Source organism: Schistocerca gregaria, chromosome 11, assembly GCF_023897955.1.
Source record: "Schistocerca gregaria isolate iqSchGreg1 chromosome 11, iqSchGreg1.2, whole genome shotgun sequence".
In the NCBI taxonomy this organism is placed as follows: domain Eukaryota; kingdom Metazoa; phylum Arthropoda; class Insecta; order Orthoptera; family Acrididae; genus Schistocerca; species Schistocerca gregaria.
Genome location: NC_064930.1, coordinates 96,546,045 through 96,834,402, shown reverse-complemented (window position 1 = coordinate 96,834,402; position 288,358 = coordinate 96,546,045). Strand labels below are relative to the sequence as shown.

General features: G+C 41.7%; 2 protein-coding genes and 1 non-coding gene across 3 annotated transcripts; 2 read left to right on the top strand and 1 right to left on the bottom strand.

The window, feature by feature from the left end:
• Nucleotides 1-67,220: 67,220 nt before the first annotated feature.
• On the bottom strand, nt 67,221-244,561 carry LOC126294980 (something about silencing protein 10). The gene is made up of 10 exons (XM_049987214.1): nt 244,473-244,561; nt 214,451-214,592; nt 187,174-187,357; nt 163,687-163,811; nt 153,966-154,101; nt 138,336-138,453; nt 123,944-124,138; nt 102,694-102,935; nt 72,291-72,475; nt 67,221-67,683 (listed from the first exon to the last, which is right to left on the bottom strand). Exons 1-10 carry the CDS (start codon nt 244,487-244,489, stop codon nt 67,591-67,593), a joined length of 1,437 nt encoding a protein of 478 aa, XP_049843171.1. The 5' UTR covers nt 244,490-244,561; the 3' UTR covers nt 67,221-67,590.
• On the top strand, nt 79,072-79,146 carry Trnas-uga (transfer RNA serine (anticodon UGA)). The gene has a single exon. It is a non-coding gene; the product is annotated as a tRNA-Ser (tRNA).
• A 401-nt stretch (nt 244,562-244,962) lies between the features above and the next one.
• Nucleotides 244,963-287,093, top strand: LOC126294981 (protein-S-isoprenylcysteine O-methyltransferase). Its single transcript, XM_049987215.1, has 4 exons — nt 244,963-245,390; nt 265,064-265,325; nt 282,075-282,298; nt 286,194-287,093. The coding sequence occupies exons 1-4, from the start codon at nt 245,214-245,216 to the stop codon at nt 286,374-286,376; spliced, it is 846 nt and encodes a 281-aa protein (XP_049843172.1). The 5' UTR covers nt 244,963-245,213; the 3' UTR covers nt 286,377-287,093.
• Nucleotides 287,094-288,358: the final 1,265 nt, after the last annotated feature.

Here is a 288,358-nt window from a genome sequence, read left to right as displayed (position 1 = left end):
ATCTTCTTCCTTTGTTTTCGGATTGCATTTCCTTAGGATTCTTCCAATGAATCTCGATCTGGCATCTGCTTTACCGACGATCAACTTTATATGATCATTCCACTTTAAATCACTCCTAATGCGTACTCCCAGATAATTTGTGGAAGTAACTGCTTCCAGTTGCTCACCTGCAATTTTGTAGCTAAATGATAAGGGATATATCTTTCTATGTATTCGCAGCACATTACACTTGTCTACATTGAGATTCAATTGCCATTCCCTGCACCATGCGTCAATTCGCTGCAGATCCTCCTGCATTTCAGTACAATTTTCCATTGTTGCAACCTCTCGATACACCACAGCATTATCTGCAAAAAGCCTCAGTGAACTTCCAATGTCATCCACCAGGTCATTTATGTATATTGTGAATAGCAACGGTCCTATGACACTCCCCTACGGCACACCTGAAATCACTCTTACTTCGGAAGACTTCTCACCATTGAGAATGACATGCTGCGTTCTGTTATCTAGGAACTCCTCAATCCAATCACACAATTGGTCTGATAGTCCGTATGCTCTTACTTTCTTCATTAAACGACTGTGGGGAACTGTGTCAAACGCCCTTGCGGAAGTCAAGAAATACGGCATCTACCCGTGAACACGTGTCTATGGCCCTCTGAGTCTCGTGGACGAATAGCGCGAGCTGGGTACCACACGACCGTCTTTTTCGAAACCCACGCTGATTCCTACAGAGTAGATTTCTAGTCTCCAGAAAAGTCTTTATACTCGAACATAATACGTGTTCCAAAATTCTACAACTGATCGACGTTAGAGATATAGGTCTATAGTTCTGCACATCTGTTCGACGTCCCTTCTTGAAAACGGGGATGACCTGTGTCCTTTTCCAATCCTTTGGAACGCTTCCCTCTTCTACAGACCTACGGTACACCGCTGCAAGAAGGGGGGCAAGTTCCTTCGCGTACTCTGTGTAAAATCGAACTGGTATCCCATCAGGTCCAGCGGCCTTTCCTCTTTTGAGCGATTTTAATTGTTTATCTATCCCTCTGTCGTCTATTTCGATATCTACCATTTTGTCATCTGTGCGACAATCTAGAGAAGGAACTACAGTGCAGTCTTCCTCTGTGAAACAGCTTTGGAAGAAGACATTTAGTATTTCGGCCTTTAGTCTGTCATCCTCTGTTTCAGTAGCATTTTGGTCACAGAGTGTCTGGACATTTTGTTTTGATCCACCTACCCCTTTGACGTAAGACCAAAATTTCTTAGGATTTTCTGCCGAGTCAGCACATAGAACTTTACTTTCGAATTCATTGAAAGCCTCTCGCATAGCTCTCCTCCACACTATATTTCGCTTCGCGTAATTTTTGTTTGTCTGCAAGGCTTTGGCTGTGTGTATGTTTGCTGTGAAGTTCCCTTTGCTTCCGCAGCAGTTTTCTAACTCGGTTGTTACACCACAGTGCCTCTTCTCCATCTCTTATGATCTCGCTTGGCACATACTCATCTAACGCATATTGTACGATGGTTTTGAACTTTGTCCACTGATCCTCAACACAATCTGTACTTGAGACAAAACTTTTGTGTTTCCGCACCTTGCTACGAACGTGAGGCGCCCCCCCTGCGCCCCCCGTGCACTCACTCACGCCGTGCTCGCTGTACCCAGGCTGTCCCCACGAAGCAGCGCAGTACACCAGGGGTGCACAGCTGCGCACGGCGCGAACATCAGTCCAAACCCTCCAGTTCGATGGCCGCCGCAGCCAACTGCTTCGTTCTCCATTTCTTGTCTTAATGTGCTCGTGCTGTGCACTCTACCTACACGCATCACTCACCGTTACAAACCCTCGTACGACTCGAATGTAGAAGAAAGAGCACAGAACGTGTAGTCCAGTAAACTCAACAATATTACTTTTCCTGTCTTTAATCACAAAGCTACTTCCCACCCATTTCCATAGAGGACTTCTTGAAGATGGAAAACTCCTCAGAGTGAAAGAGTCTTTTGTCATTGTGTTTTGCGGCAGTGTTCGTCTCTCCCACATATCTTTCACCAGCAAGGAATATTTCGCCAATGCCCATTTCGTATAGAGTTCAATTCGTAACGCCGCTCTGTTAATCGTCTCTGTTTGAGCGTACGGAGCACACTCTTCCGAAACATGGGGTACTTTGTTACGGTTCTATCTACTCCGAATAGAGCACAGAGGCGCACAAGGCGAGGCACAAAAACTGCAATGTAATATCAAGTAGGCATCTTAGCAATTTTACAGAACGCCTTGTTCGTTTTAAATCTTAAAAAAAATGAGAAGGATTTGTTCTATTCCATGATTACTTCAATTTAGCTCATGACTAATAACATAATAAAATAAAATAAAAATTAATATCGTCAAGATGCTGACGAAAGAAACGCCATGTTATAAACATATTTTTTTTATTTTTTTTCGTGGAACCCAGATTCTATCCTCACGGAGCACCAGTTTTACACAGGACACAGTTTGGGCAACCCTGCTCTAAGAAAATGCTCTGTGTTGAGTGCAGGGTGAAAGAGCGACGGTTAGTTTGAGACGCATTGCGAATCTGGTTGCCATCCTCAGCAAACTAACAAAGCACAGTTGCGCAAATGCATCTAATTTCGGCTTCCAGAATGAGATTTTCACTCTGCAGCGGAGTCAGCGCTGACATGGAACTTCCTGGCCGCTTAAAACTGTGTGCCAGAACAGCGGAGTCAGCGCTGACATGAAACTTCCTGGCCGCTTAAAACTGTGTGCCAGAACAGCGGAGTCAGCGCTGACACGAAACTTCCTGGCCGCTTAAAACTGTGTGCCAGAACAGCGGAGTCAGCGCTGACACGAAACTTCCTTGCAGACTAAAACTGTGTGCCAGACCGGGTTCCAATCTCGGTCCGGCACACAGTTTTAGTCTGCCAGTGAGTTTAATTTTGGCTTGCTAAAAAAGACACACCGTCCAAAATACAGGGGCGAAAAATTCATTAACTGGATAAAATTGGAGTATGATTTTTGCAGGTATAGTGGGTAACAGGGGACTGGTACCATCGCCGTAGTTGTTTCCGAATCGACAGTTCGCTTTTTGTTATGACTGACAGTAAACATTGAATGACGTCCTGAGCCTACTTATCGATAGATCGCAGGAGCACTGTAACTGTGTGTGTGTGTGTGGGGGGGGGGGGGGGGGGGGAGGGAGGGAGGTTCTCGTGCTCGCTTCCTGTCAGAGCTGGCTGCGTAGGGTTAACTGCTGTTGATGAACCTCGAACCGGCGGCCATTTGTGTCGCCATTCGACATCTGTCTTACTGCAGCTACGTTACAGTGTACTGTATCAAGCGAGGTTCGAACGACGACCCCGAACTGGCGCCCAGTCAAGTTGTGCAATCCGATGAATTCGTTTTGCAAAAGATTTAAATTGTGATGAAACCAATAAACAGCTGATGGCACCATTTGGACTAGCATCGATAGTATTTTGAGGGGAAAACACGTTTCCCGGGAATTTTTTCAAACTTGCAGCTTCTGTACTTTTCACTTGTATAAATACGTTCAAAAAAATAGGTAAATGGGTAAAGTCAAAACGAGCCTACATACTAAGTACACCTGGTTTAAATTTTCATTTCTACACCCGCCAATTGCTACGACGTGCTATTTTGGGCGTCCACACCCGCCTCTTTACATGTGTAAGTCAACAGGGGCGACCGATACGTGCCCTTGTGAACCCCGCTTAATGTCCCACTCTGTACCTCCCGAGATCTTTATCAAACTAAAGAGACACAAATATGGTGTAGTATTTCAGTTAATGCTGATTTTTTACTGCACTACATGCTGTCCCACTTGTGAAAGCTATGTTGTAAGTCATCACACACAACACTACCCACTCTCACCCCTCATTGTCTTCAGGACTGCAGGTTACTGTCCACTCGGGGTGCTACTGTCACTGTGCATAATGAAAACGGGCACCAGTGTGGTGAGAGTAACATGTTAGTCTAGACTGTGGTTCGACTGCACGGCACCTCTCATCCCACGTGCCGCGTCGCGCACAAATGCGCGTCAGGTGTGTCACAAGATTTTTGATCCCTTCTAATCTTCCGACCAACAGCCTTTCTGCAGTGGTAACACCGGCTCCCATCAGATCACCAAACTTAAGCGCTGTCGGACTTGAAAAGTATTTGCATGGGTCACTCTCTGGGTCTGCCGAGTGCTGTTGGCAAGCAGGGTGCACTCAGACCTTGTGGGACCAGTTGAGGAGCTACTTGAGTGAAAAAAAAGTAGCGGCTCTGATAACAAAAAGTGACAACAGCCTCAAGAGTGGTGTGTTCACCACATGCCCATCCATATTTGCATCCAGGCACACGGAGTGCACATTGGTTTTCTTACCCTTCTTGTCAGCCAAGTCCCCATAACGCGCCTAACGCTGAAGTTCCCAACTACCAGTAATCCCACCCTCTGTGATTGCACGAATCATGCAGGCTGAATGGTTTCCTCAGAAACAGGACAGGCCACAGCATCTGGCTCAGCGACAGTGTCAGCCACAGTCAGCACCTGGAACCTGTTTGTCAGACAGACCGGCGAGGCCTTACGTGCGGCCACCTGGGAAGTCTTTCGCCACCTGCTTCGCCCCGGGGCGACCTCCCACTCGACCACAGGAGAGGGGTCAGCCCCAGTGGGAGCAGTAACTGGGTTGGCCAACAGTGAGGACCGATCGGGGGAGTCGGGCGTGCTGGACGTCCGTTGGATCCCCACGGCCGGCGCGTAACAGTGGTGCCCATCCGCTGCAGCCTCAAGCTGTGTAACCGAAGCCATCACAGCCTGAAGCTGAGGGCGAAGTGCCATGAACTTGGCTCGCATCCACACACAACACTCGCATTCCCTGTCCATACCAAAGACCGTGGGAAACAAAACTGTGCACATAAACGGACTATCGGCATGTGCTGTGCAAATCTACTGTAGACCCTGACGAAAACTCACTAACTGTGTCTAATAATACGCAGATATTCAAAAATCTAACTATTGAAGCACTCAGGTGAAGCTAAATAATTCGCCCCTGATTAGGAACTTGTAATATGTCACAAAATCGGTTTACTTTCCGGCACAAACGAAAACGCGAGAACAGTGGCTGTTAGATATTAAATTTACACACAGAAACTCAAGAAACTAAACTATTAAAGCACACAGAAGATATAATGAAATTCGCTCCTGGTTAGGAACTTGTAAATGTCACAAAGGGGGTTAAATCTCTGTTGCTACGTCTGTCTCGGTCGGCTGCTACTGCTTGCTTATTATTCTGCAAATGCACAAAAACTATTTGCAATGACTGTAGTGGAATTATTTGCCAGGTTCGTTACTTTCAATGAAAAGATCTTCTATTGGGTGTAAGTAAAATTGACAGATACAGGGTGGTCCAAAATTCCGGAAACACCCTGATAAAATCCAAATGGAGTAGCAAACAAGGAAACAGAGTCCCTACACACAACGAACGGGAAGGGGGAAACTTTATAGGCTATGCCACCAACATGGCGGCCATCTTGGAAGCCGCCATCGCGGATTCAACTCCAAAATTTTGAAATGGGAATGTGGTCATGTGACATATCAAACAGACAGAGAATTTAAGCAGAAAAACAATGCCGTTGTTATTTTCAACAAAGCTTTATTTATTCTCGGGTAGTAGCCTGAGTATTACGTACTGAGAAGTCATAAAATGGAGTCTGAAACGGTGCAAAGTGACTATCCCATGGCTGATATGTTACATGTGTTTAACTGTTAGGTATCATTTACTCATGCTAACGTTTTCTTCAACGTTGTCTTCAATACAGTCCCCAAAAAGGAGTCGCGTGTCTTGAGATCCAGAGAATATGGCGGGCAATCGGGCCCATGCCAAAATGCGGCCCCAAAGTGCTCCTCCAGCACACCAAACACTCTCCAGTTTCGATGCGGTCGAGCTTGCCTGGACCACATCTTGTCGAAATCAAGGTAACACTGGATAATGGGGACGAAATCATCTTCCAAAACCTTCACGTAGCGTTAGGTACTTACAGTGCCATCAAGGAATATTGCAGCATTTATTCAGTGACTGGACATCGCACACCACACAGTCACCCTTTGAGGGTGAAGGGACATCTCCACCCCGCAGTGCATTTTGTATCGCACATGCGCCAATTTTGCTTATCGACGAATCCATCCAACTGAAAGTGGGCTTCGTTACTAAACCAAACGATACAGCGCACACTTATTTCCATCATGCCACGCGACCAACCATACAGTTTGAACATCCTAACGCAAACTGTTACGAAGTTGTGACTATTTCATTGCACAGATTTAAGTTGTCAGGAAGTCGTTTCTCAATGTATTTGTATGGAGTGTAGCCATGTATGGAAGTGAAGAAGAGATCGGTTGGTAGGACATGTTCTGAGGCATCAAGGCATCACAAATTTAGTATTGGAGGGCAGTGTGGAGAGTAAAAATCGTAGAGGGAGACCAAGAGATGAATACACTAAGCAGATTCAGAAGGACGTAGCTTGCAGTAAGTACTGGGAGATGAAGAAGCTTGCAGAGGATAGAGTAGCATGGAGAGCTGCATCAGACCAGTCTCAGGACTGAAGACCACAACAAGAACAACAACAACATCGTAATTTTGGCTGTAGAGGCATTTTTGTGTTCAATGTGAAAACTGAAACCAATACGAGATATGGATAACAAAATGCAAAGCATAGTGTGGTAGCAGTTGGTAAACAATTTAAGAAGCATTACCTTAGAAGACCTTTCCCTTGGTACTTGAAAATGGCTCTAGAGCTGAAATCGCAACAGTGAAATAAATCAATATTAGCCGTCATCTAACTGCTACGTCATCGGCCCCTCTAAATCCTGGTATATACTAGAGCGAACGAAGTGAACGAGTGTAAAACCTCGTTTACAGTGCTGCAAACGAGTATTCATAGATAATTCGCCAATGTTCACTGCCATTCGTTTATATCTGTGAACAAGCGTTTATACTGGAATGAAGGGATGAGAATAGAAGAGAACGAGCATAGCACGCAAACCATAGACGCTGCCTATTTTAATTTTTTTAACTGTGCGCTAATAATCGTCACACAGCTTTCACTCGAAAACAACAATAGTTATAGTAACAGGTCTGCGCGACTGTGCATATCCCCAGTAATAACTAAGTTCAGATAAAAGCGTACGTCTGTTGCGAGTATTTGCGAGTTATCTTTAAACTGTACAAAGTAAATTTTTAACATAATTATGGTTTGCCGTCTGTGGGTCTTCAAAGTTGACACCGCCAAAATATGCTCCAAAAACACGCTTTCACTTGAATATTACCGCGTTTCCAACAACAATCCAAAATTCATCGTTTTGTGCTACTTTTGTATAATTTACGATAAGTTAAATGCAAAGTAAAAGAATTTCAATTTCAAATGACTGTCACTGAAATATGTCATGCCTTAATTCGCATCATAACCGAGTGCGGACATCAGAAGACAAAAATTCAGGCCAGACATAAGTCTCTTTTCAGAGCAGTGGTGGGTTAAACTGCTTTACAAAACGTTAGTGATGGTGGTTAGTGTTTAACGTCCTGTCGACAAATAGGTCATTAGAGACGGAGCGCAAGCTCGGGGTAGGGAAGGATTGCGAAGGAAATCGGGCGTGCCCTTTCAAAGGAACCATCCCAGCATTTGCCTGAAACGATTTAGGGAAATCACGGAAAACCTAAATCAGGATGGCCGGAGACGGGATTGAACCGTCGTCCTCCTGAATGAGAGTCCAGTGTGCTAACCACTGCGCCACCTCGCTCGGTACCAAACGTTAACATCTCAGAATGGGGATAAGCGACTTGGCAGATCTGGATAATGACCTTGTGCACTAACGGACGGTGGCATTTTTCCTGTCTGCGCAGGCTTCTAGTTACAGCTACGATGTAAATCTTTGATACTGAGATAAGATTATTTTGCCCGCTGGTTTTGACAAAGCAAACAAAGTGGCGTAGGAAAATAAATACACTCCTGGAAATTGAAATAAGAACACCGTGAATTCATTGTCCCAGGAAGGGGAAACTTTATTGACACATTCCTGGGGTCAGACACATCACATGATCACACTGACAGAACCACAGGCACATAGACACAGGCAACAGAGCATGCACAATGTCGGCACTAGTACAGTGTATATCCACCTTTCGCAGCAATGCAGGCTGCTATTCTCCCATGGAGACGATCGTAGAGATGCTGGATGTAGTCCTGTGGAACGGCTTGCCATGCCATTTCCACCTGGCGCCTCAGTTGGACCAGCGTTCGTGCTGGACGTGCAGACCGCGTGAGACGACGCTGCATCCAGTCCCAAACATGCTCAATGGGGGACAGATCCGGAGATCTTGCTGGCCAGGGTAGTTGACTTACACCTTCTAGAGCACGTTGGGTGGCATGGGATACATGCGGACGTGCATTGTCCTGTTGGAACAGCAAGTTCCATTGGCGGTCTAGGAATGGTAGAACAATGGGTTCGATGACCGTGCACTATTCATTGTCCCCTCGACGATCACCAGAGGTGTACAGCCAGTGTAGGAGATCGCTCCCCACACCATGATGCCGGGTGTTGGCCCTGTGTGCCTCGGTCGTATGCAGTCCTGATTGTGGCGCTCACCTGCACGGCGCCAAACACGCATACGACCATCATTGGCACCAAGGCAGAAGCGACTCTCATCGCTGAAGATGACACGTCTCCATTCGTCCCTCCATTCACGCCTGTCGCGACACCACTGGAGGCGGGCTGCACGATGTTGGGGTGTGAGCGGAAGACGGCCTAACGGTGTGCGGGACCGTAGCCCAGCTTCATGGAGACGGTTGCGAATGGTCCTCGCCGATACCGCAGGAGCAACAGTGTCCCTAATTTGCTGGGAAGTGGCGGTGCGGTCCCCTACGGCACTGCGTAGGATCCTACGGTCTTGGCGTGCATCCGTGCGTCGCTGCGGTCCGGTCCCAGGTCGACAGGCACGTGCACCTTCCACCGACCACTGGCGACAACATCGATGTACTGTGGAGACCTCACGCCCCACGTGTTGAGCAATTCGGCGGTACGTCCACCCGGCCTCCCGCATGCCCACTATACGCCCTCGCTCAAAGTCCGTCAACTGCACATACGGTTCACGTCCACGCTGTCGCGGCATGCTACCAGTGTTAAAGACTGCGATGGAGCTCCGTATGCCACGGCAAACGCTGACACTGACGGCGGCGGTGCACAAATGCTGCGCAGCTAGCGCCATTCGACGGCCAACACAACGGTTCCTGGTGTGTCCGCTGTGCCGTGCGTGTGATCATTGCTTGTACAGCCGTCTCGCAGTGTCCGGATCAAGTATGGTGGGTCTGACACACCGGTGTCAATGTGTACTTTTTTCCATTTCCAGGAGTGTTTGTTGGTGGCTTAATTGGAAACGTAGATGCGAACCCGCTTGGAAGTAGTGCCACTGCACGTAACTCTGAATTGTAGCTCCAGCCTTCTTTAGATTTATTCCAAAATTTTGCACATATGTCGGTTCTCGCTTTCGCTGGCTCGTCATTTCACCTGACGAGGAAATTTAGTAGCAGAAACATAAAGCAGTACGCAAGAAGGCGAGTACTCTCTGTGCTGGTAACGCCAAAGGGGAGTCGAGGCGAACTTCTTTTGATACTTTGCTCAAAAACCGACAACCTGAACACTACAGAATCAGCATTTCATCACGCAAACACTAACATTAATGTTATGCTTTCGCTATTTAATTGTTTCTCACTGTGAAAAATATAAGCACTAAAGGGGAAACAAGATTATAGGCAATGCTTGTTTTAATTACGAAGCAAGGTATGTCACGCATAAGAGATTAGAAATCACGTGTTTCTTAACTTCTGCAGGAACTTCAGAGGCTCTGTGGGCACCAAGTAAAGTTTACAAACCAACCACGACTGAATGTCGTTTGCTCCAATTCGTCTACACATATGAGAAAGCAGTTTTTCGTTATTTACTTCGCTCATTGTTGACCAGGCTTGAAACGCTGTAGGACAACATTCCCAGAATTAATCATAATATTTAAAGTCCAAAAAAGATTGCAAACAAAGAGCTGTCTTAGCAAATACTTAATGAAACATTTCTTTCTCTCATGCTAAGTTAAGATGTTTACCACCACAGAGATATTTTTTTTACTCACGATATTTAAAGTTTCACAATATTTTTTTTGAAGATACCGTTGTTAAGTGTGTACATGAAATTGTATTCGTTTATAACTAATAGTTATCAAATGCAAAATGTGGTTATACTTAAGAATGCTTACAAAAATACTTAGAAAGGAAGCAAAATCTGTTTCTTAAACTTATTTACAGTCTAAATGTGAAAAATATATTGTCGTTATAACTCACCTAGTCCCTATGCATACTCTATGCACAGTAAATAATTATGTCGGTAATGTCAGGACGCGAAACCCTCTGCTCGGTGCAATATTTGTCAGTAAATTAACTGATCATATTTCAAAGATGTTGAGAAGATTCTGAAAGCTTTCTAGTGTTAACCTGCACGTGGAGATCATTTTTACCACCATAATCCGTATCAGAAGAGCTGTATAACAAAGAGGAAATAGACGGCATGGAAGGCGAGTGTAAAACTTATGCGACTGCAATACAGTCTGCATTTAAACAGTAACTCGCGAGAAATGTTTGTGTGTTACTTTTCATTTATTTCATTTCGCATATGATTGTGAGAAGTATCCCTACAGTAGAAATAAACTTGGTTTGTAGAACTACACGAGCTAACCTACATTTTTCAATTGAAAACTCGGGAAAAACCACAGCCGATGATGAGCTACAGTCAGCTGTGTGACGAATGCATTTCGCGCGCAGCGCTCTAGCCGAACAGAAATCAGCGTCATTCACGTCATCGAAGGTACAGCGTTGCCAATTCTGTGACATGGACGAGTCAGTTAGCATTGTAGGGTCGCCTGCGACATCTGTTGACCGACGGGAAAACCATATTTACGGTTGCCTGCTCTGCCGTAAGGACGGCCAATCTGTTTCTTACGTGATCTGAGGTGGAACTGAGAGCATTTCTAGATCTGCTTTGTTTATCTGGAGCACCTAATGAAATCTAATCACGAAAATGTTGTTGCATTTTTTGCTAATGAGAGAACTGGTCGTCATGTGTTTTGAACCACCATGAGTGATCATAGATTTTGTTCATTTTGTCTTGTTTGCGTTTCGATTGTGCTACTACAAGAGATGCTTGAAGGCTTATGACAGACTTGTAGCTATTAGAGACGTCTGGGAACTCTTTACAGACAAATGTATTATAATCGAGGAGCGAAAGTGACAATCGATGAAATGTTGGTACCCTTTCGTGGTAGGTGCAAATTTCGCACATACAGGGTGTTACAAAAATGTGCGGCCAAACTTTCAGAAAACATTCCTCACACACACAAATAAAGAAAAGATGTTATGTGGACATCTGTCCGGAAACACTGAATTGCGATGTTAGAGCTCATTTTAGTTTCGTCAGTATGTACTGTACTTCCTCGATTCACCAGTTGGCCCAATTGAAGGAAGGTAATGTTGACTTCGGTGCTTGTGTTGACATGCGACTCATTGCTCTACAGTACTAGCATCAAGCACATCAGTACGTAGCATCGACAGGTTATTGTTCATCATGAACGTGGTTTTGCAGTCAGTGCAATGTTTACAAATGCGGAGTTGGCGTATGCCCATTTGATGTACGGATTAGCACGGGGCAATAGCCATGACAGATTTCCAGAACGAAGGTGTCCCGACAGAAAGACGTTCGAAGCAATTGATCGCCGTCTTAGGGAGCACGGAACATTCCAGCCTATGACTCGCGACTGGGGAAGACCTAGAACGACGAGGACACCTGCAATGGACGAGGCAATTCTTCGTGCAGTTGACTATAACCCTAATATCAGCGTCATAGAAGGTGCTGCTGTACAAGGTAACGTTGACCACGTCACTGTATGGAGAGTGCTACGGGAGAATCAGTCGTTTCTGTATCGTGTACAGCGTGCGCAGGCACTATCAGCAGCTGATTGGCCTCCACGGGTACACTTCTGCGAATGGTTCATCCGACAATGTGTCAATCCTCATTTCAGTGTAAATGTTCTCTTTACGGATGAGGCTTCATTCCAAAGTGATCAAATTGTAAATTTTCACAATCAACGTGTGTGGGCTGACGAGAATCCGCACGCAATTGTGCAATCACGTCATCAACACAGATTTTCTGTGAACGTTTGGGCAGGCATTGTTGGTGATGTCTCGATTGGGCCCCATGTTCTTCCACCTACGCTCAATGGAGCACGTTATCATGATTTAATACGGGATAATCTACCTGTGCTGCTAGAACATGTGCCTTTACAAGTACGGCACAATATGTGGTTCATGCACGATGGAGCTCCTGCACATTTCATTCGAAATGTTCGTACGCTTCTCCACAACAGATTCGGTGATCGACGGATTGGTAGAGACAGACCAATTCCGTGGCCTCCACGCTCTCCTGACCTCAACCCTCTTGACTTTCATTGATGGGGGCATTTGAAAGCTCTTGTCTACACAACCCCGGTACCAAATGTAGAGACTCTTTGTGCTCGTATTGTGGCCGGCTGCGATACAATAGCCATTCTCCAGGGCTGCATCAGGGGATCAGGAATTCCGTGCGACGGAGGGTGGATGCGTGTATCCTCGCTAACAGAGGATATTTTGAGCATTTCCTGTAACAAAGTGTTTGAAGTCACGCTGGTACGTTGTGTTGTTGTATGTTTCCATTCCATGATTAATGTGATTTGAAGAGAAGTAATAAAATGAGCTCTAACATGGAAAGTAAGCATTTCCGGACACATGCCCACATAACATATTTTCTTTCTTTGTGTGTGAGGAATGTTTCCTGAAAGTTTGGCTGTACCTTTTTGTAACACCCTGTACATGCCTGAGAAGCTAGCCAAATATGGCCTCAGAGTTATGTGCCTTTGTGATTCACGAACTTTCTATATATGCAGTGGATTTGTCTACACAGGCAAAGGGACAAATAAAAGTATATTATCGATTCCAACACAGAATGTTTTGAAATTAATAACACCAATTGAGGGAAGCAATAGAAATGTAATAGTAGACAGTTGGTTCGTGTCACTTGATTTCTGTGATCAACTGGAAGCCAAAAAGTTGACTGTCTTTGGCACTCTACAGCTAAATAAACCGCAGATCCTAGAAGAATTCAAATCAAACAGAAAGCGCTCAGTAGAATCTGCATTATTTGGGCATAACGAAAGAAAGACAATTTGTTCTTATGCTGCTCGGAAAGGTCGAGCTGTTGTGTTGTGTTGCTTTCATCTATGCATCACGATCAGAAAATTAGCACTCAACAGAAAAAAACCTGAAATGATCATTGTCTACAATGCCACAAAGGAGGAGTGAACGCACTGGACAAAATGTGCGCCAGTTATTCGGTATCACGGCGAACACACAGAGGGTAAATATCTGTATTTTGTGCCATTTTAAACATATTAGGAATCAATGCTGCAGTTTAACTTTGGTACACCAAACAACTTGATCAAACATGATTTAAAAAGAAGAGAATTGTTGCAGAGGCTTGGAATGGATTTGGTAAAACCCTACATACAACATCGAAATTTCCTACACCTTTCTCGTGAGCTGAGACGTTGTTGTCAAACTTGGTGGTACTCATCCTGCCTCAACATCTTCAGAGCCAGAACCCATGAGGAAGGCTAGATGTGTGCAAGAAATGCGGACAAGAATACCCAAATACTGTGTGAAAAATGCTCAAAACATGTTTGTCCCGATCACAGATTTTCAGTGTGCCAAAATTGTTTGTAATCACATCGCAGATGCGTAAAAATGTTTATAATATTCAGTGATGAAGTGCAATTCAAAATATTTTTTTTAATTACAGTGTCGTTAAACTTTTTGGGGTACTCCGAGATCTCACTAGAGTATTAGCGTATGAGTATTTCACTAGTGTAGTTAAGGATTAATGACACAAGAAGAGCTGCCATCTGTTAGTCAGACCTAGCAACAGTTGCACGGAACGCCATACGGGGGCAGCCTGTCAGAGTTTAATTTTATCTCGCTTCTGAAGTTTTTTGGAAAGTAGTTGAAGTAAGAGGCACCTTCACAGCTACATTTGTCCACTCCGTCTCTGAAGTTGCTATAAGCTATCTTAAGTTCCGACTGTTTACGACAAGAATGTTTCATACTCGTTTTAGGTACTTCACAGTGAATGCTATGTAGCTTGCCTTCATCAATCCACATATTGTTAATTCCTTTTAGTTTTGGTGTTATTTTTGGAGGGTGCAGGTTAATTATTGATGATCTGCGCCTGACGGAATTCCTGTTATGTCTGAAGTATGTTGACAGGATGTGTGGTAACACAAAGATTTTGAGTAAATAATTATATTGGTGCTGGTAACATATATTTGTAATTAATTGTTCATGAGTAGCATATTCCCAACAAATTTGAAAATAGCGAAAGGAGCGCCGCTACACAAGGAAGGAGACAAGTGCAGAGCTATAAACTATAGGCCTGTGTCAGTATTCTCAGGTGTAATCAAAATTCTTGAGAAACTGTTTCTTAGGAGACTAACACCTTTCCTAAATTAAGAATTGTTAATAAGGGATTCACAACATGGATTCAGAACTGGCAGGTCAACATTGTCAGCTATTTTTTACGCTCCTGGATCAAATTCGAACTGCAGTAGATAATAAGAAACAAGCTTCGGCACCTTCCTTGAGCTTATCAAAGCTTTCGGTGTGACTGATGGTGACATTCTGTTGCAGAAGCCGAGTAATTACTCAATATGTGGCCTGCCAAACTGGTGTATCCATTCTTACCTGCATAATTGTCAATAGATCAACCAAATAAAATACAAAAATAGGAAATGCACAATTTTTTTTATAATAATACACAAAAGATCGAAGAGTTCATAACAAAAAAGCCCTTGTCCTTCTTTTTCCATTTACGCGATTTCAGCGCAGTCTTGTTGCCATCCCCGAGACTCGCTGGTTCTAATCAGATACGACAGAAACGTCCCTTGTCGTGACTTATCGCAGCTCAAAAATGTGACGATTCTACAAAAACAGCCTGTGTCGAAATAATGTCTGGCAAAAACTGCCTTTGTCATTTGACAAGGACGGTTTTCATGTGAAAGCAGGCGACAACGCAACCTCAATGTTGACTGCCGCCTTCATAGTACTTGCTGGACTATTTCAATCAACTCTTTGGCAAGCGACGGTTCAGTGTCTGTGGTTCTGTAATGAATATCGAAGACAGCGTTCAGTGGGCCTGAAAACCGGCAAAGTCAAGAAAGAAAGAAGAAGAATCTGATAAAGAAGGAACACATGAATTACTGTTACGTCGACGAAAATGTTCCCGCCAAACATGTTGGAAATGACTCTAGATAAGCTCTGTTTACATTCTTGATTTCCACGAAAAAAATTTCTCGCCTGCTTTTCTTGATAGGTAAATGTGTAGGGGACATGATCTCCACACCCTTTGGTTGCAGGTGCAAATGACAGCGGTTTTTCCCAACGACAACAACTGAATACTTTTCCGAGAGTTCTGTAGAATGGACTCAAAAAAGGACAATACTCCTATTTGGCTGGTCTTATCGCTGTTGATAATGTGGAACAGCATAATCCATGCAAAGTACTACGTGAAGAGGGAGCAAGTGATGGTGACAGCATGGTTCACTGTCCAGTATCCCTTTTGTACATGACATTTCTTTTTGTTATAAAGACAAGGACAGCTGATGCTACTACAATAGTAAAATCAGGCATGGAATCATTCCCTAAACTACAACCCTACAAACGACATCTATCAGAAAGCAAAATAAAAGATTTGGCAAATGGTTCAAATGGCTCTGAGCATTATGGGACTTAATATCTGTGGTCATCACTCCCCTAGAAATTAGAACTACTTAAACCTAACTAACCTAAGGAGAACACACAACACCCAGCCACCACGAGGCAGAGAAAATCCATGACCCCGCCGGGAATCGAACCCGGGAACCAGGGCGCGGGAAGCGAGAACGCTACACGCACGCCCACGAGATGCGGGCAAAGATTTTTCAAAAGAACCAGCATAACAGAGCTGGGATGAAGTGTATAAGGAAACATATGTGAATATGAAATTCTCTAAATTCTCCACGTTATTTAAATTAAATTTTGAAAAGGCATTTCCAACACTATACATGTCTGTATCAACATCTCACAAAAACACATGGATAACAGCAGGTATTAAGACTACCTCAGTTCCATGAAAAAGAGTCACAATGATCCAGAATTCCTAAATTTCTATTACAAATACAAAAAGATTTTTAGGAAGGTGCTGATTGCTGGAAAAAAGTCATTTAATGACAAAATAATATATAATGCAGAGAATAAAAGCAAAGCAGTCTGGAATGTTATAAAAAAAAGGAAACGGTGAGAGGCAAACAAATGCAGAATAACATACTGCTAAGGGAGAGGGATAAGGTAATAAATGATCCACAGCACTTAGCAAACTATGTGAACGAGTATTTTTCAAGTATTTCAAAGAAGTTACAGCAAAAATTCCCCAAAAGAAATATAATACCGATAAATAATGTTGCACTAAATACAATTATGTAACTTCCACCAACAGAGAATTAAGTCAATAAAACCATTCAAAAACTAAGAAATAAAAAGCCCGTACGTTTAGATGAAGTACCAATATGTGTACTGAAACAATCCATAGAGATTAGACAAGGCCCCTTAACAAATATAATAGATGAATCCTTCACACCAGGGACATTTCCAGAGCAGTTGAAATAAGCTAGAGTTGTACTCTTGCTTAAGAATGGTAATGCACAACACATAAAAAATTACCAGCACATTTCCCTGCTGTCACCTTTCTCAAAAATAATACAAGCAATTATGAAAGACAGATTAATGAATTACCCAAATAAATACAATCATTTAAGTGAATCACAATTTTGTTTCCAAAGTGGCAAAACTATGGAGTCAGCCATAGTAGAATTCACAATAGTTATACTTGATGTTCTTGATAAAGACGAGTGTGTCACAGGCATATTTTTGGATCTTTCTAAGGCCTTTGATACAGTCTATCACAAGATTCTATTAAATAAATTAGAAGCATTAGGAATAAGAAGGGTAGCTAATGACAGGTTTCGATCATACGTAGCACATGGGGTACAAAGAGTAGAGATAACACATACTTCAAATAGATCCAAACATTTAGTAGAACACATATGAGAACCAAAATACGTTAATATAAGGGTTCTGCAAGGTAGCATATTAGGACCAATACTATTCCTAATATACATCAATGACTTTCCGAGTAGTGTTACTCATAGTGAAAAAATTCTCTTTGCTGATGACAGCAGTATTATAGTCACTGAGAAAACGAGAACTCCTTGTAGAGAATGAAAATGAAACTCTCAAGGAAGTTTACCATTGGTCAATAAGCAATAAAAAGACATTGAACACAAAGAAAAGTAATGGAATGCACATCAGGTTGAAGAGGGAAAACGACAATTTTAAATTAAATGGAGATGGCACATCTATAGACTGTGTAACAAATGGAAAATATATAGGAATGAATGTTGATTCTCAGCTGAAGTGGTGTGAACACATAAAGGTACTTGCAAAGAGAATGTCATCAGCATGTAATGCCCTTAGAATCCTATCATCAGTGTGTAACATGTAGTGTCTTTTAGTTACTTACTATTCATATGTACACTCAATTCTTAGCTGAGGTATTTTTTTGGGGGGAACAACTGCTCAAAATATGAACATAACTCCAGAAAAGAGCCATAAGAATAATAATCAAAAATAGTAGTCGATATCATTGTAAATATCTGTTCAAAACACTAGGGATTTTAACTGCTTCATGGGAATACATTTATCAGTCACATGTACACATCAAAAGTAACATTGGTAATTACTGCACAAACCGCTCTGTCCATAACCATGAAACAACAGCTAGACTCATCTTACATTTACCAAGAAAAAATAAACATAAAACTCAAAACAGCATTTTCTACCAGGGAACAAAACTGTACAATAAATTACCAAAAGAGATTGAAGAAATTCCAAAAATACAGTTATTTAAAAACGCTACTAAAAAGTACCTGTTATGCAATACATTTTATACATTGAAGCATTACTTAAATAAAATTGAGTAGGGGTTTGATAAGAAATGTTGTACAAATAAATAATAATAATAATAATAATAATGATTATAAAACATACAACATTTCACATAACACCTTCACTTTCTGTTTTTCCTTCTTTTTTCTTTCTAGAAATACTTACCCCACGCTATGTATAGCACAATACTAACACCTCTTCCTCTTTCTGCACTCAACATCTCACTCATTATAGAGGAATGCCGCATTGTCGTGATGGAAAAGGACTTTTTTAGGGTCAAATCGCCGGCGTTTTTCTTGCAGCTCAGTTTTCAAACGGTCCAATGACATTAAATAACATGCACCTGTAATAGTTTACCTTTTTCCAGATAGTCAATGAAGATTATCCCTTGCGAAGAGTTGGTTAGACCATCAGCGAGAGAGCATCGCTAGTTCCTGCTACTAATAAGGCGAGTACACCATTCACTTGTTACTTATTTTTACGAGCTTCAAACAGGAGCGACTTATTTTCAGTTATCTGGGTACTTACTAGTTTGTTTTTGTAATTTCTTGTGTGTTTGCACGCTTACTAGGCACAATCTCTTATTTCAGTATCAATGTAGTGTACAGTACCGCCGTTGCTATCGACCGTTGTATCGACTCTTGTATCGTACAGGCTTTTGTTTGGTTGCTTAGAACAGCTCAATGTTGGTTAGACCATCAGCGAGACCACACCGCTAGTTCCTGGTACTAATAAGGCGAGTACACCATTCACTTGTTACTTATTTTTACGAGCTTCTAACAGGAGCGACTGCAGTAATGGATAGGAACTGTGATTGTTGTGTATAGATGCGAGCTGAGTTGGCGACCCTTCGCTCACAGCTCCAGGCTGCTTTGTCTTCTGTCTCACAGCTTGAAGCTGCTGCCCAGGGTCGTCACTGCGGGGGACTGAACACGGGGATGCGATCGATGTCGACCACATCCCACATGTCCTCCAATCGGTCCACTGCTGTGGCCGCGCCGGGTACTGCCTACACTGATGTTGACCCCTCACCCGTGGTCGAGTGGTAGATCATTCCAAAGTCTGGCAGGCAGCGAAAAACTTTCCAAGGGGCCAATGGTAGGGCCTCCCTGGTTCGTTTGACAAACAGGTTTTTGGCGTTATCTGTGGCTGACGATGTCTCTGAGCCGGATGCAGTCATCCACCCTGTTCCAGAGGAAGCTCCTCAGCCTGCAAAGTCTGGGAATTCACAGGTAGGTTTGCTGGTAGTTGGGAGCTTCAGTGTTAGGGGCGTAATGGAGCCCCTTAGAAACATGGCTGCCAAGGAGGGGAAGGAAGCCAGTGTGCACTCCATGTGCATTCTGGGGGGAGTCATTTTGGACATGGAAAGGGTGCTTCTGGATGTCATGAATAGTACAGGGTGCAGCTAACTGCAGGTGGTGGCTCATGTCAGTAACAATGGCATGTGTCGCTTTGGATCTGGGCATGGTAAAACACAGTAAGGTAGTTGTAGAAACGATTTTCATTGTAATTGTAAATTGTCGTAGCTGTGTTGGGAAAGAAACAGAGCTCCAAGCCCTAATAAAAAGCACTGAAGCTCAAATAGTTGTAGGTACAGAGAGCTGGCTAAAGCCGGAAATAAGTTCAGCTGAAATTTTTTCAGATGATCTAAGAGTGTTCAGAAAGGATAGATTAAATACAGTCAGAGGTAGTTTGCCTTGTAGCGAAATTGAAGTAGATAGTTCGTGTGAAATAGTATGGTTAGAGGCTATACCTGACAATCGGACTAAACTATTAATTGGGTCATTTTACCGACCCCCTCCCCCCCCCCCCCTCTGTCTCAGAAGACCTATTTGCTGTACACTTCAAAGAAAACTTGAGTGCCATTTCAAATAAGTATCCCATTCATACAATCATAGCTGGTGGTGACTTCAATCTACCCTCGATATGCTGGAAACATTATACGTTTAAAGCCGGCAGCAGGCATAAAACGTCATCAGAAGTTGTACTGAATGCTTTCTCAGAAAATTATTTTGAACAATTAGTTCATGAACCCACTCGAAGTGTTAATGGTTGTGAAAGCATATTCGGCCTTTTAGCAAAAAATAATCCTGGACAAATAGTGAGTATTGTGACGAATACAGGGATCAGCGACCACAAAGTAGTTGCTGCTAGGCTGAATACTGTAACACCTACAACCATCAAAAAGAAACACAAAGTATATATACTTAAAAAAAAGTTGATAAAAATGCTCTTAACGCCTATTTAAGAGACAGTCTTCGCTCCTTCCGATCTGATCATGTAAGTGTAGAAAAGTGGTGAAATGTTTTCAAAGAGATAGTGTCGACAGCAATTGAGAGATATACAGGGTGGTCTGTTGATCGTGACTGGGCCAAATATCTCACGAAATAATCGTCAAACGAAAAAACTACAAAGAACGAAACTTGTCTAGCTTGAAGGAGGAAACCAGATGGCGCTATGGTCTCCTCGGATTGCAAAAACATTCTGTTGGCACCCACCTACATAGGGAGAAATGATCATCACGATAAAATAAGAGAAATCAGAGTTCGCAGAGAAAAATTTAAGTGCTCGTTTTTCTCACGTGCCATTCGATAATGGAATGGTAGAGAGACAGCTTGAAGATGGTTCATTGAACCCTCTGCCAAGCACTTTATTGTGAATAGCAGAGTAATCACGTAGATGTAAATGTAGAATCCCAAAAGACAGTCGCCATAACTTTTCCAGCCGAAGGAACGTTCTTCGCCTTTTTTGGTGCAGAGTCTCCCTTGGCAACACACTGTTTAGATTGTTGTTTGGTCTCAGGAGTATAGTAATGTATCCATGTTTCATCCAGTGCCGAAACGATGGTTCCTGAACAGCTGCAAACCATCCTTGCAACAGTTCACACTATTCCGTTTTTGGTCAAGCGTGAGCAATTGCAGAGCCCATCTTGCGGATAGCTTTCTCATGTCCAAATGTTCATGCAAAATATTATGTACCCGTTGATTCTAGATGCCCACAGCACTGGCAATCACTCGCACCTTAACTCTTCTGTCATCCATCACCATATCACGGATTTTATCAATGATTTCTGGAGTCGTAACCTCCATAGGGCGTCCAGAACGTTTAGCATCACTTGTGCCCATATGGCCATTCCTAAAATTTTGAAACCACTTATAAACTGTTCTAATAGAAGGTGCAGAGTCACCATAATGTTTATCAAGTTTCTCTTTAGTCTCCTGAGGGGCTTTCTATTCATTAAGTAATGTTTAATCACCACACGAAATTCTTTTTCGTCCATTTTTTGACAATCGCTTGACTTCCTTGATTCACACGAATGCCAAACACAAAGAAATGGACCAATGTGGCTGAAATTTGGTGTGCGTTCTTTCCAAAGATGCTACTAACTAAACGTGACCTCAATATGCGATGGTGGTGGCATCTCTCGGACTTTGCACGGACTTTTCAAACACCCCTCGTATGTTGTATAAGTGCTTGCCATCCTATCTGAAACAGATATGGAATTACATACCATATTTTATGGACTATAAAATGCTATGGACTACAAGATGGATATACAATTTAAGCAATTTTTAAACTAACATTTCTATAATTACATTAAAAAGCCAGACTGAAACATTCTTGGTTTATGAAATTGAACTGACCCTTAAAATCACTGAAACATGTCATCTGAACTTTCATATCATCTTCGTCATGTTCTTCTTCTTCCTCATCTTCATTGTCATCGTTGTCCTCTTCATTTATAAAACTGTCTTCACTGTCATCGAGAGCATTACTTATGCTGCACATCTTGAAAGATTTAACAATGTTCTTCTATCTCTCTTGAACACGACTGTTTTATCCACTAACATATGTCACACTTGTTTGAGTGTAGGTTGTTTTAAGGTCCTTTGGCGTGACTTCATGTTGGATTTCATCCACCATCCATTTGTTCCATTCCTCTCTCATATACACATTAAATGGTTTATCTATTGAGGCATCAAGAGATTTCATTTGTGAAGCAATTCCTCCTGGTATAACAGCAAGCTCAGTATTTCCCTGTTTCAAATTCTCTTTCACAGAATTTTTCAAATGACTACAAAACTTATCTAGCACACAACTCTTCTTCAGTAAAGCACTTTCTTCCTTCTCTCCCACACTCTGCTAAACCTTTGTTTCTTACCAGTCTTATCCATCCAACACTTGTCATATAAATGAACAATAACAACTGTGACAATTCAGAAGGTTTTGGCGTTGTTTGGTGCTTGAAGTTTATCACTAGATTAAGTTTAGTACCATCAACACAACGTGAAAGGACAACAGTGTAGTGCATTTTTTCATGTCGATTTGTTTTAATATTTATGGTTTTAGCACCTTTCATGCCGTTACTCGGTACATCAGATGTCAGAGGAGTTTCCTCCACATTCAATATTTGGCTTCATTCCACAATGGTTTTCATTTGATGTTGAAAAATAAGGCGATAGAAATATAATATTTTCTGAGATCTTTTGGTCCTGGTTCCCTTGCAAAGTCGATGACACTTCATAAATGTGTAGCACCAACTCCACACTTAAAGTCTGTCGATTTCCACTGTAGTAATAACTTACAAGTATGTATTTGAATAATTTTTATATTAATTCCAGTGCCATTTTGATGGTGTCCTTGAATCCATTTCAATATGTAGTCTTCTAGTTTTGTCCATTTTGCGTTCAGTCCTCTATTTGCACATTTAGTCTTCCTCATTTTTTCATTTCTTCTTTACTGGCCCGCCAATCAGGAATGGTTTCTTCTGTGGGCCAAAATTCCACTCACCGTCTCTGTTTCCATGTCCTTCTGCGTAAGCTATTACTTTCAGTTTATAGGCCACATCATATGAATACCCATTACGAAACTAGCTACTAACAAAAATATTCTATTGTTTCCGATAATACAAATCACTTTCTATTCGAGTTCGCTAGCAGCGTAGACTGTATTGACGCATTCTGGGTCTGTAATGGCGGGGCGGGAGTGAGACGGTGTTATAGCAAGCTCGTGAATCCCCGCAACTCATGTTCCTCGCATCGGTGCACTCCTGCTCCCAGTTTAATCCAATGTTGCCAGATAGAGATGGTTTCCCACGGTATCAGATATATGTCAGTTTTGAAGACACGGGGGAATTTTAAATCAAACACCGGACATTTTATATTAATTTCGAGTACAAGACGCACCCGAGTTTTGGAGTCAATTTTTCGAAGAAATGAAGATCGTGTTATATACTGTAAAGAGTACTTGCTTGACCACTGCTTCTATTCTGTTCCTAAGTTTTTGGAACACCAAGAAAACGTAGTGTAACTCATCACATATTCTTAACCATACTGTTCTTTCAATCATCTTATTGTTATTATAAATATGTTACCAATATCCAACATGTATGGAATGACTTCTCAGAATCACAGTATGCATAAACTTGTACATACTGTTATCAGTCCTGACTTATTCCATGTCGTATGTTCAAATTGTTAAGTGTAGAATGAACAAAGAACTACAAATACAAATAACACACCATTGCTTTGTGTGGCTGACAGATGTCAATACAACATGCCACTTTCACCAATGGTCTAGTCACCAATGTTTCATATAGAGCGTCATACTGAAGCTAGAGCGTATGACAAAGGGGAATATCACTAGGAAAATTATTACAGTCATAAAGGTAGTTTTTAGTCAAAAATCCCCTTTTTTCTATGTTAGAAACAAAATGTTTATTGTCCATATACTGATACTGTTCATTATATTTGAGTATAAAGATATCCGCTTAAGGTAAATGATTGTCAAGAAAATTTGTAAGTGGGTGTATATATATATATATATATATATATATATATATATATATATATATATATGAAAACGGCACAATTTGTAAATGGTTAATTTCGAGGACTTACAGAATACTCGAGTTAGCGTTTAGGACATTTTAATTTCTTTGTATTCTGAATGAAAAATTCATCAACATGCCAAACAGGTGCTGTGTAATGTATCACATGAAAAATGCTAGTAGCTCGGTACCTGCCAATCTTCCCTTTTCATATCCTTACGTGGTGCGCTAGTAGGTGCAATAACGTGGCAAAAAGCATTCATTACACATATCATGCCACTGTCACCAATTCTGTTACTAATAATATCGTGCTTAATTGAGTGGGAGGCAGGTAAAGGTTATGTACTATTTTAAGCTGAACATACAGCTTTATGTTCCCCTGGTACCGCTTGGGAAAGCAAAATTTTGTTAATGAAAAGGTCTTATTTCCTTTCAATGCAGAACACAGTTGAATGATTGCATCTTTAAAAAACAAAAAATCATATACATATAATGCAATGAGAATGGGTATGGCACAGCTCTCTATAACCAGCATAATTTTGCTTTCACTGCTACAAACCAAACCAAGATTTCAAATAACAGAGGGGCAAGGATTATGCAAGAAAATTAGCAATAATAGTACAAATTTTTATTTACTATGCAGTTTAAAGTGAAAAACAACGAGGGTAGATCACATGTAAATGGGATTTTTGTTCCAGAGAATGAGGTTAGGACCCACACTTCTAGTATTTTTGGGTGGGGCCACTAGGTATCGGGAGAGCCCGCCATTACGTACTTCCAACAACTTCGTTAGTGACACGATGTAGGAGCACAATGTGCACCTCTCCACCGCACCATGCATAATTGTAAAATTTGTTGCTCTTGATGGAGATTAAGCGAAGGAAATTTTCCAGAGATTGACAGCGCAGTTCGGCGATCAAACATTGCCAAGGTTGCATGTGTTTGCTCGGCATAAGGAGTTCAAGGAAGGACGAGAACGTGTGGAAATCAGCAACATGATCGATGTGCTCGGGCCAGCATTACGGACGTAAACATTCGTGTGGTTCGAGCATGGAGGTAGAATAATAAGGGGAGATGGCGCTACAGACTTCCGCTGTACGGTGTTTTGAAGCCAGTGGGCCGGGGCCTGCCGCCATCTAGGATCCCCCAAAACATTAGCAGACAAGTGTTCAAAATTGCTTCTTATTCGTTATTTCTGCCGCGTGCACGCGATATTTGTTTTATATAGTAAATGTTACACTGTTTTAGTGAAAAACACAGCATAAGGAACGCAACTTCAAACGTTTTTCTGGTCTTAAATGCGTATTCGCTACACTAATACGATACGAAAATATGACGCTTCTGGCCTCAGTACTGTAATGCCTTTTTGTTTATACAATTTGAATAATCGAGAACAGAAGTATGTGCTATGAAAAGCGTGCTTTCGTAATCCATTTCTATTCACTTTCATTGTGTTTGTGTCGATAATTGATAAAGCCAGAACTCCAAAAGCAATGATTGATAGTTTAGAGGCACTGTTTGTATTCGTTGCATTTTCAAGTCAAATGTAAATTTTAAATCTTCAAGTTTGCAATAAACCTACCTTACTTCCTTTGGTGTCCCATAGATATATGCAGGGATGATATTAACAAGCCAGCTGTCACGTCAACAAAGTGAAAGATTCTTTAAATTACGAAGGAAAAGAAGTGAATTTAAGATTGTCAGACCCATTGTAGTCTGCTTTGTTTTTAAATTGTACCTACCAAGTGACATTCAGTGTGGCAAATAACAGTAATTTACAGGGTAACACGACAATACAGTGATAAATGTAATGATCTAAATAGCCTTTACTTAGATACGGAACTTTGCTTTAACAAATATGTAACCCTCTAAGTACTTATAATTTAGCCACTGTAACAGGTGTTCCCCACATTTTACTGAAGAGTTAATTAACTACATGTAGTTACGTTACTTTTATACTAAATTATGTCATTTTAAAACATTAGTCCCCATTTCCAGGATATTTCTTGCCAGGACGTTTCAGTTACTTGTGAATAACCAAACAAGGAAAACCAAGTGTATTACTCACCTCCAGAGAGCTCTTCGCATTGGATTCATAGGAAATCTAATGCCAAATCACAGAAATAAAACCATACTGTAAAACTTTACAGTGCATCAGAATTTCAAGTATATATAAGAAAATAACGCTTAAATAAGTCCACTTACGAATGAAATGTGATTTGTTTAAACTTTAGACTACACTCCTGTTTCTTCTTCTTTCACCCGTAAGCGACGGAAGCCGGCATTTTTTATCAAACACTTCACGACTTTCTTTTTTTTTTTGGGTCATCAGTCTACTGACTGGTTTGATGCGGCCCGCCACGAATTCCTTTCCTGTGCTAACCTCTTCATCTCAGAGTAGCACTTGCAACCTACGTCCTCAATTATTTGCTTGACGTATTCCAATCTCTGTCTTCCTCTACAGTTTTTGCCCTCTACAGCTCCCTCTAGTACAATGGAAGTCATTCCCTCATGTCTTAGCAGATGTCGTATCAGTGTTTTCCACATATTCCTTTCCTCTCCGATTCTGCGTAGAACCTCCTCATTCCTTACCTTATCAGTCCACCTAATTTTCAACATTCGTCTATAGCACCACATCTCAAATGCTTCGATTCCCTTCTGTTCCAGTTTTCCCACAGTCCATGTTTCACTACCATACAATGCTGTACTCCAGACGTACATCCTCAGAAATTTCTTCCTCAAATTAAGGCCGGTATTTGATATTAGTAGACTTCTCTTGGCCAGAAATGCCTTTTTGCCATAGCGAGTCTGCTTTTGATGTCCTCCTTGCTCCGTCCGTCATTGGTTATTTTACTGCCTAGGTAGCAGAATTCCTTAACTTCATCGACTTCATGACCATCAATCCTGATGTTAAGTTTCTCTCTGTTTTCATTTCTACTACTTCTCATTACGTTCGTCTTTCTCCGATTTACTCTCAAACCATACTGTGTACTCATTAGACTGTTCATTCCGTTCAGCAGATCATTTAATTCTTCTTCACTTTCACTCAAGATAGCAATGTCATCAGCGAATCGTATCATTGATATCCTTTCACCTTGTATTTTAATTCCACTCTTGAACCTTTCTTTTATTTCCATCATTGCTTCCTCGATGTACAGATTGAAGAGTAGGGGCGAAAGGCTACAGCCTTGTCTTACTCCCTTCTTAATACGAGCACTTCGTTCTTGATCGTCCACTCTTATTATTCCCTCTTGGTTGTTGTACATATTGTATATGACCCGTCTCTCCCTATAGCTTACCCCTACTTTTTTTCAGAATCTTGAACAGCTTGCACCATTTTATATTGTCGAACGCTTTTTCCAGGTCGACAAATCCTATGAACGTATCTTGATTTCTCTTTAGCCTTGCTTCCATTATTAGCCGTAACGTCAGAATTGCCTCTCTCGTGCCTTTACTTTCCCTAAAGCCAAACGGATCGTCACCTAGCTCATTCTCAATTTTCTTTTCCATTCTTCTGTATATTATTCTTGTAAGCAGCTTCGATGCATAAGCTGTTAAGCTGATTGTGCGATAATTCTCGCACTTGTCAGCTCTTGCCGTCTTCGGAATTGTGTGGATGATGCTTTTCCGGAAGTCAGATGGTATGTCGCCAGACTCATATATTCTACACACCAACGTGAACAGTCGTTTTGTTGCCACTTCCCCTAATTATTTTAGAAATTCTGATGGAATGTTATCTATCCCTTCTGCCTTATTTGACCGTAAGTCCTCCAAAGCTCTTTTAAATTCCGATTCTAATACTGGATCCCCTATCTTTTCTAAATCGACTCCTGTTTCTTCTTCTTTCACATCAGACAAATCTTCACCCTCATAGAGGCTTTCAATGTATTCTTTCCACCTATCTGCTCTCTCCTCTGCATTTAACATTGAGATTCCCGTTGCACTCTTAATGTTACCACCGTTGCTTTTAATGTCACCAAAGGTTGTTTTGACTTTCCTGTATGCTGAGTCTGTCCTTCCGACAATCATATCTTTTTCGATGTCTTCACATTTTTCCTGCGGCCATTTCGTCTTAGTTTCCCTGCACTTTCTATATATTTCATTCCTCAGCGACTTCTATTTCTGTATTCCTGATTTTCCCGGAACACGTTTGTACTTCCTCCTTTCATCAACCAACTGAAGTATTTCTTCTGTTACCCATGGTTTCTTCGCAGCTACCTTCTTTGTACCTATATTTTCCTTCCCAACTTCTGTGATGGCCCTTTTTAGAGACGTCCATTCCTCTTCAACTGTGTTGCCTAGTGCACTATTCCTTATTGCTGTATCTACAGCGCTAGAGAACTTCAAAATTATCTCGTCATTCCTTAGAACTTCCGTATCCCACTTCTTAGCGTATTGATTCTTCCTGACTAATGTCTTGAACTTCAGCCAACTCTTCATCACTACTATATTGTGATCTGAGTCTATCTGCTCTTGGGTACGCCTTACAATCCAGTATCTGATTTCGGAATCTCTGTCTGACTATGATGTAATCTAATTGAAATCTTCCCGTATCTCCCAGCCTTTTCCAAGTATACCTCCTCCTCTTGTGATTCTTGAACAGGGTATTCGCTATTACTAGCTGAGACTTGTTACAGAACTCAATTAGTCTTTCTCCTCTTTCATTCCTTGTCCCAAGCCCATATTCTCCTGTAAGCTTTTCTTCTACTCCTTCCCCTACAACTGCATTCCAGTCTCCCATGACTATTAGATTTTCGTCCCCCTTTACATACTGCATTACCCTTTCAATATCCTCATACACTTTCTCTATCGGTTCACGACTACACGGAATCAAACCACCAGAAGCGAATGTTTTGGGGTAGCTAACATGGCGGATCTTCACTTGGATCGGCTTCAAGTTTGTGACGTCATGGCAACTCCTCTTATTTTTACCTCCATGGATTCGAGACATTCTCGAAGGTGATCTATGGGCGAGAAAATCAGAAATTGCAGAACAGGTTGGAAAAAGTTATGGGAGCTGACACGCGATCATCACAAAGTCCCGTAAAGTGTGTTCCAGATGGGTGCCTTACCTTTTGGTCAAAAATCAGAAGTTGAGAAGTTTGGCGGTCTGTCAGAGGCGATCGGTTTTGGAATGAAGGTGATGCATTTTCATTTTTGAGTCGGATCCTAACCTGTGACGAAACGTTGGTCCATCAATACACTCCTAGATCCAAACGAGCCAGTAAGGATGCCAGACTAAAGGTGAGGGAGTCCCAGTGAAACCCAAAACCTTACTGTCAGCTGGGCTTTTTTTTATTATTTTGCTTACTGATTTTTTGCATAAGGGACGTAAAATTAATGCAGCACACTGCTGCAAGCTGTTGAAGAAAGTGAGGAATGCGAATCGCCGAAAAAGACGATACCAACCGATTCAACAGCTCATCCTACTCAAAGACAATACGAGTAATCCACTAAATTACAGGCCTTTATCATTAACGTCGATTCACAGCAGCATTTTGGAACATGTATTGTGTTTCCAGAATGAGATTTTCACTCTGCAGCGGAGTGTGCGCTGATATGAAACTTCCTGGCAGATTAAAACTGTGTGCCCGACCGAGACACGAACTCGGGACCTTTGCCTCTCGCGGGCAGGTGCTCCACCGTCTGAGCTACCCAAGCACGACTCACGCCCGGTACTCACAGCTTTACTTCTGCCAGTATCTCGTCTCCTACCTTCCAAACTTTACAGAAGCTCTCCTGCGAACCTTGCAGAACTAGCACTCCTGAAAGAAAGGATATTGCGGAGACATGGCTTAGCCACACCATGGGGGACGTTTCCAGAATGAGATTTTCACTCTGCACCGGAGTGTGTGCTAATGTGAAACTTCCTGGCAGATTAAAACTGTGTGCCCGACCGAGACTCGAACTCGGGGCCTTTGCCTTTCGCGGGCAAATGCTCTGCCATCTGAGCTACCGAAGCACGACTCACGCCCGGTACTCACAGCTTCACTTCTGCCAGTATCTCGTCTCCTACCTTCCAAACTTTACAGAAGCTCTCCTGCGAATCTTGTATTGTGTTTGAAAATCATGAATTACCTCGAAGAGAATATCCATTGACACATAGTGAACACACATTTAGAAAACATAGTTCTTGTGAAACACAACTAGCTCTTTACACACACAAAGTGTTGAGCGTCATCGACAAGGTATTTATAATTGATTCCGTATTTCCAGTAGGGTTTCGACACCATACCTTACAAGTGGTTTGTAATCAGATTGTGTGCTTATGGGATATCGTCTCAGTTACGTGACTGGATTCGTGATTTACTGTCAGGGAGGTCACAGTTCGCAGCAATTGATGGAAAGTCATCGAGTAATACAGAAATAATTTCCTAAGAAAGAGTCATAGGCTCTCTACTGTTCCTTATCTATATAAACTATTAAGGAGACAATCTGAGTGGCCATCTTAGGCTGTCTACTGTCTACAGATGATGCTGTCGATTCTTGTCTAGTAAAGTCATCTGAAGATCAGAACCAATAGCAAAACAATTTAGATAAAATTTATGTATGGTGCGAAAATTGGCAGTTGACCCTAAATAATGAATTGCTGAAAGGAATCCACGTGAGTGCTGAAAGGAATCCGCTAAATTTTGGTTACACGATAAATCAGTCAAATCTAAAGACCCTAAATTCAACTAAACACCTAGGAATTACAACATAAATTGGAAAGAACATACGGGAAACGTTCTGGGGAAGGCAAAGCAAAGATTGCATTTTATTGCAAGAGCACTTAGGATGTAGCAGATCTACTAAACAGAATGCCTACCCTACACTTGCTGTCCTTCCTCTTTTAATGTACTGCTGTGCGGTGTGGGGTTCTTAACAGATAGTATTAACAAATTACACTGAGTAAGTTCAAAGAATGGCTGCACATTTTGTATTATCGGGGACAGAATGTCATGGTCATGATACAGGATTTTGGGTGGAAATCACTGCAACAAAGGCGTTTCTCGGTGCGCCAGGATCTCCGCACGAAACTTTCTCTTCTGAAAGGGAAAATATTTTGTTGACGCCGACCTACACAGTGAGGCACGATGATCACAATAAAAGATGGGAAGTCAGGATTCACGCGGGAAGATACAGGTGTTCGTTTTGCCCGCGACCTCTTCGAGAGTGGAATAATAGAGAATCAGTGCGAAGGAGGCTCGATGAACCCTCTGCCAGATGCTTAAGTGTGATATGCAGAGTATCCATGTAGATGTAGATGCAGATGTATGGTAGTCCTGACACTGCAGCCGTAATGCTCTCCAAACTACAGGAAATGCACTGTACCCAACTTAATTATTCTCCTTACAGCCTGCACATACCATCCTGCTATTTCAGTTTGTTTGGATTACTCAAAGAAGGGCACCAATTTGCAGACATGGAGGAATTTGTGAGCAACCAGCTTCAGTCTGTGATCCTGGGATAGAAAATCTTCCTCCTCGCTGCGAAAAAAGAATTTCTAACACAGGAAACGATATGGAAAAGTAAATTGTAACAGCCTTTCGTTTTCCAATAAATGAAATTTTAATATAAAATCCCATTTGTATGTGATTCACCCTCATACACTATAACTTTAGAAGAATACCATGTTAAAATGCTGTATGTTGTGTTGTTGTTATGGTCTTCAGTCCTGAGACTGGTCTGATGCAGCTCTCCATGCTATTCTATCCTTTGCAAGCTTCTTCATCTCCCAGTACTTACTGCAACCTATATCCTTCTGAATCTGCTTAGTGTATTCATCTAGGGTCTACGATTTTTACCCTCGCCGCTGCCCTCCAATGCTAAATTTGTGATCCCTTGATGCCTCAAAACATGTCCTACCAACCGGTCCCTTCTTTTTGTCAAGTTGTGCCACAAACTCCTCTTCTCCCCAATTCTATTCAATACCTCCTCATTAGTTATGTGATCTACCCGTCTAATCTTCAGCATTCTTCTGTAGCACCACATTTCGAAAGCTTCTATTCTCTTCTTGTCCAAACTAGTTATCGTCCATGTTTCACTTCCATACAAGGCTACACTCCATACAAATACTTTCAGAAACGACTTCCTGACACTTAGATCTATATTCGATGTTAACAATTTTCTCTTCTTGAGAAACGCTTTCCTTGCCATTGCCAGTCTACATTTTATATCCTCTCTACTTCGACCATCATCATGTATTTTACTCCCTAAATAACAAAACTCCTTTACTACTTTAAGTGTCTCATTTCCTAATCTAATTCCCTCAGCATCACCCGATTTAATTTGACTGCATTCCATTATCCTCGTTTTGCTTTTGTTGATGTTCATCTTGTATCCTCCTTTCAAGACACTGTCCATTCCGTTCAACTGCTCTTCCAAGTCCTTTGCTGTCTCTGATAGAATTACAATGTCATCGGCGAACCTCAAAGTTTTTATTTCTTCTCCATGAATTTTAATACCTACTCCGAACTTTTCTTAAGTTTCCTTCACTGCTTGCTCAATATACAGATTGAATAACATCAGGGACAGGCTACAACCCTGTCTCACTCCCTTCCCAACCACTGCTTCTTCTACTGTATTTCTTTCCCCCCTTCCTGTCAATTGTTCCCTTATGTTCTCCCTGAAACACTCTACAACCTCTGGTTCTTTCAGTCTATCCAGGTCCCATCTCCTTAATTTAGCACCTTTTTGTAGTTTCTTCAGTTTTAATCTACAGTTCATAACCAATAGATCGTGGTCAGAGTCCACATCTGCCCCTGGAAATGTCTTACAATTTAAAACTTGATTCCTAAATCTCTGTCTTACCATTATGTAATCTATCTGATACCTTTTAGTATCTCCAGGATTCTTCCATGTATACAACCTTCTTTTATGATTCTTGAACCAAGTATTAGCTATGATTAAGTTATGCTCTGTGCAAATACGTGCATCTTTACAAACTAGCAACGGAACTGCAATCGGTCATGTAGTAGTGGAAGCTGTAACCCATCTTGTTCTCCAGTACAGGTATACCAGATACATTTTACAGTTATTCTGGCATTTTTGTTACCTGACATTACATGACCATGATGTATTTGCTAATACTGGATGTAACCTGTGTTAATTTTTACCCAAAATGTTTGTTTACACACAAGAACAAATAACGCTGATAACAGATTCACATTTCCTGGGAATCAATATGCACAAAATGTGATTGACTTGCCGCCGTCACTTTGGACTTGGAATTTTAAGATTTTACCAATAAAAATCCGTTAGTTGTGGCGTTGTTTGTAAGTGTGCTCATTGTTTTCCGCTGTTCATAATGACATGAACAGTCGGGATTACTAGTGTTTTGAGCAGTGCTTTCAGCACTGAATAGACCAGTTCTGGCACAATGCCTATCTAAAAGTTTATGAAACTCACACAGTACACGAAAAATATATTTATCTCCTGAAAATATTTTTACGCCACTATGAATACAGTTTCCCTTTGCAATAGCGCAGAGAATTTTTCAGTGAAAGCCCAAAGAAAGAGTGGGTAACATTTACTAACAACATATCTTGTGCCAGAAAGATGTAGCAGAAAACAGGAACAAAAAAATGTCTAAAGCTGACCTGCTGGATTTACTTCAACAGACATTTCATAATTCACCAGTAGACATCAGTTGTTCCAGTTTTGAGAGACCGCAAAACTCAGTAGGTGACTGAAGAGCAGAATTTTTTCTGGGTGTGCTTCAGTCAAAGTAGGCTTATTGATAACACTTATAGTCTTGATAGCATTCCCCTTTAACTTTATGATCAGCCAATAGGGCAAGGACTCTTTTCTGAAATACTGAAACACACAGTAGTAATTATGGATCCATCTTCCTCCTCCTTTTACACTTTTTTTATGACAACACTGAACCACTTTTCTGAAAGTAATATGTTAACAGTTGCTCTCTTGGGCTTTCGCAAGGAATTCTCTGCTGAGAAAGCAGTATATTATCTCGAAAACTCGGTCTTAAAACACCTAAAAGAAGTTATCCTGTTGCCTTTTTGTGTGTTTTCGATTGTTTAGATCATTTTCCTCAAGAAACTTCATGTGGATGAGAGAATGAAATGAGCATAAAACAAGGCAAATCTCTTAAATCAGGAGGAATTTTACAAATGTGCCAGACTTAGCAACCCTGCTGTTCCAGACCTGGAAACAGATGACTCACATTGCACAGGATTACGGTGTGACATAATAGCCATATCTTTTATTTATTTATTATCATCCCAATGATCACATTTGTGATATAGGATTTGTCAGGGTACATTTTAACAACTATATAATATCTTTACAAAATTTGTATCTGCGCTGAATTCATGTTAATCTATCTTATATTTAATACAATATACAACTAATAAGTGTTTTTATAACATAATTTATTACGCACTGATGTAATTTAATTTGTCACATTAACTTAAACAGATATTTTATACAGTTGTGCAAAGATATTCACTTATGCTGTAATAGCATTTGTCTAGCATGTGGTTCTTTACAACAGTTTTAAATTTATCCTGATTTTCCAGCTCTTTGATATGTTTTGGTAGTGCATTAAAAAGTTTGATGCCTTGATTACATACATGTTTCTGGCTTCGGGTCCTTGTTACAGCTTGTATGTGGAGATCTTTACATTGCCGTGTATTGTAATATGGAAGTATGTATTGGTTTTCATTTTGTCCTGATTTCTTTTGATCACCAACAGACATTTCAGAATGTATAATGATGGAATTGTTAAAATTTTCAATGCTTTAAAAAGGGGCCTACAATTACAGAAAAATAATATTTATGCTCAAGCATCAAACACAAGGGTACAAAAATAGTAGATGAAACAAATCAGTTTCCTGAAGGCAACTGTTACAATCAAACAAAAGATGTGCGATTCTAAAATAAATTATAAAAATAGTTTAGTACAAAAAGTAAATACACACCAACCATTGTGCTATAGCATAAGACTGAGACAAGTTGTTATATTTTTGACTGATCACACAGTCACAGCAAAGAACTTCTGCCCTCAAAAACTTGGTTTCACACAATGTTGTGCAAAGCTTACCTAATGTGAGCCAACCTCTGTGATTATGATAACCGCATATGTGATGCCGAATCACATCTCGCATGGAAATGTCCAGTGCTGTGTATGAAATGTGTATTTCATTAGAATCGTTACATGTGTGTGTTTTTGGTGGGTATATCATTTGTGATGAAATACAAATTAAAAGTGCCAGACCAATTACTGAAGATCCAAACATATCAAAAAAGAATGCCAGACAAGTAATTAAAAGTGAGCTGGCCAACTGTTGTGGTAGTTTGGCAAGGGTGAACTGTTAGGGCATGACGTTGAGTGTTCTGATTGGTGAAAACCAACTTAAGTGTATGAAGTGACAACTATCAAGTAAATTTAATCAGACTGTAGATGCTTTTACAATCCTATAAATATAAAAAGTTACATACTGAAACATGACATGAACAAGAATTTGATTTCATTTCTAAAAACCAGTACATTTACGCATTCCGGTAGAGCCTAGTCGGGGCGAGGGGACTTGACTCCAAAAATCAGAACTGTCCCAGCCAACTGGGTAATCTGGTCTTTATATAAAAATGCCTACAAGCTCATTTCCCCTCTGCAGAGTCCTTATAACTTTCAGCTTTGCCTTCCTTCCCTACTACAGGCTTGCCATTCAAGTTCTTGATATTCATACAACTGCTTCATTGTTCTCCAAATGTTTCTTTAATATTAGTTCAGGCAGCATTTATCTTACCCCTGTTCATGCATGATTCTACACTCTTAAATTTCTCTTCCAGCTATTCCTGTTTTGTAGTTTTTCACTTTCTGCCAGTCTACTTTCTTTTTTTTTATTTCATGAAAACATCTCACTGCTGTGAAGAAGTCTTCGCTTCAATAACTGCCAGCTCCACTTGCTTATCATATCCATGGCACTCTGCCCTATAATGTTCACATAACAGCAGTTACCCTTCTTTGAAATATTTCAATGTTCTCCATCAATCCTATCTGGTGAGGATCTCATACTGCACAATAATCATCGAAGCAACATACAAGTGCAGTCTAGGTCATGTCTTTACTAGATTTTCTGCATCTTATAAGTGTTTCACCAGTAAAACAGTCTTTTATTTGCGTTTCCCGCAATGTGATGGCTCCAATTTAAGTTGATCATAAGTGTAGTCTCTAGGTATTTAGTTCAATCAACAGCGATTAAGTATGTGTGATTTATCATATAACCAACCAGACGAAAATTAAATTATGTGGTTCCATTTCACCTCGTCTCACAACTATTGATATTTTTCTTCTTTTTCTCACCCTTTTGTGGCTCATAGGTTAAATTTTGAAGCTCGTTGCTTTCACCTCTCCTTACCTCTTCCTAGTTTCCCTTTCCACAATGTTTATGACGTAGAACTAACTTGGCAAATTTTCCAGTGCTCTTTCTATTACTACCGTTTGTAGTGCTACTTATTTTCTCCAGAACTGTCTCTACCTCTAGTCCTGGACGTACTTCTCCAAAACTCTCCTTTTCCCAGAGTGATCTCTTTTCCTCTCATCTAACCATTATACTCCAGTTTGTCTTCTGTGTTTTATCTCCCTGAAAACTGTGGAATTTCTTGACTTCGAGTCTGAGTCTGTTGAGTAAGGTTTCCTGTGTAATCTGCATTTCTTCTAACTCATTTTTTTTGCTTCCCTGCTATTTTTTGGCATGTTTCACTGTTTTCGAAGAATGTATGGATCTTCTTGTTAATCTGTCTTTGCCATTCTCTGCAGATGTCCATAGAGTGTAACACATCCTTTCCGGGTCTCATCTGTTATTTTAGGGCATAATGAGTATATTTTCCTAATTGGTCTCAGTACTCAGTTCCCATCTTTGCTCCTGATTGGATGTAATATTTTCCTCAAGAGTCTTCTTTCTATCTTTTCCAAATCTTCTAATGTAGTTTTTGATCCAGATAAGTGTTTCTGACCTGTAGAGGACTTCTACTTTCACAGCTATATTATAATGTCTTAGTTTAACATCTTTATAAAAAATGATTTTTATTGTACAGATTTCTCTCTTAATGTACACTCTTCCTTTTCAGCTCACCCCCCCCCCCCCCACATACACACAAGGTCTCCATTTTAACTGAAGACGTTAGAATATCTTGAAAAGTTATAATTTCGATTTGTTGTGTCAGGCGGGGATATCCAATGATACCACGCTCAATTCCTGACCCCACCCCAATATGGGTGGTGGGGGGCAACTTCAAAAACTTCAATGGAAACCCCCATTTCTCATTGTAGATTACTATTCTACCATAAAATCTATATACATTTTGTCTGAAGCATTTTGTTTGTTTCACCATGATGGCACTGTAATCGGAGGAACAGAAATGGGTACACAGTTGTAATTTACAACATGCTACTCATGGCCCCTGAATATCATCCAATAGCATGTTGGACCCCACACCCATGCTGTGAGGGTAGAACAAGCCAGTATTTCATAACTTCTATTTGGAGACCTCATTCATAACATTTTAGTACTCGGACATTCTGAACAGGGGACTACACGATGCACCACTGTGGCCATGGCTCAACCTGAACGCTACTCTACTTTTCCAATCAGAGTAACTGTTCAAACACAGTACCGCCAACTTCAGTACAATTAGTGGTCCACTTTTCAAATGACCACACAGGACAGAAGCATATTTGTGTGAATGTCAGCACAGGGGTTTCTGATGTGTTGACTATATCTTCACAGCCTTCTGGCACTTGCTGATACATCGTTATCTTTTCAATATTGCCACAGAAAGACATTCGACACTGTCAAATATAGTGACCTACTGGGCAAATTAATATGGACACCTTTACCAATCTACAAACTGCTGTAAACACGGTGTAGTACCTCCTATGCTTCAATTGCGTACTGCGCTGGGCAACCGTCATAGTAAAACCACATACACTGTCAAACGTCCAGGAGAACATCCTGCAGTAATACCGGTAGTACCTGTTCCAAAAACATTCAATATTTGACGTCCTGTCGGTAACATGTGGACCAATGAGTTTGCTTCCCTCTATGCCACACCATATGCTAACAGACCAAGGACGTTGGTGGTCAACTTGCTGTAAGCAGTGGGGATTATCTGCAACCCAGTAACACATGTTGTACTGGTTGACGTTCCATAATTTTTTAATGTAGACTCATTGGAAAACAGTGCCTCAGCAAAGAACTTGAGGATCATTTGTATTTGTTGACGTTCCCATTCAAAAACCACTATCCAGTTTCGGAAAGTTGTTGATGCAGTGACACATGGTATGGATGATACTTATGCAATGCAGTATTGTGACTCTACTAACTATAGATACACTGGAATTGCAGTGTGACTGCCGGTTACGTTTCCTCGGTTTGTGGTGCTCTGCTGCTAGTACAACTATATGTTTCACTAGCGTTTCCTGTAACACATTTGCTTCATTTCCTTTCGCTGGTCTGCACTCTGCCATCAGACATAATGGCATTTACAACTTTGTAAAAGAACAAACAGGCGTGAGCTTTCACCGGAAAATGCTCGGCATACAAGGTAACAGCAGCCTCAACATTTCTCCTATATTCTCCGTAAATTTCAATTTTTTTCTTCTGTGGTTGCAACATTCATCATCCACTTGCACATCTGTTCTCCAAATAATAGGTATGGTGTGCAGCCAATAGACACCGTTGCAAGGTTGGTTGTGCTGAGAAATAATCGTTAAGAGAAAAAGAATTCGGTATATTGCACCTTTTCAGAGTTAATTAGCACTGAAGTTAGCCAATCAGGCTCTGCGCGTGCAAATTCAAGCGGCCTGCCAGAGGCACTGTTGCCACATGTTTTTCTTCACTTTGTTTCCTAAAATTGAATAAGAGAGCGGTACAAAAATTAGACATAGAACAGTAGTAAGGATAGAACCTGAGCCAAAGGCTGAGCAGTCTCATGCACTGCTGTAAGATCGGCTGACACTAATTGTATCTGGCAGGCTGCACGAATTTTCATAGGCAACAGCCTGATTGGGTAGCTTCAGTGCCAGTTAGCTCAAAAAAGAAATAAGGCATTGAATTTTTTTCTTAACAATTATTTCTAATTACAAGTTTTCAGACTGTTTCAGACCATCCTGTATATGCATCACGTAATAAGGAAACATTGTTAGCGAAAATTTCAAAAAATTTATAGACTGATTTTCATCAAATTTTTACACAACACTCTAACAAATAATTAGACGGGCATGAGCATATTTCTCTCTCTCTCTCTCTCTCTCCCTCTCCCTGTGTGTGTGTGTGTGTGTGTGTGTGTGTGTGTGTGTGTGTGTGTGTAAACAGAGAAAACTCATTAGCAAAAATCTGGAAAAGTCAACAGTGTACAGGTTTTCTGCCAAAACGGGTTGAAAGAAAGAAGATGCTCTGCTATGCTGTGCTGTGAAAACGTGCTGTTTCGTTTTCTTTCTTGCAGTCAGTTTTAAGTACACTACTGGCCATTAAAATTGCTACACCAGGAAGAAATGCAGATGATAAACGGGTATTCATTAGACAAATATATTTTACTAGAACTGAGATGTGATTACATTTTCACACAATTTGGGTGCATAGATCCTGAGAAATCAGTACCCAGAACAACCACCTCTGGCCATAATAACGGCCTTGATACGCCTGGGCATTGAGTCAAACAGTGCTTGGATGGTGTGTACAGGTACAGCTGCCCATGCAGCTTCAACACAATACCATAGTTCACCAAGAGCAGTGACTGGCGTGTTGTGATGAGCCAGTTGCTCGGCCACCATTGACTAGACGTTTTCAGTTGGTGAGAGGTCTGGAGAATGTGCTGGCCAGAACAGCAATCGAACATTTTCTGTATCCAGAAAAGCCCGTACAGGACCTGCAACATGTGGTCGTGCATTATCCTGCTGAAATGTAGGGTTTCGCAGGGACTGAATGAATGGTAGAGCCACAGGTCGTAACACATCCGAAATGTAACATTCACTGTTCAAAGTGCCGTCAATGCGAACAAGAGGTAACCGAGACATGTAACCAATGGCACCCCATACCATCACGTTGGGTGATACGCCAGTATGGCGATGACGAATACACGCTTCCAATGTGTGTTTATCGTGATGTTCCCAAACATGGGTGTGGTCGTCATGATGCTGTAAACAGAACCTGGATTCAACTGAATAAATGACATTTTGCCATTCGTGCACCGAGGTTCGTCGTTGAGTGCACCATCCCAGAAGGCCCTGTCTGTGATGCAGCGTCAAGGGTAACCGCAGCCACGGTCTCCGAGCTGATAGTCCGTTCTGCTGCAAACGTCGTCGAACTGTTCGTGAAGATGGTTGTTGTCTTGCAAACGTCCCCATCTGTTGACTCAGGGACCGAGACGTGGCTGCACGATCCGTTACAGCTGTGTGGATAAGATCCCTGTCATCTCAACTGCTAGTGATACGAGGCTGTTGGGATCAAGTACAGCGTTCCGTATTACCCTCCTGAACCCACCGATTCCATATTCTGCTAACAGTCATTGGATCTCGACCAACGTGAGCAGCAATGTCCCGATACGATAAACCAATCTTTATCAAAGTCGGAAACGTGATGGTACGCATCTCTCCTCCTTACGCGAGGCATCACAACAACATTTCACCATACAACGGCGGTCAACTACTGTTTGTGTATGAGCAATCAGTTGGAAACTTTCCTCATGTCAGCACGTTTTAGGTGTAGATCCTGAGAAATCAGTACCCAGAAAAACCACCTCTGGGTGTAATAACGGCCTCGATACGCCTGGGCATTGAGTCAAACGCTGTAGATGTCGCCACCGGCGCCAACCTTTTGTGAATGCTCTGTAAAGCTAATCCCTTGCATATCACAGCATCTTCTTCCTGTTGGTTAAATTTCGTGTCTGTAGCATGTCATCTTCATTGTGTAGAAATTTTAATGGCCAGTAGTGTACAATAGTTGGGCATTTAAACTATCTGACAAACTGTTTCTCTCATATATATTCTTTCTCCTTATATATGGGGTGTAAACAGTGTAAGCTGCCTCCCCCCCCCCCCCAAAAAAAAAAAGTTCATCTCAAGACAATGTTTTTGAACTAGTACACACTGGACAGCCACGCAGATTAGACATGATACGTGTAAACAATAATGCAAAGTATACTGAGAGAAGTCATTAAACAGGATCAAAACACTACGGGGTACCTGCTCCGTCCCCTGGCCCAACGCAGGTACACTTCTGCAAACAATGGGTCCCTGTTATTTACCACTGTGCGTATTGACATTGTGAATGTGAGTCACAAACTACATAGGCAACTATGGCCTGTGTGGGTGAATTGTTGTAATCAACCGACTATCGACAGTCACTGAGTTACCTGAGCAGACATTAGTGCAACTATGTCACATTCTGGGATGGGAGGAAGAGTTGCTGCCGCTGAACAATGTGACATGCATTTAATTTGTGGCTTGGCGAAAGATGTTGTGAGGACAGCTGTACAAATTTATCGAGAATGCTTCCCACAACGGAGTCTTTCTCCACAATCAACATTTGTTGCTGTTCACCATAGGTTTGTGTCATCTTAATTCTCTACTTTACTCATCTGTTTTGCAATTCATTCATAACGAAGTACAATAGTTATCTTTACCTGTTGAGATTTAATTTTGTATGCAGAAAGGATTGTCTCTTCTTATATGATTTCATTTTAGTATTCTTTTGTTGTAAAATATGTTCATTTTATGCTGACCTCATGCACACGATGTCAAGTGGACAGCATAAAATGAACATGTTTTACAACAAAAGATTTTAAAACTTGAAGATGACAGCGTAATCTGTTTGAACTGGTATTCCTAAATTAAAACACACACACACACACACACACACACACACACAGGGTGGTCCATTGATATGACCAGGCCAAATATCTTATGAAATAAGCATCAAACAAAAAAAACTACAGAGAACGAAATTCGCCTAGCTTGAAGGGGGACACAAGATGGCACTACGGTTGGCCCACTAGATGGCGCTGCCATAGGTCAAAAGGATATCAACTGAGTTTTTTTAAAATAGGAACCCCCATTTTTATTACATATTCGTGTAGTATATAAAGAAATATGAATGTTTTAGTTGGACCACTTTTTTCGCTTTGTGATAGATGGCACTGTAATAGTCACAAACGTATAAGTACATAGTACCACGTAACATTCCGCCAGTGCGGATGGATTTACATCATGATACATTACCCGTGTTAAAATGGACTGTTTACCAACTGCGAAAAAGGTTAATATCGTGTTCATGTATGGTTACTGTAATCAAAATGCCCAACGGGCATTTGCTATGTATGCTGCTCAGTATCCTGGATGACATCATATGAGTGTCCGGACCGTTCACCGGATAGTTTCATTAGTGAAGGAAACAGGAAGTGTTCAGCCACATGTGAAATGTCAGCCATGACCTGCAACAAATGATGATGCCCAAGTAGGTGTTTTAGCTGCTGTCGCAGCTAATCCGCACATTAGTAGCAGACAAATTGCGCCAGAATCGGAAATCTCAAAAACGTCGGTGTTGAGAATGCTACATCAACATCGATTGCATCCACACCATATTTCTATGCACCACGAATTGCATGGCAACGATTTTGAACGCCATGTACAGTTCTGCCACTGGGCACAAGAGAAATTACGGGACGATGACAGATTTTTTGCACACGTTCTATTCAGCGACGAAGCATCAATCACCACCAGTGGTTACGTAAACTGGCATAATATGCACTATTGTACAATGGAAAATCCACAATGGCTGCGACAAGTGGAACATCAGCGACCTTGGCGGGTTAATGTATGGTGCGGCATTATGGGAGGAAGGATAATTGGCCCCCATTGTATCGATGGCAATCTAAATGGTGCAATGTATGCTGATTTCCTACGTAATGTTCTACCGTTGTTACTATAAGATGTTTCACTGCATGACAGAATGGGGATGTACTTCCAACATGATGGATGTCCACACATAGCTCGCGTGCAGTTGAAGCAGTATTGAATCACATATTTCAAGATAGGTGGATCGGTCGTCGAAAAACCGTACCATGGTCCGCAAGTTCACCGGATCTGACGTCCCCATATTTCTTTCTGTGGGGAAAGATGAAGGATATTTGCTATCGTGATCCACCGACAACGCCTGACAACATGCGTCAGTGCATTGTCGATGCATGTGCGAACATTACGGAAGGCAAACTACTCGCTGTTGAGAGGAATGTTGTTAAACGTATTGCCAAATGCATTGAGGTTGACGGAAATCATTTTGAACATTTATTGGATAAATGTGGTATTTACAGATATCACGCTGTAACAGCATGCGTTCTCAGAAATGGAAAGTTCACAAAGGTAGATGTATCACACTGGAACAACCGAAATAAAATGTTCAGACGTACCTACGATTGTATTTTAATTCAAAAAACCTACTTGTTGCCAACTGCTCGTCTAAAATTATGAGCCATATGTTTGTGACTATTACAGCGCCATATATCAGAAAGTGAAAAAAGTGGTCCAACTAAAACATTCCTATTTCCTTACGTAGTACATGAATATGTAATAAAAAAATAGGGAGTTCCTATTTTTAAAAAAACGCAGTTGATATCCGTTTGACCTATGGCAGCGCCATCTAGTGGGCCAACCATAGCACTGTCTGGTTTCCCCCTTCAAGCTAGACCAGTTTCGTTCCTCGTAGTTTTTTCGTTTGACGCTTATTTTGTGAGATATTTGGCCCGGTCGTGATCAGTGGACCACCCTATGTATACAAGGGGTTACAAAAAGGTACGGCCAAACTTTCAGGAAACATTCCTCACACACAAAGAAAGAAAATATGTTATGTGGACATGTGTCCGGAAACGCTTACTTTCCATGTTAGAGCCCAATTTATTACTTCTATTCTAATCACATTAATCATGGAATGGAAACACACAGCAACAGAACGTACCAGCGTGACTTCAAACTAGTGATGGGCTAAACTGCGATTTTCCGATATCAGTGATTTCTGTGAATGCTACTTTTCAGTATCTGTTATTCTTATCTGTGATTTGTCGCAGTTAAGAGTCGCAGTTAAGGAACCTAGGTCGTGTATCCCTTGGCCACTGCTATTTCTGCGATTTCTGTGACTCCCGCTACCTCTACGATTTCTGCTACTTCTGCGATTTCTGTGACTCCTGCGATTTCTGCGACTTACCACCGTATGAAAAAGTTACATCTGTCCACACAGAAAACTGCATCTCAACAAACCTGTCATTAGTACGTATACGTTTGATCTTCCATTGGCTTTAATTATGTATGAAAGAAACAACTGTGAAAATATTAATAGTGTAATTAATATGTAAGTAGCCATACAGTACCGTAATAGCTCGTGTTTAGAAAATGAATTCTAAATATTGTTATGTTCACAGGTACCCGAACTACATTTTAGTCACTCAGTAAAGTGATAACTCAAAATATCATTGTCAACAGATCTGCAGAAATTGCCAGTGCTCTTTAGACTGTTGTCGTCAGACGAGAGGTTAGTTTCTAAGTTAATTACTTCAGTGAGATCGTTCTTGCAAATGTGAAAATATACCCCATTGAGTGGCTTTCATTACAGCAAATATTAGCAATCTACTATTCAATTATATTGCATGTAATTAGTGACAGCAAAAATTGTTTAATAATCCTTGTGATTTTGCAGACACAGTTCTTACTCTTGATTACTGATTGCTGTACGTATCTATCCTCATCAAGGCTGTTGAGAGAGACTCGTGAAGATTCGAGACAGCTCTTACAAGATTTGCAGTTTAAAAGTGACATAATTGTGAAATAAGTGTGTAGATGAGTGATTAAACTGTGTTTTATTGAAGTTGTTGTGCGATTTTAAAGGAATAATAAATGTTAAATACAGTGAGTCAATAATGAAAATCTCATTTTCCACATGTTAAGCCGTCCTATACCCGTAATTTTCCGCCACTTATTTATTGGTAAACACTTGTTGGAGAGTAACCATCCCCCCACCCCTTCTCCACAATCTTGGTGGGACACTGACCTGTAACATATTCTGAAGTCTACAATATGCATTTTGAGGCTGTTGATACGAAAGTGGGAAGTACAGATCTTCCAGTTAAATCAGGAATAGCTTAAGTGCATTACTTGAAAGTAACACAGGAAAGTGTAGTCGGCAAAAAGTCCTTGTGTGTGAAGTTGCCATGTAGAACACCAGGTGTAAAACTTTTATCCCGAGTCTTGAACTGTGTCGGAAAAAAAGTGAGGCATTCATATGACTCAATAATGCTGTTTTCATTTCACTACACTTATACAGATGTCTGAGTTCTGCTGTGTTAACATTGCAAAATCCTGTAGGCATGTAGAGTATTAACCAAAACTGTCATATTGGAAGCAGAATCAAACACATTTGTTACGTTACTTGATATTTTCAGGAGAAAAAGGCAATGTTGCTTCTTATTAATATAGTACATTCAGAGTCACAGCAGTGTTTGACCAACCATAGCTGATGCTGAATGTGCATGTCGTCATATAATATGAATGGCTTAGTTCAATAGTGCTACAAGTCCATTACCTCCACTTTTCTGTCTATAATGTTTCTGAAATTAATGATCCAAACAAAAATAAATAAAGGTTCATCTCTAGCAAGAAGCCAATGCTTGAATATTTCTGATATCTCAACTGCAGATTTTTCAGCGTTCATTTAACTTTACGACTCTATCTCAAAATGAACAAAAATGGAATTGTACCACTATTGTACCCTTCATATGCACACACAGAACACCGACCTCGTGAGGCACAAGGCTCTCATGACGAAGTACGTACGTCGGTCAACAGATGGCACTAGGAAAAGAATGTTAACTGCGCTTTTTAGTTGCTACTTGTGACTCTTAGTAGCGACTTGTCACTGAAATCACAGTTGGACTCGATAGCATGTCGCAGAGATGAACGTAGTACGAACTTTGGGCAACAGATAGCACTGTTAACTGCGCTTTTTAGTTGCTACTTGCGACAGTTAGTTGCGACTTGTCACTGAAATCGCAGAAAGCAGTACGGAATTCGGCCAACAGATGGCTCACGGCTTTTATTGTGAAATGCTACTTGCGACTGCTAACTGTGACTGAAATCGCAGTTAGATTTTGTAAAGTTGTTACTGTGATATCTGTGACTTCTCAATCACTGTGATTTCTAACAGATACGCGATTTCCTGCCCACCACTACTTCAAACACTTTGTTACAGAAGTGTTTAAAATGTGCTCCGTTAGCGAGGAAACATGCATCCACCCCCCCCCCCCCCCCCCTCCTGTCACATTGAATCCCTGATGCGCTGATGCAGCCCTGGGGAATGGTGTATTGTATCACAGCCGTCCACAATACTAGCACGAAGAGTCTCTACATTTGGTACCGAAGTTGCGTACACAAGAGCTTTCAAATGCCCCCATAAATGAAAGTCACGAGGGTTGAGGTCAGGAGAACGTGGAGGCCATGGAATTGGTCCGCCTCTATCAATCCATCGGTCACCGAATCTGTCGTTGAGAAGCGTACGAACACTTCGACTGAAATGTGCAGGAACTCCATTGTGCATGAACCACATGTTGTGTCGTACTTGTAAAGGCACATGTTCTAGCAGCACAGGTAGAATGTCCCGTATGAAAGCATGATAACGTGCTCCATAGAGCGTAGGTGGACGAAACTAAAATGAGCTCTAACATGGAAAGTAAGCGTTTCCGGACACATGTCCACATAACAACTTTTCTTTATTTGTGTGTGAGGAATGTTTCCTGAAAGTTTGTCCATACCTTTTTGTAACACCATATATTTCAGTTCTCGTAGAAAATTCAGTTATGTTTTTAAATGAATCATGTCAGAATACAATTTATAAGTATGTATTTGATTTACATTATTTGAGAGATACTGGATCTTTAATGCCCCATGCAGTAGGCAGTGGCCCGTAACACAAAGAACATACATTGGAAGCTGAGGAACAAGTTCTGGACCGCATCCACAATACTCCTACTCAGAGTATTGCGAGAATCACCCACCAAATGGGTGTATCACACACTGTTTTTCATCGAACTTTGAATGATGTGCGTCTGTGTGCTTTCCACACTCAACGCATAGCGTTGTAAGAGAAAGATTTGCCTCTGTGATGAGAATTCCCAGAGTGGTGTTCGTTACAAAATGTGCTTCGTGATTCTGTAAACAAACTACTCGTCACAGATGCATGCTTCACTCGTGATGGAGTAACTAATTTCGATATTCTGCATGTATGGAGCATACACAATCTGCAGCAAGTAGTAGCTCTGTAAATGTAGCGGTGGGTATAATCAAATGATTATATCTTTCAGCTTTATGTTTTATCTGCATGAGTGGCTGGTAACAATTACCGAACCTTTCTTCAGGAAACATTGCTACCAACTTTATACAAGGTATTCCATTACCTATACATCATAACATGTGGTTCCTCCACAATGGTGCTCCATCACATATCAGACAAAGAGTATGAGGATTTTTGAAAGGACATTGGATAGGACTTTTTGAATCACGTCGATGGCCAGCACGCAGTCCTGACTTATATCTTCTGGATTTTTGACTTTTGGTGGCATATGAAAGAACTACTTTATGCTCGCCCAGTAAATAATGTGGATGAACTTACACAGAAGATTTTCAATGGTGCCAACAATACCATGGGGTTTCATTTTCGTTACACGGCTGTTGTACAAATGGTAAATAATCTGAATTTAATTTTGGTTATGGTATTTTTGTAAAAAGGGGAACAGATGATTGTACACTGCTGGAAATTGAAATAAGAACACCGTGAATTCATTGTCCCAGGAAAGGGAAACTTTATTGACACATTCCTGGGGTCAGATACATCGCATGATCACACTGACAGAACCACAGGCACATGGACACAGGCAACAGAGCATGCACAATGTCAGCACTAGTACAGTGTATATACACCTTTCGCAGCAATGCAGGCTGCTATTCTCCCATGGAGACGATCGTAGAGATGCTGGATGTAGTCCTGTGGAACGGCTTGCCATGCCATTTCCACCTGGCGCCTCAGTTGGACCAGCGTTCGTGCTGGACGTGCAGACCGCGTGAGACGACGCTTCATCCAGTCCCAAACATGTTCAATAGGGGGACAGATCCGGAGATCTTGGTGGCCAGGGTAGTTGACTTACACCTTCTAGAGCACGTTGGGTGGCACGGGATACTTGCGGACGTGCATTGTCCTGTTGGAACAGCAAGTTCCCTTGCCGGTCTAGGAATGGTAGAACGATGGGTTCGATGACGGTTTGGATGTACCGTGCACTATTCAGTATCCCCTCGACGATCAACAGAGGTGTACGGCCAGTGTAGGAGATCACTCCCCACACCATGATGCCCGGGTGTTAGCCCTGTGTGCCTCGGTCGTATGCAGTCCTGATTGTGGCGCTCAGCTGCACGGCGCCAAACACGCATACGACCATCATTGGCACCAAGGCAGAAGCGACTCTCATCGCTGAAGACGAGACGTCTCCATTCGTCCCTCCATTCACGCCTGTCGTGACACCACTGGAGGCAGGCTGCACAATGTTGGGGCGTGAGCAGAAGACGGCCTAACGGTGTGCGGGACCATAGCCCAGCTTCATGGAGACGGTTGCGAATGGTTCTCGCCGATACCCCAGGAGCAACAGTGTCCCTAATTTGCTGGGAAGTGGCGGTGCAGTCTACTACGGCACTGCGTAGGATCCTACGGTCTTGGCGTGCATCCGTGCGTCGCTGCGGTCTGGTCCCAGGTCGACGGGCACGTGCACCTTCCGCCGAACACTGGCGACAACATCGATGTACTGTGGAGACCTCACGCCCCACGTGTTGAGCAATTTGGCGGTACGTCCACCCGGCCTCCTGCATGCCCACTATACGCCCTCGCTCAAAGTCCGTCAACTGCACATACGGTTCATGTCCACGCTGTCGCGGCATGCTACCAGTGTTAAAGACTGCGATGGAGCTCCGTATGCCACGGCAAACTGGTTGACACTGATGGCGGCGGTGCACAAATGCTGCGCAGCTAGCGCCGTTCGACGGCCAACACCGCGGTTACTTGTGTGTCCGCTGTGCCGTGCGTGTGATCATTGCTTGTACAGCCCTCTCGCAGTGTCCGGAGCAAGTATGGTGGGTCTGACACACCGGTGTCAATGTGTTCTTTTTTCCATTTCCAGGAGTGTAATTAATGCACAAAGAATTATATGGTAATTGGTTATTTTTGTACTAAGGGAAAACATTATATTTGGTGTTAGCTTGTCTTTACTACCAAGGTCTTCGTTGTGGTAATGTAAAAGAGGAAACGTCTGCTTGTACCTATTTCATGACTACATTTCTCGTTACGGTAGTACCTCACAGCTGTGCCACATCATCGTATATGTCCAATGTTTACATCACTCTGGTTTGTCAGTTACCTTTCTCTGACTACCGGGTCAATATCGGTACTACACAAGCGAGGTCGTGTGCGGTCAGTTGACAGTGTAAACAGAAATGTCTCTACCACCAATCCTACAAATATCTGTCAAAAAAGAACATGATAAAATGAGATTTCATTAGACTTTTTTGTGGAGTACATCGAGATGTACCATCAGTATAATTTTGGCAGGTTATATAATTTACACCTCGTATAATTTCAAACAAAAACTGTTTACACAACTATGTGCTAGTTTCCTTTCTTCCTCACAGTCGGTTTTCACAGAAAACAGGAAAGTCGTATTTATGGCTTGTCGGCTAATGTAAGAATACTATTACAGAGTCTGACTTGTCCAAAACTTTATAATCCTGCCCATTTGCAGACTAAAACTATGCACAATAATGTCAATGTAATTACAATCCTCACAGATCCAGCAACAGGAGAGACCTCTTATACCCCATATAACAATGGCCGCAGCCAATTTATCCATTCCTTTTTAAGCGACTTAAATTACCAATCGAGGATCCGTAGGGAATAACAATAAACGTGGTTCGAGATCAGAGAGGAAGGAAGAGTAGATGGACAGAAAGGGGGGAGAAAATGGACATTGAGAAGGGGAATGTGGAGACCAATAGACAAAGGTGGGAGGAGGTGGAGATAACGAAGCAGGAGGAGGTGATGGACAAGGAGAGGGGCAGAAAGGGATCAGGATGTATTCCCATTCCTATACACATTTAGCAATTGTGAAGAATTGCCGGGTTCACTAGTTAATTATATTTTCTAATTGTGAATGCCCTAATCAAAACTAATCAGATCTGTGTAAAAGGGGGAGCAAACATAATAACCTGAATAGTAAATTCAAGTGAAATAGAGCCTCTATAAGATCTTGAGATTTTTACATAAGTGTTACATGCCAGTGGATAAATGTATTGAAAATTAGGGGAAAATTTGGTTATTTATGGAAGTAGAAAGAACATAACAGGTGGGAAGAGCCCATCTTGCTATGTCACAAAGTGACCTTTAAGACACGCCTGGCAGGGCTTAGATTTCGCTCTCTGCAGTTTGGTGCCAGGCAAATTAGGTACTTTGTGCTTAATATTGTTTTGAGAAGCCACCACACTTTTAACAGAAATGGTCTTCTGTTAATAGTTATTTTTTTCTGACTGGTCTACTAATTGAAATCCTTCCTGAAAGAGGGCAAGTGTTTCTCCCTTTTGTAACTGTGTTACAGAGAGTGGGTACTGTGTGGTCATGCTTTTTGAAAACTACAAGCAGGTAGCTGTTGCAGGACTCCAGCAGTGCTGAGGTAAGTACGTTTAAGTGGAGATCCATTAACAAGCTACCTGGGCACCACCGAAAAAGGTCTTACTCACTCCATATACTATGGAGTACTAAGTAATCTATAGACCAACCTGACAGCCTAAAGGCAACAAAGACTGAATTTAGAGACAGGCTGAGAAAAGTGCTCCAGAAAGAATGCTTCCTGTACCGTGAAAGATTACATGGGATCTCAGTTATACTGAGACGATAAAAGGCACGGGCTACCTCCTAATATTGTGTCATATCTCCTTTTTCCCGGTACAGTGCGGCAGCTCAATGTGTCGTGGACTCGATAAGTCGTCAGAAATCCCCTGTAGAAACAATGAGCAGTGCTACCTCTGCAGTCATCCACGATTGCGAAAGTCTTGCCGGTCCACGATTTTGTGCACAAAATGACCTCTCAATTGTGCCCCGTAAATGTTGGATGGGATTCGTGTCGGGCAATCTGGGTGTCCAAATCATTTGCTCGAATTGTCCAGAACGTTCTCGAAACGAGCTGCAAACAATTGTAGCTTGGTGACATGGCGAAAATCGCGAAGTCCGTGAATGGCTGCAAATGGTCCCCAAGTAGCTGAACATAACCATTTCCAATCAATGACCAGTATAGTTGGGCCAGAGGACACAGTCCAGTCCATGTAACCAAAACCTACACCACTATGGAGCCACTGCCAGCTTGCAAAAGAGTGTTGACAAATTGGGTGCACAGCTTTGTGGGGTCTGTGCCACAATCGAACCGTACCGTCAGCTCACACCAACTGAAATAGGACTCTCATGAGCAGGCCACAGTTCTCCAGTCATCTTGGGGCCAAACAATTTTGTCACGAGCCTAGGCGAGACACTGCAGGCATTGCCGTCCTGCTAGCAAAGGTACTCGCGTCGGTCGTCTGCTGCCGTAGGCCATTACTGCAAAATTTCACCACACTGTCCTAAAAGATATGATCACTGTACGTCCCACATTGATTTCTGTGGTTATTTCACGCAGCATTGCTCGTCTGTTGGCACTGACAGCTCTACGCAAAAGCTACTGCTCTCAGTCAAGTTTAGGCCGTCGTACGCTGCATTGTCCACAGTGAGAGGCAATGTCTAAAATGTGGTATTCTCAACACACTCTTGACACTGTGGTTCTCAGAATATTGAATTCCCTAATGATTTCCAAAATGGCATGCATGTAGCTCCAACTACAACTCCACATCCAAAGTCTGTTAATTCCATTGTACAGCCCTGACCACATTAGAAACTTTTTCACAAGGATCACCTGACTACAAATGTCAGCTCCACAAACACACTGCCCTTTTACATCTTGTGTACACGACACTACCACCATCAACATGTTCCTATTGCTATCCCACGAGTTTGTTCACCTTAGTGTAGTCTAATTAATATAGGATGGTCTATAAATCATCATAGTGTCTCTAACACAGGTTACGAGTAGTTAGCAAATGTGTATTTCCATCTATACAGGGTATTCCAAAACTTCATTCAAATTAATACAGAAGGTAGATAATGTTATTGTTGTGGTCTACAGTCCTGAGACTGGTTTGATGCAGCTCTACATGCTACTCTATCCTGTGCAAGCTTCTTCATCTCCCAGTACCTTCTGCAGCCTACATCCTTCTGAATATGCTCAGTGTATTCATCTCTTGGTCTCCGTCTACGATTTTTACCCTCCACGCTGCCCTCAAATACGAAATTGGTGATCCCTTGATGACTCAGAACATGTCCTACCAGCTGATCCCTTCTTCTAGTCAAGTTGTGCCACAAACTACTTCTCCCCAATCCTATTCAATACCTCCTCATTAGTTATATGATCTACCCATCTAATCTTCAGCATTCTTCTGTAGCACCACATTTCGAAAGCTTCTATTCTCTTCTTGTCCAAACTATCTATCGTCCATGATTCACTTACATGCATGGCTACACTCCATACAAATACTTTCAGAAATGACTTCCTGACACTTAAATCTATACTCGATGTTAACAAATTTCTCTTCTTGAGAAACGCTTTCCTTGCCATGGGCAGTCTACATTTTATATCCTCTCTACTTTTACCGTCATCAGTTACTTTGCTCCCCAAATAGCAAAACTCATCTACTACTTTAAGTGTCTCATTTCCTAATCTAATTCCCTCAGCATCAGCCGGTTTAATTCGACTACAATCCATTATCCTCGTTTTGCTTTTGTTGATGTTCATCTTATATCCTCCTTTCAAGACGCTATCCATTCCATTCAACTGCTCTTCCAAGTGCTTTGCTGTCTCTGACAGAATTACGTCATTGGCGAACCTCAAAGTTTTTATTTCTTCTCCATGGATTTTAATACCTACTCCGAATTTTTCTTTACTGCTTGCTCAATATACAGATTGAATAACATTGGGGAGAGACTACAACCCTGTCTTACTCCCTTCCCAACAACTGCTTCCCTTCATGTCCCTCAACTCTTATAACTGCCATTTGGTTTGTATACAAATTGTAAATAGCCTTTCGCTATTTCAAAACAAATAAATTTAGTTACGGTCCGATGGCAAATGTGTGTGTGTAGAGAGAGAGGAGTGTCTCTCCAAATGTTTAATAGAGTATTGTGCAAAAATCTGAAGTAAATATGTAGCCTGTCAGTATGAATGTTTATTAGTGTATTGTGCAAAAATTTGAAATAAATTGGTAAAGAACTTTTTGGCATTTTTGGCATAACTTTAAATGAGAATTAGTCATTGTATAGTAATGCAAATTGAAAATAATCAATTATTGATAATATCCCTTCCCATCCCATCCCATCCCTGACCTGGGGTTCTTGGTGACTTTTCGAATTATACCCCTTTCCCTAGACCTCTCCAGATATTTCCCATCACCCCTCTTCCTTCCCCTTCAACTCTTCTACCAGAAGAAAGAGCCACTGGCTCCAAAAGCTTGTAAAAGTTAAATCCTTTTGTGTGTGTGCTCCCCTGCCACTGCTATATAGCAGTATAGATTGGTGTCAGTATGATACAAGACCCTATGAGCAAATCAGTATATGAGAAATGTGAGCCACAACCACCAAAAAGTCTGGCAGCCCCATTTCCCTGAAAAGTACTTTGAATCATCTGAAAATAACTAGCTTTATAACTCCAGAGTATTAATATTTTCCATGACAGATCTTATCATAACTATTGTTAGATTCCATACTTTGATAATATACCATTGTCAATTTAATTTCTGTAAATGTAATGACAACCACATTGATTAATTCATTCATTCATTAATAATTTCATGTAGTTTCCCCTAATCTGATATGACACTCATACATGTAAACAGTAAACTGGTAGAAGCCGACATTGGGGAAGATCAGTTTGGATTCCTAAGAAACACGGGCACATGTGAGGCAGTACTCAGCCTCCAACTTATCCTAGAATGTACATTAAGGAAAGGCTAACCTACATTTATAGCTTTGGTTGACTTACAAGGTGAGGCCGCCAATTGTGAAACACAGGTTTGATTCATACTGCGCGTAATAAAAGATCATGGCCAGAGGTGTAATGTGGCAAAGCACCAAGGCGCACTTCTCAGGCGTTGTTGAGAAAATCGACAGTGAAAAGAAACCGTTGCGGTGAAATACTCTCTACAATTAATAACTTTCTACAGCGTCGTGGTGCAGCGGTAAGCGCTGGGGTTCGTAATCAGAAGATCGCCGGATCGAATCTCGCCCCATTCAACCTTTTTTTTTTAGTATTAGTTTTTTGTAATATGTATATATATGTTTGCGGAAAACATAATGATGTTCAAAGTTTTTCCACTACAAACCACTTTCAACAACTTATTATATGCATAATTGTTGCAACTGATATATATATAGTGGTTTGTAGTGGAAAAACTGGCAACTTCGAACATCATTATGTTTTCCGCAAACAAAGTTGTATTTCACAAATGTTATTCATTGTCTCCATAATGTTAACCACGCATAGTTAACGGAAGACGTAGAAACGATATTCCGAAACGAATACCTATAGCGTAAGACAAACGTTCGAATTGGAATAGAGACCCCACGAACACAAATTTGCTGTGGCAGGTATGAAATATGAACTCCGTTACTCGCTCGTTACACTTGAAGGACAGATGTTGAATGGGCCGAAACGAGCCGCCGCATAACAGCGTAGTTGCCTGCTAACTTCGAAAGAAGGTAGATGCGGTCCCTAACGCAACTTATAACATCGTCGAAAATCAATGCGGATGGGAGAGCTTTGGTACACCCTGTTAAAAAATATGGAAAAATGGAGGCGGTACAATTGGAAAGCGATCCGGCCTCACCAACATGCACAAGCAATTCATTAATAGTATATAAAGATTCCAAGACTTACCAAGTGGGAAAGCGCCGATAGACAGGCACAATAAATAAAACACACAAACACACACACAGAATTTCTAGATTTCGCAAACGCCGATGGTTGCTTCTTCAGGAAAGAGGGAAGGAGAGGGAAAGACGAAAGGATGTGGGTTTTAAGGGAAAGGGTAAGGAGTCATTCCAATCCCGGGAGCGGAAAGACTTAACCTTAGGGGGAAAAAAGGACAGGTGTACACTCGCACACACACATATATCCATCCGCACATACACAGACACAAGCAGGCATTATTTTTAATATATTTTTCCCATGTGGAAGTTTCTTTTTGAATTACATGGCGCGAGATTCCATCCGGCGACCTTTGGATTACGAACCCAAGCGCTTACCGCTGCACTATGACGCTGTAGAAAATTATTAATCGTAGAGAGTATTTCACTGCAACGGTTTCTTTTAACTGTCGATTTTCTCGACAACGGTTGAGAAGTGCCTCTTGGTGCTTTGCCACATTACACCTCTGCCATGATCTTTTATTACGCGCAGTATGAATTGAATCCGAATTTCACAATTGGCGGCCTCCCCTTGTTAGAGAAAACTTTTGACAATGTTGACTGGAATACCCTCTTTGAAATTCTGAAGGTAGGACGAGTAAAATACAGGGAGTGAAAGGCTATTTACAATAAGTACAGAAACAACACGACAGTTATAAGAGTTGAGGGACACGAAAAGGAAGGAATGATTGAGAACGTAGCAAGACAGGGTTGTAGCCTATCCTTGGTGTTATTCAATATGTATGTTGATTAAACAGTAAAGAAAATAAAAGAAAAATATGGATTAGCAATCAAAGTCTGGGAAGAAGAAATAAAAACTTAGAGGTTTGCAGATGACATTGTAATTCTGTCAGAGATTAGATTAGATAGCAAAGGACTTGGAACAGCAGTTGAACAAAATGGACAGTGTCTTAAAAGGTGGATATAAGATAAATATCTACAAAATCAAAAAAGGATAATGGAGTATAGCTGAATTAAATCAGGTGATGCTGACGGAATCACATTAACAAACGAAACACTTAAAGTAGTAGATGAGTTTTTCTGTTCGTTCAGCAAAATAAGTGATGATGGCCGAAGAGGGAGGATATAAAATGCAGACTGGCAATGGGAAGAAAAGAGTTACTGAATAAGGGAAATTTGTTAATCTGGAATATAGATTTAAGTGTTAGGAAGTTCTTTATGAAGGTATTTGTCTGGAGTGTAGCCATGTATGGAAATGAAACATGGCCAGTAACAGTTTGTACAAGATGAGTATATAAGATTTTGAAATATGGTGTTACAGAAGAATGCTGAAGATTACATAGGTAGATAACACAACTAATGAGGAGGTACGGAATACAATTGGGGAGAAAAGAAATTTGTGGTACTACCTGACTGGAAGGAGCAGTTGATATAACATCAAGTCACCACCAATCCAGTTTTGGAAGGCTGCATGAGAGGGTAAAAACTGTAGAGGAAGATCAAGACATGAATACAGTAAACTGATTCGGGAGGAAGTAAGTTGCAGTACTTATTTGGAGATGGAGAAGCTTGCACAGGATAGGGTAGCTTGGAGACCTGCATCAAACCAGTCTTTGGACTCAGGACAACAACAACAACAACAACAACAACATGTGACAATGGTGGTCTAGATTGTGGGAGGATAACATTGTCCAGGTATCTTTCTCAATTTCTTGCCAGCAACATTACCTATTCACCAAAACCTCATTATTTCTGGTAGTTCAAATATAACAGTAACAGCCTAGTCAATTTTCAAAGCATGATGTAGTTCACGAAATAACAGTTTGTTTTCACACCCATCTATAAGTAGTCAACTAACCCAGAACTGACAATTTTTGGTTTAATTGCATACGAGTAAGACCTTTGTCAGGCGTGCTCCCAGTGTTCACTATGACTACTACAATGTGTGCTCTGTATGTGATGTCACTGTCATTGGAGTGATCCAGTGTTCAACATCACAGTTCTCATTATGGACTGACTTAACTGAACCACCACAGTATGCTTTTGTCTGATAAATTACTATGGACAGTGGTATGCACGAACTGTGAATTTTCGTGTAAATATGAACTATGTTTTGTGCCCAAAATAGAATAATTAACTTCGACATTGAACTGTCGTTAGGTAAATGCAAATACCAATCTGGTTATATGTGCTGGTACATTAGATTAGATTCAGTTTTTGTTCCACAGACCAGGATTCTCATGCATGCGGAACATGTCATAAAGTATAACATAACAAACGTAAAACATGTGAATATAATGCTCACTTCCCTGATCATTTGTCAGAAGATTGTCACTACAGTAAACTGGAACTGCTATGTCAGGATGAAACATACTAATGAACTTTTAATATATTTATATACAATAAATATCTAACCTTGACTGTTATGACCAAGTAATGTCAAAACTGAAATCCTCGTTTAACAATCCCTGTTATGATATTCATCTTTAGAGTAGGAGTTGCCTACCAAAAAGTCTTTCAAACTCTGTTTAAATTGTGCTTTTTCTGAAGCCAAGTTTTTAATGGTAGTTTTCATAGTAGATAAACTGATCATCATAGCCAATAACTGAACTTCACAAGGACTAAATGTGCTGTTGTTGTTGTTGAGGTCTTTAGTCCTAAAACTGGTTTGATGCAGCTCTCCATGCTACTCTATCCTGTGCAAACTTCTTCATCTCCCAGTACCTACTGCAGCCTACATCCTTCTGAATTTGCTTAGTGTATTCATCTCTTTGTCTCCCTCTACGATTTTTACCCTCCACGCTGCCCTCCCATGCTAAATTTGTGATCCCTTGATGCCTCAGGACATGTCCTACCAACCGATCCCTTCTTCTGGTCAAGTTGTGCCACAAATTTCTCTTCTCCCCAATCCTATTCAATACTTCCTCATTAGTTATGTGATCTACCAATCTAATCTTCTGCATTCTTCTGTAGCACCACATTTCGAAAGCTTCTATTCTCTTCTTGTCCACACTATTTATTGTCCACGTTTCACTTCCATACATGGCTACACTCCATACAAGTACTTTCAGAAGAGACTTCCTAACACTTAAATCTATTCTCGATGTTAACAAATTTCTCTTCTTAAGAAACGCTTTCCTTGCCATTGCCAGTCTACATTTTATATCCTCTCTACTTTGACCATCATCAGTTATTTTGTTCCCCAAATAGCAAAACTCCTTTATTACTTTAAGTGTCTCATTTCCTAAATGTGTGTGTTAGTTTAATTCAATTTATGGTGTTATGTACTTCACCGAGCAATCATCATCCTATACTCATTCAGACTCAGATCTGAGGTGACCAGAAGTTTGTGCTGCTGAGGAGAGACTACAAAAATCACGCCAGTACCACTACGGCTTCTCAACTTCATGGTTATGCACAAACAAGGAAAGAAAAAATTCCAGATTTCTCCGAGTTTTGCCAGTTGAAAATACACTTTTTCTCGAGTAAACATACGCTTTTTCTCGAGTAAACGTACACTTTTTCTCGGGTAAAAATACACTTTTTTCTCAGGTAAAAATACATTTTTTTCCCAGGTGAAAGTACATTTTTTTCTGTGTTAATTAAAAATAGACTTTCTCTCGAAGCTGTAAAACTTATCAATCTGTTCAATGGTGAAGATCTTATAAACTGGCGTACAACTTCCCAGCATTTTAGGAAACAACACACAGCAAAAAACAAAGTGTTTTGGAAAGATCTTTGAAGGGCAGTAACATTTACACTGCATATTGTCATATTAAAAATGTATAAACACAAATCCCACCAAGTTTCTGAAATACTTAAATCGAGATTGCGGAGTACTTTCATCAGCCAGTGATAGCTCGTATCATGGGATATGGCCAGCCAGTGATAGCAGATATTCAGAGCATAGCTACATCATGTAATCAGCCGATGGCACCGTCATTGTTAAGTAACATGAACATGCAAATAGAAAAAGTTAATGGTTTCAATTAATATGCACATTGTATAATTACAAAAAGCTAATTTTTCACATGCAATATTGTTTGTAAAAATTTTTTTGCTTTTTTGTCTGAGGATGCAATTAGGCAAGATCCTGAAAGCATACGCTTAAACTGCAGCAGCTGAATATTTCTGGTAAGCACAATTATAAATTTCAATGCTGTGCACCGAACACTTCGTGGGTTACCTGGCTGAATACATGTTCTGCCGAGTACTTTGCCTTTTTCGTAGTAAAACCAATTACATATGAAACTGCTCAAGAACTCACTTCAAACGTTTTTTAGAAGAATAGTTATACTTTTTGCCACTGTTATTGTGTAATTTGTAATCTATGAAACAGCTAAAATAAAAATGAAAAACTAACCTTGAAACTTGGTGTTTTGTAGTGTGTGTTACTCGTTTAAGGTATAGCAAACACAAACGTCGCAGTAAAATTTTAAATAATGGCATAAATGACTGGTCTTCTCGGTCCAAAATTTTGCTAAGTGGCTAGCCCTCAGTGTTAAGTTTTGAATGAGAGTCAAACAATGTGTAATTTAAGAAATTCATCGCACATTCTCACACATAGCATAATCCACCTTGCATAAAAGGAAATTTACTTTGAAAGCAATGTTACTCACTTCACGACTTGCAATATTTTCCCACCACCTTTTAAAAATGTAAACACGGAAAGCAGTTTGTTGTTCCAATGTATTGCACAGTCACCGACATGTTCAGCTGTCGGCCGGTGCTTGGGTGTGCACTGTATTGTATTGCTGTAAGTGGCGCAATTTCTTTCCAGCTAAAGTTTTATTTTGGTGTTATTGTCTTGTTTATGTTTTATTCCTGCAGTATCATTCTACAGTAGCGACCTACACTAAAATTCTTTTCTGGAGTACCAGTTCGTACCAGAAAAATTACAAAAATTTAACTAAAAACTAAAGCAATGAAACATTCCCAGAATTCTAAAAAATTACCAGGTTTTTCCTAGATGAAAAGGTTGCCAAGTTTTCCCCAGATTTTGTGGTTGTCTCAGGGTGTATACACCCTGCACTTGCAAAATTTCACCAGCTGTTACATCAAGCACGACTCAGCAGCTCTCACCGGTTTTAGTTAACTGTTCAGAAACAGTAAACATAAAGTGCTAGCACATCAGAAACGCCCAGGAACAGTGAAGCGATTTGTGGCACGACAATCCCACACCCACTAACACTGAGGGATCGTGTTACAACTGTTACTGGGACAAATGGTTGATGCTAAGGCTGCTCTCGGTCATATAGGATGAAGGAGAGTCTGGTACCTTCTCTGCAGCTCTTTTCATGCTTAACTTCACAATATTTATTTTGGCTACGTTATCATATTTATCGAGTACTCACAAAGGTGACCATCGAGTGTCCAACCGACGCAGGTCACGTGTGCGGAGAGGGCAGCACATTTCTTCCAGCTGAACAGATATTTAAGCAGACGCAGTGACCGCAGCGGGCAGCGCCTGTCAGTGAGAGCTGGCCAGTCCCTCAATAGCTTTCACTGGTGTGCCAGCAAAGTAGACGACGATCCAAACAGAAGCTTTGTTTATAGTGCTACCTGTGTAAGATTGTTTATTTTATGTCCGACTCTTGGGCACTAGCCAGAGTCCAGATTGTTAGTGTATGTGTCACCCTGCACAAAGAGGGGAAAGTACTTTCCACATAATTTATTGTTATCGATGTACCCTCCTGAAAGGAATAAAGAACAATTGTGAACTTCTACCAGGGCCAATCGAGGAGCAATTTAGTCGTCACGATCCCTATGTGAGCAATACGTACGGGATTGTAGTATATTACTAGAGTGATCATTTACAGCCAGTTCTTGAAACTCTGTTCGTGGACTTTCTCGGGATAGTTTACATCTATCTTTAAGAGTCTAACAGTTCAGTTTCTTCAGCCTCACTGTAACACACTCCCACAGGTCAAACAAACCTGTGGCCACACATTCTGCCCTTCTCTGTATATGTTCAGTATCTCGTGTTAGTTTTATTTGGTACACACGCTTGAGCAACAGTCTAGAATGTGTCGCAGGGATGGTGTGGTAAGCAATCTTCTTTGTAAACTGATTGCACTTCCCCAGTATTCTACCAACAAACCAAAGTCTACTATGTGCTTTATCCACAACTAAGGCTATGTGGCCATTCAGTCTTATATCCTTACAAAGTGTTACACCCAGGTATTTGTATGAGTTGGTTGATACCAGCTGTGGCTCACTGATATTGTAGTCATAGGATATTAGGTTTCTTCATTTTGCGAGGTGCACAGTTTTACATATCTGAACATTTAAAGCATGTTGTCAATATTTGCATCACTTTGAAATCTTGTCATGATCTGACTGAATATTTATGCAGCTTCATTCAGACAGTAATTCAATTATAGATAACTGCATCATATACACTATGTCTGAGGTTACTATTACTATTCTCTGCAACGTCATTAATATTCAACATGAACAGCAACATGAACATTGCACCATAAACGACAAATTTAAACATTGTCAATTCAACCAAATAACTAGGGATTACAAACATAAATTGTAACTTCCTGGAAGATTAAAACGGTGTGCCGGGCCGAGAGTCGAATTCGGGAGCTTTGCCTTTTGCGGGCATGTGCTCTACCGTCTGAGCTACTCAAGCACAATTCATGTACCACCCACACAGCTTTACTTCTGCCAGTACCTCGTCTCCTACCCTCCAAACTTTACAGAAGCTCTGCTGCGAACCATGCAGGACTAGCACTCCTGAAAGAAAGGATATTGCGGAGACATGGCTTAGCCACAACCTGGGGGATGTTTCCAGAATAAGATTTTCACTCTGCAGCGGAGTGTACACTGAAATGAAACTTCCTGGGAGATTAAAACTGTGGTGCACACTCCTCTGCAGAGTGAAAATCTCATTCTGGAAACATCTCCCCAGGCTGTGGCTAAGCCATGTCTCTGCAATGTCCTTTATTCCAGGAGTTCTAGTTCTGCAAGGTTCACAGGAGAGCTTCTGTAAAGTTTGGAAGTTGGGAGATGAGGTACTGGCAAAGGTAAAGCTGTTAGGACAGGGTGTGAGTCATGCTTGGGTAGCTCAGTTGGTAGAGCACTTGCCCATGAAAGGCGAAGGTCCCGAGTTCGAGTGTCGGTCCAGCACACAGTTTTAATGTGCCAGGAAGTTTCATACCAGTGCACACTCCGCTGCAGAATTAAAATCTGATTCTGGAAACATAAATTGTAATGACCATACAGAGCACAGTAGTCACAATGTAGAGACATTTGACTTTAGGGTGCTGACCGCATCATGTGTGTTTCTACTTCAGTAGTGACACAAACACATATTTACGTGTTTTGTTATTCATCGTAGCTACAAAACCTGTGTAAGGGTTGCCCTTTTTCCATTTTGCACAGGGTTTTCATGTCTGTGGCAGTTGTGTCACAAAACTACTATATGGCTGTGTGAAACTGTTACTAGGGATGATGTCACACATTGATTCTCCCCCACCCCACTAAAAATTATAAAATAAAGTGCTCGAGTGAGTTGAAAAACTGCACTTTGCAGTGGAACACCTGAAGATTATCTGCAGCGCAGACTGTAACCAGTAGCTGATAAATGAAAATTTGTGATCCACATGGTATTTGTTTATTCCTTCAAGAAGCTTGTAAAGGAATTAATTGTTAGGCACTAATGGAACTTATTGGAACTATAAGTGAATTCCTAACTGCCACATGGTATGAACAAGACTCCCATTGAATTATAATAGATGTACAGAATGGTTATAATTAAACTTCAGCTACTGGAGCCAGTGTAGGCAGAGTGCCATTTACTGTACAGGCACCAAACTTTATAGAAATGATATTCAGATTATGTGTTACAGGATTTGCATTGTTAGTAGTGTTAGTGTGACGACTGGTACAGTGACATAGGGTTAAAATAAGAGCAACAGTTGTAGTGATCCGTGCCATTCATGGAAGGGCATGTACCACATACGTCAAATATAGAGCTCAGAGTAAAGATGTGCGTGATCGCAATTAGTCTGTAAATGTCGGGCCACACACTGTTGGGAAGTGTTACTCAACAGGTGTGGAGTCTACCTGATGGGGAGCATTTGTAATCTCCGTGGAGCAAGGAGGAATGAAGGAGCTCTGGTACAGTGGAAGATATCCGGCACCAAGGAAGAAATATATGATGTATATAAGTGATTGTTGTATACTATTGACAGATACATTAATGAGAAGACTTTGATACAGTAATATTACTTGGTTCTGGGAACAGTAACTTCCCAAGTAATGTATAACCCTTTATGAAAGTTAGTGACAATATACAGAAGATACTTGCACCCACTCTACACTTTATTTAAGTAGAGAAGCAGTGTTTTGTTTTATAGCCACTTCACTTATAGAAATCTGCATGGAAGAAAGACGTTTGATGCCGAGAAAGAACAGGGCACAGCGCAGCTGGGCCCCGAAATGACTCAAAAGAATTGCAAGATTCATAGATACAGCACTCTAATAGAGGAGTGTTAAGGCGATCGTGTTAGGTGTAGCTGCACAAAGTAATAGGTCTAAAATAGACATTGCTCAAGCAGTCAAAACATCGGCACACTAGCTAAATACAGCAGTCATCAGCCACTAATAATCACTCCACAGTGTGTGCATCACAGTTACTGACGGTCAATATGAGTCTCAACTGGGCTTTACTCGTAAAGCTTTTTTTATTAAAACGACAGCAATAGTGCTGCCATTCTTCACGGGTACTGACGCTTACGGAGAGGTCCTCTTTCTGCACCTGGGTTGAAGAACACAATTTGGAAATTTGATTTTACTGGTGATTTGGGAACTGCTCCTGGAAGAGGTTGATTGCCAGCTGCACCACAAATTGCTGAAGAAGTTACTGTTACCACAGCGTAGAACACTGTACGCAATGCAAACGAGCTGTCACGACAGGTAAACATTCCTCGGTCCACGATTCAAAGAGTGCTGCGAACAATTGTTTTTTTTTTTTTGTTTGTTTATTTGCAACATGCCCCATTATAGCTTTTTGTAATACTACATGTACACTACTGGCCATTAAAATTGCTACACCAAGAAGAAATCAGATGATGAGTGGGTATTCATTGGACAAATATATTATACTAGAACTGACATGTGATTACATTTTCTCACAATTTGGATGCATAGATCCTGAGAAGTCAGTACCCAGAACAACCACCTCTGGCCGTAATAACGGCCTCGATACGCCTGGGCATTGAGTCAAACAGAGCTCGGATGGCGTGTACAGGTACAGCTGCCCATGCAGCTTCAACACGATATCACAGTTCATCAAGAGTAGTGACTGGCGTGCTGTGACGAGCCAGTTGCTCGGCCACCATTGACCAGACATTTTCAATTGCTTACAGATCTGGAGAATGTGCTGGCCAGGGCAGCAGTCAATCATTTTCTGTATCCAGAAAGGCCCGTACAGGACCTGCAACGTGCAGTTGTGCATTATCCTGCTGAAATGTAGGGTTTCGCAGGGATCGAATGAAGGGTAATGCCTTTGATCGTAACACATCTGAAATGTAACGCCCACTGTTCAAAGTGCTGTCAATACAAACAAGAGGTGACCGACACGTGTAACCGATGGCACCCCGTACCATCACGTCGGGTGATATGCCAGTATGGCGATGACGAATACACGCTTCCTATGTGCGTTCACCATGATATCGCCAAAGACAGATGCGACCATCACGATGCTATAAACAGAACCTTGATTCATCTGAAAAAATGACGTTTTGCCATTCGTGCACCCAGATTCATCGTCGTTACACCATCGCAGCCGCTCCTGTCTGTGATGCAGGGTCAAGGGTAACCGCAGCCACAGTCTCCGAGCTGATAGTCCATGCTGCTGCAAATGTCATCGAACTGTTTGTGCAATGGTTGTTGTCTTGCAAACGTCCCCATCTGTTGACTCAGGGATCAAGACGTGGCTGCACGATCCGTTACAGCCGTGCGGATAAGATGCCTGTCATCTCGACTGCTAGTGAAACGAGGCCGTCGGGATCCAGCAGGGTGTTCCGTATTACCCTCCTGAGCCCACCGATTCCATATTCTGCTAACAGTCACTGGATCTCTACCAACGCGAGCAGCAATGTCCCGATACGATAAACCGCAATTGCGATAGGCTACAATCCGACCTTTATCAAAGTTGGAAACATGATGGTACGCATTTCTCCTCCTTACATGAGGCATCACAACAACATTTCACCAGGCAACGGTGGTCAACTGCTGTGTGTGTATGAGAAATCAGTTGGAAACTTTCCTCATGTCAGCACGATGTAGGTGTCGCCACTGGCACCAATGTTGTGTGAATGTTCTGAAAAGCTAATCATTTGATATCACAGCATCTTCTTCCTGTCGGTTAAATTTCACATCTGTAGCACATCAACTTTGTGGTATAGCAATTTTAATGGCCAGTAGTGTATTTTGTGTGTGTGTGTGTGTGTGTGTGTGTGTGTGTGTGTGTGTGTGTGTGTGTTTTGTATGATCATGATGGCAATGACGAGAAGGGAGATGGTGAAACCTGGTGCCAGCACAGAGCCTATTCCCCACAAATAGCACTAAGGGGACCGCCAAGCTTAATATCCCCATCCAACTGACAGACACCATCAACAGTGCCACACGCCCTCCCTTCACAAAACAGTGCTGGAGAGGTATAGTATTTAAGCTAGGACATTGGCAAAAGTCTGGTGATCAGGCACGCAATCACCTCTCCTCCCCTTGCCGACCAAATACTGGCAGTGAAAATTTTTACCATCATCAGGATTCGAACGGGCTTACCCCCGGGTCGAGAGCTACTGCACAAGCATGCGTGTGAACAACTGGCAAATGGTATCTCTAGTGTGGTTTCAGGCCGTAACGAATGCAGATGGTCGACACACTGAGCAACGTTTGTAACCTGTAATGTAAAAATGGTACCCAACTAACGAATTTTACCCCTCTCCTAAGGAAATTAAAATGTTTTCTTTTCAGTAGTTCATTTGTTATTTCTCTTCTACATTACCTTAAAAAACTCTCCTCCAAGTTTCACTGCAATACAGTCACTCTTCTTCATGGAGCCCTATCAAGCAGCAAAAGTTTAGTTAGTGCAGAATTCAGTGTGTGTATGTAGATATGTCAGTGGCCTGATGATGCAGCTAGGTGTACAACATAATCCACGGGAGTGGCAACTATTTACTGACTCTAGTAAAACCAGCTTGAAAGCAGAACTACTGCACAATGGCAATGCATTTCCATCGGTACCTTTGGCTTATGCAGTAGACATGAAAGAAACTTATGAAACCATGGCTTTGTTGCTGGAGGCAATCATATATAAGGATCATGAATGGCACTTTCTTGGGATTTAAAAGTTGTTGCACTCCTTACAGGTTTACAAGCCAGATTCACAAAATACTGCTGCTTTTTGTGTCTTGGGGACAACCGTGACACCAAGAACCACTATACAGTCAAGGAATGGTCTGTAAGGAAGCTATATGTTCCTGGAAACGTAAATGTGAACCTATTAAAATCATTTTGCCTACCCTTCATATCAAGTTGGGCCTTATCAAGAACTTTGTAAAAGCTGTGGATAAAGAAGGTGAGGCCTTCAATCACTGAAAAGAAAAGTTTCTCAAATTAAGTGAGCCAAAGCTGAAAGAGGTATATTTGTTGGACCACAAATAAGAAAATTGCTGAAAGATCCAACCTTTGATAACAAACTCCACAATTATCCCATTAACTGCTTGGTCTTCTTTTAAAGCAATTGTGAAGGGCTTTTTGGGCAACAGAAAAGACAAAAACTATGTTACCATTGTGACTGATCTGTTGGATAACTATAAGAACATGGGGTGTAGGATATCACTCAAAATTCACTTTTTACATTCTCACCTTGATTTCTTCCTGGAAAATTTTGGAGCCGTAAGCAATGAGTATGGAGAACGCTTTCACCAAGAAATTCTTCCCATGGAACACAGTTACCAAGGCCATTGGAAGCCTTCGATGATGGGTGACTACTGCTAGGGGGTCTAGTTAAGGAGGGTGATGAAACGGCAAACTAAAGAAGAGCTCTGTCATTGCATTTAAAAAAAAAGGGGGGCAATTAAAGGTGAAAATATCTTCTGAACCAATTTGGACCTTTATTGGCATCATGCCCATATATACACACAAAACAGTATTGATTTCAAACATTTTGAATGTGTATTTTTTGTTTGAATTAATTGTGTCAATTTTCGCTATTACCATTATTCTGCTGTGTGTCTAGGAAATGTGACGTCATACACAAAAACTGATTTTACCAATGTATTTGGTAAATCCACTCATTTACAAACCAGATGCAAAAAAAATAATTTCAATTTGTTAAATAGTGTAATTGAATTCAAACCAACCTATCGTAGAACAAAATGAACTATTGTTTGTTTGCGCACAGCATGTGAAGTAATAAAACCAAAAGCGAACAGTGTATAGGCACAAAAGGTCAGGTGAGTTCCAACACATTTTATTGCTCTTATAACACAGCCACAGGGCAGCATACAAACACAGATCACACTTTCAGCTTGATGCTCTTGGTCACACCTATCTTGATTCCCGAGACTTCTCCGCCGTATTTCTTCACTTCCTTCCTTGGCTCGCGAACCTGAAATTGAGACATATCATGCACCATAAATCGTTACACATCTGAAAGTAATGACAGTCGAAGGACATGACTGATTGGCACTACTTGGGAAGGGAGTGAGGCAGGGTTGTGGCCTATCTCTGAAATTATTCAATCTGTATAATGTGCAAGCAGTACAGGAGACTGGGGACAAATCTGACAAATGAATTAAAAGTTCTGAGAGAAGACATAAAATCTTTGTGGTTTGCTGACAACACTGCAATTCCTTCACAGATGGCTATGGGCATGGAAGAACAACTGAATGAAATGGATAGAATGTTGAGAAGAGGTTACAATGTAAACACGAACAACAGTAAAACGTGGGTAATGGAGTCTATTCAAATCAAATCAGGTGAGTCTGAAGGAACTGGACTACAGAATGAGAAACCAAATAAAAGTGGTAGAAGTGTTTTGCTATCTGGTCACCAAAATAAATTATGGATCCCCAAGTTAAGTGTGGACAGGTTGATTCAACAGCCCCTACCACTGTCGTTTTCTGCAACCCACAATGTTACAGCTGGCCTCCAAAAATCATGTGTTGTGATTTTCATATTTTCTCACTCACTACACACATTCTGTTAGTCCTACAGGAAGAAATCAACAGGATCTTTTTGGAGGAAAATTTATGTAGTTACATTTTGTACTGAAAGACATTTCTTCTAGGGGCTGCAGTTCTCAAATTATTCAAGAAAAAAATATGAAAGTGACTTTCAAATGCATCTCCACTGCTACACTCAGCTCCCATTTGTCAGGATTTCTAGTCGTCATTCACTGCGCTCTCTCCAACCACTGTACAAAAACTGGCAACTGCATAAATTATTTCCCACATTCGACTTACTTTGGTCTTCACCGACTGAACGTATTATGCCACCATCTTATCTTGAGAACTGACAAGTTGTAAAATTAATGTTTATGTAAATTTTAGGTAACAATTTTGTGAATTTTAACAGCATAAAATAAACTATTACATCATTGTATTTGTCAGGTCTCCTGTCTATGGAACTGCTGTGCTCGTCAGGGTTAAGTTTGGATCAAATTGTCAATGTAACTATTTTTACTGTAACATTTACACAGGTCATTTTTCTATCATGACACTTCACAGGCACATTTAAATTAATAATGTCAATGAAACAGATAACTATGCAGCTGGCCTAATAGACAGAGACCATAAAAAGTTGAATATCGGCAATAGTTTGTGTAGTCAAAAATTTTTGTATAGTGGTAGGAGGGAGTGCCATGAACAACATACTAGAAATCCTGACTGGTGAGGGATGAGTGTGAGGATGGAGGTGCATTTAAAGGTCACTTTTGTACATTTTGCTGAATACCTCAAAAACTGTACTACAGTACAAAATTTAACTAAATAAAATTTCCTGCAAAATGTTCCCATTCATTTTCTCTGTAAGGCTAACAGTATGTGTGTAGCGAGTGAGACAAAATTAAAATCTCATGCACAGATTGCATAAAATGACGTCTGTAGAGCCAGCTGAATCACCGTGTATAAATGTAAACTGGCAACAGAAAAGAGGGTTTGTTAACGTCTTATGTAAATTTAAGTCTTGGCAAGTCTTTTCTGTTATGTATCCTTGTTCAGAACTGAAACATGAATGGTAAACACTTTAGACAGAAGAGTGTAGAAGCTTATGAAGTGAGATGCTACAGAAGAATCCGTTGGGCAGACTTAATAGCTACATTTACATCTACATCCATACCCTGCAAACCACCATGAAGTGAATGGCAGAGGGTATATGCCTTGTACCAGTTATTAGTGTTTCTTCCCATTCCAGTCAGGTATGGAGTACAGGAAGAATGATTGATTGAATGCTTCTGTGTGTGCTCTAATTATTGTAATCTTGTTATGATCCTTATGTGAGCAATAGGTGGGGGTTGTAGTGTATTCCTAGAATCATCGTTTTAAGCTGGTTCTTGAAACTTTGGTAGTAGACTTTCTCAGGTTAGGATAGAATCTGCCAGTTTAGTATCCCCAGCATCACTGTACCACTCCCCCACAGGTCAAACAAACCTGTGACCATTCTTACCGCTCTTCTCTGCATACATTCAGTATCCCCTGTTAGTCGTATTTGGAATGGGTCCTACACTCTTGAGCAATATTCTACAATGGGTCACACAAGTGATTTGTAAGCAATCTTTTTTGTAGACTGATTGCAGTTCCCTTGTATTTTACCAATAAACTGAAACTACCACCAGCTTTACCCACAACTGAGACTATGTGATCATTCCAATTACATATCCTTATTAAGTGTTTTATAAAGGTATTAGTACGAGTTGGCTGATTCCAACTGTGGCCCACTTATAGTAACTTGTTTTGTGAAGTGCACAATTTTACATTTCTGGACATTTAAAGCAAGCTATCAATCTTTGCAACACTTCGAAATCTTATCAAGATTCATGGAGCTTCTTGCAGACAGTACTACACAATGGATAACTGCACCATCTGCGAAAAGCCTGCTGTTGCCATGAATATTGTCTACCAGGTCATTAATATACAACATGAATGGCAAAGGTCCCAACATACTTCTCTTGGGCATACCTGAAGTTACTTCTACACCTGACGATGACTCTCCATCCGAGATAACATGTTGTGTCCTCCCTACCAAACAGTACTCAATCCAGACACACATTTCACTCAATATCCCTTATGATCGTACTTTTGTACAATAAGCATACGTGTAGTACTGAGTGAAATGTTTTTTGGAAACCAAGAAATACTGCATCTACCTTGCTCCCTTGATCCAATATTTTCAGTATGTCATGTGAGAGAAGTGAGAAAAGTACAAGTTGGGTTGCACACAATCAATGTTTTTGGAAAGCGTGCTGGTTGGCATGGAGGAGCTCATTCTGTTCAAGTTACCTCCTTATGTTTGAGGTCAAAATATGTTCTAAGATTCTACAACAAATTGATGTCAAGGATACTGGATGGAAGTTTCGAGGATCACTTTTACTAGACTTCTTGTAGACGGGTTTCTTACAACTAAAGGGATACATGCCAGATCATAGTGAGAAGAGGGGCTAACTCAGCTGCAGCTTAAGAAGAGGTACTGACTGAGAAGAAATCTATGGCACAACCTAACTACAAGGAGGGATCGGCTTAGAGGACATATCTCGAGGCATCGAGGCATTGTCAATTTGGTAATGCAGGTAAGTATGGGCATAAAAATTGGAAGGTTGCACAGGATAGGTTAGTGTTGGGAGTTGCATCAGACCAGTCTACCGATTGGAGACCACAACAAGAACAACAAGTTATACTTGACTAGTCCCACTAACGAAATAACTTACCCAATAGAACTACAGTGCAGGTAGTGTGACGGTACATCACATAAATATTGACATTTTTATCGGTTGTAAACTGTAATTAAATATTTTATGAATACAGTTAGTTTAAAAGATATAGTTAATGTTCTTGAAACAACTGATATGCAGCGATAATTAAAGAGTAGCATCTTTATTTAATGTCTATGAAAATAAAAAAAGGATCAAAAGAGATGCAATTGTACGGCTGAGGAGGAAGGATGTATTTTGTGGTACACACACTGTTTTGTTTCGCTTTACTGAAGACAGCCATTGAGCGGCTACACATATTTTATGTAAGTTACTCGTATTTATTGCTAAAATAAAATTGTTATTATTATTACAAAATGAATTTCTTTGTAATAATTGTCACCTCAAATGCTCGCAGTGGCTAATGATTTTTAATAAGCATTTTTGCAGTAATTTGCGCTGCGAGAAGCTAAATCTTCCGATGCATTACGCACCGAAGTATTTATCTCTTTTTCAGTGTTAACAGTAACTGTAAATGCGAGAGATTTCACTATAAGAACGTTTTTAAATTGCAACAGATAATTAATTTACATTAAAGTTCATGAAACTTCCTAGGAGATTAAAACTGTGTGCCCGACCGAGACTCGAACTCGGGACCTTTGCCTTTCGCGGGCAAGTGCTCTACCAGTGGTTCGCAGGAGAGCTTCTGTACAGTTTGGAAGGTAGGAGACGAGGTACTGGCAGACGTAAGGCTGTGAGTACCGGGCGTGAGTCGTGCTTCGGTAGCTCAGTTGGTAGAGCACTTGCCCGCGAAAGGCAAAGGTCCCGAGTTCGAGTCTCGGTCGGGCACACAGTTTTAATCTGCCAGGAAGTTTCATATCAGCGTACACTCCGCTGCAGAGTGAAAATCTCATTCTGATTAAAGTTCATGTTTTTAAACTATACAGATTCCATGAGTTTGGCAAGTTTTATCTTGGCCACTCCAAGGTAATAATCGAAATTCTCTCAAGCCTTGCTTTGCAATCAATAAATAGAAATTAACAAAATTACATTCAATTCAGTTAACAGCAACTATATTTTAGTCTTCACGTTCAAAATCTAAAGTTGGTACATGAATAACTGGGGCCCTTCGAGAACTAGTTTCATATTTACTTGTGCACGTATGTAAAAGTGATAAGAAAAGACAATATCCTTGAGAGAAAGAATCATGCTGATAAATTAAAAAATAAAAATATATTAAATATATACGTAATTTCCTTTGCATGTGACGCAGCGGATGCCTCCGACGCCACAGGAGGCTGGCAACTCACCTGGCCCTTGCGGCGCACGCGCGCCTTCTCGTACTTGCGGCGGTGGCGCACCCTGGGGTTGCGCATCTCCTTCTTGCGGTACGGCGTCAGCCCCTTGTTCTTGGCCATTTCGTAGGTAATGGCACGCCGGTCTCCCTCCTTGCCACTCTCCCCGTCGGCAATTTCTTCACTCGCGGAGTCTTCGCCTGCGACCGTGTGAAAGGCACAATAACAATTTGTAGCACTGACAAATCTACCAGAGAATGCTGACCAATTCATTGCCTGCTTCAGAGAGTAAGTAGCAAGTGAAACGGAATTAGATTACATTGTACATACACTTTGTTCTATAGAACCACAATTGGGGGGGGGGGGGGGGGGGGGGAAGGAAGATTAGCATTTAATGCCCCATCGACAATGAAGTCATTAGAGACGGAGAACAATCTTTGAATGTTGCAAGGATGGGGAAGGAAATGGCCCGTGCCCTTTCAGAGGACTTGTCTCAGCATCTGCACGCAGGGATTCAGGCAAATGGTGGAAAATATAAATCAGGACAGTCAAATGTGGACTCGAACTGTTGTCCTCCCAAATGTGAGTCCAGTAAGCCAACCGACGTCCCACCTCACTCGGTCATTCACAACATGCTATAAAACAAGAATACACAATACATAAAGCACCCACAATACATAAAGCATGTAGAGAGAGAGAGAGAGAGAGAGAGAGAGAGAGAGAGAGAGAGAGAGAGAGAGAGAGAGAGAGAGAGAATACACTGTTTGTTGCAATATGCTTGGGACAACAGTACATTTTCAGGCGGACAAACTTTCGAAATTACAGTAGTTACAATTTTCAACAACAGATGGCGCTGCAAGTGATGTGAAAGATATAGAAGACAACGCAGTCTGTGGGTGTGCCATTCTGTACATCGTCTTTCTGCTGTAAGCGTGTGTTGTTCACAATGTGCAAGTGTGCTGTGGACAACATGGTTTATTCCTTAGAACAGAGGATTTTTCTGGTGTTGGAATTCCACCGCCTAGAACACAGTGTTGTTGCAACAAGACGAAGTTTTCAACGGAGGTTTAATGTAACCAAAGGACCAAAAAGCGATACAATAAAGGATCTGTTTGAAAAATTTCAACGGACTGGGAACGTGACAGATGAACGTGCTGGAAGGGTAGGGCAACCGCGTACGGCAACCACAGAGGGCAACGCGCAGCTAGTGCAGCAGGTGATCCAACAGTGGCCTCAGATTTCCATTCGCCGTGTTGCAGCTGCGGTCCACGTATCGTCTCATGCACCAGAGTTTACACCTCTATCCATACAAAATGCAAACGCGACAACCCCTCATCGCCGCTACCATTGCTGCACGAGAGACATTCGCTAACGATATAGTGCACAGGATTGATGACGGCGATATGCATGTGGGCAGCATTTGGTTTACTGACGAAGCTTATTTTTACCTGGACGGCTTCGTCAATAAACAGAACTGGCGCATATGGGGAACCAAAAAGCCCCATGTTGCAGTCCCATCGTCCCTGCATCCTCAAAAAGTACTGGTCTGGGCCGCCATTTCTTCCAAAGGAATCATTGGTCCATTTTTCACACTATCTGGACATTCTTCGTGAATTTGTGGCGGTACAAACTGCCTTAGACGACACTGCGAACACCTCGTGGTTTATGCAAGATGGTGCCCGGCCACATCACACGGCCGACGTCTTTAATTTCCTGAATGAATATTTCGATGATCGTGTGATTGCTTTGGGCTATCCGAAACATACAGGAGGTGGCGTGGATTGGCCTCCCTATTCGTCAGACATGAACCCCTGTGACTTCTTTCTGTGGGGACACTTGAAAGACCAGGTGTACCGCCAGAATCCAGAAACAATTGAACAGCTGAAGCAGTACATCTCATCTGCATGTGAAGCCATTCCGCCAGACACGTTGTCAAAGGTTTCGGGTAATTTCATTCAGAGACTATGCCATATTATTGCTAGGCATGGTGGATATCGTACTATAGAGTTTCCCAGACCGCAGTGCCATCTGTTGTTGACAATTGTAACTACTGTAATTTCGAAAGTTTGTCTGCCTGAAAATGTACTGTTGTCCCAAGCATATTGCAACAAACGGTGTATTTCTATCGCTGCTCGTTTAGTTTGTATTGCCGTTTCAAATATACTGGTCATTTTTGAAACACCCTGTAGGTAGGTAGGTAGGTAGGTAGGTAGGTAGGTAGGTAGGTAGGTTGGAGGAGGGGGGAGAGATCCTTACATCCCTGCAGCATACCCTAAGTGAAATTGTGAGAAAGCTAAACGCCTACAGTCATCACAATAGCTGTCCCACAATAGTAAATGGCCGTTGTCCCAAAGACCTCCGCCGGCCGGAGTGGCCGAGCGGTTCTAGGCGCGACCGCTGCGGTCGCAGGTTCGAAACCTGCCTCGGGCATGGATGTGTGTGATGTCCTTAGATTAGTTAGGTTTAAGTAGGTCTACGTTCTAGGGGACTGAAGACCTCAGCAGTTAAGTCTCATAGTGCTCAGAGCCATTTTTTTTTTAACCCAAAGACCTCCTGCTGTCAAAAGGATTGACATAAAAAAACCTAAGCGAAACGGTTGTCGTGGATTTGGGATGAGCAAAAATATCTGAATCATATTTTTGTTTATGATATAATCTACATCTTCACCGACATACATAGTCCGCAAGCCACTGAACATTGTGTGTGACAGGGGGTACCCTGCACCGCTACTAGCCAACTGCTTTCCTGATCAGCTTGTACATGGGCAAGGGAAAAATGACTGTCTATATGCACCTGTATGAGCTCTAATTTCTCGTATCTTATTTTTGTGGTCCTTACATTTGTATGTTGGTCGGCAGTAGTCGTTCGGCAGTCAGCTTCAAATACTGGAACTCTACATTTTCTCAAGTGTTCCCTACACAGAACGCCACCTTTCATCCAGGCATTCTCATTTGACTTCCCAAAGCATCTCCGTAAAACCTGCATGTTGTCCGAACCTACCAGTAATTAATCACCCCCGAATTGCATTGGCGTCTTCGTTCCATCCAACCTGTTGCGGATCCCAAATACTCGAGTAGTACTCAAGAATGGGTAATACTGGACTCCTATAAGTAGCCTCCTTTACAAATGAACTACACTTTCCCACAATTCTCCCAATACACCAAAGTCGGACATTTGCCTTCCCTACTACAATCCTCACGCCCTCATTCCATTTCGTATCACTTTGCTACATTAGACCCAAACATCTGATTGATACAGCACACTTCTAATGCAGTATTTGAACATTACAGGTTTGTATTTCCTAATCTACTACAATCCTCACGCCCTCATTCCATTTCGTATCACTTTGCTACATTAGACCCAGACATCTGATTGATACAGCACACTACTAATGCAGTATTTGAACATTACAGGTTTGTATTTCCTAATCTACATTAACTTACATTTTTAGCCATTCATCATGCCAGCTATAAATTTTGTCTAAGTCATCTAGTACCCTCCTACTGTCACTCAATAATGACACCTTCCTGTACATCACAGCACCATCAGCAAACAACCACAGGTTTTGCCCACCCTGTCCACCATTTACGTAAAAAATAATAGCGGTCCTACCACCCTCGCCGAGGGGACTTCTGACGATACGCTCATCCTCGATAAACACTCAGTGTCGAGAACAGGGCACTGGGTTGTATTAGTTGAAAAGTCTTTGAGCCACTCACATATCTGACAACCTATTCCATGTGGTTGTACCTTTATTAGCAGTCTATAGTGAGGCATCACGTCAAATACCAAACTTCTTGCAAACATATTACCATCGTGAACAAATGAAGTTCCACAATTACTTTTCTGTCTGTGAATCTTCAGGTTTTGGCGGCGCAAAGACTGTTCCATTTTCGGGTGTGCAGCCGCAAGAAATCTCCTCCTTCTTCTAACATTTCGGCTGTATAACGTTCAGCCATCTTCAGAGTGAACCGCAACACTGCCGCTCCAGTGCTCGCTTCGTCCCTTTATACTGTTGTACCGCGCGACTTCGCATGCGGCCACAGATGCAAATGTGCCAGAGACATTGGTCGGCGGCAGAGACGTGCATAATGCGCGAGTTGCATCTATGACTCCGCAGTCGATCTGTGTTGGCATGTCGATATATCATTGTGAGCTGCACTGCGACGACGTCTTTGCGAGTTTATTACAGCTAGTGCCGTATTCCAAGATTTATCAAGATTGAAACCACTATCTCTATTAATTAAATTCGTCATCAAGCAAATTTCAATTGCCTCCTTTACTATCGAGTGCCAAAAGGATGATGTGGTTGCCAAAATTGTCATACAACATACTGTGACCATTATCAATGCAGTGCTCTGCCACTGCCGACTTGTTAGGTTGTAAAAGTCGTGTGTACCTCTGGTCTTCTGTACATCTTACTTGGACAGTACGAGTTGTTTGTCCGATGTAAGAAAGGCCACATTCACATGGAATTTTGTAAACTCCAGATTTTCGGAGCAGCAAATCATCTTTGACAGACAGAGCCCACGAGTGCAGCTGTCTTGGGTGGAGGACGAAAAATCACTTTTACTTTGTGTCTGCCGAGAATGCGTACTATTTTTGATGAGAGGCTACCCACATATGGCAGGAAGGCCATCGATTTAAAGGTTTCATCATCTTCTTCTGCTTTCTTTGTGGCCTCTTTCGGTTTCATTTTCAGTGCCCTCTGTATTTGTTGTGGAGAGTACCCATTGTCTTCAAACACTCTTTGTAAGTGGGAAAGTTCATCTTGCAGTCTGTTTTCGTCAGAAATAATAGCGCTCCGAACTTTGACTCACAGAGCGCATATTATTCCTGGCGAAAGCAGTCTGCAAGATAAACTTTCCCACAACTCACGCATTATGCACGTCACTGCCGCCGACCAACGTCTCTGGTGCATTTGCACCTGTGACCGCATGCGCAGTCGCCCGAAACTTAATGGAACACTTTTCTGTCTGTTTGCTTGTAAGCATTTGCACTCACGGTACACACTGAAGCCCCACACCACAGTACTGTAGTGTGTTGGTAGAGCATCCCACGGACAAAGTGGAGTATTTTGTGGTAAAACAATTTCCGCAAAAAGGAAACAATGCTCCAACAATCTGTGCCAAGCTGGTGGCAGCGTAGGGCTACAGTGCATCACTGTAGGACACAGTGATCAGGTGGCACAGATACTCCCAGTGTGGCCGGAGTCTGAATAACAGAGATCAAAGTCTGAGTAATGAAGATCGAAGCTGTCGATTATCTCACTGTGAAAGACCGGGAACTGCAAGAAGAGTCGAGGCTCTAGTGCTCTGTGACCCGAGTATCACATTTGAGGCAATATCGGAAAAAGTGAAAAACAGTCGCAGATCAGTTTCCGATACCTCACACGATATTCTCCACGGGAGAAAAGTTGCCGCCTGCCGGGTTCCCCACACGTTCGCGACCGTTCGAAATCCCGTCAAACTGAGGTGGCAGTGCAAATATTCAGGTGTGTCAGATGATTTCTCTGCCACCTAATGACTATGGAAAAGTGGACGTAAGAAGACATTCTGTGCAGAGAGATACAGAGAATACTTTGGAGCATCGTCAGTGTGGCGTCTTTCTCTGCCTCGTGCCTCGCTCTCATAGCCGGGCACAACGGCATTAATCCATTAAGGTGGGACATGTGCGAAGTTGCAATACCTCGGAAAAAAAAAAAAAAAAAATCTTTATACAGTCCAAAGTTTTCAAGGCAATGAAACTGAATTCAGCACACTTGTTAAGGAATTTCATATGGATACAGGCATACATTTTCATGCTTCTTTCTTCAACAAGGTGAGCACGAGTGTTAGGTTTTTGAAAAATCTGTCAAAATGAAATTAACACATTTCCATACAAACTTTGATATACCATTATTACAAATATCTGTGGATCAGAATATTGCTACCTTCTTCTTGATTTTTACAGCTCTCCAAATTTCTCTGGAAAAAAATATATACGCAATCTTCGGGCTTTTCTGTTATGTAAATACCTTACTATTTTAGAAAATGAAAATTCCTTCCACAGAATTAAACCATGGAAAATTCCAGGATGGAATGTAACAATATTAGAAGGAAGGCTGCTACTCACATATAGCAGAGATGCTGAGTCACGATAGGCACAACAAAAAGATTCACACAATTATAGCTTTCGGCCATTAAAACCTTTGTCAGCAAAAACACACACACACACACACACACACACACACACACACACACACACCAGCCCGTGGTCCCTAGTCACAGCAGCAGTCCAAATGCAGCTGTTTGCTTTGTGATATTAATAGCTGCCAAGGTGTGGGACAGTAATTCCCAAGTCTGGCTTTTGCTAGTCTCTGACACTGGTGCAGGAAGTCTGACCTGAAGAAGTTGCAGTGTGCTCCGGGACTTTGACGACGAGTGTGCCTGCCATCACGCCTCCTGCAATCCGACACTGGCCCAATCTCACATCCAAACGCTCCACAAATGTGCATATTGCAAAATTTGACTAGCCGGCCAAACGGAGACCGACAATGAGGTACCTTCCACACTGTGTCAGGTGCCGTTAATGCCGTTTCGATGAATATGACATGTTCTCAGAATGAGATTTTCACTCTGCAGCAGAGTGTGCGCTGGTATGAAATTTCCTGGCAGATTAAAACTGTGTGCCGGACGGAGACTCGAACTCGGGACCTTTGCCTTTCGCGGACAAGTGCTCTACCAACTGAGCTACCCAAGCATGACTCACGCCCCATCCTCACAGCTTTACTTCTGCCAGTACTGAGCGTGAGTCGTGCTTGGGTGGCTCAGTTGGTAGAGCACTTGTCCGTGAAAGGCAAAGGTCCCGAGTTCGAGTCTCGGTCCAGCACACAGTTTTAATCTGCCAGGAAGTTTAATATGACACGTGTCTGTGTCCTTCCTAGTGATCACTCAACATCTGATGCTGTTCACGCCCCTTATTCCAGTATACTCTGCCAGGTCTGGTAACAAACTAAATATGATGCGTGTTTTTTGAGTAAGTACAGTGTTGAAATTTAAAAAAAAGACGTGCTAAGATATCTCAATAATTTTATTTTTACACGAAAGTCTGTACCTTAATCTATGCACTGACACCATTACAATCTGATTCTTCCTTGTTTACATTGTGTACTGAGTGTTTCTACATCTACATCTACATTTATACTCCACAAGCCCCCAACGGTGAGTGGCGGAGAGCACTTTACGTGCCACTGTCATTACCTCCCTTTTCTGTTCCAGTCGCGTATGGTTCACGGGAAGAACACCTGTCTCAAAGCGTCCAAGCGCACTCAAATCTCTCTAATTTTACATTCGTGATCTCCTCGGGAGGTATATGTAGGGGGAAGCAATATATTCGATACCTCATCCAGAAACGCACCCTCTCGAAACCTGGCGAGCAAGCTACACTGCGATGCAGAGCGCCTCTCTTGCAGAGTCTGCCACTTGAGTTTGCTAAACATCTCCGTAATGCTATCACAGTTACCAAATAAACCTGTGACGAAACGCGCCGCTCTTCTTTGTATCTTCTCTATCTCCTCCGTCAACACGATCTGGTACGGATCCCACACTGATGAGCAATACTCAAGTAAAGGTCGAACGAGTGTTTTCTAAGGCACATCCTTTGTTGATAGACTACATTTTCTAAGGACTCTCCCAATGAATCTCAACATGGTACCCGCCTTACCAAGATTTAATTTTATATGATCATTCCACTTCAAATCATTCTGCACGCATACTCGCAGATATTTTACAGAAGTAACTACTACCAGTGTTTGTTCCGCTATCATATAATCATACAATAAAGTATCCTTCTTTCTATGTATTCGCAATACATTACATTTGTCTGTGTTAAGGGTCAGTTGCCACTCCCTGCACCAAGTGCCTATCCGCTGCAGATTTTCCTGCATTTCGCTACAATTTTCTAATGCTGCAACTTCTCTGTATACTACAGCATCATCCGCGAAAAGCCGCATGGAACTTCCGACACTATCTACTAGGTCATTTATATATATTGTGAAAAGCAATGGTCCCATAACACTCCCCTGTGGCACGCCAGAGGTTATTTTAACGTCTGTAGACGTCTCTCCATTGAGAACAACATGCTGTGTTCTGTTTGCTAAAAACTCTTCAATCCAGCCACACAGCTGGTCTGATATTCCATAGGCTCTTACTTTGTTTATCAGGCGACAGTGCATAAGTCTAGGAAAATAGCATCTACCTGGGAGCCTGTATCTAATATTTTCTGGGTCTCATGAACAAATAAAGCGAGTTGGGTCTCACATGATATTCTGTTTCCGGAATCCATGATGATTCCTACAAAGCAGATTCTGGGTTTCCAAAAACGACACGATACTCGAGCAAAAAACATGTTCTAAAATTCTACAACAAATTCGACGTCAGAGATACAGGTCTATAGTTTTGCACATCTGCTCGGCAACCCTTCTTGAAGACTGGGACTACCTGTGCTCTTTTCCAATTATTTGGAACCTTCCGTTCCTCTAGAGACTTGCGGTACACGGCTGTTAGAAGGTGGGCAAGTTCTTTCGCGTACTCTGTGTAGAATCGAATTGGTATCCCTTCAGGTCCAGTGGACTTTCCTCTGTTGAGTGATTCCAGTTGCTTTTCTATTCCTTGAACACTTATTTCAGCCATTTTTTCGTTCATGCGAGTATTTAGAGAAGGAACTGCAGTGCGGTGTTCCTCTGTGAAAAGGTGTTTAGAATTTCAGATTTACGCGTGTCATCCTCTGTTTCAATGCCATCATCATCCCGGAGTGTCTGGATATGCTGTTTCGAGCCACTTACTGATTTAACGTAAGACCAGAACTTCCTAGGATTTTCTGTCAAGTCGGTAGATAGAATTTTACTTTCGAATTCACTGAACGCTTCGCACATAGCCCTCCTTACGCTAACTTTGACATCGTTTAGCTTCTGTTTGTCTGAGAGATTTTGGCTGTGTTTAAACTGGGAGTGAAGCTCTCTCTGCTTTCGTAGTAGTTTCCTAACTTTGCTGTTGAACCACGGTGGGGGGAGGGAATTGTTTATATAACAACATTAACCACTTCAAAATACTCTCCATTATGACTAATACATTTGTCCCAATGGTACTTCCACTGTTCGAAACATTTTTCTGTAGTCATCTTTAGAAATGTCTGACAGCTCCACCCTCATTTTTTTCTGAACTTCTTCAATGTTGTCAAATCAGTGCCCTTTCGTGTGTGGAAAAAAGAAAAAGTCACACGAAGCCAGGTCAGGCGACTAAGGTGTGTGGGGCAGCAGAACTGTGCCATTTCTAGCCAAAAACTCAACATTCCTTTTCACTGTCAGTCAGAACCTGAGGAACAAACTTGGCAGCAACCATTTTCATTGCCAAATCTTCTGCTAAAATTCGCAGAACTGAGCTTTGACTAACCCATTGATCTCTGACAGTAAAATGTAAATGTCACGTGACTTGGGCCTCCCGTCGGACAGACCGTTCGCCGGGTGCAAGTTTTTCGTTTTGACGCCACTTCAGCGACTTGCGCGTCGATGGGGATGAAATGATGATGATAAGGACAACACAACACCCAGTCTCCGACCCAGCCGGGAATCGAACCCGGGCCCTTAGGATTGATGTTCTGTCGCACTGACCACTCAGCTACCGTGGGCAGAGATCTCCGACAGTGATCAATTATCTGTTGACGGTCTGTAGCACGAGCTCATCGATTCAGGCACTTGACACATGTCCAGAATGAGGTTTGTCACCAATCGACACATTTCCATTTTTAAATCGAGCAAACCACTCGTACACCTGAGTTTTTTCCCATAGCGTCATCTCGGTGAGCTGTTTCCAACATTAAAACAGTTTCAGCAGCATTTTTAGCGAGTAGAAAACAATATATCACAGCTGCACATTGTTCGTTTAAACTTGCAATAATAAAAACAAAACAAAAACATAACAGCACTAGCAAAACCAATCACTGCAGACAAACAGAACAAGCCACTTCGACAATACAAGTGGAACTGAATGGCAATGAGATGCGCTATACACACCTAGTGGCAGAAATGTGTACTACACAAGCTCCACCCATAGTAATATTATTCCAAATTTTTGGGTACCCCTTGTACAAATTTTCATTTACATCTGACTGTGTCTTCCATAAATAATATGTGTATTTTGAAGATGTGAAATCATATGAATTCTTACATAAGCCGCATTTTCAAACCTCTATTACTCAGTGTATAGTCTATGAGCTACTGGTAACATTGTAAATAGAGCACCATTTTTTAAATGAAACATTCAAAATTTATAATTCACTAAAACTATGTGCACTCCAAAATTTGACCCTGGCAATAATTGTTTATTCTGAGATTGATACATGTTAGTCACTTGGAAGCCCTTATTCTCATCTTTCTACACACCACTGTATCTTTTCTTATAAATAGGTAACTCAAAAGTAACCTTTATTCAAAATTGTCAATTTATAGGATCTTTGAATCTTAACACTTTGTCATCCGGTGCCACCACAGTGGTGTCGTGCACGAAATAGTGGTCAACGGCCGGCGACAGCACAGCTGTGTCGTTTGCATAGTATCGCGCAGTGGCCGGTCACAGCACTTTAGTACCTTTTTCGTTCTGTTGGTGTTTCATTTAGGTAGCAATAAGTTACACATATCAACAAGTATTTTGCTTTTATAAGTACTTGTGTACTTTCATCATGGCAGACGAAAGAGACGATACGATTATTTATGATGAATGCGCGAACGTCTTGTCCGACATTCCGGACGACTTGGCCAATTGGTAAGAAGACATTGGATATCAAAAAAATTAAAGTGAAGCAGAATCGTCAGAAGATAGTGAAATACGTCCAAGAAGAATTCGGCGAACTCTGCGGTTTCCAACAGATTCGGACGAATCAGACGAAGAAGACAGACTATGATTTACTGAGGACCAACTATGATTTACTGAAGACCAATAATAAATTTGAAGGATCTCTGGGTCCACACATATGTCCCACAGAGCAACGTGGATATCGTAGAATTATATATTGGGAATGATCTATTTGAATATATTAGCAACAAAACTAACAAGTATTACAGTCAAAATTGCAATACAAGGAAACTGGATTATATATATATATATATATATATATATATATATATATAAAAATAGGAAGAAACTTCCACATGGGAAAAATATATTAAAAACAAAGATTCCAAGACTTACCAAACGGGAAAGCGCCGGCAGACAGGCACATGAACAAAACACACAAACACACACACAGAATTACTAGCTTTCGCAACCGATGGTTGCTTCTTCAGGAAGGAGAGGGAAAGACGAAAGGATGTGGGTTTTAAGGGAGAGGGTAAGGAGTCATTCCAATCCCGGGAGCACACAAGCAGACATATATATTTGCCTTTAAATATGTCTGCTTGTGTCTGTGTATGTGCGGATGGATATGTGTGTGTGTGTGTGTGTGTGTGTGTGTGTGTGTGTGTGTGAGTGTACACCTGTCCTTTTTTTCCCCTAAGGGAAGTCTTTCCGCTCCCGGGATTGGAATGACTCCTTACCCTCTCCCTTAAAACCCACATCCTTTCGTCTTTCCCTCTCCTTCCTGAAGAAGCAACCATCGGTTGCGAAAGCTAGTAATTCTGTGTGTGTGTTTGTGTGTTTTGTTCATGTGCCTGTCTGCCGGTGCTTTCCCGCTTGGTAAGTCTTGGAATCTTTGTTTTTAACATTTGTCGATGTTACGGGACCCAAACTTAGAAAATGGTTTGGATTTGCTATTCTTACGGGATTATATATAAAAAGGATCGATGATTACTGGTCAACGAATCTGTTGATAGCCACAATAATATTTCGCAGAACAAAGTCTCGCAACCTATTCAGACAAATATTATCATTTTTACATTTTTCTGAAAACAAAAATAAATTGGATAATGCCAACTGGCTTTTGCAAGTGCAAATTGTAATTGATTATTTTTCGAAAAAGTTTAAAGAAATGTTTCATCTAATTCAAAACATCTCAATTGATGAAGGAATAATACTGTGGTGTGGACAGTCAAATTTTAGTTTACAATCCATCAAAAATTACGAAATATGGCATACTCATTCGGATGCTGTGTGATTAGAGTACAGGATACAGTTCCTCATTCAAGATATATTCCAGGACTGGAAAACGTTTAGTAAAAACAGTGATGGCACTATTGGCATCTCCTTATGGAAAGTGGCATCACCTCTACGTGGATAATTATTATAACAGTGTAGAACTTGCAGAGAAGTTATTTGAAAAGAAAATTCGAGTTTGTGGAACCATACGGCAAAATAGAGGATTTTTGGAAAAATTAAAATGCACAAAAGTCAATGTGTTTGAAGCTTCTCATCAACGGAAAGGTGACAAGCGGCCAGCAACAAGCCGAGTAATCCAAATTAGCGCTGCCGGCTCCAAGCAAATACATTTGTACGAGATGTGCCGACAGCAAAGTGTTAAAATGAAATCCTTTTGAAATAGTGGTATCATTGTCTTGTAGTCTTAATTTTTCCTTCTCCAAATGTGCACAACTTTCCTAGGAAAATAGATTAGTTCATGAAATATTTCAATTAAAACAACCGAGTTTCCCTAAAATTCTTTGCGATCTGTGTAAATCCCATTGCAAGATAAAAACTCATGTCTCATAATATATAAGCTTATTTGCAAGAATTTAAGCACCTCCATCCACTTATTAATCAAAACAGTGTCTATGCCTTAAGTGTTTATACATTCTTTTATTTCTTTTACTTTTCATGTGAATGTCTACAATGTAACAGCTCTATATTTTGATATTTTCCAATAGCCGCCCTATGCATAATTTTAAATAGGCATCTCACACAATTACACAATCAGTCAGTAGCTAGCATTCAAACAGCACAGTCACTGAATTACATGCCAGTCAGGTGGTTTGTTCGATCAATATTGAATCACTGAAATATGTGATCACTACATTACCGTATTTACTCGAATCTAAGCTGCACTCGAATCTAAGCCGCACCTGAAAAATGAAACTCGAAATCAAGTAACAAAATTTTTCCCGAATCTAAGCCGCTCTTGAAATTTGAGACTTGAAATTCCAGGTGAGAGAAAAGTTTTAGACCGCCCCTCCAAATCGAAAAACAGTTGGTCCATTGTAACGTGAAACACAATCGAGGTCGAATGGATGAAGATAAAGTGACAGTAGTTTGGTTCGAGTCGTAAGCTTAACAGTTAAGCTTTACCAGGTAGCCATTGCTATGTGTCAGGCGCTCCGTCTGTATTTATACGGGTACCCTTCCTTTATCGTGTGCTTTGTGTGGTCTGAATCGATTGCTTATTTTGCTTTGATCTGGTAAGTGCCGTTCTCTTTGTTATAGGTGTTTATGTTACTCTAAGCTGAAAATGCATTATTGTACTGTGTCATGCATTGTTTGTTACATTCTGATAATGAGCGTTTAAACCTGTCGCCGCTCGCGGCAAGGCTTGCTTTTGTGCGCACTACGGCTTACAATTCAAAAAAGGAAAAAAAGAGAGGAACTGTCTCATAAGTGAAACAATGGCGAGAGCCTGCTATTTGTTGTTACTTAAACTGCTGCTTTCTTTGATAATGATCAACAAGAACCAAATAATAGACTGCGTATGATATATGACGTTCTGAACGAGAGATTAGTGAAAAATTTTCTCCATTTGAAAAGCTTTGCAGACGACTCTTTAGTACGTTACATTCTGCACAGAAATTAGGGTTATCTTAGATTTAAAAATCTAGTCAGTTGCCGTGTTTAGTTTCTGACTGTATCACTATTCATCATAAGAATAATACGAATATAAACATGACATGATATGTATATTCTTCCGCGTTTGCTGTCCTAGTTTCGTAGTTTATTAGGCAGACAGGATTTAAATGAAATAGCAGCAAACATGAAAGGCTACATGGCATAATATTTACATTCTTTTACCTTTTAATTTATTTGCTGACACAGAGGTTTTGGCGCCAGTATTTATCTTTGTGCCTGCAAAGCATACCTGTGTAGCACGACATATATTTGATGGCAAAAGTTAGTTGTGGCGACACATACCAACATTTTTCAGAACTAGGGCTTGCTTTGCACTCGATTCTAAGCCGCAGGTGGTTTTTTGGAATACAAAAACCGGAAAAAAAGTACGGCTTAGATTTGAGTAAATACAGTAGTCAATCAGAGTAATTACGTTATGTTCATTCACTTACTAGTCAGTCACGAATGCAATTACAAATGCCAGCCTGCAATGTTCTCTTAGGCTACTCACAGCATAAGTAGCTTACTAACCTGTGTTGTTAAATCTATACAATTTGTTGCAAGTGACCCTGGCATCGAGGATGTATAAGATTATGAAATACAAGAGAAGTGACAGGAGTTTTACTAAATTGTGCCGTGTACAATCATTTAACAACTGATTAAAGCACTTAATAGCTATCAGAAGTGTTGTAACTTTCTAAGCACACAGTGTGTTTCTTTAGTGTACACAGGAGCAAGGAGCAGATGCAGTTTGTGGGCAGAGAATTTTACATCTAATATCAAATAGTAAAAGTAATACACAATTTTGTTTGGTGCAGTTGTGGCATCAATTGCTAACAGTAGATATGAATGTTGAAATATATTTAATTTACAAAGATTTACAATTCGGTCAGTCTTCAATACAATGACTGTTCTGTAGACGATGAGCCCTGACCACTATGAAAGTCTGTAAATGTTGTGTAATGGCACATACACCAATGCTTGAACTTAACTACACCCGCCACTGGAGTTCTGTAAAGGGGATGTTTGCATATCATTGGCAGCAGCAAAATCATTCGTAGTAGCACTCTCGTGTTTGCATATCATTGGTAGCAGCATAATCATTTGTGGCAGCAGCCTCGTGCAACAGTGGTGGCTGTAGGAAATGCAGTGGCGTGACTGACCGTGTGCGTTTTCTAAAGTGTGGCCGGTCGGAGAAGAAATGAGGCGAGAAAGATTATCTGCACAATTTACAAGGCACAATACAGGCCAGTAAGCTCACACAGTTCCTTGAACAGGCCTCTGCAGAATGTTTTAGAGCTCACACCACAAAGAATTTGTCTGCTACACTCCTGGACTGAAAAAATTTTGGTTCAGTTTGACAAGCTACCCCAAAAAGGAGCCTGTAAAGTAAATGAAGTATCTACTTGTTAATTCTGACATCTGCCGCCATGGTTACTCAGTAGGACTCATAGCACTGCTGTATCAGCCCAGACTCGAGTCTTTTATGAGGTTTCCTTCACAGAGGCACTACCGTATTTACTCGAATCTAAGCCGCACTTTTTTTCTGGTTTTTGTAATCCAAAAAACCGCCTGCAGCTTAGAATCGAGTGCAAAGCAAGCGGAAGTTCTGAAAAATGTTGGTGGGTGCCGCCACAACTTACTTCTGCCGTCGAATATATGTAGCGCTACACAGGCCTGCTTTGTAGATAAATACTGGCGCCAAAACCTCTGCATCAGTAAATAAATTTAAAAAAAAAAAAAGGTGGGATACAAGCGTATTTCTCCGCACCGAGACTCGAACACTGCATTTTCATACATTATCCAACGAAGTAAATACAAATTCCATATGGCCAACGCTACGCTCCTAATTTTTTCCTATCTGTGAGAAGTGATGGTTGCTAATAGGAACTTTTATGAATCGTGAATCACATGCAGTATTATAAGAATAATACGAATATAAACATTTTGCCACGTATTGTTACGTGTTTGCCGCTATCTCATTTAAATCCTGTCTGCCTCATAAACCACGAAACTAGAGTGAGACAACAGGAAACGCGGAAGAATATACATATCATGTCATGTTTAGATTCGTATTATTCTTATGCCTAACAGTGATACAGTCAGAAATGAAGCACGGCAATTGACTAGATTTTTAAATCTGTTCTTGTTGTTGTTGTCTTCAGTCCTGGGACTGGTTTGATGCAGCTCTCCATGCTACTCTACCCTGTGCAAGCTTCTTCATCTCCCAGTACCTACTGCAACCTACATCCTTCTGAATCTGCTTAGTGTATTCATCTCTTGGTCTCCATCTACAATTTTTACCCTCCACGATGCCCTCCAATACTAAATTGGTGATCCCTTGATGCCTCAGAACATGTCCTACCAACCGATCCCTTCTTCTGGTCAAGTTGTGCCACAAACTTCTCTTCTCCCCAATCCTATTCAATAGTTCCTCATTCCTCCCCCCATGAACCATGGACCTTGCCGTTGGTGGGGAGGCTTGTGTGCCTCAGCGATACAGATACCCGTACCGTAGGTTCAACTACAACAGAGATGTATCTGTTGAGAGGCCAGACAAACGTGTGGTTCCTGAAGAGGGGCAGCAGCCTTTTCAGTAGTTGCACGGGCAACAGTCTGGATGATTGAATGATCTGGCCTTGTAACAATAACCAAAACTGGCATTCTACAGATCGGAGTGTGGAATGACAGATCACTTAATCGGGCAGGTAGGTTAGAAAATTTAAAAAGGGAAATGGATAGGTTAAAGTTAGATATAGTGGGAATTAGTGAAGTTCGGTGGCAGGAGGAACAAGACTTCTGGTCAGGTGACTACAGGGTTATAAACACAAAATCAAATAAAGGTAATGCAGAAGTAGGTTTAATAATGAATAGGAAAATAGGAATGCGGGTAAGCTACTACAAACAGCATAGTGAATGCATTATTGTGGCCAAGATAGATACGAAGCCACACCTACTACAGTAGTACAAGTTTATATGCCAACTAGCTCTGCAGATGATGAAGAAATTGATAAAATGTATGATCAAATCAAAGAAATTATTCAGATAGTGAAGGGAGAAGAAAATTTAATAGTCATGGATGACTGTAATTCGGTAGTGGGAAACGGGAGAGAAGGAAACATAGTAGGTGAACATGGACTGGGGCAAAGAAATGAAAGAGGAAGCCGCCTGGTAGAATTTTGCACAGAGCACAACTTAATCATAGCTAACACTTGGTTCAAGAACCATAAAAGAAGGCTGCATACATGGAAGAAGCCTGGAGATACTAAAAGGTATCAGATAGATTATATAATGGTAAGACAGAGATTTAGGAACCAGGTTTTAAATTGTAAGACATTTCCAGGGACAGATGTGGATTCTGACCACAATCTATTGGTTATGACCTGTAGATTAAAACTGAAGAAACTGCAAAAAGGTGGAAATTTAAGGAGATGGGACCTGGATAAACTGAAAGAACCAGAAGTTGTACAGAGTTTCAGGGAGAGCATAAGGGAGCAATTGAGAGGAATGGGGGAAAGAAATACAGTAGAAGAAGAATGGGTAGCTTTGAGGGATAAAGTAGTGAAGGCAGCAGAGGATCAAGTAGGTAAAAAGATGAGGTCTAGTAGAAATCCTTGGGTAACGGAAGAAATATTGAATTTAATTGATGAAAGAAGAAAATATAAAAATGCAGTAAATGAAGCACGCAAAAAGGAATACAGACGTCTCAAAAATGAGATCGACAGGAAGTGCAAAATGGCTAATCAGGGATGGCTAGAAAACAAATGTAAGGATGTAGAGGCTTATCTCACTAGGGGTAAGATAGATACTGCCTACAGGAAAATTAAAGAGACCTTTGGAGATAAGAGAACCACTTGTATGAACATCAAGAGCTCAGATGGAAACCCAGTTCTAAGCAAAGAAGGGAAAGCAGAAAGGTGAAAGGAGTATATAGAGGGTCTATACAAGAGCGATGTACTTGAGGACAATATTATGGAAATGGAAGAGGATGTAGATGAAGATGAAATCAGAGATACGATACTGCGTGAAGAGTTTGACATAGCACTGAAAGACCTGAGTCGAAACAAGGCCCCCGGAGTAGACAACATTCCATTAGAACTACTGACGGCCTTGGGAGAGCCAGTCCTGACAAAACTCTACCATCTGGTGAGCATGTATGAGACAGACGAAATACCCTCAGGCTTCAAGAAGAATATAATAATTCCAATCCCAAAGAAAGCAGGTGTTGACAAATGTGAAAATTAGCGAACAATCAGTTGAATCAGTCACAGCTGCAAAATACTAACTCAAATTCTTTACAGACGAATGGAAAAACTAGTAGAATCCAACCTCGGGGAAGATCAGTTTGGATTCCGTAGAAATGTTGGAACACGTTAGGCAATACTGACCCTATGACTTATCTCAGAAGCTAGATTTAGGGAGGGCAAACGAATGTTTCTAGCATTTGTAGACTTAGAGAAAGCTTTTGACAATGTTGACTGGAATACTCTCTTTCAAATTCTGAAGGTGGCAGGGGTAAAATACAGGGAGCGAAAGGCTGTTTACAATTTGTACAGAAACCAGATGGCAGTCATAAGAGTCGAGGGGTATGAAAGGGAAGCAGTGGTTGGGAAGAGAGTGAGACAGGGTTGTAGCCTCTCCCCGATGTTATTCAATCTGTATATTGAGCAAGCAGTAAAGGAAACAAAAGAAAAGTTCGGAGTAGGTATTAAAATCCATGGAGAAGAAATAAAAACTTTGAGGTTCGCCGATGACATTGTAATTCTGTCAGAGATAGCAAAGAACTTGGAAGAGCAGTTGAACGGAATGGACAGTGTCTTGCGAGGAGTATATAGATGAACATCAACAAAAGGAAAAGGAGGATAATGGAATGTAGTCGAATTAAGTTGGGTGATGTTGAGGGTATTAGATTAGGAAATGAGACACTTAAAGCAGTAAAGGAGTTTTGCTATTTGGCGACAGGCCGTAAACACGAACTATCAGAATGACAAACAATGCATGACATAGTACAGTAATGCATTTTCAGCTTAGAGTGACATAAACACCTATAACAAAGAAAACTGCGCATATCAGATCAAAGGAAAATAAGCAATCAATTCAAACTAGACGAAGCACGTGAAAAAGGAAGGGTACCCATATAAATACGGACGGAGTGCCTGGCGCATAGCAATGGCTACCTGGTAAAGCTTAACTGCTAAGCTTACGACTCTGACCAAACTACTGTAGCTGTATTATAATTCATTCGACCTAAATTGTGTCTCATATTACAATGGACCAACTTTGTTTCGATTTGGAGATGTGCCCTAAAACTTTTCTCTCCCCTTGAATTTCGAGTCTCAAATTTCAGGTGCAACTTAGATTCACGAAAATTTAGTTTTCTTGATTTCGAGTCTCATTTTTCAGGTGCAGCTTAGATTCGAGTGCGGCTGAGATTCGAGTAAATACAGTATACTTTCTTGAAATCCAAAGTCTTCCATCCATCTTCTCATTATATTTCATACTTGTCGTGTCCACAACAAGAAGACAAGTCCTTGGAACAATAAAAAGTACTGAAAGTAAAGACAGAATCAGGCACAGCACTAGTGGACTCAGAGTGCCACACGGTCGGGCTGCACGCACGTGAAATGAGGGGGCCTGTGGAAGTAAGTAATGTGAGAAAAAGGACGAGGAAAGATCCTTAGAGGATAAAGAAATAAATGATGTGACACAATTAATGAATGAATATCCTTAGACAATAAAGGAATGAGGAAGGAGGCAGATTCAGTGATGCAATGAAGACATAAATGACATGACAGAATTAATGAAGGAAGGTTCATAGGAAATAAAGCATGGGATCTGCAAGAGTGAAAGAGAGAGTGCTTGTGGTTGGGAATACACTACATCTACATCTATGTTCATACTCCGCAAGCCACCCAACGGTGTGTGGCGGAGAGCACTTTACGTGCCACTGTCATTACCTCCCTTTTCTGTTCCAGTCGCATATGGTTCGTGGGAAGAACGACTGCCGGAAAGCCTCCGTGCACGCTAAAATCTCTCTAATATTACATTAGTGATCTCCTCGTGAGTTATATGTAGGGGGAACCAATATATTCGATACCTCATCCAGAAACGCACCCTCTCGAAACCTGGACAGCAAGCTACACCGAGAGACAGAGCGCCTCTCTTGCAGAGTTTGCCACTCTAGTTTCTTAAACATCTACGTAATGCTATCACGGTTACCAAATAACCCTGTGACGAAACACGCCGCTCTTCTTTGGATCTTCTCTATTTCCTCCGTCAATCCGATCTGGTACGGATCCCACACTGATGAGCAATACTCAAGTATAGGTCGAACGAGTGTTTTGTAAGCTACCTCCTTTGTTGATGGACTACATTTTCTAAGGACTCTCCCAATGAATCTCAACCTGGTACCCGCCTTACCAACAATTAATTTTATATGATCATTCCACTTCAAATCGTTCCGCACGAATACTCCCAGATATTTTACAGAAGTAACTGCTACCAGTGTTTGTTCCGCTATCATATAATCGTACAATAAAGGATCCTTCTTTCTATGTATTCGCAATACATTACATTTGTCTATGTTAAGGGTCAGTTGCCACTCCCTGCACCAAGTGCCTATCCGCTGCAGATCTTCCTGCATTTCGCTACATTTTTCTAATGCTGCAACTTCTCTGTATACTACAGCATCATCCGCGAAAAGCCGCATGGAACTTCCGACACTATCTACTAGGTCATTTATATATTTTGTGAAAAGCAATGGTCCCATAACACTGCCCTGTGGCACGCCAGAGGTTATTTTAACGTCTGTAGACGTCTCTCTACTGAGAACAACATGCTGTGTTCTGTTTGCTAAAAACTCTTCAATCCAGCCACACAGCTGGTCTGATATTCCATAGGCTCTTACTTTGCTTATCAGGGGACAGTGCGGAACTGTATCGAACGCCTTCCGGAAGTCTAGGAAAATAGCATCTACCTGGGAGTCTGTATCTAATAATTTCTGGGTCTCATGAACAAATAAAGCGAGTTGGGTCTCACACGATCGCTGTTTCCGGAATCCATGTTGATTCCTACAGAGTAGATTCTGGGTTTCCAAAAACAACATGATACTCGAGCAAACAACATGTTCTAAAATTCTACAACAGATTGACGTCAGAGATATAGGTCTATAGTTTTGCGCACCTGCTCGGCAACCCTTTTTTGAAGACTGGGACTACCTGTGCTCTTTTCCAATCATTTGGAACCTTCCGTTCCTCTAGAGACTTGCGGTACACAGCTGTTAGAAGGGGGGCAAGTTCTTTCGCGTACTCTGTGTAGAAAAACGAATTGGTATTCCGTCACGTCCAGTGGACTTTCCTCTGTACACTGTGTCATGACACGAGGAAGAAGGGTTTAGGATATAGTTGGAGACTGTATACAGAAAGATTCCCTAAACCCTCCATACCAGGTACCAGAAGAGCAATGCGCCAGGCTAGCCAGAGACGCTCTGTGAACTCAAATGGGAATCCCTGGAGAAATGACAACATTCTTTTTGCAGAACGCTATTGAGAAAACTTCAACCGGCATTTGCAGCTGACTGCAGAAGTCTACTACCATCAACATACTTTTGTGAGTGGAACAGGAAAGAAACTGACTAGCAGCAGTACAAGGTACTCTCCGCCATGTACTGCAGGGTGGATTGAGAAGTGTGTACATAGATGTAGAGCCAGAAAAAATATATTTTTTTTGTAGACAACAGTATTGTAAGAAAACAGTGTGAAAGTGCTCTTGACCCTGTCTGAAATGTCATTTGTATACGATGTGTATTCAAAAACTAAGGTCCAGTGACCATCATTTAACTGACGGTAGGCCTGAACAAAGTTTCACGCTCGCAGTGCTGTCTCTTTAGGAAAATGCAGTGTCAGTTCGATTCGCAGCCATTTGCCAGTCAGTGAGCGCCGATTGCAATGGCTGACGCAATTGTAGATCCCAGAATTTGTGAAGTGCACAGTGTGATTAGATTTTTGCTGGCAACAGGTTCTTCAGCTGCTGAAATCCATCATTAGTTATGCCTAGTGTATGGATCAGTAATGATAAGTGATAAACACGTCAAAAATGGTGTTAAGAATTTCAAAATGGCTGCGCAAATGTTCTGGATGAACAGCAGAGTGGCAAGCCCATCATTCTGACTGACCACATTGTTGTTTAAGTGAACCAAAAATTCTGAAGTGAATGGCAATTGACGATTAGTGGTCTGGGTAATGAATTCCAAAATGCTGCTCAAAAATCAATTTACAGAACTGTCACTGAACAGCTTGAATATAACAAGCAGCATGTGAGGTGGTGTGGTGTGTATACTGCAAGACCTTCGGTACACACACCATCAGATTATTTGACTTGCCGCTCTAACGAAGTAGGCGAGTGTCAGCAATACATCTCGTGGTCTTACCGTGGCGTGTTCATCTTCTGCCGTTAGGTGAGGCAATAGAAATGCCACTTGCACGCTTAGAGTAGCAGATTGACGGTGACCAAATTTAAACAGAACTTGATTAATTATTTTATTAAAATAATAACAAGCCTAAAAATTACTTAACTTCGTTCTGGCTGTTATTTACAATTGACAATCTGAAGTTCCTTTGGTCTTGGTACGTTAATCTTATTCTCACATATACCTGATACTTGACAAAGTGTCTATTCATTTATCTTCATGGCTATGTACAGGAATATGGTAATCTTATTAGGCGCAGACTGAAACTTACAGACTGATGCAGACTGATTAATCGGAGATCTGTACACTCGTTATAATACCTCGAGCGTTCAGGTATCACTGCGCGAGTGTGATCTGCGAGGAGAAAAGGTTCTACGTTAGAAGCAATCTCATTGGCTGTGTTACATATTAATATGCGATCGGCGGAAGCAGAATTTGGTCCATCTCTAAGACAGCGCCACCTCGTAGTGCGGAGATGGACGAGTGCTGCGCCTGCACTGTTGTGCTTAGCGGGGCGCGCTCTAGTGGGAAAGTTGTGTACGTGCTGACTACGCGGAACTATGTACACAACATGTGGATTCCAAATACACTCACTGAGTGTATGCATAGCGCACAACAGCTTTCAAAGTGCTACAAACATGATAGAGGTGATTTGTTTTCCCACACTTTTATGGACACTGAGACCTTGATATCATACACCAACACAGAACCAAAACAACAGTCAATGCAGTGGCACCATTCATGTTCACTCAAACCAATAAAGTTTAAGCAATCTCCATTGTTGGACTGAAAATGACAGCTATCCACTCTTGGACTGAAATAGATAGCTACAGTTTTCTGGGACGAAAAGGGCTTCCTTCTGATAGATTTCAGGAACCACGGGTCAACAATTACGGCTGACGTATACTGTGAAATGCTAATCAAACTGACACACGTGACCCAAAATCAATGACGCAAGAAACTGTCATCTGGTGTAAACACACAAGTTACAAATGGTGTCGAGAACAACACACGCTCTCACATCGCTGCCAAAAGAAAGGAGAAGATTCAATATTTTTATTGGAAAATTTTTTAGGCACTCTCCATACAGTCCCGATATTGCAGCAAGCAACTGTTTCCTCTTAGAAAGTGGCCAGGTGGACAATGATTTCAAAGCAATGATGAACTGAAAACTGGTGTTACCAACTGGTTCAATTCCCAGATAGTAGACTCCTATGCAGAAGGGTTAAAGAAGCTGGCGCAGTTTTACAGGAACTATACAGATGTGAACGGTGATTATGTGGAGAAGTAAAGTTGATACGTAGTAAAATATTACTGTCGATAAAAATCTTTTCTCGAGAGCTTATTTATTTTATGAAAAATCGGACTTTTGTTTTGCAATCGGTTTCGTATTAAGAATGTCAGGTATCGTAATACATTTCTGTGATAGGCACACCCTACCTGTCTTTCGCCTCTGTCCAAAATTTGCTGACCAGTATCACGCTAGGTTGTTTCAGTTAAAATGTCGCTTAGATCAAGTTATCAGTTCAGAATAAGGTGTAATACTGAGCACCATTCAAAAATCCAGAAGGACAGAACCACCTGACGAGGTGAGTCTATTACGTCCAAAATGTACCCAGCTGTAAATTCAATTTCACAGGCCTGTATGGTTTCGATAAGGAAAGGAATCCCAGTGTCGAAATTAACAGAAGTATAATTTAGATTCAGGCAGTATATCACATACAGGTAACTGATGCACATAGCGAAGCCACACAGAGGGCAACTGGGGCAGTTACAAGCATACCAGGCACTCAAGACACACTTCAGAACAATCATTGAGGAAGAAAGGTTGTTGGGGCAGACTTGAGCTAGTGTGATTCACATATCAATGACTGGATACCCAGGATGAGCTGACCTCTCTAACAACAGGTAATAATCGAGGCTCCTCTCGCCAGAACAAGAAGTGGTATGCTGCTGGAGCTTGTCCTATACTGTATTTACTCAAATCTAAGCCGCACTTTTTTTCCGATTTTTGTAATCCAAAAAAACCACCTGCGGCTTAGAATCGAGTGCAAAGCAAGCAAAAGTTCTGAAAAATGTTGGTAGGTGCCGCCACAACTAACTTCTGCCGCCGAATATATGTTGCGCTACATAGGCTTGCTTTGCAGGCACTAAGATAAATACTGGCACCAAAACCTCTGCGTCAGTAAAAAAAAGCTTAAAAAAGGTGGAAGACGAGCTTTTTCCTCTGCCCCAAGTTTTGACAACTGCATTTTCATACATTATCCAATGACATAAATACAAATTCCGTATTGTTCATCATCGAATGTAGCAGTATTTCAATGTACTACGAAAATCTGACTTGCAAGACTGTATGGGATGTCCGTCAATATGGCCAACTGTAAGTTCTGAATTTTTTCCTACCTGTGAGAAGAGATGGTTGCTAATAGGAACTTTTATGAATTGTGAATGACATGCAGTATTCTCTTCACCATAAGAATAATATGAATATAAACATTTTGCCATGTATTCTTTCGTGTTTGCTGCTATCTCATTTAAATCCTGTCTGCCTAATAAACTACGAAACTAGAGTGAGACTACAGCAAATGCGGAAGAATATACATATCATGTCATGTTTATATTCATATTATTCTTATGCCTAATAGTGATACAGTCAGAATTGAAGCACAGCAATTGACTAGATTTTTTAATCTAAAATGACTCTAATTTCTGTGCAGAATATAATGCACTAAAGAGGTGTGTGCAAAGATTTTCAAAGGGAGAAAAAATTATGCTAAGCTCTCGTTCAGAACATCTTCTATTATGCGCAGCCTATTACTTGTTGATCATTATCAAAGAAAGCAGCAGTGTTAGTAACAACAAATAGCAAACTCTTGCCATTGTCTCTCTCTCCCCCCCCCCGTTTTTATATATATATAAAGCAGCAGTAGTGCGCACAAAAGCAAGCCACGGTGCGAGCGGCGACAGGCCGTAAACACTCATTATCAGAACGCGACAAACAATGCATGACACAGTACAGTAATGCATTTTCAGCTTAGAGTGACGTAAACACCTATAACAAAGAGAACGGCACTTATCAGATCAAATAAAAATAAGCAATCAATTCAAACCAGACGAAGCACGTGAAAAAGGAAGGGTACCCGTATAAATACGGATGGAGTGCCTGACGCATAGCTATGGCTACCTGGTAAAGCTTAACTGCTAAGCTTACGACTCGAACCAAACTACCGTAGCTGTATCTTCATCCAATCGACCTCGATTGTGTCTCATATTACAATGGACCAACTTTGTTTCGATTTGGAGGTGCTACCTAAAACTCTTCTCTCTCCTTGAATTTCGAGTCTCAAATCTCAGGTGCGGCTTAGATTCGGGATTTTTTTTCCCATTTATTTCAAGCTTCATTTTTCAGGTGCGGCTTAGATTCGAGTAAATACGGTACGTACACCAGCCACCAGCAATAGTGACTGTTTCAACTGAACTGAATACCCAGAAGTAAGCATAACATTTGACTTTCACAGCCATCTCCATTCCCAGACACACAACTTCATACTTCTGCAGTTAGATGATAGCAGATGGGGGGAGCACTACACTGTTCCGAGCACGTGGGGGCAGCGGTACATTAAACCGAGCAAGTGAGGGAGGCGTATTGAATCGAGCACGTAGGGGAACGGCACAATGAGCAAAGCACGTAGGGGGTGCCATATCGAATCAGACGTGTGGGAATGGAAGACCGGCCAGTTACATGGGGGAATGGCAGATTCAGTCAAGCATGTGGGGGGGGGGGGGGGGGGGGTGACAGACTTAGTGAAGCTTGTGAAGGCAATGACAAACAGAGAGAAGGATGTGGCAGGAATGGCAGATTGAGTCAGCTGTGTGGGGGAATGGCAAGTTGAGCTAAGTGTGTGAGGGAATGGAAGACTGAACCGAGCATCATAGGTGTGAGAGGGGGGGCAGATTGAGTCATGTGTGTACAGAGAGCAGGTTCAGCCAGGCACGCAGGAAATGGTAGACTGAACCATCCCCCAGAGTGCTGTATAGGTGACACAACATAGTAATAAGCATCCCTGACATAGTTGAAAACAAATAAGACACCAGGTCTGGATGAAAGGCATCAGTCTCTTGTTTTGCACTTGCATTTATCGTGAATTTCGCCTCCCACCCCCACCCCCCCCCCCTCCCCCCAGCACAACGTCCCTGTAGAAAACTGTACGTGACTCCTGTATATAAAAAGGGTAAAAGAATGCACCTGCAAAATTACAGACCAATATCCTAACAGTGGTTTTCTACAGAATTCTGGAACATACTATGAGTTTGCATCTAATATACTTCTTACAAGGGAACCTCGCCATCGCACCCCCCCTCAGATTTAGTTATGAGTTGGCACAGTGGATATTCATTGAAAAACTGAACACAGATCAATCTAGAAAACAACAAGAAGTTGTGTGGAACTATGAAAAAAATAAGCAAAATATACAAACTGAGTAGTCCATGCGAGAGATAGGCAACATCAAAGAGAATGTGAGCTCAGTAGTGCCGTGGTCCTGTGGTTAGCGTGAGCAGCTACCGAACGAGAGGTCCTTGGTTCAAGTTTTCCCTAGACTGAAAAGTTTATTTCCTTTATTTTCGCAAAGTTATAATCTGTCCGTTCGTTCACTCACGTCTCTGATCACTGTAACAAGTTTAGTGTCTTGTGTCTTGCGACCGCATCGCAAAACCGTGTGATTAGTAGACGAAAGGACGTGCCTCTCCAATGGGAACCGAAAACATTTGATCGCAAGGTCATGGGTCAACCGATTCCTCCACAGGAAAACACGTCTCATATAGTCTATACGACATGGTGATGGCATGTGCGTCACATGACAGGAATATGTTGTTGACCCACCTAACTTGTACACCTGGCGAGTGGGTAAAAAGATTCTCCTACCTTGCCCGATTTAGGTTTTCTTGTGCATGTGATAATCACTCCCAAAAAAGTGATGAAAACATAAGTCTGTCACATAAACTGAAAATTAAAAAAATTAAACTTTTCACTCGAGGGAAGACTTGAACCAAGGACCTCTCGTTCCGCAGCTGCTCACGCTAACCACGGGACCAAGGCACTACTGAGCTCACATTCTCCTTGATGTTGCATATCTCTCGCATGGACTACTCACTTTGTATATTTTGCTTATTTTTTCATACTTCCACACAACTTCTTCCTGTTTTCTAGATTGACCTGTGTTCAGTTTTTCAAGGCCTATCCACTGTGCCAACTTATGACTAAATCTGAGGGGGGTGCGATGGGGAGGTTCCCTTGTTAGAGATCAAAAATCTCCTGTCTACAAATCAGCAGGGTTTTAGAAAGCATTGCTCATGCAACACCTTTTCGCAATGGGATATACTGCGAACTGTGGATGAAGGGCAACAGGCAAATTCCATATTTCTACATTTCTGAAAAGTATTTGACACAGTACCCCACTGCAGACTGTTAATGAAGGTATGAGCGTACGGAATAGATTCCCAGACATTTGAGTGGCTCAAAGACTTCTTAAGTAATAGAACCCAGTACGTTGTCATCGACAGTGAATGTTTGTCAGAGACAAGGGTATTCTCAGGAGTGCCCAGGGAAGTGTGACAGGACCACTGTTATTTTCTACATACATAGTCTGCAATCCTTTGATGATGATGTCTGCATCTACATCTACATCTCTATTCTGCAAACCACCACGAGGTGCATGGCAAATGGTAGGTCCTATTGTATTATTAGGGTTTCTTCCCATTCTATTCAAGTACAGATAGTGGGAAGAGTGGCTGACTGAATGTCTCTGTGCGTCTAGTAATTATTCTAATCTTATCCTCACGATTTCTAATGTGAGTGATGTGTAGGTTCGTGAAACTTTATTAGTCTTCCAGCTCACTTCCTTCAGTATCTCTCTGACACACTCCCATAGATTAAACAAACCTCTTGACCATTAATTCTGCCCTTCTTTGTATATATTCGATATCCGCTGTTAGTCCTGTCTGGTATGGATCCCACACACTCGAGCAATATTCTAGAACCAGTCGCTTGATTGATTTCTAAGCAATCTTCTTTGTAGACTGATTGCACTTCCCCAGTATTCTACCAGTAAACCGAAGTCTACCACCTGCTTTACGTACGACTGAACCTCTGTGATCATTCTATTTCATACTCCTACAAAGCGTTACACCCAGCTATTTGTATTTGGCCAATTCCAACTGTGACTCATTTATGTTATAGTCATAGAATACCACATTTCTGTAGTTTGTGAAGTGCAAAATTTTACATTTCTGAACATTTAGAGTGAATTCTCAATCTCTGCATCTTTTTCAAATATTATCAAGATCTGACATAATATTATGAAGCTTCTTTCAGGTAGTAATTCATTATAGATAATTGCATCACCTGCAAAAAGTCTGAAGTTACCATTAATATTGTCTGCAAGGTCATTAATATACAACACCAACATCAAGGGGTCAAAACCCTTCCCCTGGGGCACACCTGAAGATACTTCTATATCTGACGATGACTCTCTATCAGAGATAATGTGCTGTGTCCTCCCTACCAAAAATCGTCAATCCAGTCACAAATTTCACTTTATATCCCATGTGATCGTACTTTTGACAATAAGTGTAGGTGTGGTACTGAGTCAAATCCTTTTTTGGATATCAAGAAATACTGCATCTACCTGATTGCCTCAATACAAAGCTTTCAGTATGTCACGTGAGAAAGTGCAAGTTGGGTTTCAAATGATCAATGTTTTTGAAATCTGTGCTAGTTGGCATTGAGGTCATTTTTTTCCCCAAGATACCTCATTATGTTTGAGCTCAGAATAAGTTCTAAGATTCTACAATAAATCAATGTCAAGGATATTGGACAGTAATTTTGAGGATCACTTCTGATATGCTGTGGCGCTATGGTGTGCTGTGCTGTGGTGTAATGGAATAAGTCATCATTCAGTGGCTGTAAGCTGATACAACATGACTCAGACAAAATTTCTATTTGGTGTGATGAATGGCAGATAGCTCTAAATGTGGAAAAATGGAAGTTAATGCAAATGTGTAGAAAAAAACAAATCCATAGTGATTGGAAACATCATTAATTGTGTGCAGCTTGACACAGTCACGTCACTTAGATATCTGAGCGTGACAGTGCAAAGCGATATGAAATCGAACGAGCTTGTGAGTATTACAGTAAGGAAGGAGTATCGTCAACTTCGGTTTATTGCCAGAATTTTAGGAGCATTTGGTTCCTCTATAAAGGAGACTGACCACGTACAGAACACTAGCGCAACCTGTTCTTGAGTAGGCTCAAGCGTTGAGTATTTGGGACTCCGACCTGGTCAGATTAAACAAAACATCAAAATAATTCAGAGGTAGGCTGTAGATTTGGTACCGGTAGGTTCAAACAACATGCAAGTATAACAGATATGGTTTGGGAACTGGAATGGGAATCTCCAGAGGGAAGGCAACATTATTTTGCAGGAACACTACTGAGAAAGTTTAGACAGTTGCATCAAGAACCGTCCTACTGCCACACATTGTACAGTGCCTTGCAGATTGAAACAACTGTGTGTGTGTGTGTGTGTGTGTGTGTGTGTGTGTGTGTGTGTGTGTGTGTGTGTGTGTGGTGGGGGAGGGGGGGGGGGGGATTGATGGCAGATTGAGTGAAGTGTGTGGGAGAATGGAAGATAAAGGCAAGTGTCTGGGGGAATGCTAGACCGAGACAAATGTGTGGGAGAATGACAGGTTATGTCAAATATGAGGGGAATAGCAGATTGAGCCAAGATGTCTGGGGATGCCAGATTGAACCAAGAGGGTGGAGGGAATGAGAGAGTGATCATTCATCAAGCATGTGGGGTAGATGGCACACTGACAAAGCATTTGGTGTGGGGGAGGCACGGAGTGAAGTGTGGGTGCAGGGGGGGTGGGACTGCACCACACTGAGTGAAACATTTGAGGGGCACAGCACTTTCTGAGTCCTTCGTGTAGGAGAGCATGATACTGAGCCAGGACACACTGAAGCACGAGACTTTCTGCGTGTGCTCCTTCTGATACTACATTTGCTTATGTGTCTGTGTCAACTGTCTATCAACCATTTGACAACTGCCATAATATCGTCAAACCGAAAAGTAAAGTAACGTGTGTGGCCAGGCAGCACACGGGCAGTTACCTGCACTGCTGGAGCTGCCGGCGGCCAGGGCGCGCAGCGCTGGAGTCGCCCCGGTGGCGGCAGCTGCCGGCGCACTCTCCACTCCCTCTGCGCCCTCCGGCTCCTCCGCCTTCCTTTTCCTCCCCTTCTCCGGCGTCGGGGTTCCTTCCCGGACCGTACCGGACTCGTCACTCGCTCCGTCTTCTGTGAGGGGAGCGGACAGCAGCCTGAGGGCCTTCTTCTTTTGCTTCTTCTCTGGCAACCTGAAACAGTCCGCCGTATGACAGTCGGGGAAGTCCTGTTCGGCACGAGTGAACTGGTCACTCCTTGCCTGTATTTGTGCCTGCAAAGAAAACTAATTTCCTATGAACTGCAATTTACGCAGCCAAAACAAGCAACACTAGTAATTCTATACATATTTCATATTCGCACATCTAGCCAAGTTGTAAGTACCGTTCTCATCATTAATCTTATGTTATCTGCCCTTATTGCCTTTCTTCAGGCCATTCGAGTAAATTCCAGTATTACATTAACTGCCCTGACAGCTGCAGTCTTACACATACTGACAGTAACACTGGAGCAATGCCAGCAAAACATTTATAAACTATATTTCAATGTACAGAGCCCACCAGAAAAATTTATACACTCCTTGTGAGGCTCTGTCGAGGTACCGATATTGTTGTTCGATTTGAGTTACGAGTGTGTTGTAGTATGGTATTTGGCTCAACAGATGTTAGTACTCTCATCTCGGTACTGAGAAAACAAGGTGGCTGGAGCACACGTGACATTTGAGCAATGGAAATGTATTGTGAAGGGGTTTTTCACATCTGATAATGCCGCTGAAGTGCAATGTCAGTGGAAGGGGGAGTTTGAAAGAGAACCGCCAACCCGCCTACCAATTAAATGCATCATTGGCAAGTTTGAACTGCATGTAACGATTCGTGATCTTCACAAAGGAAGATCAGAAAGACAGCGAACAGCTACAAGTCCTGCTTCGTCAGCTCCCGTGTTGGAAATGTTTGTTATCTCTCCACAGAGGTTTGCTATGCAATGTGCATGTGAAGTGGGGGTCAGCAGTAAAAGTGTACAAAGAATTCTAAAAGTTTAACTCCACGATTACTGCACACTATTAATGATGACGATCCTGATCAACAGATGCGATTTTGCGATTGCTACCAGCAAATGGTAACTGATGGCGAACAATTTGTGATGAAGGTGGTGTGGAATGATAAGGCACAGTTTAAACTTAATGAAACCATAAATTGGAATAAGAGTGTGTACTGAGCATCAGAAAAACCACATATTTACGTGGATAAAGCAGTCAATCTATCAGGGGTTCACGTGTGATGTGGACTATAATCTAGGGGCTTAGTGGGACCCTTTTTCTTTGATGCTACTGTCACAGGGGAAGTGCACCTGGAAATGTTAGGCACATCGATTTTGCCACGTATATGTGTGCTTTACGGAGCTGATGAAGAGGACTTCCACCAACAGGATGGGGCGCCACCACACTACCACCTAGCTGTACGAGCTTTCCTGAATGACAATTTTCCGGGGCATTGGGCTGAACGAAGAGGGCCCATCGAGTTCCCTCCACAGTCCCCAGACCTAACACCTATGGACTTTTACTTGTGGGGGACTGTGAAAGATAATGTCTATTGATGTAAGCCACAAACAATGGAGAAACTTCACCAGCAGATTACAGCGATCTCCACTGTAACATCGACTGACATATCTGTGGCGACCGCTTGTCGTTCTGTTATGTGCATAGCTGCCAACAGTGACATTTTTAACATTTAAAGTTATAGTGTGCAAAACTGAAGGTTGTACAACATGTCTGATCAATTATAAAATGTAAAATGAACACATAAGTAACACTTTTCATTCCTTAAAGTATGTATACATTTTTCTGGCAGACTCTGTATTTGCATTACCTTTATTCCAATATATTCACACAAATTTGTTTCTTTTCTGTTCTATGTGTAGCTTACAAGACTGTGACAGTGCAGCCTCTTTATTTCTCAATAGACATGGAGCTTTGCAGTAACCAGCCGCCACAATGATTTAGCAGCCTACCAGAAACCACAATGAGACAGCTGCATTCTCAACAGCCTTGTTGCACATTATTACAATAATTAAAACAAATGAAGTCAAAATCATTGTAATTATACTCCATATAAATATGACAGAAATATGCAGTTTTGTACTGTAACCTGACTGACAATGGACTTGGTCTGTTAAAATTGGGCACAGAAGTTCACAATTCTGAACTTCAAACTTCAAAAAATTATGTTCTCAGAGAATATTCAAGTTTTGCCATCACTGAATGCTACTCATCTGTTACTTAATAACTACGAACCTTCATAGAATATAAATAATCAATACTGCAACACACTCCTATTTCCTGCATTGAAAGACCCTACATAAATAGTGAGAAGGTTAGTAAAAAAAAATATTTTAATATTTCTTTTGTTACAAAACAGAAATACATTCATGTCTGTGAACTTTTCTCATTCTAGTCATCAGTATACTATGAAAATACAAGACGCATTCAATAAGCAACACAACTTTTTTTTCCAAAAGCAGGTTGGCTTTGTTTAGGATTTTGATACACCATATCATTCTCCACTCTTTTTGTTACAAAACCCTATTTTTTGAACATAAAATCCGTTCAGTACAACAGCTTTATGCCACATTACTGGAAAGGCCAGTATGCACACACGGTCCCACTCTACTGGTCGATGCTAAAGCCAATGTTTTCCTACTTCAATAACCTTTCCATCATTCCTGTACTGCTTCCGCCAAAGTGCATCTTTCATTGGGCCAAACAGATGGAAGTAGGAAGGTGCAAGTTCCAGGCTGTAGGGTGGATGAGGAAGAACAGTCCAGTGAAGTTTTGTGAGCTCCTCCCAGGTGTGCAGACTTGTCTGAGGCCTTGCGATTGCATGGATAAGGAGAAGTGTGTTTGCAAGTTTAAGACAACAAACGTGCTCAAGTTGTTTCTTCAATTTCCTGAGGGTAGCACAAAACACTTTTGTGTTGCACCTCAAGGGAAGACATCAAACAGAATAATCCCTTCAGAGTCCCAGAAAACTGTCGCATTGGCTTTACTGGTTAAGGGTGTGGCTTTAAACTCTTTGTTTCCAGTTCAAAGTGACAAATCAACGTTTCATCGCCTGTGATGATGCTCGGCAAAAAGTGTCACGATCGGCCTTGTAATGCAGTGTTAGGCAGCGAGGGACTCCCAGGCAGACACCTTTGAGCACTCCAACTGGTGGATGAGTGTGTTAGCACTACTAAGGGAGAAGTCCAGTCGAGCAGCGAGATGTTTGATGGTGATCCATCGAACACCTCAAGTCAGAGTATCTGTACATTCCAACATTGCTGGAGTTGGAATATACACAGGTGATAGGAGCGGTTAATGCGACCTCTTTGCGATGACAATAGACCCTCACCCGACAACTCACCACGCTTTTGCTAACTATCAGGTTTCAGTACAAATTCTGCAAGCACATAGGAATATCTGCGATGCTCTGGTCTTCGACAAAAAAAAAAAAAAAAAAAAAAAAAAAAAACACTCATTTACAGATTACTGCCAGGAATGCACCTTTGTTACAGAAAGCTTTGTATAGTGCCACCACCTATTGGAATTTCAAGAAACTACAGGGGCTGGAGGAGGAACATTCCACAATGTCCCACAACAAATTCCACATTTTTTGACCAAAACTGGTTGAGAAAAAAAGTGTTGTATTACTTACGGAATGCCCCTCATGTCATCAGCAAAGAATACTGACCGAGACTCAAATACTGAATACTGGGTAATAAGGATACACAAGTTAAACTGCCTGTCATTTAACACAGTTCACTAATGTCAGAAGCTGGGACTGGTAAGTTTTTGGTTTCAAGAGTGTCTGCAGAGAAGTGGCGTGGCAATGTATCGTGCTTGACTACTGCCTGGCGGTACCGAAAAGTGAATTGGGAAGCACTTTCACAGACTGCTGTCTGTCGATCCTGAAAAAGTATCAGAGATTGACTATGAAGCGTGCGACATGTTAAACAACTCTGAATGGAATCACTTGTAATCTTTAATGAACGATCTTGCATGTTCACTTAATAAAGATTGGCAATTGCTCACTATACCTGTGGACCAACACCTCCATCCACAGTATTTGCTGTTACAAAGCTATGCTGCCGTCTGAGCTGTGATTTCTCTTATCTCATCTTTGCGGTCCTTACCTGAGGTGTACAATGGTGGCAGTAGTATCATTCTGCATCTGTTGCAAATGTCAGTTCTATAAACTTTCTCAATAGTGTAAAAGATTCCAAGACCTACCAAGCGGGAAAGCGCCGGTAGATAGGCACAATGAATAAAACACACACACAGAATTTCGTTTGTGTGTTTTATTCATTGTGCCTATCTACCGGCGCTTTCCCGCTTGGTAAGTCTTGGAATCTTTGTTTTTAATATATTTTTCCCATGTGGAAGATAAAAATAAAAATAAAACTCGTTTCCCCCAAGGAGTCCATCTGAGTTCGTGGAGCTTCTCTGTAATACTTGTGTGTTGACAGAACCTACCAGTAACAAATGTAACAGCTCATGTTTGAACTGTTTCTATGTCTTCCCCTATTCGATCTGACAGGGATCCCAAAGACTGGAGCAGTAGTCGAGAAATGGTCACATGTGTTTTCTGTATGCTATGTGCTTAACAAATAAGCAACACTTTACTATAATGTTTCCAACACACCCCCAAGTCAACCATTTGCCTTCCTTACAACTGACTTTATGATCTCTTTCCATTTAAATGTCACTCTGAGAGATGTGACAGATCAGTGCAGACCTCAAAAGAATGAGGACTCTGTCTAGGTGTGATGCCAAGGACTCAGTTACACAACAAATTCAAAACAAAAGAACGTCTAATGCAGACAATATTTCGAGAGCAACAACATGCAGTGTCGATCACTCACGGCATGTAACACAAACACGACAAACAGCAGATCTAGACGTCTGAGGTTAGAGTATAGCTTACAAAATAAGGTGCCACCATCCCACACTGTTTCGTAGTCACCCTCACGCTACACAGGTTGCTGTGTCCCCACAGGCAGGCTCTGCATGGAATGCAAATGCCACCTATCCTTTCCTCTCTTCCCCTCTCCTTAGGCATCGCCTCAGCCTTCCCCCGATTCTCCTGACTTCTGCCTTCATCCTGTGTTTTGCCTAGCTGTCCTCTTCCCATCCATTCTCTTCACAAACCCTTACCTTTTTACTTTTTTTTCCTCATACTTGTCTTATAGGGATTTTTCACATGTTATCCACTAAAGCCGTTCATTTCAAACAATGGAAAATCTAGTATGTAACCTAACAACATTATTAAAAGGAAAGTTGCTACTAACAAGGGAACGTCCCCATCGCACCCCCCTCAGATTTAGTTATGAGTTGGCACAGTGGATAGGCCTTGAAAAACTGAACAAATATCAATTGAGAAAACAGGAAGAAGTTGTGTGGAACTATGAATAAAATAAGCAAAATATACAAACTGAGTAGTCTATGTGCAAGATAGGCAACATGAATGATAAGGTGAGCTCAGAAGCGCTGTGGTCCCATGGTTAGCGTGAACAGCTGCGGAACGTGAGGTCCTTGGTTCAAGTCTTCCCTCGAGTAAAAAGTTTAATTTTTTTATTTTCAGTTTATGTGACAAACTCTTTATGTTTTCATCACTTTTTTTGGGAGTGATTATCACATGCACAAGAAAACCTAAATCGGGCAAGACAGAAGAATCTTTTTACCCACTCGCCAAGTGTACAAGTTAGGTGGTTCGACAACATATTCCTGTCATGTGACGCACATGCCGTCAACAGTGTCGTATAGAATATATCAGACGTGTTTTCCTGTGGAGGAATCAGTTGACCTATGGCCTTGCGATCAACTGTTTTCGGTTCCCATTGGAGAGACACGTCCTCTCATCTACAAATCACACAGTTTTGCGATGCGGTCGCAAGACACAGACCCTAAACTTACTACAGTGAACAGAAATGTCAATGAACAAACGGACAGATAATAATTGTCTGAAAATAAAAAATTAAACTTTTCACTCGAGGGAAGACTTGAACCTAGGACCTCTCATTCGGTAGCTGCTCGCACTAACCACGAGACCACAGCGCACCTGAGTTCACGCTCTACTTTTTGTTGCCTATCTCTCGCATGGACTACTCAGTTTGTATATTTTGCTTACTTTTTTCATACTTCTACACAACTTCTTCCTATTTTCTCGATTGATCTGTGTTCAGTTATTCAAGGCCTATCCACTGTGCTAACTCATAACTAAATCTGAGGGGGGTGCGATGGGGAGGTTCGCTTGTAAGCATATAACGGAGATGCTGAGTCGCAGATATGCACGGAAAGACACACACACGCACGTGCTTGCACGCACACGCAATCACGCGCTTACACACACACACACACACACACACACACACACACACACACACACACACACACACATTACTGAAGTCTCTGGGTCTCTGGTAACTGAAGCCTTTCATTTCTCATATTTTCCATTTTTGTTATGCCAATCCAAATTCTCAAAAATTCCACTCCAGTTGCTTCCACATTATTTTCTTCCCTTTTCTTTCCTACCAAGGTATCTGCAGCATACAACAGAATTGGTATACTGAGTGTAAATGATAACTGTTTTCAATGTACCACAGTGGAATATGTGGAAGCGAGATGAACAATGTGACCTGGGATACTTGCAATCCAACGAGCCAGGAAATTGCCTTACATTGGACTACAATAGCTGCCTGAACTACAGTGCTTTCACACTCCACAATTCAGTTTTTTCCTGGGTAAAACAGTCCTTCAATATTAAAAATTCTTCGTTGTTGCACTTACAAAATGTAAAATTGACAATTGTGTAGATATATTGTAATTTTTACAGCATAAGATTACGAATTAACATTTTGTTTGTCTAGCCTTATCATTGCAAGATCACTGTACTTTTAAGGGTTAACACATTCAGCTTTATGTCCACACACCATATAGCCACAATCCCATAGGCCGTGTGGATGGCGCCCATATCCCGCACTGGCACAGCTTTTATATTCGCTGAAATGTGTTTTCCCGCATGCCACATGATGGCCGGCTATAAAATAGCTGTAGGAGTTCATAATTTGTTGACTAGATGCAGCAGAAGTCAATTTACAAGTGTGCCTTTACTGAATATGTTGCAAGAACATCAGACACTACCTGTCGGAACTGTCAGAAAGAAAAGAAAGAGATTGTCAACAAGCTTCAAAACATGAAAGCTAAAGCAAAATTACTTTTTTAAATTTTTTTATGCATAAGGGGACATATTGTTTTGGGGAAGGAAAACACGATTTATATTGCCTCTCCACAAAACATCAAGCAACCACCTAAGAGGATTCTATGAATTAAAAGGCAGGCATTACAAGAACAATGAAACGATACATTGTCGTAGGTTATAACATGAATGAGCCTGGTAGAGACTGTGTGAATCAGCTTTACAGCTACTACACGTTCGCAAGCAAAACAATGAAGAGCTGAGCAAAAAACTTTTCTTTCATATTTTCCTAATGTCTACTGGGAATGGATTTACTTTTTAGAAGGATGTCACCAAGCGAAAGATATCTCTAATGGAGTTTATAAATAAAGTTATCATGGACTTACTAGCTGCATGATCACTGGAACCAAAACCAAGCACTGGACTAGATGGAAATTATGATCACAAGGTAAAACCTGCTGCCAACAAAGTATATGCCATGTGCTACTCCAAAATTTTCTCTGATGAAGGAAATAGAATGGCAAGCTGATAAGGAAACTAAGCAGATTGTGGTATAAACACTGCAGTGTTGGACTTCATGTATCAGAGTGTTTTCAAAACTACCATTTGAAAGTAAATTATATGTAAATTAGACAAAAACATGTTTTGTCTTAAAATATGAAATAAATCTGCATTTGTGAAGGTCTCTCTCTCTCTCTCTCTCTCTCTCTCTCTCTCTCTCTCTCTCTCTCTCTCTCTCCCCCCCCCCCCCTTTTTTTTTTTTTTGCGCAATTCATAAACTACGAAGTATGGGGTTTAAAATGATGCCAGACGTATGCCTTTAAAATGCTTGACTATTGGGTTGTTATTCTTTAAATCGGTCAGAAAGCTGTCAGTTCACCTACGCAATCAAAAGAGGAGAGGCAGCAGTGTTGAACATGTTAGGTTCAGATCAAATTACAAACATAATTCGTTTTTGTATAAAGTTTACAGAAGTCTCTCTTCTTTTATTACCCTTATGGCACTGTTTAAATTAATTATGCTAATCAAATAGCCAACTACAGTGGTAGTGCTAGAGTCTGAGAGAATACTGAAAATCCCATTCGGCACACATGTGCTATAGCTGAAGTGGCTTTCATACGCCAATCGGAATTTATATCCCGGCCTTACAGATGCAAGTATTCTTTATCAAATCATTCGTCTCAACTTCCCGTACATCACTGTTGTACACTGGAAACAATTATTGTTTTACATCACGTGTAGGCAACCTTTGGTGGGCCACGGTCCCGATTCACGTACTCACTCAATCTCATGGGCCGCTTCGTCACGTGATGTGACAGCAGTGCTCCTAGCACATAAAGTAAAAACTGTAGTGTCCGTGATGTTCATGTTTGCAGGGTAACGTACTGATATGAATAGCACTCCTTTCCCAACACACCACATCAACAAATTATGACTCAAAATATGCATTTTTCAAAGTATGAGGCATATTCCAAAACTAAGGTCCGGTGACTGATATTAAACTGATACATGCAGCACTGTCTACTGACTCTTTAGGAAACTGCTGCAGTGTCAGAATGATTCAATAGTCGGTTGCCAGTCACCGAGAGCAGATCGCGATGGCTGAGACAGTCGTAGATCCTGCCAGTTGTGAAGTGCACAGTGCGATTAGATTTTTGCCGGCAAAAGGATCTTCAGTTGCTGAAATCCATCGTGAGTAATACCTAATGTATGGACCTGAAACAATGAGTTCGAAAGTGGAGTCACGAACTACAACCTGGCCGCACAAATGTTTAGGCTGAACAGCAGAGTGGCAGGTCCAGTATTCAGACCATCATAGTCGATCAACTGATTGGCGATTGACGATTAGTGGTCCAGCTTATGAACTCTAAAATGTTGCTCAACCTCAGTTTACAGGACTGTCATTGAACAGCTTGAATATCAGAAACTGTGTGTGAGATGGTTCCAAAACTGTTCACTGATCAGTGCAGACAGAAAAGAATGCATTGTGCACAACAGTTTTTGAAGTGCCATAGTCAAGATAGAGGTGATACATTTTCTCACACTGTTACGGGCAATGAGCCCTCGATATCGTACACCGACACAGAATTGAAACAACAGTAAATGCAGTGGTACCATTCAAGTACACCCAAACAAAATAAAAAAAATAAAGCAATCTCCATTCTCGAACTGAAACATAACGTCTACTGCTCCTTGGGACAAAAAAAGCATCCTTTTGATCGATTTCATGGACTGCGAATCGACAATTACAGCTGACATTTACTGTGAAATGCTAGCCAAACTGACACGTGCAACCCAAAATGTATGTTGTTTGAAACCGTCATCTGGCATAATCCTCCTTCATGACAACACATGACATCACACCACTGCCAAAACTGAGGAGAAGACTCAAGATTTTCCTTGGGAACTTTTTGAGCACCCTCAGTACAGTCCCGACCTTGCACCAAGCAACTATTTCCTCTTCTTGCATTTGAAAAAGTGGCTGGGTGGACAACAATTTCAAAACAATGATGAACTCGAGACTGGACTTACCGACTGGTTCAATTCCCAGCATTACTGAAAGTGTATAGATATGTATGACAATTATGCGGAAAAGTAAAGTAGATATGTAGTAAAATATTGCTCTCAAGAAAAATCTTTTCTCACTAGTTTATTTTTTTATGATCAAATGGACAATAGCTTAGGAGTACACCTTGAACATTCATTTTATGTTCATCTCATCTTCATGTGTTTACTTTTTTTTTTACACATTGTGGGAACTGTTTCTTTGCTTACAACGTTTTACAATGTTGTTGTTGTTGTTGTTGTCTTCAGTCCTGAGACTAATTTGATGCAGCTCTCCATGCTACTCTATCCTGTGCGAGCTCCTTCATCTCCCAGTACCTACTGCAGCCTACATCCTTCTGAATCTGTTTAGTGTATCCATCTCTCGGTCACCCTCTACGATTTTTACCCTCCACGCTTCCCTCTAATACTAAATTGGTGAGCCCTTGATGCCTCAGAACATGTCCTACCAACCGGTCCCTTCTTCTTGTCAAGTTGTGCCACAAACTCCTCTTCTCCCCAATTCTATTCAATACCTCCTCATTAGTTATGTGATCCACCCATCTAATCTTCAGTATTCTTCTGTAGCACCACATTTCAAAAGCTTTGATTCTCTTCTTGTCCAAACTATTTATCATCCACGTTTCACTTCCATGCATGGCTACACTCCATACAAATACTTTCAGAAACGACTTCCTGACACTTAAATCAATATTCGATGTTAACAAATTTCTCTTCTTCAGAAACGCTTTTCTTGCCATTGCCAGTCTACATTTTATATCATCTCTACTTCGACCATTATCAGTTATTTTATTCCCTAAATAGCAAAACTCCTTTACTACTTTAACTGTCTCATTTCCTAATCTAATTCACTCAGCATCAGCTGACTTAATTCGACTACATTCCATTACCCTCGTTTTGCTTTTGTTGATGTTCATCTTATATCCTCCTTTCAAGACACAGTCCATTCCGTTCAACTGCTCTTCCAGGTCCTTTGCTGTCTCTGACAGAATTACAATGTCATCGGCAAACCTCAAAGTTTTTATTTCTTCTCCATGGATTTTAATACCTACTCCGAATTTTCTATTGTTTCCTTTATTGCTTGCTCAATATACAGATTGAATAACATTGGGGATAGGCTACAACCCTGTCTCACTCCCTTCCCAACCACTGCTTCCCTTTATTGCCCCTCGACTCTCATAACTGCCATATGGTTTCTGTACATATTACAAATAATCTTTTTCCCCTGCCTCCTTCAGAATTTGAAACAGAGTATTCCAGTCAACATTGTCAAAAGCTTTCTCTAAGTCTACAAATGCTAGAAACGTAGGTTTACATAATTTTACAATAGCTGTCTTAATAACTTCCGTTGTATAATTCTGGAATGCTCTAGTAAAGAAACAATGTTCACAAAATGCACATAAATGTGAACTCTGAAGGTGGAATGCCAGGCATTTTGAAATGTCACCAGAGGAAAATAAATGCCTGTAAAAGCAACTAGTTACAGTTAATTTGTTATAAATTACCTTCAATTTCAAGATCTGCTGTTTTCTAATACATCCACAACAGACAAGAATTATTTACACTGTTAATATGAGAAGGAAACTTGAGATGAGAAGAGAGTTGGCAAAAATATATGAAAATGCGGCCCAGGCAGATTAACCTGTATGTGCCTCTCACTGTCTCCCACGAATTTCTTCTGTGGGCCGGACTGAAACCAATGGCAAGCAGGACCCCTGCTGCGCTCCCTCTTGTGGTTTATGCCCTGTACAATATATTACGTGTACGCAGGGTTATTCATATCATCTCCTGGTTTTCATTAGATGATTGTGCAAAAACTAGGAGATACACATAAAAATGACACGTATCTCTGGATAGAGCATCTCCCCAAGTTTCGATTTGGATTATGTGCTGTGGTGTGGTTGCAAACCACACCACTAGGGGATAAGTGTGACAGAATGTGCTTAGTGTGGAGGGACGCACGCATTTTGTGTCGTCGATTTCACTGCATGTGAGTCACTTGTGACAGTTCAATGACTACTTTGTACCAACGAGCAAAAGCTCCAGTAGTATAAACAGTCTGTGAGTGATACAACACATTTTACGAGATGGCTGCTTACATGGTGCCGACAAAACTCACCAGGTGTGAACATTGGCAGAGAGGTGAAATTTAAAATTTTCCTGGTGAATTACATATTTGAAGAGATTTTGGGATTGTAGCCGGTTGTTGTAAACTTCACTCCACGATATTTCCAATGGGCACCTGTCAGTCACCTTCAGGTGAGCCATTGAAGATTGACGGAGATGGTCTCCACTCCGTCTTATATAGCACGCTGATAGTATTGCAGCGCGTGTGTCAGAATTACGGTGACAGAAGGACACCAACACCTGGCGGTAGTGCCCTCTTTGGTGAAACTGCAATAATCAGCAGTCTTCGGTGTTGCCACTCTCCGCAGTCATCAGAGTATTCTGGTGTCTTTGTCTGGAGCAAATCTCAGAGATGACGGGATTCTGGGCATTATCCAGCAGGTAGCTGCTGTCACACTCCATTAGTTTTTCCGCGATGCGTATTTCAACCAATTCTTTTACAATGGAGTCCCAGAAAAATGTTGCTGTGGCCAAAATTAATGTTTTGTCATACTCCATTGAATGTCCAAAAATATATTAAAAACAAAGATTCCAAGACTTACCAAGCGGGAAAGCGCCGGCAGACAGGCACAATGAACAAAACACACAAACACACACACAGAATTACTAGCTTTCGCAACCGATGGTTGCTTCTTCAGGAAGGAAAGGGAAAGGATGTGGGTTTTAAGGGAGAGGGTAAGGAGTCATTCCAATCCCGGGAGCGGAAAGACTTCCCTTAGGGGGAAAAAAAAGGACAAGTGTACACTCGCGCACGCACGCACGCACACACACACACACACACACACACACACACACACACACACACACAGACACACATCTCCCTCTCCTTCCTGAAGAAGCAACCATCGGTTGCGAAAGCTAGTAATTCTGTGTGTGTGTTTGTGCGTTTTGTTCATTGTGCCTGTCTGCCGGCGCTTTCCCGCTTGGTAAGTCTTGGAATCTTTGTTTTTAATATATTTTTCCCATGTGGAAGTTTCTTTCTATTTTATTTACATCATCATTAATTTGAACCCATCCATTGAATGTCCGTTGGAGATACAACGTTCCACAATTGCAGACTTGGCACACACACATTGATTTGTAGTTGCACTCTTCAGACCGACATCCCAAACCATGACGAAATAAATGTCGGGTGAACAGCCTGGTACGAGTGTGCACAGGACACAATATTTCGGCAATTGACCACGTTGCCATCATCAGGTGCGCTGACGGGCGCCTGAGGGAGGAGCAGGAGGGGGATTGTCCTATATATGCCTGGCGCCGGGCCACCGCCGGTCAGTACATCAGCACGCCTGATGATGGCAACGTGGTCGATTGCTGAAATATTGTGTCCTATGCACACTCATACCAGGCGGTTCACCTGAGATTTATTTCGTCATAAAATATGCCTGGAGAAATTGAAGAATCACATCCCAAACCATGAATGTGCTTAAAACCCTTGTACACAGGGCACATACAGTGTTGGATGCTGATAGTTTACTTAAAGAGCTTGCACATTTAAGGACAGTGTTCAGAGACAACGGATACGCGACCTGGCAAATTACCAGAGCATTCTCACCTAAAACCAAGAACCGGGAAGTGGATGAAGAGGAGAATTTGCTAGCAACGCCCTTATCTTTTCTTCCCTTTTTTGCAAATATTTCCTTCAAAATAAAAGGAATCCTTAATAATTTTCAGGTGAAAATAGTTTTCCACTCACCATCTAAGATTTCAGATCTACTGGGCTCAGAGAAAGATAACTTGTTATTGCGGAAGATGGGAATTTTCAAAATACCTTGCCAGTGTGGTATGGCCTTTAGAGGACAAACAACTTGCACAGTGGAAGAACGTTGGACAGCACACAAACAGTGCATTTGCCTTCTGCAACGCAGCAAGTCTGCAATTGCGAAACATTATATCTCCAAAGGACATTCAATGGAGTATTACAAAACATTAATTTGGACCACAGGACATGTTTTTAGGACTCCATTACAAAAGAATCCATTGAAATAAGCATCGCAAAATTTCTAATGAACTGTGACAGCAGCTAATAGCTGGATAATGCGCAGAATCTCATCTTCTTCAAGATTTGCTCCAGACAAAGACGCCAGAATACTATGATGACTGCGGTGGGTGGCAACACCAAAGATGGCTGTTCATTGCAGTTCCAACAGCGAGGGTGCTGCCGCCTGGCGGTGTGGTCCTCCTGTCACTGTGACTACGACACATGTGGCGATACTATCAGCACTCTGTATAAGACGGAGCGGAGGACATCTTCGTAAGTCTTCGATAGCTCACCTTAAAATGACTGTCAGGTGTACACTTGAAATATTACGGAGTGAAGTTTACGACGACCAGTTGCAATCCTGAAATCTCTTCAAACATTGGCAGAGAGGGTAGAGCATGTGCGAGAGTCATTCTTCGGGATCCTGACGAGATCGACAACACGTATGAGCAGGTAATTTAAAATACTGCAGTTAACTGTCTGGTGCATTTAACGAAAACGTCTGCATGTAAAAATATACTGCCTACAGGTCTTACATGCACCAATTACCCTGGACTGTGAGCTTCATTCTGACTTCTGAAAGAATTTGCAGCAGCTAATACAGGAATACACATTTTCCACAGAAGGTGGCATTCAGTGATGAAGTCCATTTCACGTGTCTGAGAAGATGAATCACCATAATGTGAGTGTTTGGACACACAATATCCACAAAGGATTGTGGAACACATTTGTAATTCACTTACAGTTAACATCTTTTGTGCCACATCCTCTACAAAGGTTTGTGGACCATTTTTCTTTGTAGAGAAAACTGCGACCGACTCCGTGTACATGGACATGCTGCAGCAACAGTTTACACCACAATTACGGTGAGACAGTGAAGACCTCTTTTTGCAGGAAGACAAAGCTTAGCCACACCTTCTTTCAGATGTCTGTGATTACCTCAGTGTCAGACGGCCTCACTTTCTGATTGAGTGGCCCTCACAGCCACCTAGCTCCGTACGATTTCTTCACGTTGGGTTATGTTAGAGATCACGTGTTTTAGTCTGCAGTGCATGATAAGTATATACCTGTCCGATCTTGAAACGTAGTGGATGATGATACAGCTGTAACTAATGTACAACACTATGCGCCTTTTGTTCTCATATTATTTTGCAACACTGACAAAGCATATTCTCTCGCAGTGAGTTTATTGATTTATTTCTATATTTGGGGACTCATATTTCTTATGTCATGTTAATTTATCCTCCTCTATTTTTGAAAGTCTATGTCTCCATATTTTTTACACTACAGGCCATTAAAACTGCTACACCACGAAGATGGTTTTCTCATTTTAAGGGGGATTGTTTTGACATTAGTGACTCTCCACATTCAGGAAGATCTTCAAGGATTCGTGAAGATCATTTAAACACATTGATCCACAATGATCCATATCAATGCACACAAAAACCGGCAAATATGATGAACTGTTATTGTTCCACCATTGGGCAACATTTGTACAGAATGGGAAAGGTTTAAATACTGGGTGTATGGGTACTGCGTGCTCTAATTCAAAGTCACACAACTTAGTGGGTGGCCATATTTACTCCTCTGCTTGTTTGTGATCAACTGGATCATGAACAACACCGATCATTCCTCTCCTGCATTGTTACTGGTGACAGGAAATGGTGTCTTCATGCCAACATAAGAAAAAGAAAGGAATAGTTGAATCAAAACAAAACGGCAGCTTCTGTTATCAAGACCCGTATGCATCCACAAATGATAATGTTATGCATGTGGCATTCTGTAGAAATGTTGGAACACATGAGGCAATACTGACCTTATGACTTATCTTAGAAGAAAGATTAAGGAAAGGCAAACCTACGGTTCCAGCATTTGTAGACTTAGAGAAAGCTTTTGACAATGTTGACTGGAATACTCTCTTTCAAATTCTGAAGGTGGCAGGGGTAAAATACAGGGAGCGAAAGGCTATTTACAATTTTTACAGAAACCTGATGGCAGTTATAAGAGTCGAGGGGTATGAAAGGGAAGCAGTGGTTGGGAAGGGACTGAGACAGGGTTGATGCCTCTCCCCGATGATATTCAATCTGTATATTGAGCAAGCAGTAAAGGAAACAATAGAAAAATTCGGAGTAGGTATTAAAGTCCATGGAGAAGAAATAAAAACGTTGAGGTTCGCCGATGACATTGTAATTCTGTCAGAGAGAGCAATGGACTTGGAAGAGCAGTTGAACGGAATGGACGGTGCCTTTAAAGGAGGATATAAGATGAACATCAACAAAAGGAAAACGAGGATAATGGAATGTAGTCAAATTAAGTCGGGTGATGCTGAGGGAATTAGATTAGGAAATGAGACACTTAAAGTAGTAAAAGAGTTTTGCTATTTGGGGAGCAAAATAACTGATGATGGTCAAAGTAGAGAGGATATAAATGGCAAGGAAAGCATTTCTGAAGAAGAGAAATTTGTTAACATTGAGTATAGATTTAAGTGTCAGGAAGTCGTTTCTGAAAGTATTTGTATGGAGTGTAGCCATGCATGGAAGTGAATCATGGACAATAAATAGTTTGGACAAGAAGAGAATAGAAGCTTTTGAAATGTGGTGCTACAAAATAATGTGAAGATGAGGTGGGTAGATCACGTAACTAATGAGGAGGTATTGAATAGAATTGAGGAGAAGAGAAGTTTGTGGCACAACTTGACAAGAAGAAGGGACCGGTTGGTAGGACATGTTCTGAGACATCGAGGGATCAGCAATTTAGTATTGGAGGGCAGCATGGAGGGTAAAAATCATAGAGGGAGACCAAGAGATGAAAACACTAAACAGATTTAGAAGGATGTAGGCTGCAGTATGTACTGGGAGATGAAGAAGCTTGCACAGGATAGAGTAGGCATGGAGAGCTGCATCAAACTAGTCTCAGGACTGAAGACCACAATGACAACAACTTGAATGTGGCCAAACAACAACAGTGTGGTGTACTACGAATTGCTTCCCCGAGGTGTAACCATTACTGATGACATTTATTGTCAACAACTGCGACGTCTTCCAGGCACAATCTGAGAACAACAATTGCAAGACTGCGTGAAGTGATGATACACCACAATAACACCCCTAGGCATTCTGCTAGACTGACAAAACCCATTATGCTGGAGTTGGGTTGGGAAGCCATTCCATGCCCACTGTATTCACTCGATCTTATGGCCACGGAGTTCACCTTTACCGTTGCCTGTCAAACAACCTCCGAGGAACTTCATTTCTGGATGAAAATTGTGCTCTTAACATGCCTCTACACAGTGTTCATCTCAAAACCACGTGACTTCTACAGTCGCATAATCGAGACGTTACCCCATCATTGGCAGACTGTTCTAAGTATTGAACTAGAATATATTATTGATGACTAAAGTTTTTGTTATGTGTGTCTGTTAAAAAAAGTATGGAAAAAAGCTACAAACTTAGGCACCAACTTGATAATATATTGTTTCTAAAATGAACTGATACTTCAGAAATATCCAGTTATTATTTGACGTAAGCTATTGTACATATAAGCCATTTGTGAAAAATATATACATGAATGATTCTCTATGGTATGTAGATGTAAGTCTGTTGTATCTTTGGTTTACGTTACTCTTGCTGGAGGGAATTGGTAGTGAGCTGTGTTGATGATCAGACATGGGGAGGCAAGACTGTAATCTGTTTCCATTGCACCTACATGAAATATATAGTGCAAAAGTATGAAGAAACCTGAAAAACCATTTTGTGCTTATTCAAGAGTGAAGAGAATATATTTGACAGAGATTTTAACTGGTGTATCGTTTTAAAGAAATTTTATTTATACCTAGTTACACTATTCTGAGAACACTACAGAACTGCACGACTGACGATTTCGTCGGATGAAGGAATTACAACTGAATACTAAGAGGAAGACAAAGATTAACATACTGTTCTTAAACATTTTCGAGATCCAGGCAATTCTCAGCGAAATCATATCCCATTTTATTTTAGGACAACAAGGAACAACAACAGCAGCAGCAAAAAACTTAAGAGAAATATTATTTTCAACTACTGACATCTACATCTACATCTACATGACTACTCTGCAATTCACATTTAAGTGCTTGGCAGAGGGTTCATCGAACCACAATCATACTATCTCTCTACTATTCCACTCCCGAACAGCGAGCGGGAAAAACGAACACCTAAACCTTTCTGTTCGAGCTCTGATTTCTCTTATTTTATTTTGATGATCATTCCTACCTATGTAGGTTGGGCTCAACAAAATATTTTCGCATTCGGAAGAGAAAGTTGGTGACTGAAATTTCGTAAAAAGCTCTCGCCGCGACGAAAAACGTCTATGCTGTAATGACTTCCATCCCAACTCGTGTATCATATCTGCCACACTCTCTCCTCTATAACGCGATAATACAAAACGAGCTGCCCTTCTTTGCACCCTCTCGATGTCCTCCGTCAATCCCACCTGGTAAGGATCCCACACCGCGCAGCAATATTCTAACAGAGGACGAACGAGTGTAGTGTAAGCTGTCTCTTTAGTGGACTTGTTGCATCTTCTAAGTGTCCTGCCAATGAAACGCAACCTTTGGCTCGCCTTCCCGACAATATTATCTATGTGGTCCTTCCAACTGAAGTTGTTCGTAATTTTAACACCCAGATACTTAGTTGATTTGACAGCCTTGAGAATTGTATTATTTACCGAGTAATCGAATTCCAACGGATTTCTTTTGGAACTCATGTGGATCATCTCACACTTTTCGTTATTTAGCGTCAACTGCCACCTGACACACCATACAGCAATCTTTTCTAAATCGCTTTGCAGCTGATACTGGTCTTCGGATGACCTTACTAGACGGTAAATTACAGCATCATCTGCGAACAACCTAAGAGAACTGCTCAGATTGTCACCCAGGTCATTTATATAGATCAGGAACAGTAGAGGTCCCAGGACGCTTCCCTGGGGAACACCTGATATCACTTCAGTTTTACTCGATGATTTGCCGTCTATTACTACGAACTGCGACCTTCCTGACAGGAAATCACGAATCCAGTCGCACAACTGAGACGATACCCCATAGCTCCGCAGCTTGATTAGAAGTCGCTTGTGAGGAACGGTGTCAAAAGCTTTCCGGAAATCTAGAAATACGGAATCAACTTGAGATCCCCTGTCGATAGCGGCCATTACTTCGTGCGAATAAAGAGCTAGCTGCGTTGCACAAGAGCGATGTTTTCTGAAGCCATGCTGATTACGTGTCAATAGATCGTTCTCTTCGAGGTGATTCATAATGTTTGAATACAGTATATGCTCCAAAACCCTACTGCAAACCGACGTCAATGATATAGGTCTGTAGTTAAATGGATTACTCCTACTACCCTTCTTGAACACTGGTGCGACCTGCGCAATTTTCCAATCTGTAGGTACAGATCTATCGGTGAGCGAGCAGTTGTATATGAGTGCTAAGTAGGGAGCTATAGTATCAGCGTAATCTGAAAGGAACCTAATCGGTATACAATCTGGACCTGAAGACTTGCCCGTATCAAGCGATTTGAGTTGCTTCGCAACCCCTAAGGTATCTACTTCTAAGAAACTCATGCTAGCAGATGTTCGTGTTTCAAATTCTGGAATATTCCATTCGTCTTCCCTGGTGAAGGAATTTCGGAAAACTGCGTTCAATAACTCCGCTTTAGCGGCACAGTCGTCGATAACAGTACCATCGGCACTGCGCAGCGAAGGTATTGACTGCGTCTTGCCGCTTGTGTACTTTACATACGACCAGAATTTCTTCGGATTTTCTACCAAATTTCGAGACAATGTTTCGTTGTGGAACCTATTAAAGGCATCTCGCATCGAAGTACGTGCCAAATTTCGCGCGTCTGTAAATTTTAGCCCATCTTCAGGATTTCGCGTTCTTCTGAACTTTGCATGCTTTTTCCGTTGCCTCTGCAACAGCGTTCGGACCTTTTTTGTGTACCACGGGGGATCCGTTCCATCTCTTACCAATTTATGAGGTATGAATATCTCAATTGCTGTTGCTACTATATCTTTGAATTTGAGCCACATCTCGTCTACATTCGCATAGTCAGTTCGGAAGGAATGGAAATTGTCTTTTAGGAAGGCTTCTAGTGGCACTTTATCCGCTTTTTTAAATAAAATTATTTTGCGTTTGTTTCTGATGGATTTGGAAGAAATGGTATTGAGCCTAGCTACAATGACCTTGTGATCACTAATCCCTGTATCAGTCATGATGCTCTCTATCAGCTCTGGATTGTTTGTGGCCAAGAGGTCAAGTGTGTTTTCGCAACCATTTACAATTCGCGTGGGTTCGTGGACTAACTGCTCGAAATAATTTTCGGAGAATGCATTTAGGACAATCTCGGAAGACGTTTTCTGCCTACCACCGGTTTTGAACAAGTATTTTTGCCAACATACCGAGGGTAGGTTGAAGTCCCCACCAACTATAACCGTATGAGTGGGGTATTTATTTGTTACGAGACTCAAACTTTCTCTGAACTGTTCCGCAACTGTATCATCGGAGTCTGGGGGTCGGTAGAAGGAGCCAATTATTAACTTAATTCAGCTGTTAAGTATAACCTCCACCCACACCAATTCGCACGGAGTATCTACTTCGACTTCACTACAAGATAAACCACTACTGACAGACACCAACACTCCACCACCAATTCTGCCTAATCTATCTTTCCTGAACACCGTCTGACTTACATTATATGGTGTGTTAATGGAATATAGTTCTTTGATTTTAAATCACCCAGTAGATCTAGGATCCTTGCCCTGCAATTTCTTTTAATCGATCCTACATCTTATCTGCAAAGACAGAACTGTGACTATTCTTTTATTATTATAGTTATTTAGCAATATTATAATTATACGGCAGGACATTATTTTAATTATATGGCAGTACAGGGTGACTTTAGAACTCCCACTCAATTTGAGAGAGTTGGGGGTCACTGATATCGATCTAAACACGTCATGATATGTAACGCAAGAGTTCAATTATCATAAAGACGTTTGCTGCATCACAAATGGGGCCCGCCTAGAGCACCTGTAACACGAGTTAAAAACTCGAGGGATGCTCTTTCTAGTGGTACATGTCTATTTTGTCTACGTGTCACAGTTTTTGGGCAGTCATCTGCCGAAACCCCGTAGGTACTAAAGAATCGCACAGTACACGTGGTTACATACTAAATATTTTGTGTCTCAAAGTCGAGTACGGGCTGGCAGCCACGCCCCGCAATTTAATACATACAGTCAGAATGGAGGGACAGCTACTTACCGTGCAGAGGCCGCCAAGGTGTCCCAGTCGGCAGCAAGGACGGTGGCCAGCTGCGGCCGCACCACCTCCCGGTAGACGCCCTCCGCCTGCGCCAACAGCTTGCGGTATTTGGCCAGCCGCCCCACCACAGGATGCGCGGCCACGGGTGTGCGCAGCGCCTTCAGCAGCAGGTAGAACGACACGTTGCTGCAGTAGCTGTGAACCACAAAGAGCAGAGCCTTCAGTAACATCTACATCTACACAGTTACTCTGCAATTCACACTTAAGTGCCCAGCAGAGGGTTCATCAAACCATTTTCTCTACCATTCCACTCTCGAATCGCGCATGGGAAAAGGAACACCTAAATCTTTCCGTTCGAGCTCCAGTTTCTTTTATTTTACTGTGATGATCGTTTCACTCCATGTAGGGGGGGGGGGGGGGGGGGTCAACAAAATATTTTCACATTCCAATGAGAAAGAAGGTGATTGAAATTTTGTAGATCTCACCGCATATCATATTAGTAATACTCTCCCCCCTATTGCACGATAACACAAAATGTGCTGCCCTTCTTTGCACTTTTGCGATGTCCTCCGTCAATCCTACCTGGTAAGGATCCCATACTGTGCAGCAATATCCCACCAGAGGACAGACAAGTGTAATGTACGCTGCCTCTCTAGTGGGTTTGTCACATCATCTAAGCGATCTGCCAACAAAGTGCAGTCTTTGTTTCACCTTCACCACGATATTATCTACGTGGTCTTTCCAATTTAAGTTGCTCGTAATTGTAATTTCTAGGTATTTAGTCAAATTGACAGTCCTTAGATTTGTGCGATTTTTTTCTTTGTTTAGTGCCAATTGCCACTTTTTGCACCACACAGTACTTCTCTCTTGATCACTTTGTAATTGGAATTGATTGTCCGATGATTTTACTAGACGGTAAATTACAGTCTCATCTGCAAACTAAGGGGGCTGCTCAGATTATCACCTAGATCATTTACGTAAATCAGGAACAGCAGAGGGCCTATGACACTACCTTGCAGAATGCCAGATATCACTTCTGTTCTACTCGATGATTTACCATCCGTCACTACGAACTGTGACCTCTCTGAGAGGAAATCACGAATCCAGTCACACAACTGAGACGATACTCCATATGCACACAATTTGATTAATAGTCACTTGTGAGGAACGGTATCAAAAGCCTTCTGGAAATCTATGAATATGGAAGCGATCTGAGATCCCTTGTCTACAGCACTCATTACTTCACGGGAATAGAGTGTTAGCTGTGTTGCACAAGAACAATATTTTCTGAATCTGTGTTGGTTATGTATCAATAAGTCATTTTCTTCAAGGTGGTTCACAATGTTTGAGTACAGTATATGCTCCAAAATTCTACTGCAAGTTGATGTCAGCGATATGGGTCTGTAACTCAATGGGTTACTCCCATTTCCTTTGTTGAATATTGGTGTGACCTGTGCTACTTCCGAGTCCTTAGGGACAGACAGGTAAGACACGTAGCCACAGTAGCTGTCGACTGCACAGACTGGGCAGCGCCGTTCCTTTAACTGCACTACTTCCCGACAGTCAGGTCAGCGGGTGGGAACTCGGCACTGTAGCAATGCCTCGGCGGGCGGTGTTACACGAGGGCTTTTCGGCAACTGGGAACTCCCACGGACTTGCCGTCTTTGATTCTCTTCGTGCTTATAGGATCTGAATACTATTACCTGGGCACTAAAACATTACATACGATCATTATTTATTAAGCAACCTGGAAACATGGTTCAGTCAAAATGGCTTAAGGCTAAACATTTCAAAAACCCACATGATGAGTTTTAAAACCAAACATTCAAAAACTGAAGAAATCTGTGTCACTCACTACAATAAAAAAAAAAAAAAAAAATGGAAGAACATGACTCAGCCAAGTTCCTGGGAATAAACGTACACAGAACTTTGAGTTGGAATTCTCATATAGAATATCTAGCAAATAAATTAAACAGCCTTGCATTTGAAATGGAAATTTTAGCCTGTGCCACTGATACGGGCACCAGGAAAATAGCGTATTATAGCTACTTTGAATCGGTTATTCGATATGGAATAATTGTTTGGGGAAACTCGGGAAATGTTACACGAATTTTAAAGTTGCAATAAAGAATGATTTGCAACATGTGCTCTGAACAGCTGAGGGCATGTCGACCATTATTTAAAGATCTAAAAATATTAACTGTCCCCTCTTTATACATCTTTGAGGTGGTTCTTTTCCTATGCAGCAGAGCTGAGATTATATATATAGGGAAACATTCCACGTGGGAAAAATATATCTAAAAACAAAGTTGATGTGACTTACCAAACAAAAGCGCTGGCAGGTCGATAGATACACAAACAAACACAAACATGCACACAAAATTCAAACTTTCGCAACAAACGATTGCTTCTTCAGGAAAGACGGAAGGAGAGGGAAAGACAAAAGGATGTGGGTTTTAAGGGAGAGGGTAAGGAGTCATTCCAATCCCAGGAGCGGAAAGACTTACCTTAGGGGAAAAAAAGGACAGGTATACACTCGCGCGCGCGCGCACACACACACACACACACACACACACACACACACACACATATCCATCCGCACATACACAGACACAAGAAGACATTTGTAAAGGCAAAGAGTTTGGGCAGAGATGTCAGTCGAGGCGGAAGTACTCAGGCAAAGATGTTGTTGAAAGACAGGTGAGGTATGAGTGGTGGCAACATGAAATTAGCGGAGGTTGAGGCCTGGCAGATATCGAGAAGAGAGGATATACTGAAGGGCAGGTTCCCATCTCCGGAGTTCTGACAGGTTGGTGTTAGTGGGAAGTATCCAGATGACCCGGACGGTGTAACACTGTGCCAAGACGTGCTGGCTGTGCACCGAGGCATGTTTAGCCACAGGGTGATCCTCATTACCAACAAACACTGTCTGCCTGTGTCCATTCATGCGAATGGACAGTTTGTTGCTGGTCATTCCCACATAGAAAGCGTCACAGTGTAGGCAGGTCAGTTGGTAAATCACGTGGGTGCTTTCACACGTGGCTCTGCCTTTGATCGTGTACACCTCCCGATTTACAGGACTGGAGTAGGTGGTGGTGGGAGGGTGCATGGGACAGGTTTTACACCGGGGGCGGTTACAAGGGTAGGAGCCAGAGGGTAGGGAAGGTGGTTTGGGGATTTCATAGGGATGAACTAAGAGGTTACGAAGGTTAGGTGAACGGCGGAAAGACACTCTTGGTGGAGTGGGGAGGATTTCGTGAAGGATGGATCTCATTTCGGGGCAGGATTTTAGAAAGTCGTATCCCTGTTGGAGAGCCACATTCAGAGTCTGATCCAGTCCCGGGAAGCATCCTGTCACAAGTGGGGCACTTTTAGGGTTCTTCTGTGAGAGGTTCTGGGTTTGAGGGGATGAGAAAGTGGCTCTGGTTATTTGCTTCTGTACCAGGTCGGGAGGGTAGTTGCGGGATGCGAAAGCTGTTTTCAGGTTGTTTGTGTAATGGTTCAGGGATTTTGGACTGGAGCAGATTTGTTTGCACGAAGAGCTAGGCTGTAGGGAAGGGACCATTTGATGTGGAATGGGTGGCAGCTGTCATAATGGAGGTACTGTTGCTTGTTGAAGGGTTTGATGTGGACGGATGTGTGAAGCTGGCCATTGGACAGATGGAGGTCAACGTCAAGGAAAGTGGCACGGGATTTGGAGTAGGACCAGGTGAATCTGATGGAACCAAAGGAGTTGAGGTTGGAGAGGAAATTCTGAAGTTCCCCACTGTGAGTCCAGATCATGAAGATGTCATCAATAAATCTGTACCAAACTTTGGGTTGGCACCCCTGGGTAACCAAGAAGGCTTCCTCTAAGCGACCCATGAATAGGTTGGCGTACGAGGGGGCTATCCTGGTACCCATGGCTGTTCCCTTTAATTGTTGGTATGTCTGGCCTTCAAAAGTGAAGAAGTTGTGGGTCAGGATGAAGCTGGCTAAGGTGATGAGGAAAGAGGTTTTAGGTAGGGTGGCAGGTGATTGGTGTGAAAGGAAGTGCTCCATTGCTGCGAGGCCCTGGATGTGCTGAATACTTGTGTATAAGGAAGTGGCATCAATGGTTACAAGGATGGTTTCTGGGGGTAACAGACTGGGTAAGGATTCCAGGCGTTCGAGAAAGTGGTTGGTGTCTTTGATGAAGGATGGGAGACTTGTAACCAGCTACAATGGGGTGGCTGGAATGATTGGGTTTGTGAATTTTAGGAAGAAGGTAGGAGGTAGGGGTATGGGGTGTCGGTGGGGTCAGGAGGTTGATGGAGTCAGGTGAAAGGTTTTGTAGCGGGCCTAAGGTTCTGAGGATTCCTTGAAGCTCCGCCTGGACATCAGGAATGGGATTACCTTGGCAAACTTTGTATGTGGTGTTGTCTGAAAGCTGACGCAGTCCCTCAGCCACATACTCCCGACGATCAAGTACCACGGTCGTGGAATCCTTGTCCGCCGGAAGAATGACGATGGATCGGTCAGCCTTCAGATCACAGATAGTTTGGGCTTCAGCAGTGGTGATGTTGGGAGTAGGATTAAGGTTTCTTAAGAAGGATTGAGAGGCAAGGGTGGAAGTCAGAAATTCCTGGAAGGTTTGGAGAGGGTGATTTTGAGGAAGAGGAGGTGGGTCCCGCTGTGACGGAGGACGGACCTGTTCCAGGCAAGGTCCTATTTGGATAGTGTCTTGGGGAGTTGGATCATTAGGAGTAGGATTAGGATCGTTTTTCTTCATGGCAAAGTGATGCTTGTCTGCTTGTGTCTGTGTATGTGCGGACGGATGTGTGTGTGTGTGTGTGTGTGTGTGTGTGTGTGTGTGTGTGTGTGTGTGTTTGTGCGCGCGCGCGCGAGTGTACACCTGTCCTTTTTTCCCCCTAAGGTAAGTCTTTCCGCTCCCGGGATTGGGATGACTCCTTACCGTCTCCCTTAAAACCCACATCCTTTCATCTTTCCCTCTCCTTCCCTCTTTCCTGAAGAAGCAACTGTTGAATTTTGTGTGTATGTTTGTGTGTCTTGACAGTGTCTAGCAAGAAAATTAGGATTGTGTCAGTATATTCGCATTGTGAAGGGGCAGATCAAGATAAGATGGATAGTTTTTATGACGCACTCAGTGATGTAGCTGTTAGAGTAAAGGACAAGGACAGTGTTCTGCTCATGGGTGATTTTAATGCCAAGATTGGAAATCGAACAGAAGGGTATGAAAAGGTTATGAGCAAATTTGGAGAGGATGTGGAGGACAACAGGAACGGGAAACAACTCTTGGGTTTCTGTGCCAGTATGGGCCTAGTAATCACAAACTCCTTTTTTAAACATAAGAACATTCACCAGTATACTTGGGAAGGCAGGGGAACCAGATCTGTCATTGACTATATAATAACAGATTAGTAATTCAGGAAGGCTGTGAGGGACACACGTGTATTCAGGGGATTCTTTGATGACACTGATCATTATTTAATCTGCAGTGAAATTGGGATTGTGAGGCCAAAAGTGCAGGAGGTCAGGTCCATATGTAGGAGGAACTTCTGGATAAGGAAATCAGGCACAAGTACATAACAGCGATCTCAGAAAGGTACCAGTTAGTTGAATGTAGTCAATTACAGTCATTGGAAAATGAATGAACAAGGTACAGGGACACAGTACTAGAAGTGGCTAAAGAATGTCTTGGAACAGTAGTGTGTAAAAGTAGGATGAAGCAAACAGCATGGTGGAATGACACAGTCAAGGAAGCCTGTAAAAGGGGAAAGAAGGCGTATCAAAAATGGCTACATACTAGAACTCAGGTAGACAGAGAAAGTTATGTTGAAGAAAGAAACAAAGCCAAACAGATAATTGCAACATCCAAGAAGAAATCTTGGGAAGACTTTGGAAACAGGTTGGAGACTATGGGTCAAGCTGCTGGAAAACCATTCTGGAGTGTAATTAGCAGTCTTCGAAAGGGAGGTAAGAAGGAAATGACAAGTATTTTGGACAGGTCAGGAAAACTGCTGGTGAATCCTGTGGATGCCTTGGGCAGATGGAGGGAATATTTTGAAGAGTTGCTCAATCTAGGTGAAAATACGATCAGTAATGTTTCAGATTTCGAGGTACAATGGGATAGGAATGATTATGGAAATAGGATCACATTTGAGGAAGTGAAAAAAATGGTCAATAGATTGCAGTGCAATAAAGCTCCTCGAGCGGATGAAATTAAATTGGAACTCATCAAATACAGTGGAATGTCAGGTCTTAAATGGCTACACAGGATAACTAAATTGGCCTGGGAGTCGGGACAGGTTCCATCAGACTGGACAAAAGCAGTAATCACACCAATCTTTAAACATGGAAACAGGAAAGATTGTAACAACTACAGAGGTATCTCTTTAATCAGCGTTGTGGGTAAAATATTCTCAGGTATTGTTGAAAGGAAAGTGCGAGTATTAGTTGAGGACAAACTGGATGAAAATCAGTGTGGGTTTAGGCCTTTTAGAGGTTGTCACGACCAGATCTTTAGCTTGCGGCAAATAATGGAGAAGTGTTATGAGTGGAACAGGGAAATGTATCTATGCTTTATAGATCTAGAAAAGGCACATGACCGTTTTCCTAGGGGGAAGTTATTGTCTGTTCTACGAGATTATGGAATAGGAGGCAAACTTTTGCAAGCAATTAAAGGTCTTTACATGGATAGTCAGGCAGCAGTTAGAGTTGACGGTAAATTGAGTTCATGGTTCAGAGTAGTTTCAGGGGTAAGACAAGGCTGCAACCTGTCTCCACTGTTGTTCATATTATTTATGGATCATATGTTGAAAACAATAGACTGGCTGGGTGAGATGGAGATATGTGAACACAAAATAAGCAGTCTTGCATATGCGGATGACTTAGTTGTGATGGCAGATTCGATTGAAAGTTTGCAAAGTAATATTTCAGAGCTAGATCAGAAATGTAAGGACTACGGTATGAAGATTAGCATCTCCAAAACGAAAGTAATGTCAGTGGGAAAGAAATATAAACAGATTGAGTGTCAAATAGGAGGAACAAAGTTAGAACAGGTGGACAGTTTCAAGTACTTAGAATGCATATTCTCACAGGGTGGCAACATAGTGAAAGAACTGGGAGCGAGGTGTAGCAAAGCTAATGCAGTGAGCGCTCAGCTACGATCTACTCTCTTCTGCAAGAAGGAAGTCAGTACCGAGACTAAGTTATCTGTGCACCGTTCAATCTTTCGACCAACTTTGTTGTATGGGAGCGACAGCTGGGTGGATTCAGGTTACCTTATCAACAAGGTTGAGCTTACGGACATGAAAGTAGCTAGGATGATTGCAGGTACCAGTAGATGAGAACAATGGCAGGAGGGTGTCCACAATGAGGAAATCAAAGAAAAACCGGGACTGAACTCTATAGATGTAGCAGTCAGGGGGAACAGGCTTAGATGGTGAGGTCATGTTACACACATGGGAGAAGCAAGGTTACCCAAGAGACTCATGGGTCCAGCAGTAGAGGGTAGGAGGAGTCGGGGCAGACCAAGGAGAAGGTACCTGGATTCGGTTAACAATGTTAAGAATGATTTTGAAATAATAGATTTAACATCAGAAGAGGCACCTATGTTAGCACTGAAAAGGGGATGGCGGAGGAATTTTATAAGGGGGCTATGCTCCAGACTGAACGCTGAAAGGCATAATCAGTCTTAAATGATGATGATGGTTTGTGTGTCTATCGACCTGCCAGCACTTTTGTTTGGTAAGTTACATCATCTAAGTTTTTAGATATATTTTTCCCACATGATATGAGGAATCTTTCCGCTCCCGGGATTGGAGGGACTCCTTGCCCTCTCCTTTGAAGCCCACATCCTTTCGTCTTTCCCTCTCCTTCCTGGGGAGGGGGGGGGGGGGGGGCGGCCATCGGTTGCGAGGGCTGGTGGTTCTGTGTGTGTGTTTGTGTGTTTTGTTCATGTGCCTGTCTGCCGGCACTTTCCCGCTTGGTGGGTCTTGGAATCTTTGTTTTTGATATATATATATATATATATGATGTAAATAAATTAGAAAGTAACTTCCACATGGGAAAAATATATTAGAAACAAAGATTCCAAGACTTACCAAGCGGGAAAGTGCCGGTAGACAGGCACAATAAATAAAACACACAAACACACACACAGAATTTCTAGCTTTTGCAGCCGACGGTTGCTTCTTCAGGAAAGAGGGAAGGAGAGGGATAGACGAAAGGATTTGCGTTTTAAGGGAGAGGGTAAGGAGTCATTCCAATCCCGGGAGCGGAAAGACTTACCTTGGGGGAAAAAAGGACAGGTGTACACTCGTGCACACACACACATATCCATCCGCACATACACAGACACAGACACCTGTCCTTTTTTCCCCCTAAGGGAAGTCTTTCCACTCCCGGGATTGGAATGACTCCTTCCCCTCTCCCTTAAAACCCACATCCTTTCGTCTTTCCCTCTCCTTCAATATTTCCTGATGAAGCAATCGTGGATTGCAAAAGCTTGAATTTTGTGTGTGTGTTTGTGTTTGTTAGTGTCTCTATCAACATACCAACGCTTTCGTCTGGTAAGTTACATCATCTTTGTTTTTAGATATATTTTGTTATGTTAAACATTTTGACTGTGCCTCACTTGGCAACAAGTATTTTACATTTTATTTACTAGTTTAGGGAGACAGATACATCTGTTTAAGAGCACACAGCTCAAAACTGTCGTATAATAGTGTTACAGAAATTTTGCAATCACAGACTGTTATGAATTCTACAAAGGTTAACATTCAGTTGTTGTGTATTTCAGTGTCATTACGTCGCACTTCATCTTTGTAGTGAATGTTGCTTAACTGTTAGAGCACTGGTGCATAAGTAAGTAAAAGCAGTGATCAAAAAGTTTCCATTTAAGGATTTGATTCGGCATATACGCAATGCAGCGCAACTCTGATGTGGGTATATAAGTGTTAACATGTAGCCAGTGGCTTAGTGTGACGTTTATTTGTTTCCAATGTGCATGCAGTAAATGTGGAAATGAGAGATATGGAGAAATTATTACCAAATGCAATCAAACAGGACCAAGACTCTGTTCTCTTTTTCCTGGCTGCTGAACAACAAACATCAGTACAAGTCCATAGGAGAATGAAGAATGTGTATGGGGCAGCATGTCTGCCAAAAACTGTGACAAGGGGTGTGGCTGCTTCACAGTAATGCATGTTCCCTACACCACAAATGTCATAATGCAGACATTACGTCAACTCATGTCGGAGACGCTTGAGCACTGTAACACCCCAAGAAACCCAAAAACCCAAATAAGAATGTCATGATAATTTTAAGTAGGGAACAGTGTTATCCTGACAGGTACGACAACTTTGACAATAATATAACAAATCGAAACTTCCTGGCAGATTAAAACTGTGTGCCCGACCGAGACTCGAACTCGGGACCTTTGCCTTTCGTGGGCAAGTGCTCTACCAACTGAGCTACCGAAGCACGACCCACGCCCGGTACTCACAGATTTACTTCTGCCAGTACCTCGTCTCCTACCTACCAGAAAAGAACTTCTGTAAAGTTTGGAAGGTAGGAGACGAGGTACTGGCAGAAGTAAAGCTGTGAGTACCGGGTGTGGGTCGTGCTTCGGTAGCTCAGATGGTAGAGCACTTGCCCGCAGAAGACAAAGGTCCCGAGTTCGAGTCTCGGTCGGGCACACAGTTTTAATCTGCCAGGAAGTTTCATATCAACGCACACTCCGCTGCAGAGTGAAAATCTCATTCTGGAATAATATAACACCTTAAAACTTTGATGAACACCAATTTCAATAATTACTGAGTATGTCATGATGTAAAGCTAGAAAAAAAGGTTATTTTTAATTAGCTATCAAACATCTTAGTAATAACTGCAAATCAGTACGACGAAAGTTAAGTCCAAAGTAATATGTCAGTCAGAGATAACATTTATTGTCAAAGAGAGTTGTAAACGCGGCGAAAAGAAAAGTCAATGCGTCTACAATGCTCGATCATGGAAAAGTTAGTCACTTGCTAGCTTGCTTGTTATCAAGTCGAGAGAGAGCACTGTTTGTTGCAGTACTACAAACAGAACGCTACGAGATTGTTTCTATTACCAAAAAGTACTGTTGCATGATAGAGATGTGTGGACTTTGTTCTCAGTTATTCTGACTTGAGAACTTGAACTGAAGTGATATTCTGACAGTGTACAACTTTAATTACTGGATATTTTATTGTTGGACGCAATCTTCATCAAAGTGAACAGTTACAACAAAGAATGGACATAGTATCGAAGACTACAATACCCGATCAGCCTGGAGTAGGAAACATTAATACGACCACGCGAAGATAATACAAATACGCCAATTGTAAAAGTTGTCGTAATTGTCACCGTCACCGAACTGAAAAGAATCTTAATTGATCTGATCCATCGGTTTGCGTGTGGTGTGATGATTATAAACTAATTGCTGAGAAGGAACAATAAAATTGTTCGTCAGCAATAGAAATCTCACGTGTTGGCTCCATCATTACTTGAACTGTGTGATGGTTGATAATCAAAATTAATTAACTGTGAACAAATTGAAAGAGTGACTTGATGAACATTGAGCACTGAGAGGAGTGTTTTGCCGAAATAATATCACGACGCACGAAAGCAAGATAGCATTATAGATTATCTCCGGATTTGCGTCGTGCCGCAGTGAACAATCCTACCTAGCAGCGTAACAACAATTCCTGATACTGAACCGCAAATCAATTAAATGACACCGGTGATGAATAATTCACTCAAGACTGCAACAACTAGCTAACCGGGCATAGAAAATCATCACAAAACCATGACAGACAATTTAAATCAGCAGTTCACATCGCTGACAAGACTGTGCGGACTCACAAACGGACTTTCGTACATTACGCGAGGAACAATTTTCTTTAGAGATTTTCAGGTGGTGTTCCACGTTATCCGACAGGGATAACCATCACTGCGCGCCACGTCTCCATTTCACCGACCGAGGTGTAGCAGCAGCGGCTCAACATCAACAGCGACAACAAAAGGGGAGAGGGGGCGTCACAGCACTCACACAATAATCCTGATGTCTCCCTATACAATCATCGTGCCTTCAGTCCCTTACAAAAGATCTCTGAGATTTGACACTTCCTGTCGAATGGTGAAATCCGGCAGGCAGCTGTGGACTTCTTCACACAGCAGGACACGGTGTTCTAACAGACGAGTATTTTATCCTGATGGATCAGAGGGACGGTCGCCTCGGTGCTCGTGGCAATTTTGCCTGACTGGCGTATTGATTCTAGACTGTATGGACCGAGTAAGGTGGCGCAATGGTTAGCATACTAGACTCGTATTCAGGAGGACAGTGGTTCAAACCCACATCCGACCATCCCAATTTACATTTTCCGTGATTTCCCTAAATCACTTCAGGCAAATGCCGGGATGATTCCTTTGAAAGGGCATGGCGTAAATCACTTCAGGCAAATGCCGGGATGATTCCTTTGAAAGGGCATGGCGTAAATCACTTCAGGCAAATGCCGGGATGATTCCTTTGAAAGGGCGTGGCCGATTTCCTTCCCCATTCTTCCCTCGTTTGGAGGGACTGATGACCTCACTGTTTGCTCCCCTCAACCAACTAACTGTGTGCCCTTCAAACAGAAACTTTTTGATCACATTTCTGTTTAATGTCCCATAATACATTAGGATTTAACATAAACTGATGTGTCGTGTATGTGTGAATTTCTATGTGATGAAGGATGTACTTCTGTAAGTAAAGCATTCACCCAGCAATAACATCTACATCTACATCCATACTCCGCAAGCCACCTGACGGTGTGTGGCGGAGGGTACCTTGAGTTCCTCTGTCGGTTCTCCCTTCTATTCCACTCCTGTATTGTTCGTGGAAAGAAGGACTGTCGGTATGCCTCTGTGTGGGCTCTAATCTCTCTGATTTTATCCCCGTGGTCTCTTCGCGAGATACACGTAGGAGGGAGCAATATACTGCTCAACTCCTCCGTGAAGGTATGTTCTCGAAACTTCAACAAAAGGCCGTACCGAGCTACTGAGCGTCTCTCCTGCAGAGTCTTCCACTGGAGTTTATCAATCATCTCCATAACGCTTTCGCGATTACTAAATGATCCTGTAACGAAGCGCGCTGCTCTCCGTTGGATCTTCTCTATCTCTTCTATCAACCCTATCTGGTACGGATCCCACACTCGGAGCAGTATTCAAGCATTGGGCGAACAAGCGTACTGTAACCTACTTCCTTTGTTTTCGGATTGCATTTCCTTAGGATTCTTCCAATGAATCTCAGTCTGGCATCTGCTTTACTGACGATCAACTTTATATGATCATTACATTTTAAATCACTCCTAATGCGTACTCGCAGATAATTTATGGAATTAACTGCTTCCAGTTGCTGACCTGCTATTTTGTAGCTAAATGATAAGGGATCTATCTTTCTCTGTATTCGCAGCACATTACACTTGTCTACATTGAGATTCAATTGCCATTCCCTGCACCATGCGTCAATTCACTGCAGATCCTCCTGCATTTCAGTACAATTTTCCATTGTTACAACCTCTCGATATACCACAGCATCATCCACAAAGAGCCTCAGTGAACTTCCGATGTTATCCACCAGGTCATTTATGTATATTGTGAATAGCATCGGTCCTATGACACTCCCCTGTGGCACACCTGAAATCACTCTTACTTTGGATGACTTCTCTCCACTGAAAATGACATGCTGCATTCTGTTACCTAGGAACTCTTCAATCCAATCACACAATTGGTCTGATAATCCATATGCTCTTACTTTGCTCATTAAATGACTGTAGGGAACTGTATCGAATGCCTTGCGGAAGTTGAGAAACATGGCATCTACCTGTGAACCCATGTCTATGGCCCTTTGAGTCTCGTGGACGAATAGCGCGAGCTGGGTTTCAAACGATCGTCTTTTTCGAAACTCGTACTGATTCCTACAGAGTAGATTTCTAGTCTCCAGAAAAGTCATTATACTCTAACATAATACGTGTTCCAAAATTCTACAACTAATCGACGTTAGAGATATAGGTCTATAGTTCTACACATCTGTTCGACATCACTTCTTGAAAACGGGGTGACCTGTGCCCTTTTCCAATCCTTTGGAACACTACACTCTTCTAGAGACTTACGGTACACTGCTGCAAGCAGGGGGGCAAGTTCCTTCGTGTACCCTGTGTAAAATCGAACTGGTATCCCATCAGGTCCAGCGGCCTTTTCTCTTTTGGGCAATTTTAATTGTTTCTCTATCCCTCTGTCATGAGAAGAGGCGGCTACTCCTCTACCGGGTGGCAGCACGTACCTGCTTACATACTCCCTCAGGCTGTGTGCCCATCTGGCACTTTACCTTTCTAGTTACCCGACCACTATTACAGTCGGAGTTGTGCAGTGTCCGAGCGACAGAGCAGAAATGCTGGATGTGCAGGCACTGTGTAGGACTTGGTCTGGCCACAAATATTACATTTCACTATCCTTCTCAGAATGGTTAGCAAAAGCTCAATATCACTGAGCCCCTAATGATGCAGTGACCAGTGGAACAAATGGCAGTTCACAGTAGCTTGTTCACACAGTGAACAACTGGCTACAAACAGAGTCCAAAACAGGCGAGGACGTCAAAACTCACCTCTTCACATAAATAGACATTTCCTCTATTGGGTAAAGAAAACGGCCATAATGTAAGAATTTGGGGATCACAACCTCCTGGCATTGTCATCAAAGATGAAAGAGATCCACAGATCACCACACCTCACACCTCACAACTTTTTGTGGGTGTATATCAAAGACAGTCTTTATTCCACCCACGGCAGCTACTCAACAACAGTTGGGAAATCGAACTGCTGAAGCTGCCATTTCAATAAAAAGGGACATGTCAATTCACGTGTGGAATGAAATAGCCTACTGTTTCGATGTTTCTTGAGGAACACACAGTGTTCTTGTCGAGCATACAGTATAGTGTCTGTGCGGACATAAAACTTTGAAACTTCCTCTAATCAGTGATACGTGCAATGCGTTTCTATCTTTCACACTTTCTCTGTAGTAAACAAATGAAATGTGTTCTTTTTTTTACTCACCTTGCACTACTTCCAAGGTCTCATTCCTTAATATAAAGCAAATCACACTGAAAATGGACTTTAAATGATCTGTGTGTTCTTAATGTAACAAAGGTGTATTATCACAATCCAAGAAAATGTCATGAATTTTCCATTAATAATTCCTTCACTAGAGCTATTTCAATAAAACATCACATTCCTGTAGCAACTATGTAAGCTACCACCAGTAGGATGTGTGCAAGCACAGAATTATCAGCTTAAAATGCTAAAAACAATATTGCAGCTACATTTTAGATAGTTGCTTGCAATTATTCCCTTACTTGAGTACAAGATGATACACGGTGCTGACAAATTTGGTAGCGGGGCAGTCTGGAATTTTCTGTGCCTTGATAAGAGCCATCACTGGCTCTAACTCATCTTTCAGGACAGCCATTTTCTCTGTAACAAAAGACCACCATGCCCACGCATAAATTATTTATTGTATTTGTCAAGCAAAATATATTGGGGTGGAGAAAAACATCGAAGTTCATTAAATTGTGTTGTTATTTGGGCTTTTTATTTTTTTTCCTGTATTGACAATTAAACTGTTCAATTTAAATTCTTATGATTAATTTATTGTAAACAGTAAAGCATTTTTGCTACCTCTCTATTAATGGAGAAGACAGAAATTCTTCTTCAAGCAGACAGCACAAGTATTGCACATGTTGTTGAACTATGAATCGATCATTTAGAAAGTCCTGATATGTAACTCTGTAAGAAAATAATAAGAAATGAAAGGAACAAGCCCTAGAACACTCCCACTGTCTTGCCCATATGTTAAATCCAAGATTCATGGGAAGGAGACTAATTGCTGAATAGGAAGAAAGTGCAGAAAACTGGCTCACAGAAATGTCTCAACAATACGTAATTTGCATACGTTATGTTTAAGACTGTTGATTCTTATTATTCTCCTGTCACTACATTTTCTGATGCAATTGTGGCACAGTTCCATCCAAACAAATGTTGGAAGCTAGTGCGACTGAAAATGGCAAAAATTACCAACAGGATTTGCTACTTTTGTCAAAAGCCTCATTTCTTGCCCTGCCAGGACGCCATCCATTTTGAGTTACCTTTTGCACCTACAGGCTTGTTTGGCCAAAACCAAAATATAATTTAAACAAAACATTGAAAAATTTGTAAATATCTATAAATTTCTGCATGCTTCCAAAAATGACTAAATTGTAATTCACAATCATTATGATTCTACATCAAGTTACAGTATCTTAAGTGTAAATGTTATTTGACCATGTTTCCTATATCTCAAGAGAAGTTAAAATTAATAAAACAAATTCTTATGATAGTAAACAGTTGACATCAATAAATATGATGGGTCTTTTTAATTTGCATAGCGCCATGTAAGATTTTACATGTTAATTAAATTTTCTTCCTTTTGTTTGGGGGGGGGGGGGGGAGATAGGGGTGGAGGGGGCAGCAGGTTAAATTACAACAACCCCGCAATGTACCGATTCCAAGTGTGGGACTTCAAAAAGTAAGTTACTTATTATTATAGCAGGCTACGTAACTTTTACTGAATACTGTACTACACTTTAAAGTGACACAGATACGCGACACTATCTTTCAACAACAGCACCAATCTCTGTAATCAACAGTCAGAATTTTCTACTGATCATTCGGTTCCGCAATGACAGAAATTTGCTCATCGGTCACGGAGTTGTTCGAGAACCATTACTTGATTGTCCTGATCATTGAAAAATGTGAGATTGTTGTGAATCAGTTCCTCAGTTGCCTAGATATTGTTATCCACGGTCAATGCTGACCCGTGTCTGTGCTGCCTCATCAAATTGTTTGCACCATTCTGCCAGAATCTAACATAACAGTCGCAACACTCCAGCTTGTTTCGTTACCCACTGTGACAGCAGCACGCCAAGAGGCAAGCAAGCTACACTTCTCGATATGGTATCGGATGAGTGCTAATAGTATGGTTTATATTGATTTGTAACTTAACGTTTACAACAGGTAGCATATGTAGTGCGAGAAAAATCGTCTTTCTTTAGTTTCCTGAGGGCCCTGGGAGGCATGAAACAGTATGTTACAGAACAATTTATTTACAATTCTCTTGTAGGCTACAGATATTTACTGAAGAATGCCATTTTCTTTTAAGAACAAAACATTTCTAGCAAACACGTGAAGAACTGACCTTTTGCAGAAAGACCTACCCGACAACGCAAAGTTTTGTTTGCTACACTTCCAGTCATACCACTGATTGTGGAAAGTGGGAAATTTGTATAGAATGTAATACCAACACTATTTAATGTAATAAATAAGCCACCACACCTGCAGAGGAAGGGAGAACCATACAAACATGATAATAAAATGTCAAAATCAATAATACTGTTTCCCAACACAGAGGAAATTGTTCCTAAACTGGAGCAAAAAACTGCAAGAATCTTCAACACATCTGCTTCTGAAGCAAAAGTACATTTACAAAAATAATTGTGTATTTGAAAGTTTAGTGAAGTGTAATAATGGACGAATGATTTGACTACACAAAAATTTTTACATGTCAAGAAAAGTGCCTGTCATAGTAGCAACAGAATATATAATTCTCATGTGTGAAATACGTATTCATTTTCTGTTGCTTTCAGCGGAGTAAGATCAAATTATGCACATATTTGAAAGTATTTTGTCCTGAATAAGTCGTAGCTTATGTAAAGGAATCAATGAGATTTGGCTTGTTTCACTTTCATTTCACAATAATTTACATCTCTTGGTAATTTACTAATGCACACAATGCAAAAATATAACAACTATTTCATCAATTAAGTAGAAAAATAATAAAAACACACATTATCCTTGGGAGGCATGTGACTGACTGCTTTCTTACTGTTTGGAGTGCTAGAGTCACTCCAGCTCTCAAATGATAACAACATTATCAGCAGAGACTGTCTGAGTTAGATTGTGACTCCATTATGGCTGAACACTGTCAGCTCTCGGAGGTAGCAGTCGTGTGTATGAGGTGTGCTTCCTCGTGTGAGTGTGTGGGTGTGTGTCTTGTTTGCTGAATGAGGCTTTTGGCCAAAAGATATAATGTGCAACTGTCTTTTCATTGTGCCTGTCTGCAACTCAACAGGTTATCTTTACAGTGAGTAGCAGCAATCTATCCTTTCCACCCTTTTCTTAATATTAGTAATAATCCAGGTTACATATTTTCTATTCTTAATTTCGTTTACATATTTGGAGTGATGTACTGATCCTATACATATTTTTGCATTTCATTAATACAGAAGACTGATGTTTATTATTTGTGTGCACATATTCAGAAAGATTTTAACGTACTGTCAATGATGAAATAATACCACATAAACCTTGAACTGCAGATGGTATAGGCAATGCATGACATTATTGTACAGCATGGTCAGAAACAGATTACAAAGCTTGTAAAGGTGTGCAGGATATGTTGTGCTAAAAAATACACACATCAAAAAAAGTTTTGTATCATCTCGGTTCCAGTAGTTCCGGAACCTTGTAGCAGGACTTTGAATTTCGCCGCGCTACATTCATTCCCTTGGATATAAATTATACCACTGCAGCTGTATGAGCGCTCGACGGCAGAGAAAATATATAAGAAAAGGAAAGTACTAAAAATGTAACTCTTTTTGTTTGCTATCTGTCTTTTGTCTCTCGAGAGCGGAAGCTTAATGTAGACGTAAAAACTTATTACCTAGTCTTGGTCTGATTAAGACGAAAAACAACTTATTGATGTGCAGACGTATTGTGGAAATTTGTATGAAATTCAGAGGATGGAAGAAGCAACATAAAATACATTGCATTTAATCTCAAGACGATTTTGATTTGTATAAATTAGTGACTCCTGGACGATTGCAAGATTTCGCAGCAGTTACTACTTTTCACGCAGAAACAAAGTAGGAGATTTTTGAAGACCTGGACACCGCACGAAAGAAGACATGTTAACATGGTAAAGGATGAACTCTTATCTATGCCATTTCCCCCTGTTAACCACATTTTGTTATTCTCTGTTCTTTTTCAAATAATTTTTGCAGTGGAAATTGGTTTGACTTTTGCTCAGAAATGTCACAAGGACCACCCCAACAATAGCTTTTCCGAATCACAAAGTCCGATAACTTTTCTGTAATACAAAGTCCCATTTGCATTTCATTCTTTCCCTTTTTCATGGTCATTAACGATTTTAAAACCCCCTTTTTATTCACCATGTTCATTAGGGTTCATGTCTGGAGAACATGCTGGCTGCTCTAGTCCAGCGATGTCGTTATCCTGAAGGAAATCATTCACAAGATGTGCACGACTGGGGTGAGAATTGTCGTCCATGAAGACGAATGCCTTGCCAATATGCTGCCTATATGGTTGCACTATCGGTCAGAGGATGGCATTCACGTATCATTCAGTCAATACAGTGCCTTCTGTGACCACCAGCGGCATACATCGGCTCCACACAATGCCACCACAAAACAGCAGGGAACCTCCACCTTGCTGCACTCACTGGACAGTTTGTCTAAGGCGTTCAGCCTTAGCTGACAGGATTCCTCCGAGCCATAATCTGTAGGTAGCGATTATCCACTGCAATAGTAGCCCTCGGGCGGCCTGAGCGAGGCGTGACATCGACAGTTCCTGTCTCTCTTTATCTCCTCCATGTCCAAACAACATCGCTTTGGTTCACTCTGAGACGCCTGGACACTTCCCTTGTTGAGAGCCCTTCGAGGCACAAAGTAACAATGCGGACGCGATCAAACTGCGGTACTGACTGTCTAGGCAGGGTTGAACTACAGACAACACGAGCCGTGTGCCTCCTTCCTGGTGGAATGACTAGAACTGAAGGGCTGTCGGACACCCTCCATGTAATAAGCTCTCCTCATGCATGGGTGCTTACATATTTGGGCGGGTTTTGCGACATCTCTGAACTGTCAAAGGGACTGTGCAGTGATACAATATCTACAGTCAATGTCTATCTTCATGAGTTCTAGGAACCGGGGTTATGTAAAACTTTTTTTGATGTGTGTATTTGTTAAGAAAAAAATCAATATGTTGCACCATTTATGAGAGAATTAGCAGTCACTTTAGTCCATCAGGCCACTGCATGTGCAAATTGTAGCAGCCTGCCAGAGACAGTGTCATCAAACATATTCTTTATTTGGTTTGCTAAAACCAAACAAAAGAACGATACAAACGTTGGACATGCAACAGCAGTAATGATCAAACCCGAGCCAAAGCCTGAGTAGTCTCGTGGGTACCGTGTAGACCCCAAGAGCAATTGACGCTAATTATATCTGGTGAGCCACTCGAGTCTCCGTGCGCATTGGCCTGGTTGACTAACTTCAACACTGGTTAACTCAGAAACGGAACAACATATCAACCTCACAACATCCTGACAAGCTTTTCAGACTGTTTCTGACCACTATCTGAAAAAAACGGCATTGGCTGGCTGGTAGTGGCATCCACTTGAAGTCGAGTCGGCCTCTGGAATACAATTTAACTTATGTAAATCGCAGTATTTTGAGTAAAAGCTTCTTTTTTACAATGGCAACATGTTGTGTAGCATTTGGTTGCACTCAAAGGTACAGGTAATGAAGTAATATTTAGTTGCACAGGTAAGGTTGTTTTAAAAACACAAAAAGTTCACGAACACATTGTTTTTTTATTGCCTTTTTCCGGGGGGGTGGGGGGTGAGGGGGGGGGGGGGGGAAGTCAGTGAATTTTTAGCCTGAAGCTATGGAGTGATACCATCATCGAGCAGATACACATGAAACTGATGAAGTACGAGGGAACGTGTTAAGACCCTTGCTTTGAAAAGTGAGAATTTGAACCCCAACAGCTATACAAAGCTATGCAGCAAACATATTTCAAAATAATTAGAGAGCAATTTCCACAAGTTAAAAGCTAGGATGTGTGTTGGTTCTCAGACATAAAACAGTATGAATGATTATGATTTTGAGATGACAAATGTTAATATCTACTCTCTAATATTTCACTACTGTAGTTTTCTGTGCAACCAACATTTTCTAATGTATTATGCTTATTATCTTGACATTGTTTTGGTATACATACTAGATAAAGAAAAATCATATAAGAAACATTTATTTCGTGTAAAAACTGGGAATTATGGATAGAAATTGATGACACTTCTTATAAAAGTATACTAAAACATTTCACTCAGATTGTTGAGGAATCATCAGAAAATGAAATGCTTCCTGCAAAACTGATATTTCCCTTCTGCTCCTCCAGAAGTGGTGAACTAAATGCCTCACAGTAAAACAAAAATAGGAATTAACTGAAGAACTGTAATTAAGTTGTTTGCAAAAAGAAAGAATTGTGAAAACAATGTTTCAAGCTGTGTTATTTTGCTTGACCAAATGTAAAAATAACAAACCTCATATTAATATTGGGAGTTTTGGAATTTAGGTCAACTGAGTTACTACATATGTAATACTAATACAAACTGTTCAACTGTTAAAATCAGGGCTGAATTTCAGCTATAAATCTGAAAAATTACGACAGTTGGCTCCAATACACGCACTGCGTAATGACAGAAATTCGGCTCTTTGCCCTCCATCACACAACTTAGATGTTGGTTTTAAGCATTAACACAGCAGAGATAGGGATACGCACAGTCCATGTGTATATCTATGTTGTAAGGTAGAGCCAATTCAAGACTCCATTCTCATGTAACTTGGCGTTGATTTGGAGAGTATATGTAACAGAAAATGCTGGGACTACACACTGCTGTTGTTCATTATATATCTTTCTGCACTGGAAAGCAGTTCTCGAGTGAAGGCTTCAGTTGACAGCATTTCACAAGACAGTCTCATTGCTGTGAAAGAAATAAGTACTCGCTCAAAAGTAGCTAATTAAAATGTTTCTGGAAGTGATTGATAATCTCCAACTACTCCACCGATCATTGGCGCTCTGCAGATTTTTCTACATTTTGCTGCAGTCCTCCAGCTTGGCAAATATCATCATATGACAGCACTGTCCGCAAAATGCCTCACAGAGCTTCCAATGCTCCAGTTATGCTGTAGTTTATTCTTTAGCAGTTACATGGAATTTAAACCTTCATTTAATCTCATTTGACTTACATTTGTTTTAATTATAATCATAATTAACTGAAAATACATTATTCACACTGAAAAAGAAGGTGCCCCAAATCAAGTATGCCAACTGACTGAAATCTGGAAAATTACAGAAGTAAGTTATATGGTATTGTTTCTTCAGTGATGGTATGTAATATACTTTTCACCTCTGAGTAGTTACTTAGAATGAATAGTTGTTAATACTGACCAACGGAAAACCCTGGGTGAAATGACACTTACATGAAATAGGATAGCTTGCTAGTCAGCACACAAAGAAACCGTTGAGTAGCAGATTGGCACATTACACTTACAAGTAGGATAAGCTGTTATAACTTCAAGTTGAACAAATATATTTCAAGGAAGACGCAATACATGAAAAGTCACAGATCAAGTAAACAGAGTAAGACGTGTGTTCACTTTAACAGTCAAATCATAGCTGAGGCCGAGTCCAGTGGCCGCTGGCTGCTCAGGTGGCGCTGCTGCTGCACGGCTGGCAGTCAGCGCTGCATGTAGAGTACACGCGTAACTGCGCGGCGGCACTTTGAAAGATCGGCAAGTCACAACATAAGCTGTTGCACAAAGCCAATCTTCAAAGGTAGAAAACACTCTCTCTCTCTCTCTCTCTCTCTCTCTCTCTCTCTCTCTCTCTACCACCTCTGAGTGCTGTGGCCCGACTTGTAGTGTGACATAATTTGCTGCCTTTGCCAGTTGAGCATTTTAAGGATATATATTTATTTTAAACCATAATTAAAAAGTTTTTTCACATTAAGTTTTTATGAAATAATTATAAAATGCTTGTCTCTTTTGTTTTACGTTGAATGGTGGGGATCAGAGCAATACAATCACACATACTTAGCTGGGGTGGACCATCACTGTGCCAGTCTAAGTGACAACTTTAGCACACAGTCAGTGACTGCGGGAAGATGCCGTCCCTCTGATCTAATGCTCTGTGACAGTTATTATTGTAACAGTAAAACGAAAAAAACATGAAGAACATCCACAAATTTAACTTTTGGAATGTTCAGTCTTCATGTAATATCTCTTAACAAAATATTGTCTGTTTGGTAACTTACGGAAGCCTGTGTAATGGTGATTACAACAGCAACACTTCCGTCAATTATAATGTTTACTTGCCAAGCGGGAAAGCGCCGGTAGATAGGCACAATGAATAAAACACACAAACACACACACAGAATTTTGAGCTTTTGCAACCAGCGGCTGCTTCGTCAGGAAAGAGGGAAGGAAAAGGAAAGATGAAAGGATGTGGGTTTTAAGGGAGAGGGTAAGGAGTCATTCCAATCCCGGGAGCGGAAAGACTTACCTTAGGGGGAAAAAAGGATAGGATAGGTATATACTAGCGCGCGCGCGCACACACACACACACACATATCCATCCATACATACACCTTTGTGTGTGTGCGTGTGTGTGTGTGTGTGTGTGTGTGTGTGTGTGGGCGCGCGTGCGCGCGAGTATATACCTATCCTTTTTTCCCCCTAAGGTAAGTCTTTCCGCTCCCGGGATTGGAATGACTCCTTACCCTCTCCCTTAAAACCCACATCCTTTCATCTTTCCTTTTCCTTCCCTCTTTCCTGACGAAGCAGCCGCCGGTTGCGAAAGCTCGAAATTCTGTGTGTGTGTTTGTGTGTTTTATTCATTGTGCCTATCTACCGGCGCTTTCCCACTTGGTAAGTCTTGGAATCTTTGTTTTTAATATATTTTTCCCATGTGGAAGTTTCTTTCTATTTTATTTACATAATGTTTATTTGTTATAATGAAAGGAAATAAATATTTTATTGGTGGAGTTTGAAAAAATAAAATACACTGTCTGAAAAGTTTATTTGAGAAACAGTTAAAATAATTCTGAATGAAATGAAATGTTTCATAATTATTACAAAAAGTGTAGCAGTCAGAGAAAATATACTGTTGTACCAGTAATATGGAAAGGTCTAATTTAAGGTCTAATTTATACAAGAATTCCTAGTTTTCAAAAGTTGCTTAACAGAAAGCCAAAAAATATATACAAATTAAGAATGTACAAAAATTACAGACTCAGTTTCACTGACACCTAGTAAAAGATAAATTAATCTCTGCTCAACACTGCAGCAATGAATGAGTAAAGAATAAAAACATCTCTGCCTTATGGTGCAGCAACAAAAAGCAAAGAGTACTCAGAGCCTGTTAACTTATGTCATCGTGGAAATGGCAACAATCAGTATATAAAGAGAGATCATAAGACTACATATCGGCCAACTTTCGAGAACCAAAAATCAGGAGAGTTAGTTTCAGAAATCGGGAAGTATGAATGACCAAGAACTGTGGCACATTTTCATTATACTCTCGAGACAACTGATGTTAGACCTATGATATCACAAAGATATGTAACGGCCATAAAATGCACATGAAAACACTGTAACTACCAAAAATGTTCAAGAGAAAGGCAATTACTTACTGGACTGGTGTGTAATGCACAGAAACACATAATAGAAAACAGTTAACACTCCATTTATTTCTTTTATAATACTTTAGCCACAAGTTTTCATCACTTCAACTTCTTGTTATGTCCCACCATGGTATTAAGTGTTGTATTAAAACTCCCTGTTCTCAAGCAACTGCCCTGTTTTGAACGATCAATTCCAGTAATTTTTACATTTTCTCCACTATTGACTCAGACTGCCCAACTTGACTGTTCAGGTAAAAAATAACACTCTTCATCATCAACTCTAAGGATTTGTACTCATTATAAAAACACTGAATAATAACCCACTTCACTTAGGCACAATGACAACACAGAAATACATGTCCAGAGGTTCAGTGCTTTATTGAGCAGAATGTTCTGTCACACAGTTTGCAAATTTCGAGATGGCAGAATTAGAGGAGCAATACGTCTGCATTAAATTTTGCGTGAAACTAAAAAAAACTTTTACACAGACACGTCAAATGATGCAGGAAGCCTACAGTGATGAGTGCTTAAGCTGCACTCAGCATTACAAATAGTTCACACAGTTTAAAAATTGCCAGACAGAAGTTAAAGATGACCTTCATTCAGGACGTCCCACAACATCTGCCGATAATGGTCATGTCAGGAACATAAACAAAATTGTGCTTGCCAATCGCAGACTGACTGTCTGAGAGATTGCAGAAGAATTTAACATTTCATTTGGATCATGTTATGAAATCCTGATAAAGGTTCTTGGAATTCATCATGCTGCTGCCAAGTTCGTCCCACGGTTCATAAGTCAAGACCAGAAAGACCTTCGCCTCACAATCTGTGAAGAGCCTTTGGATCGCGCAAATAAGAATGAGATGTTCCTTAAGCCCCATATGGTCACTGCAGACTTTTTTTTATTTCCAAAGTTGAAAACCTCATTGAAAGAATGAAGATTTGCAACGACAAAAGAGGTAAAAGAAAATTCACAGATGGCACTTTGCACAATCCAACAAGAGATGTACCATGACTGCTTCCTGAGGTGGAAACGGCATTCGGAACAATGTATCAATTGTGGAGGAGAGAATTTCAAAATAGATCATGCATGATAAGTAAAAGGTAAGAGCAGAAAAACTTTGTGGACAGTTCTGGAATTTTTTTAACAGACCTTATACTTAATGGAGATGAAAATTTAATTGTGATGGGGGATTGGAATTCAATAGTAGCAAATGGAAGGCAAGGAAAAATACTCTGAATATGGACTGGGAGAAAAGAATGAATGAGGAAGCTGCCTGGTAGAATTTGGCAGAGAGTATAATTTAATCATAGCTAACACTTGGTTTGAAGGCTGTATACTTTAAAAGAACCTGGAGACACTGGAAGGTTTCAGATTGATTATACATTGATAAGACAGTTTTTGGAATCCGATTTTAAATTGTAAGACATACATTGATGATATACAGAGAAGGGCAGCATGAATGGTCACAGAGATAATGAAGAAATTGAAACGCAAGCTCTTGAAGATAAACGTAAACTATCCCGAGAAAGCCTACTAACAAAGTTTCAAGAACTGTCTTTAAATGATGACTAGGAATTACTAAAACATATCACTCACAAAGGGATCTTGAGGACAAGCATAATCACAGCATTAAAATAATCACAGAACACACAGAGGCATTCAAACAATCATTCTTCCCTCACTCCATATGTGCATGAAGTGGGAAGAAACTCTAATAACAGGCACAATGGGACATACTCTCTGCCACACACTTCACACTGGTTTCGGAGTGTAGATGTGTATGTGTATGAGTGATTGCGAACCCAGGGAGAGATGTGGTCCCTGACCACAGTTCATTACTTATGAACTGCAGATTCAAACTGAAGAAGTTGCAACCTGTTTAAGTTGAAAGAACCAGAGGCTGTTGAGAGCTTCAGAGGGAGAATTCGCAATGACTGACTAGAACAGGGGAAAGGAATACAGTAGAAGATGAATGGGTAGATTTGAGAGATGAAATAGTGAAAGCAACAGAGGACCAAATAGGTAACAAGTCAAGGCGTAGTAGAAATGCTTGGATAACACAGGAGGTACTGAATATAATCGATGGAAGGAGAAAAATATAAAAATGCAGCAAATGAAACAAGTGAAACATGAAACAGACAGGAAGTGCAAAATGGCTAAGAAGGAATGGCTAGGGGACAAAGGATTTAGAAACATATTTCACTACTGTCTACAGGAAAATTAAAGAGGCCTCTGAAGAAGAGAGAAGCACCTGTATGAATATCAAGAGCTCAGATGGAAAACCAGTCCTAAGCACAGAAGGGAAAGCTGAAAGGTGGAAGGGGTAGATATAGGGTCTATACAAGGGAGATGAACTTGAAGGGCATATTATATAAATGGAAGAGGATGTGGATACAGGTGAGATGGGAGATGAGATACTGCGAGAAGAATTTGAGAGAGCACTGAAAGACCTGAGTCAAAACAAGGCCCCAGGAGTAGACGACATTATGTCAGAACTACAGATAGCCTTGGGAGAGCCAGACATGAAAAAACAATTCATTTTGGGGTGCAAGATGTATGAGACAGGTGAAATACCCTCAGACCTGAAGAAGGATGTAATAGAATGAAATTTTCACTCTGCAGCACATTGTGCGCTGATATGAAATTCGGGACCGAGTTTGAGTCTCAGTCCGGCACACAGCTTTAATCTGGCAGGAAGTCTCAAGGATGTAATAATTCCAATTCCAAAGAAAGCAGGTGCTAACAGATGTTCAATATTAGTGAACTATCAGTTTAATATGTCATGGTTGCAAAATATGAACATAAATTATAAGTATGGGAAAACTAGTAGAAGCTGACCTTGGGGAAGATTAATTTGGATCCTGGAGAAATGTAGGACCATGTGAGGCAATCCTGAATCTACGACTTCTCATAGAAGATAGGTTAAGGAAAGGCAAATCTATGTTTATAGTATTTGTAGACTTCAGTGTAAGCTTTTGGCATTGTTGACTGGAATACTCTCTTTGAAATTCTGAAGCTAGCAGGGATAAAATATAGGGAGTGCAATGCTCTATTCAATTTGTATGGCACCCAGATGGAAGTTATAAGAGTAAAGTGGTGTGAAAGGGAAGCACTGGTTGGGAAGGGAGTGAGACAGGATTGTAGTCTACCGCCAATGTTATTCGATCTGTACATTGAGTAATCTGTAAAGAAAACCAAAGAAAAATTTGGAGTAGCAATTTTAAGTTTGGGGAGAAGCAATGAGAACTTTGAGGTTCGCCAATGACAGAATATGGTGTACTTAATCACCAAAACTGGTAGCTACTTAATAAGTAACATCTAAAGCGCAGCTGCAGGTGTTCCATTTTACGTCCTCCCGAATGTGAGTCCAGAGTGCTAGCCACTGCGCCACCTCGCTCGGTGTCAGTATGTGGGGTAGAGTTCCACATCTGTTGCACTCGGTCGGTCAATACAGGGATGTGGATGATGCCGGAGTTGTCGTTTAATGGTGTCAGTTATGTGCGCAATTGGAGGCAGATCCGGTGAGTGAGCAGGCCGAGGCGACATGTCGACACTCTGTAGAGCGTGCTCAGTTATGACAACGGTATGTGGTGATGCTATACTGTTGCGAAACAACCCCTGGAACACTGAATGACAGCAGAAAAGGCCAAATCACCAGACCGACATACAATTTTGTAGACGGAGTGTGTAGTATAACCACGAGAGTACTCCTGCTGTCATAGAAAATAACTCCAGGTGTAGGTGAGATGTGTCAATACCGCAGACAGATCGGATGTAGGTCCTCGATCGGCCTCCTCACCAACTCGAGGCCACCACTGGTGCAGAGGCAGAACCAGCTCTCGTCACAAAACACGACAGGCCTCTGCACTGCCCTTCAGTGAGCTCTCACTTGGTACCAGTCAAGTCGCAAACGGTGACGGTTTGAGGTTGGCAGAATGCACATTACAGGTCATCTGCTTCAGACTTGTCCTCGAAGTAATCAATTTGTAAAAGTTCACTGTGTCACCGTGGGACCGACAGCTGCTCAAACTGCTGCTGCAGATGCAGAACGACGTGTCAGAGCCGTACACCAAACACAACAATCTCCCCTCCGAGCAGTGCCACGTGGCTGTGCGGATCCTCATCTTCTGCCAACCGTACGTTCTCGTGACCACTGCTGCCAGCGATCGTGTGCATTTGATACATTCTTACCATGTCTTTCTGCTTATAATAGCCCTATCACACAACCTTGTTCAAACTCAGTGAGTTGTTGATAATGGTGCCTTTAAAGGCAGTCTAAACTAACACCAATTCACCACATCCAATCACAAAGTGACGGCTCTTAAAATTTGAATAGACACTATGTGAGATGTGGAAAAGGTCCTTTTTGGTGCTGCAATTCTCTCTCTCTCTCTCTCTCTCTCTCTCTCTCTCTCTCTCTCTGTGTGTGTGTGTGTGTGTGTGTGTGTGTGTGTGTGTGTGTGTGTGTCCCGCCCCCTGTCTCTCTCTCTCTCTGTGTCTGTGTGTGTTTATATACAGGGTGTTACAAAAAGGCATGGCCAAACTTTCAGGAAACATTCCTCACACACAAAGAAAGAAAATATGTTATGTGCACATGTGTCCGGAAACACTTACTTGCCATGTTAGAGCTCATTTTATTACTTCTCTTCGAATCACATTAATCATGGAATGGAAACACACAGCAACAGAACGTACCAGTGTGACTTCAAACACTTTGTTACAGGAAATGTTCAAAATGTCTTCCGTTAACGAGGATACACGCATCCACCCTCCGTCACACGGAATCCCTGATGCGCTGATGCAGCCCTGAAGAATGGCGTATTGTATCACAGACGCCCACAATATGAGCACGGAGAGTCTCTACATTTTGCACCAAGGTTGCGTAGACAAGAGCTTTCAAATGCCTCCTTAAATGAAAGTCATAGGGTTGGGGTCAGGAGAGCGGGGAGGCTACAGAATTGGTCCGCCTCTACCAATCCATCGGTCACCGAATCTGTTGTCGAGAAGCGTACAAACACTTCGACTGAAATGTGCAGGAGCTCCATCGTGCTTGAACCACATGTTGTGTCGTACTTGCAAAGGCACATGTTCCAGCAGCACAGGTAGAGTATCCCAAATGAAATCATGATAACGTGCTCCATTGAGTGTAGGTGGAAGAAACTAAAATGAGCTCTAACATGGAAATTAAGCATTTCCGGACACAGGTCCACATAACATCTTTTCTTTATTTGTGTGTGAGGAACGTTTCCTGAAAGTTTGGCCGTACCTTTTTGTAACACCCTGTATATACTATGTGATCAGATCTGGTGGACCGCACGCTTCTACTAGTTTCCTCATCCACTGTATTCTGTCCTTTGCTGCTATCCGCCATCTGTCCACACCTATTGACACTTGTTTTAAATGTTCATGGAGGCCATCCCTCCAACGCTTCTTGGGTCTCCCTGGCGGTCTCTTTCCTGTAGATGTGAAATCCAGAAGTTTCCGAGGCCATCTGTGATCTTCCATCCGGGCCACACGGCCGGCCCACTGCATTCATTTGGCTTTGACAGTTCCTGCTATGTTGGGCTGCTGGTATAGATCCTCAAGCTCTCGGTCGTATCCGATCCTCCATTCCCCTGTGTCTGCATCCAAACTGGACCGAAGATCTTCCGAAGCAATTTTCTCTCAAAAATGAGGAGCTTACGGAAGTCCTGTTTCCAGATAGTCAATGTCTCTCAGCCATATAGAACAACAGGCTGGATCAGGGTTTTGTACAGTCGAATCTTGAACTGTCTGGAGAGATATCTGGACCAAAATAGTTGTGCTTGGCTGTGATAAGATCAGTTTCCTGCTTGTATTCTGGCACTGATCTTTATTTCACATGATGAGTACTCAGTGAAAAGTGCCCCTAGGTATTTTGATGAAGGACTTTTGTGCCTGCCTGTCACTCATTGCCTCCTCTACGTGGTGACAAGCACTTTATCCTGCTTTGTATTGAAGATGCAATACTCCCCCCCCCCCCCCCCCCCCAACCGACTATACCAGTAGTGCTACTCCAATAGGACCAGACCTGTACACACTGGAAACTCCTGACTAACAGTGTGATCACACGACTAGAAAGCAGCATTAAACACTAGTGCAAGAGAACATACAGCAATGGAGCACGAGTCACAGGTCAAACTCCAAGATTTCATTAAAAGTATCAACTGCAAAATACTTTCTGACATTATCACTCATATTTTCACTAATAATCGTGTTTCCATATAATGTTCACGATGTCCTGCCACACACATAACAGCCACGGTACCAGATAATGACAAACAAACTTGGAGTACTTACGATGAGGTTTGTCAGAGTGTTAATTTCAATCAAAGACCAAGGGTTCACAGGACATAAAATAAGGATTCAGTGTGTGTGAACTCACCAGAAAAGTCCCGAGTGAGTGCGAAGAATTCTGGCGATTCTTTCTGCACGAGTGACAGCTTCTGCCTCTTTGAGAGCTTTGTCAGGTCTGTCGCAATCACCTCCTCTGCCTCCGCCTTCTCTTCACCCTTCTCGTCCTGTGAAACCCAATGAGTGTGAGAACTGGTACACTCAGAGAACTGATACACTCACATCCTTATGTACCAGCCTGAAGCAAAAGGCAAAAATAAACAATGTACCAACAATTTTTATTTAGGTTACAGTGAGACACACGGTATTATTATAACCATACAAAACAATGGTACTAATGAATAACAGAGAAAGTATAAACTGCAAAATATATATATACAGAATAACAGTTAATAATATTACATTTAACTTCTCAGTCCACTCCACACTTACATTTACATGACTCTTGCGGAATTCACAGTTTTCTTTTTGACAGAAGCTTCATAGAACCACTTTTAGACTATTTCTGACCATTGGACACTAACAGCATGTTAGAAAAATGAACATCTAACTCTTTCCATGTGTGCTCTCCTGATCTTTAAGATGGTCATTTCTCCCTATGTAGGAGCAAGTCAACAAAATAGTTTCACATTTTGAGGAGAAGGTTGGTGGTTGAAAATTTCATGAAAATCTTTCACTGCAATGGACAAAAGCTCATTTTATTGATGGCCATTCACCTATCACATCTGTGGCACTCTCTCCATTATTCCACAATACCACAAACAAGCTACTGTTCTTTGAACTTTTCTATGTCCTCTGTCAGTCCTATCTGGTAAGTATACCCTGCACAGCAGTGTTCCAGAAGAGGGTGTACAAAAGAATTTTATCATTTCATAATTGTAATTCCTAGGCACAAGGGTGAAACAAATATAAAATGGAACTTCGTTATACGTTTATTTAAGATTCAGAAAAATTCGTACACATGAACTTATTTCTTGTATAGTCTCCTGAACACGGAACACATTTTTCCCCATGCATAGATAGATTCTGGATCTTGTTTTCATAAAATGAACATGGCTGTGACAGCAGCCAGTTGCAAATAAAGCTTTTTCTTTCATCCCTCTTACTTCCCCTTCAACCATTCTTGCAGAAGAAGGAGCAACTGGCTCCGAAAGCTTGCATACATAATACCTTTTATTTGTGTGTTCTCCTGCTGCTGCTTGACGAGTAGGTTTTTTTTATCTGTTCAATAACAGTGCATTTTCAAAAATTAAATATTTTCGATTAAAAGGGTAGACTGATACTCACCATATTGAGGAGATGTTGATTCGCAGACAGGTACAACAAAAACACTGCTAAACATGTGAACTTTCCTCTAAAAGGCCTTCTTCTATGTAGAAAGCACACAAGTACAACTCTCAAACACATGACCACTGTCTCTGGTCTAGCATCAGTGGCCATGGGCAATGGTCATACGCATGTGAGTTATGCGTGAATGTGTGTGTTTTCTACATCAGAAGACCTTTTGGTTGAAAGCTCGTGTTTAGCATTATTTTTGTTGTGACTGTTTGTGATTCAACATCTCTTCTACATGGTGAGAAGCAATCAACTACCCTGGACGGGGCGTGAGTCGTGCTTGGCTAGCTCAGTCGGTAGAGCACTTGCCCGCGAAAGGCAAAGGTCCCGAGTTCGAGTCTCAGTCCAGCACACAGTTTTAATCTGCCAGGAAGTTTCATATCAGTGCACACTCCGCTGCAGAGTGAAAATCTCATTCTGGAAACATCCCCCAGGCTGTGCCTAAGCCATGTCCCCGCAATGTCCTTTCTTTCAGGAGTGCTAGTTCTGCAAGGTTCGCAGGAGAGCTTCTGTAAAGTTTGGAAGGTAGGAAGCAAGGTACTAGCGAAAGTATAGCTGTGAGGACGGGGTGTGAGTCGTGCTTGGGTAGCTCAGATGGTAGAGCACTTGCCAGCAAAAGGCAAAGGTCCCGAGTTCGAGTCTCAGTCCAGCATACAGTTTTAATCTACTACCTTTTCATAATATCATCACTTTTCTATTGTGTCTAGCACAGGCTTCTCTTTCACTATTTCTGTCACTTCCTCACTCCTTACTCTATCAGATCTTGTTAGGCCTATCCTGTACCTTTAAAATTTCATCTTGCAAGCCTGTATCTTGTCCATCTGCCTTTTCTTCGTTACCCACATTTCTGACGCATACAACAAGTATCGTCGCACAATGTGTTCGGTATAATTCACTCTTCCACGATATACCAATACATAACTTTTGTTGATATTGACTCAGCCTTTGGACCAGGGTGCTAACTGTTTCATGTGCCCTTGTACTAGGGTCAAAATTAGTAAAATTATCGATTTTCTTCAAAAAGGAACCATTCCCAAAATTGACAAGTAGTCTGAATTTGACAATTAGGGCATCAAGGTCATAGTGAACTAAAATTTTGAAAGGAGCATTGGCAAAAAAGCTGAAACAGCTGCGAAAATGGCTGTGATGGCAAGTCAAATGTAAACTGTGACCTTTCTAAGACACCCCAAAGTCAAAGTCAAGTGCAGACACAGATGTGTTGCCTGAGATTATCAAAATTCATAGTTCTGCAATAATGGAAGCAAGACCAAGACTGATCAAACCTTTGATTTGTGTGGTAAATCCGCTGATGTAAATAAAGTTTAGACCCAAAATATAAGAGCACCAAAGGAAAGAAAGCTTTGACTTTTGAGCTCAAGCCACTAAGAGAAATGAAAGTCTCACCTGAATGGCAAAGCCACCTAGGGAAACAATAGTTTTTCAGAATAAAATTCAGTCATCAGTTGCAAATATAGTATTGTTATGCCTTGTCAGTTTCGACAAATTAATTTGTCATCTTCAGAAGCCTACAAAATGAGGTATATTGTACACCTTTTGACTTTGACTATACATTTATGTAAAGTATAAGAAACATATTACAGAAACTTACTTAGTATTGGTTCAGCTCATGCCAGTATCTTATTCATAAAAGCATAATGTCATGATATAACTAATTAATGGAAAATCTCATATAAAGATGTGAAACAATTACTAACAAAGAGATAGAGGGGCTGGCCAGTACTTACCTCAGCTCAGTACAGCCGATAGAGACACAAAAAACAACCGAAAATTTAAGCTCCTAGCTTTCGGAATAAATGTTCCTTCATCAGGGAGGAGAGAGGGGAAAGAAAGGGAAGAAGGGAAAGTGGATTTAGTTACTCACAACCCAGGTTATGAAGCAACAGGGAAAGGAAAACAGGGAAGGTAGCAAGGATGGAGGCATGGTTGTCAGAGGGAAATCTTTGGTTTCCCTCTGACAACCATGCCTCCATCCTTGCTACCTTCCCTGTTTTCCTTTCCCTGTTGCTTCATAACCTGGGTTGTGAGTAACTAAATCCACTTTCCCTTCTTCCCTTTCTTTCCCCTCTCTCCTCCCTGATGAAGGAACATTTATTCCGAAAGCTAGGAGCTTAAATTTTCGGTTGTTTTTTGTGTCTCTATCGGCTGTACTGAGCTGAGGTAAGTACTGGCCAGCCCCTCTATCTCTTTGTTAATAATGTCATGATATGTCTGTCATGATATGTCTAGAAACACACACACTGTGTGTGACTGCTGTAAGCACAAACTGGCAATTTACAGTAACTGAATCACAGCTACATATTTGTCAAGCTGTTGTGCTGGCAGCAAGGAGCATATATAAAAATATAACCAAGGTATATAAAGAAGTTATATATAATACATTTGAAAAAAACATGGCACATGGTTCTAAAACACAAAAGGAGTGGGCTACCTTTCACATTTTATAAAAGTCTTGTCTTAGTGGCAATGGCATCAATACAAAGGGAAGTCTTACCTCAATAGTAAAAGCATAAATACAAATATGGATCTAAAGTTTGTCCCAAATTCATACAAGAAGCAATTTTGATAAACATCAGTTTATTATCAGCAACTATAGATTTTTATTGATTCATAAAGTATAAATTATAGGGTTAAGTACACACTATTTTGTCAAAATTTTCCATGACTGTTTTGCATTAATAAGGCTGAATTTTATTAACACAGTGATCAGTTTTCTCTTTCAAGGTGTGGGTGGTCATGGGCTTTTCTGCATAAACAGTAGAAGAAGAATGGGTAGGTCTGAGGGATGAAGTAATGAAGGCAGCAGAGGATCAAGTAGGTAAAAAGACGAGGGCTAGTAGAAATCCTTGGGTAACAGAAGATATATTGAATTTAATTGATGAAAGGAGAAAATATTAAAATGCAGTAAATGGAGCAGGCAAAAAGCAATACAAACATCTCAAAAAGGAGATCGACAGGAAGTGCAAAAGGGCTAAGCACGCATGGCTAGAGGACAAATAGAGGCTTATCTCACTAGGGGTAAGATAGATATAGCCTTAATTCGACTACATTCCATTATCCTCATTTTGCTTTTGTTAATGTTCATCTTATACCCTCCTTTTACCAATTTAGTATTGGAGGGCAGCATGGAGGGTAAAAATCGTAGAGGGAGGCCAAGAGATGAATACACTAAGCAGATTCAGAAGGATGTAGGTTGCAATAGGTACTGGGAGATGAAGAAGCTTGCACAGGATAGAGTAGCATGGAGATCTGCATCAAACCAGTCTCAGAACTGAAGATCGCAACAACAACAACAACAACATATATACTGTACGTGTTCTGGCCGGAGGCAGTTCGCTCCACGCTCTTGTGTGTGCAAGTGGTGATTAATCTTCGTTAAGTGAAGTTAGTGTTCATCATTCAGCTACTTACACCTTCTTCTATGTCACATTATTCTGCTAGAGGCACTGGGTAGCTGAAACGCCTTTCCAGCGTGTTGGGATTGACCTCCTCGGACGATTTCCAACGTCTGCTAGTGGCAATAGATGGACATTGTCTGCACTGATTATCTGACACGCTATGCCATTACAATAGCCTTCTAGCCAAAGCATTCGAGGTAGCCAAATTCATAGTGGAAGGCATTAGATTAAAATATGGTGCCCCAAGGTCATTAATTACAGATCGAGGGAAAGTTTTTTTAATCGAATCTTGTGACAGAGATAAACCTTCGGTGCAACATTACTCATCACAAGACGACTGCCTACCATCTACAGACTAACGGGCTTACTGAACGCCTTAATAAGATCTTGGCCAACACGCTATCAATGTTCGTCAATGTTGAGCAGAGCAACTGAAATGAAGTGCTACCTTTCATTACGTTTGCCTACAACACCACCAAACAAGACACCACATGATTTACGCCATTTTTACTGGTGCACGGGCGTGAGGCGACTACGACGATGGACACTGTTTTCACTGCATCCTGGTGATGTGGACGACAACTACATTGGCCAGGCATTAACCAGAGCTGAGGAAGCTCGGCAGTTGCCTCGACTCCAAACGCTGCAGGCTCAAGAAAACGAACGAAGGTATGATGCGAGCCATCGCCCTGTTGTCTACCAGCCTGGTGACCTTGTCTGGACCTTCAGTCCTGTTTGAAAGGTTGGTCTCTCTCTGAGAAGCTCCTCAGGCGCTACTTTGGACCTTTTAAGGTTGTAATACGGTTAACTGATGTTACTTATGAAGTTGAAGATTTCAACCCCAACACAAGACAACAAAAGATCAGATATACGGTCCACATCCTTCATATGAAGTCCTACAAGGATCCTGCCAGGGCGAGCATCAGTCATCGAGTGTCAGAGTATGCAGGACCGATGACTCGTTCCCGGACTAGGACAAAGTAACACAGAGACGCTGTTCTCTTAAGGAGGGAACAATTTCACAGAAGAAGCTAAGTAGAACTGCTGTGGTGTAGTGGTTATGATACTGAATTGTTGCATGGAGGGAGGGGGGGGGGGGGTTATGAGTTCAAAACTCACTTAGACTTTACAATTTTAATTTCTATATTCAGTTCGAGTACATTATAGAAGTATTCACAAATATCAAGAATCGTTGTACTGGAATATTCTGTAACTGTATTTATACTGTGAAACAAATACTAACAAAGAGATAGAGGGGCTGGCCAGTACTTACCTCAGCTCAGTACAGCCGATAGAAACACAAAAAACAACCGAAAATTTAAGTTCCTAGCTTTCGGAATAAATGTTCCTTCATCAGGGAGGAGAGAGGGGAAAGAAAGGGAAGAAGGGAAAGTGGATTTAGTTACTCACAACCCAGGTTATGAAGCAACAGGGAAAGAAAAACAGGGAGGGTAGCAAGGATGGAGGCATGGTTGTCAGAGGGAAGCCAAAGATATTCTACTGTAAGTACTGTGTCAGACTCTCCCTGTTTTCCTTTCCCTGTTGCTTCATAACCTGGGTTGTGAATAACTAAATCCACTTTCCCTTCTTCCCTTACTTTCCCTTCTCTCCTCTCTGATGAAGGAACATTTATTCCGAAAGATAGGAACGTAAATTTTCGGTTGTTTTTTGTGTATCTATCGGCTGTACTGAGCTGAGGTAAGTACTGGCCAGCCCCTCTATCTCTTTGTTAGTAATTGTTTCACATCTTTATATGAGATTTTCCATTAATTAGTTAGATCACCTGTATTTATACTCTGTGTGTTCTGGCCAGAGGCAGTTCGCTCCGTGCTCTTGTATGTGCAAGTGCTGAATAAACCTTCGTTAAGTGAAGTTAGTGTTCATCATTCAGATACTTACACCTTCTTCTACATGACAATATCAACAGTCTTAGCCTGTAGTGCCGTCTCAAAATGAAGAAATAGCCAACTCTAGCACACAACGTGCACCTGTAGAGTTTTGTTCTTTATTCGGCAAGAACCCAGCAGAAACTGATGTACAATACAGTGTACAAGAAAACACGCTCAATGAAACTCAAATTTACAAATGGTTTTCTCAATTTCAAAAGGGGGAACAATCATTGAATATCTGTCCGTTCTCATCATCCTTCAACTGCTCAAACCGACGAACACATCGGCAAAATTCATTATCCTGTCAGTGAAGACCGATGCCAGTCAATCAGTGAACAACACAGCTTATGTGAGTTGTTCTAGGACCTAATTTAGTACATTTTGAAAGCCAACTTGGAAATGGAAATAGTGGCACCAAAGTCTGTGCCCAGATTTCTCATCAGGATCCAAGTGAACACGACATTCGAGCCTGCCATGAAATGGAGGACACGTTCAAACACGGTCCTAATTTTATCGACAAAATCATCACAGATGATGAGTCGCGCCAATACGGGCAAGGACTGCAAAGTGAACAGCAGTCCAGTTCATGGAAGTCACCTTGCTTGTCTCATCCAAAAACAGCTTGTCATGTGAAATAGAGTGAGAAAACAATGCTGGTCTGTCTGTTTTTTAACTTCAAAGGGATCGCACACTCTAAATTTGACCCTCAAAAGTGGATAGTAGACCAACAATTCTATTTGGAGGATACAAAAAGGTTGCACCGAAGCTCTGCACAAAGACGTCAAGTTCTGTGGAATTGTGACAAGCACTTTTTGCACTAAATGCCTCTGTGCACACGGATCTCAATATTCGGTAATTTTTGGACGCGACGAAAACAACTACCTGTATCTGTGCAACATATTTGTCAGATTCAGCTCTTTTGGACTTCTTCCTGCTCCCTAGAATGAAAATGGACTTGAAAGGAAAGCGTTTCGATGATGTGGACAGTATAAAACACAATGCCACAACGTCACTAGTGGGTATTAATTCAGGAGGTGCTTACAAAGCTAGAATAGATACAGGGTGGCGCACGAAATGTGTTACCAACTGTTTCTTTCGCATTTTATGACGCACATTAGATATCCCGCTGGGATCTCTACAGCAGTACCAGCAGAGCTTCGAAAAACAAATGAGTTACGAAATGACGTGTAATTCACGATACTGCCGCTAGGAGACTAGTAGGCAGCAATGGCTGACAATGGAAGACTGACGATACAGCAACGATCGGCAATTGTGTTACTTTTTCATGAAACGAAAAGCCTTGCTGAGACTCAGAGGCGTTTTCGACAAAAGTTTAACACACGATGGGTCCCTTGCAAGAAGACCATCCATTGTACGATAAATTTGTACAGGAAGGAACAGTATTGGAAGCGAAGCGACCTCAGCCTAAGCCTGTTTTCTCACCAGAGAATATTGAAGCGGTACGAGTTCCTGTACAGAGAAGTCCCGGGAAATCGTGTAGAAAGGCAGCAGTGCAACTGGGAATATCGAGACGCCCCATTCAACGCATTCTTAAAAGTGACCTCCATATGTACCCATACAAGATGACCTGTGCACGGAAGCTCACTGAAGAACACAAGCAGCAGAGACTACTGTTTGCTCATTGGGCAGAGGATAGGGAAGAAACTCTCAACGTTTGGTTTTCAGGCGAGGAGCATTTCCATTTAGGTGGTGTGGTTAACAAACAAAATGTACGCTTTTGGGCCACTGCAAACACCAAAGTGCTTCACGAACGACAACATTATGCTCCGAGGATTACAGTGTGGGCAATAATTTCCAGTCACAGACTTATTGGACCCTTTTTGTTTGAAGAAACTGTGAACAGCGAGCGTTATTTGAGCATGCTTCGCAATAGCTTCATTCTACAGCTCCTTGCTACTGCCTTGCTCTTCAACACGCAGTGGTGCATGCAAGATGGAGCAAGGCCACATACTGCAAACACTGTGTTGGAGTTTTTACACGAGCATTTCGACATGTGGATCATTTCACTCAGGTTTCCAGGTCGCTTCAATGACAGACAAAATTGCCCCCCCCCCCCCCCCCAATAGTCCAGACCTCAACCTGTGTGACTTTTTTCTTTGGGGGGTAACTAAGGGAAAAAAATTTTGCCGAAATGTCCATGTGATTTAATGGAGCTCAGAAGACTTATTCTTTAAGCTTGCAGTGAAATTACGGAAGACATGTGCCATAGGGTAACCACTAACTTCAGTGTTCGCTTGAAGGATGTTAGGAAACGAAATGGTGGACATATTGAGCATGTGCTGAGTTAGAAGAAACCTCCATGGACAGCTCTTCATTGTAGTATATGTTCCTTTCAGATTGTAAATAAAATAGAAAGAAACTTCCACATGGGAAAAATATAATAAAAACAAAGATTCCAAGACTTACCAAGCGGGAAAGCGCCGGCAGACAGGCACATGAACAAAACACACAAACACACACACAGAATTACTAGCTTTCGCAACCGATGGTTGCTTCTTCAGGAAGGAGAGGGAAAGACGAAAGGATGTGGGTTTTAAGGGAGAGGGTAAGGAGTCATTCCAATCCCGGGAGCGGAAAGACTTCCCTTAGGGGAAAAAAAGGACAGATGTACACTCGCACACACACACACACACACACACACATATCCATCCGCACATACACAGACACAAGCCAATTAATGGAAGAAGCTCCATTGGCTTGTGTCTGTGTATGTGCGGATGGATGTGTGTGTGTGTGTGTGTGTGTGTGTGTGTGTGTGTGTGTGTGTGTGTGCGCGAGTGTACACCTGTCCTTTTTTTCCCCTAAGGGAAGTCTTTCCGCTCCCGGGATTGGAATGACTCCTTACCCTCTCCCTTAAAACCCACATCCTTTCGTCTTTCCCTCTCCTTCCTTTCAGATGTATTGACAATAAAGTTTATATTCAAAAACAAAATGGTATCACATTTCGTGTGCCACCCTGTATTTGGACATGTGCCATAGCAATGATGCAGAGTATTTTAAAAGAGACTAACATCATATACTTTTAAAAATTCTTGTTTTTTACAAAGAAATCCCATTAGTTAGGGCCCAGCCCACACCGCGACGTCCTGACCTTAGCGACGAACGCGCTGAGGCCGAAGTCCTCGTCCCGCAGCTGGCTGGCCAGACGCTTCTGGATCTGCCGCGCCTCCTCCTCCTCCAGTCGGGCCGCCTCCTCTTCCTCCTCCTTCTGGAAGCCTGAGAAAGACACACTCTGCTCACTACACTAGGGATACGTGGGTCCGAGCATCAGTACACTATATAACAACATCCAGTGTCAGGGTGTATAGGCAGAAAAACAAATTCTCGGATTTGCCAGTTAAAAATGCACTTTTTCCCTGGTGAAAATAAACTTTCATTGTGTTAAGTGACAGCATACTTTCCCTTAGAGCTGTAAAACATATCAATCATCTGAATGGTAAAGGTTTTACTTCCCAGCACTTCAGGAAACACAACCCAGCAAATAATAACATAGTTTGGAAAGATCTTCTGTGTGTGGCAACACGTACACTGCATATCTTTGTATTACGAAAGTATAAACACAAATTTCCCCAAATACGGCACATTAGTTCCCAAAGCAAAGAAATTGAGATTGCAATTCACTTTTGTTAGCCCATCGCTGTTGACAGCAGATGATCTCATCAACTAATGGCAGCAGATATTCAGAGCATACGATCCGGAAATGTTACGCACATCAATTTTGCCAGGTATACGTGTGCTTCACAGAGCTGATGAAGACGTCTTCTACCAACAGAATGGGGTGCCAGCACACTACCACCTATTCATGCGAGCTTTCTCGGATGACAATTTTCCGGGGCACTGGATTGGACGAAGAGGACCCATCGAGTTCTCTCCATGGTCGCCAGATCCAACACCTATGGACTTCTACTTGTGGGGAAGATAATGTCTATCGACGTAAGCCACACACACTGGAGTAACTTTGACAGGAGATTACAGCGACATGTGCAGTGATCTCCACTGTAGCACTGACTGACGTAGTTGTGGCAACTGCTCGTCGTTCTGTTACGTGTATAGCCACCGACAGCAAACCTTTTGAACATTTAAAGCAACCTTGTGCTAAACTGAAGGTTGCACAACATGTGTGATCAATTATTAAATGTAAAATAAACATATAAGTAATACTTTTCGTTCCTTAAAGTGTGTATACATTTTTTATAGAAAAAACAAAGCACAGAAATTATCACTGGCAACATGAACGAGACTACAATAAGCAGGTGTTTCCAGCAAGATTGTGCTCTCTGCCCTCTATAAAAAGTGCAATACAAACAATGAAAAACAGCATAAAAGGAATCAAAATTATTGGTACATAAATATACTGTATTCAATATGTTAGCAGATTAGGATATGAACTATGAACATGTCAAAAAGATTGTCCAATAAACACAAACTGAAAATAAACACAAACAAGACTACAATAATGGTGACAGACAAATGACACAGAAAGCTAAACTAGAAATTGCAAGTAAATGAAATTTGCTATGTGGAAGTACAACAACATATGACAACAAAAGGATAATGGATGTTGAAAGAAGTATCCAATAACTAAACACACCTTGTGAATAAGGGCTGTATTTGCACAAATAAAGGCTGCACTATTCTCCTAAATTTTGGCTCAAAGAATAGTGGTGTGGCATACAACCAAGATTTTCTTTCCCCCTCAGATCATCAACCACCAATTTCAAAATGACATGTACATTGTACACGTATCTTGTGGATTGGAATTCATGCCATTACAAGTTATGCAATTACTTTTGTAAACTATGAAAGACTTAAGAAAAAAGGAGAAAAACATATACACTACCGGCCATTAAAGTTGCTACACCACAAAGATGACAAGCTACAGACTCAAAATTTAACCGACAGGAAGAAGATGCTGTGATATGCAAATGATTAGCTTTTCAGAGCATTCACACAAGATTGGCGCCGGTAGCGACACCTACAACATGTTCAGTTGAGGAAAGTTTCCAACCGATTTCTCATACACAAACAGCAGTTGACCGGCATAGCCTGGTGAAATGTTGTTGTGATGCCTCGTGTAAGGAGGAGAAATGTGTACCATCACGTTTCCAACTTTGATAAAGGTCAGATGGTAGCCTATCGCCATTGCAGTTTATCGTGTCGCGACATTGCTGCTCACGTCAGTCGAGATCCAATGACTGTTTGCAGGATATGGAATCGGTGGGTTCAGGAGGGTAATACGGAATGCCGTGCTGGATCCCAACAGCCTCATATCACTAGCAGTCGAGATGACAGGCATCTTATCCGCATGGCTGTAACGGATCGTGCAGCCACGTTTCGATCCCCGAGTCAACAGATGGGGACGTTTGCAAGACAACAACCATCTGCACGAACAGTTCGACGACGTTTGCAGCAGCACGGACTATCAGCTCAGAGACTGGCTGCAGTTACCCTCGACGCTGCAACACAGACAGGACAGCCTGTGATGGTTAACTCAACGATGAACCTGGGTGCACGAATGGCAAAAAGTCATTTTTTTCGGATGAATCCAGGTTCTGTTTACAGCATCATGATGGTCACATCTGTGTTTGGCGACATTGCGGTGAATGAACAATGGAAGCATGTATTCGTCATTGCCATACTGGCGTATCACCCGGCGTGATGGTATGGGATGCCACTGTTTAAACGTCTCTGTCATCTCTTGTTTGCATTGACGGCACTTTGAACAATGGACGATACATTTCAGATGTGTTATGACCCGTGGCTCTACCCTTCATTTGATCCCTGCAAAACCCTACATTTCAGCAGGATAATGCACGCCCATGTGTTGCAGGTCCTGTACGGGCGTTTCTGGATTCAGAAAATGTTCGACTGCTGCCCTGGCCAGTACATTCTCCAGATCTCTCGCCAATTGAAAACGTCTCGCCAATGGTGGCCGAGCAACAGGCTCATCACGATACGCCAGTATGGCGTATGAACCGTGGTATCGTGTTGAAGCTGCAAGGGCAGCTGTACCTGTACAGACCATTCAAACTCAGTTTGACTCAATGCCCAGGCATATCAAGGTCGTTATTTACGGCCAGAGGTGGTTGTTCTGGGGACCGATTTCTCAGGATCCATGCACCCAAATTACGTGAAAATGTTATCACATGTCAGTTCTAGTATAATATATTTGTCCAATGAATACCTGTTTATCATCTGAATTTCTCCTTGGTGTAGCAATTTTAATGGCCAGTAGTGTACTTTATTTGCACATACAACAGCTGTTTTAAAAAAAGGAAAGCATTGCACTGCTGCTTTTCAGTGCCACACATGCATGTTTGCACATTATGTTCACCTAAACTACTTACTGTAGTACTGTTTGGTAAATCAAAATAGATCAGTGTTTTGTTTGCATTCCCTGTTTGGAAAAAGTAAATAAAAAACATTTGTGTCAAAGCTGGATCACGTAACATTGGAAAGACATCAAAATGTTATCGTAAGCCTGAGACAGTGTTCGCGCAATTGTAGTTCTGTGATTAAATAGATAGATTAGTCGTCGGTTAAACCACCAAACATGTCCGTACAAAACTTTAGATACCATTCTTAAAATGTTTCCTTTACACGCTATTTTGCAGCCTTCAATTTGGATCAGATAAGTTGTGGTGACACATTTACATTTCCTGTTTTGAACTAAAAAATCGAAGAAGTTTTTTTCCACATCTGGGTATTTGCACTTTTTCCCTCAAAATGAAAGCTGGCTTTTTGAATTATTTACATGTTTCTCTTTGCTTGGACACCACCGATAAATGTTTATTTCATCTACATGAGATTTACATCTAGCTTCAAACTTTGTGTGTTCCTTTGCATAATTCACAGCTGATAACTTGAAGTTCCTCGATTGTTATGCATGGATTGCCAAGATAAGTAAGTATCTACATCACATATGTAAGTAGTAGTACTTCATAATCAGAAGTAAATTTAGTAGTGCAGCCTATATTCGAGATTTACTTTTTACTATAATCTTTTGTCAAAAGTTTAGGTGTGCACCTTATTCACATGTGCCCTATATTTGTGCAAATACAGTAATTCATTAATAGCCACCTTAATATACCATCGAGGTGGCACGGTGGTTAGCACACTGGACTCGCATTCGGTAGGACAACAGTTCAAACCCTCGTCTGGCCATTCTGATTTAGGTTTTCCGTTATTTCCCTGAATCATTTCAGGCAAATGCCAGGACGGTTCCTTTGCAAGAGCACGGTCAATCTTCTTCCCCAATCTGATGGGACCGATGACCTCACCATTTGGTCCCCTCCCGCAAATCAACCAACCAACCAACCACATGAACATACAGTGGGTTTGGAAATTCCAATTAAAAACTTCTACGACTTGTAGAAGAGAGTGAGTACATTAAACTCCCTTTGTCAGAAAAGTTCCAGAACAGGTTTTCTTATTTCTGAGTTTGCACTACTAAAAAGGAACAAATGTTGTTTTTATGTTACCTGGTATGGGTGAGTCCTTAAAATGACCTTGGCCATGTTTCTGCATAAACTCACAACACGGCAGGGCTGTGCTTAGCAAAACACTATTTGGGTTCTTGGTGCATTATTTGCAGTGACTCAATGGATGCTGACTAAGAGCAAAGAGCAAAAATTAAGTTCTGCATTAATCTCAGGAAAACCCTCGTAAAATGTGGAGCATATTCAGGCGAAGCATTTTCAAGACATTGTTTCCGAGTGGCCCAAAAGGTTTTGCCAATGCAGAGATTCAATGCAAGATGATCCCAGAGCTGGTCACCCACCTGCAGCACATACCGATGCAAACGTGGAGCACGTAAGGCAGATATTGCAAGAAGATTGTCTTGTGACTGTGCATGTGATATCAGAAAAACATAATTTAAATAGTAATGTGCCTTTAATAATGAATAGGAAAATAGGAATGCGGGTAAGCTACTACAAACAGCATAGTGAACGCATTATTGTGGCCTAGATAGATACGAAGGCCATGCCTACTACAGTGGTACAAGTTTATATGCCAAATAGCTCTGCAGATGACAAAGAAATTGGAGAAATGTATGATGAGATAAAAGAAATTATACAGGTAGTGAAGGGAGACGAAAATTTAATAGTCATGGGTGACTGGAATTCGACAGTAGGAAAAGGGAGAGAAGGAAACGTAGTAGGTGAATATGGACTGGGGCTAAGAAATGACAGAGGAAGCCGCCTGGTAGAATTTCACGCAGAGCATAACTTAATCATAGCTAACACTTGGTTCAAAAATCATAAAAGAAGGTTGTATACATGGAAGAATCCTGGAGATACTAAAAGGTGTCAGATAGATTATATAATGGTAAGACAGAAATTTAGGAACCAGGTTTTAAATTGTAGGACATTTCCAGGAGCAGATGTGGACTCTGGCCACAATCTATTGGTTATGAACTGTAGACAAAAAGTGAAGAAATTGCAAAAAGGTGGGAATTTAAGGAGATGGTACCTGGATAAACTGAAAGAATCAGAGGTTGTACAGAGTTTCAGGGAGAGCATAAGGGAACAATTGACAGAAATGGGGGAAAGAAATACAGTAGAAGAAGAATGGGTAGCTCTGAGGGATGAAGTAGTGAAGGCAGCAGAGGATCAAGTAGGTAAAAAGACGAGGGCTAGTAGAAATCCTTGGGTAACAGAAGAAATATTGAATTTAATTGATGAAAGGAGAAAATATAAAAATACAATAAATGAAGCAGGCAAAAAGAAATACACACGTCTCAAAAATTAGATCGACAGGAAGTTCAAAATGGCTAAGCAGGGATGGCTAGAGGACAAATGTAAGGATGTAGAGTCTTATCTCACTAGGGGTAAGATAGATACTGCCTACAGGAAAATTAAAGAGACCTTTGGAGAAAAGAGAACCACTTGTATGAATATCAAGAGCTCAGATGAATTAAAGGCAACTGAGAAAATCTAAGGGAAAAAAAATTAAAGAGTAAAGGACATTGACTAATGTGGTACAAGGAAGAAAAAACTACATTTTGTCAGACACTTAGGTTGACATAACTTTTCACTCTGTCCAAAGAGGCCTCAGAAGGCCCAACAGTACAAACAGGCCACCTAATAAAGAGAGAGAGAGAGAGAGAGAGAGAGAGAGAGAGAAAACACTTAGAAGTGAATCCAGAGAAAAAGACAGGAGGCAGGCCCAGAACATCCATTTTACAATGTGTCACCAGTTACACGAACTGCAGCAACTACAACCAAATGGCAAAGATGTTGAGGGACAGAGATAAATGGCTATATCAACAAGGCATTCTCTTCAGTGTCTGATGATGATATTACTGCTTCTGTTTCTGACACTGCTTTACCAATGTGAAAAATGTCAAATGACTATTCATGTTACTAAACGGTTATTCCAGTTCACAATTTATGGTTCACAGTTCAAACTTCCAGTTGCTCATAAACGCCAAACAAACATCCCGCTCGGTGTACGGACCATAACCATTGGACGATAGAACAGTGGAAAAATGTTGTGTGGACTGATCAATCATGGTACACAATGTGGCAATCCGGTGGCAGGATGTGGGTGTGGTGAATGCCCAGTGAATGTCATCTGCCAGCATGTGTAATGCCAACAGTAAAATTCAGAGGCGGTGGTGTTATGGTGTGGTCGTATTTTTCATGGAGGGGGCTTGCACCCCTTGTTGTTTTGCATGGCAGAATCAGAGCACAGGCCTACATTGATGTTTTAAGCACCTTCTCGCTTCCCACTGTTAAAGAGCAATACAGGGATGGCGATCGCATCTTCCAATACGATCGAGCACCTGTTCGTAATGCACGGCCTGTGGCGGAGTGGTTACACAACAATAACATCCCTGTAATGGACTGGCCTGCACAGAATCCTGACCTTAATCCTATGGAAACTTTTGGGATGCTTTGGAATGCTGACTTCATAGCAGACCTCACCAACATCTATACCTCTCCTCAGTCCAGTACTCTGTGAAGAAGGAGCTGCAATTCCCCAAGAAACCTTCCAGCACCTGATTGAACACATGCCTGTGACAGTGGAAGCTGTCATAAAGGCTAAGGGTGGGCCAACACCATACTGAATTCCAGACAGCAAAAAATAACAGATACCAAGAATCCCTAGTAAAAATCACTACCACCACTACACAGCAAGAGAATAACACACAGGCTGGTACATATGCAAACAAATTGACACACAGAATTGGGAACTACTTCAAGAAACAAGGAATAAGAAATAGAATATGAAAGTAATAACTCTGTACAGAAGTATCTAAAAATGGAAGATCACACTGACATGTACCAAAAATATGGCATTTGGCAACTCCAGTGTAATAGCTGTGATACTCTATAGTTTAAGCAGACAGGCATAACTTTTGAAATAAGTTATAAGGGACAAAAAATAGTATGCCATTTAACATTTGCAGAACACCTCCAGCAAGAAAACTGGCAGCCCAAAACAATAGAAAGGCAAATGAAAAAAGGCAGATTCAGCAACAAGAGAGAGAGAGAGAGAGAGAGAGAGAGAGAGAGATGGATGCCACCTAGAGAACACCAGGTGTACTGATAATAGTTTCACTGTTGTTCATCATCAGATAGCTTAGTGGCAGGTATCTACCCTTTAACAGGGAATGCTCACAGGTAGAAGGCCCAGTGTGGTGCAACGTGTGAAGTAAGCAGGCAACTGCGCCACAGAGATACACTCGTGCTTCTTACAGCCAACGGAGTAAGTCTGAAAGTGGTTAAAGTGTGGCCTTCCGAGTGACAGGATGGCCCTTTCGGAGAACCGTCACACAAGTTGGATGTGCAGTGTGTGTTGTGCAATTATGGTGATATTGATGGTCACTTCAACATTCTCACATCCGTAGAAGAGGTACTGAGGGTCCACACAGCACAGACACCCGCCGGGTTCATCATACTGTAAGGGCAGCAGTGGCAGATGACACCGCTACGACAACAGAGATAAGAGGCTTGTGAGCCCTGATGATGCAACACGAACTGTCGTGAACTGCTTACTACCAGTGTGCCTACAGGCACGCACATCTCCAGCACTGATGTGCATGGCGCGACTGGTGATGTCAGAAGATCACTTGGAAGACAGAATGGCACACCGTGGTCTTCAGCGACGGAAGCAAATTCTGCCCGCAAGCAAGTGACGGTCATTTGCACGTACGACATATACCTGGTGAGCACTGTCTCGAAGAGTGGATTTGTCCGACACACACTGGACCCACCTAAGGCATTATGGTCTGGGGCGGCGTAAGCTACAACTCTCGTTCACTTTTGGTGACTCTGGAGGGAATGCTAACCAGTATGTGGTGTGGTTATTATTGTTGTTGTTGTTGTTGTTGTTGTTGTTGTTGTAGTCTTCAGTCCTGAGACTGGTTTGATCCAGTTCTCTATGCTAATCTATCCTGTGCAAGCTTCATCATCTCCCAGTACCTACTGCAACCTACGTCCTTATGAATCTGCTTAGTGTATTCATTTCTTGGCCTCCCTCTACGATTTTTACCATCCGCGCTGCCCTCCAACACTAATTTGGTGATCCCTTGATGCCTCAGAACATGCCCTACCAACCGATCCCTTCTTCTAGTCAAGTTGTGCCACAAATTCCTCTTCTCCCCAATCCTATTCAATACCTCCTCATTAGTTATGTGATCTACCCACCTAACCTTCAGCATTCTTCTGTAGCACCACATTTCGAAAGCTTCTATTATCTTCTTGTCCAAACTAGTTATAGTCCACGTTTCACTTCCATAGACGGCTACACTCCATACAAATACTTTCAGAAATGACTTCCTGATACATAAATCTATATTCGATGTTAACAAATTTCTCTTCTTCAGAAACTCTTTCCTTGCCATTACCAGTCTACATTTTATACCCTCTCTACTTTGACCATCATCAGTTATTTTGCTCCCCAAGTAGCAAAAGTCCTTTACTACTTTAAGTGTCTCATTTCCTAATCTAATTGCCTCAGCATCATCCGACTTAATGCGACTACATTCCACGATCCTCACTTTGCTTTTGTTGATGTTCATCTTATATCCTCCTTTCAAGACACTGTCCATTCTGTTATACTGCTCTTCAAAGTCCTTTGTTGTCTTGATGTTCCTCAGTATGTGGTATGTGCAGAATAACATCACATTAGTTCTTTTGATGTTCATTCAACAGGATAATGCTCACCCATACACTGACCAAAAAAAAAAATATACACTGCAAAATCTGCAGCAACTTCTTTGGCCAGCACAATTTCCAGACTTGTCTCCAATTGAGCATCTACGGGATGTGATGGGACAAGAAGTGACTCGTGCAACTTGTCAACTAACATCTCTAACAGAACTAGGTGAAAAGGTCGAGCAGGGGTGGCATAATGTATCCCAGGACAATATTCGCCATCTGTACGATCCACTGGAGGCCAGAGTCAGTGCCTGGAATGCTACCTGTGGAGGCTACACCACACACTAACATGGGTGTTTCAGCATGGGTCAATACTTGATACCTCAGAACTGCTTGTGCTATTAATTTGTAAAAATAATCATTTTGTGTTCTCCATATGCACTGTTGCATCAATAAACCAATACAAACACACAAATATATGTACTGCAGTAAAAGTGTTGTGTGCTAAAATCCAACACATACAGGTGGAAGAAAAGGAAGAATGGACTATCAGGCGTAACAGTTTGGATAGCTGCAGTTATTTCTCGTTTCAAATCATCAATGGTGGCTGGGAGAGGTGGCCGAAACACCATATCCTTAACATACCCCCATAAGAAAAAATTGCAGGGCGTAAGGTCAGGGCTTCTTGGAGGCCAGTGATGAAGTGCTCTGTCACGGGCTGCCTGGCGGCCGATCCATCGCCTCGGGTAGTTGACGTTCAGGTAGTTATGGACAGATAAGTGCCAATGTGGTGCCGCTCCATCCTGCTGAAATATGAGTTGTTGTGCTTCTTGTTCGAGCTGAGGGAACAGCCAATTCTCTAACCTCTCCAGATACTGTAGTCCAATTACAGTAGCACCTTCGAAGAAAAAGGGACCAAAAACTTTATTGGCTGAAATGGCACAGAAAACGTTCACCTTAGGCGAGTCACGTTCATACTGAGTTGTTTCCCGCGGATTCTCAGTGCCCCATATACAGACATTGTGACGGTTGACTTTCCCGTTAGTGTGGAAAGTTGCTTCATCACTAAACACAATCTTTGAAACGAAAGATTCATCTGTTTCCATTTGAGCAAGGATAAAATCACAGAAATCGATTCTTTTAATCTTATCAGCTGCAGACAGTGCTTGAACCAATTTCAGACGATAAGGTTTCATAACTAACCTTTTTCGTAGGACTCTCCATACAGTTGATTGTGGAATTTGCAGCTCTCTGCTAGCTCTGCGAGTCGATTTTCCTGGGCTGCGAACAAATGCTTGCCGGATGCGTGCTACATTTTCATCACTTGTTCTCGGCCGTCCAGAACTTTTCCCTCTGCACAAACACCCATTCTTTGTAAACTGTTTATACCAACGTTTAATACACCACCTATCAGGAGGTTTAACACCACACTTCGGTCGAAATGCACGCTGAACAACTATCGCCGATTCACTTCTGCCGCACTCAATAACACAAAAAGCTTTCTGTTGAGCGGTCGCCATCTTAGCATCAACTGACGCTGGCGCCTAGTCAACAGCGCCTCAAGCGAACAAATGTACAACTAAATGAAACTTTATAGCTCCCTTAATTGGCCGACAGATAGTGCTTAGCTCTGCCTTTTGTCGTTGCAGAGTTTTAAATTCCTAAAGTTGTGGTATTCTTTTTGAATCACCCTGTACGGTAACAAAGGAAATTGTAAGAGGGAAAAAAATCACATTGTTACACTGACCACTGAAGATACTTTAGAATAAGGCATAGTGTGTTTGGTCTTAATAAGACTTCCTTTACAGTTGCAAAATATGGTAACTAACCCACAGAAACTGAAGTTGCGTGTGAGATTCTTTTGGCAAAGCTCAGTATAACGTGTGGGCGTAAAATGGTAACTGGATCTTTCTATCGCCCACCAGAGTCTTCTCCTGAAGTAATCGAAAACTTTAACTTTATAGAAAACTTCAGTTCACTTGTACACAAGTTCTTCAATCATATTATAATTATCAGTGGAGACTTTAATCATCCAACAACTAATTGCGAAAATTACAGTTTTGGTGGTGGTGGGTGTGGTAAGACATCCTGCAAAAAATTACTAAATGCTTTCTCTGAAAACTACCCAGAACAAACAGTTAGGAACCGCACTCATGATGGAAATATATTGGATCTAATGGCAAGAAATAGACGTGGCCTCTTTGAGGATGCCCACACTGAAACTGATATCAGTGACCATGATGTGGTTGTGGTAATAATGTTTACCAAAGTACAAAGGACAAATAAAACAAACAGAAAGATATATATTATCTGTAAACTAAATAAAAAATCAGTAGTGTCATATCTCAATGATGAACCTGAAACATTCATCAGAGGGCAGGAGCATGTGGAGGAACTACAGCTCAGGTTTCAAAAAATTGTTGGCAATGCACTGAATAGATATGTACACACTAGAACAGTTCATAATGGGAGGGAACCTCCACAGTAAACACTCACTGTATGAAATTTCTAAAGAAACAGAGATTGCTACATAATATGTGTAAAACAAAGCGGAGGCCTAGAGATGAGAGATGCTGAATGAAATGTGTTTGGCTGTCAAGAGAGCAATCTGTGGTGCCTTCAATGACTTCTGTAGCAGAATACTGTCTTTCACAGAACCCAAAGAAATTCTGGTCTTACTTTGCTAGTGGCACCAGAATTAGTTTCCAGTCCCTAGTTAATAAGAAAGGAACTGAAATTGAGAGTAGCAAAGCAAATGGTGAAATGCTTAACTCCTTTTTCAAATGCTACTTTACAAAGGAAAACCCAGAAGAATAGCCCCAATTTAATCCTCGCACCACTGAAAAAATGAATGAAATAAATATTAGTGTCAGTGGTGTTGAGAAACAACAGAAATAGATAAAATTGAACAAAACTCCAGGACCCAACTGAATACCTATCAGATTCTATACTGAAATTGTGGTGGAGTTAGCCATTCTTCAAACCATAATCTATTGTAGATCCCTCAAACAAAAACCGTGTTCAGTTCTTGGAAAAAGGAAAGTTCACACCTGTCTACAAGACAGGTAGTAGAAATGAGCCACAAAACTACCATCCAATATCCTCGACATTGATTTGTTGTAGAATCTTAGAAGATAATCTGACCTCAAACATAATGAGATATCTTGAACAAAATGACTTCCTCAATGCCAACCGGCACAAATTCAGATAACATCGATCACGTAGAAACCTACTCGCACTTATCTCACAACATATTGAAAGCTTTGGATCAAGGCAGCCAGGTAGATGCAGTATTTCTCGATTTCTGAAAAGCATTTGACTCAGTGCCATACCTATGCTTATGGTCAAAAGTATCATCATATGGGGTATCAAGCGAAATTTGCGACTGGATTGAGGATATTTTGGATGGGAGAATGCAGCAGAGTCGTCGTCATCTGTAGAATCAACTTTGGGTGTGCCCCAGGGAAGTGTGTTCGGACCACAGCTGTTCATGTTGTATATTAATGAACTTGCAGACAATATTCACTATAATCTCAGAATTTCTTCAGACAATGCAGTTACTTATTATGAAGTACTGTTGGAAAGAAGCTGCATAAATATTTAGTCAGACCTCAGTAAGATTTCAAAGTGGTGAAAAGACTGGCAACTTGCTTTAAATGTTCACAAATGTAAAACTGAGCATTTCACAAAATGAAAAAAAAAAAACATAGTATCGTGTGACTATAGTATCACTGACTCACTGTTGTAAATGGCCATTTCATACAAATACCTGGGTCTAACACTTTGTAGGGATATGAAATGGAATGACCACATAGGTTCAGCTGTGGGTAAAGCATGTGGTAGGCTTCAATTATTTGTAGAATACTGGGGAGGTATGATCAGTCTACATAGGAGATTGCTCACAATCACTTGTGCAACCAGTTCTAGAATACTGCTGAAGTGTGTGGGACCCATACCACACAGGACTAACAGGAGTTTTGGTCAGTCGGTACTTCAGGGACCACAATTGCTAAAGCCATAACTGCCTGAATCATAACATAAGAAAAAATAAGTGCTGAGTAAAAACCTGAGGTGAAACAGGCAAAAAACACAGCCGAGCAACTTTAAAAGAGCAGCAGCTAAGGACAAGGACGATCACAGGAAAAATTTCTCGAAACATCGTCAAGGTGGCAGAGGTCCCCACAGAGGGGATCAAATTTGTTTCACTGTGTCGCTGTGGTGAATAAAAAGTAAGACATGATTGACAGAATGAGTGTCATCCACTAACTGACACAGCAGACGGCAACTGTAGAAGTAAACATAAACAGTTAGAAAATGGGCACCGGATCAGAAACTGGTGCACTGTCAAGGGTTAAGAGCAGGAGGCACAGAGTGGGGCAGGGTTGCCGATTAATAAATGGCTGTGACAAATACAACAGTGTCCTATATGCCGCTGGCTTATATGACCTCCGAAAGACATGCGGGCTGAGAGGAAGTCGATCGCGTAATTGTGAGATGTTTAACGCCCCAGAGCTTGTCCCCTGAAGAGAAGACCATCGTGCACTCTGAAGTGATACTATGTGCCAACAGACAGCAGCATGTGAAGAACATCTGAGGGAACAGAATGACTGGCAGGCTGAGGCAGGAGAGCTGCAGTCTTTGCAGAAGCATCAACTGCCTCGTTCCCTGGCACGCTGATGAGAGCAGGAACCCATGGGAATGCTACATTAGTTCTCTCCACAGTAAGCGACTGGAGGCAGTCTCGGATCCGTTATACTAAAGGTGGGCTGAGTACAGCATGTGAAGGCTCTGGAAAGGACTGAGAGAATCTGGCCAGATGGCACAGTTCGGAAGCCCGTGTCACCGGATGTGGCCCGATAAAGGGGGTAGAGCTCCGTGGTAAAAAATCGAGCTTCGGTCGAGAAATCGATATCGAAAAGGATCGTCACTGAGTATGAAGGCATAGCCGGCACAACGGTCGGTCTCAGAACTGTCGGTGTAGACGGAGACACTGTCTGCGAGCCACGTGCAAAGTGTGAGAAACTCGCCGCGATGCACCAGGTCAGAGTAATGTCCGTAGTGAAATATGCTCACTATTTTTATATACTTGAATTTAGCATATTTCGTGACAGTACTCACTTTTCCGTGGATGTTTATAAGATGATATTTGACTTTTTTGTGTTGGCGTCAGTAGTCTACTGAAAGTATGATTACATAATGCCATTTCGTCGGCTACAAAAATGTCTCGGTTCAATGCGTTTGCCTCATTTTTGGTGCTTCAAATACCTTTTTTCCGAATGTGCTTCCTTCTTGATGTTTATAGAAAAAAGTAGTAGAATAACTCATTTTTGCTGGTCACTTGCAAATTATTATAATGGGGACCTGTACATTGTTCCACCGTCACACACCGAGTGCTCACTGCTGACTGACTACGGTCAGAGACGACTCCGGCGTCAAAGACATTTCACACGATCTTCCACTTGTAACCAGTCTCTTTGATATTATTCGTCATATCTACTAATATTAATTGATATGCTGTCACTCTCGAACATATAAGCAAATTAGCATAAAATAAGGCAAATTACAATTCACAAAAAATATTCTGACAAAAATATAAGAAAACATTTACAACCTCCCTCATTAGATTTGATATCGACAAATCCGGTAGAAAATAACACATCTCCCAGATCCATTACAGTAGGAAGTGAATGCAGTCCAAAATTAATGGGTACCTCGGCACAAAGCTAGAGCAGTGAAGAGCTCGTGCTCACGAGGAATGTGGCCAGTCTGCCTGTGTGATGACTGAGGAGGACATCCTGTCAGCAGAACAATGGTAAGCAGCTTCAGCACAAATACTCTCAACGGGAGTAGTACAGAAGGCACCAATGGTGAACAGTTTTAAGATTATGTGCGGATAAATATACGATACATCCACAATTCAATTTTGAACGGACAAGGGACCAGTATAAACGGAGGAGGATTGTACGATCCGCTCCCCATGAGGTTTACATCTATATCTACATCTACAGGGATTCTCTGCAAATCACATTTAAGTGCGTGGCAGAGGGTTCATCGAACTACCTTCACAATTCTCTACTACCCCAATCTCGAATAATGCACGGAAAGAATGAACACCTGTACCTTTCTGTACGAGCTCTGATTTCCCTTATTTTATCTTAGTGATCATTCCTCCCTATGTAGGTCGGTGCCAACAAAATATTTTCACATTCCGAGGAGAAAGTTGGTGATTGGAATTTCATGAGAAGATTCCAATGAAAAACGCCTTTCTTTTAATGGTGTCCAGTCCAAATCCTTTATCATTTCTGTGACACTCTCCCCCATATTTTGCGATAATACAAAATGTGCTGCCTAAATATGAACTTTTTCGATGTACTCCGTCAGTCTTATCTGGTAAGGATCCCACACCGTGCAGCAGTATTCTAAAAGAGGACGGACAAGCGTGGATGTGGATGACCTCACACTTTTCATTATTTAGGGTCAATTGCCACTTTTCGCAGTATTCCGATGTTTCTTCTAAATCGTTTTGCAGTTTCTTTTGCTCTTCTGGTGACTTTATTAGTCGATAAACGACAGCGTCATCTGCAAACAACCTAAGATGGCTGTTCACATTGTCTCCCAAATCGTTTATATAGATAAGGAATAGCAAAGGGTCTATGACACTACCTTGGGGAACACCAGAAATCACTTCTGTTTTACTCGATGACTTTCCGTCAATTATTAAGAACTGTGACCTCTCTGAAACGAAATCACAAATCCAGTCACGTAACTGAGACAATATTCCATAAGCACGCAATTTTACTATGAGCCACCTGTGTGGTGCAGTGTCAAAAGCCTTCTGGAAATCCAGAAATACGGAATCGATCTTAAATCCCTTGTCAATAGCACTAAACACTTCATGTGAATAAAGAGCTAGTTGTGTTTCACAGGAACAATGTTTTCTAAACCCATGTTGACTGTGTGTCAATAGACCATTTTCTTTGAGGTAATTCATAAAGTTCGAACACAATATATGTCCCAAAATACTGCTGCATATCGACGTTAACGATATGGGCCTGTAATTTAGTGGATTACTCCGACTGCCTTTTTTGAATATTGGTGTGACCTGTGCAACTTTCCAGTGTTTGCGTATGGATCTTTCGTTGAGCGAACGGTTGTATATGAATGTTATGTATGGAGCTAATGCATCAGCATACTCCAAAAGGAACCTAATTGGTATACAGTTTGGACCAGAAAACTTGCTTTTATTGATTTAAGTTGCTTCACTACTCCGAGGATATTTACTTCTATGTTGCTCATGTTGGGAGCTGCACCGCATTAAAAAAAAAAAAAAAAAAAAAGTAGAACATTGAGGAAGCGAGTACAACGGGCTGACAGATAAGAGATGTGGGGAGATCAACAGAGTTTCTCAAACATGAGTCCCAAGAATTTCAGTGTGTCAATGAAAGGAAGGAGGAATGAGCCAAGATGAAGGGCCAGGGGAAGAAACTCCCAGCACTACCAGAAGTCCTTTAAGACTCTCGTCAGCAGAAAAGTATAAGACGCTGTCGATGCTCCACGAGTAGAGACAATCGAGGCATCACTGAAGGCATTGCTCGAGTAGAAACGCTCACTGAGAGCTGAAACAGATAGCAAAGTCATCGACGAAAAGAGAGCCTGAGATACTCCGTAGGAGACAATCCGTAATAGGGTCAAGGGCTGTGGCAAATAAGACGACACTGAGCACGGAACCCTGACACGCCACCTTCTCTTGCAAAAATGTGTCTGACAGAGCTGAGCACGTATGTACCTTTACAATTTCTAAGATAAAAAGGAGCAGGCTGCAAGATCCCCTCACTTTTAAACTGATACTGTTGTTACTCAGCTTAGTCGTGAGACCGTAGAGGGTGGTATATGTGACGTACAGTACGACTGGTCAGCATTTGCATCCGGAATTTGCGAGTGTAAGTCGGACCTTCCTCGATCTGCCTCGGTGGGTCGCGTCGTCAGATTTCCTCCTGCATGTGCGTGGTGCAGCTCTCATAAATGTCGTCCCGTGCAGATTCTTCATTGGCGCATTGGATATCTCTGTCGATGGAAGCTAATTATCTGAAATTGCTGTCGATCAACTTCAGGGTATCTATTTACTTGAAATTAACATTCAGAATGCCGTAATATCACTTTTATTCCTATTAGATCAATAATGAAACACTCGTGTCACAAACTACTCGTAACCGAGACCACGGCTACCGTCGAACGAGACAGGAAGAGCTCTTAACGCCGACTGCCAACTTTGGCGCGCAGTCCGTATCTCTTACTAGTTTCGTCAAAATTTGTGGATTTCCGATCCAGTTTGTACTTACTAAGATATGCATTTGTTAATGAACGGGTGTGAATTTTAACGAGGCAAAATTATGATAAATAGCTTTAAACATCCAGAGGCTCCTCCTAGTATTGGTGTCATCATAAATGACTTTAATCATAAAATATAAATAAACAAAATCGGTGACTTTGGTGCCAAGATGGCGGTACTTCCCGTCACGTATATTTCCCAGGCTGACGCTCGTTGCTACAGTCAAGTGCCGAGCCTCACCCCACTACGCGCGACATACGGTCGCTTCGTCACCTAGCCAGCCAGTGTGGGAAATGCTCTTCGAACAATGGCCGACTACGGACTACAGCACTTCCTAACTATTGTGAATACACCAATAAGAGACAATAATTTATTATAACTGGTAAAAATGTCTTCCTCACGTAAGAGGCACCTTACAAGGCGACCCCAGAAGCCCGATTCATACACAATACGGTGGACACCTCTCCTCCAGCAGGTGCCATATGTCTTCTTCAAATCAAAAAACATGTCCACAGTTTGGCACTTACACAAAGAAATGTTCATAATACGAGTGGACAAGGTGACGAGATGATCAACTGCAGAGCAGTGCCGAAGGAATCCCTACTGGACATTACTGAGGAGATTCCGAGACTCCGGCCACAACACTAGCCGATCATTAATCATACCTTCCGTCACCTTGCAGACGTTACTGGTGAGGGACACTGGGTGGTATATGGAAGGAAGGTGTTTGTCCTTACCAGTCGTAGTTACAGGAATGACAATGGCCTCAGACCAGCGACTGGGAAATGTGTCATCTGTCAAAATGCAGTTATACGTATAGAGGAGAAAGTGTAGGCTCTGAGGAAGTAGGTGTTGCAATATCAGAATGTGAACACCGTCTGGTCCCGAGACAGATGACCAGGACGAAGAGAGTGCACGTTTAAACTCCTTCATAGCAGAAGCAGTACTGTAACAGTCACGACTTTGGGAGGAGAAAAATATCGTTCTTGCCTCCGCCACCTGTTTTGGAGGAAGGCAGGATGACAGTGGGTGAACATCGAAATGTCTGCAGAATATCAGCCCGGTGTGTTGGAGATATCGAGGGAGTCTACAATAATGGTGTTCGCTACGGTCAGACCGGGAACTGGGGTTCCTGAAACCCGACGGAGATTTTGCCGAACCACAGAAGATGGAGTGAAACTGTTAAAAGAGTGTTGAAAAGAAAGCCAATTAGCATTTTTGCTATCTTCAAAAATACTGCAGCCCTGCACAGTAGCTGTTTATAATTAATACAGTTCACCATTGTGTGACGGTGTTTAAAAATGTGAAGAGCTCGTTACTGTGGTGGTGGTGGTGGTGGTGTGTTGGTACTTATGGGCGCTCAACATAGAGGTCATCAGCGCCCTGACACGCATTAAAAGGAATGAACGTGGACAGACCTAAGAAAACTAAAACACACACTCAAAGAAAGCAGGAAAAGAAGGAAAATGTTGCATAAGAAAGTAAAACCTAAGGAAAGGGGAAACATAGCAACAAGAATGTCACAGGAAATTGTTATTGGCTGCCCACTTCCATAAAATATGGGCTAGCTTGTCACACAGTAGGCAAATTAAAATCCTCTCCCTAAAATCTTTGTAAAAACATTTGACATGTCACAGAACTTTAAAACTTTTCGTCATTGTGTGCGGATTGCATCACGGCGTGCCTCAGTCCACACGAAACGGGGGCACATCACGGCGATGAAGAGGTACGAGATAGGGAACATTCCGCAGCAGGAAGGATAGCGCCTGTAAGGTATTCTACCTGGTCTCAGTGTAGGGGGAATGGTGTTTGTCAAAAGTGGCCAGTGAGGAGTAGAGTTGCCAGTCAGCTTCAGAAAGCTGCCACTGGGTTGGATGCACAGATGGGATGGGCATTACAAAATAAATGACACGGGGCAAATGCTCACTCGAGTGTGTGTCGGAGAGAACAGACCACTTGAAACGGCGAGTAAGCCGAGCGGGACGGATCGAGAGGCCCGAGTGGGAAAAGGAGTGTGTCGAATTTGGTAGAAATGTAGGTGTACCCGTGCTCAAACAGATTAGATCGAGCTGGCTGAAGACGTTTACTCGAAGAGAGCCTCTCGGACAGGGGTGTGGAGAGCCCCAAAGGGAACGGTGGCACTGAAGTCACCGAACAGCAGAAGGGATGAGGAAGTTGAGCAACAGGTTGCAAAGTGCCTGCCTGGTGACAGCAGAATGTGAGGGTGAGTAGACAACTAGCAGGTATTGATCATATACAGACAAGGGCAGGACGAATACTCACAGGTTGGTCTGATCCAAGGTAGTGTAACAGAGGTACTGAAGGAACTGAACTGAGAGAGTCTTTGAAGACAGACATGAACTATCCTGAGAAAGTCTCTTAACAATGTTTCAAGAACCGGCTTTAAATGATTACTCTAGGGACATACTACAACCCCCTAGGTATTGCTCACACAGGGATCATGAGGATAAGATCAGAGTAATTACTGCACTCATAGAGGCATTCAAACAATCATTCTTCCCGTGTTCCACATGTAAATGGAACAGGAAGAAACCCTAATAACTGGTACACTGGAATCTACCCTCTGCCATGCACTTCACGGACGTTTGCAGAGTGTAGATGTAAATACAGCTGATATTTGCTATTGTTATACGGTGTTGAAAACAACAGGTTTTTGCAAAACTCAATATTTGTTCTCGGCCAGTTACAGCAAAAATGAATAAAGGCAAGCTGTTCTTTGCGAGATCTGAAGGGAGAATAAAAATGAAGTACATCATTGTCAATGATAATGTGATAGAGTTTGCTGCAAAGATTGAAAAAAGAAAAAAAAAACTAAAAACTATACGCAGACATTTGCCACCAGAACCAAGAATAGAAATAAATTAGTGGTTTACATAGCACCATTAACTTCTGATTATTGCTGACTTCAAGCCAGCTTTGTCAGGGGAAAGGAACATCAAGAAAGAAGCAAAAAGGATGATTATGTTTTCAATAAAGCATAAAGAAAAAGGATGGCTCAACAGTACCAAGCAACATCAGGCCTGTCGAAAGACGGACACTCGAAAGGAACAGATACAGTGAACGAGAATCAATTAATAATAAACTACAGGTTGCACAAAGTTTGTGCAAAGATTTTCTACAGATAATGAAGGAGCACAATGCAAATGTGGTTAATATATTGCCGCCTTGACGTTGACCTCCATCTGTCCAATGGCCAGCTTCACACATCCGTCCACATCAAACCCACCAACAAGCAACAGTACCTCCATTATGACAGCTGCCACCCATTCCACATAAAACGGTCCCTTCCCTACAGCCTAGGCCTTCGTGGCAAACGAATCTGCTCCAGTCCTGAATCCCTGGACCATTACACCAACAACCTGAAAACAGCTTTCGCATCCCGCAACTACCCTCCCAACCTGGTACAGAAGCAAATAACCAGAGCCACTTCCTCATCCCCTAAAAACCCAGAACCTCTCACACCCTAAAAGTGCCCCACTTGTGACAGGATACTTCCCGGGACTGGATCAGACTCTGAATGTGGCTCTCCGGCTGGGATACGACTTCCTAAAATCCTGCCCCGAAATGAGATCCATCCTTCACGAAATCCTCCCCATTCCACCAAGAGTGTCCTTCTGCCGTCCACCTAACCTTCGCAACCTCTCGGTTCATCCCTATGAAATCCCCAAACCACCTTCCTTACCCTCTGGCTCCTACCCTTGTAACCACCCCGGTGTAAAACCTGTCCTATGCATCCTCCCACCACCACCTACTCCAGTCCTGTAACCCGGAAGGTGTACACGATCAAAGGCAGAGTCACGTGTGAAAGCACCCACGTGATTTACCAACTGACCTGCCTACACTGTGACGCTTTCTATGTGGGAATGACCAGCAACAAACTGTCCATTCGCACGAATGGACACAGGCAGACAGTGTTTGTTGGTAATGAGGATCACCCTGTGGCTAAACATGCCTTGGTGCACGCCCAGCACATCTTGGCACAGTGTTACACCGTCCCGGTTATCTGGATACTTCCCACCAACACCAACCTATCCGAACTCCGGAGATGGGAACTCGCACTTGAGTATATCCTCTCTTCTCGATATCCGCCAGGCCTCAACCTCCGCTAATTTCAAGTTGCAGCCGCTCATACCTCACCTGTCTTTCAACAACTTCTTTGCCTCTGTACTTCCGCCTCAACTGACATCTCTGTCCGAACTCTTTGCCTTTACAAATGTCTGCTTGTGTCTGTGTATGTGCGAATGGATGTGTGTGTGTGTGTGTGTGTGTGTGTGTGTGTGTGTGTGTGTGTGTGCGCGAGTGTACAACTGTTCTTTTTCCCCCCTAAGGGAAGTCTTTCCGTTCCCGGGATTGGAATGACTCCTTACCCTCTCCCTTAAAACCCACATCCTTTCGTCTTTCCCTCTCCTTCCCTCTTTCCTGAAGAAGCAACCGTCGGTTGCGAAAGCTAGAAATTCTGTGTGTGTGTTTGTGTGTTTTATTTATTGTGCCTAGCTACTGGCGCTTTCCCGCTTGGTAAGTCTTGGAATCTTTGTTTTTAATAATATATATTCTGATATACAACAGAATTAGCCAACACCTCTTCTTACGTGAAGTATTCTATTCAAGACTGATTTAGCTTACAGTTTATGTATTGATTCATTCCTGTGCACACACAAAGGAGAGGACCACTTCTTAGACTTGGCTTGAAACAGAAAGACCAATAGAATGTAACCTAGTATACACTGTCCTACCGTATTTTCTCAGAAACCTAGAGGCATCCAGCCAGAAAACAGTCCAAATGAAATTCATTATTTTCCGACTCTTGTACCAGTAAAAATCAAAATACAGTAATTACGTGCACAGTAATGGTCTTCACGGAAGAAAGCAGAAAATTTAATAAGCTGGTACATTATTTCCTTATCTGTGTAACAGGTATAATACTGACAAAGCAGTAGAGTGTATAAAGGCTAGTGGACAAAAAGGAAGTTATTTTTTCACTGACTGCATAATATAAAGTACTGGATCAATATGGCATTGTCAAAATACTAAATAAAGATTGAGCTGCAAAGGATCTCAAGCTCAGTGCACTAAAAGCCCTGCGATCTGAGATGCCTTTCAAAGTAACTACTCAGCTTATGAAAAGGTTAAGAAGAAGTTACTGTAGTCAATATTGAACACTTATAACGCATGTCCTGAGCAGGGCGACCTGAAGAGATCCAGAAACTGCAGTCAAGAAGTGATGAAAGCACAGATGTTGGAGAACAACAACATGGCCAGCACGGAAAAGAAAAAGTATGTCTTAAAACTTTACATGTAAGGATACCAACGAAGGAAACTTGCTACTCGCCATACAGTGGAGATGCTGAGTCGCTATAAGCACTAACGTCACTCTTTCGTATTGTTACATTGCATCCTGGTTTTTCCACAATAAGTAATGAAGTATTTTAACATACTAGAAGGAGCAGATGAGTGATCAATAGAATTACAGTTTTGCATTATTGTAGCCAGTATTCTGAGCTGTATCTGAATGTCATCTGTTGCTATTTTGCATTTATGATTACGAAACGATTATGGAAAAGTTTGATACTAAAGTGTTATATAGCACTACATTATTGTATTTCTACACACAATAAACAATAAAGAAGCATTCTTTGAAATTAAAGTTAAAAAAGAAATGGAAAAAATCAATTTGAATGGGCACGTTAACAAAACTTTTAACTTCTGTCTTTACATTTATCCATCTTTGAAAAGAAAAGCAAAGAAAAAAGAATCTTGGAAACTTTGTCCCTCTATTCTGAAATAAACAATGAACACTGTAAACAAGTCAAACACACATTAAAAAGGCTGTGTAAATGTTAAATTATTCCATTTACATAATTAGTATTGGAGTAAGATATTTTTAAGAAAACGCTCCTGAAATGTAAGACTGGTCCTTCAAATGTTACAATTTCCTTTTTCAGCAGGTGTTTTTTAAAAAAAAGAAAGTGTAACACACAGAAGGAAAACAAAATAACTGGCAGTTTTCATCCTTCAAACTCAAATTTAATGTGTTGAAAACAATTCCAAACCTGGTGTGCCTCTCAATACAGTACCTGCGGGTGAGCTTGACAAATGCAAGCCTGCCCAGAAGAGAACTCACCTCCGTAGTCATCGTCCACATAGTCCGCATTGTAGAAATTCTTCCTTTTGCGACCCCAGGCCTTCGCGTCCGGCAAGTCGTCGTCCCGCTCGCCGTCCAGGTCACTCGCCATGTCGTCACCCTCGTCGTCGTCATCATCGTCGTCATCCTCGTCATCGTCAGAAGCTACTCCGAGCACTTCTTCCTGCAAATAAACAAGACAGCTTCAGCACTGCTGCCCGAGGGAGATGACAGGTATAAATACTGCTCTACTACATAGTGAGGGAGGTCCTACCATCAACTAAATTATCTGGCTACAAAGTTTTTCGCGACGGAGTCCTAGTGTAAAATATTCTCGGTTCACTCGCTGTGTCAAATTCAGATAAAATCCTAAGCTCTCAATGACTACCTCCATCCTCATCGTTGGGGGGCTAAAACTGACTGTCGTGAGCTGGTGATGCTTTCTCTTTTATACCCCACAGGATTCGCTATATTACGTCACGGTGCAAATGTGGACATGGCGGGTACGGAGGTGGTGCTGTCTACATCCACAGATTTTGTTTGAACTCTCTATCCAGCATTGCGGCCGTGCGAGGTAGCCGTGCAGTTTGAGGCCCCTCGCCACGGTTCGTGCGGCTCCTCACCCCCCCCCCCCTCCCCCCATCGGAGGATCGAGTCCTCCCTGGGGCACAGGTGTGTGTGTGTGTTGTCCTTAGAGTAAATTAGTTTAAGTTAGATTAAGTAGTGTGTAGGCCTAGGGACCGATGACATCAGCAGTTTGGTCCCATAGGAACTTACCACCACCAGCATTGCTCCACAGTCCAGTCCCTCGCATCAGGTGGTAAACTGGGAGAAGTCTTCCCCCGTGCTTTTCCTTATCGAGTGCACACCTCCGTGCATTTGCTAACTGCGTAGCCAGTCTCTACTAAAGTTCTTTTAAGAAAGTCTAATTTCAACTGCTTCCCTGATTGCAGAGTCCCAAAACGTCAATGCGCGAGCAACTGTCCTTGTTCAGTCAAACAAAATTTTGTGCTTATTTAACAGGCTGCACTCTTCCACCACTGACTCATCCAAATATCCGTATTCCAGGTGAGGCCGATTTTTGACACAGCAATCGGCACTAGTCCACAGAGACTGACCTACATAACTTTCACTACACTTGCAAGGAATGTCATAAATGAAGGATGAAAGATTTTGAAGAACGAGCACTGTACATTGCTCCCTTCCGGCCTTCCTGCTTCTTCAGATATTCTGACAATACAGTTTTAATCTGGCTGCACGGCACTAATGCACGTAGTCACCTTCCTTAGATGTGTCTGTCGAATGGGATTGCCGCGCGGGGTAGCCGTGCCGTCTACGCTGCCTCGCCACGGTTCGCGCGGCTCCCCCTGTCAGAGGTAGGTGTGTAGGTGTTGTAACATTACAGGACATATTGGGACATATTGAAGTATTCGATACTGTAAACTTTTAGGGGATGTCGATACAGATATGCAAAATGTAAAGGGAAACTTTGGTGATGTTTAAATATTGTACTGTGTCAATATTAGGACATTTTGCACAGAAAGAACAAAAATAGAATTAATGTAAATATATATTAGTATTAGTAACCTATTTTCATTCAATTTTGTAATTATATTTCATTTTGTAAAAGAAAGACTCACTGTTTGCTGTAGCTCTGATTAATTGTATAAATTATCAGTTTTGAGCTAAATTATTTCGTATAATATGGACAAGATACTTTTAAAAACTCACCAGCTAAAGAGAAAGTCTGTAAATGAACGTTTAATGCACACTTCTGGAACTTTCTATGGAGAAATTCTATATTATGATCGCAAAAATACGAAAACTTGTAAAAACTGTTTCATAACCTAATTTCGAAAGACGATTTGTATCAAGAAATATTGCTGAAAAGATTTATTTACGTTTTGAAACACGATTTAAATCATTTTACATATAAATAGTTGTTCTAAATCACTCAAGAAATATCCAGAATCAAATGTCAAGATATTTCTGGAAACATCGGTACAAATCTGGTGAAGGTTATCCAGAAGCTGGTAGAAAAATGTTATAAAATCTATTTGGAAATTATGCTTGTCAGAATTTATATGTACTGATCCTTTTACTTACTTTAATCTGTACTAAAATTCTGTAATGTCTAATTTAGTTTTAAGTCGTGAATTGCTATCGTATTGTAAACAAAACATTGTCAAAGACTCTCATTGTTTGGAAAGATATTAATACACCTAGGAGTTGTCAGTGGCCAGTTCGGATATGCAGTGCGGTTAGCTCGGAGAGTCAGTTGTTGAGTCTGTGAAGTCTGTCAGTTCTGTTTGTAAATAAACGTCTGTAATGAAGAATTACTTGTTGTCGTCAATATGAACTCAAGACCTTTTGCACGAAGCAGACACCTCCTAATGCAACGTTTTAATTTGGTGTTGAGGAGTTGAAATGTTATAGTGTGTAGGTGTGTAGGTGTAGGTGTAGGTGTAGGTGTGTGTGTGTGTGTGTGTGTGTGTGTGTGTGTGTGTGTGTGTGTGTGTGTGTGTGTGTGTTGTCCTTAGCGTAAGTTAGTTTAGGTTGGATTTAGTAGTGTGTACGCCTAGGGACCGATGACCTCAGCAGTTTGCTCCCATAGTTCTCAACACAAATTTCCAAATTTTGAATGGGATTCAGATGGACGAATCAGCCGTTCTGTATGTAGAAACTGATGCGTACTGATCTGTATCTCAAAGAATGCAGGTTTCAGCATCCAGCTCACAAGACAGCTATGGTGAACAGTTTTTTGCACAGTCAGGACTACTTCAGACAGGAACCACATCAGCTCAGAGATTAATCGTCTCACAACAGTGTTCAGAATCGATGGCTATTCTGCCCATGATATTAGATGAACCCTGTAGTGGAAGTCGAGACACGACACCTTTCAAACGAGCTGAGAGGACTGATACGTACTGCCGCTTCCATTCTGCAATGCAACAACTAGTAAGATTGGTAGAGTGCTAAACAGGCAGGGAATCAGACCAGTCTTCCAGCCACTCAGTAAAAATTAAAGATACGTTGCCACCAGCCGAGGATAATCTTGGGCTGACAGTGCTGGGAATTTTATAATGTTCCTTACAAGTGTGGCAACTGTTGTGGGGGCCATTCTATACGGACTGTTGCCGATAGACATGTCGAGTGTTGGCGTCGCCTTAAATACAGGTATTTGGATAAGTCGGTGGGGCCAGAGCACAGATTTTTTTTTGAACAAATGAGAACACTTGCTCACACATTGACCTTTTGTGACTAGAACAACTCCAATAGAGACAATATAGTGATCTTTAGAGTACAAACAGATGAACAAATTAATTTGCAATATGAATGTAAAATGACTCATTCCACATCATGTCAATTTATCATGCAAAATCATCTGTGGAACATTAAAGTAACTAACTAACTAACTAACTATTACTTCAAGAGATATTTATAACCATAGTTCATATCTTTCACAAAATACTTTTGCCTTTTAGACATTATAATTCAATATAGTAATTAAATTGCCTTTTTTTTTAATTGAAAAACACATTTGCCTACTGGAATATCAGTTTAATTAAAATTTCAATACATTTGACAAAATTCCACACCTAGAAATTTACATAACGATCAGTAAAGCCCAGCAGAGATATACAATGTGTTAACTAAACAGATGGGCTAACTTTATTAATTATGCAGGTACTTACAAGGGTTGGAACTTAAATAGTGGCAACTATTTATTCACAATTGATACAAAAGAGTTACATGTTTGCACCTGTTACTGACCTTCAAAGTAGTCGCTGGCATTGTGTAGAACCCGTTGCCAGCGATGTGGAAGGTGTAGTATACTGTTAGTAGAGCCTGTTCTGTTGACAGTGCGAATGAGCAGTCTAAAGTACTGGAGATTCTCATGTACGACTGTGATGGTGTTATCCTAACACATTACGTTCCTCCACGGCAGACTGTCAATGCACAGTATTGCTGTTTGTTTTTGAAGTGTCACCTGGAACCAGCTTTGTGAAAGAAGCGGCAACACTTTCTGCGCAACCCACCCATCATTTTGCATGACAATGCGTGTGGGGGGGAGGGGTGGGTGGGGGGGGGGGGCGAACAGTGCAAACTGTGGCTGCTCTGTTCGGTTGATGGGACTGGAAAGTACTGTACTATCCACCATACTCCCCGGACTTAAGTCCTGGTGACTTTGATTTGATTTCGAAGATGAAGGAACCACTTCGTGGCATTTGCTTCAGAACTGTTCCAGAGATTCAACAGTTAGTAAACCACTCTATTCGCACCATCAACAGAACAGGCTCTGCTAACGTATACTACGCATTCCACATCACTGGCAATGGGTTGTACACGATTCTGGTGACTACTTTGAAGGACAGTACAGGTACAAACATGTAACTCTTTTGTATCGATTGTGAATAAATAGCTGCCACTATTTAAGTTCCAACCCTTGTATCATGCAGATAAACCAAATTATTACTTGTTCGTCTGTACTATTATTGCAACTACTTTCAGTATGATTCTTATTATAAACCGAAATGTAATAAAGATCAGTAATAATTCCTACGTGAAACTATATGTGACTGGAAAAGTACTTTGAGCAGTCAGGTCGGAGTGGAGTTAGCATATGCTGAACGTCTATCTAGATTCAGTAGTTTTTGTTAACACTTATTTGTCAATAGTAACATCTTTTGTGAAGTTATTCAAATCTGGAGTGCTTCACTAAGTCAACACCACATAATTACTGTATACGTGTTGTCAATGAATAACTCACCCGCTAATGAAAGTTATAAATGAGTGCCAGTGTTCAGTCAGTTCATAATTAAGTGCATGTGTTCACCTGTTATCACTATTTGATAGGAAGAGGTTGACTGTGTTAAGTTTCTGGGATTACAACTCAATAATAAATTCAGCTGGGAAGGGCAGACCACAGAATTGCTGAAGTGCCTAAACAAGTCTCTGTTTGCAGTGAGACTGATGTCAGATATAGGAGATATAAATATATTAAAAAAAAAAAAAAACTTGCATACTTTGCTTGCTTTCATTCTATTATGTTACACTCTAGGACAACTCATCAAAATGAGCAAAAGTTTTCAGCATGCAAAAGCATGTAATAAGACACATTTGTGGTATAAATTCAAGAACATCATGTACAAACCTGTTCAAGGAACTTTTGTCTTCTAATCACTGATTCTTAGTATATTTATTCCTTAGTGAAACTTGCTGCAAGCATTACAGGGTGATTATAATTAAAGTTAAACTTTCAAACTGCTGTAGAAATAACACCACTGGTCAGATTGATGTCAAATTGCAACGGAATACTTATATTATCGGAGAAGGGGGAAAACGTATGGCAGAAAAAAATTTAACAATAGATGGCACTGTAAGCATCATAATAGTGGTTGACTACAAATGACAAATGAATCATACAACAATGCCTAAGGTGTACGTTTGACGTTAAACAAACTGTACTACTCAGTGTGCGTGGGTGTACAGGTGTGATGCAGTTAGTTTCATAAGCTCATCCACCACGGATAGGTCATAAGCATCACTCACATTGGTTTTTAATTGTCCTGAGGCTAAAAATCACATAAGAAAAGCATCAATCACATTAGTTTTTACTTTTCCTCTGTCCAAAAACCACAGAAAAAGCATCAATCAAAATCAAATTGGATTATTAATTTGTGTGTGGCTGGTGCAAAACATGTTCAATATGCTGTCCATCGTTTTCTGAAACAAGATGAAATCGAGAAACAGCATGTTCCACAACTGACCGAAATGTCACGTTCAGAATGTGTTGCACAATATGTGCCTTCAATGCAGCTAAGTTCGCAATCAGAACACAGAACACAACATCTTTCAGACAGCCCCACAGCCGGGAGTCACACGGATTACGATCAGGTAATAGAGACGGCCAGGCAGTACGGAAATGGCCGCTGATAATTCTAGCATTTCCGAAATGACTTTTCGGCAGCTGCTTAACTGGATTTACAGTGTGCGGAGGGATGCCATCTTGTATAAAAATCATCCCATCCACACATCTGTGCTGTTGGAGAGCTGGAATGACGTGGTTGTGCAGAAGACACTGATAGCATTTACCAGTGACGGTACAGGTAACTGGAATGGACGCAACTGCCTCTTCAAAAAAATATGGCCCTACGATAAACGATGCTGTAGACCTGCACTACAAAGTGACCATTTCGAGATGAAGTGGTACTGGTTGATTTGTGTGTGGATTTTCTGCTGACCGTATTCAACAACTCAGTGTATTGACATTTCCTGTCATATGGAAAGGGGCTTCGTCAGCCCACAAAATTTTCCATGGCCAATCATTGTCCACTTAAATACGAACAATAAGGTCTAAAGCAAAGGTCTCTCTTTCTGCAAGTCAACAGAAGCAAATGGTGCACATAGGGGATTTCGGATTGACAGCAAAGAAGGATGTTTTGTATGATTTTATGGACTGTGCTCACGAGTATGTCCAATGTTTGGACAATTCTCCATGCACTACACGTTTGCACACCACCACTCGTCTTCTCCTACATTGCTGTGGCCACTGCTTCCACTGACGTCGAATCAATTCGTTTCCTCCCTCCACCAGGTTGCACACCCAAAGAACCCATCCTTTTGAATTTCTCAATCATTTTTTCCAGACACACGGCAGACATCGGACCAATGCCTTTTTTTCAAACCCTTCACATCCGTAATACAACTTTACAAGCAGAGCGCAATCCTGCATTGAGACAGTCATAATGAACGTCGCAGACGCGAAAGGAGGAAAAGCCGTGTACCCGGCGTGTATATACCAACTTCAATGGGCCGTGCGCATGACAGGTGTTTTCATTTACGTATTCTGGCAGATACAGCACCATCTACTGATCAATTTTCATACTATTTTTTTCTTATACAATATGTTTTCCCCCTTCTCTGACAGCATTCTGTTGCGATTTGACATCATTCTGACCAGTGGTGTTGTTTCTAAAGCTTTTGGAAAGTGTAACTTTAATTATAATCACCCTGCGTATCTCTAATTACAGCCAATACCTCAATACCTAGTATCAATACTAGGAATAAGAACAATGTACATAAAGACTTAAAATCAATTACCTTGGTCCAAAAAGGGATCCAATATTCAGGAACACACATTTTCAATAAATTGTCAGCAACCATTAAAAACTTGGTTGCAGGTACAACGCAGTTTAAACAGAGTCTGAAAGCCTTTTTGATAGAGAACTCCTTTCACTTTATAAATGATCTTAGCAGGAACTGTTATGACCAGCTTACGTAAAAATGTCCGTTAGACTTTGGTTTTGACAGCACCTTGTTACAACAGTCAAGATTAGGTGTTTAGTATATGACAAATTATTTGAAAGTGCATAAGTCACAGCTGCAAAATACTAACGCGAATTCTTTACAGACGAATGGAAAAACTGATAGAAGCTGACCTCGGGGAAGATCAGTTTGGATTCCATAGAAATGTTGGAACACGTGAGGCAATACTGACCCTACGACTTATCTTAGTAGAAAGATTAAGGAAAGGCAAACCTACGTTTCTAGCATTTGTGGACTTAGAGAAAGCTTTTGACAATGTTGATTGGAATACTCTCTTTCAAATTCTGAAGGTGGCAGGGGTAAAATACAAGGAGCGAAAGGCTATTTACAATTTGTACAGAAACCAGATGGCAGTTATAAGAGTCGAGCTACATGAAAGGGAAGCAGTGGTTGGGAAGGGAGTGAGACAGGGTTGTAGTCTATCTCTGATGTATTCAATCTGTTTATTGAGCAAGCAGTAAAGGAAACAATAGAAAAATTCGGAATAGGAATTAAAATCCATGGAAAAGAAATATAAACCTTGAGGTTCGGCGATGAGGTTGTAATTCTGTCAGAGGCAATGAAGGACCTGGAAGAGCAGCTGAACGGAATGGAGTGTCCTAAAAGGATGATATAAGATGAACATCAACAAAAGCAAAATGAGGGCAATGGAATTTAGTCGAACTAAGTCGGGTGATGCTGAGGGAATTAGATTAGGAGATGAGACACTTAAAATGGTAAAGGAGTTTTGCTACTTGACGAGCAAAATAACTGATGATCATCGAAGTAGAGAGGATATAAAATGTAGACTGGCAATGGCAAGGAAAGTGTTTCTGAAGAAGAGAAATTTGTTAACATCGAGTATAGATTTAAGTGTCAGGAAGTCGTTTCTGAAAGTATTTGTATGGACTGCAGCCATGTATGGAAGTGAAATGTGGACGATAAATAGCTTAGACGAGAAGAGAATAGAAGCTTTAGAAATGTGGTGCTATATAAGAATACTGAAGATTAGATGGGTAGATCACATAACTAATGAGGAGGTATTGAATAGAATTGGGGAGAAGAGGCGTTTGTGGCACAACTTGACTAGAAGAAGGGATCGGTTGGTAGGACATGTTCTGAGGCATCAGGGGATCACAAATTTAGCATTGGAGGGCAGCGTGGAGGGTAAAAATAACAGAGGGAGACCAAGAGATGAATACACTAAGCAGAGTCAGAAGGATGTAGGTTGTAGTAGGTACTGGAAGATTAAGAAGCTTGCACAGGATAGAGTAACATGGGGAGCTGCATCAAACCAGTCTCAAGACAGAAGACAACAACAACAACAACTTAGTTTCATTATGACAATGTATTAATTCTTTAAATATTAGCAGTTCCAGTTTACTGTAGTGTACTCACATATCCTGCCAAACTCTTGACAAACGAATAGGGTAGTGAGTATTGTATTCAAGTACTGTATGTTTTCAATGTTATACTTTCTGACTTGTTCCACAGGCACGAGAATCATCTCAATTTTGGATCTATGAAATGAAAACTGAATTAAATCTAATGTAATCTTAACAATCTGATAATCGAGTGCGTACGAGTGACAATAAATCGTGTTAACTGATGCTGTTTTTTTTACATCATTTCCAAAATTGACATAAAATTATATTAGAGCCTGCTATAAGACAACGAATAATCGAGGAAGAGCTACTAAAGACTATAAAGGTTTCAGAGGAAAATTACATCACAAGACTGCTACACATACAGATAAAATATCCACAGGCGGGATACTAGGCAACAAAGAAGTAAATGACATTTGGAGGTGTAAAGCTGATTTCAATTAGATGTGTTTTTGGTGCTACTATGATCTTTAGTCCCAAATCTGATTTGAGGCAGCTCTCCACATTATGGTCGGGACACACATGCCTGGACCGTGTCCGTGCCGAGACACGTGCGAGTATCGGCCGTCACCCGGACAACGAAATACGTCATCAAAGCAAATGTAGCGCAGCGGGCCCCTCTTAACCGGGCCGTGCACGGGGAACGTCAACGCGCCGGGCGGGATTCGCCGTGTTTAGTTTTCCACGTGACGGACACAGCCTGACGGTAGAGTTGTCTTGTGAGCTGGGCAACTGCACAAGACTGTTCTGTGTACAAAACACGGATGTGGAAAGACTAATAGAACAAGTTCATAAGTTTCCTGTTCTTTACGATCAGGGAAGTGAAAATATCGAGTACAAAGGCAGAGTTTTTCATCGAGCTAAAGAGGATTTTTTCAATTGTACAAGGCTTTGAACTGAAGCAACTCTTGAATGACGTATCAGTCCATCAATTCACTCCATAATCCTCCAATTCCTCAGCAAAATCTGTTTCAACACCATATCCTTCACCTGTGGAAAACGAGTCAACAGAACCTACACAGCATATTTTCAATCTACAAAGGAATTCCCACAATTTGTATAAAAATAACCAAAGCCATCATCCTCCAAGCTCCCCTGCATCCTCATCAGCTCCCTAATTCACTGAATAGTCCTCATTTGTTTTTCTTAGAATAGTAGAAATTTAACTGTATTATTTACAGGGTGTTTCAAAAATGACCGGTACATTTGAAACGGCAATAAAAACTAAACGAGCAGCGATAGAAATACACCGTTTGTTGCAATATGCTTGGGACAACAGTACATTTTCAGGCAGACAAACTTTCGAAATTACACTAGTTACAATTTTCAACAACAGATGGCGCTGCAAGTGATCTGAAAGTTATAGAAGACAACGCAGTCTGTGGGTGTGACATTCTGTACATCGTCTTTCTGCTGTAAGCGTGTGCTGTTCACAACGTGCAAGTGTGCTATGGACAACATGGTTTATTCCTTAGAACAGAGGATTTTTCTGGTGTTGGAATTCCACCGCCTAGAACACAGTGTTGTTGCAACAAGACGAAGTTTTCAACGGAGGTTTAATGTAACCAATGGACCGAAAAGCGATACAATAAAGGATCTGTTTGAAAAATTTCAACGGACTAGGAAGGTGACAGATGAAGGTGCTGGAAACGTAGGGCGACCGCATACGGCAACCACAGAGGGCAACGCGCAGCTAGTGCAGCAGGTGATCCAACAGCGGCCTCGGGTTTCCGTTCGCCGTGTTGCAGCTGCGGTCCAAATGACGCCAACGTCCACGTATCATCTCATGCGCCAGAGTTTACACCTCTATCCATACAAAATTCAAACGCGGCAACCCCTCAGCGCCGCTACCATTGCTGCACGAGAGACATTTGCTAACAATATAGTGCACAGGATTGATGACGGCGATATGCATGTGGGCAGCATTTGGTTTACTGACGAAGCTTATTTTTACCTGGACAGCTTCGTCAATAAACAGACCTGGTGCATATGGGGAACCGAAAAGCCCCATGTTGCAGTCCCATCATCCCTGCATCCTCAAAAAGTACTGGTCTGGGCCGCCATTTCTTCCAAAGGAATCATTGGCCCATTTTTCAGATCCGAAAGGATTACTGCATCACGCTATCTGGACATTCTTCGTGAATTTGTGGCGGTACAAACTGTCTTAGACGACACTGCGAACACCTCGTGGTTTATGCAAGATGGTGCCCGGCCACATCGCACGGCCGACGTCTTTAATTTCCTGAATGAATATTTTGATGATCGTGTGATTGCTTTGGGCTATCCGAAACATACAGGAGGCGGTGTGGATTGGCCTCCCTATTCGCCCGACATGAACCCCTGTGACTTCTTTCTGTGGGGACACTTGAAAGACCAGGTGTACTGCCAGAATCCAGAAACAATTGAACAGCTGAAGCAGTACATCTCATCTGCATGTGAAGCCATTCCGCTAGACACGTTGTCAAAGATTTCGGGTAATTTCATTCAGAGACTACGCCATATTATTGCTATGCATGGTGGATATGTGGAAAATATCGTACTATAGAGTTTCCCAGACCGCAGCGCCATCTGTTGTTGACAATTGTAACTACTGTAATTTGGAAAGTTTGTCTGCCTGAAAATGTACTGTTGTCCCAAGCATATTGCAACAAACAGTGTATTTCTATCGCTGCTCGTTTAGTTTGTATTGCCATTTCAAACATACCGCTCATTTTTGAAACACCCTGTACTAACTTATGTATTTATCTTTCAATTACTAAAGTAATAAAATAAAAATGCTTTCATTAAAACTTCATATTTATTTGTGTTCTGTGTACTTTTCTTTAACCTACCTTAAAAAAAAATTAAAAAAAAAAAAACAGCCAGTGGGTGAAACTGATACTCTCCAGAAAGTGTCGTATTTTCTCAGTCTTGGTTCTAGTTTCTTTAAAATTTCATAGAAGGTGTTCTGCGTCATCCTAAAATATTCATAAAACTTAGCCTCATCATCTGTTGTTGTTGTGGTCTTCAGTACTGAGACTGGTTTGATGCAGCTCCCCATGCCACTCTATCCTGTGCAAGCTTCTTCATCTCCCAGTACCTACTGCAAGTTACATCCTTCTGAATCTGCTTAGTGTATTCATTGTTCATCTCTTGGTCTCCCTCTACGACTTTTACTCTCCACACTGCCCTCCAATACTAAATTGGTGATCCCTTGATACCTCAGAACATGTCCTACCAACCGATCCCTTCTTCTAGTCAAGTTGTGCCACAAACTTCTCTTCACCCCAGTCCTATTCAATACATCCTCATTAGTTATGTGATCTACCCATCTAATCTTCAGCATTCTTCTGTAGCACCACATTTCGAAAGCTTCTATTCTCTTCTTGATCAAACTATTTATCGTCCATGTTTCACTTCCATGCATGGCTACACTCCATACAAACACTTTCAGAAAAGACTTCCTGACACTTAAATCTATACTCAATGTTAACAAATTTCTCTTCTTCATAAACGCTTTCCTTGCCATTGCCAGTCTACATTTTATATCCTCTCTGCTTCAACTATCATCAGTTATTTTGCTCCTCAAATAGCAAAACTCCTTTACTACTTTAAGTGTCTCATTTCCTAATCTAATTCCCTCAGCATCACCCGACTTAATTTGACTACATTCCATTATCCTCATTTTGCTTTTGTTGATGTACATCTTATATCCTCCTTTCAAGACACTATCCATTCCATTCCACTGCTCTTCCAAGCCCTTTGCTGTCTCTGGCAGAATTACAATTTATTCTCCATGGATTTTAATACCTACTCCAAATTTTTCTTTTGTTTCCTTTACTGCTTCCTTAATATACAGATTGAATAACATCGGGGAGAGGCTACAACCATGTCCCACTCACTTCTCAACCACTGCTTCCTTTCCATGACCCTCGACTCTCATAACTGCCATCTGGTTTCTGTACAAATTGTAAATAGCCTTTCGCTCCCTGTATTTTACCCCTGCCACCTTTAGAATTTGAAAGAGAGTATTCCAGTCAACATTGTCAAAAGTTTTCTCTAAGTCTACAAATGCTCGAAACGTAGGTTTGCCTTTCCTTAATCTTTATTCTAAGATAAGTCGTAAGGTCAGTATTGCCTCACGTGTTCCAGTATTTCTACGGAATCCAAACTGATCTTCCCCGGGGTCGGCTTCTACTAGTTTTTCCATTCGTCTGTAAAGAATTCGTGTTAGTATTTTGGAGTTATGGCTTATTAAACTGTCAATACCCGCTTTCTTTGAGATTGAAATTATTATATTCTTCTTGAAGTCTATGAGATGATAAAATAATGTTCGAACCTCTCCCTGTACTGGTGTTGTTTTCCAGGCACCGGTGATCCACAATTTCTTCTTCCTGTTTGCCTTCGTTCTTTTCCTCTTCGTCTAAAGCAAGTGCTATAAGTCCTGACTGACTATTACGAAAATTAGTGATCATGTTTTACAGCTTTCACAAACATAAACACAAATCACACTAAAAGGAACAACAGAGACACGGACGTACGCCGGTCATGTGTGGGCCCTGCAGGAACGGAACGGAGCACGTCCGATGCTCGGCCTTGACGTGTGTGTCCCGACCCTTACTCTACTGTGCGTAAGCTTCTTCATCTCTTCTAATAATTTCCTGGTATGCAACCGGATCCCGTCGACGTCCTGCCCGTTTGCGGCAACCGTCAAAATCGGAAGTAGCAGAGCACTGTATTTCTTTTGGACACTCAATGGAATACAATGGGATAAAAATTTTAGCTCCGGTTTCCGGATTTTGGGATTCTGTAATCAAAGAATCAGTGGAAATGTGTCTTGCCGATAATATTATAAATCGTGACAACGGCTTTCAGCTGGATAAAAATCGGAATCCTGTTATTAAAATTATACAATCACAGCAGAATCGACGGTAGCATTCATCTCACGATAGGTGAGGAGAACCCTACGTCATAGTGACGTAACAGTACGTCATCGTGACGTAATAACCTAAATCGACTACATGAGTGCGTATATCGATCTTTGCGGTTGTACCGATAACGTCAAAGCTAAATGTAAATACATGTGTACAAACGAAGTGACAGGAGTTATCTGTTACGCTCATCCCAGTTGAATTAATTATTAAGCTGTAATCCCAACAATTTGGGATGGTATTATGTGTTTCAGGAACATAATGAATGACTGAACGAAGAAACCACAACGAAAGTAAAAAAAAAAAAAACAAAAAAAAAAAACCGCTCTGCTCATTTTTTTTAAATCCGATGAATCGTGCATAAATCGTGAAATAATTAATTATTAAGCTGCAATCCAAAGAATGTGGGATTTATTGTATGTTTCATGGACATAACGAATATCTGAATGAAGGTATCATAACAATAACGAAACTGTCTTGTTATTTTTGTAACCTGAATTGAATGCTACCCCATTAAAAACAACGATGAATCGTGTCTAAATCGTGTGGATAGAAACATGAAATAATTAATTATTAAGCTGCAATCCAAAGAATGTGGGATGTTATTGTGTTTTTCATGAACATAAAGAATATCTGAATGAAAGTGTCTAGGCATTTTTAGTCCGATTAATCGTGCATGAATCATATGGATAAAAACGTGAAATAGGGAGAAATTAAAGTGTTTCGTATTTTTATAAAAGGCAATGAATTGCACGTAATTCATGTGGGCAGAAACGTTAAACTGAGAAACTGAAGTTCGAAGTAATTCCGAATGTTGCTGGAAATGTTAAACCATCTAGTTCCATTTAATTTTGCCTTCATGTTGTAAATCAACAATGAATAGTGCAGATTCAAGACGCACACAACAGTCGATGTACACAGAATGCACACAACTCATGATGACGCGTGCCTACGTCACGCTGACGTAGGGCTCCCCTCACCTAGCGTGAAATGAATGCTACCCCAGAATCGACAGCGTCATTCGATACTCAGTGACTAGATGATCTTTTACTTTCACCACTGAGGGCAGCACGTACGACTCGGCTATGCCGCGTATGTCGACACCTGACGCATGCGCTGAAGGAAGCCAGTGCATTTCGCACGCGCGGGATTCGGCATAAATACCGCAACTGCACCTGGGCTCTTCAGCTGTCGTATTTCGTCTTCCCACCGACATTCTGCCACGATATTTCAGCCCAGAGACGTCCGGCCGTCATCGAGTGAGTACACAACTACTGAAGAGCCCAGTTTTTTTTCCTTTCTTTATTGTAAATTTAATCACCTCGTACAAGGTGGGCTGGCAGCAGCATATTACCCTGCTCTTCAGAGGAAATTTTCAGAAGTTCATCATCTCTGCATAGCTATGCAACCTATATCCTACTGAACCTGCTTCGGATCCCTTCTTTTAATCGAGTTGTACTACAAATGTCTTTTTTCCCAATTTGGTTCAATAGCTCCTCATTAGTTATTCAAACCACCCATCCAACCGACGGGGTTGTCAGAAAGAAGTTCTAATCGACAAGAGTGGATTTTGAGTGGCTGCATGTTAGGCATGTGGATAAAAACAAAGGAAAGAACAAATACGTATGGTAATACTTATTAATGTTTAAAAACCTCCAAAGTGACACAGATGACAGTGAGACCAGTAAATTAATATAAGACAGACGGGGTCAGAAATGCTGACAAATATCGCAAAAGTGGATGACAAATCTGGAACGTCTGATGTACGTCGCCGCATGTGCAGCAGTCCAGGCCACCGACCGGTCTGTCGCACCTGACGATCCCGACCAAGGTCGAGTATTTACATCGGTGTGACTCTGGATCTCCGTGCGGGACTTGACCGTGTGCTGCTCAGGATTCGAGTCTTGCATCTGGTTGGCAGTAATTTTTCTTTTCTTTTTTCACAGGGTCTGACAATTGTGTGTTTACACTGAGGTAAGATTTATTATTTTATTTGCCATTATCGGATGTTTTATTGCCATGTACAGTACAACAAAAACCTACCGTAGTTACTCGAATTTAAGTCGCACTTTTTCCCGGTTTTTGTAATCCAAAAAACCGCGTGAGCTTAGAATCGAGTGCAAAGCAAGCGGAAGTTCGGAAAAATGTTGGTGGGTGCTGTCACAACTAACTTCTGCCGTCGAATATATGTAGCGCCACACAGGCATGCTTTGTAGGCACAAAGATAGTGACGGCAAAACCTCTGCGTCAGTAAATAAATTAAAAAAAAAAGGTGGAAGACGAGCTTTTTTCTCCGCCCCGAGTTTCGACCACTGCTCATAAATTATCCAACTAAGTAAATACAAATTCCATATTGTTCATCTTCGAATGTAGCAGCATTTCAATGTACTACGAAAATCCGACTGGCAAGACTGTTTGGGATGTTTGTCAATATGGCCAACTCTACGTTCTGAATTTTTTAGTGCCTTCGAGAAGAGATGGTTGCTAATAGGAACTTTCAGGTTGCTAATAGGAACTTTTATGAATTGTGAATCACATACAGTATTCTCTTCACCATAAGAATAATACGAATATAAACATTTTGCCATGTATTGTTTCGTGTTTGCTGCTATCTCATTTAAATCCTGTCTGCCTAATAAACTACGAAACTAGAGTGAGACAACAGTAAACGCAGAAGAATATACATATCATGTCACGTTTATATTTGTATTATTCTTATGCCTAATAGTGATACAGTCAGAAATGAATTGACTAGATTTTTAAATCAAAGATGTGCAGAATGTAATGTACTAAAGAGGAGCCTGAAAAGATTTTCAAATGGAGAAAAATTTTCGCTAAACTCTCGTTAACAACACCTCCTATCATTCGCAGCTCATTATTTGATTCTTGTTCATCATTATCAAAGAAAGCAGCAGTGGAAGTAACAACAAATAGCAGTCTCTTGCCATTGTTTCGCTAATGAGATGATTTTTCTCTTTTTTTATTTTTTTTAAATTGTTTAGCGGCGGTAGAGCGCACAAAAACAAGACATGCCGCGAACGGCCTAAAGCTTTTCTCTCCCCTTGAATTTCGAGTCTCAAATTTCAGTTGTGGCTTAGATTCGGGAATTTTTTTTCCCTTGATTTCAAGTCTCATTTTTCAGGTGTGGCTTAGATTCGAGTAAGTACGGTACTGTACTGCATCACAAGTAAATAAGTATAAGCTTCCAAATTTCGCTGTTACCAATAAATGACCTACATTTTCTACACTAAATAATGTCTGTAAATAAAAAAGACAGGACAAAAGAGAAAGAAACACAAAATAATGATAGCTTACACTCAGAGTGATGACAGTAATATTACAACCTCTCGGTTTACAACGGATCACATTCACAAAAGGCGTTCAAAATTTGCATCATCTAGCGGCAATGCGTGGCAGTGCCTCCTAGCGGCGAGTGCAGGAACTGACAAGACCGACTGCTGCACGACTGACATCACACGTTCAACATTTGCCATCCACTTTTGGGTATTTCCTGACATTTGCAGCCACACGTATCTCGTATTAAACTACTTGTCGCAGGAGCATCTGTGTCGCTTTGGGTGTCTTTCGACATCGATAAGAACCACGCTGTATACAGTAAGACTAAACAACTAGTACAGTAGACAGTTCTTTCTATTGTTAGGTGTGGAATTAACTGTGGTGCATTCAAATATAAGCCATATAAGATAATCACATCATGCCTCACTAATTTGAGAGTTAGCACTGTCTTCCACCAACCCGCTGAACTGTTGTTGTGGTCTTCAGTCCTGAGAGTGGTTTGATGCAGCTCTCCATGCTACTCTATCCTGTGCAAGCTCCTTCATCTCCCAGTACCTACTGCAACCTACATCCTTCTCAATCTGCTTAGTGTATTCGTCTCTTGGTCTCCCTCTACGATTTTTACCCTCCACGCTGCCCTCCAATGCTAAATTTGTGATCCCCTGATGCCTCAGAACATGTCCTACCAACCGATCCCTTCTTCTAGTCTTGTGCCACAAACTTCTCTCCCCAATCCTATTCAATACCTCCTCATTAGTTATGTGCTATACCCATCTAATCTTCAGCATTCTTCTGTAGCACCACATTTCGAAAGCTTCTATTCTCTTCCTTTCCAAACTATTTATCGTCTATGTTTCATTTCCATAACTCAACTGCTCTTCCAAGTCCTTTGCTGTCTCTGACAGAATTACTATGTCATCGGCGAACCTCAAAGTTTTTATTTCTTCTCCATAGATTTTAATACCTACTCCAAATTTTTCTTTTGATTCCTTTATTGCTTGCTCAATATACAGACTGAATAACATCGAGGATAGGCTACAATCCTGTCTCACTCCCTTACCAACCGCTGCTTCCCTTACATGCCCTTCGACTCTTGTAACTGCCATCTGGTTCATGTACAAATTGTAAATAGCCTTTCGCTCCCTGTATTTTACCCCTGCCACCTTCAGAATTTGAAAGAGAGTATTCCAGTCAACATTGTCAAAAGCTTTCTCTAAGTCTACAAATGCTAGAAATGTAGGTTTGCCTTTCCTTAATCTAGCTTCCAAGATATGTCGTAGAGTCAGTATTTCCTCATGTGTTCCAACATTTCTACGGAATCCAAACTGATCTTCCCCGAGGTCGGTTTCTACTAGTTTTTCCATTCGTCTGTAAAGAATTCGTGTTAGTATTTTGCAGCTGTGACTTAGTAAACTGATTGTTCGGTAATTTTCACACCTGCTTTCTTTGGGATTGGAATTATTGTATTCTTCTTGAAGTCTGAGGGTATTTAGCCTGTCTCATACATCTTGCTCACCAGCTGGTAGAGTTTTGTTAGGACTGGCTCTCCCAAGGCCGTCAGTAGTTCCAATGGAATGTTGTCTACTCCGGGGGCCTTGTTTCGACTCAGGTCTTTCAGTGCTCTGTCAGACTCTTCACGCAGTATCGTATCTCCCATTTCGTCTTCATCAACATCCTCTTCCATTTCCATAATATTGCCCTCAAGTACATCGCCCTTGTATAGACCCTCTATATACACCTTCCACCTTTCTGCTTTCCCTTCTTTACTTAGAACTGGGTTTCCATCTGAACTGTTCCAAGGAATTGCAGCCAAAGGGTGAGATATGTGCAACTCACTGTCGCAGTATTTCGGCACGGAGTCTTCTGACCGTCTTCGAGTGCGTATCGGCAAAAAAAGACCGAGCTCCTCTACTTCAGTCACTATTGGCACATGCATGGTGTACCCCACTGACATTGCACACACATCACTCAACTGCACATTCTTGTGCTGCAACTCAGTGTACTACGGCGAGCACCCTCGGTGACGAAACCTCGTCCTGCCGGTATCGGATCGATCATCTTCGCACGGTAGTCACAGAATGACACTGGCTACACGGCGTTCGTAATGACCGAATTGTGAAAGTTTGCCAGACAATAAAGGAAAACTCTTCTATGTACGAATATGAACTATAAGTTCGGTAAGTTAGGTATAGGCATACAGTGCGAGCCACTTTTGTCAGTCCGTTAGGAGGTCATACACGTCGAGAAACCACTGATTTCGAGCTCACCGATCGCGAATTGGAGGTAAAAAGTGATACAGTTGTGTTCCATCTGTATGCAAACAGACCTAAGAGGCCCTCAAATGATGAGCAAGGCAGTGTTCCAGCGAGCAGCAGACTTCCAGACCGAGAAGAGTTCTATATTGGGCAGCCTCAGATGACTAACAGCCTACAGCAAATCCTATGTACGTGAGCACTATATTCAGTTAAGCTTGCACACTAAGAAAGACTTGCAAAGATCGCCCGTACATATCGGGTCGGTGCACAAGTTCATAGACTGGTTTGATGCCGCTCTCCATGCTACTCTATCCTGTGCAAGCTTCTTCATCTCCCAGTACTTACTTCAGCCTACATCCTTCTGAATCTGCTTAGTGTATTCATCTCTTGGTCTCCCTCTAAGATTTTTACTCTCAACGCTGCCCTCCAATGCTAAATTGGTGATCCCTCGATGCCTCAGAACATGTCCTACCAACCAATCCCTTCTTCTAGTCAAGTTGTGCCACAAACTGCTCTTTTCCCCAAATTCTATTCAATACCTCCTCATTAGTTATGTGATCTACCCACCTAGTCTTCAGCATTCTTCTGTAGCACCACATTTCGAAAGCTTCTATTCTCTTCCTTTCCAAACTATTTATCATCCACATTTCACTTCCATACATGGCTACACTCCATACAAATACTTTCAGAAATGACTTCCTGGCACTTAAATCTATACTCGATGTTAACAAATTTCTCTTCTTCAGAAACGCTTTCCTTGCCAATGCCAGTCTACATTTTATATCCTCTCTACTTCGACCATCGTCAGTTATTTTGCTCCCCAAATAGCAAAACTCCTTTACTACTTTAAGTGTCTCATTTCCTAATCCCCTCAGCATCACCCGACTTAATTCGACTACATTCCATTATCCTCGTTTTGCTTTTGTTGATGTTCCTCTTATATCCTCCTTTCAAGACACTGTCCATCCCATTCAGTAACTTAAATAAATGCAACAGACCCACACAACAGAGTCTTTAGCCATCAATAGGACACTGTCCTTCACTATCTACACCAGGCTGCCACGATAGGCTAACTTTTCAATTCCAAGATTATAGAAGTCACGTGGTTTTGAGGCAAATACCTTGTCAAGCCAAGTTTGGAACGCATCTTCATCTGGAAAAGCTGTTCCTTGGAGGTTCTTTCATAGAGACTGGAACAGGGGAAGATCTGAGGGCACAAGATCAGATGAATAAGGTGGGTGCAGAATGACTTTCAAACCCAACTTCTGTACAGTTTTTTTGCTAGTCTAGCAGAGTGCGGGCGCTCATTATTGTAGAGTAGCGCCACTTCACACAGTCTTCCTGGTCACAGCTCTCAGGCTGTGTCTGCAAGACATCTCAGTGTTGACAATATATGTTGGCAGTGACGATTATACATCAGGAAAGAAATTTGTAGTGTATAACACCGTCACTGTTCCACCAAACACGTTACATTATTTTTTGCGGATGTGCGCAGGCCTTTGTGCAGAGAGTTTCTGTTCGATTTGGGCTCGACCATTCCTTTCTTTTCCTTATGATAGCACAAATACCCCACTTCTTAAATCTTCCCCATTGCACACAAATGTCACACGATGGCGGAACGATTACAATTCGTCACATCCGCAATTTCTTGAGTGCACGACATGGATCTTGAGGATTAATATGTTCTATATCAAACCCTGAAGATCTTCCTGACTGTGGAGAGTCACTAATGTCAAAACAATCCTCCTTAAATGAGCAAACCATTTTTTTGTCATCCTCTGCCCAATGGCATTATCCTCATACGCTGCAAAAATATTTCTGGCTGCTGCTGCTCCTCTATAGAACTGAAGCAGAAGATTATGTCGGAAATGTTCCAATTTCGCCACTTGGAACTCCGTAGGAATATCTGAATCTGATGATCCTTTGCTTTGGGTATGAAGTATCATACAATACTATGTTTACCCAAATCTTAGCAAAGCTATAGGCCACGATAACCATTTGTTCTGGTAATTTATTTGAGAAACTAGTAAGCCTTGTTATATCTCTTACACCTTCTGAAGTTATAAACTAGTGTCTGTGCTCTTCTGTACATTCACTGCAAATATGTAAAGAAGCAATAAAAAGCAGACCAGCTAGCCAACCTAGAGTCTCATTTCCTTGTCATCATCACCAGATCTACTTCCTTAGACCAACACCTGAGTCATTCTGTGCCGTTTCACTCCTGTACACAGTTGTTCGTGTACCGAGAAATGGATAACCTAAAATTCCGTGTCATCTCTGATCTGTGTGTGACTTCTAAGTAAGTATGTTGCAACCCACGTCAGTTTACGACAGCATGAAATTTTTGAGTGACACAATTTATAAGTGCCTCAGTCATATTTCCACACAATCATTAATAATGAAGTCCCAAAAATTTGACATGTAGGCCCTTATTTTTGTTTCACAATATGTCACGGAATGACCGGAAGAAGTACAATATTTGGTGATAGTGAACTCTTCAGCTCGGAGGAGGTGAGTACGTCACCAGTGTTCGACAATGTGCTCCCGAGCAAGGCGTGTCATTTGCCCTATATAAGAAACGCCACACTCGCACAGAGTCCTATAAAGACCTGACTCGCACAGCTCTAAGTCAGCATAAACAGATCCCAACTGCAGAGAGAATTTTGACAGAGGACAAAACTTCAGTTTTATCCTATGTTTTCCTAACACTCTGTCCATTTTTGTGGAAACGTTTCCAATCTTTTATAGCAGGAACTCCACAGACAGTTGTATCTTCAACCAATTTTCTTAAGCACTCCTGGTTTCAAGGCTTCTAGGCACAACATCACGTGCATATCTGAACAGTGAGAAATAATCATCAGTGAGAGCTTCAACCCCATTACATCAAATTAATGCCAGAGCCATAAGCACTTAATTATGAGAACAGATAAAAACACAAGTGTACTTGAAAAAATAAACAATGTGGCAGAGAATACAGAAATGTCAACCATCATGATTAAAACCATAATATCTATAGGATGGATAGTCAACAAATAAAAAACTTAAGCAACGGAAAACATTTAGTGTCACGTAACGAGGATGCGCCTATAACCAGAAAGCGAAAGTGAGACACTCGACCCAAAAGCGCGATACTGTCGAGGCAAGAAGCAGACGGCGTACCGGCAAGCCATCACAACACGGGCCACCGAGGTGGGACATAGCAAACGCCAGCCGCATTGCAAAGGGGAAGCGAGGCATGGCGGGCCACATCAAACCAGTAGCAAGACCGATGGCTCAAATATCATTTGTAAACTAACTACCCTATCCATTCCCAAAAGCCCATACATCATTTCTTTGGATATTAAAAGTACATATACACTACTAGCCATTAAAATTGCTACACCACGAAGATGACGCGCTACAGATGAGAAATTTAACCAACAGGAAGAAGGTGCTGTGATATGCAAATGATTAGCTTTACAGAGCATTCACACAATGTTGACGCCGGTGGTGACATGAGGAAAGTTTCCAACCGATTTCTCATACACAAACAGCAGTTGACCGGCATTGTCTGGTGAGACGTTGTGATGCCTCGTGTAAGGAGGAGAAATGTTTACCATCACGTTTCCGACTTTGATAAAGGTCAGATTGTAGCCTATCACAATTGCAGTTTATAGTATTGCAACACTGCTGCTCGCATTGGTCGAGATCCGATGAGTGTTAGCAGAATATGGAATCGGTGGGTTCAGGAGGGTAATACGGAACGCCGTGCTGGATCCCAACGGCCTCGTATCACTAGCAGTCGAGATGACAGGCATCTTATCCGCATGGATGTAACGGATCGTGCAGCCACGTCTCGATCCCTGCGTCAACAGATGGGGACATTTGCAAGACGACAACCATCTGCATGAACAGTTCGACGACGTTTGCAGCAGCGTGGACTATCAGCTCGGAGACCATGGCTGTGGTTACCCTTGACTCTGCATCAGAGACAAGAGCGCTGATGGTGTACTCGACGACGAACGTGGGTGCACGAATGGCAAGATGTCATTTTTTCGGATGCATCCAGCTTCTGTTTACAGCATTATGATCGTCGCATCAGTGTTTGGTGACATCACGGTGAATGCACATTGGAAGCGTGTATTCGTCATCGCCATACTGGCGTATCACCCAGCATGATGGTATGGGGTGCCATCAGTTACACATCTCAGTCACCTCTTGTTCGCATTGACAGCACTTTGAACAGTGGACGTTACATTTCAGATGTGTTTCGACCTGTGCCTCTACCCTTCGTTCGATGCCTGAAAAACCCTACATTTCAGCAGGATGATAATGCACGACCACATGTTGCAGGTCCTGTACGGGCCATTTTGTACAAAGAAAGTATGCGACTGCTGCCCTGGCCAGCACATTCCCCAGATGTCTCACCAACTGAAAACGTCTGGTCAATGGTGGCCGAGCCACTGGCTCGTCACAATACGCCAGTCACTACTCTTGATGAAATGTGGTATCGTGTTGAAGCTGCGCCATCCCAGCTCAATGCCCAGGCGTATCAAGGTCGTCATTACGGCCAGAGGTGATTGTTCCCGGTACTGATTTCTCAGGATCTATGCATCCAAACTGAGTGAAAATGTAATCACATGTCAGTTCTAGTATAATATATCTGTCCAATGAATACCCGTTTATCATCTGCATTTCTTCTTGGTGTAGCAATTTTAATGGCCAGAAGTGTACTAACATCCCTGTCAAAGAGGTTCAGCACATTATTGCTCACAATTTGCATACATATAGTGGTTGACATACGGATGAGGTGACACAATTCGCAGTGTGGTCACCAGCATGGTGAAACACGCTAGCTGCTTTCTGTCATTCTTTCACATCTCCACCAAGACATGTGTCAGCAGTGAAGGGTCACACAATGCCCTGGCACAAGTTCTAAATCAAATACAACACTCCAAAGTGACCACTGTTCTCTTTGAACTACTAAACATAAAATCTCGAATTATCTCAGTTTCTATTACTTTGCCAGAAACTTAAAATCCCATGTATACTACCGCAACTTAAGAACAGATCTTCGGGAAATAAATAAAACCTCACTTGTATCTGTTTCAGCACTGATAGGTAAGTGTTCAGCCACTAGAAATCATCTGTCATGCATTTGTAGTCTGGCTACCGTGTTTTAGTTGAGCTGGCTGCCGCGAGCTATTGCCCTTACCATGTATAGCTTCGGATGCTTGACAATAAAATGTCCACTTTTAACCTCTGTCATGTACAGGGTGAGTCAAAAGGGACTTTACAACTTTAAAATGATATAGAAATTTACTGAGATAACTTACAGAATTGGTAGATGTGTCATTTTGTAGCAGACAACCTTAAGTTTCACATAAAAGTGTCACGTGTCATTTTGGTTCGACGTCACTACCATTTGTGATAAAACAAACATCCCACCAGTAATCAATTTCCTACCCCGCTAGTTGCATAAAATCGGGCATAACTTGTGCGACGGCAGCATAGATTCAACTCTTCAGGTCGACTAAACTGTTTGACAGGAGAGGAACACACACATAGTTTTTAATGAAACCTCAGAGAAAGAAATTCAGTGGTGTCAAGTCTGGAGTGCCAGGTGGCTGTGCGATTGGTCCTCCACGGCCAATCCACCGACCAGGGAACGAGGTGGTGCACCGTCTTGCTGGTAGTAAACCATCACAACTTGGCCATTTTCTTTGATCTGTGGAATTAAAAAGTTTTTGTGCATATCCAGATATACAACACCAGTGATAGTTTTCTCCACGAAGAAGAAAGGGTGACCTGGAAATTTTTCGTGTCGTAGTGAACAACCTGTCACAGCGAAGTTTGTATACCGAGACTAAATTGTAAGCCTACCTGGAGGTTATTCAGCGCATTCGGTGTAAAATTTATGCCAAACAGTTGTTGCAGAATTTGTCTAATGAAACCAAAACACACAGCGAGCACACTCCACACACCAGTGAAAGTAGCCATTTTAACTGTGCACTACGCTGGCGCTCCTGGTGGAAAAATGGGCTACTAATGCATTATGTGAATCAAACTTGGGGTTGTTTGCTACAAAATGACATATCTACCAATTCTGTAAGTTGTCTCAATAAATTTCTATATCAATCCAAAGTTGTACGTTCCCTTTTGACTCACCCTGTATTGTTTTTCAGACAGAGCTTCCGGAAGAAGGTGGTTACAGTGGTCCTGAGTTCCACATTGAATTTAGCAGCCCAGGAAGTGAAACAGAATGTGATGTTACTTCATTAGAGACTGAAAGTGACAACAGTTTGTCAGCTGACAGACAAATGTTCACCAATGTTACGAGATAAATACGTCCACAATTGTTCACACAACCCCTCCGAGATGTCTGTTTACAGGAGAGCATCGTGACATATAATACAGGGTGATTCAAAAAGAATACCACAACTTTAGGAATTTAAAACTCTGCAACGACAAAAGGCAGAGCTAAGCACTATCTGTCGGCGAATTAAGGGAGCTATAAAGTTTCATTTAGTTGTACATTTGTTCGCTTGAGGCGCTGTTGACTAGGCGTCAGCGTCAGTTGATGCTAAGATGGCGACCGCTCAACAGAAAGCTTTTTGTGTTATTGAGTACGGCAGAAGTGAATCGACGACAGTTGTTCAGCGTGCATTTCGAACGAAGTATGGTGTTAAACCTCCTGATAGGTGGTGTATTAAACGTTGGTATAAACAGTTTACAGAGAATGGGTGTTTGTGCAAAGGGAAAAGTTCTGGACGGCCGAGAACGAGTGATGAAAATGTAGCATGCATCCAGCAAGCATTTGTTCGCAGCCCAGGAAAATCGACTCGCAGAGCTAGCAGAGAGCTGCAAATTCTGCAATCAACTGTACGGAGAGTCCTACGAAAAAGGTTAGTTATGAAACCTTACCGTCTGAAATTGGTTCAAGCACTGTCTGCAGCTGATAAGATTAAAAGAATCGATTTCTGTGATTTTATCCTTGCTCAAATGGAAACAGATGAATCTTTCATTTCAAAGATTGTGTTTAGTGATGAAGCAACTTTCCACACTAACGGGAAAGTCAACCGTCACAATGTCTGTATATGGGGCACTGAGAATCCGCGGGAAACAACTCAGTATGAATGTGACTCGCCTAAGGTGAACGTTTTCTGTGCCATTTCAGCCAATAAAGTTTTTGGTCCCTTTTTCTTCGAAGGTGCTACTGTAACTGGACTACAGTATCTGGAGATGTTAGAGAATTGGCTGTTCCCTCAGCTCGAACAAGAAGCACAACAATTCATATTTCAGCAGGATGGGGTGCCACCACATTGGCACTTATCTGTCCGTAACTACCTGAACGTCAACTACCCGAGGCGATGGATCGGCCGCCAGGCAGCCCGTGACAGAGCACTTCATCACTGGCCTCCAAGAAGCCCTGATCTTACCCCCTGCGATTTGTTCTTATGGAGGTATGTTAAGGATATGGTGTTTCGGCCACCTCTCCCAGCCACCATTGATGATTTGAAACGAGAAATAACTGCAGCTATCCAAACTGTTACACCTGATATGCTACAGAGAGTGTGGAACGAGTTGGAGTATCGGGTTGATATCGCTCGAGTGTCTGGAGGGGGCCATATTGAACATCTTTGAACTTGTTTTTGAGTGGAAAAAAAACCTTTTTAAATACTCTTTGTAATGACGTATAACAGAAGGTTATATTATGTTTCTTTTATTAAATACACATTTTTAAAGTTGTGGTATTCTTTTTGAATCACCCTGTATAGTTCAACTCCACACAGAAACTTAAAAAATACTAAGTTTTAGAATATTTTCGTCAAAGTCCAATGCACAAGTATACTCAGGATTTTAAACTCATTATTTTGAGTTTCAAAAGCTATCCTTATATGTCTATATGTAATGTCATTCATTATGGCATTATAGGAAATTTTTCATTAATTTGAAGAAACAGAGAGATTAGGGAATGAATAAAATTTTGTCTGATGAACTTAGTTCTACACTGAAGTTTGTATATACGATGAATTTCTCGTCTATTCTTCATCCAACTATAAAGATTTTGTTCCAAGTTTGCCAATGGCAAAAAATGAGGGAGGAGGTGGAGGGGGAGAAAGGAAAAAGTTCCCAAACTTACCTCACTTTCGTCATCAAACTCTCTCGGCCTCTTCCTGACGTTTTCCAACATGAGCTTTTCATCTTCAGAGTAATCATCTTCAGAGTCAGATGGCTCATACTCCTGCAACTCCACATCCAGATCTGCATCCAATTTCTTTCCTCTGTGGAATAAAGTAGGGTATACAGAATATTTAAAAAATGGTGGACACTTTAGAAATAAATTGGCACAATACTGTTATATTCACAACATCTACATCTAAATGCAATATCAGCACATTGTACAGCAGAGGGTACTCATATTAGTACTGTAGTCTCCCTGCACCCCAGTCACTCGAGCAACAGATGATACGCAGAATTTCTAGTCAATGATTTTAAATGTATTCACCCAACAAATGTAGACATTTATAGCAGACTGACAATATGGACTAGCAAATGAAATTTGTGGACACGTTGAAGATTTCTCGGCAGGGAGAGGACAGCACATTATCTTAGATGGAGGAATCATCAACAGATGTAGAAGTAACTTCAGGTGTTCTCCAGGGAAATGTGCTGAGACACATGCTCTTTGTGTTGTACATTAAGGAGCTCCTTACAACTACTGCAGGCCAGCTGAGAAGCCCAGCATAGCCCAGGTATTTATTTATAGCTACGCGGCATTTATTTTTTACTTATAAGCTTCTTTGTATACAACACCTGAAATATGAACAAAGATCTTGTTTGCTTCACTAACAGTGTGCCACATAGAGCTGGCTGTGCGAAAAATGATTGACAGTAAGATCCATGCACACAATGCAGTGTCTGGCCATGAGCTTTGTTTCTGGCCACAGCATAATATAAGCTAACTGGAAACTGCATACATTTAATGTGAAATGGTAAAGTGTTAGTAATAAGTGAAATTCGAGTATGAAAACTTGCCCGCATTTGCCACTTCCCATTAAAATTTCAGTTTCCATTATGTTGCTTTGGAGGGATGTAACTTTAAGCCTCTTTGAGTTACGGGTTCGGAGGAGTGAGATAATGCACGACACTCTCAACCAAAGTTATGTCGCTTTCAGAAGTACTTTCCAAAGAGCAAACTACACCCTGATGTTCTCAAACAGTAGTAAGTCTCACCTCACAATTGGATTTTAGAGACCATGTAGTCATCAGTCTCTTAGCCAATCTGGTGTAATCAAAACGACTTGTTTTCTAGGAATTTTTGTTCACAAAATGACATGGAAGAAATTTGTGCTCAGATCAAAAGTCTCCATAAAATTGCTTCAAAAATAGGATGACAAATATCCTTTGAGAAAACTGAAATCATGCCCATAAAACCTCTTTGCACAGATAAAATCTTCATAAAAGATCAAGCAATTAACATAGTTCTACAATTTAAATATCTTGGAGAAAGACTGAACAAAGAATTATCAGAATATGCATCAATAAAAAATACCAGGTTGATGGAGTCTGGAGCACCTTCCCTAATAAAACCGTCTATCGTGAGATTGACCCAATCACCAGCACAATGAAAAAGAGAAAAATCTCATATTTCTTATGTCTTACGAGTGCCTGACAACAGGATTTCAAAACAACTAGTGATGAGAAGTCTCAAAAAGAAGACAGAAGGACAGTCAAAGAAATTCAGCAAGATCATGAAGCAGTCGGATTCAGAGTTACTGATGCAGAGAATAAAATCAAAACTAACACTCTCCTTACGAATCATAAATTTTCAGCAGAAATGATGCACACAAGACCAGTGCAGATTTGAGATGAGTTAAGAAAATTGTGTTCGGAATGAAAGAAAAAGTACTGGGCTGAGTGACAGAAGCAAGTAGTCCAATCTTCAAAGAGAAAGTGAACATGGAATGACTCAAGTGGTCCAGTGTGACCAATCAAGTTAATAATAATAATAATAATAATAATAATAATAATAATAAAACAAAACAAAAATGTAATGAGTTGGATCCAAATCACAAAGCAAGTTTAATAAATCTGTTTTTCCTAAAAGAGAATATAAATAAAACCTACTGAAAGAAATGAGGCAATGTAAGTAATTAAGTACATAGTACACATAACAAAATTGGTAAATCTGTACATCCCAGCCAAGTAAATTCAATGTTAGTTTATATTCATAAAGATAAGATTGCGGCACTGAATTCTGTCACTGGCATAAACTGCCAAAACTACATATGCTGCTGAGTTAAAAAACCTAACAGTGCCACGTATTGGTTCTTTGGTGTATCACGAAAATAACAGTGCCATCTATTGGTTCTTTGGTGTAAACACCATGATGATTAAAAATTCAAATGACTAAACTCAGGTGGCAGTTTTGGATAAATGTTTAAATTACAATAACTTTTCTTTGGTGGTCCAGTTTTGATTACATAAAGGTTATATTTTGGCCCACATTAGCTGTGGAAACCCATGAAAATAAACCTAGCGGTTTTGGAGATGTGCGTGTTCAGACAGGCAAACATAATGGTTTTACATTTTTATTATTAATACAGATAAATATTGTGCAGTTTCTTTTTATGAAACCTAACTGCCTGGAAAAAGCTACACAAACATTCAATCTGATTCTGGTAAGATTTCAATGTTGTGCAAAGATGGCAATTTCCTTTAACTGTTCAAAATGGCATAATTTTGCACTTCACAATACGTAGTATCCTATGATGACAATATGAATGAGCCACAATTCAAGACTGTCAACTCATTCACATATCTGGGTGTATTAATCTGTGACGATATATGATAGAATATGCACATATGTTCACTCATAAGCAATGCAGATTGCAGACTACAACTCGTTGGTAGGATATTGGAAAAATGCTGTGTCTACATAGGAGAGCATTTACAAAGTGCTTGTGTGACCCATCTTAGAATATTGTTCAAGTGTATGGTACCTGTACGAAACAGGACTAACAGGGGATATCAAATGCATACAGCAAAGGGCGGCATGAATGGTCACAGGTTTCTTTGACCTTTGGGAGAGTGTCAAAGAGATACTAAAGAAACTGAACTGGCAGACACTTCGAGATAAGATACAAACTATCCCTAGGAAGCCTACTTACAAAGATAGAGTTGATAAAAAGTCTCCATTCACAGTACTGTAAATAACGCAGTAAATTGGATCTGAAGTCGACAAATTTATGAAAGGTGTGTGTGTGTGTGTGTGTGTGTGTGTGTGTGTGTGTGTGTGTGTAAAAGTGAAAACTGTTGGGGTGAATATTTATGATCTGGTGACTTAACAGCACAAAAATTATGAACTCACACATCTCAACAACTCAAAATGATGGATAGCTGGAGCACTTCAACAATCTACTAGAAAGTGAAATGGAAAACACTGAGAATGCAGATACAAATTTGAAAATAATAATAATAATAATAATAATAACAAAAAACACATATGTTGTAGTGGTTTCTGGGGTTTATGACATTTCTGGTTTTGTTGCATGCGAGGGTGTTCATGTATCACCTTCCTTGAGGAAATTGCACAAACAATTTGTTTTATAAAATAAAGCGAAAAATATGTAATGAAAACCAAGTACCTTCCAGATAATTACTAATAACATCACCTCAGTATTTCACAGTTTCAGGCATAATCACTGAAGTGTTCTGTTTTCAAACACAAAGTAAATAGCTCAAACTGGTTGAGTCACTAGTTGACAAATAATGCAATGTCGGGAATAACAATACCCTGCCTTCAGATACAAATACTAAGTTTCAGAAGCACAAAATCAAAATCTTTGTGTGATGCTCTTATGAACTGCATAAACTAATAATCACTGTTGTCATTTCACAGTACTGTACTTTTGTTGTTTGGATACTGTATTATCTATAGTTACCCCTGTTTCTGTTTTCTGTCACCTCAACTACAAACGCAGCACAAACTGACGAACAACACAGATGGCAGTCGACTGGTCAAACAATGAGGCAGTTTGTGAACACGATAGCATGCACACACAAGCTACCAGGTGTACCGATATGAAATGAGCGTTTTTTTGTGAAAATGAAACACTAATTTTGAATTGAAAAGTAAAAACATTTTATTCAAAGTACTGACAATTGCTTTCTATACATTTTGACCACATTTCCGGCAATTTGTGGACACCACGCCCCTAGAAATGTTCGTCTTTTGAAGCAAACCAATCAGACACCCAATTTTTTACTTCTTCGTAGGAATCAGAGTGTTCCTCAGCCAATGCATGCCCCATTGATGAAAACAAATGATAGTCGGAAGGGGGCCAGATCTGGTGAATATGGCGGGTGGGGTAGCAGCTCCCAGCCAAGTGTTCTGATTGTATCCTGAAACAGTTTTGCTTTGTGTGCAGGTGCATTGTCATGAAAAAAAAATTACTTTGCCATGTCTTCTGGTCCATTCTGGTCTTTTTTCAATCAATGCATAGTTCAAATTGATCATTTGTTGTCTGTAGCGATTAGTATTCACAATTTCATCGGGTTTTAGAAGCTCATGATACACCACAACTTTCTGACCCCACCAAACACAGAGCATTGTCTTCTTGCTGAATCGATCTGGTTTTGCAGTCGATGTTGCTTGTTGTCCCGGATTAACCCATGATTCTGCCTGTTTAGGATTCTTAAAATAAATCCATTTTTCATCACCAGTAACAATTTGATGCAAAATTGATTTTCTTTCATGTCTTTGAAGCAAAATTTGCCAATGGTTTTTCAGTTTTCCATCTGTCTTTCATTCAATTCACGTGGCACCCATTTTTCACACTTTTGGACCGTTCCCATAGCTTTCAAATGGTCAGAAATTGTTTGTTGTGCAACATTTATAGCATTGCTGACATTTGCTTATCACTCAAAGTACCATCTTCATCCAATATTGCTTGCAACTCGGCGTCTTCGAGCTTTTTTGGTGGTCTTCCACGTTCTTCATTTCTTACATCAAAATCGTTATTTCCGAACCGTTGAAACCGTCTTTTGCATGTTGCTTCTGATAGAACATGATCACCATATGCCTCGACAAGCATTCGATTGGACTCTGCAGCACTTTTTTTCAAATGAAAACAAAAAATTAATGCTTTCTGCATATTATCACTTTCTGGTACAAAATTTGACATTGTTAAAACATTGTTTGTTCCACGACTTGATGTATACTAAATATCTTTGACAGATGTCATACCAACTGAAAAAAAAAAAATTAAGGCTCATTCACAACAAATGTTCCCTATCAACACATTTCTATCTTAATGCTCATTTCATACCGGTACACCTGGTATGTTCTATCCAATAATTTTTGTGTGTGTGCTTTTGTTCCCGTGGGTATGCGTTTGGGCACAGGGGAACAGGCATCGTGTGGACGTACCCTTAGAGAAGACGATTAAGCCCTGTCCACTAGATGATAAAGTGGGAACAGTGGTGGAAAGAGAACATGGTGACTGTGGTCTGTAGCTCATCTGGTCTTTGTAGCAACTGCTGAAAATGAGTTGCAGGAATTAGTGGAGGTAAATGAAGCCAAAGGAAAAAGCTGCAGACTGAAAGTCACTACAAAGAAAACAAAATTGATTACAAGGAAATAAAGGGAAAGATAATGGTAAATGAAGAAACATTCGGCAGGTTTTCGTGTGCTCGTGCTTCATACCTTTAAGCAGTGCTAAATAATATGCTCTTGTGTTTCATTTTCTGAAGTGCTTTCAATCAAAATTTCACAATTTATCCCCATCATTAATTGACCTACTGTGCATTTTGTACTTTTATGCATTGCCACATAATTTGTTGATGTGTTTTCACTTTTTACGTAGTGTTTTTATTTCAAAATTTCTTTTCGTTTATTTACTTACTATGCATGTTGCACTCACAATGTAGAAAATGTATTTTGTTGTTCCCCTTACAATCACATACTGACCGAGGTGGCTACTCCAGTTTTAATGTGCTGAGCTTGCATTCGAATGGACGCGGGTTCGTTCCCTGTCTGGCCACACAAACTGGGACAGTTTCTTCAATTAGGCCATGGCCGATTTCCTGCCCTATCCACATCTTATCCTATTCTATTCTGATGTATAATATTTCCATCTGTTTATGACATTAAATACTATTGTAGCAAATGGTCTATTGACAAATAAATAAATGTGCAATTAAGTAACTAGGATGTAGAACAGAAAGCCACTGCAAGTGCAGCACAGCAATTAATAGCAGGGTAGTATTGGTGAAAGGGGCATTTTGTAATAAAATGAGAGGTGTGTGTGGTAATGCAAGCAAAGATTGGAGGAAAAGAATGTGATTGGTGCTGAAACACGGACAGTGAGGGAGGAAGATAGAACAAGGGATTTGGAGATGCGAACGTAGTGAGGGCGGAAAGAATAAGTTTGATGGATAGGGTAAAAGTGAGGGGGTACTGAGAAGAGTGGAAGAGCAAACAATTGCTGAATTTAATGGAAAAAAGGAAAAGAAATTAGATAGGACATATATTAAGGAAGTAGGAGGGGCTCAGAAGAGTAGGTGCTAAAGAAGAGATAAAAGAGAGGTTACTGCACAATTGAGAAGGAAGTGATGGACCATGAAAGGAGCTGCTAACACAGCACAAAACTGCTGATGAATACGAGACTACAGCATTTTTTTTTATAAACAGTGTTCCACAGCTCCAATATATGTGAAAAACGTAAATTTTTATTTGTGGGACATCCACAACTGTTCTGCAATATTTTCATGGTAAATAAATCCACCACAGTTCTAAAATATTTTTACTGATAAAAGTGTGCACGACAGAAGTAGTTTTTTTTATCTATATCGCTTATAATTCCTCCAACAACTGACTAACAATGTCACCAAACTTAGGAGTGTTAAAACTGACACATTGCTGTAAGCATATTTTGTACCGTGCTGAAGAAAACTGTTACGTAGTTGACGAGGCGCACTCTAGGAGACACTAATGTGTATCAGTAAGAAAAGAAAAAGGCAACAATGCAACCAATGACAAAACATTGTACAGTTGGTGATGTAAGGAGGATATGTTAGGTATAGAAGAATTCTACCAGAACTGACCTCGAAGACAATTTCGTTAGCTTTTGGGCCGTCTGAGAGACCACTCGTGTGAGTTAAGGGTTAAAAACAACTCACAAGGAAACATCACCACCTTGATCTTATATTTCAAGAAGAAAAAAGTGCAGCAGCAGGACATCAGCTGCAGAAACTGATCCCGTGTGAAAATTTGGGCCACAATTCTGATGCCCCCAGCTCGTGGTCTCGCGGTCGCGTTCTCACTTCCCGAACGCGGGGTCGATTCCCGGTGGGGTCAGGGATTTTCACCTGCCTCGAGATGACTGGGTGTTTGTGTTGTCCTCAACATTTCATCATCATTCGTGTACGTGGTGAGATTGGATTGAGCAAAGTTTGGGAATTTGTACGGGTGCTGATAACTGTGTGGTTGAGTGCTCCACAAACCAAACATCACCATCATCATCGTATTTCTGATAGTACGGAGTCGTAACTCTCTCAATGTACAGCTTTTATACATATGTGTGCACAAGCTGGCACTCGCTCCGCCCAATTGCAGCCACTTAATGTCAGAGCACGAAGTACTGTACACTGAAGTACTAGGTTTGCGAAATACTGTTTCGACATACTAACATGCTTTGCTCACTGTGTTAAGTTGCACAGCTTCTAACCTGCAGCTGATGTCAAAGATCTTTTGGCTTTGAACATTTTTATCTTGCAATACTTAAAAATACATTATAAATGAATGAAACAAATGTGTCTGTCATTAAAGAAGTATCTGTTATTTTCTTTGGACTTCAAAGCTTGCAATGTTAAAGTGAGCACATCTGCAGGAGATGGGCTGTTCTTCGACATGATTGGCACAATTAAACTGTAAATCAAAAATCGTTAATTAGATTACGAAAAGGAAAGTTGCTATTCACTATACAGCGGAGATGCTGAGTTGCAGATAGGCACAACAAAAGGACTGTCACAAATAAAGCTTTCGGCCATTAAGGCCTTCACCAACAATAGGCCACACACACACACACACACACACACACACACACACACACACAAACGCAACTCACGCACATGACTTCAGTCTCAGGCAACTGAAACCACACTGCGAGCAGCAGCACCAATGCATGATGGGAGTGACGACTGGGTGGGGCTAAAGAGGAGGCTGGGGAGAGGAAGGGAAGGGACAGTAGTATGATGGGGGTGGTGGACAGTGAAAGGACAGTGACAGGTTAGACAGAGGGCAGGGGAGAGGGGGGGTGGAGGGGATGGTGGAAGTAGCAGAAAAAGAGAGTTGTTGTTGTTGGGATGTTTAAGGGGGACTAAACAGCTAAGGTCATCAGTCCCCCATTCCAAAAACAGGCGAAACAAAATTTACGGAACAAGTAAAACCCCAAGGGGGGAGGAGACGCCCCTCCCCCCAGTTACTGAAAGAACACCAATGTGGCAGCGAACACTAGAGACAAGAAGAGTACAGACGAACACTGGACAGAAAGAAACGGAAGAAAAGAAGAGTGCTGGAGACTGGTTGACTGACCATGGGAACAAAAATTGGGAAAGAATCAACCATCCGAATACACTCATTAAAATCTGCAACCAATGAGACACTCGAGGACAAGATGCTCAGAAAGGGAAAGGGACAGGTCCCCCCTAAATGGAACCATAAAAAGGACTACCACGGATAAAATTTAAAACGTCGTCAGCCATGGAGGCATCGTCCCATAAAACCAAAGGCAACGTGCCCGGGAGATTAAAAGTCTGCCGGAGGGTGCGCAGGCGGGGACACTCCAACAAAATGTGGGCGACCGTCAACCGGGACCCACACTGACACAGGGGGGGATCCTCCTGACGCAAAAGATGTCCGTGCGTCAGGTAGGTATGGCCGATGCGGAGCCGACACAGGATGACAGAGTCCCTGCGAGAAGCCCGCAGGGAGGACCGCCACACATCGGTCGTCTCCTTAACAGCCCGCAGTTTATTCGGAAAAGTCAGGCTTCGCCACTCGTCACGCCATATCTGAAGCACCTTACGGCGCAATGCCAGCTGCAAATCACGAGCCGGGAGGCCGATCGCCAAAGTGGGGGCGTCGACCGCCCCTTTGGCCAGCCTGTAGACACGTCCATTCCCCGGGATGCCAACGTGACCTGGCGTCCAAACAAAGACCACCGAACGACCAGAGCGGGTAATGGCAAAAACAGACTCCTGAATAAAGGATACCAGAGGAGAAGAGGTATAGCAGCGGTCAATAGCCTGGAGGCTGCTCAGGGACTCACTGCAGATGACGATGGACGTACCTGAGCAGTAACGCATATGCTCAAGAGTGCGCAATATGGCCACCAGCTCTGCAGTAAAAATACTGCAGCCAGCCGGCAAGGAGCGCTGTTCAACATGGGCAGCGTGAGCAAAAGCGTAGGCAGGACGACCATCCACCAGGGAACCATCAGTGTAGACAGGCTCACAGCCTGAAAATGAGGCAACAAGCGCAAGAAAACGGTGACGGAGGGCCACATGCGGAACCGAGTCCTTGGGTTCCCGTGCCAAGTCCAGGCGGACGGACAGACGGGTCATACACCAGGGAGGCGTGGGTGCACAGGCCCGGAAGGGCGGCAGAAGAGGAAACGACCCCAGTTACGACAGCAGGGACTGGATGCGGACAGCAATGGAAAGCCCAGACCTAGGTCACCGGTCGGGCAGAGGGAGAACCCTGGCAGGGAAAAGCAGGCGATGATTGGGATGGCCCGGTGAGCAATGCACGTGGACAGCATAGTCGGCGAGCAGTCGGTGGCGGCGAATCCGCAGCGGGGGAACCCCGGCCTCCACCAGCAGACTATCCACGGGGCTCGTACGGAAAGCGCCAGTTGCAAGCCGAACCCCACAGTGGTGTATGGGGTCCAACAACGTCAACACTGAGGGCGATGCAGACCCATAGGCCAGTCTCCCATAATCAAGCCTGGACTGCACAAGGGCTCTGTACAATCGCAACAGCGTGCTGCGATCTGCACCCCAAGACGCATGGCTCAGGCAGCGGAGGGCGTTGAGGTGCCGCCAGCACTTTTGCTTCAGCTGAGTAATATGAGGAACCCATGTGAGCCGGGCATCAAAGACGAGTCCTAAGAAGCGGCTAGCGTCCACCACTTCAAGTAGGTGACCGTCGAGGAAAAGTTCCGGATGAGGGTGGACCGTCCGACGCCTGCAGAAGTGCATAACTCGACTCTTGGCCGCAGAGAACTGAAATCCATGAGTCAGAGCCCATGATGCCGCCTTGTGAACGGCTGCTTGCAGCCTGTGTTCAGCGACTCCTGTAGTCGTTGAGCTGAATGAGATGCAGAAGTCGTCGGCATACAAAGAAGGAGACACCGACGACCCCACGACTGCAGCCAGACCATTAATGGCCACTAGAAATAAGGAAACGCTCAACACCGAGCCCTGCGGGACCCCATTTTCCTGTATATAAGATGAACTAGAGGCGGCACTGACTTGCACCCGGAAAGAGCGGCGCAATAAAAAGTTTTGAAGAAAAGCTGGGAGCTGACCACGAAGACCCTACTCGCGCAACGTAGCAAGGATGTGATGCCTCCATGTTGTATCATATGCCTTCCGCAGATCAAAAAATACAGCAACGAGATGCTGACGGCGGGAAAAGGCCGTACGGATAGCAGATTCCAGGTGCACCAAATTGTCCGCAGCAGACCGGCCCTGACAGAAGCCACCCTGGGATGGAGCGAGGAGACCGCGCGACTCAAGGACCCAACACAAACGCCGCCCCACCATACGTTCGAGCAATTTGCACAAAACGTTGGTGAGGGTAATGGGACGATAGCTGTCCACCGCCAGAGGGTCCGCACCGGGCTTCAAGATGGGGACGATAACACCCTCTCGCCACTGCGACGGGAACACGCCCTCGCTCCAAATGCGGTTAAAGATGGTGAGGATGTGTCTCTGGCAGTCCCCGGAGAGATGCTTGAGCATCTGCGCATGGATGCAGTCCGGTTCTGGAGCTGAATCAGGGCAATCGGCAAGGGCACCGAGGAATTCCCTCTCGCTGAAAGGAGCATTGTATTTTTCAGAACTACGTGTGTGGAATGATAACGGCGTCCGCTCGGCGCGCTCCTTTAGAGAGCGAAAGGCAGGAGGGTAAGTTGCAGTCGCAGAGCTCGTAGCAAAGTGCGTGGCAAGGTGGTCAGCAATGGTGGCAGCATCCGTGCAGACAGTGCCGTCCAGGGAGATTCCAGGGACACCCATAAGGGTCTGGTATCCATAAATCCGCCGGATGCGGGACAACACGAGCGATGGGGAGACACGGGAGCCCAAGGATGAAATGTACCTCTCCCAGCACTCCTGCTTACGCCGTGCAATAAGACGACGGGCCAAGGCACGGAGCTTCTTAAAGGAGATGAGGGTCTCCAGAGACGGGTGCCGCTTATGACGCTGGAGAGCCCGCCTACGGTCGCAAATAGCCTCAGCAATCTCCGGCGACCACCAGGGGACAGACTTCCTCCGAGGGAGTCCAGAAGAGCAAGGGATGGCAGTCTCGGCCGCAGAAATAATTGACGAAGTCAAGACACGGACCACCTCATCAATGTCACCCTGTGGGGGAGAAGCAATGGTGGCAGCAGAAGTAAAAGCCGGCCAGTCAGCCCTGTTGAGAGCCCAGCGGGGCAGGCGCCCAGAAGAATGACACTGGGGCAGTGACAAATAGATGGGAAAATGGTCACTACCACACAGGTCAGGATGCACTCTCCAGTGAAGGGATGGGACAAGTCCGGGGCTGCAAAGAGAGAGATCGATGGCCGAGAACGAGCCATGGGCCACACTGAAATGCGTGGGAGCACCGGTGTTCAAGAGGCTCAGGTCGAGCTGAGCCAACACATGCTCCACGGCGCGACCGCGGACATCGGAGACAGTTCCACCCCATAGAGGGTTGTGGGCATTGAAATTGCCCAGAAGCAGCAATGGCGGCGGGAGTTGAGCCAGCAGCGCAGCCAAGACATGTCGGGGGAGCTGCCCACATGGAGGAACGTAAACAGAGCAAACAGTAATAGCCGGCGAGAGCTCAATCCTGACAGCGACTGCCTCTAAAGGTGTCAGAAGGGGTACTGGCGAGCTACAGACAGAGTGGTGAACAAAGAGGCAAACTCCACCTGAAGCTCGTTGACAGTCAGCGCGGTTCTTATAGTATCCCCGATAACCGCGAAGGGCAGGGGTCCGCATTGCTGGAAACCAAGTTTCCTGAAGAGCAATGCAGAGAACAGGGGAAACACTCAGAAGCATCCGGAGCTCAGGCAGGTGGCGGAAATAACCACCGTAATTCCACTGGAGAATGGAAGCAGGAAGGGACTGGGAGGGCGTGAAGGCGACTAAGAGGCAGACGGTGCCGCAGAGTCAACGGCCGCCACTGGGCGAGAGACAGCTGTGTCCATAGGAGAGGCCCCCGAGGGTTCCGTGAGGGCGAGATCCGTGGCAGAGGCGAGGATCTCCACTGCATCCCCAGAGCCACAACTATTGACAGCAGACGGTACTGAAACTGCCGGAGCGTCCTTCTTCTTGGACACATTCCGTCCTTTCTTCTCGCGTCTGTCCTTTGGCTTAGAGGGCTGGGAGAGTTTCTCTGAAGGAGCGTCGGAGGCTGACGACGACGCAGAAGCCCTACGACCAGCAGGTGGAGGAACCTTCAGCCACTGGCTGACATCCGGCGGGGTAGCAGAAGAAACGGAAGAAGGGAGGGCCCCGAGGGACCCCTTCTGCGAGAGAGGAGCCGGCAGAGACGACGCCGGCGGAGAAGGAGAAGGAGAAGGAGGGGGAGGGGGAGGGATCGAGCCCCCTGGTTTTGGAGCAGATGTCACTCCCGAAGCATGCGCGGGGGGAGTGACAGAAGGGGGTTGGCCCCCAACTGCTAAGGGGGCAACAGAGGAAGGCTTGCCCCCAGACACGAGGGGGGCAGACAGAGATGTACGGCCCCGAGGGCCAACTGAAGGCGGCACAGAGGAGGCGACAACTGCCGCCCGCGAGGGCGACGATAACGTAGCTGCAGCATAAGAAGTTTGAAGAGGGACCGGATGCAACCTTTCAAATTTCAGTTTTGCCTCGCGATAAGTAAGCCGGTCCAGGGTCTTAAATTCCATAATCTTCCGCTCCTTATGAAGAACGGGGCAGTCCGGCGAGCATGGAGAGTGGTGTTCCCCACAGTTGACACAGACAGGCGGAGGCGCACATGGAGAATCAGGATGAGAGGGGCGTCTGCAATCTCGACATGTGGCGCTGGATGGGCAACGGGAGGACATATGCCCAAACTTCCAGCACTGGAAGCACCGCATCAGGGGAGGGACGTATGGCTTGACGTCACAACGGTAAACCATTACCTTGACCTTCTCAGGCAATACAGCACCCTCGAAGGCCAAGATAAAGGCACCGGTGGCCACCCTGTTGGTCTTAGGTCCTCTGTGCACACGACGGACAAAATGCACACCACGTCATTCCAAGTCAGCTCTCAGCTCGTCATAACAAGAGGTCGCGATGGTAAATAATCCCCTGAACCATATTTAAGCTACTGTGGGGAGTGACGGTAACAGGGACGTCTCCCAGCTTATTACACAATAGCAACGCCCGTGACTGGGCTGGGGAGGACGTCTTGAGGAGGATGGACCCATTCCTCATTTTAGACAACCCCGCCACCAGGGGGCTACCACCAAGAGGGTACATGACGACCCCACCACAACGGACTGGCTACCGTGCTGGATTTTAGGTGTTGAAAGGGTCCACAGTTGTCGTGGGCGCTAAGAAGGGGATTGCGCACAAGACGAGGAGGCAACCCAGAAAACATGGGGTGTAAATCCCGATAGATAGCATGCAAGATGGAGGTGCACGATGGACCAATAGAAAAACACCACATAAGGTGTCCTTCCCCAAATGGCACGCACTAACAACGGAAATTTTGAAAATGGCAGGTCAAACCCAAGAGGGGACCATCACATAAGGGCGAAACTTGGGAGACTCCTTTTAGTCGCCTCTTACGACAGGCAGGAATACCGCGGGCCTATTCTTACCCCCGAACCCGCAGGGGGGAAAAAAGAGAGAAATAAAAAGACTGAGTGAATTGTGGAATGACGGCTGTGTAGTGCTGGAATGGCAATAGGGAAGGGGCTGGATGCGTGAGGACAGTGAGTAACAAAGGTTTAGGCCAGGATGATTACGGGAATGTAGGATGTATTGCAAGGCAAGTTCCCACACGCGCAATTCAGAAAAGCTGGTGTTGGTGGGAAGGCTCCACATGGCACAGACTGTGAAGCAGTCATTGAAATGAAGGGTATCATGTTTGGCAGCGTGTTCAGCAAAAAGTGGACCACTTGTTTTTTGGCTACAGTTTGTCAGTGGCCATTCATGTGGACAGACAATTTGTTGGTTGTCATACCTACATAGAATGCAGCACAGTGGTTGCAACTTAGTTTGTAAATCATGTGACTGGTTTCACAGGTTGCCCTGCCTTTGATGGGACAGGTGATGTTAGTGACCGGACTGGAGTAGGTGGTGGTGGGAGGATGTATGGGGTAGGTCTTGCAACTAGGTCTATTACATGGGTATGAGCCATGAGGTAAGGGGCTGGGAGCAGGGTTTGTGTAAGGATGGACTAGTATATTGTGTAGATTCAGTGGATGGCAGAGTACCACTGTGGGAGGGGTGGGAAGGATAGTGGGCAGAACATTTCTCATTTCAGGGCACGACAAGAGGTAGTCGAAACCGTGGCGGAGAATGTAATTCAGTGGGTGGTACTGAGTTACGAGGGGGATGCTCCTCTGCGGCCGGACGGTGGGACTTTGGGAGGTGGTGGGTGACTGGAAAGATAAGGCACACGAGATTTGTTTTTATACAAGGTTGGGAGGAAAATCACGGTCTGTGAAGGCTCCGGTGAGACCCTCGGTATATTTTGAGATGGAACGCACGTCATTGCAGATGAGATGACGACAGGTGGCTAGGCTGTATGGAAGGGACTTCTTTGTATGGAACAGGAGGCAGCTGTCTAAATTGAGGTATTGCTGGTAGTTTGTAGGTTTGATATGGAAGGAGGTACTGATGCAGTCATCTCTGAGTTGGAGGTCAACATCTAGGAGGGTGGCTTCTTGGGTTGAGTAGGACCAGGTGAAGAAAATGGGAGAGAAGTTGTTGAGGCTCTGGAGTAATATGGGTAGGGTGTCCTCACCCTCAATCCAGATCACAAAGCTGTCGTCGATGAATATGAGCCAGGTGATGGGTTTAGGATTCTAGGTTTTTAGCAAGGATTCCTCTAGATGGCCCACGAATAGGTTAGCATAGAACTGTGCCATGCAGGTGCCAATAGCTGTATCCCAGAGTTTTTTATCGGTAATGCCTTCAAAGGAGAAATAATTGTGGGTGAGGATATAGTTGACCATGGTGACTAGGAAGGACGTTGTTGGTTTGGACTCTAATGGGCATTGGGAATGGTAGTATTCAGTAGAATAAGGCCACAGGCATTAGCAATGATGGTGTGGCACCAATAGTGACGAGCAAGGCACCACGTGGTAAAGGGACAGGAACTGTGGAGAGTCGGTCGAGGTGTGGTTGGTATCTTTTATTTAGGAGGGTAGGTTCTGTGTAATAGGTTGAATGTGTTGGTCTACAAGAGCAGAGATTCTCTCAGTGGATGCACAGAAACTGGACACAATGAGACACCTTAGGTGGTTAGGTTTATGGACTTTAGGAAGCACGTAGAAGGTAGGAGCGTGGGGACTGGTAGGGTCAAGTAAAGAGATGGATTCCGGGGAGAGGCTCTGTGATGGGCCTAAGGATTTGAATACTGACTGGAGATCCTCCCGGATTTCTGGAATAGTCTCACTGTGGCAAGGTTTGTAGGCGTAAGGTGAACTGGAGAAAGACTCCACCAGCTGTCAGATACTTCCACCTACAAGCCTTGCCACAGTGACTCCATTTCAGAAATCCAGCAGGATTCACACAGAGTAACGTGTGTTCTCGACAAGATTTAGAAACGTGTCGAGCAGATGTGTCCACCTCTCCCCCCTGCTCTTCCTACGCCTTCCACATCCTGGGAAGAAGAGGGCTGTGTTGGCACTACATACAGTACTTTGCGTTCAGGCGATACACAGCTGTTGTGCGGCAGAGCGAATGACGATCAACCGGCTTAAAAGCTGTACATTCGGGAGGTCATTTCTGCAGCTGATATCTGGCTTTTTTCTCTTTCAAATACACCAATGGAAAAAAAAAATCGCAGCACCGAGAAGGAGTTGTGTGACACAAACGATAGTTGGTACACGTGTTTCTACAACTGAAAGACTATAACTATTCAAATTTCACATCAGCCGCATAAGAGTGGCACTTGTAGTGCCACTATGAGGATACAAATCAGGTTTGTTTTAAATACTAACAGTAACAGTTGCAATAGTGCTAGGAGAAGTGGACATTCCTTCTGCAATACTGCAGAAAGACTTGGCAGGATTGCAGCCACTGTACACGACTGCTGGCAGTGTTGGTCACGAGAAAATACGGTCGCAAAGAGTGGACTGTTGTGGTGCCGTTCACAAACAGCACTCCTGGGGGTGTTTTCCAATAGGACAACACTTGCCCACATATCATTGTTGTAACTCAACATGCTCTACAGTGTGTCTATATGAGATGGGATCGAATATAAATGGAATTTTTGTTCCCAAACATCAACAGATGGTAGGACTGGACCCTACACTTAGGCGGGACCGTTAGAAGTGAGCAGGGTGTGCTGTTATATATTTCCCGCCACTTTGTCAGTAATGCTTACAGTGTCTGAGAAACAGGTGCACCCCTCCATTGCGCGACGCAGAATTATCAAATTTCTTGCTTGTGAAGGAATTACAGTAGTAGAAATTTTCCAGAGACTGACTGCACAGTTCAGTGTTAAAACATTATCAAAGTTCTTGCTCGTGAAGGAATTACAGTAGTAGAAATTTTCCAGAGACTGACTGCACAGTTCAGTGTTAAAACATTATCAAGGACATGTGTGTTTGCCTGGCATAAAATGTTCAAGGAAGGACAAGAACATGTGGAAAATCAGCAACACGATCGCCATCCTCGGACCAGCATTACAGACCAAAACATTCGTGCTGTTAAAGATATTATTGATGACGATTCACGAGTGAGAGTATCGGAAATTGCACAAAAAGTTGGAATCAGTTGTGGGAGCTGTCAAGCAATCATCACAAATGACCTACAGTTCTGTAAAGTGTGTTCCGGGTGGGCCCTAAACTTTTGACCAAAAATCTGAACTTGAGACGTTTGGAGGTCTTTCAGAGGCTTACAGCAAGGTCTGTGGAAGAAGGTGACGCATTTTTGAGTCAGATCATCACCTGCGACGAAACGTGGGTTCACCACTACACTCCAGATTCCAAACAAACCAGAAAGGAGTGGAGGAGGAAAGGGGAGGCAGCACCAGTGAAATCCAAGACTCGACTGTCGGCTGGCAAGGTTCTTTCAACCATTTTTTTAATGATCAGCGAGGCATTTTGCTGATTCATTTTTTGCACAATCAATGCTGCTTACTACTGCGAACTGTTTTACGAGGAGAGAGATGCATACCACCGCAAAAGACGAGACCAATCGATTCGAAACGTCATCCTCCTCCACGACAATTCGTGACCCCATACTGCAGCACTAACTGTCTCCAAGCTGCACAAAATACACTGGACTACACTTGATCATCCTCTTTACAGCCCAGACTTATCATCCTGCGATTTACATTTTTTCAGACAGTTTAAAGACGCTCTAGGAGGGTGACGATTTGAACATGACGAGAGCGTGGAAGACTTCGTGCGCAACTGGCTGGTGACACGACCCAGTTATTTTTACGCCCAGGGCATCAAAAAGATGCCCATACGCTGAGAAAAATGCATTTCCAAAGCAGGAGACTACATGGAAAAATAAATTATAATCGCCTTGAGTTTCTCCATAAATGAATTTAAATAAAAAATAAAATCCCGTTTATATCTGATCTGCCCTCGTATGTTGCCTTAGTCTGCTCGATCACCAGATCCGTATCCAATCGAGCATGTACGGGACATCATCATATATCCGTGTGGGGCTACTCGGCAGGATGACATTATCAGGGGAAACAGAACTGGCATTGTACAGATCGGAGAGTGGAATGTTAGAGCCCTTAATCATGGGGGTAGGTTAAAAAAATTAAAAAAGAGAAATGGATAAGCTGAAGTTAAATATAGTGGGAGTTAGCAAAGTTGAATGGCAGGAGAAACAGGACTTCTGGTCAGGTGAATGTTGTTGTTGTGGTCTTCAGTCCTGAGACTGGTTTGATGCAGCTCTCCATGTTACTCTATCCTGTGCAAGCTCCTTCATCTCCCAATACGATCTGCAGCCTACATCCTTCAGAATTTGCTTAGTGTATTCATCTCTTGGTCTCCCTCTACTATTTTTATCCTGCAATACTAAAGTGGTGATCCCTCGATGTCTCAGAATATGTCCTACCAACCGATCCCTTCTTCTAGTCAAGTTGTGCCACGAACTCCTCTTCTCCCCAATTCTATTCAATACCTCCTCATTAGTTATGTGATCTACCCATCTAATCTTCAGCATTCTTCTGTAGAACCACATTTCAAAACAAATACTTTCAGAAACGACTTCCTGACACTTAAATCTATACGCGATGTTTACAAATTTCTCTTCTTCAGAAATGCTTTCCTTGCCATTGCCAGTCTACATTTTATATCTTCTCTACTTTGAACACTGTCAGTTATTTTGCTCTCCAAATAGCAAAACTCCGTTACTACTTTAAGTTTCTCATTTCCTAATCTAATTCCCTCAGCATCGCCTGACTTAATTCGACTACATTCCATTATCCTCATTTCGCTTTTGTTGACATTCATCTCATATCCTCCTATCAAGACACTGTCCATTCCGTTCAACTGATCTTCCAAGTCCTTTGCCGTCTCTGACAGGATTACAATGTCATCGGCGAACCTCAAAATTTTTATTTCTTCTCCATGGATTTTAATACCTACTCCAAATATTTCTTTTGTTTCCTTTATTGCTTGATCAATATACAGATTAAATAGCATCAGGGAGAGGCTACAACCATGTCTCACTCCCTTCCCAACCACTGCTTTCCTTTCATGTCCCTTGACTCTTATAACTGCCATCTGGTTTCTGTACAAATTGTAAATAGCCTTTCGCTCCCTGTATTCTACCCCTGCCACCTTCAGAATTTGAAAGAGAATATTCCAGTCAACATTGTCAAAAGCTTTCTCTAAGTCTACAAATGCTAGAAACGTAGGTTTGCCTTTTCTTAATCTTTCTTCTAAGATAAGTCGTAGAGTCAGTATTGCCTCACATGTTCCAACATTTCTACAGAATCCAAACTGATCTTCCCCGAGGTCGGCTTCTATCAGTTTTTCCATTCATCTGTAAAGAATCTGAGTTAGTATTTTGCAGCTGTGACTTATTAAACTGATTGTCGGTAATTTTCACATCTGTCAACACCTGATTTCTTTGGGATTGGAATTATTATAGTCTTCTTGAAGTCTGAGGGTATTTCGCCTGTTTCATACATCTTGCTCACCAGATGGTACAATTTTGTCAGGACTGGCTCTCCCAAGGCCGTCAGTAGTTCCAATGGAATGTTGTCTACTCCGGGGGCCTTGTTTCGACTCAGGTCTTTCAGTGCTCTGTCAAACTCTTCACGCAGTATTGTATCTCCCATTTCATCTTCATCTACATCCTCTTCCATTTCCATAATATTGTCTTCAAGTACATCAACCTTGTATGGACACTCTATATACTCCTTCCACCTTTCGCTTCTTTACTTAGAACTGGCTTTCCACCTGAGCTCTTGATATTCATACAAGTGGTTCTCTTTTTACAAAGGTCTCTTTAATTTTCCTGTAGGCAGGTGAATACAGGGTTATAAATACGAAATCAAATAGCGGTACTGCAGGAGTAGGTTTAATAAAAAATATGAATGCGAGTGCAGCCAAAATAGACACAAAGCCAACACTCACCACTGTATTATTAGTTTACAGGTCAACTAGCTCTGCAGATGAGAGAGAGATTGAAGAAATGTGTAATGAGATAAAAGAAATTATTCAGATAGTTACAGGAGACGAAAATTTAATTGTAATGGGGGAGTGGAATTCAATATTAGGAAAAGGAAGAGAAGGAAACATTGCAGGTGAATATGCAATAGGGGAGATGAATGATAGAGGAAGCCACCTGGTAGAATTCTGTACAGAGCATAATTTAATCACAGCTAACACTTTGTTTAAGAATAATAAAAGAAGATTGTATGAACATGTGAAAGAAGTCTAGAGCCACCAGAAGGTTTCAGGTTGATTATACTAGGTGGAGAAAAATTGTGTCACGAAATTCTAACCCTGGGTAGCTGATGCCAGCAGGAACCAAAATTACTAATGTTGAGCAGGTCAACAATGCACCATTTTTAAACTACGGAAACTTTGCCCCACGTACTCTGATTGGCCGCGAGATTGCACTGTTGCTGGATTCTCTGGACAACGGATGACTGCGAATGCTTTGCCTGCCGGGGATTGCAATGTATCCAAGGCGGCCCGCATCCTCGGTTGTACCAACAACCACAGTGCTGCCCGTCAAGCGACGAACAGCAACAGGGCAATCCCACAGGATGTAACAATTCCAATTCCAAAGATAGCAGGTACTGACAAGTGTGAATGCTACCAAACTATCAGTTTAATGTCACGGTTGCAAAACGCTAACATGAATTCTTTACAGAAGAATGGAAAAACTGGTGGAATCCAATGCCGGATAAAATCACTTGGGGTTCCAGAGAAATGTAGGACCACAAATGGCAATATTGACCCTACGACTTCTTAAAGAAGGTCGGTTATGGAAAAGCAAACCTACATTTACATCATTTGTAGACTTAGAGAAAGTTCTGACACTGTTGACTGGAATAATTTCTATGAAATTCTGAAGGCAGCAGCGGTAAAATATAGGGAGCTAAACACTATTTACAAGTTATAAAGAAACCAGACAGCAGTAGTAAGAGTCAAGGGGCAGAGACAGTGTTGGGGCATATCACCAATGTTATTCAATCTGTACACAGAGCAGGCAGTAAAAGAAACCAAAGAAAAATTTGGAGTACAAATTAAAGTCCAGGGGGAAGAAATAAACACTTTTGAGGTTTGTCGATGACACTGAAATTCTGTTAGACTTTCAAGAACAGTTGAATGTAATGGACAGTGTCTTGAAAGCAGGCTATAAGATGAACATTAACAAATGCAAAATAAAGATAATGGATGAAGTCAAATTAAATCAGTTGATGCTGATGGAATTAGATTAGGAAATGAGACATTCATAGTAGTAGATGAGTTTTCCTCTTTGGGCAGCAAAGCAACTAATGATGGCTAAAGTAGAAAGGATGTAAAAAGTAGACTAGCAAAGGTAAGAAAATGGATTCTGATGAAAAGAAATTTGTTAACATTGAATATAGATTAAGTGTTACGTAGTCTTTTCTGAGAGTATTTGTATGGAGTGCAGCCATATGAGAAACACAGACAATAAACACATTAGATAAGAGGAGAATAGAGGCTTTTGTAATGTGGTGTTACAGAGGAATGCTGCAATTAGATGGACAGATTATGCAAGTATTGAGTAGGTACTAAATAGAAATTGGGGGGGGGGGGGGGGGGCAGAAATGTGTTACACAACCTGATTAGAAAGGATCAGCTGACAGGACACATTCTGAGACATCAAGGGATCACCAATTTAGGGGAAAGTGTGTGGCTGGGGAGAGGGGGTTAAAATTGTAGAGTGAGACCAATAGATGAATACAGTAAGTAGATTCAAAGTGATGTAGTTATTTGGAGATGAAAAGGCTTGTACATGGTAGAATAGTGTGGAGAGCTGCACCAAACCAGTCTTCGGACTGAAGGCCGCCATAACAACATCAACTTATAGATGATGATGATGATGATGTTTGGTTTGTGAGGTGCTCAGCTGCACGGTTATCAGCACCCGTGCAAATCCAATCTTTACTCAGTCTGATCTCCCCACTTTCATGAATGATGATGAAATGATGAGGACAACACAAACACCCAGTCCCCAGGCAGAGAAAGTTCCCAACCCGGCTGGGAATCAAACGGGGACCCCGTGATCCAGAGGTGCCAATGCTAGCCACTAGACCATGAGCTTCGGAAGACAACTTACACTGTCTCACAAGTAGATCAGGATGCCAGTTATCAGGCCAAATAGTTTGTGCACATCTTCCTGTAACCTACAACAGTCACTCAAAGACAACAGTTTCCCATACCACAACAACACAGGGTCATTCCACGTCAAAGGGACCAATATTAAAAAATGTCTCCACTCGACCATCTCCAAATCTAATGAAATTAGGTGTGACACTTTCTCATGTTCTTTGATGGTTATATACCAAATTTCAGACCAGTATCTTCAGTGGTTGAATTCTTAGTGAATTTTAAAGAGAGGCTACTCACCTCTGCGTCATGTACGAAGGTGCAAATGAGCCAACTTTGCTAGGCTTTATTAAAAGTTCTAGCAAACATTTGGTCATTTGCTTTAATATACATAGACAACTTCTTATGCTGAATCACACCACAGCAAAAATTAGGGATTTAGCCATACCTAAATATAGATACAAGCCTCTGAAGTGGCTAAAAAATTGACACGCTATTCTGAGAGCCACAGTTCGACCGACCACTGTTACTTTTTGTATGAGCCAATCACGCCAAAACTTCAGATAGCTATTCCTACCTATTATGTCTGTGGTATCGATAGCTACGATGCCACGGCATAGGTGCAAGTTCATAGGTCGGCACTACGACACCGACACAGACGACAGCGCCCTCTAGCCGGCGCTGTGCAGCTCTACGAGCACCATTCCACATTCTGTCCAGATTTGAGTCCGAGTAGACGACCTAGCAGCACTCTTTCAACATCATAGGGCCATTACAGACTTTGTTATTTCAATGATAGTTTGTACAACTACTAGTAGTAGTTAGGATTGATACCTGTACGGATTCACACCTACGTGCTCATCTTCAGTGCAAAGTTACGTATGTCACTGACTAATATGCTCCATTAAATGCAGTACCGAAGCATTTCACCATTTCCTCTTCCTACTCACTTCCTACATTCGGCCTGTACTTCAGTTTACATGAGCAGACCCACGGGCGGCAATGAGCACGGACAAAAAAATTTTTTCCCTCTCCTATCATTTCTTTTTTTGCTCGGTACTGCCTTTTTTTCGTGCTAGCCTCAGTGTACGACTGCTTCCCCCATTCGCTATAAGATTTTCATTTGTGTAAACCATGGCTTCGCCACAGTAACAGGTTTCGCTGTCTGATCTTGTACGTTTACAGGCTCGGCAAACAACGCAGCTGCTTGCTGCCATAAATGGACTGGTCACACTACAAACTGCAGCTACTTAAATGCCTCCGACGCCACTAAACCGACGCCGACGGCGCCGCCATTTCGTGCCTTCAATCCTGATGTTGAACGCTGGCCAGAACACATCGCCCAACTCGAGGCACACTTCACAGCTTACAGTGTACCAGCTACAGAGTGGCTTGCCTTTTTCATTGCCAACGTGGGTGTCGTGTTGTACCGTGTGCTGGTGAAATTGTTTTCCACCACCCTTCCAGAAACTAAAACTTACGACGAAGTGATTGATGCTTTGAACTCCCACTTCTGTGACAGTGTAAACTGCACGCTACAAATTCTTTCGTCTCCGGCGTGGCCCTACTCAGTCCAACAAATCGTGGTTAGCGGACCTTCAGGGACTAACTTCTGATTGTGACTTTAATTGTTCGTGTGGATGCTCATACGCAGATATAATGATTCGAGATGCTATTGCACAGAATGTGTCGGATCACCGCATCCGCGAGCAAATCCTCAAATTTAAAAACCCGTCTTTGCAGGAAGTAGTGGGCTTGTGACAAGATACATTAGACGTGGCTACTTCTGTGTTCGACGTGACTATTAGTGCGACATAACACGTGCCCTCCCGCCTGGCCCCAGCACAGCTTGCCACGCTGCGTCACTCCAGCACAAGTAAAGAAGTTTCAAACCAGGCACCCACTAAGAAACTGAAATGTTGTCCGAACTGCTTTCGTGCCCACCCACGGGACAGTCGCCCATCCCGTCAAGCACAGTGTTATTTTTGTAATAAGAAAGGACACAAGCAAGATGTGTGCAGTAAGAGAAACTCTAATTCCCAACTTGTTTCCCGTTCACATGACTCGTGCGGGCGTCACTGCAACGGAAATCGCCATAATCGTGGTTCACATCAGCCTATGGACGTTAATGCCATTTATTCAAAGCCTTCTGTTTCACATGCTTCTACAACTCATCATTTGAATCAAGTTTTGCCAGACACTTCCTCTCGCATTCAGCGCAATGCGAGGAAACTTTTTGTGACTTTGAACATTTGTGGACGTTCCGTTCACATGCAGCTGGACACTGGTGCATCAGTTTCCTTACTGAACAGATCAACATATGACTTGCTTGGTTCACCCCCAAGTCGTTGTTCACATTCCACATTGACTGCATTTACTGGACAGGAAATCTCAGTGCTCCACGTGTGTGGTTTGCAAGCCACATATGGTTCAATGACACGTACACTGTCTTTCCGTGTGCTCCGCTCTAGTGATGCTACAAACATTTTTGGCACGGACGCATTTGAACTTTTTGGCACGCACTGTGCGATGCCGTAGCTGCTGAACTTACGCATTTGCAAGACAGTGGTGTCATTGAACCTGTTTCTGCTTCACCATGGGCATCACCTATAGTGTGTGTGAAGAAACCAAACGGTTGTCTCCATATTTGTGCTGAGTTTAAGTGTACAGTAAATCCCCAGACAGTTTCCCTTACCATGTCGTAAAGACATTTTTGATAAGCTTGGTGCGGGAAAATTCTTTTCAACAATTGACTTGCAGGATGCCTACTTTCAGATTCCGCTCTATGAACAGTCGCAGCGCTATTTTGTCATAAACGCCCACCTTGGAGTGTTCAAGTTTCACTGCCTTCTGTTTGGTTATGCTTTGGCTCCTGCTATTTTTCAGTCTTATTTGCAGCAGTTGTGTGCCACTGTCCCTGGTTGTTCCAATTATCTGGACAATATAGTTGTATCGGGTCACACCCCTGACAAACATTGGCAGAATTTGTGTGCCTTGTTTACTGTACTTTTGCAGGCAGGACTAAAGTGTAACAGAGACAAGTGCAATTTTTTTTCAAATTGAGATTCAGTATTTAGGACATATGATTAACGGACAGGGTATCCACCCCTCGCCGTCACATCTCAGTGTGATTAGAGACTTGCCAGCACCCAGGAACTTGAAAGAACTCCAGTCTCTGTTGGGGAATATTACATATTACATTTGGCTTATACCAAATGCAGCACAGATTGCACAGCCTTTGCATCGCCTTTGGCACAAGAACGTTCCTTTTCTTTGGTCTTCAGAATGTGAAGCTGTTTTCCACAAGCTCAAATCTGCATTGTCGAGTGATCGCTGTTTGATTCCTTTCTATTCCTCCAAACAAGTTATTTTGGCTGTCAATGCATCTTCTCACGACATCGGAGTGGTTCTCTCACACCGCATTAATTCTGTCGATCGCCCGATCACTTTTGCGTCTAAGTTGCTCAACTTCGCCCAGCAAAACTATTCTCAAATTAAGAAAGAAGTTTTAGCTATTGTCTATGGAGTGACTAAGTTTCACGATTTTTGTATGGTCAAAAGTTCTATTTGGTCACCGACCATAAGTCTTCGATGTCATCGTTTCACCCGTCAAAGCCAGTTCCGGCCTGTCCTGCAAAAAAGTTGCAAAAGTGGTCTTTGTTTTTGTCTAACTACAATTACAAAATTTTGTTTCAGCCTATGGAACAGCATGGCAACGCTGGTGCTTTGTCTTGTCTGACTATCGGTCCTGACGAAGTGTTTGACTCTTCCGAACTATCTTGCATGTTTTTGATTCACAAGATAAGCTATTAGTTGATGGTTTACCGGTGGATTTTCGTCGCATTGTTTCCACAATAGCCGCCGATGTTTCTTTGCAGATTCTTTTGCAGTATATTCGTACTCAATGGCCTCCATCTGCTACCCAGATTAGTAATGCCGTTGTAAGGTGTTTCTTTGTGCAACATCACAACTTTTCTGTACACCACAGTACAGTACCTCTAGCCGGCGCTGTGCAGCTCTACGAGCACCGCTACAAATTCTGCCCAGATTTGATTCTGAGTAGACAACCTAGCAACACTGTTTTTACTTCATAGGGGACTAGCCATTACAGACTTTGTTACTTCAATGATAGTTTGTCCAACTACCAGTGGTAATTAGCATTGATACCTGTACGGCTTCGCACCTACGTGCTCATCTTCAACGCAAAGTTATGTATGTCACTGACCAATATTCTCTATTAAATGTTCTGTTAAGTTAAACGCAGTACCGCAGCATTTCACCTTTTCCTGCTCCTACTCACTTCCTACATTCGGGCTAGACGTCAGTTTAAAGGAGCAGACCCACATGCTGTCTACCAGGTGGGATACAAAAATGTCTATATATCATTCAAATTTAGGGAAAATGGATTACTGATAAATACAAAAATTAATACAATTTGAAGTTGTAAATCAAAAAATGTGTAACTGTAGTGTCTTAATAGTATAAGATTTTCCTGTGGTTTAGGGAAAGTAACTATGCTAATAAGAAGTGTTTTTACATTGTTTTACAGTGTAAAATATAAATATAATAAAATCTCAGAAAGTGCCCTGAAGATTATAAAATCTAGAAGATCATAATGGAATGCTATGTTGCTTTAGAAGGTTTTAACCCTACAATGCATTGTCACTCGGTTTCCATAGGTATTTTAAAGCAGTGATAGTTTTTTAAGGCTCTACCCTCACAGTATTGATATACATTCTTGAATCACCACTTTCAATTTCTTCTTTCATTATTGGCAATATTCACAGTGTCAGTCTTTTGTGCGGTGTAATCTTTGTTGTTGACACTGTACAACCTTAGTGTTGAGTACCTAGTGCCTGAATAATCAATAATCATTGTTGTAGCTGAAGGTAAGCACTAAAACAATATATTTAGATAGCCTAATTTGTATATTTTATATAAAAACAACACTGAATATTGCCCGAAGGCACCTCATTCTTTTATGGCAAAAGGTAACTACAATCATTTAAGGAAATGTCACCAATTGACAAGGAGCTTCTTCAGTGTAGGTCTGGGTTTGATTTTACTGAAGATGCCCTTACCTTGCAGAAATGTTCATTGCTTATTGTAAGCAATATGGAAATGAACTAAGCTTCTCAAATTTTTGTGAGCTCAGGCTGAAATTGTGTAGTACAGCTGGTGCATCCGGATCACATTCAGTATGTGTATGTGCAAATCTGTCAAATGTTGGCTTCAGCAACATCCATTCAATATGACTACAAGGATTTGATGAAAAAAATTGTATGCAGTTTGGAATCATAAAATTGTATGCGCCAAGATTGTGATGAATGGTTCAAATGGCTCTGAGGGATTTAACTTCTGAGGTCATCAGTCCCCTAGAACTTAAAACTACATAAACCTAACTAACCTAACAACACCACACACATCCATGCTCGAGGCAGGATTCAAACCTGCGACCGTAGTGGTCACACGGTTCCAGACTGTGAGGAATGTCCAGGAAAAATGCGACTAGAGGATTTTCTTGAAGACTCTTTTAGAAAATAAGACCCTGAGGAAACAATGGAATACAAGCAATGGGTCCATGCTGGGAGACACACGTTGGAGACTCGCCAGAGAAGTGATGAAGATTTCGTGGAGGCATTGATTTTGCCAATTACCAGTTTAAGAAACCATCACTTTGTGTCAGAACACCAAAGCAGCTGAAAAGAAATCTTGCAGAAAATGAATTAATCATATTGATAGATTTTGCTGAGAATTATTCATTTGTTTTTCAGGATACTGTGCAAGGGTTCCATTGGGAGAACAGTCAGGTCACATTTCATCCATCTGATGTCTATTTTGATGGCAAAGAGTGTGAGAGTATTAGCACTCGTACAGTCAGCGACTGTTCTGTCACAATACCATTGTTGTCCGTGTCTTTCAAATAAAATTGATAGCATATTTAAAGACAAAGACTGAAAACATTATGAACATTTACTGCTTTAGTGATGATTCAGCTGCTCAATATAATAATTTCAAAAATTTGACCAATTTATGCCTGCATGAAAAGGATTTTGGCATCACTGCCAAATGGATTTTTTTTTTAACAGGCCACAGTAAATTGCCTGTAACAGCATTGGGGGAACAGAAAAAGGACTTGCAGTCTGTGCTAGTCTGCAGAGGGCCTTTGAAAACTAAATATTAACTCTATACGATTTATTCAAATTCTGTGATGATAGTTTTCACATGTAAAGCTTTTCTATGTACCAAAAGAAGAAATTGAAAAAATTCGCCCAGCTCGAGAAACAAGGTTTAACATGGGAGATACAGTATCTGGAACGAGAAAATCAATTAATTGTAATCAGCTCAGAGTAAGCAGAGTTCCAATAATACTACAGCATTCACAGTTAACGCCTTCGAAGCAGATGAAGAAATTCCAGCAGTCTCAATTCCAAGTTTACAACCAGGAGAGTATATTACTTGTATGCACATAGCAATTTTTGGTGGGTTGGAAACTTACGAAGTTTCACATGAATGAAAAGACTTCCTCACCAGCTTTATGTACCTACTCGGTCATGCTCGTTCCTTCAACTGGACGGCTGCTAAAGATACCTGCTGGATTCCTGAGCAACATATCTTCATGACTTTAGAAGCCTCATCAACATATCAGCAGGAAGACAATACAGTTATCCACAATCTATTATTGATAAAACTATAGAAGTGCTTAACCAAAATTGGAAATGACTCTTTAGTATTTTTGTTCTCACAAAGTTGCTGTGTTTTGTACTGTACTTGTTTTTATGTCATTTGTTGAATTAATGTTTGAAACTGACTTATGCACTTGAATAAAAATAATTAATTGTGGGACTTAATGAACAAAATATTTGACTTTTCAATTTTCTCAAAGGGCTCAAATAATATCTTTTGAAACATATTGTTACTCATCAAACTGAAAGATCAATAAATTAAACAACACTCCTTTGAAAGCTTAAAGCATGGTTTTTCCATCAGTAGCAAGAAAAAGAGACTTCAAGAAGACCCAGTTGAGATATTTCCCCCAAAAAATACCCTAAAATTTGTAATTAGAAAATTTTGGCCAACTTTGCAGATGAATATCTTTTCATCTGGGCATCCAATGTTAAATCTGGTGAATATATAGACATCATAGATATGGTTAACCCTATGAGGTTTTGGTGTGATTGGTTCATATGAAAAGCAGCAGTGGCCGGTCAAACCATGGTTCTCAGAACAGCACAATAAATTTTTTGGCCACTTTAAAGGCTTGTATCTATATTTAGGTACGGCTAAATTCCTGATTTTTGCCATGGTTGCTAGAACGTTTAAAAAAGCCCAGCAAAGTAGGCTCATTTGTACCTTCGTACATGATGCAGAGGTGAGTAGCCTCTCTTTAAAATCCCATAAGAATTCAACCACTGAAGATACTGAACTGAAATTTTGTATGTAGCGACCAAAGACCATATAGAACTTCCACATCAAATTTAATAAGATTTGGAGATGGCTGAGTGAGGACCCTTGGTCCCCTTGAAGTGGAATGACCACACAGTGATAATAGTTTTACAATGACACTGACATTTACGTTCAAGATCGCAATGACAGTGCATGCCATTCACATATGACATGTACAGGGACTACTACAGAATAATGTGAAATAGTACACAAATAAATAAAAATTACAGATGCAAGCAGCATCAAATCATTCAAGCCTGTTCGATTTTGAAGGTATCAGTCGACAGTGAGATGAGAGGTAAGGGCTTGAGTTTGTTGGTGCTGTAGCATCTGCATCCAATTGGCTGTTACTACATTGAGCTGACAATCTAACACAACTTATGAAATTTTTATGGATACTACAAATACCAATATTTAAACTGTTGTCATAGCAGTATGTATATTACCGTTCCAAGTCTCTAAAACTGATATACTTACTTAGATTTCTTACTCATTTCTTCGTCGTTGTTGGCACCTTTCGAATCAAATTATTTTTAAACTTGAGGCCAAACACAAAACCCCAAACAACCTAACCTATACACGTGTAAACAAAGTAACACACGTGAGTGAATATTTCGTGAACGTCTTTGCACACAGATAGACCATTTTGCAAAAGCCAAAGCATATTATACAAAGCGGTACGACTGAATTTTATTTTAGAACGATTTATTAACAAAACTGAGTTCCGAAAGATTACAGAGTGAACGTGAGCATGTTCTGACGAAACAAATTAGAAAGCTAAAGATGACGTTTCTTGATCATTGAAAGAAGTAGCTATAATGATAACAGCAGTCGACCCAATCACAAGTTGTTTTGCACGTCTTCCACAACACGGCAACTTGCTTGTCATTTTATTTTGTTTATAAAAGGTGTAGAAATCAGAACAGTGTGTAGGACTCGCATTACACTGACACCGATATTCGACGTCAATAAGGGGTTAGGATACGCCCCGCAATGGCCAAAACCGTATGTAATGTAGAGCAATGTTTTTTAAATGACGACTGGCGAAGTTGATACTCATGCGTCTGTCTCGAAATAGCGCGTTCGTTACGCAGTTGTTGCTAGAAGTGTGATGGTGCATGTGGAGTGTTGCCTTTTGTATAACGTGGGTGTGGTCTTGAATGAGCACACTCATTGCGAAATGTTTGAACTGTTGGTAACCAGGTAGAAAGCATTAAAATGTTACCATACCATGGAAAAATCGGTTTGTACGTTTTCTTGTTGTCCGTGCTTGGTGCCACCACGATTATTTCAACGCAAGTGACGGAAGCCGGGAATGTATGGTTATGGCTAATTGCTTACTATGTCTTCGTCAACATCATCGTGTTTGCAGCGTTTTCGGATTATGCATATCAGGTAAGTAGCAACGGATTGCGTACTACTGCTGGATGCTCCAAAATTAGTGTAACCTATAGCTAACTCCTAACATTTGGTAGTGTTACTGCCGGTGTTGTACAATAGGAAAAAAAGATGTGCTCAGTCAGGCAGCATGCCGTATTGAGATTACTATTCGCGCTAGGAGTAATGACAGCCTTCTTTCCGCACGGTCACCTAAAAACCCAGTAATTGTAATCAGTAATGCAACACGATTTCGTCCCCAGGATAGTAGTGATTTTAGCGAAGAAGTTATGTTTTGAGTGGGTCGTGTAAACATCTGACTTCTTCCATACAGTAACATGCTTACCATTTACAAATACATTAATCTCCCTCCCTCGTCACCCCCCCCCCCCCTCCCTCCAATTGAAGATTAGAGTCTCTATAGTTTTCTCATGCCTGGTATGATACAGGTTCTGTTAAATCAGTTACAATAGTACCAAAACGAGATGATTACATGGGAAAACATTGAATTTTTCATTGGTGAGCACCATCTACATCTATATCCTGCGAACCACCATGAGATCCATAGCAGGGGGTGTGCCCCATTGAACCAGTTATTAGGTTTTCTTCATGTTCCGTTCACGTGTTGAATGCAGGAAGAAGAATTGTTTGAATGCCTCTGTGTGTGGAGTAATTCTTCTAATCTTATCCTCACAATCCATAAGTGAGCAATACATTGGCAGTTGTATAGTAATCATTTAAATTGAAGAGTCTTCCAGTTCAGTTCCTTCATTATCTCTGACATTTCCCTGAAGGTTAAACAAAACTATGCCAACATAAGCAACAATCCAAGAAAGATAAAATATCAAGATTCATGATTTGATGCAGTGTTGTGCTATGTGAATGTCAGTGTAGTTTAATGAGAGAAGAATTTTGATATATCAGATTGTCACCAGTTAGCTTGTTTTTGTAAAGGCTTCACCAATAGATTAGTTTCCTACATCTTTAGACACACTTTCCTAGTTTCCAAATGCAAGTTATGTTGGTGCCAGTCGAGTAGCCATCCATGCTTCAATACCTATACAGCAGTAGGCCTATTGTATGATGAGATGCTGGAGTTTGATAAGCAGTATCCTTTGTTTCGCAGTGTTCTATCAAACAACCAAAGTCTACATAGTGATTTATGTATGATTTAGACTGTGTAATATTCCATTCGGTGTTTCTACAAATTATTACAGCCAGGTATTTGTTGGAGTTGAGGGATTCCAGTTGTGTAGTGTAATTCAGTTTAGTTTCTCTGCATTTTCTTTTGATTACCATGATGTGTAGCATCTTGGCAGGTTGTTTGGGAAAAGATGGCTACTAACTGGATAGTTACAAAACTGAATTTTTAGTTTAATGGAATACTACATGTTAGTGTTCCGTGATGTGTGAAATTTGACGTTTCTGGACCTTCAAAGTGAGTTGTCAGTCAGTTCGTCAGTTTGAAATTTTATCAAGAACTGTCTGAATATTTATGCAGCTTTTTTTTAACAGTAGCCTACTTCATTGTAGAGGAGTAAATCATCTACAAAATGTCTGTAGTTACTATTAATATTGTCTGCCAGATGGTTAACAATTTATGAACAACAATAATCCAACACACTTCTAGTTGTGGTGATAGACTGATCTGTAGTGCAGCCTGAGATCCAGGTTAGGATAAAAGGTGACATTTTGGCTGTGAGTAAGCAATGCCAGTGAACGTGAAAGCCAAATAAGTTAAGGAAACAAATTGACCGATAACATAAACTAATGTTGTACACCTGTGCCATATTGAAACTGCAAGGGGGCTTCAATATGTAACTTTTACCACTTCATCCATGGCTTTCAGAATGTCATATTAGAAATTTGCAAGTTGAGTTTTGCAAGGTTTATGTTGTGGGATCCATGCTGGTTGGCATAGAGAAAATCCTCTTTTTCATGATAGCCTATCTCATTATGTCCTGGAATTCTAGGATGTCACTGAAATTCGACATTCACATGTTTTGTGTATAATGTCTTCATCTTCTATATGGAAACCTGATTGAATGGCAACCTGTCTAGGTCTAGCATTATGATGAGTGATTACGGAGGGTTATTGAGGTTCATTTGTTATTTATTTTATTATTAAAAAATGTAAATGTCGTGTGGCTAGGGACTCCCGCCGGTGCAAGTCTTTCGATTTGACGCCACTTCTGCGATTTGCGTGTTGATGGGGATGAAATGATAATCATTAGGGCAACATAAGACCCAGTCCCCAAGCGGAAAAAATCTCCGACCCAGCCAGGTATTGAACCTGGGCCCTTAGAATTGACATTCTGTCGTGCTGACCAGTCAGCTACTGGGTACGGACGAGATGACATTGATCACATCTTTTTAAATTAAGTGAGGTGCAACCAATTGCAACATGAAATCACTCTAAATTTTTTTTATTTCGGTTGTGATGTAGAAAAGACAACAAAATTAAGAATGACAAAAACTCAAACTTCCTTAGTATTATTTGCAAATGCATACTGTAAACAATCACATCCTTCAACCAAAGGTTAAAACCGAGGATAAATAAAATGTCCTTTGTAGCCTCTATTGAGATGTCAGTTTCTTCCACTCATTTGTGGGGATATCCTGTTAATCTTATTCCCATTACCTATATTTGCTTGTCTTCTAGAAAGAACTTCGAGCATTATTCACACAAATCTCTATAGTGCAGTCGTGTCCCCCCCCCCCCCCCACCCCCTCCCCGCCTTCCCTGTCCCTCCTAAACCTTTCCCCAAAATTTCACATGTACTTCTGCTGTTTCCTGGCCTTACCCTGTGTCTTCACATGGTTACTGGTTACTGTGTTATTCTGGATTTTGCAGTGACAGTGACACAGAGTAGTCAGGTGCCCTTCGTCCCCCCCCCCCCCCCCCCACCCTCAGTATAGGTTGAGGTGTTACATGTCACGCATATTACTCCATCACCTTTGCCGGTTTGCTGACACAGGTTGCAGCCTTCTGCTATTTAGAAGGCTCCAAATTGTAGTGTGTACCATGGAGATGTGTAACATAACCATGTTTGTGCTTAAGAAACAGTGTGCAGTAATAGAGTTTCTAACCACAGGAAACTTCGCCCCTCTCCTTTAGCATGACAATGGCAGACCATACACGAGCACTGCGACATGCGCAACAATACAATGCTGAGAGTTCATTGTCTTCGATCATCTTCTGTACACACCTGATTTGGCTCCATCTTATTTTCATTCGTTTCCAAGCTTGAAGACCACCTCAGAGGCCTTCACTTTGATGGTGATGAAATGGTGCAAGCAGAAGTGAGGTTGTGGCTCCATCAGCGAACCGAAACATTCTACAGTGTAAATACCAACAAGCTGGTCTCTCATTAGGAGAAATGTTTTTATTGCCTGGGTGACTATGTTGAGAAATAAATGTGTGTGTGTGTGTGTGTGTGTGTGTGTGTGTGTGTGTGTGTGTGTGTGTGAAGAATAAAGATGAAGAATGCTAGTAAACACAATATCATCTGGAATCGGACATTTCCCTTGACCTATATAGCTCAACAGCAGCTATAAATTAAGTTCAAACACTTCCCGAGGCCCATATAGCTCAAAAACATCTCCCGATACCAATATCAACATACACAGCCGTACATTGGGATCAAACACTTCCCTTGACCTGCGCACTGTTAATTTTATCCGTCACAACATACGAGCACCGACATGTACGCAAGAAATTAGTTCCGCATTTGTGTCTTTCTGACATGTGTGTGATAAACGCAGAAATGCGGCGACATTATTACCGTATGCATCCGAGTGGGACTGGTGTGCTATTATTGTTTTCTCGGCTGCCAAACGACAAACCCAGGCAGACGTCCATTTGACAGTGAAGAATGTGTAGTGGACGTCTGTCAAAAACTGCCACTGTGGAATGGCGCACCAAGTTTCGTGCTGTTCACAATTCGAGACTAGACATCGGTCAATCTGGGAGGCTGGCCTCAATTGGGAGGCACTCGGGCACCTGCCCTGTAGCCCAGATCTGTCCCCATGTGATCACACCGTTGGTTCCTTAAAAAAGGCCTCAAAGGATTGATGATTCCTTTCAAATGAGGATGTGCATCAGGCATTCAGACTTCTTCACACAGCAGGACACAGCGGTCTGCCGAACAGGTACCTTTAACTCGGTGCATCGGTGCGATGATTGCCTCAGTGCTCACGGCGATTTTGTCTCATCGGCATACCGATTTTGGACTGTATGGACTTCGACTGGAAAGTTTTTTATCATTTTTATAGCTAGAAAATAATTACTTATTTGATAGTCTTTTGTTGTGCCTGTCTGTGACTCAGCATCTCTGCTATAAGGTGAGTAGCATGTATCCTTTTCATAATATTGTTGATAGGAACACTAGTCATCTCCAGACTGTGTGTCTACTGTACACTGTACAGAATGCAGTAAAATGTGTTTGTACTCTTCCACATTCAGCATTTTCTTTAGTGTAATAAGAGGATTATACTCAAACCAAGAAAAGCACCCCCCACCCCCACCATAAAACCACCTCCTATGTTCTTCACTGTTGGTAACACACAAGATGGCATGTAATATTCTTCGGGCATTTGCCAAACCTGTGCCCTTCTGTTGAAATGCCACCAGATATAGCGTGAGTTGTCAATCCGAATCACTCATTCTCAGTCATCTGCTGTCCAGCGCAGTCACTCTTTGCACCATCTCAAACATCACTTAGCACTAACTGTAGAAATATGTGGCTTATGAAGAGCTGCTCAACTATTTTATCCCATTCTTTTTAACTCCGTACATATTGTCGTTGTGCTAACTAGACTTGTGGCAGTGCTATCAAATTCATAGGTGGTTCTTTCCACTAATTTCATTCTGTGTTTTACAACTACCCTGTATATTGTTTGACAATCTCTGTAAGTACATGAGGTCTGTGTGGTCTCAGTTTAGCTCTGGTCATTTCATCACATTTGCACAGACATATCACCGATAGTCAACTCGGGCAAGTCCAGACATGTTGAAATGTCTGTGATGGACTTGATACTTGGGTGAAATCCAGTGAATACTCCACATTGAAGGTCACTGAGCTCTCCTTTCTAAACCATTCTGCTATGACCAATTCTCTACTGACAGAGTATCTCCTTTTCATCCCATCTGGTAAGTCTTCCCTGACATGGGGTTCTGGGTGACTTTTCCGAACTCTACCCCTTTTCCTAAACCTCTCCAGCCCTTTCCTTCACCTCTCTTCCTTCCCCTTCAACCATTCTGTCAAAAGGAACCACTGACTCTGAAAGCTTCCATAGGTAAAACCTTTTCACATGTGTGTTGTTCTGTCGCCACTTGGTGAGTAGATTTTTCACCTATCCATTTAAATTACGTTGTCAAAAATTGGTTATTTTTTTGTTATGCCACAACCCCATTTGTATTGCTCAGATAGGGATTGTAAGGACAGTGTTAGATTAATTACAATATGCACAGAGGCATTTAAACAGTCATTCTTACTGCACCCCGTGCATGCCAGTGATACATACCCTCTGTCATACACTACTCAAAAAGTGGTTTTCAGAGTGTAGAAGCAGATGCATATAGTGAGACCTCGTTTTAAAATTATGATGAGATTACAGATATTCCATTTCTGATGTGAGGTATTGGGCTGCACGTGTACGGGGGAGCCAATGAAACAGGCACAGCACGTGCTAGTCCCATAACTTCTCTGCTCGTAACAGTTGCAGATTCTTAGAAGGAGGTAGTTTTACGAGTGCTATGCCAAAAGTTTTTAGCAGCCCATAAACTGTAAGGTGGAGGACAATGGGGTTGTTTTCATTAGAAAGAGTGAAATTTTTCGACCATGGGACGTGCGCGATCAGCCCCTGGCTAGCGCTGATCCCCCCACAGCGCTGTAAGAAAGCAGAGGCAGTGGTGAGTCAGAAACGGTGCTGGATGGAGCCGTCGCGTCGCGACTTTCGCGCCGTGATTTTTTACGATTTTAAAAAGGGTTTAAGTGCCGGAGAATGCCATTCTTCTTTGCTGCGTATTTTTGGTGAAGCTTTCCCTTCTAGGGCCACAGTTGAAAATTGATTTCGCGAATTTTCAAAGGGTCGGCTGCCAATTGAAGATGAACCTCGTTCCGGTCGGCCAGCAACAGTTGTGACTCCTGAAAACATTGATGCTGTGAGGAAAATGATCAAAGAAGATCCACATCTTACATTTTGCGACATTGAAGGGACCCTAAATATTGGATCAACAGCAGCACAGACCGTCGTTCATAGTCACTTAGGCCTTACTAAGAGATGTGCCCGTTGGGTGCCACATTCCCTGACATAAAGCCAAAAGAAGGTGAGAGTGGTCTTGTATCGTTTCGTGCTCGAAAAATTCAATGAAGAGAAGTCCCAAGACACCTACAATATCGTCACAGGTGATAAAACGTGAAACTACCATTATGACACTGAAACGAAGAGACAGTCTTCTGTGTGGTGCTTTCCAGGGGAGGAACCACCCAAAAAAGTTCGACAAAGTCGGAGCTCTGGAAAAAAAGATGGTGGCAACTTTTTTCTCAAAGATCGGCCATCTCACCTCTGTGACCTAGGACACACGTCGTACAGTCAATGCTGAATGGTACACGAATGATTGTCTTCCGAAAGTCATCGCCACATGGAAGTCACGGCATCCAAAGTCCAAGAGTTGGCACCTTCTGCTGCATCACGACAATGCACTGTGTACAGGGCTGCCAGAACGATGAACTTTCTGGAGAAGGAAACAGTGCGAGTGTTACCCCATCCCCCCTATTCACCTGACCTGGCCCCCTGTGACTTCTTTCTGTTCCCTAAGACTAAGGAAAAAATTCGAGGGCAGCGCTTTTCATCGGATGAAGAGGCCATTGCAGCATATGAGAATGTACTAAGTGACATCCCAAAAGAAGCTTGGACTGACACATTTTCTAAGTGGTTTCAGAGAATGGAAAAATGTATACAAGCTAATGGAGAGTATTTTGAAAAGTTGTAAACGTTTTTTTGCAAATAAATTATTTTTCACACATTCTGCTAAAAGTTTTCGGCATAGCCCTCGTAAAAGTGCTGTGCAGAACAGAAAGCATTAGCTTAGAACTGTGAAGTACGGTTTTAAGTGCCCTAATTACGAGAGGGCCATCCAGTAATGACTGCATATGGAGTAGGTGGCAGTCGTGGTCTTTCATAGCTGATGACACTCTGGGAGAATGTACCGTGTGTCCGAAAACCTCCCGTACATCTTGTCAAAACAGTGTACCTGTCACTACTGACGTTACCTAGTGTATTCCCGTGAAAATCAGAAAACTTACCGTACATTTTAATTTTCACCATCATCTTTGAAGTGCTCCCATCCCACTCTTACTCGATGTTTCCAGTTATCTTCCCATTGCTGGAAGAGTGCTGTAGATCTGCTGACTGAATTATGTGGAAAAATAGTTGCAGTATTACTTGAATGGCTGCTGTGGAGTGAAAGCACCACCCTTTCAAATTTAATTTCATTTTTGGAAAGGAGAAGTAATTGAAATGGGCTAGATCGGATGGGTAGGGGCAGTTGTCTCGTTTTTCCAGGAATTCCCTCACAGTGGGCAAGACGTGTGCAGATGCATTGCCATGACGGGGCAGCGAGTGTTTGTTCTCCCATCTTTCAGACTGTTTGCATGTAATGGCTTCTGTCAGTTGCCTCAAAACATCACAGTAGAACTTCCCTGTGACTTTCTGACCACACAGAAGAAATTCCTTACGGCAATTCTGCAAACTAGTTGATTGTGCTGCGAAGGGCTGTGGAGAGGTGGTGTCTTCTATTGGTAAGATTTAAGTTTACATGGTCTTAACTGTACCCTTTGATTCGTCAGCATTTATGATTGTAGACAGGAAATTTGGGTCGCTGAACCTCTGTTTGCAATTCAGCGTCAATATTGGCATTCAAAAGACGCGTGGCGAACTTCGCTGCAGTTCGTCACGTGTTTAATTCTTTAGGTAGAATGCTTTGATATCTGGTATGAAAGTCCAGTGATTTCACAAACATTGTGGGTTGTTTGCCTCCTTTTCTTCTGGATCACTTCATGCACTTTCACCACAATTTCCGTAGTTGTTCATGACGGTGGTCGGCCCAACTATTTCTCTTCTTTTACTGGCTCCTGGCCATCTTTAAATCACTTGGACTGCTCAGATGTTCTTGCTTGGCTCAAAGCTTGGTGGGCCCAAGCTGCAGTTTTGTGGGGCTTGAAATAAAACCTGAGGCAGATCCTTTATTCCTTCAAGCCAGCCAAATCAAAATTTGCTGACACAGTAGAACACAGTGTAAAGAAACTGGCCAAAATGTTCACACGAAGCACTCGCAGAGTTGGCATGTGACAGATTGGTAGTTGAAACTGACAACTAGAGGCACTTAGTGTTGGAAAATTATATTGCTGATTATGTGCCTCCCTGTCTTTTGTGGCATCAAGAGAGCTTCTCAGAGAGTTGTGCCTCAAAAGGCTTCCTTGTCACTTTTCACAATTTTTCTGTAGTCTTTTACTGACATTGACCCACACAGGGCTCCATTATTCAATATAATGAATTGTCTGATGTGATAAGATCCAGACATTGTGAAGCTATTTCGGTGGGCTAGATAGGTTGTTGAATCACGCTTAATCCGGCATCTTTCTAGCAAAGTGTGTTGGAGCTCCATCCTGCTGTAACCACATCTGATCCGCAGTACCCTGGCCTTTGAGCTGAGACATTAACCCTAGCAATAGCGATGCATTTCCATTAATGAGTACTGCCAACAAAGAGGGGGGGGGGGGATACTTGAACCACAAAACAAATACAACTGTTTGTCCGAGCAGGCCTCAGAAGGCACAGCGGCGCCAACTGACTGCCGTGTCACCCTCAGCTGGCAGGCATCACTGGATGTGGAAATGAAAGGGCATGTGGTCAGCACACAGCTCTCCCATCCGTTGTCAGCTTTTGTGACCAGAGCCGCTACTTCTCAGTCAAAAAGCTCCTCAGTTTGCCTCACAAGGGGTGAATGCATCCAGCTTGATAACAGCACTCGGCAGACCTGGACGGTCATCCGTCCGAGTGCTAGCCCAGTCCAACAGTGCTTTTTTTTTTTAAATATTCATTTCGTTAATTGTTGTTCGTTTTTATGAACAACACACATTTTAAGTTCTTAGCTGTAAAAAAATTGCCTCTACCACATGGGGGGGCCTTGAGATTTTTGACAATGCCAATGAAATTTTTAACTAAGTTTAACTGAAAAAATTAAAACAATTATAGAATCTGATAGAACAACTCATTAAAACCATATATATAAAATAGAAAGAAACTTCCACATGGGAAAAATATATTAAAAACAAAGATTCCAAGACTTACCAAGCGGGAAAGCGCCAGTAGACAGGCACAATAAAATAACACACACACAAAATTTCAAGCTTTCGCAACCAACGGTTGCTTCTTCAGGAAAGAGGGAAGGAGAGGAAAAGACGAAAGGATGTGGGTTTTAAGGGAGAGGGTAAGGAGTCATTCCAATCCCGGGAGCGGAAAGACTTACCTTAAGGGGAAAAAAGGACAGGTATACACTGGCGCGCGCGTGCGCGCGCGCACACACACACACACACACACACACACACACACATATATATATATATATATATATATATATATAGGCATTTTCAATATCTTTGCCCTTAAATACGTCTGCCTGCGTCCGTATATGCGTGGATGGACATGTGTGTGCGCGAGCGCAAAACCGTCCTTGCCTCCCCCGAGGCAAGTCCTTCCGCTCCCGGGACTGAAACGACTCCCCACCCTCCCCCCCCCAAACCCACATCCCCCCCCCCAACCCACATCCCCCCCCTTCCCCCCTTCTCGCCCCCCGACGAAGAAACCGTGGGTCGCAAAAGTTCGAGAGTGTGTTTGTGTGTTTGTTTGTTTGTTTCCCCCCCCCCCCAATATATTTTTTCCATGTGGAATGTTCCTTTCATATATAAAGAAACTTCCACACGGGAAAAATATATTAAAAACAAAGATTCCAAGACTCACCAAGCGGGAAAGTGCCGGCAGACAGGCACAATAAAATAACACGCACACACAAAACCTCGAGCCTTCGCAACCAGCGGCCGCCCCGCCAGGAAAGAGGAAGGAAAAGGAAAGATGAAAGGATGCGGGCCCCAAGGGAGAGGGCAAGGAGTCATTCCAATCCCAGGAGTGGAAAGACCCACCCTAGGGGGGAAAAAGGACAGGTATACACTCGCTCGCGCGCCCACATACACAGACACAAGCAGACACATTTAATGGCAAAGAGTTTGGGCAGAGATGTCAGTCGAGGCGGAAGTGTGGAGGCAAAGATGATGTTGAATGACAGGTGAGGTATGAGTGGCGGCAACTTGAAATTAGCGGAGATTGAGGCCTGCTGGATAACGAGAAGAGAGGATATAATGAAGGGCAAGTTCCCATCTCTGGAGTTCGGATGGGTTGGTGTTGGTGGGAAGTATCCAGATAACCCGGACAGTGTAACACTGTGCCAAGATGTGCTGGCCGGGCACCAAGGCATGTTTAGCCACAGGGTGATCCTCATTACCAACAAACACTGTCTGCCTGTGTCCATTCATGCGAATGGACAGTTTGTTGCCGGTAGATAGGCACAATAAATAAAACACACACACAGAATTTCGAGCTTTCGCAACCGGTGGCTGCTTCGTCAGGAAAGAGGGAAGGAAAAGGAAAGATGAAAGGATGTGGGTTTTAAGGGAGAGGGTAAGGAGTCATTCCAATCCCGGGAGCGGAAAGACTTACCTTAGGGGGAAAAAAGGATAGGTATATATAGACACACACACACACACACACACACACACACACACACACACACACACAGACACAAGCAGACTTATGCCTTTAAATATGTCTGCTTGTGTCTGTATATATATATATATATATATGTGTGTGTGTGTGTGTGTGTGTGTGTGTGTGTGTGTGTGTGTGTGTGTGTGTGTGTGTGTGTGTGTGTGTGTGCGTGCGCGCGCGAGTATATACCTATCCTTTTTTCCCCCCTAAGGTAAGTCTTTCCACTCCTGGGATTGGAATGACTCCTTACCCTCTCCCTTAAAACCCACATCCTTTCATCTTTCCTTTTCCTTCCCTCTTTCCTGACGAAGCAGCCGCCGGTTGCGAAAGCTCGAAATTCTGGGTGTGTTTTTTATTTATTGTGCCTATCTACTGATACTTTCCCGCTTGGTAACTCTTGGAATCTTTGTTTTTAAAATTTAAATTTCACAACTAGATAGCAATATTTAGGAAAGGTAGCATAATGTTGGTATTGCTAGGATTAGTCACATTTTCTACATATCTTTCATGGTCCCCTCAAAGTCTGAACAGGTATCATGATGGCTACCTAACACTTATCGCAACATGAGGCACATAGTTTTCTGTCTCTTGCTGCTAGTGGGGATTTTCTGTAGACCAGGAAACCACATTCCACATACATGGGTGTACTGTGATACATTCCACGTTTGTCAGAAAATAACACACTTGAGTGAGACTCACAATTTGGACATTGTGCTGAAAAAGCACAGCAGGCTGCAACTCACTCCTCCGTGTCCTCATCAGATAATTCACAAACATTGATCAAGTCCTTTCAATTTCAAATCCTTTCTGAATTTGATCATGTGCTAATGAGCAATGAACAAGGAACTTGAAGCTGAGCTGCTCTTTTGTGGATGGCTTTCTCTGCAGACTCCTCTGTTGGCTGAACGATGGCAGGGCAGCTCACATTTCCTTTCATGTTTTCTTCTATGCACTACGTGATGTTTGTTTCACATTGCTTGGAACGATAGCTGGGTTGCTATATGAATGGGACTTGCCAATGTGGTCTCAAAACTCTGAGATAATGTTCATCATTGTTTGCCCTCCCTGTGGATGTTCACACACCCAAACACATGACAGTAACTGCCCAAATCAGCTGTGGCTTCATAACTGAAACAATACAATACTCAAACAAAACCGTACAATACTGACAACAATGCTTTTCCTCAGCTTCAAAGCAGGAATAGAAATAAAACAACCATTTATTTCCCCAGTTGTACAAGTTTGAGTGGAGGCAGGCGGGGGCACAGCAACTTCTCACACACTATAAACAGGTACTAGAGAAAGACAAAGAAAGAACAGAGACTGTATGTTTGACATTCTGTGGCTTGTAGAGGCTACAACAGATAGTGAAAGATAAAAAATTATTCTCTCTCTCATTCCCTGTACATACTAGAAACAGTTTCTCCTACCTTTCCTTATCTTCATTTTCTCATACGAGACCCGAAGCTTCACTGTTTTCCTTTTCCTCATCTTGTTGTAGAAAGTGACACACTGCAACTGAGAAAGGCACATATTTCGTATGCACCTTATTTCTGTCTCACTCTGACAGATTCCTCCCTATATGGAGAGTGGTGAGTCTTGATCCCTTTTTTACATTTTATTTTTTAAAGCGGTAGGTATAAACATCAGAAAAGAACTGAAAGGTGTAATAAATAGTCAGTTTTTAACTCTTTCTGTCCCTATTTTTAATTCAATCCTTTGCCATGTACTATCATCATGTTATTGTTGTTGTTGTTGTTGTTGTGGTCTTCAGTTCTGAAACTGGTTTGATGCAGCTCTCCATGCTACTCTATCGTGTGCAAGCTTCTTCATCTCCCAGTACCTACTGCAACCTACATCCTTCTGAATCTGCTTAGTGTATTCATCTCTTGGTCTCCCTCTACGATTTTTACCCTCCACGCTGCCCTCCAGTACTAAATTGGTGATCCCTTGATGCCTCAGAACATGCCCTACCAACCGATCCCTTCTTCTGGTCAAGTTGTGCCACGAACTTCTCTTCTCCCCAATTCTATTCAATACCTCCTCATTAGTTATGTGATCTACCCATCTAATCTTCAGCATTCTTCTGTAGCGCCACATTTCGAAAGCTTCTATTCTCTTCTTGTCTAAACTATTTATCATCCATGTTTCACTTCCATACATGGCTACACTCCATACAAATACTTTCAGAAATGACTTCCTGACACGTAAATCTATACTCAATGTTAACAAATATCATCATAAAAAATTAAAAACTAAAGCCACGCAGAATGGATCAAGTCTCACCACATGTGGAACACTTGATCCCTTTTAAGGGGATACTTGATCCGCCACTTTATTGTGGTAAATAAAACAATTTATTCATGATTCAAACCAAATTTTATTTTGTCTATAAGATTTATAAGAGGACCTGGGGTTTACTAACAAAAGAAATTAACATAATAACTTTTAGAAAACAAATTCGTCCATGATCTCTAGAGGCATTGCTTGAAGTGCAATCTGTAACCTACAAAACATGTTATGAGATCATAAAAAAGTCGCTAAGTTATCAAATATATATATTAAATAGTTGAAATTACTGTCAAAAAATTAGAATTAGCATGTTTAGTGTACCCAAGATCAAATACGAGATAAAGCACATCCATGCAAAGAAAAAACCAGTATACTTCTTGAGAATGTCAGTAACGGTTGCCTGCGTTTGAAGTATTTAACATGATGAAATTATAGACAAACATACAAATTAGTGAATATTAAAGCCCTCAAATTGGACACTGTTAAAAATGAAACTGGTAACTCTGTCATTCTTTGAAGAAAATGCTGGATATGGAATGACTCGTACAATTTGGTTCCTTTCAGTGTCATACATGTCTTCAGTTTCTGGCCACTTGAACCGTTGGCCCTCTGTCTTTCTCGCACATTTTATAGTGAAATTCTCTTCGTCAGGAACATTGACAATCTCTCCCACATAATGTTTTTCAGTTTTCTTTGTTTGGAATGTAGCAATAATCCATTTTCCAGTGCCTGGTTCATCATTCAAAATTTCATCAGAATCACTGTTACTCAAACTCTCCAGGTCATCATCAAACTCACGTAGAGATAGTTCTTCACTTTCAGAAGTTTCTACTTTCGGCTTATTCATTTGTTTCTCGTTTTCAAAGTTCAGCCTCTTAGGTCTTCCCGCAGGGTCAATCTTCGTGCATTTCTTGCTCTGAGTTCTTCCCCAAGTTTATCTTTTACCGGAGTGTTTGTTAGGATTGCGGTGCACACTCGTTTCCTTCCTCATCTAGTTGTAGTGTGAGCTTCTGCCTTAGGGTGTGGTCTGATATCTTCAAAGGATCTGTATCCAATAGGGCTAGGTCTAATTCCGGAAGCTGAAGGTGTTGATACTGAAACAAACTCTTTTGGAGAATCACAGACTTCCACAGATTGTAAGTGGTCTGTTGTATATGCAGACAAAAATTCTCGATCTGTAAATATATCAGAATTAAATGGCCATATGCCTGAAACCCGAAAATCACTAATCACGTTGCTGGGTGTAAAAGCTTTAGGGAAATCTCTACCAAAAATCTCGGAGATATCATAGATAGAGATAGTTTTCCCTGGATGCGCTGTCATCCAGTCTCCTGCAGCAGAATTGTAATATGCCTTCAGTGGACCATACACTGACCTATCAAGGGGCTGCATTTTAAGGGATGTATGGGGAGGAATTGTCAAAAGAGCAATTCCATTTTCTTTTGCAAAATGTAAGGATTCCAAACTAATATGACTATCATGATTGTCCATGATAAGGGCTTTGTGTTGAGCACTGCATTTTACATATTTATGAAAATGTTTTAAAAACAAAACAAAATTATCAGCTGTCATCCAAGTGCCAGAATGGGTGGATCCACTGGTTCCAGGAGGAGCTCCATGCAGCAACTTATCCTGCCAGTTCACACGTGGAAAGGTCATGAAAGGTGGGATGTGGCGTCCTATAGCATTTCTTGCACAACATGCGGTCACAAGTTCACTTCTCTCGGCAGAAGTCGCTTTTCCTACCTGTTTCTCTCCTCTTACGGCCATTATTTTTCCTGGTTTGTGGACTGTAGTAAGACGTGTTTCATCTATGTTCCAATTAGATCCTGGTCCAAGAACTTCTCTAGTGATAATCTGGTGAAGATTATCAAAAAGCTGTCTAACATTGTGTTTATTAATTAAAGCTGCTTCCTCTGCTTATACTGGTTCCTTCTGGAGTACGAAGAGAGAGTTCAGGATGCCTTCTCGTGAAACCTCTGAACCAGTCATTTCCAGCTTTGCCCTCTTTCTTCCAATCTTCAGGAATTTTCTTCTTATTTTCAGAAGAAAATTGATACGCAAATGCACGCACACTTTTTGCACTTGGGCCATGGTGTAATTTGCTTGCAGTTTTCAAGTATTCACATAAAGAATTTTCCTCCTCAGTTGAAAACACCTGAGACTTATTGTATGTAGAAGAATAAGAAGTTTCAGTATCTTGACTTAACTGCTTCCTAACATAACGTTTTAAGGTCATTAGTGTGACTTGAAATTCTTTTGATGCTCCTCGGAAACTTTTTTCCCCCGAGGCACGCCATTACTGCAAGTTCCATATTTTTAGAGTCAATTTTTTTTCCTAGCTTTGACTCCCTCTTTCCCTTTATATATGTAAGACTCGTAGTTCTGCAATATAAAGCAAAATTATGATACTTTTTGTTTTAATTTATTAGACCTAAGTGTCATTTTCACCCATATTGTATAATTCAATGCATTATATTACAATAAAATGTCTATATATCATCATTTGTTGGGTGTTGTGTGTTTTACAATAATGTCATACCTGGAAAACAATTAAATCTTTGGGAAACATTTGAATAGGGATACTCGATCCCTGGATCAAGTCTCACCAAGTTCTTGAGGATCAAGTCTCCCCATAAGACACAAGTAAACAAAATTGCTTCTGAATGCTCCCTAACCTACAATTAGCATTTATTTTCAGTTATACTTTATGCGTAAAAGTATGAACGTTTATGGGAAGAAGTTACCAGCATTATTTCTTACAGAATTAATATGTAAAAATTATTGGATTCACTTACCAAAATAAAAGTTAATTCGGTGAAAAATCTTTTTTTCCCTCTTACTGGACAGCAACAACAGTTAAAATCACAGATGCAAATTGTTGTTGTTGTTGTTGTTGTCTTCAGTCCTGAGACTGGTTTGATGCAGCTCTCCATGCTACTCTATCCTGTGCAATCTGCTTCATCTCCCAGTACCTACTGCAACCTACATCCTTATGAATCTGCTTTGTGTATTCATCTCTTGGTCTCCCTCTACGATTTTTACCCTCCACGCTGCCCTCCAACGCTAAATTTGTGATCCCTTGATGCCTCAAAACATGTCCTACCAACCGATCCCTTCTTCTAGTCAAGTTGTGCCACAAACTTCTCTTCTCCCCAATCCTATTCAGTACCTCCTCATTAGTTACGTGATCTACCCATCTGATCTTCAGCATTCTTCTGTAGCACCACATTTCGAAAGCTTCTATTCTCTTCTTGTCCAAACTAGTTATCGTCCATGTTTCACTTCCATACATGGCTATACTCCAAACAAATACTTTCATAAACGACTTCCTGATACATAAATCTATATTCGATATTAACAAATTTCTCTTCTTCAGAAACGCTTTCCTTGCCATTGCCAGTCTACATTTTATATCCTCTCTACTTCGACCATCATCAGTTATTTTACTTCCTAAATAGCAAAACTCCTTTATTACTTTCAGTGTCTCATTTCCTAATCTAATTCCCTCAGCATCACCTGATTTAATTTGACTACATTCCATTATCCTCGTTTTGCTTTTGTTGATGTTCATCTTATATCCTCCTTTCAAGACACTGTCCATTCCGTTCAACTGCTCTTCCAAGTCCTTTGCCGTCTCTGACAGAATTACAATGTCATCGGCGAACCTCAAAGTTTTTATTTCTTCTCCATGAATTTTAATACCTACTCCAAATTTTTCTTTTGTTTCCTTTACTGCTTGCTCAATATACAGATTGAACAACATCGGGGAGAGGCTACAACCCTGTCTCACTCCTTTCCCAACCACTGCTTCCCTTTCATGCCCCTCAACTCTTATGACTGCCATCTGGTTTCTGTACAAATTGTAAATAGCCTTTCGCTCCCTGTATTTTACCCCTGCCACCTTCAGAATTTGAAAGAGAGTATTCCAGTCAACATTGTCAAAAGCTTTCGATAAGTCTACAAATGCTAGAAACGTAGGTTTGACTTTTCTTAATCTTTCTTCTAAGATAAGTCGTAAGGTCAGTATTGTCTCACGTGTTCCAACATTTCTACGGAATCCAAACTGATCCTCCCCGAGGTCCGCATCTACCAGTTTTTCCATTCGTCTGTAAAGAGTTCGCGTTAGTATTTTGCAGCTGTGACTTATTAAACTGATAGTTCGGTAATTTTCACATCTGTCAGCACCTGCTTTCTTTGGGATTGGAATTATTATATTCTTCTTGAAGTCTGAGGGTATTTCACCTGTCTCATACATCTTGCTCACCAGCTGGTAGAGTTTTGTCATGACTGGCTCTCCCAAGGCCGTCAGTAGTTCTAATGGAATGTTGTCTACTCCGGGGGCCTTGTTTCGACTCAGGTCTTTCAGTGCTCTGTCAAACTCTTCACGCAGTATCTTACCTCCCATTTCGTCTTCATCTACATCCTCTCCCATTTCCATAATATTGTCCTCAAGTACATCGCCCTTGTATAAACCTTCTATATACTCCTTCCACCTTTCTGCCTTCCCTTCTTTGCTTAGAACTGGATTGCCATCTGAGCTCTTGATATTCATACACGTGGTTCTCTTCTCTCCAAAGGTCTCTTTAATTTTCCTGTAGGCAGTATCTATCTTACCCCTAGTGAGATAAGCTTCTACATCCTTACATTTGTCCTCTAGCCATCCCTGTTTAGCCATTTTGCACTTCCTGTCGATCTCATTTTTGAGACGTCTGTATTCCTTTTTGCTTGCTTCATTTACTGCATTTTTATATTTTCTCCTTTCATCAATTAAATTCAATATTTCTTCTGTTGCCCAAGGATTTCTAGCAGCCCTCGTCTTTGTACCTACTTTATCCTCTGCTGCCTTCACTACTACATCCCTCAGAGCTACCCATTCTTCTTCTACTGTATTTCTTTCCCCTATTCCTGTCAATTGTTCCCTTATGCTCTCCTTGAAACTCTGTACAACCTCTGGTTCTTTCAGCTTATCCAGATCCCATGTCCTTAAATTCCCACCTTTTTGCAGTTTCTTCAGTTTTAACCTACAGGTCATAACCAATAGATTGTGGTCAGAGTCCACATCTGCCCCTGGAAATGTCCTACAATTTAAAACCTGGTTCCTAAATCTAAAATACCTTTTAGTATCTCCAGGATTCTTCCATGTATACAACCTTCTTTTATGGTTCTTGAACCAAGTGTTAGCTATGATTAAGTTATGCTCTGTGCAAAATTCTACCAGACGGCTTCCTCTTTCATTTCTTAGCCCCAATCCATAATCACCTACTATGTTTCCTTCTCTCCCTTGTCCTACTGACGAATTCCAGTCACCCATGACTATTAAATTTTCGTCTCCCTTCACTACCTGAATAATTTCTTTTATCTCATCATACATTTCATCAATTTCTTCATCATCTGCAGAGCTAGTTGGCATATAAACTTGTACTAATTACAACAATGGAAAGTGGGTGGCAAGAAACACTGATGCCAACAAAAACAAAATTTAATTCCCGAAAATGGCCAAAGTAATGGGAGAAACAAGTCTCCCCACTGTTCAAGTCTCACCGCCCTCCCCTAACTTGTCCACGAGTGGGTGTTCTGTTCTCTGTGGAACAACAGTAGCTGATGTATGTAAAAAGTAATCATTTAATGAATCAGAGATTCATTGTAGTAATGCGATGAATAAAATTATTCAGTACTTTAATGAAAGCCCCTTAAATGTAAACAATAAAACATGTCTCGTGGAGCTCAACAACTGTAGTTTTCATGATGAAATTACACAATACATAGACAAAGAGTTAGTAAAAAAAAAGGAAATTAGAGTAAAATGTCTCGCTTTAAACAATTCAAAGCAATCTAAAATGGTACACACATGTTGACACTCTAGCATGTAAGTTGTCAAAGAATATTTTTACAGTTAATATGAATAGCAAGTTCTGCAAAGACATTGTTGTAAAGACAGCATGCCATGCTTTATTTTCCTCTCACATGAATTCTGGAATAGAAATTTGGGGAGCAACAATCAAGACCTACTCTAACAATTGTCTGTGGAGCAAAATATAAGGAATCGTGTCATGGCTTGTTTCCAAAAACTGGTTTGCTAACCATAATAAACATGTACATTAGAAGCCATATTACTTGCTAAAATACTGCAGCCCACCTTTGTTCTGATTTGCATCAGTACAGTACCAGAATAAAGAATAATTGACATTGGCAGCTACAAAACAGCACTCTATGAAAGGGTCCACTATATGCAGGTTTAAGATTAGCCAGTGCACTGCTCAGTACAGTTATGACCCTTTCCACAATGAAGCTCATATTTCAACTAAGAAATTCCTGTTACAAAGACCCTTGTATAGATTAGAACAATATCATACTTAAAAGCAGTATAAGACTTGCCGTGAAAAAATTTGTGCATAGAGTTAAGCAGAACAATTTGTTTGTAGTATAATCATTTTGTTAATCAGTGACTTGTTCAGAAGAATGTGATATTGTGTTATGTATCAAGAGTTGTCACCTGATTCGTATATATGAAATGAATCATTCGATGTTGAATAAAGTATTATTATAATTAACTATAATTTCTCTCACAGATTGCAGTGCGCGCAGCATTCCTCGCCTGGGCGTTTGCTGTCGGCCTTTACATTGTGGGTGCCGGCGGCCGGTCGTGGGCAGTGTTCGGCCTTTACGTCTGCTTCATGGCTTTCTTCCACTGGTCCGAGTTCGTGACGATCGCAGCCACCAACCCCAAAACACTGTCAGTTGACTCGTTCATCCTGAACCACAGTGCAGCGTACGGGATTGCGGCAGTTGCCAGCTGGCTGGAGTTTGCTGTCGAGTGGTATTTCTTTCCAAGTAAGATACACTTGAATACCTAGTTTCCAGTTTTTTAATCAATAATTCTTAGTTAATGAAAGTAATCAAATTTTGAAAATAATATAATGCAACTGGATACTCAAAAAATGTACTCACCAAGTGGTGGCAGGAGACACACATATAAAAAGATACAGAAATTTGCAAGCTTCCAGAGCCTGTGGCTCCTCCTCCTGGGAGAAAGTTTGAAAGGGAAGGAACAGGGATGAATGAAAAGCATTAATGAGGTTCACGACTGCGAGATAGTTCGGAAGAGTCACCCAGAACCCCTGATCCCTTATGATAAATCATCCCTGACTTGGTGCTGTGGCGACTTTTCCAAACTCTCCCCTTTTCTTCAACCCCCCCAGACTTTTTCCTTTGTCCCTTTTCCTTTCCCTTCGAACTTTCTGCCAGGATGTCACGAGCTCCGAAAGCTTGCAAATTTTGATTGCTTTTTGTATGTGTGTTCTGCTGTCTCTGTTTGGTGAGTAAAGTTTTTATGTATCCTTTTATGTTACATAATGGAAAATCCAAGTATGGAATAACAACAGCTTTATGAAAAGAACAGATTGCTACTAATTTACAATTCCTTCTTCATATAACTCTGCCACATGAGTGTACAGCCAACCTTTCACAGCTTTTGGAAGTTTTTTTGTTGTCATAAAAGTACTGAGATGCAAGCCAGTTCTTTGTTAGTGAAGAGATGACAATAATTTTGCACCAAGTCTGGGCTGTAGGCACATGATCAAAAATGTCCCATTTTAATTGCTTCAAAATCTTTATAGTATTTCAGGCACTGTGATGTCAAGCAATGTTTCGCCAAATTCATATTATTGAGGAAAAAGACCTTGTTTCACAAAGGCCCTAGCACCCAGCGCACTTTGGTCTATCGATTTCTCATGTGATTTTGAATGCATCCCTGTTGATTTTTGAACAAATTGTAAGTCGACTTCTGAAAGAATCGTAAGTTTATTTTAAGTTTATTTTTTAATGCGTGCATAGTGTATGTGATGTCTCTGTCAGGGGAATCCCCGTCGCATCTAGAAATAAACTTTTCTGCAGACAAATGGGGATGGGTCTATATGAGCTGAGCAGAACAAAGCTGAACGCATAAATGCCAGTCGCTGTTTATGTGGTTGACTGGGTTTGCAAATGATCGTTGTTGTTATAACTACTAGCGAATTCCATAGAATCAGACTACCAGAGTGGAAAAAAATGACTAACAGGAATAACAGGCAACAAAGATTGCATATGTTCTCCTCCGTGTATCCAAGATAATGAAATTCTGACAAAAAATTTTTGGCCAGACCACTACACTGCTAAAGGCCAGTTATACAGTCCCCGGCTAGCAGCCGCTAAAGTTCTATTCTGGGAGTAGCGTGGAAAACGCGTTGTACGAACATGTAATAAAGCCCAGCCATGTAACTAAACTGGTGATGAAATTAACAAGAGAATAAGTTTTGACACTGGCAGGAATAGTTCCAGATTAGTGATAAGATTGTTTGTTAGAATGAGGAAGGAGATGAAACGGGGACTCACACAAACTACAGGAGAATATGACGATTCGAAATTTATTTAAATATTTAATACTACTACTTTTCGATCTCGTGCTTTAGAAGCTAGAGTGTATGAATGAAATGTGAAACTATTTCCTAACACACAACGTTTTGCTTGTAGTAGGCCTAATAGGCATTTGACATTGGCACTTCGTGAATTATATTCTCTCGTGTTGTAAAAATGACCATTTGTGGCACAACAGTCGCGTTTATTTGGCGTGTGTAACAACTGCTGCAATATTGGGCAGGCCTATTTCGTTTTATATAGCAGTGACAAAATAGACGTAATCAGATTGAGAAACCACACCAGTCTTGGGTACAATTTATATTAACAGTTTTTCTAGTATTAGACGACGACATTTAATTTTTTCATGTAGCAAAACATTGATGAACTTTGATGAGGTAGTAGATTCTTTCCCAGAAAGGAAAGTACGCCATATACAGCTGTGGCAAGATTAGAGAGAAAAGAAGCTAGGACTTAACGTTTGAAGAAACGTGTACTGTCTTGCTTACCTCTTGCCTTTAATCGTTTTATGTATCCTATATTTAATTTTATGTGACACAAATCAGCAAGTTATTAGCTAATAGGCAGTAAAGACTGCAAATTTTCTGAAGAGTTCTTGTTCTGTCGGTTATAAATAATCCCAATCAGTATTAATTCAGAGACTTTTTTTTTAAAGAGGAGCAGGAGAGGCACCACAGGACATTTTAAATTCCACGGTGTGAATACAGTTTTATGGCACCCATTCCATTACAAAATATTACATGTTTGAATTCAAAAATGGTTCAAATGGCTCTGAGCACTATGGGACTTAACTTCTGAGGTCAACAGTCCCCCGGAACTTAGAATTACTTAAACGTAACTAACCTAAGGACATCACACACATCCACGCCCGAGGCAGGATTCGAAACTGTGGCCGCAGCAGTCGTGAGGTTCTGGACTGCAGCACCTAGAACCGCTCGGCCACTTCAGGCGGCTGTTTGAATTCCACAGAGTGAAATACAAGAGACGTGGGAAAGAAGAATGCTGTGTGGAGAGGCATGGCACTGCGCTTTGCCACACTTAAGACCAAATAACATATCTTACGTTCCCTCGAATATATATGTTTTAAGTATCAGACTCTTCAGAAAGATGTGTGCTGCAAAACGAAGATATTTTTGAAAAGTCGATTTTTAAATTTTTGGCGTCCTACCTCAAATGCTTCCCGGTTCGGAAATATCCTAGGTTCGGACTTGATTTACAGAGCAGTCTGAGTTGTAGTGGGAGGTGGTAGTCTCCACATGACCCGTGTTTACAATGACTGATTTTGCTGTTTCCTCTTCGTTTATTGCTCTCACTTCAAATGAAAACAAAATGGATTTCTGTGGCCGGGAGCTATCAAGTGAATTAAAATACATTCACATAATTATGGAAGGCTAAAATATGTAATTACTTTCAGATTTTATTTTGTTTCCACCTTTCTGACAGTCAAGCGTTAATAGCTTTGCAGAACAATGAAGTTATTTTTGTCGGTTTGTTAAAGAAATATGACTTTTACTAATCTTTTCTGCTGAGCCAGTCAATTTATTTGAAACTAAGTGTTTACTTCCACACTATGGCTAGTTTCAACTATTTGCTGCATTTCAAGTTGATGTTTTCATCTTCTAGCACATATGGCATTATGCCTTAATAAAGAACCAAACATAAGATAATACAGTACAGGTACTCCAAGAAAATTTACATCTGAATCTGGACATGCGAATGTGCACTTTGAGCCGAATGATGCATTTTAGTATAGTTCACAAAATTCCCATGCTCTTGGAGTGTTCTCTAATGTCATGTTTCTTTTATGACATAATGTAAAATCTTTTAATGTTTTACACGTACGAACGGACGAGCTTCCTGTGTCACTATAGCTGCGCAAGCTCTGCGACACATGTTATTTGGTGCACTCTGACAACTGCTGAAACGATTCTATTTCTAACAGGTCACGGGAAAATGTTGCAAATGGTTGTTTGGAAAGTGTTACTTTCAAAGTAAATTTCCTTTTTACGCAAGACGAACTCTGTGCTCGTGAATGTCCGATGAATTTCTTAAATCGCAGAGCATTTGACTTTAATTCAAAAATCAAATCTCTGAGGGCGACCATTTAGAATATTTTCTAGCCCAAAAGATCACACATTTATGTCATTGTTAACTAAATTTATTGGCACATCTTTGTGATGTATTTTTAAAGTGTAACACGCGCAAAAATGACAAAAATGATCATTATGTGTTAAAGCTTAGCTTCTCTTGCAGCTTATTAATCTTAGTGACCAATATTAAATGTAAAAGCTTTTCTTTTCCTGTAGCAACATTATGTATATGTGTATATTAATTTAAACCATTACCTTTTCCTATTTGTGTGTTTGTGCTACTTAAGTTATGTTGCTATTGGCTGACTACATCAAGTCTCCTATGCTCTGAATATCCACTGACATCGACTGGCAAGATCACGTCGCATGAGCTACAACTGGCTTACAAAAGCGCATCGCAATCTCGATTTTAATCCTTTGAAAAGTAACATGCGGTGTTTGGTGGAATTCAAATTTATACTTTCGTGCAATACGAAAATATGCAGTGTACATGTTGCTGCACATCAGACATCTTACTAAAACCTGTTTTTTCTCCCGAGTTTCGTTTTCTAAAGTGCCGGGAAATTCTACGCCGATGTATAAAACCACAACCATTTAAAGGATTGATAAGTTTTACAGTTTCGATTCATCCTGGAGAAAGTGTATTTTTAAGCGGGAAAAATCCGTGAATTTTTTTTTTCAACGTCCACGTATACACCCTGTTTAACACAACTGCATCATGCCATTCAGAATTGAAAGAGGGGGATGCTGACGAAGGGAGTGTGTATTCTTCAAGAAAACGCTCATCCCCATACTACACGTCCGACAACTGATCACCCGTCCCCCTACAGTCCAGACTTGGGACCTATTGATTTTCATCTGTTTCCTGATTAAAATCGCACGGGGATGGAATGTATTTCCAGACCTGCGATGGCTCAGAAAATGAGGTCAGGCACTACCTGCACGATGTGGCAGGAGAGTTCTGTGATGAGGATGTACGAAAACTGCCACAGTGCATGCAGGTGTGCATCAATTGCAACAATGATTGTGTCAAAAATTAGCAGAAAGTCCAGCCTTTCCATCAGTGTAACATTAATTGCCAGTAAACTTGTTTTCTGTTACATTCATTGCCAGTAAACTTGTTTTCTGCGCGAAAAAAAAAAGAAATGTATTTTCTACCGTATTAAGCTGGGGTGATTTGGTGGGCCAGTCAAGTGGTGAAACAGAGCCCAAATGTTCACAGTATCTGAAATGTATGTGTGCAGCATTGCAAATTTTGCTGTTGTCCTCTTGGAAGATAGGCGTGTCCACAGCCTGCTTGTCATGAAGCAATAGTAGAGAGGGCGACAACTGGTCACTGAGAATATCTAAAGAGACATTCTTAATTGTTGGGTTCAAATTAATGATGATGTAAATAAAATCCCGCTCCCGGGATTGGAATGACTCCTTACCCTCTCCCTTAAAACCCACATCCCTTCATTTTTCCCTCTCCTTCCCTCTTTCCTGACGAAGCAACTGCCAGTTGCGAAAGCTCGTAATTCTGTGTGTGTGTTTGTGTGTTTTGTTCATGTGCCTGTCTGCCGGCGCTTTCCCGCTTGGTAAGTCTTGGAATCTTTGTTTTTAATATAAAGAGACATTCTGATTCATGAGAATGAACACATGGTCCAAGTAGGCTGTATTTTTTTTTTACTATCTGCGCAGCTGGCAAGTTTCAACTGTGGGTCATTTTCAAGCACCTGAATACATTCAGAAATGGTGACATTCCTTTATACATCAGTTATCTACAGACTCTCAAATATACATGTACTTTATACCTTGAGTTATGCATGTTAAGCTTCTAGCTTCATTTCACATTCTGATTCATTGCTGGTATACAGGGACAGTTATACACCGTAATTCTGTGTGCATGCAGCACAAAAACAATACACTAAATACAATTGTGTACACAAATTACGTGAATTTGCTGAAACAAACAGAAAGCTGCCATATCGTAGAACAGGCACAGCTGTTATGGTAAGACCGAAGATGTTTACAATCCTATCTGTGAGTGGTCTGTAACATTAAATGATCTATTAGAACAATATTCACTGGCACATTGTGTTCATTATTCTCACATGTGTTATCTTGCTAAAAGTAGAGGATCAAAATCCGTACATTGTGTCTCGTGCCACATGTAATATTATAAATAACAGTACAAAATCCGACTACAAAAGATTATTTGATGTGGTGTGCCAGCCAGTCTATGAAATAAAATAATACTAATGTAGTAACAAATACGTCTTGGGACACATCAGAACCAATAACAGATTATGTATATACCAGGCAAATCCCCTCTTCCATATGATAATGTAATAAAATTGGAAAACTATAGTTAGGTTACACCATGTCAGTATAGTTATTTCAACAATATATTACAGGTGTTATGTGAAGGAGAGGAGTTTTTTTTTAACATGGCAATGAATGTTATATTTGTATGTTTAACATGACACACAATGTATGAGCTATGAATCAGTTAGTACTATAAGACTGTATGTTCTAAATGAGACTATTTCCATCAAAACTGTAGCCACTACTTCCATTTTGCATAACTGGTACAGTAATTTTGATGGTCCAAAGGAGTTCACTTGTCCACATAACTCCTCTAGCTTCCACATCTGTACTGATATATATTTCAAAATAACTGTAGCACCATGGGGTAGTCCAACTACAGTTTTCCAGTTGCATTATAAAACCCTATGAAAGGAAAAAATAGAGGGAGTGCCTAGTATATAATCTGTTACTGGTTCTAATGTGCAACATGACATATTTGTTGCTACAACATTATTTTATTTTATAGACTGTTTGGCACACCTCAGTAAAAGGCCCCAACATAACATTTTGTAGTTGGACTTTATACTGTAATTTATAATGTGGCACAACATATAATGTGTGAGTTTTGATTCGCTACTTTTAATAAGATAGCACACTTGAGAATAATGAATGTAATATGCCAGTAGCTTACTTAATGTTATTGACTATCCACAGACAGGATTCCAAACATTTCTGGTCACACCGTAACAGCTGTGCCTGTACTACTATATGGTAGATTTGTGTCTGTATCAGCTAATGAATGTAATTGTGTACACTGTTGTGTTGTTTATGTTCCACATATGCACGTAGCTGCCCACATGTACTAATGACAGATTAGAATGTGAAAAGAAGCTGGAAGCTCAAGATATGTAATAAATTGAGCTCTAAAGTATGTGTTTATGTGATAGCTTGTAGACAACTGATGTCCACTGAAGAGCCAAAGAAACTGGTGCAGCTGCTTAATATTGTGTAGGGTCTCCATGAGCATGCAGAAGTGCCACAAAACGATGTGGCATGGACTCAACTAATGTCTGAAGTAGTACTGGAGTGAACTGACAATGGGGTGGAGATCTCTTCTGAAAAGCACGTTGCAAGGCATGCCAAATATGTTCAATAATGTTCGTGTCTGGGGAGTTTGGTGGCTAGCGGAAGTGTTAATAAACTCGGAGAAATGTTCCTGGAGCCACTCTGTGGCAATTCTGAACATTTGGGGTGCAACATTGTCCTGCTGGAATTGCCCAAGTCTGTCAGAATGCACAATGGACATGAATGGATGCAGGTGATTGGACATGGCGCTTACATATGTGTCACCTGTCAGTCCTATCTAGATGTATCAAGGGTCCCATATCACTCGAACACCACACCATTACAGAGCCTCCACCAGCTTGAAAAGTCCCCCGCTGACATACAGGGTCGATGGATTGAGGAGGTTGTCTCCGTACCCATACATGTTCATCTGCTCAATACAATTTGAAACGAGACTCGTCCGAACAGGCAACATGTTTCCATTCCTCCATTGAATGGTTGGCATGCTGTCACTTGTTGATGGCCCAGCATTGAAATCTGCAGAAATTTGCAGAAGGGTTGCACATCTATCACATTGAATGATTCTCTTCAGTCAACATTGGTCCCGTTCTTGCAGGATCTTTTTCCAGCCGCAGCAATGTTGGAGATTTGATGTTTAACCGGATTACTAATATTCACAGTACACTCGTGAAATGGTCGTGCGGGGAAATCCGCACTTCATCACTACCTCGGAGGTGCTGTGTCCCATAGTTCGTGCACTGACTATAACACCATGTTCAAGCTCATTTAAATCTTGATAACCTGTCAATGTAGCAGCAGTAACCAATCTAACAACTGCACCAGACACTTGTTGTTTTATATAGGCATTGCCAACTGCAGTGCCGTATTCTGCCTCCTTACACATCTCTGTATTTGAATACACATGCCTATACCAGTTTCTTCTTCAGTGTATAAAGCAATGTCACCATTTTTGAACATATGAACATGAAAAGGTGCTTGAAAATGACCGATGGTTGATGTTACCCAATTGCATGAGTAATAAAAAGAATAGAATCTACTTGGACCATATTTTCATGTTCAAAACAGTTTGAGGCTGTAGATCCAAACAGAAATTAAATTTTAAAATATTCTGCTTCTTTTTTGCAATCACTGAAAGAGCGGCCTCAAGTCAGCATGAAAAACCCCCCAAAAGTCACTTAACCACCTTTTGCATAAACTACAAGGTGTGTCAGAAAAGTATTGAGAATGATTTTTTTTTTTTAATTTATGAAAGTGGTGCCCCTCTCTCCCCCCCCCCCCCCCCCCCCCCCTCAAGCACAAACAGAAATATGTGACCTTCAAAGTAGTTCCCTTCTGGCAACTGCGCACTGGTGGAGGCTTTGTTACAAATTTTGATAGCAGTGCTGAAGGGCTTCAATTGGTAGGGTCTTTAACGTGTTGGTCACATTCTTTTGAACGTTCTCTGGAGTCCCAAAATGATGCCCTTTTAAGACTTTTTTCAGTTTCAGGAAAAGGAATGTCACAAGGACGCTAATCAAGTGAATAGAGGAGGGGGGCTGAGGGACGTTCGGAATGCCTTTCCAGGTCAAAAATTCCACAATGGAAATGGCCCTGTGACACGGGGCACTATCACGATGCAATGTCCACACATCTGAATTGCCTAGTTGTACTCGATTCAAATTTTTCTTGAAACTTTTGAGAACATCTTTGTAAAACATTTGGTTGACAGTTTGTCCCAGTTGAACAGTGTCACAAGTACATGCACACATTTAATGTTTTCATTGGTTTTGAAAGTCAGAGGTCACATCGACCGAGGTTCATCTTCGACAGGTCTTTGTCTTCCAAAAATGAATTGTGCCGGGGGAAAAACTTGTGCTCTCGATAAGGAATGTCCACGGTAGGCCCGTCTCGACTTTTCAAAGGTCACACTCACCGATTTGCCAAGTTTAATGTGAAACTTAATGGCATAACATTGCTCTAAATTCCACTGTTTGATTTTCATAACATACAGCATAAATAAAACTTCACTGATGGCACTGTCAAAAATTGTGTGGTAGCTGTATGGAGCTGAAATTAGGGCTGAGCATCTGGAAGGGGTGAGCGCACCGGTCTACACAAGCAGAATGAAACAGCATTACCAGATAACTTGCAAGGATGTCAGTCTTATTTCTTTTCTCATACACCCTCCCTACTCCGCGGGTTAAACACACTTTTGGAGTGTCGCTGCACTTGATGCCCCACTTCATTTGAAGAGAGGTGAAATTTTGACTGGGCAGACCACACTACACGTCTCCAGTAGCTACTGTGCAGTTTGTGTGGTGAGTGGCCCATTGAAGACGTGCAGCCTTAGGTGTTCCTTTAAGAAACAGCCCTTTGTGAGGTACCAGACTCCAAATGCCTCTTGTGTGCCGTTGCCTCTGCAGTGTTTGCTCAGAAGCTGGGTGAGATGGACCTTTATTCACCAGCACCGGCATTCCTGCCGGGTTTGAAACTGATTCTCATTGACGGTCCATTTACAGAAGTTCAAAATTCTGCACAAAATTTTATGCGTGATGCTTTTAACAGTTTGCACGCCAAAAGCCTCTCTCAAAATCGGACAGAAAACTTGAGAGATTCTGGTCATATGTAAAGTACACCAGTGGCAGGTTGCCATCGATACTTTCACTGTGCGATATCAGTGGTGGTGTTATTGATGATGTTGCTGCTGAAGCAGAGTTACTGAACATGGCTTCTTGAAATTCCTTCGCCGATGAAGGTGAAGTAAATAGTTTAGATGTTGAATCGACAACTGCTGACATAACTTAGGAGTAGATGTTTTCAGTGTGGCAAAGGCAAAGCCTCCAGTTCAGGTTATATACCAGTTAGGTTCCTTTCAGTGTAGCTCTGAACTTAGCTGCCGTGTACAACCACTCGCTTGTAGAAAGATCCATACCTAAAGTGTGAAAAGTTGCACAAGTCACACAAATGGACAGGAAAGCAAATAGGAGAAATCCACTCAGTTACAGACTCTTATTGCTAATGTCTATTTACTGTAGGATTTTGAAACATGTAACGCACTCAAATATTATGATTTACCCAAAACAAGAAAAATTATTGACAAACAGTTAACACAGATTCTGGAAATATTGTTCTTGTGAAACACAACTCTCTCTTTATGCTCACAAAGTAATGACAGCTATCGACAGGGGATGTCGAATTCATTCTGTACTTTTAGATTTCCAGAATACTTTAAACACTGTTTCCCACAAGCAACATCTAATCAGATTGTGTGCGTGAGTACTGTCTCAGTTGTGTGGCGGGATTCGTGGGTTCCTGTCAGAAAGGTCACAGTTCATAATAATTGAGGGGAAGTGATTGCGTGAAACAGAAGTGATATCTGGCGTTCCACAAGGAAGTGTTGTAGGCCCTCTGATGTTTGTGATCTACATAAACAGTTTGGGAGACAATCTGAGTAGCCCTCTTAGATTATTTGGAGATGATGCTGTCATTTACTGTACCCTAAAGTCGTTAGATTATCAAGACAAATGTGTGTGGTGCAGAAAGTGGCAGTTGACTCCAAATAACGAAAAGTGTGAAGTCATCCACGGAATATGCTGAATTTCGGCTACACAGGAAATCACAAATCTAAATTCTATCAGTTCAACTAAATACTTTGGGCTTACAATTACAGTAACTTAATGTGGAATGATCACACTGATTAATGTTGTGCAGAAAGCAAACCAAAGGCTGTGATTTATTTGCAGAACACACTGAAAGTGGAACAGGCCTACTAAAGAGACTGCTTATACTACCCTCACCTGACCTCTTCTGAAGTACTGCTGTGTAATGTGGGATGCGCATCAGGTGCGACTGACGAAGGACATTGCAAAGGTTCGAGGAAGGGCGGATCATTTTGTATTATTGCGAAGTAGGGGAGAGCGCACCCTGGACATGATGCAAGAATTGGGGTAGCAGTTATTAAAACAAAGGCAATTTTTGGCTGCGGCCTGACCTTCTCGTGAAATTTTGATAACCAACTTTCTCCTCGGTGTATGAAAATATTTTGTTGGCACCCACCTACTTAGGGAAAAATGATCATAATAATGAAATAAGAGAAATCAGAGCTTGCAAGAAAAGATTTAAATGCTCACTTTTTCCTGCGTGCCGTTTGACAGTGGAACAGTATAGAAGTACCTGAAACTGTAAGGTTGTTTGATGAACACTCTGCTCAACACGTGATTGTGAATTGTAATTGTGTAGCTGTAGATAGACAAGGTGTGACACTTGGCTCTGTTCTGTGTCAGAAGTACCTGTACCTGTAAGGTTGTTTGATGAACACTCTGCTTGACACGTGATTGTGAATTGTAATTGTGTAGCTGTAGATACACAAGGTGTGACACTTGGCTCTGTTCTGTGTCAGTTTGCAACCACTGTTCTTATGTTGCGTCATGTGGTTGCAAGTGGTTCACTATTCTGTATATCGTGTCAGACGGTCCACGTTGATACACAGACAAATTGGGCAACTTTATTCATGGTGTGGTAGTAGGCAATTTCAAACAAGGTAACTCCTTTCTTGCCAGTGTGTCATATCTCCATGTTGACCTGCCTTACATTACTGATTCCACACAGCCTTCTGACACACAAACACCACGTCACTGTTGTGACTTGTCAGCATTGGAGGTATACATGACCACTCATTAGTGGTAATACCTTATCTGCAGCAGAGGTGGATAGACTTGCAGCCTCATGGAGGCTACAAAAAAAGCAAGAGAGAGAAAAAGCAGCTATTGTTGCTGTATCTGCATTTTTGCCGAGTTGAAAAATAGTGTGCCATGAGACTGGCACAGCTCAAAACAAATGATACCCAAAATTCAAAACACACAAAAGCTCTGGATGCTGCATTGTAGGTGGCTGTTGTTCTCACCCTGAAAGAATTTCCACTCTTGTTGACCAACACTTCCAACTAGTTGACCAAAACCTAGCCTCCCACATCAAAGGTACAAACCGCTTACTTCACCGGGTCTCCACTACATCACACCACACCACCCATTTATGTCCTGTTTCCCTAGTGGTCACAGTTCACACCATATCCCTATACACCAACATCCCTCGTGCCCATGATCTCACTCCAATTACTACTACCTTTCCCAACACCCTTCAGACTCCAAACCCAGTACTTCATTCCTCACACACCTAACTAATTTTATCCTAACACACAACTACTTCTTCTTCAAAGGGGAGGTATACAAATAAATCCACAACACAGCCGTGGAAGACTGCATGACATTATCCCGTGCCAACCTGTTTACAGGCCTTCTAAAGCAAACCTTCCTAGACTCCTAGAACCTGAAACACCTGGTGTGGTTCAGGTTCATTGATGGTATCTTCATGATCTGGACTCAGGGCCAGGAACTCTATCCTGATTCCTTCACTACCTCAGAACTTTCTCTCCTATGTGCTTCGCCTGGTCCTCTTCAACCCAGCAAGCCACCTTCCTGGATGTTGACCTCCTCATCTCTGATGACTCCATCTGCACCTCTGCCCACATTAAACCCGCAAACCATCAACAGTACCTGTGTTTTGACATCTACCATCCCTCCCACCCAAAAAGATCCCTCCCGTACAACCTGACCACCTGGGGATGACGTATTTGCATTGACGAGAACTCACTTTCCTAGTATGCCAAAACTCTCAGTAGTCCACAAACAGATTTCCCACATCATTTCCATACACACCCCCAAACCTTGCACCACCCCCAAGAGCCAGCAACAAAAAAAAATGCCCTGTTTGTCACTTGATACTACCTTAGACTAGCACAACTGAGGCTGAAATGAAAGACATCCTACCCAAGATTGTTCCCACCACTCCTAAAGTGCTGTTCCGTTGCCCACACAACCTCCTAATCCATCCCTATGTCACTCCCATTCCCAATCCCTTGCCACAGGGATCATATCCCTGTGGAACACCCAGGAGCAAGATCTGTCCAATCCACCCACCCAGCACTTCCTATTCCAGTCCTGTCAAAGCCTGTGAAAGCAGTCATGTCATGTACCAACTCTGCTGAAACACTGAACAGCTTTTTATGGCAGTGTGATTATCAACTGGTTTTCCAACAGGGTGAATGGCCACCATCAAACTGTCGTCACAAACAAAGTTGACCCCCCAGTACAATTTACAGCCGATTACAGCACACTCAGTTTCAAGTGCGCATATTGGTCATCTTTGTGGTGAATAACAATCTTATCCTTTTCCTAGTATTGTTAGAACAACTAAGCTCTACAAGGGTTCATCCTGAAGTTTCTCGGAGGGAATGGAAAAGAAAGAAGATTCGAGAATGACTCACGAGGGATGGGCTGCCGTTAGGTCATTGGCGGTCTGTGGATCCTCAATCTACAGCATGGGATGGAACAGATGTGAATGTCACAGTCTCTTCACGGTCGTAACAGTTGTTATCACTTCAAAGCAGAAATTTCAAATTAGTGTCATATGGTGTTTCCTCAAAGATATACACAACACCAATTTTACATTACGTTAACATACGCATTTTATTCCGTGCAAAGTACAATTATTAATTATGGTGACAAGTTTTCTCTCTGCAAACAATCATTAGTGCAGTTACCCAGGCCGGCATGTACAATCACAGTGGTGAAATTTTTCAATTGTGGCAAAAATAATCAGTTCCCTTTTACAAGAAAATGTCACAGTTCTCACTTATCGCTATCATGTTTACAGTTTGGTAGTTCATTTAAATTGGTATGAAATACAAATCACTGAATATAACAATAGTTAGACAGTTCCCAGGTACTGAGCATGGACAGTCTAAATGTAAAGGTTGAAGCAATGAATGAAAATGTGTACAAAAATCGGGATTCAAACTCGGGTCTCGTGCTCACTAGGCAGCCGCTCTATCACCCAGGCGCCTGTGGCTTTGCATAACTGCAACTACCCTGGCACACTATTTACCTCAATGCAAATTACTATTCGTATCTCAGTCCTAAACTTGAACAGCATTGCAGAGGCTCTCCAACTGTATGGGAATAGCACCTCAGCATTGAACAAAACAGAGGAATCCCACCTGAAACCCAGGCATTGGTGCTTTAATCAAATGAAAGTATATGGTTCCAGAGACCTTTTCAAGTCTCAGATGTATACGATGCATCGAGTTTAGGGGAATATGGAGTGGACTGAGCTGTGAGGGGTAATTTGTATTGAGGAGAAAAGTGAGGTAGAGTAGTCCCTACAGCTGTGTAAAGCCACTGTGCAGTGTGGCATAGTGATAAGTGCATCTGCTTAGTGAGACCTCGGCACAAATTAACTTGTCTAGCTTCAATGGGGAAACCGGATGGTGCTGTGGTTGGCCCGCTAGATCGTGCAGTCATAGGTCAAACTGATATCAACTGTGTTTTTTTAAACAGGAACCCCCATTTTTTATTACATATTTGTGTAGTACGTAAAGAAATATGAATGTTTTAGTTGGACCACTTTTATCGCTTTGTAATAAATGGTACTGTAATAGTCACAAACATAGGGCTCACAATTTTAGATGAACAGTTGGTAACAGGTAGGTTTTTTAAATTAAAATACAGAATGTAGGTATGTTTGATCATTTTATTTCGGTTGTTCCAATGTGATACATGTACCTTTGTGAACTTGTCATTTCTGAGAACGCGTTCTGTTACAGCGTGGTTACCTGTAACTACCACATTAATGCAATAAATGCTCAAAATGATGTCCATCAAACTCAATGCATTTGGCAATACGTGAAACGACATTTCTCTCAACAGCGAGTAGTTCACCTTCCGAAATGTTCGCACATGCATCGACAATGCACTGACGCATGTTGTGAGGCGTTGTCGGTGGATCATGATAGCAAATATCCTTCAACTTTCCCCGCACAAAGAAATCCGGGGACGTCAGATCCAGTGGACGTGCGGGCCACGGTATGGTGCTTAGACAACCAATCCACCTGTCATGAAATATGCTATTCAATACCGCTTGAACTGCACGCGAGCTATGTGCCGGACATACTTCATGTTGGAAGTACATCACCATTCTGTCATGCAGTGAAACATCTTGTACTAACATAAGTAGAACATTATGTAGGAAATCAGCAAACATTGCGCCATTTAGATTGCCATTGTTGAAATGGGGTCAATTATCCTTCCTCCCATAAAGCAGCACCATACATTAACCCACCAAGGTCGCCGATGTTCCACTTGTCTCAGCCATCGTGGATTTTCCGTTGCCCAATAGTGCATATTATGCTGATTTATGTTACCGCCGTTGGTGAATCACACTTCGTCCCTAAATAGAACATGTGCAAAAAGTCTGTCATCATCCCGTAATTTCTCTTGTGCCCAGTGGCAGAACTGTACACAACGTTCAAAGCCGTTGCCATGCAATTCCTAGTGCATAGAAATATGGTACGGGAGCAATCGATGTTGATGTAGCACTCTCAACACTGACGTTTTTGAGATTCCCGATTCACGCTCAATTTGTGTGCTACTGATGTACGGATTAGCCGCGACAGCAGCTAAAACACCTACTAGGGCATCATTATTTGTTGCAGATTGTGGTTGATATTTCACATGTCGCTGAACACTTTCTGCTTCCTTAAATAACGTAACTATCCGGCGAACGGTCCGGACACTCGGATGATGTCGTCCAGGATACCGAGCAACATACATAGAACACGCTCATTGTGCATTTTGATCACAATAGCCATACATCAACACGATATCGACCTTTTCCACAATTGGTAAACGGTCTATTTTAACACAAGTAATGTATCACGAAGCAAATAACGTCCGTACTGGCAGAATGTTACATGATACCTTGTACTTATACGTTTGTGACTATTACAGTGCCATCTATCACAAAGCGAAAAAAATGGTCCAACTAAAACATTCATATTTCTTTATGTACTACACGAATATGTAATAAAAAATGGGGCTTGTTATTTTAAAAAACGCAGTTGATATCCGTTTGATCAATGACTGCACCATCTGGCAGGCCAATCATAGTGCCATCTGGCTTCCCCCTTCAAGCTAGACAAGTTTCGTTCTTTGTAGTTTTTTCGTTTGAAGCTTATTTTGTGAGACATTAGGCCCGGTCACTATCAATGGACCACCCTGTATGTGCTACCGCTAGCAGCTCTCAGTGGTAGCAGTCATGTGTGTGTGTATGAGGTGTGCTTCTTGTGTGAATGTGTGTGTGTGTGTGTGTGTGTGTGTGTGTGTGTTTGTTTTCTTTGCTGAGTAAGGCTTCGGCCAAAAGCTATAATGTGTAAGTGTCTTTTCATTGTACCTGTCTGCAACTAACAAGTCGCCTTTACAGTGAGTAGTGGTCTACCCTATTCCTAACAATGCAAAATCCTTAATGGAATAAGGACAGTATTATGAAAAGGACAGATTGCTACTCACCATATAGTGGTGATGTTGAGTTGCAGACGGGCGTAACAAAAAGACTACTGAACATGTAAACTTTCGGCCAGAGACAATGATCACGGTTCCCCCATTCAGCTTTCTGGTTGAAAGCTTAATGTGTCCAGTAGACATTTTGTTGTGCCCCTCTGCAACTCGAGTCCATCCTTTTCATAATATTGTTGATATTCTAGCCTGAAGTTTGCACTGTGTGTTATGATTTTTTTAGACCTTGAGAATCATTTCTAGTGACCTGATATTCTCAGAAGTGCCCGGAACTGGCTGTAGACTGTGGCTAGTCAGCTTGACTTTCTTGTTGGCAGCCTTGAAGTATGACTACTTCCTCCCCGTGACTGTGGTGGGAACCGTACTGTGCTCGGGCGGCGAGCTGCTGCGCAAGACGGCCATGTTCACGGCGCGCACCAGCTTCACGCACGTGGTGCAGAGCGTGCGCGAGGACGACCACCGGCTGGTGACGACGGGTGTGTACGCGCTCTGCCGGCACCCTAGCTACGTCGGCTGGTTCTACTGGAGCCTGGGCACACAGGTAGGAGATGAGCTCTCTGGCCAGATGTTCTGGTAGTTTACACGAAAGTAGTTGCGTAGGTGCTATTTTACTTTGCTTTGAAACACCGGAGGTTTCCAATTTCTGCTGGGAAACTTTATTCTTGTCCTAGACACAGTCTCTTTCCAGAATCTACTTTTACTTTAATTTCGTCCCAAACAGTTATCCTAAATTCAGCTTTGCTGGTGACTAATTCCATCCAGGAGCTGTCTTGAGTCATGGGTTGCTCTTAGTTGTACATAACAGCAGTTCGCCTGTTTTGCTTCACCACGTTGATTTTATGGACTCCGTCACTGAAGCTATATTCAGAATAATGTTATTTCCTCTACACCATATTTCAGAAATAAACATTCTGCACTAGGTGTGGCCTAACACAGCAAGCGCTATCTAACACGTACCAAAACGCCACACATAAAAGCGTGATTTTTCCAGGGCTCATGCCTTACATACTGTTGCTGATAAAAAGGTAGGGTCAAGTATTTTGAATAGCCCTTGGATTTTGTATACTCAACAGAAAGATTGTCTTAATGTCACTATCCTACAGTACAGCGTCAAAGTATGAATATTACACACTTCCTCCTGCTTTGGCAAATGGAGCAAAGCAGTTGGTTCTTTTTGCATTTGATGTGATTCATGGTAGGGCTTGTGGCCCACGGAGGTACCATTACTTCGTGGGCAATTCCTTTGAAACTCCCAAAAAAATGATCCTTTTACCATTTTTTTTGTACAGAAACCAAGCCGTAGATTTAAAGACAGCTATGCATAGCAGATCAGTGTAATAGAGTGATATAACACAGAGAAATATGATGTAAAGTGGCTCCATTGTAGTCAGGAGGGTTCTGGGAACCCTGTATTGTGGTACTAAGCCAAACGCAAAACTTTTGTTCACATAAAATCAGGTCCGTGCTGTAAAATTAGTTTTGGATTATTTACATTTCACAAAAGTAAATTATCAGAATTTTACTGACGCATAAAATTCTTTTCATATGAGAGACATGCCCTGCTGTTGTGGGGAATAGAAAGGAGTCGGTGGAAAACTGCTCCTATCGAAGGACAAAAAAGACGATGATGGTGTTTGTTTCGTCGGGCACTCAACTGCACGGTCATCAGCGCCGGGCGAAAAATAAGTATATGTTCCTGTGCAAAAGACTCTGATGAAAAGTGGTGTATCAGATGCTTCATTCTATCTTCCTCAGCACCTTCGAAAATTTTCCTAAAGATTGTGGCATGGGGAAGGTATTAATACTTTTTATGCTGAGAGAGGAGACACTGGTTGTGGTTTAGAAAGAGCAAAGGCGACAATGGCAGTGTTAGAGAAAGAGAGGGACACAGTGGCAGTGGAATATAGTTGAGAGTGACAGAACAGTGCTGGGAAAAAGAGAAAGTGGGGGAGAGCCAGCAATAGTGAGAGACTGTCTATGACAGCGAGAACAAAAAATAGAGGCAGCAGCGGGAAGGAATAAATGAGATAGTAGCAAAACAAAATGGAGGAGATGGTGACTGTAAGACAAGAGACGGTGATAATTACACACACACACACACACACACAGACAGACAGACAGAGATAACGACAGTGAGTTCTGCTGAATGAGTGAGTGAGAGTGGCCAAGTTGGAATGGATGGGGATGTGCGACTTAGAGCAATGGACCGAATTATAGTTAGGGGTACTTACGGGTGTGCTGAATGTTAAAGAGTACGAAAATGCTAGCAGGCTAAAGTTTATGGAAAAAATTTTAAAGGTGCAGTGAAAATGAAATGTCGTGTGACGTGGGCCTCCTGTCGGGTAGGCCGTTCGCCTGGTGCAAGTCTTTCTATTTGACGCCACATCGGCGACAGGTAGAATCTTTTAAACAGGAGAATATTTGCCATTTTCTCCTATAGGAGCATTTTTCTGCCGATTTGTCCATACTTCAGATACATTAACAACCTACACAAATGTGAGATGATTGTAGCTCAAACTGCAATACATTTTTCGCTCACAAATGTTGCTGTATCTTCCTTTCTCAATATGCCTGTATTGTTATGCTATATTTTCTTGGGAAGTGTGCTCATCTCCACAGTGGCAACCTGTGGAATACTTGTTGCCACCACTGAGCAAGTGTTTTGTCTCACAGCACCAAAGATGTGCATTGTCCCTCAGTTTGGATCCAGTGTGTGTAGTAAAATAAAACGACATACAATACTTCAATATTTATATTAGACATGCTATATTGTCAGTGCTTTGTTACTATGTAAATTACTTTTGTTGCTAGTATTAATCATCAGTAACAAGACAAAAGGATATGCCTCCCTCCCTTGGAGTAATAATTTCACTACAAATGCCATTAGACAGAACATGTACTGACATGTTAGTGTGAGGACCACACCAGAAGAGGCTTATACAACTTGGTTTGTCATCAATTTTATTCAATATTCTTACTGTAAATAGTTCTTTTCACCATAGTGGGATTTCCACAGAAGATGGTGGCACAGGGCAGAATCGAGTGAAAGTACACAAAATGTAGACTTATCCTGTCAGTGGGTCGACACAATGAGAGGTTTCAGAGTGAAACCAGGCAGAACGTTTTTGATTAACTTTCCTATACAGGGTCTTCAAAAAGGTACGACCAAACTTTCAGGAAACATTCCTCACACACAAATAAAGAAAAGATGTTATGTGGACATGTGTCCGGAAACGCTTAATTTCAGTGTCAGAGCTCATTTTAGTTTCGTCAGTATGTACTGTACTTCCTCGATTCACCGCCAGTTGTCCAATTGAAGGAAGGTAATGTTGACTTCGGTGCTTGTGTTGACATGTGACTCATTGCTCTACAGTACTAGCATCGAGCACATCAGTACGTAGCATCGTCAGGTTAGTGTTCATCATGAACGTGGTTTTGCAGTCAGTGCAATGTTTACAAATGGGGAGTTGGCAGATGCCCATTTGATGTATGGTTTAGCACGGGGCAATAGCCGTGGGGCGGTAAGTTTGTATCGAGAAAAATTTCCAGAACGAAGGTGTCCCAACAGGAAGACGGTCGAAGCAATGGATCGGCACCTTAGGAAGCACGGAACATTCCAGCATACGACTCGTGACTGGGGAAGACCTAGAACAACGAGGACACCTGCAATGGACAAGGCAATTCTTTGTGCAGTTGACGATAACCCTAATGTCAGCGTCAGAGAAGTTGCTGCTTTACAAGGTAACGTTGACCACATCACTGTATGGAGAGTGCTACAGGAGAACCAGTTGTTTCCGTACCGTGTACAGCGTGTGCAGGCACTATCAGCAGCTGATTGGCCTCCACAGGTAAACTTCTGCGAATGGTTCATCCAACAATGTGTCAATCCTCATTTCAGTGTAAATGTTCTCTTTACGGATGAGGCTTCATTCCGACGTGATCAAATTGTAAATTTTCACAATCGACATGTGTGGGCTGACGAGAATCCGCACGCAATTGTGTAATCACGTCATCAACACACATTTTCTGTGAACGTTTGGGCAGGCATTGTTGGTGATGTCTCGATCGGGCCCCACGTTCTTCCTCCTACATTCAGTGGAGCACGTTAGCACGTCTGACCCCCTTGCCCCTCCCCTCCCACAAATGTCCCCTTCAGACCTCCCTCCCCCACCCCGCTAACTCACCTGCCCTCCCTCCCCCTTTGCCTGCCGTCTCTCCTTTCTCCACCCACCCTTCCCTCCTCTATGCTCACTCCCACTTACTCTGCCTCCTCCCGTTGTGGCCCACCCCCTCCCCCCGCCGCGTCCAACACCGTCCCCCCACCTCCAGCCCTCTTACTTTCCCTTTTCTTCCCCCCCCCCCCCCTCTCTCTCTCTCTCTCTCTCTCTCTCTCTCTCTCTCTCTCTCTCTGTGAAATGATTGCTTCTTTGTTCCAGTTGGTGCTGGTGAACCCAGTGTGCACAGTCGGCTATCTAGTAGCAAGCTGGCGGTTCTTCGATGAGCGTGTCCTCGTCGAGGAGGCGACACTGCTGACCTTCTTCGGGGAGGATTACTATGACTACCAGCAGAAAGTCCCAACAGGGCTGCCTGGCATCCACGGATACAAGCTCAGCAAGTAGTTCCTGCCACAGCCTGCGACTCTGTAGCAAACCTGTCTGCATGCTGATTGATGGACTCTGCTCTTGGAGACAAATTATTATATTTTTAAATTAAGCTGACACTTCTAACATGCGATAACAGGAATTTGCGGGGTGGGGTGGGGTTTCAACTTTGGATAACTGCATTGAAATGTGAAGATTTAAATAAGGTTGCATATGCAGATATATTTTTAAAACGAGGAAATATCGAACGGAGATTCTCATCTTAAAAGTGAACTGTTGACATTGAATGCCAGTAAATTTGTCATGGCATTGTAGTAGAAAAAAATGTAACTCAGGGGAGATGTGTCAGTATGTAACTCTGATATCATTCCTTATAGCAAATTTTGTGGGAGTGGGGGAAGAGATATTTACAGGTATAAGTGTAGAGTTATATTGGAAACCATGAAATAGGGAGGGGGGCAGGAGTAATTAACTGAGAGCAGATTCAAACTCTGTAAGGGAATGGCAACTGGTATTAAGAATGTAGAGCATAACTTGAGCATTGGAGTATTGTGAATAGAAGGGTTGAGCGCAGGATTGTGGTCAGCTCTTGCAAATGCTCTGAAGAAATTAGGACTTCCAACCTGGTTACAGGACTTTGGGGATGACTTTTGCAGATATATATATATATATAAAGCGATAAAAGTATGTTACTGCTGTGTATGCCATGTATTTTTGTACAGTATTAAATTTTTTTAACCTATCAAAATGATTTTTGTTTTATTTACACTACCACTTAAGTTGTAACGTGGCCGCACACTACATTGCAGGGAGTGTATCAGTGTTTTACAGCTCTTCGTTTGTAATTAAGTAAACTAATCAGATATTTGTGTTTGATTACAGTTTAGATGTGACCAAACAGTCAGAATTGTCTGAGCATTAGGCCACAGTCCAAGGCATATTTCTGCACTTAATGTTTCATCTTCTGATGCTGAGAACATCATCAGAGGCTATAAAGACTTAGATAGTAGCAAAAATTTAAACAAGCTTAGTATGTCAGACTGGGAAATGCAGAATTCTCAGCGAAATCTCTTATTTCATAAAATCTCAAGAGTTTTTAACCTAGCCTTGAAACTTAACATTCTGGTTTTTAATTTTATGTATTTTTTATCTTTTTAATTACAAAATTTGACGAATTATAGACTGCTTACAACCTAAGAAAAAGTAAAATCTTTTTCTTTTCCCAGAACTACTACTTGCACTGGCTGATAGTTTGTCTGTTCATTTGACATCACCCTCCTAGGATGTGAATTCATTGTTTGACAGGAAATTTTGCAGTTTGATCAGTAGTCTGTAACTTTCCCTATGTTATATGGCCCCTTTTGCGATCTTCGATTTTCCCAGGTCCTTGTATTTCTCTTCTAGCCAACTCGTGGTCTATTTTAATTTGGAAATGAAATTGAGTTTTATAAATCACAAATTTTGAAATAACATCTGAAAGTGTTAACTTATATGGAAATTATATTTATACAGGTATTAGTGTTCAGAAACTATTGTTTACGGTTGGTATATAGCTCGGCTGAGAGGAAAGTAAAGTCATTGTTCTGGCTGACTCACTACTCCCCCCCCCCCCCCCCCCCCCCCACCATGCTCCTCAGCATTAATTTATCAGGAGCTTTTCGGAGTTCTGAGGGAATATTTTTCATAGTATGCATATTGATGCAACAGTCGGCTCACGATGTCGTCAGACTGCTGCATGAGATCAGTCATGCTGATGTATATTACTAAACTTAGTGGGAAAAAGTTGGCACCGTTCACTTTATTTAGCACAGAGTTCCACAACTTGTCTAATTTACGTCCCACCACGGACCTTGCCGTTGGTGGGGAGGCTTGTGTGCCTCTGCGATACAGATGGCCGTACCATAGGTGCAACCACAACAGAGGGGTATCTGTCGAGAGGCCAGACAAACGTGTGGTTCCTGAAGAGGGGCAGCAGCCTTTTCAGTAGTTGCACGGGCAAC

Coding starts and splice junctions, on each gene's coding strand:
- LOC126294980 (XM_049987214.1), bottom strand. Junction 72,476..102,693: donor CGGCAGCTCCAGCAGTGCAG/GTAACTGCCCGT, acceptor ACACGGTCGCAG/GCGAAGACTCCGCGAGTGAA. Junction 67,684..72,290: donor GCGTGCGCCGCAAGGGCCAG/GTGAGTTGCCAG, acceptor TCTCAATTTCAG/GTTCGCGAGCCAAGGAAGGA.
- LOC126294981 (XM_049987215.1), top strand. CDS start 245,214: ATGTTACCATACCATGGAAAAATCGGTTTGTACGTTTTCTTGTTGTCC. Junction 245,391..265,063: donor TTTCGGATTATGCATATCAG/GTAAGTAGCAAC, acceptor TTTCTCTCACAG/ATTGCAGTGCGCGCAGCATT. Junction 265,326..282,074: donor CGAGTGGTATTTCTTTCCAA/GTAAGATACACT, acceptor TCTTGTTGGCAG/CCTTGAAGTATGACTACTTC.